We start from the raw sequence: 202,581 nt of genomic DNA, 5'->3' as shown, positions 1-202,581 counted from the left end.
CAGCTGCTCACTTTGTTGATACTTTGCAGCTGATGATGATTAAATATGTTTGAGCGCTTTGTAATGGGTGGGCTTTTAAAACACCTACTCGTTGCGCAACTCACATGTTTTGACGCCTGGCGCGATTCTACGCTTCTGCCACGCAATGTTACATGCGTTAAGGAGACTCCTTCCACTACATGACATTCATATAGAGTTTTTTTCCGAAACAGTTTCAAGCTACATCGGGGTTCTGTGGTAGAACACCTGCTTGCCACGCAGACGGCCTGGGTTCGATTCTGACGCGAACTGAAGGTTTCTTTTATTATGTTTTGTATTTGCATCTCTCAATTTTTCGGTCACGGACACGATGATGATTTTTCGCTCACAACCAACGACGCCGACACCGGAATTTCTGCGAAATGAGCTCTTTAACGTTAATAAAGGGAATTGTTCGAGGGGCTCCTTTCTTTGTTAAAAAAAAAAAGCCAAAGAAAGCATAGGGAACACTATTTGTTATTTTTTTTAACTCTAGTGTAATGATTATAACCCCATTTGAAAGCAATAAAGTGGAGGAAAGAGCACCCTTTCCGTCGGTGGGATCTGAACCCACAACCTTACAAATACGGCTCTGAATTGCGCTGGCTAACACTCGCAGGGATAAAAACGCACATAAATACCCAACAAAGTGGACGAGGGAGCAGCCTTCGTCGTAGCTCAATTGTTACAGTACCAGACGCGTAATTCGAAAGTTGTGGGTTTGTGTCCCACCGACGGAAGGGGTGACAATAAATGCTTGAATACAGCGCTGAAAGCGACACTAAATAAATTCTTGAATAGAGCGCTCAACAGAAGGCTGCACGGTGTAGTAAACTACGCGAACTCGTTGCCCACAATATTTTACTTTGCCGGGTTACATGTAATCTATTACGTACAATTTCGATTTCTGCGACTGGTGACTCATTTTAATTTTCCGACCGAGACGGAATGTCCACGAGCCTGAATGTCAAACGAGCCTGAATGTCCACTGTTGGACATGGTGAAACTTGTGGCGCACAAAAAAAAAAAAAAAAAAAAAAAGACACGGACAAAGAAAGTGACGACTGGACGATGCGCTTTCCTTGTCCGCGTCTTATTCTTGTGCGCCACAACTTTCACCATGAATCACCACCAACAAGCCCATTCTTACGTCCTTTCACTATTGGACATTCCGTCTCGTTGGACATTCAGGCCGCAAACGGGCAACCTGTGCTCAAATTTCAAGTCTACCTTTATCTTTCGCAACGTCTGTTTTTTTCCCGTTTTTTTTTTCGATTCTCTCCACGCGATGGACCCAGACTCCTTGGGTAGGACCTTTACCATGATGGTATGGGTCTGCCAGCCACAGTCCCAATAAATCAGCCAACATTTTGAGGGTGGGAGGTAGCCCTGTCCGGCTCTGATCTGATCGCAACCGATTTGGGCGTTACAATACAGACAGACAAAAAAAATTACACCATCTCCCGCTAAAGGGGACCATGAGGCGATGCGAAGCCGGAGCACTTGCACGATCGCGTTCCGTTGGTGTTCATTGGGCATGCTACCGACCTCGCGTCGTGGAACGTGAAGAGGGACGCTACGCGCGTCGTATCTTCCATCTAGCCTGGTCGTTAATTCTCACAGGGCGAGCGGCGAACGCGGTCGACAGGCGGGCGAGAGGGGGGCAGCGTAGGAGAGGAGAGAGAAGGGGAGGGGACGCGCATGCGCTCGAGCTCATCACGGCGTTGCGCAGGAGAGAATTTCGGCATGTCTAGCCCGCGTTTCAGAGGAAGATTGGAAAGGGGGAGGGGAGAGGGGAAGAGGAGAGAGTATGTGGAGAGGGGGAGTGGAGAGGAGGTGTGTGGAGAGGGTATGCGCATGCGCAGTAAGGGCGGTCACGCCGCACACCACCACCACCACCACCACCACCGGATTGAGCTCCGCCTTAAGATACTTCGCATCTAATAAATTTAATGAAGTCCTGAGGGACTAGCCGAGGAAGACCCGCTGGGGCCCCCGGCTCACAGCTGGCAGCTCCTATGTCGGAATCGGGAGGCCATGCCTCTCCGCTCTTTCACGGGTCCTCTGGACGGCCGTTGACTGGATCTTGAGTGCGGTACTTGAGATGGCCTCTTCCCAGTCATTTTCGCTCAAGTGATCGCGCTTAGGATACTTCAGACGAGGTCGTATCCCTCGCGAGGTTTTCCTAAGCCGGATTAACAGAAATATTCTGTGCCCGGATTGCGGGGAGGTGTTTAACACTCTAGCAGATTGCTCTGGCAGTGTCCTGAGTTACGGTTGTTACAATAATTAGTTTTTTTTTAACTGGTAACCGTGCTTGGTAAGGCTTCGTTATACCTTCAGTTACTTTAAATACCCAAAGACGTTGATTCGTAGTAACGCTGGGCTCTGTAGGCAGCTACTCGGTAACTGCTTCACACGACATCGATTCCCACAATGCGTGGGATCTGCCGGAATTTTTTTCCATCTGAATCTGTGTAGCTTTAAACTGTGTGGCCGGGACGAGTTATAAAGTTTTCCACATAGATAGCCTGTAATAATTTATTTTAAATTCCTGCACGGTCGGAATCCAATTCGAAACTGAGTTTTCATACAGCATCGTTTAAGCTTCTCCGGAGCTTGCATCCTCTAATTGATTCGCTATAGTTTTGCGCTTTTTTTTGTGGCTCTATACTGCCATAGCTTATTCATTACGTTGTACATCACGCTGCTAAAGCTTATTCATTACGTTCTGTAAAGTACCCACTTAAATGCACCAGTGGTTCGTGGCGATTTCGCTTCATAATCATCCACATCAATTGCCTCACACTTGTTCGTGAGTGTTAAGTAAACAACGATCGATGTTTTGATGTTCTCGAGTGCATCTTCCAATTGGTACACGTTTTGACAATTTTGTTCCAGCTAATGACCGTACAAAGTCTCCCGAATGTCTACGGTGCTTCAAGACTTTTAGCTGTTCATAGAATGCGTGCTAAATGTGCATTCTTGAGCGCGCGCTTTGTGTGGTCGTTTTCTTTTCTTTTTTGCTATAAAGGAAACATGACTCAGACATAAAAAGAGAAAATATGTGCCGTTTCAACTGTTGAAGATACTATATGAACCCCGAAACAATGTTCTGGATGCCGTATAGAAGCACTGTAAGCCATCCGGCATTCCGAAGGAGGTTTCCATGCACAGGCTATATCATGTAAGGGAGACCGTTTCACAAGATCGAATTATTAATACACCTTTATGCGCTTAATCCAAGCATAAGTAATTCAACGTGAATGGTATCCCTGAGCAACACGAGCTCGCTTGTCTACTGCGACTCTAGCTGCAATGTGCGTCCCACGTGTCTCTTTATTCGACCATGCACGTGTCACCTGGTCTATTATGTTAATCTGTTTTTGGTTTTCTTTAGGAGGGGGATAGAAGACGGGAATGGAATGGAAGGAGAGATGCTTGGAAGGAAGGAAGGGGAAAGTAGGGAAGAAAGGAAAAGGAGATTCTCATCCCGGAGCTAGTCCGGCAGACGTAGCGGAAGAGTTGCACGAAGCAGTATCTCCGCCGAACGTCATAAATGGCAACGAAGGGTCCCATACCGAAACAGCCAAAGACTGCACGCAGGGCCCCTTCATGCTCAATAGCACCATAGTTAACTCAGAGAGCACCCCCATGGAATGCTGAAGCAAAAGTCCAGACTCGCCTTTATAGAAATGTACAGAAGCATAATTTGATGGTGTGTGCCACCTATATGGTGAAGAAGACGACGAAGTGGAGTTTTCTGGCGAGATCGCCGAGCGAGGAACGCCGGCTGGAGAGAGTCGTACAAGGAGGTTTTTACCTCCTTGGAGTCGTATAGCATCCGGTTTTCGTTCGAAGCACGGGTACTTTATGCCGGCCTAATGTAAATGCTAGAATTATTGGCAAATAAAAGTGTCTGGTTTCTGAATAAAATATTATTTCTTGCTGAGTACTGGTGTCAGAATCTCAGGTAAAATTTGTCGGTGCGTTCAAGTTCTGTGTGTAAAACCAGCGTCACAAACGTGTATTTTTATGGCTAAATCCGACTATCTTAAATACGCCGATGTGCCTTACAGTATGAAAGTAAGCATTCGTGCATGCCAACGCGCATTTAACTTGGACTGTTACTTTTCTTTCGCGACATGCTGCTTCAGTCGAGTTGGAATCATTATTTTTAACGGAACTCTCTTGCGAGATCGTCAGCATAGGTCGGGTACTGGCTTTTGACTGCGTCTTATTGTCATTCAGGCTACGCATTTTGTGTATTTATGGGCCAGCTCAAGCAGCCATGTCTAACGATTTTTTTTCGTGACCTGGACGTGTATTTTCATACTCACCGGAGATTTTACCTGTGTACTAGACAAGCGAGCTGATGTGCAGGGTCCGGGATGGGGTCGATCTGACGAACGCAAGCGAGTTGCGTCGCCTGGCACTTCTCTTTGATAGATGCGTACAGACTAATACATGGACCACGATATGCCTGAACTTGGCGGTGTGGTTCATCGTCTAGTAGGTTGGATCACTTCTGCGTGCCAAGTGTGCTAGCTTCTTACGTGTGGCGATCCGATGTGATACTATTACCATCATCCCCTGTTTATATCTGATTGGTAGTGGTATATACCGTGAAGGCGACAGCTTTCGCCGATGACATCACGTTGTATCTGAAGAACTAGGACAGCTTATCCCAAAGCCGTAGGCTATGGGATAAGCCACCTACCCCCTCCAGCCCGTCCTGATTATAGACATTCTAGAAAAACCGTGTTGTAGATACAACGGCAGCCCTGCTGCTCCCTCTGGTTCCTCCAGCCCGTCTAGCACGTTCGAGTCGTGTCTCGTGGAGCGCGATAATGGCATCCTTTCTGCCTGGCCATCTGCGCGACTTCATGTGGCGTCTGGGATGGAGAGTACTCCCAACACGAGACAGACTGCAGTGGTGGGGCATTGTCCCATCTTCCACTTGTCCAAACTGTCCGCTGCAAGAGTCCGACCAGCATGTGCTGCAGCAATGTAATTGCAAGGGTATGTTGGAGACATAGGCGTGCGCACAGGGGGGGGGGGGGGGCGGCCGCCCCACTAATCACCTAAGAGGGGGGGGGGGGGCAAAATCTGCCCCGTACATTGACCCTTCTAGTCACCTAAGAGGGGGGGGGGGGCACAAAATCTGCCCCATACATTGACTTAGTAGGGTGGGGGGGGGGGGGGGGGCGGCGCTGCGATGAACCTTTGCCCCCACTGATGGTGAACCCTGCGCACGCCTATGGTTGGAGAGCCGTTAACACTCCTTTCCGTGGCCTAGGAGTTAATCGTTTTGTCACATCTGGTCGTTGCTCGCGTAGTCGCTTTGCACGCCTTCTAATTGCTGCGGGGGCTTTTTGTTTGCGGCGTAACAGGTGTGAGGCTGTTTCAGCGGGTCACCGTCGTCGTACTCTGTTTCCGATTCTGGAACGGTTGTACTCCGAACTGCTGTCCTTTTTGTCGGAGGAATAGTTCTTCCTTGGGGAAGAGGAATTTCTATGGCAGTGGTCGAGCTGCTTCCTGTAGGTAGCTGATGAACGTGCGCGGCTAGTTTTTCATCTGGCCTGGTTCTTGTAGCCACGTCATCAGACAGTGATTTAATAATGCATAAAATCTGTTTGTATTGATTATTTCTGTGTGTGCATGCATCCCCGTAGGCGTGAGTACTTGTACATACAGATTTTGCACGTACAGTGTTGGCATTGCCCAAGCTGCAGCCAGAGCCACAGCCAGAACCACAGCCAAAGCCACAGCACCATACACAGCGACTCCAATGGTCGCAGCAGACACAGACCGAGTCAACGACAGCGCTGGTTCCCCACGACTTGCCGGAGAAAGACAAGGACATTGCTGCGATGCTTCGCTCTCTTCTGAACACCATATTCATGCTCTTGAATAAGCTAAACACTCCGTCAGCCCGAACTGCCTTGCAAGTGCTGGAAATTCTCGATCCAGTGTTTTCAGCGCTGCAGTAATCACAACGGCTCGCCCATGGCCCTCTCAAATGCCGCGATTCCCCAATAGAATTTCAACACGCTGATGTCATGTAGGCTCCAGCCTGAGAGACTGATTGTACCCCCCTTTGCACGTGCAGTGTTCTCCTTCTCTCTTTATCTCTTCCTCTTTCTATTCCCCGTTCCCTTGTCCCCAGTGCAGGGTAGCAAACCGGACGTTCGTCTGGTTAACCTCCCTGCCTTTCCTCTTCTCTTTCTCTCTCTCTCTCCCATACAGATTCCACGCTAACACTGTAAATTATGTAAATTACACGCACCATAACATCTGTTGTATATATTTGCTGGCATGTTCACCAAGTCATGTATATTGTGTATATACATCGCCATGTACATTGTGTATATTGTGATAAGTGTGTGTATGTTAGTCCTTAGTAGCGTGTGTTGGGGACACCCTGTTGACTTGGACATTTCTGTTAAAACGTTTCAGGTATATTGCGCTTAGTCATTTGTGTATATTAATGTCCTCGTTGTATAGACACTGTTTCCAAGTGTTCGTAGCGTCGATGGAATAAACTTTCTAAACATCATTGAGTGTATAAGCGCCTCTAGCGCTTGCTTGTATTGGTGCAATAAAATGCCAACTCCACAAGCAATATATGAAGGTTATAACCATCCAAGAAATTCATCTCTACAGAAAACAGCGTGATTGCATGTTTTATGGCGTAGCATGACCTTTCGTACGTGTGTATCTGTATCGATATCTTCCTTGCCGAAATAAACCAGCCGCGAGAGCATTTCTATAGCGTTCGCTGCGTCTCATACGCGTACGTCTTAACACACTTCTGTCTATGAAAGTTCTTTATTTAAATATGTTCTTTATTTAAATATGAGAAAGAGTTCTGCCTCAAAGAACGTGCCTCACATTTTTTAGCATACAGATCAGCTCGCTTCCGCTCAGCCACTGGTTGCAAAGCACAGTCTCATTGACACGTCATGTTTTTATAGTATACATTCGGAAGGCCTATTCCTGAGGCTGACTGCCTCAGCTCTTTTATATATGTATATTTCCCCCTCGTATTTTACTCGAGCTAACGGTCCACATTTGTAAAGTGCGAATTGTCCGTCTTCCGTTTCTGAATACTGTCTAGTGGGCGTTTTTACCTTTTACGCAGAAATAATAACGCAGTTGAAGCCGCTGAAAGTAAAGGTACGTCCCCCTTTATCGCAGTGATCTCGGTCAACGATTTCATCTGCAGCGCCGCGAATAGTTATTGCGTTTGTCATTACCGCGCTCCCGCACGCGCCTATGCACTCATGTGCTAGTAGTTACAAAGATCACGTACTACGTGACGCAGCCTGGCAAAAGTGAAAGAGTGTTCCACACTCGCCATCATGGCCACGAGCGGCGCTGACGAACACTCCCAGGTTTGCATGCACATAAATACCCAATAAAGTGGACCGCCCGCCGCCGTAGTGCGCACGTGCGTCACGCAGCGCCCCTTCGCCACTTCCGGTATGCGCCACCGACATGCCTAGGTACCTACTACTGACGCTGTCGTCGACCGCTGCCGTGTTGTTTCCTCGTGCTTGCGCCCGCTCAGTTCGGCCTCACGATGCAAGTTTGTGCTGCAGGTGAAGCAAGTCGATCTTTGCAGCCCACGAACAGGGAGCAAAGCGGGAGGTGTTATCTTTGCCGAAAGCTATTATCCGGCATTGTGACCGCACATTGCGACTTTCCGAAGAGCACCGGCGCGTTTGGTTGGCGCAGATTAACAGAAATGACTTGAATAACCTCGATAATATTCGCGTCTTCAGACATAACTTCATTACGGGAAAGTGCTATCCAATCACTTAACCGTGAACAGATGGCTTACTGAGATTTCCCTACAAACTTCACCACGACCGCTGCATGCACTGTCAGCAGAGGATGTTAAAATCGTGCTGAAAATCGCAGGGGTTAGGAGGTTGCACTGAAACAAACTGTGAAACCGGATGTGAAACAGACAAATGTCACACACTGGCGACTGAAGTACAGCGCAAATAAGTCGGTTAACCAATCCGATAGGTTCGAGTAGGGGGGTCAGTTTTTTTTTAACTGCTGGTTAATTTTCTAAATCAGTCTCCGTGATTTGCAGGGGCGCCACTGCACATTAGCGCACAACAACGGAAGTAAAATACAAGGTAAAAAAGGCAGCAATAACATACTAGACAGAAAAAAAGTGACAGGCAATGCCGGTACCGCGAAGTCTCTACCTCGCACAATTTTTTTCCCCGGCTGTTTCCACGAATGCCGATCAAAGAGCCTCAGCATCATCACTTTAAAACATGTGAGACGTCTCAGTTTCGCACTGAATGCGGTGGCGTGCGCCGCATCTACTGCAAACTTGCCTCGCCCTGCACGACGACTCGTTTTCGATGGGAGCTGCTTCGCTTCACTCATCCACTCGTAAGATATTCTGGGCTCGAGGGACTTTAGACTTGTTCATCTTAGCAGCGCAGTGGAACGAACACAAGAGAAAGGCACACGTAGACAGGACGGGCGCTAGACATCAACTGTTGATGTCTAGCGCCCGTCCTGTCTATGTGTGCCTTTCTCTTGTGTTCGTTCCACTGCGCTGCTAAGATGCACAAGTTCCACACCCACCAACTAGCCCAAATTTCCGCGTTGAATAGACTTTGGACTTTCACTTGTTCTTGGGCCAAATAATTAATTTGTAGTGAAAACGAGGTATTTAAATATGCCCACGTATGTCATGGTGAGACAAGCCGAAATCCGCGGTGGCATCGCTGCCGATGGAAATCCGGCACGGGTCGATGTGTCACTAGTGATGCAGAACTATCGATGGTACTTTCGATAGCTCAGTCACTATTGAACTATCGATGGTCAAAAATACTATCGATAGCGCTATCGATAATAAAACATTCGAAGGTACTATGGATATTATAAAATCAACAGCACGAACTCATTGCAGAATAAACTTGGTTCCCTGCGCTCGAGGTACGTAGAGGAGCCGGAGGAGCAGGCTGAATGACAAGAAAATTGACAGGCTTGTGTTCTTCAACCCGAGTGCTTTGCTGACAAATAATCATAAAGTCAAACTGTTCAGCTGTAGCGGAGCGTTACATGTGGTGGAACTGCGCGGCTTCAGATTTATATTGCATCCTATATAGCCTCGCGTCGAGCGAACATTTGAGGTCTTCCTGGTCCGATGAACTCGTCAACAAGTACGACAACAACAAACCACACTGCTTGATTGTCGACATCGCGCACAGCAACAGCTGACAACCCCTCAACACCCCGCTCTACAGCCTTGAGTACTGATGGCGGCGCGGAGCACTATGTGTACGTGTTCAGTACCTGTGGCGTTCTATTTGAGAAACTGTTCATTAGCCAGTTTAGTGACTTTTCTTTTGAAGGGGTACTGACACTTTTTTTCGAAGGCGAGTTTACTCTGCCATACAAATATCCTGTATGCAGGGATGGCTCTGAGCAAGTGTGAAGCTCAGCTAACGCTGATATTTTAATTGGATATTAAAGTCAATTTTTCCATGGCGCACCCACTGACATCGACACTAGCTTGACGTCAGGCTACAGTACAAATTATGGTGACTTCACGCAGCAGTCTGGCTAGTTGTGATGACGTTAGGTACCAAAACTTCCAAGATGGCCGCTTGTGCGTCACCAACGGAGCCACGGTGCGCAGCGGCCGTGGAAACGTCACTATATATTGTGCGAGCACATGACGAGAAGCTCATACCGTGTTGTGACGTCAGGGTACAGTGGGAACCGAAACTAGCTTTTAAAACCTACTGTAATTACTTTTTCAGGGCGCACTCGCGCTTAATTAGCACTATCTTTTCTAGGCTCTTGAGGGCTTTACCTTTCATTTGACGCAAAAAAAACGACAACTGAAAATATTCGTGTCAGTACCCCTTTAACACGAAAGTGTTTTATGCCGAGATATACCAAGACTTCACTGACGTATTTCCGTCACGGATATGACGTTGTAAAATATACACTAACAGATGCCAAAGAAAGAAGGTTTCGTCGCCAGGAATCGCACTAACGACCCCTCGCGCCGCAGTGCGCGGCGCGAAACGACTCGGCCACAAAGCCTACGTTCTTCAGCAGACTAACGGCGAGCTATTTACTCCACTTACCGCTGGCGCTACGCAGAGCTCGGAGGCACTTGTTTTCGTTTTCACCAGCGATATGGCGCGAAGGGTGTAAAGAGGGGCTTTAGAGGGGTGCGCTTTAAAGGTCGTCGCCCCGCTCGATGCGATGCATGTGCGCCCCCATCTGTACCTTGCCCTATATACAGGGCGTGGTCACCCGTGCGCGCGCTAATCTCGTGATGGGGGCGGTTTGTACGTCTTGTGCTTTCACCGCAAGTTTACACTGAAGTTACAGAGTGCACGAAGGTCACTTCGCTCGCTGCAGCGGCCGCGTTTGCTAAAGGAGCACGCTGCTCAAACAGAAAGAAGTATAGCAACCGTGACAGTCGTTAGTTGGCGTTCATACTGTATGTGTTCTTTTCGTGCGTCCTTTGGGCAACATACTGCAAGTTTCGAGCTGCTTGCCGTTCTTCGCATGACATTCCAATTCGTTGCTATCGCATTCATTGCTTCACCGTTGCGGCGAAACAATGCACAATAAACGCCCAACTACCTCTGCGAAGACGCGTTTCACTTTCGTGTTATACCGATTCCTATGACGGAGGGATCAACCATGTTTCTTTTTTTCATTTCCCTCGTTTATTTATTTATTTTTCTCGGTCACGCCGGTTTTGGTATCACCAAACTACGGCGACCCGTTACAAAGGGAAAGGCCACCAACATCATCATCAGCACGTGACCTGCGGAGGTACCCAGGGATGGCTGGAGAGGGCGAAAGCGGCCGAGGTGACGTCACGTGAACACTATCCGAAGGTTGCAAGTTCGTTCCCTGCCGGCGGCAAGCTGTCTTTCCGCCCACTTTACTTTCTTACGATCTATAACACAATTACTACAATACACTTACATTACAATTAACATCCCCTGCACTTTCCTTGGCTTCTCTATCCGCTGGTTTTCGTTAAGGTTGAGTCAAGCAAAAACAAACGAGCCCTCAAGATTCCCTTCCTTCATTAGTTGTTACTGACTTATTCACTGTTCATGTGACGTGCTGTAAGCGATGCGCAGCGTCTATAGGGGCGCCACTGAAAGCCGCGTAGCGGTGGCCGTTGGAACCGCTGGCGAGTCGCGTAGCAGACGCCTCCTTTCACTGCAAGCATGACGGAAGTGCGCGCGTGCGATTTGCCGCTTGTGCGCGTCCCAAATAATTACTTTTGCGGCGATAGTGTGCGCAAAGGAGCCGCACTTTATAATAGTGGACATGTGTCCGATGTCACAGCTGTGTTGGACGACAATATCACCATACGCGCGATTTGCCGCTTGTGCGCGTCCCAAATAATTACTTTTGCGGCGATAGTGTGCGCAAAGGAGCCGCACTTTATAATAGTGGACATGTGTCCGATGTCACAGCTGTGATGGACGACAATATCACCATACGCGCCAAGTGTTTGCCACAGACAAGCGTCAACAAGCTTCCTTACGAAGTGGAGCTTATCGTAAGTACACCGCTTTCTTTATAACGTCCCGATCACTAATGCCTGCATGCGTTGACGCATGAATCAACGTGTTTTTTCTCGACACAGTAGCTTCGTTTACGTGCCATGTGTTTGTATAGTAGATTTTGAGGGAGCGCTGTCGCACCGGCGCATGGATTTCACGGGTGCGGCCATGCGAAGGGTCAGCGTTGGTAAAACTTTGAAACCAGCACGATAAACTTGTGAAAAAATATCTCGGCAGCTTGCGCTAGTGGCGCGGGACTGAGTCACTGCGGAGCTGGTGGTCACCTAGCTTGTCATAGCAGCTTGGCTACGTATTTGCTGGGTGTGTTCAGATAAGGACGGCGGTGCATGTCCGTTGACCCCTGTAATTTCGCTGAAAAAAAATATATTTTGTTGTCTATAAGTGAAAGCAGGCGTTCTCTTATTATTAACGACCTTTCTTAAGCGAATTGTGCTGTTTCTCGTTTATGTTCTTTCTTTTTTCTAGGGAGCGGGCGAGCGCGGTCGGGCTGCAGAAGCGCCGCTTGTGCCGCCACGCAGCGTCTGCGTTATCAAAGGCAAAGGGGGGGGGGGGAGTGTTGGGAGGTTCAACCCCCCCCCCCCCCCAACAAATTTTTCAGTTTTGCTTGCGTATATACACGCACGCATTGCTTGCGTATATACCCCTCCCCCCCCCCCCCCCCCCCCCCCCGAAAAAAATTTCTGGCTACGCCCCTGGGTAGAATGCAGCCGATTTCGTGCAGCACACGTGTGATTCCACGGCGCCTTTGTAAAGGAGCCGCCACCTGCCCCACATTCTCTGGCATTGCGCTTCGCGCCATTCGTTTGAGCAGGCATCGCGTCTTATCAGTAATAACAACCTCATGTGCATTGTAGCATCTACAATGCAGACGAGGCGACCAAGTGTAAACGTAGTTGCGTGGGGAATCTTACTGGTGGTACCAAGTACCTCGGTACATGATACTATCAGTAAGGTCGACATTCCCAGAATTTGGGGACATCTCTACGTAGCGCCATCTCTCGGCGGTAGCAACGGCGTCCTGCCATAACTGAATGGGAAATAGGCGAAAAAAAAATTATATCTCTTGAAAAAAGCTAGTTATCAAAAACAACTCCGGGTTCTATACAGCAGAGACCTACTGGAACATTTTGGCAAAATTGCAGTAGCGCACTACAAAACGTGTTAGAAACACATGGGGCCCCATTGTTAAATATTAAACGCTCTGGGAAGCCACGCGGTTTGTACTGCGATGCTGTAATTTTACCAGAATATTCAAATAAGTCTCTGCTGTATAGAACCGAGAGTTGTTTTTGATAACTAGCTCAGATATGATTTTTTTCGCCTATTGCCAATTCAGTTACGGCAGGCCACCGCTGTCATCGACCAGAGATGGCGCTACGTGCACGTCCCCAAATCCTGGTCATGACGGTGGTACGAAGTACCGAAGGTACCAAGTGCCTCCCTTCACTTTTATGGAGACCCCTGTGGACGCCTATGCGTGCCAGCATTTGTCGTTGCGCTCCTGCGGGGACGACCAACCCCGGACTGCAAGGGTGAGAGAGAAGCGCTGTAACCACTGTAACACACATATATTTTATTCCTTACGTTGTTATAATAGCTGGTGAATAGCCAACATTAGCAGTCAACATCAGCCAGTGATAGCCAACAGTCACTATCAAAGAATGGTTCACTGTAGTCGGCTACAACTTTAGAAGGCAGCGACATTTGCTCCTCAAAGGCGGATGAATATGAGCCTGCACCAATTGGCGTGCACTCTAGACTGGGGTCATGAGACGGACGGCCGGTGACTCCGCCGTCCGGCTCATAGCGAAATTATTTCTTTAGTCGCGGAGGCCATCGGTAGTCGCGCTTCGGTCATCTGGGCGGGGCCTCTCCTGCCTTCTTTAGTCCAACCATAGCTGGTGTTAGGCCAGTAAATACTTTACATCCCGTGGCATATGTCATATGCCAAATATGTTAACTAGAACTAAAAGACAAGACACCGAAGGAAAGTATAGGGGATGTTATTTGTGGTAATTATGATGTAAATGTGATGAAAGTAAAGTGGACGAAAAGATAACTTGCCGCCGGCAGGAACCGAACCTGCGACCTTCGTCGAACAACGCGTCCGATGCTCTACCACTGAGCTACGGCGGCAGTCATCCTCCTGGCCACTTTTAGATGCGAAGAAGCTCTTTGACTAGCCTGTGTAACGCTGTCCCTCCGTGCGTCCGTACGAACGCGCCGCAACGCGCTCCCATCGCCGCAGGTGTTGGAGCGGTGCCAAGTAGGTCACGCCACAGCTGCGCGTTGACGTCACGCTCCCTTCGCAGTGCGCGCTGACGTCACTCTCTCCCTCGCCTGCCGCGCGCTCGCCGCAGCGCCCGCAGCTGCCGCTTCGTCCGTTCGCCCGCAACACTTGCCGCTCGCTCCGCTACCGCGACCGCCGCTCGCTACACCGCCGACTCGTCGGTTCTGACACGCGCCTAGCGTACGCGTTGAAACATGTCTGTACGTGTCACCTCTCGCTTCAACTTCGACGTCAAATGTCCGCAGGAACCTCTCAGCGTGCACTTCACCGATCACAAGGCCGTGGTAGTCAAGGCGAAACGCGCGCCAGCTCCGGTCCAGCGCCCGTGTCCACTCTGAAGAAACGACAAGACCTACGCCAGCCATCGCTTCAAATGAATCTTCCAGCGCTCACCGCAGAACCCGCGTTAGCGCCGTTCAACCCGTGACGCCCCCCCCCCCCCCCCCCCCCGTGCGCAACGCTGCTGCTTCGCAACCCATCAGGGTTCCCTTTGGGAAGATGGTGCTAATTTTTTGGGGTATATATGCGCATTTTAACCAGTGTTAGTCAGCGCCGCTAGTAGCCATGACGGTAAGTGTGGAACACTCTTTTTCTGCCTGCAGGCGTCACGAAGCACGTGGTCTTTTTACGAGCTGGCAGCTGACCAATGATCCCTCGTAAACATACCTGAAGGCATCCAGTCTGCCAGAACGAGACTCTCGCTATGCATGAACGAAAGAAGGGGAATTTGAAGGGCTCGTTAAAATTCCCTTAAAATTCCCCTTCTTTCGTTCATGCCAACATAATACCTTAAGCTATTATTTGCATGAGATAAGCGCGCATTCCATGCACGTCGTGAAAAATGAAGAAACAGTAATAGATGCATTCAAAGTGGCTTTGGTTCGCCAAGAAATGCTTCTCAAGATTTTTAGACCAGGCACATCGGCATCATTAAAAAAGAGCATATGAGTTATTAGAAGAGTTATCCGCCTCAGCGACCGGCCTTAATTTTTAAGCATTTGAAGCCAGAGGGTTCCTGGACTAGGGAGCCCTCCCACCATAGGGTGATACCGAGCATCGCTCGGAACACTGTTTCGAAAATAAACGTTTGTTTCTCCCTCCCTCTTTCCTCAAGCTAACATTTCGATGGTGTGTCGGCCATTGAGCGACTGAGCCACGCCGGCTAGTGTTGTAGCGGTGGCCCGTCACGCGCCGGCACGTACGGCCATCGTTTCCAGCGAAACGCCTTGCTGGCGGTTTGCTGAAAACGACTCGCACACTATGGGGCTGTTTCTTGGGTAATACTGCCTCAATTGGAAGCTCGCTTTGTTTGACTTGTGATTCTGCTTGAAAAATATTCCCGTCGTCGTTGTTTATGCTTATTGGTAGACTTTATCAATCTCCCATAGTAGAGTACAAATACTCTTAATCGTCAACGTTTCTTCTAAGCACAAACGGTGAAATAAACTTTTCTTAGCGTAAACTCGCTTTTATTTGCTTGTGATAAAAACCAGTGCAGGTAGATCATGATAAAGAAAATTACGGCAGATCCCACGTATTGTGGGAGTCGATGCCACGCGAAGCAGTCAGCGAGGAGCTGCCTATCCCACAGTGTTGCCGGGGGACGTCGTGCCGAGGGCCACGTAATAGTGACCCGCGGCCACCCTACCCGCGGGCCGCAGGTTGCCGACCCGTGGTCTAAATAAACAGCCCCATCACATCAGTACCGGCATTCTGCTTCCTTGGCCACAATGGTATCCAACATGCGCTGTTGTTTAGTTTAAAAAGTCACAGTTTCGCCGCAAGGGCGAAGTAATGATTTAGACGCGACTGACTTTAACCAGAATGACGTTGAGAAGAAAAAAAAGGCCTTTCTGCGTGCGTGCGTGCGTGTGTTTGTGTGTGTGTGTTTGTGCGTTTACCAGCACCTCCACCAAATGCGACGAGGTTTATCGTCGTGTACAAACGAAGATGACAGCACGGTAAAGTACTGCAAGGTCTGCGAACAGCCCAGACCCTCGCGCAATCACAGCACCGATGTTCGCCTCCTTCGCGGGAGAAGACCAGGTTTTCCGAATAGCCTGAAAGTGCCTCGTTCCGGAAGGAACAGAAGAGGGTTGTCCGTCGATCGTTCTGCTGCTGGCTACTCGTAACTGCCGGCGAGAACGTATTTATTTGCATATAATAAATATTTTGCGCGGTACGAAGAAGCCCCCCCCCCCCCCATTTTCCAGGGATGCATCGCCATGCCCACTGGCGTAACCGGAGGGTGGGGTATGAGGTAGGGAGTTTGGGGTTTCGCCCCCCCTCCCTCCAAATATTTCAATTTTGCATGTGTACATATACACGCACGCGCGAACATACATAAAGGGTGGAGAAACCCCACCGAAAAAAACTCACAGGGTCCCTTATGCATTCGCCTAAGACGACTCGAAGGGCGACGATGTCATGTATACTGACGTCACAAATCGCGGAGGCGATCGGTTTCTGCGCGTCTGTCGTCTGGGCGGGGCCTCTCCGGACTTAAGTTGTATACGACTGTACACTACAGCGCGCCCATCGACTCATGTCAGCCGGGGACAAAAGGAACTCGTGTCAAGGTCCATGTTTGTGTCAAAGGTGACAATTACTAGACGACATTGGAATAGAAAAAATCCACGTATTTCCACGAAGTGAATCATGACGAGTGGGCGAAGCTCTGGGTATCGTATGGGTGAGTAACCGTACACTACCCGAGCGTTGCCCCTTATAATGTAAATTGAGTGACATAAAGTGACATAAAGAGTCGACGACAAAGCTAGGTCCTAAGATCCATAATGTCTACGTTGAAGTCGCCGACTAGCATAAAGGGTTTGTGCTTGTGGGTGTTTTATATTGTTCTGTCACAATTATGATTGATGTTCGTCAATTGTAAACCTTTTTTGAATCACATACACACATATGTTTCCACTATAGCAACGGTTTTTTATATACCGTGACAGCGGACAGTGAGAGTCGACGACAAAGCTAGGTCCTGAGGTCCATAATGTGTACGTTGAAGTCGCCGACTAGTATAAAGGATTTGTGCTTGTAGGTGTTTTATGTTGTTCCGTCACAATTATGAGTGATATTAGTCTATTGTTAAACCTGTTCTTTCGATTTTACACGGTGCTGTGCCGTGTAACGGACGGACAAGCCTCGGCCTTAAAGGGCCCCTCACCAGGTTTGACAATTTTGAGCTGACGAGCGCAATGCATGCACTGGGCGTTTACATCTGCCAAAATTTGCAACGCTACGCGCCGCGTAAATGGGTCAAATTTCAAGCTGAACGCTGCTTGCCCTTCTTCTCGTGGCCGCGCGCCCAGAGAATGACGGGATGACGAACATGGTGGAATGGCCCTACGTAGATGGCAGTGCTGTGACGTCGCTCCTCTACGTAGACGACTGTGCTCTGACGTCGCCAACAGTTGCACGTGACACTGCGATAATTATTTGACACGACGTGTAATTTGTGTAATTTGTTGCTTGAATGGATGAATAAAACTTGAGAGCAACAATAAAACACACAAACGGAATGTGCGCGTTTTCTTTTTTTAATTTTTACTACGAATCGCAGTGAGATTCGAGACTAATCTACCTCCGTTTTGCACGCGTTCGTGTTCTCGCGCTTTGCGCATCGCGCAGACGCCACCCTTTACAACGTAACTAATTTCCTACCGCGTTCCAGCGCTCATTAGGCTCATTTATCCTCCCGCGTCTAATTACATGTTCATGCGGGACACCGCTGGTCTCGCGTCCGTACAAATGTCGCAGCTTTCGGGCTCAGTAATAGACGATTTTCCGCAGCGGCGCACGGGCGCTGCCATGTTTGATCACGTGATCGTAACTGGCCTTCCCCCACCCCAGCCATTTGCCCCAGCCAACGCATTGGGCCAGCGAAGCGGCCGTCGCCGTACTATACTCTGTTCCAGAAGTTCCATGCAGCACTGTGGAAGCTACAGATCTTCTCAACCAATCAGGAGGGCGAGCACATCTAAGTGTATCCTTCCGCGCCCTGTCGTCTGCTAGCGGCGAGCGCTGCAGTGAAAGCGGCAAGAGCGTCTCGGGACACTGTGCAACTGCACAGTGAGATGAGCTGTAATTGTGAAAGCGGTTAAATATTCTCCTCGGCACCGTAAAAGCGCGCGTCTTCGAGATACTTGCACGATATCGCACAGGTGAACCAGGCGCCGCCATTTTGACTAAGGAGCGACCAAATCTGCCACCGCGGACTAATCACAACCCAAGACTGGGTCCTCCGCGGCGCTGTGGACGCTCGGGCTGTGCGGACTACTCATAAAAGTTTAGACAGTGTCGTACCATTCCTTCGTACTTTATAAGTAAAAACATAACACATACGAGCCACAACAGCGTTATTTCTTTCGTCATTTGCATGTTATAACACGTACAAGCAAGGACTCTTTCTTCAGTATCATGGAGCCACAAAAATTGTTTTATACAGAAAATGCGACAAAATCGTCATACAAATCACAGCTACAACACGCAGAGAAGCCTTCAAGTAAAAATCCTCCGACGAGACCGCTTGCAAAAGTCGTGAGGACAAACAACGGGCTACGTATATGGGGCACTACATCTCGCTTCGCAAAAACCTGCGCTCGAGGGTCGTGTAGCCTTGGCTCTGCTGCACGGAACTTCTGGAACAGAGTTATACACAGGCTGGTTGCTGCTGGGTGTAAGCAAGTCACATGCTTGCGCAGCAAAACATAGTTCTACATGTAATCGCCTCAGAGTTGAAAACGTTGAGACATTTGCGTTTGTTTGGTACGTATGCCACAACGATAAGGGACATGTTTAATCTGCGTCGTATTTATGGTGTATGTCTTTAATTGTTGTATTAGCAACCGCCAGTAGCTGGGGTTACAAGCCAACATGGCAGCACTCATGCAGACGCGACACCCCGCTTCGATCCGAACTCGCGCTTGCTACTCGCCCACTGTCCTCACAGCAATAAATAAATGGCAAAATCGGCCATCGCTTTGTGTCAGCTCACGCTGGAGAAGAAACGCCAGGTATGCTTTGTCTTTATTATTGCGATCAGCTGTGTTTATTTAGCCATGCCTGCTAAGCCTTGTCTCGGACAATATGAGAATGAATCTTGGAAATACTGCAAAATACCGACGAGTACATCGCTCTCGAAGCTTCAGGCCGCGAACATACAAAGCAAATAAATGCGTAGGTTTTGAACTTACGGGCCACACAGCGCAGGACGACGACGTGATAAATTCGAGGCGGAAGGAAACTACATCCACAGGTGCCGCCATGTTTACTTTTCCGGCGCTGCCGTCTGCGCCGTCTGCTCGCTTTTACTCGTGTGCGCGCAGACGCTATGGGAACGCCGAGCAGACGACGCGACGTGGATGGAGACATATTGAGCAGCGCTGCCAAAGGCCACGGCAGGGGGATGGCCATGGAGACGGCCACGGTAGGGGGACGGCCACGGTGCGGTGGCGCCAGTGGCGCCATCTAGTTTGATTTAATAAACCAGCTGCGGAAAATCGTCTATAGGTTGAAAGCTAAGTGATCGGCGAGGGCGCATTCGGCATAACTTGCAGAGATGAAGCGCAAAGAACGACGCCAGAACACCGCTCGCGTCTCGGGGGCTCGGGCTGGTTCGGGCACGTCATGCGCTCGTGACATTGTGTGCGCATGACGTGTTCATGCGTATGCGTAATGTGATCCTCCTGCCCGCGTGCCGAAGAGGGCAGGGAAGGGATTTGGCTTGCGAAGGCTACACGGGGCGAGCGGCAAGGGTTTGCAGCTCGCCTCCTCGCATCATGGTTTCGCGCCGCTACAAATTATTGTTTTTCTCGGCTTCTAACGGACCGATTAGAAAAATTCTTGTGGCATAATGCTCTTTATTGCGCTCGCAACAACTTCCAATATCTAACTAAAATTCGTTATGTCACCTGGTGAGGGGCCCTTTAGGGTGTTTCGCCCCTAAAAAGAACGCACTATTTTTACACTCTGACGCCCCAAGTGAGTCCTAAACAAGCCACAGTTTCACCCAAAAGGCGAAGTACCGATAGGAAAGCAAAGTGCCAGACAAAGTATTACATGCAGTAAGGTTCAGTTCTACCGGCCATGAAAATCGCAGTCAACGTTAAAGGGACACTAAAGGCAAATAACAATTTATGTCAGAGTGCAAGCTCAACGTATGACAACTTAACAGCAGTGCCCTACTTACCGAGAAATTAAGCTAAATGTATCACACGAGGAGCGCCACGAGCGGGATCTAGCCTTTTATAGTATAGTATAGCAAGGGGGTGGGAAAGGGAAGTGAGGGTGAGGAGGAGGGAAAGGAGTGAGTAAAGCATAGCATATAAAGAATAAGAAAGAAATGGAAGAAAGAGATAAAAAGAGGAAGCGAGAGAGAGAACGGGGAAAAGAGAAAAATACATAGTGAAAGATATAGAAATGAACTGAGACAAAAAACACAGAGAAAAAAGAGAGATGCGAGAAAAAGAAATAGAGGGGGGAAGAAATAGAAAAATAATGAGAAAGAAAAACAAAGAATGCCGCCCAGTTCCGCAGTTCCTTCAGCCTTGCTAACACTATAGTACGAAGCTGCCTTAATTTTCTTATAGCAACGCTTTCGAAACATATATAACTATTGTTGGGGTTTTACGTCCGAAAACCACGATGTGATTATGAGGGACGCCGTAGTGAAGGGATCCAGAAATTTCGACCACCTCGGGGTTTTTAACGTGCACTGAAACCTACGTACACGGGCCTCAAGCATTTTGCCTCCATTGAAATGCTAGAGGCCCGTGCTAGAGGCCGGGAATCGATCCCGCGGCCTAGCTTCGTGTCAGCAGTCGAGCACACTGATCTCCGAGCACCATAACCACGACGGGTTTGTTTCCGAATCAATATAGGCAGCTTTACTGACTCCTTATGAATAAAGTTGTACTCTCTCTCTCTCTCTCTCTACTGCACTAGAAACAACAACAACAAAATAATCCGAGGATATCTTGAGACAGTCTTATATAATCTGAGGCGAAAGGCGCGAAGACGACGACGAACTAAAGCCCCGTTCACGCTGAAGAATTTCCGGTCACTCGACAAATCGCGCAACCGGAAAAAGCCCTCGTCGAGCCGATTGGTCCGAGAGTGATTTTCGTGGCTGGGAGGAAAGCATAAAGCCAATCGTAACGCGAGGTTACGAGTGAACGGAGCGGAATGCGTGTAGATGGCGTGTAGAGCCGCGGACGACGTGGAAGTGGAACGCTGCCGGCCTGGCAGGGGTGGTAATGCACTGAAACGCTGCGGCCGTTCCAGTACGGTCTTGGAACATACAACCATGGTTGGACAAGAAAGGCACGCGACACGTGCGTCTCCCTTCTCCGTGATGCAGCGCATCTCGGGAAAGTAGGCGGGCGCAGTTAGCATATCGTCGCGCGACCAAGAGCTGAGTCAGCCTTGGAGCAGGCTGAAATACCTTTGTCAGTGTTCGTTCTTAACCCTTTGAGGGTCGAATTTTTTTCGCGAAATCCAGTCAAAAAATGTGTAATTTTTTTTATTGCTGAAATAAATTCTTCAGACGATTATCCCCACAGAGGCCATGCGCCTCCCTCATTTTTCAATTTAAGAAAAAAAATTGTCTAAAATTTTTTTTCGTGGCCGTAAAGTGACAAAAAAATCATTTTTGTTGTTACATACACGTGGTGTATTCGTAGTAAAATCAAGCAAAATTAAAAAAAAAAAACTTTAACAGTTTCTTTATAAATAAAAATTATGCATTGTATTAAACATAGCTCACAGAAATCCGATGAATCAGATTCTGATTCGGCACTTGGGGAATAGTCCATAGGAAGAATCGCTGCTCGACTCACCGGCAGCAGAGCAACCGGCGCTGCTGGCGCGCGCTTCCATAGCGTAAGCGAACTGCGTCAGTGAGCGTACGGAAGAAAACTCTATGGTTGTGCGCCCGTCCGGAAAGGAAAACGAATGAAAAAGCTACAGTAATCCTTCGTCTTATCGCCAACAAGACGTAGTTAGTTTTTGCAAGACCCCAAAACAGGAAACGCGCAATCACGGCGGCGTCGTTTGTGTAATTTAGCGCCGCACGGAAACAGATGTAATCGCACCCCGGGGAGCCATAAACGAGAGAGTAACAAGCGGTCACCCTTCGAGAGATTAGAAACCAAACAGCCATCATCTTTGCGGGCGCAAGAAGCGAAAACATCCCGAAGGACGAAACCGAAACCAGCCGGACCGCGTCTGCTTTGGAAAAAAAAAAAAAAAAAAGAAGACGGAGACACAACGGCGCACGGAGGTGCATCGGCACAGTAAAAAAATTCCACATATTCCCGAAGCGTGGTAGCACATTCCAAGCAAAAGAAATGATCGAAGAAGGCGCGCGTTTGAAACCAACGACTCCGCGGGCGCGCTCGTTTGCGCAAGCGACAGCCGGCGCGCCGTTTTGCGAAGCATAAAAAAAGCAACAACGGAGAGATATCGGCGCATGAAAAAAATTCCACGTATTCCCGAAGCGTGGCAGCACATGCAAAAAGAGAGAAATGATCGAAAAAGGCGCGCACTTTAAACCACCTGCACCGCGAACGCGCTCGGATGGGCAAGCGATAGCCGGCGCGCCGTTTTGGGAAGCAAAAAAAAAAAAACAAGCAACCGAGTGACATCGGCGCATGAAAACAATTGCGCGAATTCCCGAAGTGTGGCAGCACAGGCCAAGCAAGAGAAATGATCGAAAAAGGCGCGCGTTTTAAAAATAAACGCTAACCCTTTGAAACCTTTGGTACCAGGAAGCTTCTGCCGTACATGCGAAAACCCTCAAGGGGTTAAGAACAGGCATATCAGCTAGCAGGTTCTTATAACTTATTATGTTTTATTTAAGGTCAACCTATGTTGAATGCGATGGACAGATCTACCTTCAGAAAGAAGGGGTTTGTATTGCCCCGTGTTCAAGTGATATTTTCTTGCACTACGACAGTCGTATCGAAGCATGTATGTCAGCGGTGAATATCACCGAAGTCTTCAGATACGCAGACGATTACTTTGTATTGTTTGACTCCACTCAACACGTAAATGATGTAGTTGACCTCTTATTGTCTTGACAATCTGGTGATAAGGAATGAGCTACCTTGTAACAATGTCATTCCGTTTTTAGAGCTAAGAATATTTCTCTTTGAACATCACGTGTGTTGGGATTACCATCCTCGTGATAACAAGATGCTGCTTCCATATGAGTCATCCCATTCTAAGCTTGTGGAACGAGCAATAGCTAATTTTTATTTTGACAATGCGCTTCGAAAATCATGCCCTCATAAGAGGTATAGCATCTTTTATAATCAAAAGCAGCTTCTTTCGCTGGCAGGTTTCCCCGGCCATGTACTTATTTCAGGGACTGAAAATGCGCCAAAAAAGTTAGAATGGAACGTGCGTGAGCAGTTCCGATGGAATGAAAAAGAAAACTGGTCGAAAGGTGAGGGTAGATGTGCTATTTTCCGCTCTACAGAAACTAATCAGCATTTGCAAGGCCACAGACCCGTTAGCCAAGAGACGTGCAGGATGTGTAAAGAAACATCAGTCTCCATTTGTCTCTTGTGTAAACAATGCTGTGCATCGCTTCCCGTTTTCTTGCGGGAAAGTTTACATTGGACAGTCGGGGAGATGCCTGTAACGATAGGCCAAGAGAACACAAGCAGAAGAAGTTGGGCCGGTATAGGGATGGTCACGTGTTTTTACATTGTAGTGATTGTGGATGTGAAGCTGTTAAAAGAGTGCACTGTTGTGTATAGGAATGCCGATAAAAATACGCGAGAGGTTGTTGAGGCCGATGTGATAGCGAGGGCCGGTAATAGCTGTGTCAGCTGCCCTCCGCGGTGGCGTTGACTGCAAATGAATTCGCCTTTCTGGACGCGACAGGTTTTCATGTGCGGTGATTGGGCCTTGTGTACAGATCTACATATACTGTTGCTTCTGAAAATACACATTCAGTTGAAAGTTAGCGCTTGTCACGTTTTGTCTCCCTCGTCCGTGTCGCGCTATGACAACTTTTGATGCATTTAACCAATTAGCCTAGAAAGCGACATTCTATGCGACACTTTCACGCCTTCCGCTCTAGCAGCGCGGAGGAGTCTACCGCTGACAAGATTCTCCGTGACGTCAGTCTATTCCGTCATGTTGCCATACCGTTCCGCCTCACGTCAAATTACATCGCCGGCGACGCAAGCGCGGGCAGGAACGAGCAAGCTGTCTGTTGATCGTAGATTATTTCCTCTTAATATTTACTGGAAATTCGTTTTTTTTTCTTTAAAAACATGCAGGCATGCAGCATTTCCCGCTCCTCCTTCGCTGCCGTGCTGAGCATGCATAACCGTTAAGTGTATCGTTTAAACCGAGCTAAAGCGGAACACCGGGGATTAAATTCCGCCAGCAGCTCCGATTAATCTGCTTCGCTTTACTTATGATGTAGTTTGCAACGACCGTGGCGGCTTCCATCAATACGTTAAATAAACAACGCCTTTCAGGAAAGACGAGTTCAAAGAACAATATATGTCGCATACGGGAACGAACAGTGCGACAGCGTTATAATAACCCTGAAAAATATTTATTATGCGCAAACAAATCCGTTCGTCCCAGATACTGTGACTAGCCGCTACAAAATGATCGTCGGACAGCCGCCTTTCTTTTATTCGGAACGAGACACTATGTGCAACTATTCTGAGTATTGGTGTTGGTCGGCATATTAGTTCGCTATTTAGTGCGTACACGCATAAGCGTACGCAGGGTTCCCCTTCAGGGTGGCCGAAGGTTCATCGCAGCCCCCCCCCCCCCACCCCCATCTTAGCAGACTGATGGCAAAAAAGATGCGGTATCGGAAATAACTCATTGTCATACCATATAACTAATCCTATATCGGTATGCATTACTAATCTTCTATGTGACTGGACGTTCTCACGCCTTTCGCTGCATAGCGCTACGCACAGGTGCTGTTGGCACGACCCAGAAGGTTTCGGCCACTCATAAACAGCTAATGACCAATCCGAATAAAAAACAGTACTTCATTATTGTTATACGAGGCCAGATCTCGTCGAAGCAAGTCTGAACTTCTGCCGCTAGCGCAGGCATATTTACTGAGGGGGAGGGGCAAGGGAACACTTGCCCGCCTTCCCTCCTCTGCCAAATATTTAACGAAGTTCTCGATATAATGAAGTATTTCGCCTTTCAAAACTTCATATTTAAAGAATACCATGTATTTTTAACCTCAATGTAACAAAGCGCGTTTATCCGCAAATTGAATATAACGATCGAAGTTTCAGTGCTGCCGGAATTGACCAAGGTGACGAATTGAAACGTCAGCTGGGGCCTGGTAAAATAGTTTAGTGATTCTGGCTGCCCCCTTGCTTTTGTGATTTTCGACCGCATCTCGTCTGTTTTTGTGGCGTGCGACGATTATCAATGTTGCGCGTTCGTCGAAGCGAGAAGAAAGCAAGTGGTTCGGTCGGTTCGTTTCGGTGAACATGACAGCATCGGCGTCGCACTTCCGGGCAGTACCCAAGGTTTTTCGATGACAAGCTGCGGCGGCAGAACAGGCACGATAGCTTCGCTTATTCCATAATATCACATGTGCATTCGACCTGCATTTCTTTTGGGATCACGCGCGACGTTCGGCCACTGTGAAGAGGTCTTCGCCGGCGCAGAATGAAGCCGCAGTCACCGGATCTCAGGTCCAAGAAATTTTTTTTTCACGTTATGGAAATTACTCTTTTGTACTGCGCCGCAGGGGCGTAGCCAAGGGGGGGGAGGGTTGGGGGGGTTCAACCCCCCCCCCGAAATTTTTGAATTTTGCTTGCGCACATATACACGCACACATACAAACGCACGCACGAACATACATAATGTATGGTTGAACCCCCCCGAAAAAAATTTCTGGCTACGCCCCTGCTGCGCCGTATTGTGAAAATATTTCTCCGGCACATGTATCCCGTGCAAAAAGAAGCCTTTTGCGACTATACCTTGCTCAAGGAGGTCTGATTTCAATTTAACGAAGTAAATTGCAGATTTTACCAACTTCGTTCTACCAAGGTGTATATATATACTGCGTGCACCCGCCACGGTGGTCTAGTGGTTATGGCCCTCGACTGCTGACCCGAAGGTCGCGGGATCGAATCCCGGCCGCGGCGGCTGCATTTTCGATGGGGGCGAAAATGTTTGAGGCCCGTGTACTTAGATTTAGGTGCACGTTAAAGAACCCCAGGTGTCGAAATTTCCGGAGCCCTCCACTACGGCGTCTCTCATAATCATATCGTGGTTTTGGGACGTTAAACCCCAGATATTATTATATATACTGCGTGCGTGCGTGTGTGTAAGGTGCGTGGTGTTGGGGGCTTGCCCCCCCACTCGTCAACTAGTTGATACGCCACAGGTGGTGGTCAAAAAACACCCTCCCCATCCACAGCTGGCGCACACCAAAGAAATAAATCAAGTACATTTTCTCTCCGGGGCAGGTGTTTGAACACGGATCCCCTCGGTCCCAAAGCGAGCGCCCATGCTTGCCCAATGTGAACTGAATTGAAGCATACGAATGCGTTCTACCGACGATGCAAAAACCAACTGGGAAGGACCTCGTGAGCTGGTATGGTGGCGCACTGTGTGTGGTGGCGCTACTGCGCGCACTGTTAGGATTGTCGCCTACGGGCCCGTCTGCATGTTTCAAGGCGGCGGCTGCGGTTGCGGCGGCCGCTGTTCTCCAAGAACGGCCACCGTAGTTCTTTTTTTTTTTTTCTGTCTGCGTGTGTAAATACGCTGTGCTAACTTATGTTTATTTTTGTTTTTCTTCGTGTCTGAAAAACCTCTCAAACTACAGCCGTTTAAAGCTGTAGCCGAAAAACCAGCTTGCAGCGACTCTTGTTAACGTAAGCATTCAACAAAGCTTCGTCCCCTTTTTGCCTCAAGCCATTCGAGAGAGACAGGCCCCCCTCAGTCCGTCTTTTTGCTGAAAACCGAACTGCGAGCCCTACCAAAAAAAAAAAAAAAAAAAAAAAAAGCCGACAAAACACAGCTGCTTGGGCCGGAAACAAGTTCTTTTCCGTCCCTTGGTCACCACGCGGGGAACAGTAGATTACCGCCCCCCCCCCACACACAAACACGCTCACAACGCACACACACACACACAGGCGAGCGAGCGCACACACTTTACAGAGTGAGACTGCAAGCGCCCATCAGTTCGTCACTGGTTGTCGTCTGCTAGGAAAGCACATCGCCAGCCAAGGCCGCCAGCCCGCGCGTGAACGTGAGGACAAGAAGCGACGATCGTGTGTTGTTCTGCGGTTTCCGCAGGATTGAAATTGCAATAACGTGTGTTTCAAAAGGAGTTCTTGGTCGCTTGGTACGAAGTTGCACGCGAGTGGTCGGTGTGTGGTCTGAAAGAAGCGAGATGGAATCTTCCGACATTGGGAAACGCAGAGTGCAATCGAAAACCGTGGACTACGACGTACGAGTGGAGGTGAGCTTTTGATTTTTCAGTGCTCTATGTGTGCTGAGCCATACCGATCTGTTTTCGTTCCCAACGAAGAGGACGCGGCAAATTTGTGTCTGATTCTGCACCGGCTACCCCTGCCCGCCGCTCTGGCTGGCAAGAAATCACGCGTGAGAGCAGAAGACGCAGACAGGCACATTGCCCCTCTAGGTGGCCGTTGTCAGCCTGCTATCTTCCTATTTCTTTGTGACCTTGTAAGCTTGTGTATACATTTAAAATAAATAATAAAAGGCGAAAAAAAAAAACGCACGAGAGTGGGGACACTTATGGACGGAATTCGAGGCGTTGCTTACGCAGCCCCGCACAGCTGCGGTAGAGTTGTCTTTCATTTTCGTCCGACTTCCGAGGTAACCCGCCGAATTTTAAAGTTGCTTCCGAACGGTGTTCCTACAGCATTTGTGCCAGCCATGCACGCAGAAGTACGGAAAATTACCGGAGTTCTGCGACGTTTTTACGTCCTTTCGGCGAGGAGCCATGCGTTTGTACCGTGACTGCGGGCACGGGAGCAACAAACGACAATCCCAAGTTTTCCGCCGCGGCCGCCTGGTGACGCTGCCTGTTCGGTTCAAAGCTGCAGCGCACTAGGCTATGGTATCTAGTACACTCTAGCTATGGTGGCTAGAAGGCCACCCTAACTAGGCCTTTTTCGTGGGCGCCGCCATATTGCTAGGGTCCCTAGAATGTCTTACGGAAGTTGTGACCTCACGACAGAGATCTCACCACATCCTTTTCATGTAGCGTTCAGTGAATGGGTTTTACAAGGCTGGTACGGAGCACAAATGAAATGTATGATGGCGGTTACCCCGCTGCGAAGTGAGGGGTTTTTCGTCCGAGCTACGAAGCTAATTGTTAGACCAAACACATCATATTAAAATATGATAATACAACGAAGCGAAAACAACTCAGGTGGGTACTCGAGTGGTACTTGGATGTTCTGCACTTTACCGGACAGGGCCGTACTTGACCGCTTATGTTTGTTCGCAAATCTGGCCATATCCGATTGACATTTGACTGCGTGGAACACTGAGAATTCCGGATATATTGCGGCACTTGCCAATTTATAACCTGCAACGTAACACAAACGATATACCTTGAAGAGTGCACACAACCGCAAACACACCGCGCTTGGTGATGCACGTCGCACACTTATTCTGGCAGCAGTTTACTTTTTATAGTTGTCAGAACAACCAAAAACGGCACAGTGGTTTCCCGTTGGCCTTTCGCTGGCTGACATCGCAATAAAAGTGAACAAAATCCGCAGGTCGACCTAAAACACGCAAAAATTGTTCGAAAACGGCACTCATCCAAGCACCACCCCGCACACGCGCACGAGCCAGAAAGGAGGGAAGCGCTGGTTGCCAGTCCGGTCGTCCGGTCCTCCTCGCCCGATGCAACGGTCTACGATCTGCTGGACAGCGTGTAAGGCCGGTATCAAGAATTGCACATTTCAGGTAAATTCCGACTTCGACAAAAATTGAATTCCTAACCCGCGTCTCCATGATCGCGTGATGATCCTTTCGTTGGGCCGTTCTACAGGCTTCGGCTTCACGCTTTCGCGAAGACGAAGCGAGCGCGCACGTCGAGCCATGCTTGACAGGTCACGTGATTTTTTGTGCACACCGGCCTTTAGTTCCAAGGCCACCGTCGCATGAGATACACGAAGCTTTCGCCTTAACATTAAAGTTCACAGCATTAATGCAGCTGCTGAGACTTCGCTTGCGTTGGCTATGTAAAAGGACGAAAGTAGGACAAGAGGCACATCACCTTTCGTTTTTTAAGCGCATTCCCACATTTATCCTGCTAAACCAACTCGGTTTATTGACTTAACTTTCTGCAGCCTCCAACAAGCTGCCCAACTTCAATTAAGGGAGTGCAGTCATCTGACGCTACCACTATTATTTCTGAGTAGTGATACAGTGAAGCAATCAAATCAGGAACGACTGCTTCAAGTTTTTCGTTTTCCCCCCCTTTTTCCTCGTGTCAATTTTATCGTTGAACAGACACTTTTTTGACAGCCTGAAGTCCTCAAGCTTCTCCTGTTTTGAGCTTGGTAAGGACTGCACTCTTTCAATGTGACCAGTAGCATTGCTGTATCAGTAGATAAGCATCGCCGAATCATTGCTTATCTACCACAGAAAGCAGGTCACAAAATTGATTTTAGAATGCCATGCTCAAGAAATTCAAGGGTTTTCAAGGAAAGAACTATTCCAGGCTTTTCAAGGGCCTTGAAAACAAGGAGCATGCGTTGGGACTAGGTGGTAAGATGTTATTTTGAGTAGAAAAAGACAGGACAAACGCAGCCATCTCTTCTTGCGTCCTGTCTTCTCCTACTCTGGTGTCTCGTCCCCAGCGCAGTTTAAGTTATCAAAATAATGTCTTGAGAACATATCTTCCCAATTTCAAGGTCCTGTGCGCGGCCTGTCTAATAAAGAAGCATGTGTGGAGCGACTGTTTGAAGAAGCAAGACACTTTACATGGCAGCCAGCACAAGCACTCTTTTCCTACCATAAAGCCTTGTTGGCTACGATGCTCTACTACTCAAAACACGGTCACAGGTCCCTTTCCTGAATGGTGTGGTTGCATTTCATGGGGACAGAATGCAAAAATACTCGTTTATGTAGAATCAGATGCATGTCCATGAAACCAAGGTGGTAAAAATAATTCTCTTGGAGCACATGTGTTGCTTTGGGGATGTTAAATTGCATCCCAAAGCCTTTTACAATACAGTAGAAAGGAGAAGGGAATTAATTTTACATGTCAGCAGTGCATCAATGTTAAATATGCAGAATATAGGAGAAAAAGCGCCTACACTGAGCACATGGGAATGAAAGAAGCTCAGTGCGAATGGCCTTTCCTAAATCCATGTCGAGCTTTTTACGATTTCTTGTGACATGCTATTCCTACTGAAATGCATTAGAAATGTTAATCAATCAAGCACTTTTGAGGAAAGGTTATATTGTTCATGCTTTAAAGGACACACAATGTAGAACTAACAAATGGCTGACTGGTTGGCCAGCTGGTGAGAATCCATGGTACGGGAGCAGCTGTACCAGGAATGCAAATATCCTATTACTTTTTGCACCCTCTGTTCTGTGTGCTACTTCCTGCAGAACACACCATGGAAACTTTTTGCTAATGAGAGTAACTTACTAAAAATTTGCTGACATAAAAAATGCAACAGCATAAAATGTAAAACTGAACACATTTATTTGTAACACAAGGGTACAAAGAGTTCTCAATAACAAAAATGGCACGAGCTGTACACCAGCTTCATAAAGCATGTTAGCCAGGGTACTCATATTTCACAATATGATCACAAGCTCCCAAAGGCACCAAAAAACCCAGTGCATGAAAATGGGAATAGAAAGGCTTCCCCTGGTCCCTAAGCATTGAAAAAGTACCTTGGCAATGCAGCAGATATGACAACTTCTTTTGAGCTTATCACATTAGGCCTTAGCGACACAAATTATTTGAACTGTAACATTACAAATGAAGGAAGATTATGTAGAATGCTTTAAAGCCTGTAAACATGGAATAGCTAGATAACCAGCAAAAAAAAAAAAAGGCACCAAAAGCCTTGAAAATATCCAACATTTACATGTAAGAAAACTGCAACAGATGAACATGCACCAAAAAGCTTCCTGATCAACAGCAACAGGACATCTGAACACAATATAGCACAGAAGCCTGACAAAACAGCAATAACAAAACTGCAATAAAGAAATTGTGTTAGAGCTTCAAAGATACACTTCCAAAACCACTTGTTCTTTTGCATCATTTATAACAAAAATATTGGCACACTGATCAAGTTAAAGACAGACTTAAATTCTAGATTCAAACTGTACATACACAGGGTGCAACTTCACATGTTAGCAGCCTCAATGCATAGTGTCTCCTAAAATGCTTCAGAAGACTGTAGGTGTATATGTATACAAAAGAAAACGATTTGAGCGAGTTACAATACAGAATACGGGAGCATGACTTGGCAAGATGCCTTTGTCCCACGTGGCATGTAAACACCTCAATATGAGATAAAGTATGATAATTAGCTAGTCCAGAACTTGGAATTACAACTAAAGGGCACCTTCATCCAGTTCTTGTTACTCAGCGACGTAAATTGTCGCATCTTTTATAAAATACGGAGAAGTATATACAGAGTCATAAAAGGGAGCTCTAATATTTAAAACAAACCCAAGGGATACAGCTGTTTCCACAAAAATAACAGCATAATCCATGGATGGCAGCAGTCAATCTGTCTTGCTAAAAGCTGCAGTGGCATGCACAATTAAATGAACAGAAAATTTACACATGCTGTGCATATTTATGAGATATGATCTCTCAAAACAAATAAGAGTCATTTGTAAGGGAGAACAAAAGAAAAAGGGGGGTGGGGGCTTTATGAACAATTTTCATGGACACTAGCAATACTTGTAAGCACAAGGAGTGCTCCGTGATGGTGAAATTTCTTCAAGGCAAAAATTAACTTTAATGAATTGTCAGCCTATGTCTTAAAATCCCCTGCTTTTGAGGTACAACAGAACTCTTCCCTATTTAAGTGTATATGTTCACAGCAGTTCCTCTGAAGAACACATAGAAAATTAAAAATATGACATTTATATCTGCAAGCCTCTCTTGATTATGCAAGTCCAAGCATGCACCAACTTTAGGGTAACTACAAAAGTGCATTGCAAGGAAGTTTTAACCACCTTATGTGATACGAAAGCGAGATTTGTGAATTGTAACACACTTCCACAAAACATAAGTTCAGTACGAATACATTTTCTTTCGCCTTTCTTGTTAGCTATGCGGGGATTGCAGTGTTTCATGCAAGTAATGTCCACCCCTTCATCTATCCACCTGAATAGGCCAAATCCCATTATATTCTCCATTCAATTAAAAAAAAAATAAACAAGAGAAAGAATGCAGCTACGTGCCATCTCTTGTCTGTTTTCAATGGCCAAATCTAGCAAGGGATCTTTCAATAAAAGAAATAATAAGTCCTGATGTCCTTAAAAGCTTCCTAAAGGTGTTACATGGCTCGAAACAACAGGAAAGCTGAAAAGTCACTGGCATTTCCTAACCTTTGAACGCACATATTGAAGTGACTCCAAAAGCCAACCTAATACTTCCTCAAGGACACCTCTTTAACAGCACCAATATTAGCACAGATCTGAAACTGCAACCCAAAATTGCTACATTGAGAGACCCTTCTTCAAGCAAGCAGTATAAGCAGTAGCACAAAAGCGGTGACGAAAGGTTTGAATAGGTAATGACAGCAAAAGAAAGACCTCCCTTGAAAGCACTAAGCAAAATTTTCTGACACAGAGTGACACAAAAGAGAAACATTTGATGAAGATAAACTGGCAGACTGTTTGTAAACTCCATTTCCAATTCTTTGTCGGAAATCATGTGAATATTAGCACACTGACCAAACTTGCTTTCACAATTTCATATCGAAGTGATAGTGCCGTCATGCCTGTGTGAAATCACAGATCTCGCAATACTATGCCACAGGCTTCAAAGTTGAAAAGCAAAGCGACAAGGTGAAGCTGGCCAGTGATCAAAGCATGTGTGTTCACTTAAAGGGCCACTAAAGGCAAATGTTAAGTCGATGTTGATTGTTGAAATAGCATTCCAGAAACCTTGTAATGCTTGTTTCGTGCGAAGGAAATGCTTATTTTGAACGAAAACCACATTTTAATGGTACACACAGCGTTAACGCACTTCAAATCGCATGCCTGAAAAGGCCTCCTGACATGGCATTTGCCTTGCCCAACTTTACTGCCTGGCAACCGATGTTATGGTTTCTGCTCTGAGGGCACATTACACAACATCACATCGACACAGCATTTGTTGAAGTTTCCGTTAGAGCGACTTTCATGAGCGTGCAAGGCACATGCAGCAGTATGCGATAACGAAACCACCACTGAGGCGCAACCACATGTGTGGAGCACAGCCCTGTAAAAACGGAACTTTCGCACAAACCACGCCGTACTCCACTATAACGTCAAGTTCTTTTTTTCATGAACCAAACATAAACACACAAGCAGCATTTTATTATGTTTGCAATGCTCGGAGTGTTCTTTTTTTATCATAAGTAGATTGAATACCAGTGATAATTTGTACTCTGGACTCTTGACGTCATCGGGCTCGTTCCAAAACGTCCCACGGGTGGCGCATATAGTCTCTTACATTTACCTTAATTTCTCGATTACTGGAGCACTGTTATTGATAATATTGGTGTTTCAGACGTTCTCGTTCTCAAACATTGACCTTTCACTCTGACAAATTTTTATTTGCCTTTAGTGTCCCTTTAAACAAAGTCCTGAGACTAGCAGAAGTCTCAACATTCCCACACACAAATCTATGGAGACTGAGGGATGGTGTTGCTGCACTGATATCCCAATTAATAGTTTCACAAGAAATAATTTGAGACAACAGAAGTGAAACACTACTTTACGACAGTTCATGGTAAAACGTCTTGAATGTGTTGCTGATGTCATGCTTTCAATAAAGCATGCTTGCAACTGTAACCTGCATCCTGTCCTAAATTAATAAACTGCGAATTTAATCACTAATCTTAGTAAGCAATACTTCTGTCCCATGCATCACACTTCCAAAGGGAATTCAACCAAGGATAACTGAAATCTGCAAAGCTCCAGTGTCGCGTTTTTGCAAGCTCACACAAAAGGAGCCAACAATACTTACATATTTGAATAACCTTCGGTTTCTATAGTCGTTAAAGAACCCCTCACCAAGCCAATTCACAAATTTTGGTTACATATACGAACTTGTAATGCGCGATACAGGAAGCGTTTTGCTGAAAGTACTTTATAGATTGGTTCATTACTGGAGAAGTTAGAAGAAATTGAATTGTACTGTAAGCACGCCCCATGGAAGTGAGAGCCACTGCCAAGAGACACTCTCCCCTTTCGTCTCTGATAGCATCCATAAGTGGCGTCCCATCCCTACAGTCGCCCATGAGCTAAAGTCGAGGGAGCACATCATGTTCCGTGATAAGCCCCTCCCTCCTAGCTTCTCCTCTTTCAATCTTGCTTTGCGGCACATTTCCAGATGCAGTGTTGCATGCTCTACACAGACTGATGAACCAAAGTCATGTGCCATGGTCATGACGTTCTTAGCAGCACATACTTTGACTCCTTTTTTTTTAAAGCACAACTTTACTGAGAAGCGCATGCACTTTTCTATATAAAATTTCGCCTGTTTCAGCACCAAGGAGCCATTTAGCACTTTGCAGACATGGTCACGTGCCACCTAATCTGCTTGCCATTGTCATTTGTTTGTGATGTTCAAACATGGAGAGGGGTCTTTCAAAAGTGTGCACACAAAGGCACCTAACCCTGCTAGTAATGCGCCATGCAAACTATAACATACTGCACTGTCCCTAAAATTACTGCTCATCCCATCTTAAGCAACAATTCAAATCTTACTGAGTAGAATATTAGCTACTGAGCCCCAGCACACATTAAAATGCAACGGAAAGTTTTACTGAAAAAGCATGCTCAGAGAAAACACTGGTAAAAATCGATGATGTAACTGGGTGATGGTGCAAAAATTTCAATATAGTATCACAAGTAGTCATCACCTTTTGCATCCTTACTGCCTTACCAATAATGCTCATCATAACATGTATGTTTCATTTCCCTTTTTTAGATAACGCAAAGTGCCTTGTCACCACACACACGAAGGCTTTTTTCCCATGAATGCAAGCAGACACTTTTTTTTTGGTTCTCTCTTGCGTATGTTTATCTTCAAGAAAATATATGCCTTCGACAAGTAATGTTTTGTCAAACCCTGGATAACGCTTGTATGGTGATGCCTGGTGAGTTAGCAGTTGTAGAAATCTAAGGTGCCAGATTAGTTTCAATGTTTCTCTTTAGTGTCCCTTTAAGAAACCAACAAAGCAAGACATCTATTTGGTGCCCTTGCTTGATGTTAATTTTATACAATATCTCTAACATGAAACAACGACGACTGTCCACTCAATATCACAATTGAGCTGCTCGAAAAACAAGGTGTATAAAAGAGTTTTGTAATTGACTCTGTTTTGAAGAAGGCAATTTATGAACATGCATTCAAACACTGTTGCTTTTGAAATAGTCCCTTTCCAAAGGAATCCAGAGCTCCCAGCATACCTGCCACTTTGGGAATGATATGTCTGGTAAGTCTCCATTCTGACCAAGTCAAGCATCACCTGCGATTCGAGCTTGATCTGGCAATCATGTAAAAATGTGACCACTGAGCTTGGTTTTATTTTGACAAGAAAGCAGGATTAAGCTGGAATAAAGCTTCGTGAACTACCCGTCTCTCACGTAAAGGACCATGACTAGGGATAAAGCTGAAGCGTATGAGTCTGACCACAAGATGAATGTAATCACCGTGAAAAAGCCCATCTTCACAACTGGAAAGGGGCTAAACAAGTCCTTAGCTCAACAAAGTGCCTGCTCCTATTTCTAGATATCCACGACATTTTGTATTGGGAATTTGTCTCAAATGGCCATACCATAGAAAGTGAGCATAACTTCCAAAGGCTTAGAGCATCTAAGGGAGGAAGTCTAACAAAAATGAATTGATCTGGGGCACACAAGGAGCTGGATACTGCGCAACAACTATGCATCCTATCACAGAGAACTCCGCACAAAACTCTGCGTGAGCTAATTTCTTTCCCAAAAGCAACATGGTTTCTCTTCCACATTTAACCTACTTGTCAGATTTGGCTCCTGCTCAATTTGCTTTTTTCAAAATTGAAAACCTTGCTGAAAGGTAGACATTTGGACAAGATTGCTGTAGTCATACTTGAACTGCAGATTGTGCCAGGCTCACTCTGGAAAGATTTCCAGAACATATTCCCAGCGTGGCAGGAATGACGGGTGCACTGTGTCGCTGTGCAGTAGGACTATTTTGAAGAATGCTAGCGTTGGAATGCACATAAATAATTTAATTAACTCAAAGCAGAGTCAGTCTTGAAACTGTTTGTTAGTACCTCACACAATCTAACAAAATGCCACTCAGACAGAACATATTGCTATTGGATAGCTTTGTCTAATATGTAATACAGCAACAGAGACCTAGCTTATGGCTGTATTTCTAACAATTATTTTTCCTTAATTCTGTTCTCATCATATGTCGCACTGAGTGGCTGATTCCACTGACAGCAGTAGCTCAGAAGCTTGCAAGCCAATGGCAGGTGAATAAAAACATTGACAAAATAAAAGAACAATCATAAAATCTGTTCTCTAAAACATGTAAAATCTCCATTTAAAACCTTTTGTTAAGAAACCATAACACCTCAGAGCTTACAAATGAGCTAATTTGGTTAATTATGACAATAACTTTAACCATTTCCATCAAATTATTAGTCTTTAAAATATTCTGCTCGATTATGCACATTATGTATAAAATTCATAAGCTCATAGCCAAGGAATTCAATGTGCCCTTAACTAGGCAAGAGAAATTTTTCGGCTAAGTACTGAGCGCAATATAAATATGCAGGTAAGAACGCATGGACAGGCCAATCAGACATGCTGCATCGACTGCCGAATGTTGGAGAGGACACATCTGTCAGCATCTGAAGTCATGACTTTTGGGACAAACATGCCAGCGAGAAGTGACAGTACTGTCCTGTGAAGATTCAGGGAAAAAAAAAAGGCAGTTCTCACCTTACACTTATTTAGTATGTTTACCAGGTGACTGAATATCAAACACAGTCACTTCTAAAATTTTGACAGTCACGACCGTGTAGGATTAGGAAGCCCTCTTATGCTAGCAAAATACTGGCCAGTCGACTTCTGTTAATTTGATACTGGTTAATTTGCCTTCTCATTGATTTCAACGTAAAGGAGAAAGTCCCAAAGGGCACCCAGTGGTTTCCTATGGCAAAAAAAAAGGTTGTAGTATTTTGAACCTGAAGTGTTCCAACATTCATTCACACCATAAGTGCTCCTTAGCTACTCTAACCAGTGGAATAGAGTTAAACGCTGAAATTGGGCCAGTTGTGGGCGGAGTATGCAAACAATCACAGCGATGTAAAAGCATGCAGGTCATTGATCTGCATGTAAGGTTTGGTACCTTAGAATGACAGCAGTGATGGTGAACAGCGCCAGGAGGTGCAACAGACTGCGGCTGAATTGCAAGCAGAACTCTGCACTGCAGAATGGTTCTTTGCACAAGCAGACAATGCCAGAAAATTTTGTTATCGATACATTGGAATCTTGCTAATCCAAACTTTAAGGGCATGAAAAACTGGTTGGAATAAAGAATAGTTTGAACTAGCGGAAGATGATTTGATACAAAGGAAGTTACTACTCGTATACATTATAGTGAATGCCAATCAATACATGCATAAAAGGGGCACCTTAACAGGAAGCTTGTGTTGACAACACACCATGCATACATGACCAAACCAGTTGTGGGTAGCAATGCATGCATCAGTCACATTATCGGGGCGGCATGTCTGTAAATGCACAAAATCTTTACTCATGGTCGAAGTGTAAAGAGCCACGGTTCAAATGAATAATATGCCAGTAGTGTGCAAAAAAAAATCCCAAAATAGAAGCAACTGACGCAAATTCAAATGTGGCTACTGGTTTGCTGCCATGCTTGCCTCCATTGGTCCCTATCAATATGCAAATGCAGTAGGTACAGTGTTGTCCGAAAAAAAAAAATGCCCTACTGCAATTTGTAGAGCTCTCAACAGCATTACGAAAATACAAATTTGTAGATGGACCTCAAATTTCTATGAACAGGAAAATTAGCCTACATAAATGGTATTGCGCTTTTACATGCTCAAGCTGCTTAAGTTATTCATACCAGCTGAATTCCATGAAGCCTAAGACAACAGAAACTTGGGCTAGTTAGCAAGGATTCATCGTACAAGAAGGCAAGGTATGCATACATGGACACACAGGAGAAATGAGAATTTGAGTTGTGTTTGTCATCTCTTTTATCAGTGTTGCACACCTTACTTCTTCTACAACGAAACCCACGTACCCACGACAAGGTACAAGAATCCACTGGATTATCCTCCAGCTTAAGTGGTCAGTATTTCACTGTACCAGTGCTGCTACAGAACTTGCTTGGAGGAGCAGAATGATATCATTGTAATTCAACAGCTCCAGTAAGTAAACGAAAACTTATCTAATTAAATTTTTCAGTGCGAAGTTTAGATCAAACATCACATAACTAGCACCGGTCTTGCATGGCTCACCAAGGTCAAATTATCAGAAGTCGACTGAACTGTGCTTGTGCACCTCTATAGGACAACTCACCAGAAAAGGTAATCTTGCGGCACCGCAGGTACTCCAAATGACAGTAGAGAGATAGCTGACACAGTAACCTGGGGAGGAGCAATACTGCACTACAGAATTTCAGTTTCAACAAACTACATTTTTTGATAACCACACATGACTTCAATACAACTCGGAATATTGACTGTAAGAACAAATCAACTACTTAACCCAAAACTTTTAAGTCTAATGTGGCCCCTTGCAAATATGTGAACAAATATTCTGTAGCTTCCACAATATGCAATTTAAATGCCTACAGTTCAATGTGACTCGATGAAGTACCTGTCACTACAGCGCTCCATCAGTGAGCACGGATTCAATCCCCTGCTGTGGTGCTGAAGGCTGATGTGCCAAGCACTGGGTGTACATTAAAAGGCCCTAGGTAGTCAATATTTAATCCGCAGTCCCTACTACAGCATACCAAAGTTTTTGCGCCCCACGCCAGAATTACCCCAAGCTTAACAGCTCCACTATTAAAATCATGAGGACACTGCACAGGAAGTATGGAGGGGGAAGGCAAGGTAATAGCATGCATAATTTAAGTAGTTAAGCTCATGCAAACACCTTCTGCAGTATAAATAAGCACTGTATTAACAATGATTTACCATTAGACTTGGCATACAGTGAGCACCAAACTTGTAACAGCACAAGCTCACAAACAGCACACTGCAACTTCCTCAGCAGCATTACTGTTGCTAATATCATCACCAGTTTCAGGAACACCTGCCTGAATGAACCTGCTTGAAGCACATACCCCTCTAGTGTCCTTGCACTATCAGAAGACTTTCCAGGGCATGGCACCAATGAGGGGAAACTTTCTCACAAACAGAATTTGTTTCGTGTAAAATTTGGCAAAGCAAGCACTGCTAAACCATGGAACTAGTCCGAGTTCACAAACTTATGAAAAATTTTAGTGTTGGCAGGCATGCAACTGGCTAGATTGCCCCTGGTGTTCTTTGGCCGAAAGCATCCCTTACACCATTGTCAACTACCAATCAGCCAAACCACTTGTGACACACTCGGAGCTTCTGATGCACGTTTAACCAGCATCTTTTTACAACCATTCCATGAAATGTCCAGATTTTCCCAAGATGTAACTCCCACAGGCTCGTCTAAGTCTTACAACCTAGCTTATTACCTAAGAAAGTGCATAACATCTTGACAGGCTTTCCTTGCTCAAAGAAAGATTTCATCACTACACAAGAAGCTTCCTGTCAAATTCACTGCTATTAACATCTTCATATCATTCCAGGAAGTCAGAGAAAAGGTGGGGAAAAACAAAAGACGATGTGGGCTTTCATCAATTTTAGGAGCCCCAAATAATGGCCAGACCCTTTTAAAATTTTGTTGAGCCATTTTCTAAATGTCTCACCATTTCAAAATACAATGTTTCAGATGCAAGGAATAGCTTGAAAGCAATATATGAATAAATTATTTTTATTATTATTATTTCTAAGGTTTCATGTGCAAAAACCACGATATGACTATGAATGCCATCAGATGCTCATGCATGTACAAAATGACTGAAGAGAGTAAAAGAGTCATGTTCATAAGGTACTTCAGATGGTTAGTTACCTTAGCTAGGCCAACATGATTCAAGTTGACAACTTCTAATGATGAAATAGTAGGGTAGAGCATTAGCAGCAAACATCCCAAAATAGCACTGAAAAAAAAAGAAAAAAAAAAATCTTGCATGTTGAGTCTGCACGCAAGCAAAACATACACAAACAAAAAGTGTAAAATAAAGATAAAAACCTTGTAACAAATGACCAACAAAACCCAGGAGAAGTAAGATAGGGGTATAGGAAGACTGCATGAAAATCACCTGCAAAGATACAACAAGTGTTATTGCAGCTAGCTGCCTACCAAACAAATAGATACATAAATATGTGCACATGCAGAGTTACGCTCACCCAAGAAGTAGCTTGCAGGCAACAGTAAAATAAAACTAAAAAAAGAAAGAGAGAAACATTCAGTTGATTGCTATTAATGCACTTGAAGGGCAGTATAATGAAGAAAAAAGGTGGTACCCCTTCAAGCTACACAGCTCGAGAAACAAACCTTGTTGTCGCGTATACGAGCTGTCTGTTGAATGCACTGCAATAAACCAACGTTTAATTAGAGAGCAAACACGCTCCAGTCATCAGCTACTTGCATTACTCAGTTTTAATGCAGACAGTCGAAGACTTTTCAGTGGAAAGGATAACACCTGCAATAGACAAGAAAGCCTTTTATGTGCATATACTGTCTCACTGGCCAATATAAAAACATGGTTAATCTCTTAAGATACTAATTATATTTGCTTAAGTTTACATTACGTACACATCTTACCATTCCAGCATCATTATAATCATGCAACTACAAAACAGGATGAAAGATTGTTTAATTCTTAAAATGAATTACCGAGTTTTGGTGTGGCATTAAACAATCAGGGTTCATCACAAAAACTAAGACTCACAAAAACAAAAACTCATCACAAAAACTAAGACAGGTTGCATTGCACTGCACAAACTAGTCCTTAAGAATAGAGGAAAGGAGTGACACGTAAATGCTAATGTAAACATGTAGAGCATCATCTAGATGCAAAAACGCTTAGTACTGAAAGCCAAATCCATATGACCACAATACGATTATGAAGCATGCCATAATAGTGACTCCTGGTTAGTTTTGACCACCTGGGGTTATTTAACATACACCTAAATCCATGTACAGCACTTAGCAACTGAAATACAGACGAACTGAAAAGTTGGTCTGTATGGCACCTGGCATTTTCTTGTGCCACTGTTGAGCGCTGAGGACTCCAATATAACTCATTATGGCATCTAATGAAAAAAAAGTCACAGTTACGCCGCAACGGCGAAGCAATGAATGCGATAGCAATAAATTGTAATGTAACGCGAAGAACGGAAAGCAGCTCGAAATTGCCAGCGCGTCGCTCGAGCCCAAAGGGCGCACGAAAAGAACGCACACAAGACGAGTGCGAACTAATGCGTCACAGCTCGACACTTGAAGCGCACTTCTCAAACATAAAGCAGGACGCACGAAACGAACGAACAGGTACACACAAGACGAGCGCGAACTAACTGTCACAGTTGTTACTTATTTTTTTTCGAACAACGCGCTCCTTTCGCAAACGCGGCCGCTGCAGCGAGCGAAGCGAAGCACCCCACCGGCTGCCCCTTCTTTCCTCGAGACAAGCGCACGAAAGCAACCACGCCCTGTAGAGCGACGGCTTCGCAGTAGCGGAGCGGGGCGACGATCTTTAAAGCGCGCCACACGCGCGCACGTCGCGCCATCTATGTGGCCACTAAGAAAGCATGCTGAATTACATCGTGTATATAAATAGTTCGCCGTTAGCAGGCTCAAAGACTGTGCTGTCGTGGCCTAACGTCTAACACGGCGGGCTGCAAAGCGAGAGGTCACCTGTTCGATTGCGCGCGTCGGCAAGATTTTCTGAATTATTTTTCTTTGTGGCTTTTCTATATATATACATACTTATACATATACGGTGAATGACGGCGACGGGGACGGACATTTTCCAGCCGAGAGTGTCCATATAATTGCTATCGCAATAAAAAAAGCCTTGCCCCCGCATTGTGACAGTATATGACTCTTGGGCTAAGACCCAGCATACATCGATGGCTCAAAAAGGCACCAGCAGTCATGCAGGCCGACTATAGCATTTCAATTGCTGAGCACTCTACATGGGTGTTCTTGAATTTCACCTCTATCAAAATGGGGCCACAATGGCTGGGAATTGCATCAATGCCCTCATGCTCAGTAGAGCAGCACCATAGCCACTACAGCTGGCCTAACAGGTATTGGCTGATTTTGCCATTGCAGGAACATTCTCAGCAACACTATTATTCCTAATTTTGAGTTAACAAAAATTATACACATGTGCGCAAGCTAAAAAAATTAACATATTTTTATCATTGCTCTTTCAGAGTTTCGTTTTTTTCCAGCAGTGGCGCAGCACCTGGTGAACTAGTACACATACACGTGCTCTTTCAACCACTACATGCCTGAATCGTTCACTCGCCTCATACTGAGTACACTACATATAACAGTAGTTGCCAATACATATTGTCACCTCACAATCCACACGTACGTTTGCCACCGTATGCCTTCTTTAAGCCTTGCGCCTGCTGCACCTAGCTAGTTAAGACAAAACTTCATATTAAGCGAATTGATACATCTTCAAAATGCACAATCTGAATTTGACTACCATCTGACAGCCAAGCTGGTGCAGAACAAAGCCGGTTCACACTACGTAGTCGCGTAGCTCAGCCAGGCAGGAGTGCACGACTGCAAGCATGCACTCCAAACATGTCATGCATGCAGATAGCAAATGCCAACTACCACTACTACAACCAGGGGCGTAGCCAAGGGGGGGGTTGGGGGGGTTCAAACCCCCCCCGAAATTTTTCAGTTTTGCTTGCACATATAGGCACGCACACATACAAACGCACGCACGAACATACATAAAGTATGGTTGAACCCCCCCCGAAAAAAATTTCTGGCTACGCCCCTGACTACAACTGTATGCACTGCTGTTGTGCATGGCTATGTATGGTGGTATAGATACCAGCCACCACAGGGTGCCGCGACGAGCCCTCTCATTGGTAAGATGCTCTGACAGCGCGTTCTAATAGTGAGGTCATTCCAAGTTTACTCAAAAGGGTGTTTCAGTGATTATTTGCTGCCCGGTAAAATGAATTAGATAACTAAAAACATACAAGTGAAAAGGAATGTTACAAGCATGCGACCCTATTGGAGCTCAAAGAGCAATGAATAAGTGCGATTTTTTAATAAAGACATGCCAAATCATATAAAAGTCCTCTTAAGCTTAGCTTAGCCCAATTTGTCAAGAGTTCATTCAGCTTCCTTTTTAATAAGTCAATCACATTCAAAAGTCCTTAGGGCACCAATGCCTTTTAGTGCTTCCTATAATTTGGCCTTTCAAACAACAGCAACTTGCAATGGTCTAGTTGATGCCAACATACTGGAAATTCACAACCCATAGTTTGGAGTGTTTGAATGATTGCAATGATAATTTCCTTTAATGAATCTTTGTACAAAACTGATGACACTGTAATGTGATCACTACTGATTAAAGAAAGACATAAAGGGTACACACAAGAATAATGATCATTCATACACGACAAATTTGCACACCTGTACAGACACTGTGCTCTTTAAATGTAGCTGCTGCCTTATAGACAATTTCAATACTTGCCTGCACAACAGATATGAAGCAACATCCACCACATTGCACTGCCAAAGCCCTGAGGAAAAAAACAAAAAACAGCCAGAACAGGTGAGGTAAGGAAATGAGCTCCACCTTAATAACTGCCAAGCATACAGCAAGAAAGAAGGCATTACCCAGTTTAGGCATTAGGTTGATTTGATTTCCTGTGAAAGCAAGCTTGCAAAACAGATAAAGAATGGTGCACATGGAGCTTGAAGATCACAAACAAATAAGCAAAGCTATTGGAGTTATTGCGGCAGAAATTTATGACTCGAAGTGACAGATGCGCTATGCAATACATCAGAGTGGAGGACTTTTTTTGTTTTGGCAAATGAAAAAGACTTACTCTTGGGACGGTGGTAACAAGCATTATGCTGCTCACAGCCACAGAAGTAAATGCTACCAAGTCTTTCGGGTTGGTACTGAAGAAAATACTCTGCAACAGTAGCACAACAAAAATTATTTTCAGTCAAAATTAATAAAACAAAACAGAAGTCTCTCTGACCTACTCAGTCAAATAAATTAGTTGGTAGCTCTACACACAAAAAAAATTAGATCGGCTTGAAGGCATAGTAGGTGGTGCTATGAGGGTAGTAGACTACTTTCAGGTCCGGTCTAAGAAGCTGAACATCTTTGTCGAAAGCAAGTCTAGGGGGATACTGCTGAAGTTTACCTACCTGAATGCTAGTCAGAATAACGCCTCATAATGTAAAGATTCCTTAACAATGCAGTAATATGTTAGCTAAATGGTTCTGTAACCGGTATGTTATTAACAATGCAACTGTTATGCTGACTATATAATATGGTGTGCCATTTTTAGAGACGATAGGTACAGGGTCGTACACGCTTACGGGAAACATGGGAGCTCGTGGTCGCACTCCATGCGGCGCGTATGCAGCTGTTGAGAGAACAACTTGGCGCGTGTGCATTACGAGCATAGCCCAGTGCCTTGTCATTTCGTTTGCTACTCCACACGTGGAGCATCATCCGCTCGAAGCACTCGAGCATTGTTTGAGTCAAAGGTGCGAGTCATCTGTAAGCATTCTACGACTCACTGCTGGGCGATTTCATCAGCACGTCATTCCTGCAAGTTTGATCTACTCACACAATCCTTATCATTTGTTACTTCGTTGTTGGGTTGACTACTGATTTGCTGCTGTGCAGGTTTCACTTGTAAGAGCCCGAGTACATAAAAGACTGTTACCATTCGCCTTCTTGTCCTGTATAGTTATGTTTCCTTGAATGACGCTTGCATGCCAATTTTTGCACATGCAGCGTCTTGCACACCTCTTCTTAAGAGGCTAGCTTTAAAGGGACTGTCTACCGTCCTTCATCGCTTTTCTGTTTTGTACCACAATAGAAAGCATACCGTCTGAACAGTCCAACCTTGCAGCGGTTTCTCTGGAAAGTGAGTAGAAATTTTTAAAACAGAATTTTTCTATCTGCGTTTGATCTTCCATTGGCGTGAAACATGCCCACAACACTGGTTGGTGGACGTGATGACGATTGTCGTGCCAGTAAAAATTAAAACAGAAACAACATGCGATTTCTGTAGGATGACTTTATTATTGCGATAGCAATTATATGGACACTCTCGGCGGATTTTTGCCGTTGCCGTCATGCCCCGGATATGTATATGTATGTATATATAAATAAAAGACACAAATAAAAATAATTCAGAAGAAAAAAATTCCGAAGTGCTCGACGGGGGTTTCGAACCTGCGACCCCCCGCTCCGCAGCTCGCTGCCTTAGACAATTAGGCCATGCCTCATTCATTCTCCAGGATACTAACAGCAGAATACAAATGCACGAGGCGTTAGGTGAAATGCACGGGACGCCACAGGTGGTGAAATTAAAATTATGCGAGACGCGGTCTATGCTGCATCGTCGCCCGCGCTGCATTTGCGTCGTATTGCTGGCGACCCACGCTAATTTTCCATTTTGGGGTTGTAGCGCCACGCCACTCGTGTCTAGTCGGCCAGGGAAAGGAAAAAGAGCGCCCGTGGCTCGTGGTAGCGCGAGCTAGTGGGAACGCTTTGGCTCTTCTAGACTTATGCCACAAGAGGGAAGAAACGAGACGGCTGAACCAGAATCATAGCACGTATGCTACACCGCGACCAGGATTATGAGGCTAAAATTACAGCGCAAACGAACCAGACACCCACGAAGAAAAGAAACGTACGACACAAGTGCTGACTAACTGCTTTGTTCTTTCATAATTAACACATATATAAGCCCAAGACAAACTTACCGTACGTGCGCACACAACAATAGCTCTAAACCAAGACGTGTAACAAGGATGACAGTGTATTCAATACATGGAGACATGAAATTATATTCAGATGGGTGCAGGGACAAAGAACAAAAGAAGAAGTAAGCAGGACAAAGAAGTGCCTTTGCGCTGTAACTTTAGCCTCAGGTATATTTACGAACTAGGGGCAAATGAATATTTATCTTAGTCACCAGAATCGACGTCCGCAGGAAACACGGGCCGTGGCTTCACGTGCCACTGCCAAGCGGCGTCTTTATTTTCTTCTCTTGAGGTCGTGCGCTCTGCACGACCTCACACGAGCGCAAGAGCCCGAGAGTGGATTGCATTCTGCGCACGCGTCCTGGCGGCTTGCAAATGTCTTGGGTCCCCAACTCTAAAACTGCCTAATGCTTCGCCGGAGTTGAGATGTGCGCCTTCGACTTGTACTGTGACATACAGGGCGTGGTCGACCGTGCTCGCGTGATCATCTCTTGAGGGGAAGTTTTGTATATCTTGTGCTTTCACCGCCAAGTTTGGGCTGAAGCTATAGACCACACGAAGGTCACATCGCTCGCTGCAGCGGCCGCGTTTGCGAAAGGAGTGATCTGACAGCTAGAAGAGCCAAAGTGGCGGTTAGTTGAAGTAACAACTGTGACAATTCCCGCTCGTCCTATGTATACGTATGTGTTCTTTTCGTGCCTCCTTCTTTGTGTTTGAGCAGCGCGCTGCAAGTGTCGAGCTGTGACAGTTGTTAGTTCGCACTCTCCTTGTGTGTTTTCTTTTCCTGTGTCATTTGTGCTTGAGAAGCGCACAGGAAGATTCTAGCTGCTTGCCGCTCTTCCTGTGACATTCCAATTTCTTGCTATCGCATTTATTGCTTCGCCCTTGAGGTGAAATTGTGACTTTTTTTCGCTGAACATTAATGTAATGAATGTAACATTCGTTTTCAGCTTGCTGGTAGTTAAATGAAGCCTTATTACATGATTAGAGAACACTTGTTTTGCTGTAATCACAGTCTATGCGTTTATTTTAGCACTGCTGCCGCAATCCAAGCCAAGTTGATTCATCAAAAAAGAGACGATAAATGCACGCCTTCACAGCGCAGCACAAGTGAGACATCCTAACAACAATACAGCGGCACAGTACGACCAGCGGAGGGCCGCTTGGCATAGAGCGAGAGTTGAAGCAGATGAAATCGAAGACGGCACCGTTAGCAGTGCCACCGGGCGCCTTTGTGGATACACGAGGGGAAAAAAAAAAAGAAGAAGAAAAAATTTCTCTCTGACGCAACCGGAAGCTGTCTCAAGTGCGTAAAATACAATTTCAAGTTATACGTGTTTGTTTTTAAGCAAAATGAGTCTACCTGCGAGGATTTCTTGTCCTACCAGTAGATTGACCACATCGCTGTTGGATGACGCTAACGGTCATTCTTTGACAATTTTCAACATCAAATTAAAAAATATAATTCTTTTTTTATGGGGCAAAAGCGTGCTCATTGCTGCCGATGTGACGAACAATCTTCTAATTTTCACCACAATCAGAAAATTTTTTCTGAGCAGTAGACAGTCCCTTTAAGGCACTGGCTGCCCCACAAGGAACACTGAATCGTTGGTGTGCCCCACTTGAGATAAAAGACATGAAAACAGCACTTCTGCTATGGAAGCTCCGTTCATTGGCACAGCATGCCTAAGCGCTTCATGGTTTCATCATTTAGCAAAGAGAGCAACAAAAATGTCTAGGTGAGACTTGTGAATACCACTATGCGTAAAGAAAAAAACAACTAGGGACATACCGGGGCAATATTAATGACTTCAAGCAATTTTGCCTGGCAGGCGTCAGAAACATATTTGCCCAAGAGACACCAACAATGCTTGAGCGTCGGGAGCTGTGCGCAGTAGAAGACGACACGGCGAGGCACAGTTTTTTTGTCACAATGCACTAAGTAAGTAGTTCTCTGAGCAGCTGCATGTGGCTCCCCACAGAGTGCGACCATGCGCTTTCGCATCTCCATCAATATTGGAATGCCCAGTACAATATTATTTTCCAGTATACAAAATAGGCATTACAAGTAAGTGAAAGTGTTTTCACAGACAACATATGCATTCCAAGAAAAAACCCAAATGTTCAACATAAAAAAATAAACAATGGGAGATAAAAAGCTCACCTGTTTCCCAAAGTCAAGATCCAACCCACAATGGACAAGTAGCAAAGAGTTGTGGATGCCCAGAAATATTGAAAGAGGCTAAACAGAAAACAATAACAAGAAACTCTTGTGATCAGCAAATAGCAGCAAGTGCGTAATAATTCAGACGGCAGTGCCCGTACAGCCGGTTCTGTTATCTGTAGAAGTAGTAATGTAGGCTCTTCTGGCAGCCACTTTTAGAAGCGCTTATAAGAATGGCAACATTACTTTTTCGCCGTAGATGCATAAAATGTTCTTTAGCAGATTTTTTGTGTCTGAACAACACATGCAAATGTTGTCATAGATTCTAAGATAGGACAACCACACACCATTAAATAGTATGTGTGGTTTGACACATAATCTTCCAGTATCTTACTAAATATTTTTGTGGTGATTTTCTTGTATACAGTATTGTGTTCAAAGTTTGAGAATGCAGTATGCTGTTCACTTTATAACAAAAAGAAGAAAACTCACAAGAATTGTGAGGGCCCGAGACCCAGCATATATGCTCAGTGTATAAAAAGGCACAGTTTTCCAAATGTACTGAAGAGTCAGTCTGAAATAAGAAGAAATACCTTATGTCCCAAGGATGTACGCAGATTGCTCACTGAGAGTTTGTCCTTCATATTTTTATTACTTAAACAACAGAACTTAAGCTACAATAAAACCAAACAGTGCCATATTGCAGCAACTATGATAAAAATATAATTTTTTTCAGGCACCGTAGATAAAATTAAAGCACGAAATTAAAACACATGAAATTTTTTTCCATTGCAGGTCAAGCAATAAACAATTGTATTTTAAAACCCTTAAGCAAGAGAGGGTACTATCGGCGTCGAATAAAACATGAACAGCGGTAAGCATTAGCAATGGCATAGTACGCGCTGTCCAGTCACCACTACTGACAGGAATGCACATCAGGATTGGCAGCACTGCGCAATCCCCCTATAGTGCGATATTTTCACTTCCGTTCTAGTTCTGATATGGTGATAATGGTGGCTGGCGTGGGCGTGCAGAGTACTTTTGGTCGTTTCAATTTGACTCGATTTCATTTTCTTCCTTTGAAATATCAGAATTAGAACAGAAGCGAAAATATCACACTGTAGTGGGATGGCACAGTGCTGCCAAACCGGATGTGTGCGCCTGTCAATGGTGATGACTGGACAGCGTACACTGTACCATTGCTAATGCTTGCCACTGTTCACATTTAATTTGACGCTGATCGTACATGAAAGAAAGGCCCAACTAGGCAAGTAACAAATTCAAGTACTTTGTATAAAGAGGAACTGTTAACAACATAAGATAATAATAATAAAATGTAAGTGCACAGATGCATATACTAACCCCTAATGTTTATTTGATGCACAGCTAAGCCTCTTAAAATAAAAATATCAAAACTAAAACGTTTGTAAACATCTCAACAAATAATATTGCGAAATTAAGTCAGTAGATGCAATTAAAAATGCACACAAGTGTTATTTGCTTCAGCTAACCTGTGTTATTCAAATAAGTAGCAATACTGTATTTCAAACTTAAAATTTTCATGCCAAATTTATCAGCATGCAGCATGGAAACAAGTTTGCTTAGAAAGCTAATGGTCGATTCTATGAAAGATCGAAAAACGGTGTATACTTGATGTTTCCGATTTTCCTGATAATTTTGTATGTTGTGCGCATATGACTGCACAGCATGAAATCGCAGTTCGTTTTCAAATTAAAATTTTTTTCAACACAGGAAAATTTTGCAAGCGTCGCTGGTTGACGACGACCATTTTATGAAGAGTGCGTTTTCGTAAATTCGGAACCATGCTGACAGCTACTGAAGCTATATATTACAAATATCTTTCTTTTTAGCGGAAGTAGAAGTAAAGAGGAAATATCTCTTATCATTTGATCGAATTCTAAGCAAATTATGTATTTTAAAAAATTCACGAAAAACGCTGCGTTTTTGAAAATCAGTCATATTTGGGACGCTATGGCTACTTCTGTGAACATCTTAGCTTGTTCATATTTGCAGTATGAATAGGCCTTTATGTGAATAATGAACCTCTGCCTTTGTATTTCTCTAATAATTTTCTAAATAATAAGTTTTCATGCTCGAAACACCAAAAAGACAAAAGTGCTCCTCGATTCAAAAATCTATAATAAAAAACCCCAATCTCAATTTTGTTCAAAGTCACCCAAAATGTTCTCAAAAGACTGCAGAATGATATTATGAAAAAACATGTTGCATCATTTTTATTAGAACAAAAGCATAAAATGTCAAACATTGTGCTTCCAGAGCGTGGTGGCTACTGCGTAAATGACATCTCTAGTAACAAGAAAATACAGTAACACGTCTTTTTTCTTCTCTGAGCTTCGCTAAACAACAGTAATGATCTATTGTCGGAAAGTTGGAAATGTTTTGTAAAGAAAAAGATCGTTCCAATTAAATGAATTTGCGACACCACTTATATTCCTCGTCGACGGGCAGCACGGACATTTTCATTCCTCTGGATAATTTTTTTGAGTAAATGCGCTTATATAAAAGCAACGAAGCTAAACGCGAAATTTGTGTAGCTTAGTCGATCATGCATTGTAAGAATGTGAGAAATCTCAAATGGCGACAGTGGTGAACGGCGAGTACCGCAGTGCAACCTAAGCACAGCAGTCACACATGGTTTGCCATGCTTTGTCGCTCTGCACGAGAAAATGCTGGGGTGTCGATTGCGTTGGTTACACGATACATTTTTCACCGCTCGTCGCTCTCCCGCCCGGCCTCTGGATCCGCAGCGTGCAGATCGTGAGATCGTGTGGCGGATCGAGTGGCCCGCGCTACACGCCTTCGTGTAAACGGAGTAGCATGCGTTACGCGGACAGGTGCAAAGGGCGGCGCGATAGACGCCCGCCTGAGCAGACGAGAGCAACGAGCACGGCTGTGCCAGCCAGCCAAACACCACCTGAGATAGAAGTTATGCATCCAAATTGTGCTTCACTTTGGTGCGATCACTGTCCTATGCTCCTAAGGTTGCTATGGGTAGGCGTTATAGCCATGACCGAGTTTTCTATACGGACTACCTCAAGGTGCACAAAAAGAAAATTCCGCTGCAGCGGAATTTTCGTTGTTTAGAAGATAGGCACCGTACACTGACCAGAGGGAGCTGCGTTGCTCGCACTGGCCCGTCCCAAGTTCGCTGGCATTGGTCGTTAGGGGCACGCAGAAAACAGACGCGCGAACGCGTCCCCCGTGTATCCCGGCCGCAGTCCGCCCACTCATTCAGAGAGGGAGACGCGCACATCGCGTTCCATTTTGAGCAACCCCGTCTCATTATTGCGTTTTTTGTCCGCTAGGTTTTGCGTTCTGGCGTTGCAGTCGCACTGGAAAACTCGACTGTACGGTGCCTATACCGGATCGAGTCTCTTTTGCGGAGGGTCATGAAGTAGGATGCGCGCTGAATTCAAGAGGCAGACCAGATCTGCCAGCACTGATTCAAGAGATACAAGGACATGCAAAGCAAAGCAGATGCAATGCAAACAAAACGTGTTTTGTACGTGGTCAGAACTGCTGCCCCCAATCTTCACGTAATAAATTTTTTTTAAATTCTGCATTGATCACATAAAGGTTGGCGACGTACACATTTGGGCCAACAAAAACCAAACCTCTTGGCGACCGCTCTCCAGAAATTCATTTCCATTCATGAAGAGACCGTGCCTTTTATACCAGTCTCTCAATCCTGGCACAGAACAACATCATAAGAGACGCATGGAGAGAATGCGTTCTTTAACATGCAAAATATGAATTATACTCAACTGAAATAGATGAAAGAAAAGGAGGCTACAACTGAAAGTGCCTACTGTGGACTGAGGGATGTCTAACACTGCATGAAGTCACAAACCACGCAAATGCATTTAACTGGAACGATCTTTTTCTTTACAAAACAGTTCCCACTTTCCGACAATAGATCATTACTGTTCTTTAGCGAAGCTCAGAGAAGAAAAAAGACGTGTTAATGTATTTTCTTGTTACTAGAGATGTCCTTTACGCAGTAGCCACCACGCTCTGGAAACACAATGTTTGACATTTTCTGCTTTTGTTCTAATAAAAATGATGCAACATGTTTTTTCATAATATCATTCTGCAGTCTTTTGAGAACATTTTGGGTGACTTTGAACAAAATTGAGATTAGGTTTCTTTTTATTATAGATTTTTGAATCGAGGAGCACTTTTGTCTTTTTGGTGTTTCGAGCACAAAAATTTATTACTTCGAAAACTATTAGAGAAATAAAAATGCAGGGGTGCATTATTCACATAAAGACGTATTCATACTGCAAATATGAACAAGCTAAGATGTTCACAGAAGTAGCCACAGCGTCCCAAATATGACTGATTTTCAAAAATGCAGCGTTTTTCGTGAATTTTTAAAAATACATAATTTGCTCAGAATTCCATCAAATGATAAGAGCTATTTCCTCTTTACTTCTACTTCCGCTAAAAAGAAAGATATTTCTAATATATAGCTTCAGTAGCTGTCAGCATGGTTCAGAATTTACGAAAACGCACTCTTCGTAAAATGGTCGTCGTCAACCGGCGACGCTTGCAGAATTTTCCTGTGTCGAAAAAATTTTTTATGTGAAAACGAACTGCGATTTCGTGCTGTGCAGTCATATGCGCACAACATACAAAATTATCAGGAAAATCGGAAACATCAAGTATACACCGTTTTTTGATCTTTCATGGAATCGACCTAATTATGTTTCAAGACTATGCACGTAGGTGACTTGAAGCTAAAACACCTTGGTTCAGACATCATTATGTCGCATTTTGTGGCTTCTAGGTTTGTGTAACATTCTGCGAGGAATGGTGGTGTGGCTGATCGGTATTCACGAGCGAAACAGTATGGCTAAACATGCTGCTTGCACACCTATTCCAGACTCCTCGCTCACCTGTGTGCACTATCAGAAATATGTTTATGCAGGTTTCTATCTACACTGTAGTAGCCAGGAATATTTTTCGAGGGGGGGGGGGGGGTAGTGTGGTGCTGACCATGAAATGGGAGCTGGACAGTGTGTAACGTTCGTGCCCTACGGTAGACAAAAATTTCAGGAGGGGCACATTCCTGTCACAGACCCAGCACAAGGGACTGATGCTCGTAATGTGGTGCCATATTGCTAAGTTCACTTTGTGCCAGCTCATAAGCTCCTGTCACACGGTGCTCTTGGTTGTAAAAGTGTGCAATGACGGCACGTCCAATGTAGGCTACTCATGTCTGAACCAAATGCTCTAGAAGAGACTGAATTGCAAATGATTTTTTTTTGCTATTCAGATGGCAAAAACACAGCATAGTATTTCTGCAATTTGCAGCTAAGCTGGCACACCTGTTCACATCACTTGATTTTTTTTTCAGTGCACATGATGATTAGATGCGATTGGTATCACCACAAATGACGCTACGAAGATCAATATGGAACCTTCTAACAAAATGATCAACACAGTTCCACGTATCATTTGTTGACTGAACAGAGGAAAGTGTGAGCAAATTCAGTTGGGACCCGATGGACAATATACCATGTCTGCACACAGTTCAGTAGACCGAGGTGCTTGCAAAAAAAGAAAAAATGGTTACATCAATGACAATGAAGCACTTTATTGATAGGTAAAGCATTCACCAACAAGAGAGGCTATGAGAAATGCAACAGTGGATGTTCTCCCATATATTAACATGGATCCAATACCCAAGGTGCACTTGTGTTCAATACCAATCTGAATGTAACCACTGCAGCCAGGAATAAAAAACTTAGCTACGGAGAGAACTTATCAGCAGTATGATTTGTGACAATATAGCCATATGACTCACATCAGACACTGCATGTGCCATTTCCACTTGCAACAGCTAGCGGCTATAACAAAGCCAACAGCAGCCACCAGGACCTGCCAGCTGTCAGGCAAAACAGGAAAGAAATCGCAAAGCAGAACAACGTAAAAATTAAGAAAACGTTTGTTTCATATGGCATGTTAGCCATATGCAGCATAGAATAAATAAGCTCTTAACTACTTATGGTGGGGAAATATGCGGTATTAAAAGACTCAAAAGTTTAAACTGTGCAAAGAAGACAGGACGAAAACAGGAACACAGATGCACACATGAAGTGCAGATTCTGTGTTCCCGTTTTCGTCCTGTCTTCTTTGCGCAGTTTAAACTTTTGCTGAATCTAAGAACCGACTAGCCCAAGAACATGCTTTGCTTAAAAAAGACGCGTCTTACAGTAGCGTAGCCAGACATTTTTTTCGGGGGGGGGGGGGGGGGGGGGGGGGGGGGGTCAATCATACTTTGTGTATGTTTGTGCATGCATGTGTATGTGTGGCTGTATATATACACATGCAAAATTGAAAAATTTCGAGAAGGGTGGGGTGGGGGGGTTGAAGCACCAAACAAACCTCCTGGCTACGCCGGTGGCGCCTTATAACTATACCTAACATGGGAGTCGAACATTTAAGTACGAGTTCCCACAAGGGAAATTTTAATCGTTGTTGGTGTCTTGAACGGAAAAGACCGCGGGTAAAGCATCTTCTCGGTCAGAGAATTGTCCCTACCCGTATAGAAAAAAAACAAAAGAAAAAAAACTGATGGGTTAATTCCCGGCGGCAGGATTCGATCCGCGTACCTAGCGCGAAGACTGCAGACTAGCTCATACACATCGACGCACTAACTTTTTCCGCCTAGTCGGACTTCTTAACTAGGTCAACATGTGGCTTCTGTTACAGAAACGAAACTGTCATAGGAATTAAGCTTTTGAATTCCGTATGTTAGACATCATACTAATGTCAGCTAATATCGTTCCAACTAAGATAAACTTAACAGAACTACCGGCCTTATTTAAGGTGATCTTCCTGCTGTACGGACATCGGCATTTCCGCGTGGAAGAAAGCGCAATGAGTTGTGGAAGTTTTTAAAAGCCAAACAACAAACGAATTCTACTTACCACTGAAAAATAGCAGGATAGGCGAACCTTTCTACGGTGAGTACATACTGCAAAAAATATACATATTTATATTCAAAAGGCAACCTTTCAGATGATGTATTTTCCATCTGATCCAAGCAGCGGCTCACATTGCTGGCCTCAATAAAATAATCTCCATGTTCACTGCCTTCAAATATTCATCCACATATTATGCCGTTGCAATAAAAGTGACGTCGAACACAAGGGCGGACACCAAACACAGTGTAAACAGGCATTTTAAATGTGCATTCCATCGAAGTTGGGAAACACCATATGCTTGTATATTGAAGGTCTTACCTTGTTTGTGATGAACGTCGAGCTAAACAAGATGATGTAGAAAGCAACAACGACAGTAGTGCTCTGGCGCAGCATAAGTGCATCCCGTCTCCTGCTCGCTTGGAGCTTTATTCGCACGTTTCAACATTTGAACTTTAGCGAGTAAACGTCACAAATGAACGCGCGCGAGAGTCATGTTGCGCGCAAAAAATAATGTCAATAAAACATGGCACGCTGGCTCGAAATCCGAAACAAGTCATGGTGGCTAGACGCGACCGCCGTTTCCGGCCGATTTCTACTTTCGCGGCGGAAGAGATGGTCATTTGGTGATGGCGGACGCCGACCCGTCAGTATTTCAGTTTCGGTTTTGCCGCACCGCAAAGATTACCAGCAGCAGCTCTTTCGAAATCTCAAAGCGGCATTGGACTCTTCGCAGGTAAGCCTGTCCAAATTAAAAAGTTATATAATTACTGCCTCAATGAAAAATAATGAATCTGAGGAAGGTATAGGGGACATTAAATGTACTGTTTTAAATGCTTTGTAGTAATTGATATATATGGGAAGAAATTAAAGTGGACGAAAAGACAACTTGCCGCCCGTAGGGACCAAACCTGCAACCTTCGGATTACACTGCCAGGTTTGCATGCACATAAATACCCAATACAGTGTAATACCCAATAAGAGTGGACAGGAGGACAACCGCTGCCCTAGCTTAAAAAATAAGGACCGCTGCCGTATCGGGCATGTAATACAAAGGTTGCTGGTTCAATCCCTGCTGGTGGCAAGTTGTCTTTTCGTCCACTTCACTTCTAAACCTTCCTTGGCTTCATTATCAGCTGGTTTTCATTAAGGTTGTGTCAAACAACGAAAACGAGCCCTCAGAGTTCGCTTCCTTCATTTATAATTACTGCCGTAATTTATGTCTCCAGTCATCTTTGGATGTCTGCTGCCACATAAAAACTAATGCCGAAAGTAGTAGCAAATATTACAGTCTCCTTATTTTGAGGATTTTCGGACAAATTTCTTGAAACATCCCGTTTCTACGTATATCATTTACTAAATGAGCAAACATAGGCACTTATTTCCCCTGCGAACCAGGCGGTTGTGATGGTTGTGACCCATTACAGAAGTTGCACAATGGCAATGATGACGGTGACCTGCTACTATACGAAGTCTTTCTTTCAAACTCTAGGTGCTGCATAAATGCAAGAAACTTCAGCTATTTAATATATATTTGTTTAAAGTTTTTACCCGAGGTGCGCATTGCTCCTCGCATTTCAGCCTTTCACTGGTGAATTTTTTTGTATGCAGCACATGGGACTACTCACACAGTTTTGCCAAGGCATGTCAGTAAATATCCCACGTAACCTAGCAACACTTGCGGAATTAATGTAGTGGGAAGTTTTCTTCCCCGGGTGCACATAAGAAAAAAAAATTTCATGCTAATGCAGAAGTTCGAAAATACATGGGGTGCCTGTCTACAGTTTTAAGAAGTTAGTAAAAACACTAAAAGAAACCCTTCATCTTCTGTCATACTGCCATTAGCAGAGGTGTGCACCAAATTAAAGTGCTGCCTTGCAAGTGCTGTTGTGCTGACATATTCACAATAATACAGACTTGCAGCAAATACAGAACGAATTACTTTTTTTTTCATTGTTTCTAAGAAAGCTCTTATGCACCTGCTGAAGCACTATTCACGTGAACTTATCAAGCAGACAGCTGTGTCGAGGTCGAGTAAAGTTGTGGGGAACAAAGCAGTGCATAAATTTTCCTAGTGGAGTGCACTGCTGTACTCACAAATTTTTTTGCCGAGTTTTTGTAAGATGGCAACACGTATGGCGTCTCCCATGACCTTGTTACACACATACTCATTCAGCAAGCAGGAAGTATACATCCTAGTAACCATGAAATGGTTAAAGCAGCAGAACCTGTCTGTTTCTTCTCCAGAACTCCTTATAAAATATTTTGAGCTGTCCATAGCATGTAAATTTTAATGTGCCTACAAAGTAGAAAGCCTTAAAAAAGGGAAAAAAATTGTTTTTCAGACCACAGTTGGGCAACTAGGAAGAAAAACCACAACAGTTTCTCAAAAGCAAGTTCTCTGGTGGGAGACACAATCATAATCAGAAAGCGTGCAGTGGGCTGCACACACTAAAATCAACCATGCAAAGCAATATACCAATCTTCTATAGTTCACTACACCATTGCTGCAGTAGTACTCAGTAAACTGTATGGCAATGTGGTTGAAGGTGCATATTTTTATTGATTCCATGACAAACCAGCTTCTCTGATGCGATAAGGGGCATGCGGTTGAGGATAGGAGATTCAGAAATAACAAGATGTTACAGCAAGGGCCGAGCTGAAGAGAAATACCCGCACCAATATGGCCTTTGTACTGGCAGAACTTACAGTACAGCTGGCCTCAGCATTCCACTTAAAGTTGAGCCTAAGTACAGTGGAGAAGCGGCAAGTACAACCACAACTGTGGGAAATATTATATTCTGGGCAAATTTTAAGAAAAGTTTTTCCATCTTGACGTAGTTAAGTTGGATGACTAGCAAAGCACATATTGTGATGGAGTGCTCGGTCAAACTAATTCTACATCATGGCTTTGACCTGGTACTTCTACACAAACTGTGCCGCATGAAAAAAAAGAAAAAAAAAAGTGGGGGGATGTGAAGGTAGGGAAGAGCAGTATATTTAACAGACTACTACTACATCAACAAGTTCAACACACCAGGCTGCGAGGTGGACTAGATTTGACAACAGGACCAGGGTGCCCAAGGTGTGACTATATAAGAAATAAAACCTTTTAGACCACTAATGCGCAGGGCTGTTTAAGATATACAGCACTCTTCTGTGCTCAGGTTTTCTATGCCTGAGGTAAGCAGACGGGTCATAATTCCACGTGAAAGGTAGCATGAAGTCACAGATGACGGAGAGTCATAGAAGGACATCATGTTCTTCGCATCCGATTCATCAGGGTGCTGCTCACTCTTGAAGATCTTGAATGCATCTTCAATCAGCTGAACATGGCAAAACATTGTAATTAATGAGAACTGTCCCAAAATTTAACGACAAAGTACACACAGTTCATTAAATGAATAAAGGCCAAATACAGATCAGAACAACCTAATCATTCCTAATAAAGTACTGAAGAATGACCAAAGCCCATGTTATGTGTCCGCAATGTATCTAGCTCTGTATAAAGACTCCACACACACAAACACACACACACACACACACACACACACACACACACACACACACACACACACACACATATATATATATATATATATATATATATATATATATATATATATATATATATATATATATATATATATATATATATATATATATATATATATATAAAGCATGTAGGCACAAGTAACAGAAGAGGCATCAACTGCAATAACAATTATAGAGCTTGAAGAGTGTACTTCTTTTTAACTATCTGTAGGCAGCTAAAATGATTTTTTAACAAGCAATACACTTCATCTAAACATCGCTACCTCCATATGAAGGCACACATACCACATCCAGGTCAACCTTCTCACTAAATGAGAACTCTGGATTTCTTTTTAGGATCACGTCAATCACCATGAGGAGCTGGGGAAAAAAAAAACGCATATGAAAGGTGCTCAGAGTATGCCGCATGAATGTAGTTATGACAAATGTCTTACCTCAATCATGACGTGCCGGTATTCTGGCAAGGAGACGTGGCTCAGCAGCATTTCTACTTGAAGGGCAAAGTTTAAGTCATATATGGTTAATTCACTTAGTGTAGGTTGCTGCAAAAAATAATACATTTTTATGATTAATGAACAGCATTGATCAATGATTTATACAAAGGTGCCACAGGAATATTTACACCAATAGGTAAAGTGTCTCATGTAAGAAAAAATAAATAGCAATAATGAAAAATGTTGCCAAACAAAGCTGTTTCAGTTTTTCCAATGTTCATTTACACTGGATTATCGCAGTTGTTACGTTGTCAATGACCAGAGCATGCACCTAAAGTATCAGAAATTTCTTAATGTCACAGCTGATTTTACAGCAAACGAGGCATGTCTGATCAATGTTTTCATGTGTTGCCAATACTAGAACTGCACATTCTTGAGTGTCCAGCACTACTTGTCACTACATTATTTAAGAACCAAGGTTGGATAACATGGCGATGATGGAAAACAATGAAAAATGCCAGCACACGTAGGAACACTGACGACAGCTGCTGCAACTTGAGTACTGGCACAAAAGTTAGAAGCAGAAGTACTTCTGTAATTACAGTTCTTTCATTTACCTCACACCAAGTACTAATCGCAAAAAAAGGCTAGCACATTCTTTAGTTTTAATTAGTGCAGTATGTAACATCATGGCCATAAATGTGGCATGAAGAGTGTCCTGCTTTGATGTTCACAAAGTACTACCGACGTCATAAACAGGTGCTGAGGCACAGGCACCCATGAGAGCAAAAGACAGCAGGCTGGTATAACCTGCACCCAGAACTGGTATAATTTCTGCTTAGATTCCTAACAGCCAGCCCCATTTAAACCTATACCACTGCTTAAAACATGCAGCATTGTCACAAAAGTCACCTAATGTCTTCCAAGTTTTCTATAAAAACAGCTTTCATTCTAGCCAAAGAAGTAAACACATGTCCATTGTATTCCACGTCTAAGAAATGACGTGCACAGAGAGTTGTTCATGTTTGTATGAAATGTAGCAATGCTGATCCTCTGTAATCTTAACCTTAGTTGTCATTATATGTATGCCACTTTAGTCTTGTCTATCATCAAACTGTTCACCAGCAGAGTCAGAACCATAGTGGCAACAGATCCAAGTGTGCGTACATGACTAGTGTTTCGTGCATGATTGAATTATTCACCAGTGAAAGTGTTTTTCTGCCAGTAGAGTGGGAATTACAGCGGCAACCAGCGTGCATATCTATGCTTCATGTATGCATCTGGACGGCAAGAGATAAATGCTGGCCAACTCGAGAAGTTTATAAAAACCAAATAATTTTACACCTCAGCAGTCCACTTCGGGGAGAAGAGATGAACTCAGGGCAACTACGTACACACAGCTAACATCACATCTCACCCTGACACCGACCACTTCCAGTCTCCGTGGAAGACCTCTACTGAGTATATTTTGCCAGCTTGAGGGTAACCTACAAGCGGCATCAGTGTGGATGGACTGCCACATCAGCCAATTTATGTACGTCACTAGATTTGAGCTTTCAGTCATCTGTGGACTCTAAACGTGTTTTTCTTTATTTACCTGTTGAACATACAGAAAACACCAAGATGTACAACTCCTAGTGGAGGTCACAAACCAAATCTGAGTTGTCATGTATGGTTACACCTGTCTGTAACAATTGTCACATTTGTGCATTTTTCCATTCTTTAATATTAACAGTCTTAAGACATAGTTTACTTTGTTTCGATACTGCATTAAATTGTTGTTCTTTGTTTATCTGGATAAAGCTTTTGTCTTGTTCGTGATGGTAGCTGGTGTAAGCCACAACCCAGACGTCAGCCACTTATAAGTAGGGTTCCGTGTTTTCAAATAAATCCGAAAAAATCTGATAAAAACTCACCGGAAAAAGTTTTGACAATTTGGATTTATCCGATAAACTCCGATTTGAAAGGGGCATTTTCAACGTTCAAAGGGCATTTTCAAAGTTGGCAATCATCAATCGAAAGGAGCACACCTCCATCAGCGGCAGCAACCTTGTAAAGTATGCTTGCGTCTACTACAACAGTCTTTAAGGTTATAATACGAACAAACGTAGGTGTTTTGTATTCAAGTATTTGTGCTTGTATGTATATGTGTTTGTGCGTTCAAACCTTCCAGACATCTAAAATACACTTAGTGTGTTCACATGTTTTCGTGTTTAGATATCATTTCATCTAAGATTTCGAAGTATTGAGAATAATAATAATAATAATAATAATAATAATAATAATAATAATAATAATAATAATAATAGGTCCTTTATTTTTCATCATTAAGATGAGGGAGGCTGGGAGAAAAAGCTGAGAAGCAGCTTGACTAACTCCTGCTCCCCCCAAAAGTACACTTTGGAGAGTTCATAGCAGTGCACATCAACAGCCTTATTAACAGGGTAAATGAACAAGAAGTGAGAAAAAAATGAAAGGATGGAAAAACAGGATTATCAGCAACAATGCAACACATTTTCATTGGAAATAAAATTAATAAGAAAACATTGCAACAACTAATAATGCAAAATTAAACACCGAATTTCGGAGAATTGTGGTTTTAGGAAAAAAAAAACTCCGATAAATCCTAATTTTGTAAAAAAAATGAACGCCAAAAAACACCCTCCGAATTTCAAGAAAAATAAACTCCAAAAACACGGAGCCCTACTTATAAGCCATTTCTCAGGATAAGAGGAAAAGCTAACACTTTGACCCTGGGCCGTGACAAGCATCCTTTTACCATCTTTCGAATGTGGCTCTGCTTAACCTTTATCCCTGGACCTGACATCAAGTGATGTCGAAAGGAATATGTGCTGTTTCATGGTGTAAAAGATAGCATAGTACACTTAAGTCCCATAATTACTATGCCAGTTGGTGCATTCCACACAGTAGTTTCAGTTGTGATGTGTTCCAAACGGTAGTTTCTGTTGTCTGTCAACAGTGTCTTTGGATTGTTGCTATCTATCTACATCTTGCGTTATCTTGAACACACCAATTTATTTATAGGGGCTCAGAGAGGTACAGCTTTCAATGGAATAATGTGGCATACAAAAGTTAACTGGCATATCCAGTGCACATTGTCAGTTTGTGATATAAATGCTGTGTATCACCAGCTACATTTGCCAGAAGTTGCATTACAGTAACTCTCAGTACTCCTCAAAATCAGAACACAGACTGGCCACATAGGGTGGTCACAAAAGATTTGCAAACACTAGCCACATAGAGTGGTCACAAAACATTTGCAGCTCTAAACTATTGTGTCAACCAGGGGCTTTGTAAGTGATGGGCAGAAGGGGCTTGAGGAACCATAGGGTTTGGGGATGGGGGAGTTCAGCCCCCCATTTTTCCAAACATCAGCTTCTGGTATGCTAATGCATGGCAGACCCAATATCCATGCTGGTTTCAGCTGTAACACTACACATTTGCCTCCTTACCTAGATGCCTGCCATGTGTCAGCCATTAACACACACATGTTCTTTATTGTCGATATGTAAACTTATGATCCTACAAATCATATTTCCAGATGGACTCATTTTTTTGTTCCATAATCACTGTTGCATGAGTTCCTTCAGAATTACCCAAATTATACTTGGTAGAAAGCGCTTGTGATACGATTCTGTGTTTACATACATGGATGTGGTTGGTTGTGTGTACTACTCGGTAGTAGTGCTTGTGACATGGTTGTGTTTCTTTTTGTCCTGTTTTATTTGTACTGTGTTTTTGAAGAACTGTGCACGAGCTCGCACAAATCAAGATCTTACTGTCGGTAGCAATAAAGTCCCTCCATCGCGTCTACTGCTGCTTTTTTAAGTACCGCCATCTATTGTTCGACGACGACGCCCACTTCCGGTTCCGGAGCTTCCGGAAGGAAGTTCTTGAGCCACTTCCTTCCGCTTTTTCCTTCCATCTTGTTTCTGCGCACACATGTGCACACGCGAGAAAGCACATATTTGCTTCTCCGTTTCGCAAGTGTTGTTGTTTTGAGGTTCGTCGTAAACTGCCTGCCGCCGAGCGAGTTTTCGCTCGGTGTTTCTGCGTCGCAAGGGCATGGGCGGGCATGGGGCAGGTGCATCAACCGGAAAAGCAGCAGAAACATCATGGCGGCACTTTGGCTTCCGCTAGGCGGGGAACCGGTGTAAAGGGAGTGGGGGCGGACGAGTTGGCGCTACTTAACCTAGCCGGCGGAAAACGCATGGAGGGGCTTTAGGTAGCAAGACTAAGTTTTCTCTTCCGCTGAACTGTTTTAATTTTATTATTTTTTAATGCCTAGCGATTTCCAGGCACAGTGAACTGTTAACAAATGGTCGATGAGTGGTCACAAATGTTTCGAGTCTCCTGCCCTGCCCCCCCCCCAGTGTAAGAGCATCTCAGAGGCCTCTGGTGTCCATACTCCTTTATTCTGAATATAAGCTTTGGTAAAAATTTAAGTGAGGACTTGCCTGTGGTAGGTGATGCCCAGCAACAACAATTCCTCCTGGGGTCCGTGTCATGACATCCCACACTCTGTCAAAGAAGTCCTTGGGCACTCTGCATAATGCCCCTTCTATCTGTCTCGTGCAGTGCTGAGACAACCTGGTTCATGAAGAAATGTGGTGTGTTAGCAACTATTACAGGTCAAAGTGCATTAATAGCTATAAAGCCTTGCATAACGAAAAGAAACAAGGCATCTACACAGGTTGGAATATTGGCTTTATGAGTAGGGAAAATTTTAAAAGTTGGTGCTTGATGCATGTGCAAAAAACTATTAACCCTTTGCAGTCTGTTGTCAGGAGGCACCCAACAAGGCCTTTTAAACTGTGCACATTCTTTCTCCCGATGGATGTGTCATCATTTATCTGCCTAAATAAGTGGCCACTCCTGTCATTATCCACTTCACTATAGGTGGCCACACAAAAGCAAACTGTCCAACTAAGCATAACAGTGCCATCAACAACTGAGTATCCTTTTCACAACTGATGATTATGGTGATATTTCAATGCACACATTTGACAGGAATCATTTGCCTGTTAGCAAAATTGATGATGACTTTAGCAAAGAGGAAAATCATATCCCTCCACCAGACAAGACCTCATCAAATAAGTACAAGGTATGCACCAGAGATCCTGGGATGCATCCTGAAGAATGTGGTACCATACATCAGAATGACAGAAAATTAAGCTACTTGGCAGGGATTTCACAAAGAAATAAGTAAGGCACACAGACACAGACATGTGGGAAGGGAAACGGACGAAATTAAAGGTAAACTACATTTGTGTTGTCCATTTCCCTTACCTGTGTCCAGCCTGCAAGTTCATCCCCCCCCCCCTTTTTTTACATTGTACCGCACCGCTTCCAAGGCTAAAAAAAGAACAGGAATGCACAAGAATAGAAAACAAATATGCTACAATGTCTTTGCACGTACAGGTATGCTGTTCTTGTGAAGCTCAAAACTAGTAAAAGGGTTTCTGACTGTGCTGTTTTGTAAGTCTGTAAATTTAGGACCATGAAGGATCGAAATAGGAGGAAAAAGAGGAAGTGGAAAGCTCATCCTCACTTGACATCAGTGCTGTCACGCAGTGTGAACACGTTGTACACAACTTTCCTCAGCTCACTCGGAGAAAGACTTTCTAGCGTCTGAAATAAAAGGAGAAAAAAATAAAACAGGAAGCATGCCTTACAGTACTCCGTACACTACGTATAAAAACACAGCAAACTGCATACCGGAGGAGAAGCTTGCGTGAACTTGAGGTAAAGGTTCATTGCATGAAGTACAGACCTAAAAAAAATTATATACCTCAAATGAAATTCAGTATGTGCACACAGTAAACACAAAAAATACAGAACTCAAAGACTGTCAGTAGTAATAACAGATGACAATAATGCCCAGCTCCATACACAAGCTACAGTTTTATAAATGGCATGGATCATGATCCATGTAACATTGCATGCTACAAAATATTTGTAGCCTACTTCCATGCTTAGCAGTTGACAGTTGCACTTCTTTTCTTAGACTTGCAATAATACTATGCAAAAAAGCAGCAAACTCAAAGTTTCAGCATGTTAGTACTTTGCTAAGCTATGCATATAAAATGACTGACACAGGAGACAAGTGCAAGCTACCAAGTTAATTTATGATAAAAGAACATTAAATTTAGCATTACACAGTACTTGTGCCTCTGCCAAGCCTTGTACACATGAAACCTAAGTAATCCTGGTAGTATATCCATATCATTTCAAATTCTAGGTTTGTTCAGGCAGTTCATAGGGTGATAGCAGATACACAATTCTTTTGTCCCATACCACATAATATTGGTAATTTGCTGTCATGTACTGTGTTGCTTATGCAATTTCCAAAGTGCAAGGCATCAAAGAAAAGCAACTATTTAGCCCTTTCTTTTGCACTGTCCAAATTGCCCCCCCCCCCTGCGACATTTCCCAGTTTTCAATATTAAACTTCACAACCTAGTCATCCAATTGCATAATTTCGTGTACAAAAGGTAGAGTTTCACCACACGACACCTTGTTACCTTTAGGTCTACATGGATAAAGGAAGTGAACTTGCCCAGTTCTGATCTTGAGTATGCCCTCAAAAAGCTTTGGTGTGGTGGAGATGAGACGACCAACATAAACGATGACTTCTTGAAGCAGTACAGCATGGTATACATGATCTTTGCACTGTGCATAAATAATGCTCTTAATTTCCTTTGGGGTCAATGGCTTATCAATAACAGCTTCATCTCGGCCAAAGACACCCACAGTGATCTAAAGTTGGATAAGAAAAAAAAGGGGGCAAACAATGATGTATGAGATCTGGTGGCACCGAGAATTGTGTGTCACTAAACGTAAGGCACAATCCTACACAACTTGTGTTACTCCCAGAAAAAGTTATCTCTGTCGCTCATGTACACACGCGTGTGTAAGCACACATGCGCATACGCAAACATGCAAATCGGTGTCTGTAAAGTCTGCAAGCTGCCAACTCTATCACTGTGTCACCAGACACTACCCACAGTCTAGCTTAGCTCATTATTGGCGAGGATCGGTATAACCCAACAAAGATTCAGTCCTCTGCTAACCAAACCTGTCAACCACACCCCAATAATGCAGTGTTTCAATGTGCTGCACCATGTTGCATACAAGGAGTGTAGAGAAGTCTGCACTGCATGGGATTTGAAGGGCCCCTCACCAAGCTTGTTTGTTCAGTGCAACAAACAAGTGCAGTGTGGAGATCACATGGCAGTGATTACACCTGCAAAGTATGAAATGGCTACAGGGCACGAAAACAGTCAATATTACAGTCGGGGAGTCACTGCTTGAATGAATGACACATACAAGTGCCCCTATGCAATATGCCCCATTTGGAAAGTCACTGGATATGGAATGTGAAAATAGTCATAGTCATCCAATGCGAAAATGCACAATGCTGCCACAGGAAATGCACTGTTAAGTAAAATAAAACAAGAGAGAGAAAAAGATTCAGGCATAAACTCCCTACTGATGGGCTGTATATCGAGCAGAGTAACCTTGGGAGCTGTTTATTGGGCTTATACTACCTGGCAGGAACCAACAACGTAAACATCGATACGAGAGCAGAGTCATAATGAGAGGCGCCTCAAAGGATACGATACACGCTATGACAGTCCCCCACTGAGCATGTTTTACCATGAATTACGTGTTTTTAACATTACAGATGCTATAGTGACTCTGCTGTTTTAATGCAGTCTTCAGTGCACAATTTGCCTTCTCACACACTTAGTTTCAATCAAACTGTACATCTGAAAGGTGTCAGTTGCTAGAGCATGTTCTTTTTTTCTTAATGTCCCCATGAAAGCACTTGCCTGTGTGCCATTGCCTTCTCTGCTAAGGGCTGTCTGTTGCAGCTTTTATTTATTTATTTTTCTTGTATAACTTGCTCGAGCAAGCACTCATTAAGAGTCTATGGCCACTCCGTACAGGCTTAGCTGTTGTTGCTACTTTTTTTCTTTCTCATAATGTGCTCATACAAGCACTTTTCTGTGTTACAGGCTTTTTGCTACACAATGTGACACGAATGGATTAGAAGACATCAGAGGACACCTTGGCAAAGAATACTCTGCATTAAAAAAGGGTATTGGTATAATAAGGCCAATGTGATGCAGTCCCTTTGCCCCAGTACACATGCACACATATTAAGTAAGTAATTAATTAACTAATTTGTTCATTCATTCATTCAAGTACAGTTCACGAAGCAAATGTTCCATGGAAGCATGGAGGGAAAAACTGTGCTTGCCCACACTAGTGGCTTAGGCAAAGGGGGGAAGTGTCTTTCCTGGCACTGAAGCTCACCTGGCAATGTGCCAACAGGACAGTTCAGTTCCTTCCAACTCCGTCAACAGTGAACTGATTTGAAAAATTATTTAGGTAAAAAATGTCTATATAGTACCTTTCAACTTCAAGTGCATAAATGAAATTTGCAATCGGGACCTGGTGAGGGCCCCTCGGGATCTTCTTTGCTTACATCAGAACAAAACAAGAAAGCTTTAGTTTCATAACCTTTGATCTGAATAAACACCCAGAATTAATCACTTTTGTGACTGAGATACTGGCTCGCTTTGCAGTCCAGAGCACTCTCAAAACTCTACATTAGTACTATAGTTAATCCCACTTCTTATTTGCTATGCCTGCAAGACTGTTGTGTGCATTATGTGGCTAAAACAATTAAACTTGCCTGTTTTCCATTGACCAATATGGCTGTGATGTAAGGACTGAGACTGTCCACAACCTTTCCCAAAATGCTGGAGCAGCGACGCACAACTGCCCTAGAAGGCACGCACGTACCACAGTAAATATATATTGAGTGGTTACTTCAGACAACAAAATGTTGAAGCAGAACATAAAATAAAAGAAGCCACAGAACACCACATCATTTGTCAAAATGACTACCTTCTAGAAACCAGTGAAAATATGGGCTCTGTGATAAGGTTTGCTGCCGTGCCAATATTTTTTACTCAATGGGTATAATAAACAGCAAGAGGGTATGTTTAGGCGATTTAGTACCACAGTCATTGATCTTGAACACTGGGTACATCAAGAGGTGACAAAGTATGATAGTGCAATATTCCTTTCTTCTCCTGCCTGTGTATATATCTTTAATTTAGTAAGTAAATTGGAAAATTTTGTTTGGAAAACAATACAAAAAGCACTTCATTCGTATAATAAGGAGATTCAAAACTATAATGTAGTTATTTATGAGGGCAAGATCACAGCATAATCTTCAAAAGAACATAAGATGTCATAACAAAGCATTACATATCCATAGAAAGTGTCACAAAGAAGAGCTTCTTGAATTGCCACTGCCAATAACAATGTTAATTAATGCTAAGGTCCCCAGTTCTTGCAACACATTACAGCAATTACTGCACATCACAGTAATTACCACAATTAAGTGCAATGATCCTACCAGTGTTTGAGTGCACCTGCCTGTCTTGTTAGCTTTTCCAGCCTGTCCTTGAGCATCACTGAAGAAAGAAGTGAAAAAAAAAAAAAAGTTGAATATGGTGTGAATAGTTGAATAATGTGATTTATAAGGAAGTATACATGCCTCCATCTATGGTGAAGCTTGGGCTCACTCTGTTCCACAAGATGCCCAGCAGTTGGCTTTGACCATTCAGTGTGTCCACGCTGACCAGGGCTTCTATGATTTCATTGTTTGACTTTGAGTAGAATGACTGCAACAAAGTGTGGAGGCCATGGCATGCTGCTTTACTTTAAATGCACCTACAAGCTACTAGAAGGCTATGAAGATATGAGGTGACAAAGAAGTGACTGCATGTTGCATACAAATAAGGTTTTTAACATTACCAATGTGCTAACTTATCTGGCAAGGTAAGAGATGGTAAAATCAAACTTGTTTTTATGTTGTGTTGCATATTGGCGAACAGTGAGTTTTTTCACACTATTTTTACAACACATTAATGGGGCCCTGCAACGCCTTTCCGAATTATCACAAAATGACCTTACTAAGGGTGTCAGCTGGGAAAGCTCGTGCCACAAAAAATTTCGAAATCCATCAAGTATAAGGAGTTATCACACAAGTAATGTGATTTGCTTCTAGTTTCATAGCCACAAGTGCGCTGGAAGCTACACAGGTGGATGGCAAAAGGGCGATGCGTCACACAAAAATTACATCGCTGCGTGTCATGGCCTTGCACATTTTCTTTTCTTTGTTCTTTGAACATATTGGCTACTGATTTTGGTTCAGATGCGTGCGGCACCAGCATGTGATGGCACCCTGTGGCAGGTGCTATACCTACATGATGCAGCATGTAGCTGCCTCCACAGCACCTACCATGGCCTCCACCCACTCCTGATTATGAAATTGTTGTGCCTGCTTGCTGGATAGTTTGTGACAATTTTGTGAAAGAAAGTGGAAGCAATTCTTGGCCACATTTGACACAAAATTCCCTGCTGCATACAGTGCAATAATATCTGGCTCATAAGTTCACGGGAGCCTCGACTACTGACGAGCAACGTTTTCTGACTATGTTCAAAAAGTTTTGCAGGGTCCCTTTTCTGCATGCCTTTTGCAAGGCATGCTTCAGTAAATCTCAGTGAAAGCTAGATAAAAGAAAAAAAAAGATTCAAAGACAGTTTAGCTTGAAAAAAAAAAGAATAGGCATCCTAGACCACTTCTATTTGTTTTCCTTCCTCCTGTTATACATAAAAGATGTGAAGAGGCTATTTTCATTCATTTTCTCCTAATTTTCTAATCATGACTTATATTTGTTATGGTATGGTAGCTCTCAGAGCTCTAAAGCAAAAATGTGATTGTATAAATGTAGATTATGGCCAACCAAACACAATAATAAGTTCTTCAAAACGAAGTTTCACTTCATTACTACTGAGAGTGATAAGAAAATGAAAAGTACATTTCAAAGGAGTCGACAAAGTTACAGTTCACCTAGTGCACGCGAAATTTACTGCAGCAGCAGATTACAAAGCACATATAGAACTTGAATAATGCTGGCAGCAGATCTGCAAGGCTAACTCCAGCAGCTAGCCGCGACAAAACCAGAAATCTTGAATTCTGAGGGAAACAACTTAATGAAGCTTTCCCGCAGGTGAATGGGAGGACTTAGAAATGGTCTGAAAGTGCTTTAGTGACAGCTCATGCTGCCATAGGCAGTGAAACCGTTGAGGCTGGTGTAAACCTTCCCATCCCAGGAGTGCTTTAGGAGCACTCCCCTGCAAGTATGTTCGGCCCCTGGAAAGTTCTACAGCTGGTTAAGCAACCACTAGCATAGTGCAATACCACAAGGAAAGCTCATTTGCACTAATTAAAGAAGCCACCTTGAACTATAATTTTGAGGTACTGACACTGGAATGATACTTGCACACCCTTTTCTTCTGAGCAAAACTTGTCCTGGTCGTTACCATACAGCACTGGCATAGCCGAGGAGGGGGTGGGGGGGGGTGTTTTTGTGTATATACACACAAATACATAGAAATGCATGCACAAACATACATAAAGTATGGTTGAACCCCCCCTCCCCCCTTCTCGAAACATTTCTGGCTACGCCCCTACCATACAGTCAATTACTAGCACTCTATTTTTGGCGGTCATACATCGCCAAGGAGTCGCTCATGCAAACTTTGTTCCCATCACAGACTTCCTGGTCTAAGACTCCAATGTGGACTCACAAGTTAAATTTATTTCAGTGTCTAATAACTGTGGCTAGCTAAGTATGACTGATGTGAAATACATCAGCATGGAAAAAGTTCAGGTCAAAAGTACTTTTCTCATGGCTTGCACACCAGTAACTGACATAACTAAATATCTTAAAGGAAGAAAAAAAAAAAGAAAATGTCAATAGCTATACATTAAAAGGTTGTTTATAGCGGAAAGTTGCACTGCATATGCACTTTCTAATTCTAAACAATACTGTAGTACAGCTAGTCCCAATGATTAGCTTTTGTCAAGGTATCATCTACAGCCCCATATTAACCCCTTGCGGTCCGTTGTCGGCCCCTGTCTGACAACGCAAGAAAGCCGCAGCGGTTCGTGGGCGGGCACTGTTGGACAACTTCTTTCACGGTTGATTTAAGCGCGCGTTTTCCCGCTATATTATGCGCCATCTGTAAAAGAGTAGGTAAACTTCTTTCAGTTGAGCTTTGAGTCTTTAACTTTCGGACCAGAACGGACAGAAGGTGGGAAAGGGTTTCGGACCCCTAAGGTTAAACCAAAACGGGAAAAAAGCTGCATCTGCCAAATTTGTTCAAACAACATGAAATATAACAGAGGAAGGGAGTTCATTTATCCCAAAGTTAGAGTTTGGTATCACAGTGTTGAGTGAATTAACACTGCTACTAGCTTTGCTGGCGCGACACACAATTAGTGACAAGAGCTTCAGAAAACACACATCGGTATGTAGCCTCAGTGACTGACTTAATTAAATGACTTAACAGGAATGCTTCTTATCAAAAATGAAGTAAGCATAAGGAGCATATTATAAACCACTGACCGAATAATCATAGGATGGCTCACTGTACTTGTGGACCTTGGACACATCAGTTAGGCTCTGGTAGCCAGTGTTGGTATGCTCAAGCTGCTGGAAAGCATCAAACTTGGGAAGAGCATCATGCGGCAGCAGGTGCAGGAAATCCAAGTGCTCAATGCACGATGAAGAAATGAGGTTCTGCATAATAGAGCCAATAAACCAAGATTATGTGAAGGAGAACAATTTCACAGTTGAAATCTGCAACAACAGTTTGATGCAGCTGGCACCTAAGTTCATAGGTAACAAGGAAAAAAAAAAAAGATGAGCTGAGGTGTTGAGACAAGGCTCGCATAGAATTAAAAAAAAAAATGCCCTCAAATCGGCTTGACAGTACTAAAAGCTCTAAGAAGGCCACAGCAAGAGACCTAGAGAATTCTGTTCAGAACAGTGGTTTCAAAACATTGAAGAAACATTCTGAGCCATTAAATGCACAGCCCCTTTTTTCTTAGAATACTAGGTGGTGAAATAGATTAGCAGTACCTACTCACCCTGAGATGCCATTCACGGTTTTATCTCCCCTTGTTTAAAGAACCAAACACCAATACCCCGATCAATCCCCCCTGACAACTTCTCACCACTCCTACTTCTGTCTTGCTAGGAATTAAGAAGACTTTCTTCCCCTTGCAGAAGAGCCCCAAGTTGGGCTAGTCGGTTGAAACTCATTTTGTAGCGGTTTTAACTGCACAACAAAAGTTTTAACAAGGTTTTAACAAGGACAACAGAAGAAGAGAAGGCTGCGCACGTGCTGTCTTCTGTTCTTCTGTTGTCCTTGTTACAGCGCAGTCAAAACCACTATAAGATTTGTTCCCCATCACCATAATTTTGTTCAGTCTCTATATCAAGACAAAAAAAAGTGATAAACCAACTCACCTGTAGCCTCCCCAATCGCACTTTCAGCCCGTCACAGTGGCCCTTTTTCAGCATCGCCAAGAGGTCTAGCAGCTCCTTGAAGTGTGCATCTCTAGCACAGAGGAAAGAAAAAAAAATTAAGTTTAATCCCAATGCCCCATTACACTGAAATAAAGCAATCAGCACTATAGTTATTCTTTTTTTTCCTTTTTATTTTCACTTCAGACATTTATCCTGGCAGTTTGTCACACAATGAGCAAAACATCTGCGAACTAGGCTAATGTAACCTTGCATTGCAAGGGAATGCAGTAAAATATGGTGGGAGGTGGGTTTGCACTTTCTCAGCCAAATGTGATGTTTTCAATGACGAAGACATTCCCGTGGTTTTGCAAGTGAAGCATACAATACAGCATGCAGTCATGGGCTGCTTTGTGAATGAAAGCGATTTGTTTTGGTGCAAGAAAACAAATTTGGCACCAAAAATTTGTGTTCGCATTGATTGATTGATTGAATAACTTTATTTTTAATACATACTTCTTATTTTTTTATAAAATTCTAGCAGTTTTCACAAAAAATATAGCATGGGGCCAGCCATGTTGAAAGAGCTACAGACAAGAGCCTCAACAAGAGCAATCTCAGAGAAAGAGGGAAAAAGCATTTCTTTCTGATTGTGCCAAGCTCCTAAAGCCTAAGCAAAGCAAAAATTTGCATGAAAGAAAGTGCACTAAATGATTCAGGTTAAACGCTATAACTAATGTGATCACATTTTAAGCAAATTTTTACTAAAGTGAGCTGTGAGAAATATGCACCATTTGTTAAAATGAAGCTTACAGTTCCTTTACGGTTTCAACATTTTTTTTTATGGTTTTCTCCAATTCAAACATATTTCTATAGGATTTCAAAATATTAATAACTGCATGGTGCATCATACATGATACATAATGTCAGATCATAAAATAAGAACAACTCACTGTTTCTTTTTTTTTTTTACAAAAAGTGACGTAAATATGAGTTTCTGGCACAATCAAAAATATTTTTTTTTTCACAAGAAAACAAACATCATGAAATGCAGGGGTAAAGCTGTAGAGAAAATTATCCTGTATTAAGTTATCGACCATAACAGAATTACATAATCCAAAAGATTGCATCAGAAAATAACCCACCTCATATTATCTTCTCTGATAACAATGGCAAGTGTTGGCCTACCAGACATACGCCAGTACTTTCCAACAAACGTCAGCTCATTCTGGAGTGTGGAAAAAGAGAACAAACTTGTAATTGCCCACATAACTCTTTCAACAGAAAAACAAGTGACACACTCGAGGTATTTTGCATCATGTAACTTACAGGGGTGCAACAGCCCAAATAGGATTTGGAGCAATTTTTGGAGCAATAAAACATTGCTTTTTGAGCAGGAAAATGCAAATTTGTAGTAGATTAGGGGGAAAAAAAAAACTCCATTATTTTTAGCACGAAATCTCAAACTGGAGCAGTATACCAAATAAGGCTTACTTTCAGAACAGAAGACAAAAAGATGTACAAACCATTCAACATCAGCTAACTCGTGCACGTGAGCTCTGCTACTTCAATAAAAGCAGTGTGTTGAACCACCCCACAGAACAAACAATGACGAAGTCCACATTACCATTTGCAGCACCTGTCAAATAATTTCACAGGCGCTGCAGATGCTAATCTGGACCTGCCAACATGACGACCTCAAAAGTAGTAAGAATCCTAAAGCAGGTGTGAGTGGGGGTCGCGAAAAAAGAAAATAGGCAAAAGTTTTTAGTTATTGTTTCTCAAGGCTGCTGAAATGTCACAGACAGCCCTTGAGTGGTTACCAGTAAATTTTTTAGACGTCAGCAATCATACTAGTACTCGCAATTATACAGTGCATGCACACGCGTGTAATGAAGGAACAGTATGTGCTGCGTCCCGTAGCCCTTTTCCAATCTTAGTACGTTTTAGCGCAAGACACCAGTATACTGCGGCGAAAGTGATTTAAAAAGTATTTTGTACACAATAGATTAAGGCCAGGAAATTTTAGAACCGCTGTCCTTTGTTCTTATCTCTTGCAGTGGGGTTGGGTCTGTTTATCGGGAGATGGCTATGCCTGTATAATTGGGAGGATTGCTCAAATTTTGGGAGCCTCCCGGGCAAATCAGCAGAGTTGGTTTGCAGGCAAATGGCCAATATTTCCATCGAATGCACTGGTGGCACATCCTAACATTTTTTTATGCAGAGCTTCCGCTTTAATTTTTAAATGTCAATGTAGAGATGCATTGTAACCGGCAGAAAAAAAAGTTTGCGGGCACCCAACATAAAGCACACCTATGCCTTTTCTGCGCGTCTGGATTGGATGATGATGTCCAAACTGCAGGCGGCCACTGCGGCCCCTATTTCTAGCTAAAATTAGCACAACTAAGAAAACTTTGAAGCTGGTTGGGCATTTTGGCGCAGCATGGTGCAATTTCAACAAACTTCACAGTTTGGGCACAGCTTGGCACAAAAACAAGGAATTGTATCAAATTGGCACAACTGGCACAGCTGTCGCATCCCTGAACTAATTTTATACCCTGTTTCATACTTAACAGGTGATGGACAACAAATTTCCTGACCTTCATTGCCAATAATAGTACTCTCCTAGAAAATGTCCAAGCTATGCCAATACTAGTACTGTCCTAGAAATCTATCATTCTGCATGTTTTGTAAAAAGCTGGTATTTTTATACACTTTTTCGTATACAAGAATGTTAACAGATGGAGCTAGTGCTGCACTAATCAGTGCTTGTGCACTGTTTTGTTGTTTTATTTCATGTTAACTCCAGGAAGTGATGCTTCACGTTTTAGTCGTAGGAATGGTGTGGAAAAAAACACATCACTCTGCAGTTCCGAAGTAAATAGGCTCAGATATATGCAATGGCTTCCACACAATAATTTTTTTCACACACTACATACAATGTACAAAATTACTGCAACGGCAAATTATGCATTCTTATAAATCGCTGACACGCGGCACTTTTGAGACACAAACACAGCACATGTGAAAGTTACTCTGGCCGCCGCAACACTGCCTGATAAGCATAAAATAGAATATAGTGAATATAGGCTATCGCGCCCTTCACTTCACACACATTTTCCCAAAACTTTCATGCTTTTATAAACTGAAAACATGTATACCATAAAATACCAACCTATGAATAACAAAGGGGAAGGAGGTGTACAGGATGTGAGGCACTGCATCATGAACAGCAAAACCTGATATGAAGTCTGCCAAATACATGATGAAAAAAATGACCCCACCTTATAATGAAAGTGTTTCAAAGTAGACATACTATTTGACTCTGATTGTAATTGCAGTTTTAGCCACATTTAAAAAGCTACCAAATGCTTGAGAGACTGTAAGTACAATATCACTTGCCCTGAAATGTCACGTCATTACAGGGACATAAATAAAGTTAAGTCCCAATGCTTATAACTAGTGTTCAACATTTTCAGTTCCTATTTTCCCAAGATTAGTCATGTAGTATGAGATGTGGTGAGTCAGAAAAAATGAAAGACAGGTGGTGCTGATGCCATGAAGTTCCTACGAAAGCTTGTCGTGACATCAAAAGCATTGGTGTCATTTCTTTCGGCCTAGTAACCCGTTTACGAAAAGATAATCTCAAATCCATGATGTCACATTGATGTACTTGTGCTGGCACTTTGGTGCAAACCAAAAAAATATTAAACTTTCACTTTAATGCAAATAAAGTTTGTTCTAAGAATATTTTGTCAGTCTAAATGATTCAGTATTACTCCTTATTGTCCCCCTGAAGAGTATTCATGAATTTATAAAAAATAATTTCCAGTAAAACAAGTCAAACTAATGCATTCATCTGGAACAAAGCATGGGCTTAGGAATGTACTTGACTGAGGGAATTTGATCTCCAAAAAACAACACAGAGGCCGTGAGAGGTGTAGCAGAAAGCTATACACTCAAACCTCGTTATAACGAATTATCGGTTATAACGAAGTAAATGAAGAATAGCCTTGTCATAGCCACAGTGTTAAAAATAAACGTTTATAACGAATTTTTGGATATAACGAAGTTATTTTCGTGGCAGATGAGACTTTGTTATAATGAGGTTTGAGTGTAGCTCAATTCTGACCAAATGGGATTCTTAAACGTGCAGTGAAAGCATGCTGCACAACCATTTTTGCATTCTGAATTCGCTGAAATGTTGCAGAACAGCCAGATATCAAGCCTGCTAATTTGTGTTTAGTACAAGAAAGCCATGGCCACTGAGCTAATGTGGTAGGGAGTACATGCAAGTACTTTGCAACCAGTTTTCATATCTATTCAAGAGAGACATGTTTAGGAAGTACCTTTATGTCATCGATGAGTAGCGCCATGTCATGTGACAGGTAGAAGTCGTTGACTTCAAAGATAAGTGGATAGCACAACACTGTCTGTCCACATATCCGATACAGCTGCAGAGAAAGATCATAAGCTGAAACTGTGATGTGATAAACTGATGCACAGGCAGTGAGGCTGCTTCACAATAAAGGGTTTATGAGCTCTATTGCATGCATGCTACTCTAAACGTTAAGTCAAAGTTGAAAAATGATTCTTTAATCTAACAAGCTGTAATACTAGAGAACTTGCCTTGCTTGTTCCTAATGCACCAATTGGACGTTGCGGCCTTCCTTTCAAGCCAAGCTTCCGATTCACACCGAGGAATTCATAAACCTACAAAGTAAAGAAAAAAGAGAGAGAGAGGATAAAATCTGATGTGCAGTCTATAAAGCGTTAAATGAATATGATTCACATCAAGTGTAATTCTGCTGTTAGATATTTAAGAGGACTTAAACATGTTGAAGCTGAGTAGGAAATGCTGTTGGAATGTAAGAAATGCCAGTAAGAATACAAGGAGGGGAATAGATTGAGGGGACTGTTTTTTTCTTGTTCGACACAACTATATGAAGCATTTTACAATGATCTGTTCAGGCATTTTACAATGATCTGTAACCTTAACACTCATTAAAACGTCTTCCTACACTTCAAGCCTTCAGCCTATGCAGTGATGTGATTGATCGAAGCCATTTTGGACCAGCTTCTGGAGCAAATAAAACCCCACTTTGGTGCATCAAATAAGTCTCTTGGAGCAGTTAGCAGTCCCACATTTTCGAACACAAATATTTATGTCTTAACATGGAGCAGCTCTACCATGTTTAATGAAATAGATATATGAACACCTAAATGCATGTTTGTTTATAAATTTCAACAAGATGAAATTAACTTACTGCTCTTCGTGTGCTTGTGCCCAACCCTCACTTTCTACAGACCCGTGACCATCGGTCACCTCACATTTTCCTACAATACAGCATAGGACGGCAAACTCACTCAGACACAGATCGAGCCGTGATTCCGAGTCTCAGTGAGTCTGAGTGAGTAATATTTTGGTGAGCTTGAGCCTGAGTGAGTCCGGATGAGAAAAATTTTAGTGAGTCTGAGTGAGTTCGGTAGAGAGAAGTTTTGGTGAGTCTGATTCCGAGTGAGCCCTAAGCGCAAAATATATTTCTTGAGCGAGTCTGAGTGAGCTCCACACTTTTTCGGCGACCGCTGGTTCTATCTACACAACTTGAGCATTACTATCACCCTTATGTAGGCTCACGTTTGTACTCCCGCCAACTCGCACATACCTCAAAGCACTAGCGTTCATACGACAGTTCAATATTTATTAATCAGAGGCGTGAGTAACGTTGAAGGAGGGGAGGGGGGCAGGTTGACTCCCCATCCCCTCCCCCGCAACCTCTTTCACAGGAAGTTCTTGATGAAAATATCCCGTATGAGTCACCACTTTCAATAAAAATGTCCTTACTGGATTGCAACCACTGATAACTCATATTTGAAGGTTTGAGATCAAAAGGTGCCAAGTAGAGCACCAAATATGCGAGATATTGGAGTCAAAGAGCATTGACACCATGGTCAAAAAAGCCAATTATATGTTAACGGACTCATGAGTCTACTCACTCAGACTCAGATAGAGCCGTGAGTCTGAGTGAGTCCGAGTGAGTAATATTTTGGTGAGTTTGAGTCCGGGGGAGTCCGGCTGAGAAATATTTCAGTGAGTCTGAGTCCGAGTGAGTCCAGTTGAGGAAAATTTTGGTGAGTTTGAGTCCGAGTGAGCTCTAAGGGCAAACTATATTTCATGAGTGAGTCTGAGTGAGCTCCACATTTTTTGCCGACCTCTGCAATACTGTTCATATTTGCAATTAAATGAGGCTTTCTCCAATGCTTTAGTCACGGAAGTGGAAATTCCACACATTTTTTTTTACTATCGAAGAAGTTATTCTGATGATGTTCATGCTTTCAGTACAACTTAGGCCTATGTTATATGGTAAATAAGTGATGTGCTTCATGAAGAGAATGGTTGGGTTGCTGTTTTTTGGGCTTAACATGGGGCTTAATAATTAATGGGTCTTTTGAGCCTAAACCATTCTCTATGTCTAATGAAATTTGCTGTAATGAAAGGCTTCATATCTCATTTGGCAAGTTCTTTCACATGAAGTTTTGCCTCAGTCGAGAAGCAGGACTGAGACACCAGAATCTATATGCTGTGGCTCGGCCCTCTAGCAAAATTTCACAGGCATCTGCCGCGGGAGGAACTGTTGATAAATCCTGACCGTAGTACCATATTAAAACAAGCACTTTGCATGACCTCTTCTGGAAGTAAATTAGAATGAACAGTACTACCAATTTTTATGAAAAAAAAAAAACATAGCGGTGAGTTCAAGCACATAAACACACTGCTCACTGTAATTAATGCAATCATTTAAGTAAAACGGTGCTGTCCTAGAAAAACCTGTAATTGCACCAATTATTAATTTTCTTTAACACCAAAACAGAAACTATATTTAGTTGATTTAATAATGCTATGCCGCAGAATCATATAGTAGTAGTCGTAGGAAACTTTATTTATGCAGTATGGGATAGCTGCATTGCCTGACAGCGGTGCACCCAGCCCTCCGCCACTTTCAGCAGGAAACAGCATTCCGTAGTCCTGTACAATTTTAGAAGGCAGTGGCCACGTCAACACCGGATGCACACAAGCCTACACCAACGTGTGCACGCTCTACATTGGCGTCGTGAGCTGGACAGACGGTGACCCCAACGTCGGAGAGCACGGCCAAGAACATGAGTGGGACTATTTCTTTAGTTGCGGAGGCAATCGGCTGCCACGCTTCGGTCACCTGGGCTGCGCCTCTCCTGTCTTCTTAAGTTGTACCCCACTATAAAGACGTATAAGTAGACTGCTGGAAAAAGCCTTGCACATATAAACTTACAATTCTTTTTCTCCGAAAGGCTGCAAAAATGCCGTCTTGGCGCATGCTTGGCGCAAATTATAAGAATTTTGTCGTCTTGTAGCAGGACGTAGCAGGTTTGACCTCTTGGCGCAGTTTGGAGCAGCTATCACATCACTGCCCATGTCTCACAATAGAAAAATAATATCACAAGAAGGCCTTTATACTAATTTTTGTCCATACAATAAATCTACTTTCATGGGACACACAATTTACAAAGTTAGATTTCCACAATAAACAGACATGCTACCTTTCAAAAAGACCAATGCATAGCGTTCTTATGACCCACCCCACAATTAGATGAGAAAATAATAAGGATATTACGAACACTCATGATCAACAAAAAGGTGCAGTGGTTAGTATATTTTGTATTATAAAGGGTGGTGTAAGCCACAAAAGACTATTATAAATGCCCTTAGCTAACACAAAATTTTGCCAAATAAAAAGGCAATTCTCCTCCTGGCTTCACCAAAACAATAGTGTGACAACAGAGAAGTAAGCATCAGTAATCACTCTTGCAATAGGGTCACTCCTTTCTTATCTGTTTAACAGCTGCCAGAAATAACAAACCTTCATCAGCTGCTTTGGAGACCATATCTGGACAGGTTCCACTTCATGTGGTGTCTGGGTCTGGATGCCATATGTTGCCATCATAGCCTGTAGCCGCATGCTCTCTGCTATCAGCACCACTTGCACCACCAGGTCTGTGGCCGCACTCTGGGTATGTGTGGTAGCACACAGTCATCAGTGACTGTGATACAGGTGGGAAATCATGCATACATCAGGCAGCTCAGTCCTCCGTTGGCCCAGTGTAAATTCACCACTTAACAGTGAATACATACAGGCAAACACTGACCAACATTCAAAATATGAGCACAGTGACAGCTAACTCTAACAAAACGGGCTGTTACCATATGATGTAAATAGAAAAGCACTTCTGAAATATGCCACAATCCCATTTTTGTGCAGTCTTTCTCTAGCTCAATAAAATATGCAAGATAATGTTTTCCAGTTTGGTGGACAAATTTACCAGTAGCTACTTGAGCTTTGCAACTCTTCATGACATAACAAATCAATTTCAAAATATGTTTTGTTCCGTTTGTTTTTTTACGTCACATGTTTTTTTACATCACATGTCCCTCCAGTGAAAAGTAAATAGGGTAAAGCTAGGCATCATGGAACAGTGTGGCTAACGTAACTAAAGCAAACGAAGATGTTAAACCAGATCTTACAGAAACCATTACTGCTATTTTCCAAGCATGATTACTTTGTCATCTTTTACTTTGTCACAAAAGATGAACACAGTAAAGCAAGTGCTGCTTCTAGCAAAGCAGCTTTTTCTTGTGCTCCCATGTTGCTGAGTACAGTGAAACAAATTACTGGCCAAAGAATGCTCAGTGTATTGTGCAGGTACAACAAATGAAAATCAATTTAAAAAATTCTATAAAGGATAAAAATAAAGGCATACCATGTCACGCATTTTCATGCTATGTGACACAATCAACAGTGTGATGACAGGTACTTTTGAATTACAATATGTTGGAACCAGCGAATATGAGCTTCAGGAGCAAAAGGTATTAAATGGCACCAATCACTTGCATGGCCATTTCCTAAGCATCAGTAAAAGAGTTACCGATTCCTTTCCTGAACCTTTGAAGGTTACTGCAGCACATGTAGGGTGGCAATCAACCAATGCGCTTCATCAGAATGAAGTGCCGTGAAGCATTCCTTTGAAGGTACTGTCAAATTGTGCAACTTCTAGAAAAAATTCACACTGTGCTGAGCGAATATGAGTTTCAGGAGCAAAAGGTATTAAATGGCACCAATCACTTGCATGGCCATTTCCTAAGCATCAGTAAAAGAGTTACCGATTCCTTTCCTGAACCTGTGAAGGTTACTGCAGCACATGTAGGGTGGCAATCAACCAATGCGCTTCATCAGAATGAAGTGCCGTGAAGCATTCCTTTGAAGGTACTGTCAAATTGTGCAACTTCTAGAAAAAATTCACACTGTGCTGCTACCCCTCGGGTCCCGCTAAAACTCAATTTATTGCTTCGCTCAATAGTGACTACCACAGCGCTGTGTAATCTGGCAGCCTTCCTACTTAGCAGAGTTCCCTGTCACGTACTTACACATGTGCACACTTTATAATCAGCATTTTCATGCGTGTCAGTTTGGGTTCTTGCCTTGTGGAAAACCAATTTCTATTTCATTTCTTGAACAAAAGAAGGGGAATTTAAGGGCTTGTTTTTCTTTGTTAGACACAACCTTAATGAAAACCAAGAGACAATGGAGCCAAGGAAGGTATAGGGGGCGTTATATGCAGTCTTTAAACTGTACTGTAGTAATTAAGATATAAATGTGAAGATATTCAAGTGGACGAAAAGACAACTTGCCACCGACAGGAACCGAACCTTCCAATCCTTCGTCTCTTTTTCTTCGCCTCAATCCTTCGTTTCTTATCACTTAAGGCATTGCCATCAGATGCTTGCCTGTATGTCTTTCCTGTAGGTGTGCAATTGCAACGTTTACAGGTGGGCACTTGCAACCTGGCAATATTGCCAGTCCTCCACCTCCTTTGTGAGGTGTGTTCAAACTCCTTAAGTTTAGTTCATCAAGCAAACAACTGATTACTGCAAGTTTCTGGCTGTATGACATTCTGCCGCTAGCGAAAACCATACTAATTGCTGTCAAATAAAAATTATCTGTTAATCAACTGAAACTGATATGAAGTATCTCAGATGACACTTGTTCCACCAAACTGTTCACTGCGTCACTGAGGTGGGCCTGTGGCCTTAGGCCTAACTCAACGAATAAGTTTAGTACTCAGCATATAATGGAGGACATAACAAACTTTACACATATAAGGAAGCAGGTGGTGCCCACTATAATCTGCTATTTACACACAAACATCTATGAAGTATTAAATATTACAATACAGGATAAAATAAGTAGTGTGAGTATAACTACAAGGTCACTACATTATTTTTTATATACAAATATATGAACTAATATAGTTAAGTGCAAATAAGCAGCTTATGTGTCACACAGTTGCAAAGTCCACAACACACACAATGTCCCAACAACTAGTGAATGCTTCCTGGAAAATTTCATCATTTAGTTGACTGGTTTTACTTCAAACTATTGCCGAGCAGATTCCAATTAAAAACTGACCAAATCCTAGCAATAGTAGCTACTTCCCAAGCACTGGTACATTTAGAGTAATTTGTAGGGGTGTGCGAATATTCGAAATTTCAAATATTTTTCTAATAGTGTTTGCTATTTGATTCGATTCACACTGGAATTTTTCTATTCGAACTATTCGAACTTCCCAAAACAAATACAGTCAACGTCCGATTGAAAGTGACCCCTTAAGATTTTCAATATGCTTCACCTCATCACACCCCTGTATTGCGGCAAAGCGGCCTTCATACTCTGCTACGGTCGCAAATGTACTAACTCAAGAAAGCGCTGGTTCCAACATGGAGACGAAAGATGTGACAGAGAAGGGGGCTCAATTAATGCTGTTTTGGACCTGAAATTTGGCAGGAAGTCCGAAAAATCGGAAGCCGAAGCTTTTCAGCATCCAAAATTTCAGATGTTCTTATATATCGACGTCTACGAGGCAGGTTTGGAACTCCGGACTTGAAGGGAGCACACCCTTGTCCGCCACATCAGTTGGGCTCCACAGAAGTTGAAAGAGGAGGAGAAGCTGAGGAAATGGCATCTTTGCCTATCACGTGCAAAGTGTTGTCGGCAACACTTTGGTTGCACCAAATCATGTACATAAATGGAATTCGGCCTCTACATTGCCTCATTCTTGATAAGACAACTATGAAACACCACCCCGCCAGTGCTTCCTCAACCTAGCGAAAAGAAACACTTTCATGTTGCTATTTCATAAGGATATGCTTAGGAATCCTCTCTAACTTTTTTTCTGCAATTACGCTTTGAAGTATTGGAAAAATATTCTAGAAATATTAGAAAAATATTCGATTCGATTCGCACTCACACTTCAATATTCGAATTCACTTCGCACCCAAAATTTTATTACTCGCACAGCTCTAGTAATTTGTAAAGTGGATAAAATCTGTGTTACTGCTTGTAAATATAATGTGATTGACCTGGAAGACTGTCCTACACATATCAGTTTCTTAGTATAACGGTGGCAGTTCTGCATCCTTAATTTCAGTAGTTTTGTTTCAATACTTTTTATTGGCTTTTTTCTTTAGTTGTAAATTTTTGCACCGTTAAACTTGCCAGATACAACTTGTGCCAAATTTGTTGCATTGAAAACACATTACCCAGCACAATTCAGCAACTCTACATAAGATTTTTTGTTAAAGCTAAGTTCTACAGTATGACAAAATAAAAGTCAACAGTCATTAATAAAATCAAAGCAGATAGCCATAAGGCAGCATGCACATCCTACACATTGGTCATGCATACAGCAACAAGTAACGCTTTATACAAGCAAAACAAAAATTTAACGGCCATACATCATGCAAAGTGAACACCTCATACAAATGAGGCACATAAAATTGTGTCAGAATGGTGCAGTGGTGCAATAAGTACTTTTGCAAGACAGCTAATTTTCAGTCAACATGTATGTAACTAAAGCTGAATTATACCTAGCATGAACATATTTCCTTTCTTGAAAATTTCAGGTTATTACACAAATCCTACAAAGATTTAAACATACAAACAATAACATTCTATAAACAGCAACAAAGGAATTACTCTCTGAATATAAACACAATGTCTGATAACACAGCATCCATAATATTAGACAGCTGCAATGAACACAGACAACACTTTAGCTATGTAAACTTAATGATAAAGCACACATCCACTGTCGCATAAATATTTGAAATCTGCTTTTGTGTGCCTCTGTAAAAAATTGGGGGAAGCTTAAACTTCACCTTTAAGAGTGGATCGCAAGTGTTTTCGCCGACGGCATCGGATTTTCTGCAATACGAGCTCTTTAACACAATATTATGGGAAGGTGGCACCATCTTGCCTAAATATGCGTAAACACAGTGTTCACTGCTTGCGAAGCCCACTAGGAGCTGCGACGATGGCAGTGCAAGCCTCAAGGTCACAAAGTGCTGGGTTGTTTCACTAGTCCCCCTTCATTCAGCTTCAATCACTGAACCATAGTGGCTGTTTGGGTAGGATGCTCGCCTCACACACGGAAGGCCTGGGTTCGATTCCCATCCCGACCCAAATCTTCATTTCAGCTCAATTACTTTACAGTGTTTGCAGGAGTTCACCCGAGAAACTTGGTGTCAATCCGAGCATGCTTTCTTCTGTTTCTATTCTCTGCATCCATCAGCATGTTTCGCTCACGCTAACGACGACACCCTGTTTTCTGCAACATAAGCTCTTTAACACTATCACACTAAAAAGTGGAGCCTGTGTAAACCTCCGATTTGACCAAAGCTTTCAGTTTTAGCTCATGCAAATATACTTCACATGGTAGCACGTGTAAGATACGGTGATTTTGCAGAACCATAGCATCTCTCATGACACACTACAGTATACTTGTTTGATGTGAGAATGCTACAGAGCACACAAGTGCATACAACAGTTTCCAAGTGCTTCTCAACCTTGGAATACAGCTACCTGGCTTGCTGCAAGGCAACCTATTGGTCATTTTTAGCATATTCAGCTGCCAGGATCACAAGCAGCACAATGCTATTTTGCTCAGTGCCAAGGGTGACATTTCAGGCTAACTGTCATGCATGAAAGCAAAGCTCTCAGAAATAAGGCTGCTCAGTGGATAGCAATATAATGCTCGAGGCTCTTTTCCAGGCTTGCAAGCGAAGCGTGCAGGCAGGATGGCGAGAATACTCACAACTGCCTTTCCCTGTGAGGATCAGAGCCCAGGTATCCAATATGAGAGTTAAATGCGTGAAATGGCAGCACCAAAAAAAGGGAACGGCATACAGTGTATAACAGTATATACACTGCTCTATTTGCAAATATGTGATTAGTTCACACCACACTACAATTATTACCCATTTTTACGGAACAGTAAAGGCCACAAAGGCACACAAACTGAATGAATGTGAGCCAGGAGCAGTTTGTTGTTTGAGACGCAGGGCAAGTTAGATATAAATAAAAGTGTTGCAAAGTGACACTAATGAAATGGTCCTATGTGCATATTTAAAGAAAAGCGGCGCACAGCGGTCCTATGTGCCAACTATCCAGCATCTTTGTCACCAAAACAAGAATTAATAGCACACAAAAAGTAAATACTTAAGGTAGGTATCACCATTATAAGTACAATATTTAACTTCAGTACTTTCAGCAGTAATTCTTGAAGCATATAATAGACCTTCTACATAAACATAACCCTTTTTTAAAGGTTAAAAAATAATTTTACAATGTAAAATGGCAAACAGCACTAAAGCAGCTTATGGCATAACTTGCACATTATAATTTACTTTATCTTTAAGTTTATATTTGATAATCAAAGTTTTCAAGCGTACCAAAATTTATAGTTGGTACAGAAGATGCTTCTAAACAAAGAGCTAAACAAAAATATATAAACGCTTATCAATAGTGCATACTGTTTCAACCTAAACTATTACACTCCAGAACAAAAACTAAGTTACTATTATCTGCAGTTCTTATACTCAGCCTTGTCAAAACAAACCAAGATATATATCGCGCATGGATATCATAGCAGCTTGTTCTATCTACTTTTCACCACAAAGAACATCTGAACTTAATATAGGAGACATAACACGAATACAAAATGGCCCACCTGAAATGCCGAGTATCTGTCCGTTCGTCTGGGACGATTACACGATGGCAAGTACCGTCGTACTGGATCCAGTTCAGAGATGTGCAGGAGGCCCTCCACTGTACAAGCCACATAATTAGTAGTGGTCGGTACCACATAAGACACATTTGATAATTTGCAAGACACACAAACATCCATAAATAAAATGAGAAAGAAAATTTGCTGGATGGCATTTTCACTTTGATCCAACAAAAAGAAGTGACTAGTACCCTGGAATAAGCCTATTCTTGTTTTTTTTTCATCAATACTATCAATACAGGCAGGCACCCAACATTCCTTCTGATCAAGGCCAGACACATGATAAGTAAGTAACAGTATCCAAGGTAGCCTTGAAAAAGCCTTGGTACAAGTTATCCCACCGCATACATATCTAAAACAAGTGACTAACACCCAGCAGAGCACAGCTGAGATAGCCTTCTGATGCATGACATTAATTCACAGGCATAATGAATACACAGAATCCTGACTAATCAACATTTCTCAAGTGACACAACACCTAAATGGCAGATGCTAGAGCAGTGTTACCACTAACTACTTGCATTTTCATTTGAATAACATGTAACAGGAGCACTGTTACCTTTTACACAGTAACGATAACATTAGTTAATTATAGTTACCAAAATGCATATGGTTCTGTCTAGCAAGCCATAATGTTTAAGCAATGAAAGAAAAACCAAAAACAAAAAAAGAGGCTATTATTGCTGATATGTACATATATTTACACAGAAAAGCAACAACAAATATATCTCCAGCTCAGTTTTTAACTAGTGTTCACATCCTTACTGTGGTGTGCCTCGTAATAATGTGTAAGGTTTTACGTGCTAAAATAACGATACGATTATGAGGCACACTATAGTGGAGGGCTCCGGAAATTTTAACTACCTGGGGTTCTTTAACATGTACATAAATCTAAATACAAGGGCTTCTAGCATTTCTCCTCCCATCGAAATGTGACCGCAGTGGCCGGGATCGAGCCTACGTCTTTTGAGTCAGCAGCCGAGCACCGTAACCACTGCACCAGCACGGCAGCAATGCAAGCAATATGTCTTCTTAATTTCCCATCCTATAAAATATATTAATTTTGTGCTTGTGACATTTTACATACTGTTCTTACAGTAATGGAAAAATAACAATGTTACTTTTTTGCCATAACTGCAACTGTAATGCGCTACTTTTCTGATACCTGTAATCATAATTAACATGATTAATCAGCATAAAAAAAGTTAAGGCATGCAGATACGGACACAAGGCTCAGAGAACAGAACAGCCAGCACTTGGAATGCGTGTTGTGTCTATTTCTCCTTACAATACGTAAAAACGATAAAAGGAAGAAAGGAAAAAAATACGGAAAGGGCAAGAATTTTTTAAATTCACATGCCTTCCGGAAATTAAGTTTCACAATCTAGCAAAAGTACACTTCCGGCTTTGTTCAACCTAACAATGCACCTAACATTGATATTGGCGGTGAACTCATGCAAATATAAGTTTTTTCTTATAAAGAATGTTTCAGTGATCTCTCTAGTTCTCGAGTCATGATTAAAATGCAGTCCTAAAACGTGCGAAAATTTCTGAATGCGACCACATTTCGCATAATTACTTCACAGATTACTCACCGGGGTGGCCTTTAATGGATTGAGGTGCTCACAAAAGTGCAAATTCAAGCAGTGCCTAGTCTGCTCAATGTAGACCTGGTTGCAGGACAAGGGAATGCAGTAGACAACACTGTGTTGACAATTCACATAGAGAACAGTATAATTTACTCCATAGCCCTTTTTCAAAGTGCCTGCCTTCGTTTTCGTTCATCTAACAATTATAGAACAAACCCACTGCAATTTACAGCTAGAGGAAAAAACATCAACATTAAATTTTCTGCACACCTTTTTCATCCTGCATGAAAAAGTATACAAGTATAAAACAACCGTTAATTTTTGTGGCCTTTCTGTTAAAACATGAGTAAAGCATTGTCGTTTTATTCTCTTTAGTTCTAAAGGCCGCCCTGGGTTGTGAGCTCAGTGCACAAAATGCTGTGTTCCAGAACTTTTGCACACTTCAGTGCTGTATTTTAATCATGATTGAGAACCAGAGGGATCGCTGAAGTTCTTACTGCAAGAAAAAGCTGTAACTTTGCTTGCGCTCACTGTCCACATCACTATTAGGTTGTTAGGTTGAGCTTAGTGGTGCAAACGCAACTAAGGCTATGTAGCGCTAGCCACAGGGTTATTATTAGATCATGAAATTTAATTTCTGGAAAATGCAACCGAAAAAGTTCTCCTAAAATTCACTTGCCATCCAGAATTGAAACTATTCGATTGCAAAATTTCATTTATGGATGGCGAGTGAATTGTAGTGGACCTTTTTCCCCATTCCTTTTTTTCTTCCTTCCTTTACGTTTTCTCACATATATATTCTTTGTAAGAATGAATTTAGTTTTTGTTTTCCCTTGCTGTGTCTTGCTTGTTTCTGTCGTGTATGCTTGCACTTCCTAAAAACTATGAACCGTAACTTTTTGCAGGTAACATGTTTATGACGGCAAAGAGCAGAGCCATGCGCAGGTGAAAGACTCACATAAAAGCTTGGAGATTATGTACAATGCCTGGCCCATCATGAACAAGTTGTCCACATCCCCTTCAGCACTTGGCAACCTGGGCTGTGATCCCGGTTCTGCTCGCTCCGCATCAAGGAACTCCTTGGGGACGTAGAAGTACATTGGCACAATGTAGTCTGCAATGAAGTGCGCCAGACACGTTAGGCGGCAAAAGTGTAAACTTAAGTTGCAGCACAATTCACATCTCTAGTGCATGAACCTACCCTTGTAGTAAAATAAATTTTAAACCAAAATACCTACACAGAGCACAGAGACTTCAGTACCACTGAGACAGAATCCATCTTATGAAAGTGGACAGCAGCATCACACAGTGACTGTAAATGACACTCCATGGTGGTTCACGAGCAAGAACGTTTGCAGAAAGGAATATACTGTGCTAACACAAATGCATTGTAACCACCATTAAAGGCACGTTTATCAATAAACTCCTTGTTACTGAAATCACTGAGGAGTGTCAATTAATCATGGAACCTTCCTCAACCAAGAGTTGATACTATGCTTTACGCAGTGGAGTCAAGGAGGAGCTTTGAGTAGAGGCTTGTTTGAGAACATAGATAGAACACAACAGACGCAAAATAAATATCTACTCAAGCTCGTCAAGCAAAAGCATTCCCCCTCTTCTGTTCCAATAAAATGTAAGCAAGTAGAAACACAGTGAATATATCACCAGCCAGTACAGCAAAACATTACGAGCACAAAATAAGCAAATGCAGTATGACAGTTCGTCAGATATCACCAGCCGATTCCCATTACACTGCCTTCTTGCTGTTTTCATTGAACAGTTCTATCCTAGGAATGCAAAGTTTATCAAGAAAACAAATACAGCGTGAAAAAATCGGGACAAGACTGATGTACACATAGCAGTTGACCCCGTTCTTTTGCACTGCATTTGTTTTGTAATGGATTACCAACATGCCCAAGCTTCCACACTAAATTATCATGAAACATGTGATATCACTTCCAAGAAGAGATGAGACAATTTTGGAAACGGAGCAGGACAGTTTGGGATATTCAAAAGAACTTGCTATTGGCATAGTTTGTACCAGCTAAAAAGAATAAACTGCTGAAAAAAAAAATGATGCACACTGACAGAAAGCGATGGAAAGAGACCGAGAATGACACTGGCCACCAGAATCATGAACATATCTCTGTCTCTGTGTTTTCTATGTACATCCTTTATGTACCAATTGCATCTTTCAGGACACCTCGGCTGATGCATTGGAATGACTACCATTTCCAAGATCCTGACGGAATAATTAGCATGGTGGCATGCAGAAAATCCTTGCAACTAACCTAATAGCGCATAACAAACCAAAAGCCCATGCAGAAGTCATGCACATGCGAACAATGAAAGTGTCGAAAGCAAGCTTAGATTTAAAATCATGCTTCCACATAGCAGACATAAGCAACACAGGAAAGCGCTGAACAACTGATGAACGTGTGTGGCACCATTAACACCACATCATGGAGGGAACACCGAAATATTGGAGCATCACTTCAAAACATTCCCCCCAATGTGTACTTCCAGAGAGGTACTTTCACGATAACTAAAATTTGGACTTATTTGGGTATTTATAATTGCAAACATTATGTGCTAAAACACGTGTACCGACGGATGTAGAGTATTTTTCTAGGCTGCCTTGCCTTACGGCAATGTCTAACCCTGCTCCAACTTATGTGTTGCAATGGTCAACCTGCTGTTTTCTCATTACAAATTAGCCTCAGCTTGTGAATGCAACAATTAAGTACTCCTCTCCACCTCATTTGTGGAGACTGCTTGAGGCATATTATGCTACAGCCACCAGAATTCTAATGCATACAACGTTACGTCCCAGCACTGCCTATCTCGCCTCTCACGCATGCACACACAAGCGCACACACATGGCATTGAAGATACACAAAATTTAAATACAAATGTGTTCCTTTTAGCCTTATGCCACCTTTACCTTCCCATTCTTTCGTTCCATCCTTGGCCCAATCCGTCTGTCCTGGAAATAATGCGCAAAGGTATGCAACTTTTTGCTCTAAGTTAATTTATTCTTGTATACATATACAAAGAAGCTACAAGGGCTAGAAAATAATGAAGTACTACAACCCAAAATAAATATACGCAACAAAATAACATTCAATTTGGTTTTTGCCATTGCACATTCATAACTACAACCAATGCTGCAGCCACTATGACAGCAAATATGGCAAACAAAAAGAAGAGAAACAACTATTATAGTAAACATGCAAATGATTTATCCTTATTACGGCCTTCTAATTTCCATGAACATGAAAAAGAAATGCTGAACAATGTGATGCATGTGTATGATGAATTATCCCATTGCCTTTCAGAATATGCCTGCAGTATACATCTTACTATCTTACATGGAAAAGATTTTCATACTCAAACTGTATGCTAACTCAACATAAAAGAACAAGCGTTATACCATTATGATCAATGATACACCACGTGGTAGTCTTCTGCACCTCAACCGCAGAGGCACATGCTTTCATGACAAACCTCAACTGAAGTGAATAACTGAGCTCATCTTTAAGAGCACATGTGTATGTGTTCTCAAAAAGAAAAGTTTAGAAAGTTGTATACAGTAAAAGTACCTCAAGATCAACCTTGTCTGCCTTATAATTTCTGCTCACATCTAGTTATGCAAGAAAGTGCATAACCAGATAGAGTATATAAAAAATGGCAGCCTGCACATAATACAAAAAAAGAAAGACTGAATGGGATGCAAGAGAATTAGCAAGGGTAGTGCTGGCAGGCTGCAAGATTTGGTCAGTAACATGCAGCAGAATACAATAAATTGCACAAGCAAAATGCTTGCAAGAGTGAAAGTGAAGGACATGACCACAACCAGCAGGTTAAAGCAACAGCAGCAATGTTCACACAATTTCATGGCTAATACGTTTTCAGCCTAAGTAAAGCACTCTGAAGGAACACTAATATACAGCATGGTTCACACTAAATGGAAGAACATGAGTTTAAGGAGAGTACTTTGGTACTTCTTTATTGATGACGAAACTTGTCCGTCATGCTATGGGAGAGCTTTATATGCTGCCAACTGTGACTGTGCGGTGGTACCAATAGTAGTAGCGAGGCACTTAATGAGCTGCGAGTTGACTGGGCAGTGTAGTGGCGTGGTGTTTTAACGTGACAGCGCTAAAGTGCCCGTGTCGTGGAAAGTGTGGTCTCGGTGTCGTTGGTTGTGAGTGAACAATCGGCATTATCCATGAGTGATCCAAATAATAAAAATCAAGGACTCAGGCCCTCTGTGCGGCAGTCAGGTGTTCTACCACAGAGCCACACCACTGGTTGTAACTGCTTTGGGAAATGACCCTATACAGTCGTTATGTCAGGCAAGGAGTCATGTAAAGGCCAACTCCAGCGATTTTTCGAGGTCTATAGATCTCAATGGAATTCGTTGGGTACGTTCCTTTGCACACTTTCGTCATTTATGCAAAATTACAGGCTTGTGAAATGCGCAGATTGCTTACAAATGAATTTTATTGATTACCTCAAACTGCCTGCTTGGCTTCCCACAAATACTGGCCACCTTGTGGGTGACTCCTATAACGCCGGCCTGGTTACAGTGACGTAAGTGACTGAAGCGCCAGTGCAGATGTTCGTGGATCCAGCATACCAACCGCTTCAGTGTTGAAAAGGCAACGATCATGTTGTTTGGCCAGCGCCTTGCTGGTGTCCTTGACGTTAAAAAGTTTTAAAGCCAGCGCATTTAGAATTACTCCACTGCCATTGCGCACATTGCACAATTTGCGAGCGAGTCCATATCACGCTGGGATTTTACTCATGAATGTTCAACGTACCACAACTTTTGTTCAAATGGGTTTATAACATCCGGTCTTTCTTTACTACATACAGTTTTCATTCCAGATTATTGTGACATGCTGATTTACTTTGTAACTCTCTCAGTTTAGAAAAAATTCTTGCTCCGAAAAAAAGCACACGGAATGTTTTACATTTGAAAGGCTACAAATTGTATAAGAAAAAATAAACCCTGCCTGAAATCAGCCCATGAACATACATAAACTCAGCATGTTTCATCAAAATCAAGGTGTGAGAGCGGGCTAGTTGATCATTTAAGAAGCGCAAAATGACACGGGGACGAAGCATAGACACACACAGGACAAGCGCTTGCACAGAACAAGCGTCTATGCTTCGTCCCCGTGTCATTTTGCGCTTCTTAAATGATGAACCATTTCCAACTAGGCCAAACAGCCGTTTTGCCGGGCTAGTTGGTAATCCATAATGTTAAAGCTCCAGCGCAAAAAGTGTACAGCAGACAAAGAAACAACGAGGACAACCGCTGACTTGCAACTATCATTTATTAAAGCCACACACAAATATATACCTGACACACGTGATCACAACCATATCTGTCAAAGCATGAGAGCGATAAAACAAACTAAAACCAAAAAGCAGCAAAACGTGTTCCTGCATAGTTTTGCTGCTTTTTGGTTTGAGTTTTTTAAAGAGCAGGGTCCCCCCTTATATCAGGCACTGCGCATCAGACCACATTAAGGCAAGTATTCTTGCGTATTCTTGCACATCACGAATGAAGTGTCACAAAAGAGCATCCTCTCGTCACTTGAGTGCCCTGGAAGCTATAATATCACAGGAAAAAAATGCGCATTGCCACCTCAAATGGCACGGCCGCAGACTTGAAGTAAATGGAAAGTATCAAGTTAAAGGCCAGCCTAAACAGCCTTGGGGCAAATCTTTGTGCAACGCTGGACAGCACACCCATCACGTTGCCACAAGACTCTGCCACGATCAAGAGGAATGGAGAACTGCTGCAACCTAATCGGCATACAGACAAGGAAGAAGGATCTTGGCTCCTGTGTGAGTATGCCTCCTGCAAGGAAGGTGTCGACCAGAATGCGAAATACCACTGAAAGGTGACCATATAGCCATCTGAGTAAGAAACCTCAGAAACAACCAAAGCAAGCCATTAACAGCAGCTGCTATCAGAGCCTCCTCCTCTACAGTGGAACCCTTACTGGTAGCTTCTGTCCCTGTGGCAAACTTGGCAGAAAGAGTCATGACGAGTAAAAAGCATCAAAGGATCATCGTCATGTTATATTATTTATTAGGATACATAGTACAGTCAAATCTCGATGTAACAAATGTAATGAAGTAACACGAGTATAATAAAGGTATTTTTATGTAGTTGCGACTTTATTATACACAGCTTTGCCTATTTCTGTGTCCCGAAAGTCTTTAAATGTACTGTACAGTCAAAATACAGTATGGCTGAAAAGTGTTTGAGGACATCCCACACAACAGCTGTTGCACGAATGCTGCAGTGCAGCAAGAAGGTTGCAGGAACCACAGCTAACTATTTACACAATATATGTAGTGGTAAGTCAGTGGAAGCAGCTCACAATATTGTGAAATGTTACATTATGTAAACACTATTGCCATGCACTTATGTCACCTCTTGCAACAGTGACAAGTGCCGATGACCGAGGAAAAAGTAGATAAAGGCACTCCAGTGCATGTGCCAGTGCATGATTTATTGAGCTGTGCTGACAAGTTTGCCATTTGAACTCAATGCTTTTATTAAATGAACTCTGATGGCCTTTAAAAAATGTGACTTCTTTTTGGTGGAATTGCAGGGTAACCATGACCTAAGCCACAGACCCCTCCCAGGAGCAGGAACATTAGCCCCATAATGGGGGTTACAACAATGTACTGTGCCAGTCAGAGAATTGGTGAACTGCCCCCCCCCCCCCCCCCCCCCCCCCCAAGTTTGTACCATCACCAGAGAGACTACGATTACATTGGAAGGCATGTAGGTAGCTACAGCATCTACGCACTAGACACTGCAGAACGAGCATATGCCAAGTTCTTTCCATGGGAACTCTTTGAAGATGTAGAAACTGGTTGATTTTGAGTGTGTAGCAGAGTACAATGAGTGAGACAACAAAGCAAAACTAGGAAATGTGCATTTCAGCCTTTAAGATAGCGCTTGCATCTGGTTCCAGAACCACGAAGGTGTTCTAAAGTCATGGCGCGAGTTCTGTCACTGGCTCTTAGATACAATCTCCAACCTCGATTTACATGAGTGAGCAGAAAGAGCCCTCCAGTACTGCACTCAGAAACTGAATCAAGGCTAGACAGTATGCTTGCAGCCAAAACTAAAATTTGACTATTGAAATTTTCAATTCAAGTTTTCAGATGAAATTTCCAACAATTTCAAGTTTTATTCTTTAATGTTCAAGATCTAACTAAAAGTAGAAGAAAAGGCTTTCTCACTGGTAAGAGCAAAAACCAGTCCCTGCATGATGCAACAGGTACTCAAAAAAATGCAAGAAGGGACTGCCATTGCCAAAGCTCCCTGGTAGAGCATTGCCTATCAAACAGGGACTGCAGGTTTGGATCTCATCAGCAGGGAAATTACATCTTCAACATTCTTTTCCATTTCTCAATGAATATCATGCAAATTTAACCCTCATACAGTACAAGATCGTTAATTTGCATTTCACGGGACCGGACAAACTGTCCGAATTAACCGAATGCCGAATTATCAAAATTATCAAGAAAATAATTAACAAGTGTCTATTTCATCAATGCACTTTCATTTTCTTAAGGAATGAGTAAATCCGGTAATTACTTTGCATAAGAGCAATGCAAAAGCCGCAATTTTCGTCATTTGCGACTTAATTCACAATGTGAACGCTGCTCAAGACCCCGTTTCGGCTCAAGACCTCTTAAGCCGAAACGTGCTCTGAACCCACACCTTATTACGTAGCAAAAACGTGATTGTGGATGGCAACCACGCCTTTCTGAAAGCCTGCGGCCGTTTCGGCTGCCAGCGAACGCAGTTTTCACTGCTTCGCGTTCCGTATTTGCCGCGCTTTGTGCTTGGCGTGCTCCGAGGATCATCCGAATTAACAAGGTTGTGGCCAAATATGACCGAGTTAACGAGAGTTTGGTGCCATTGAACAACGTATATGCTGACCGAGATCAAAGAACACGTCCGAATTATCCGATTTCCCAAATTAACAAGTGTCGCATTAATGAGCTTTTACTGTATATGATTAGGCAGTGCTGTAAAAACAAAGATGAAAAATCATTCAGTACGCTTTCCATGGCTTTATGTGGTCACTAAAAATCACACCATATTCCTACCCTTTACCGTTTTCTCCTCCCTTTCTCATATACATAGAGTTAGCTTTGAATATTGACAAGGATCAGAAGTGTGTCACATTGAGAAACAAGACCTGCTAGCTACAAAAAGAATTTGTTCCCGAAAGAAGTGTTGTTTTCTCTTTGAGTGTCACTTGTCAATAGAGGCATCACATACTTTGTTCTGAATTAAAAACACTGTGTATTCTTGATCCTTTGTTCACCTCAAGAGCCAGCAAATCTCCTAAAGATGTCAGCCAAAGGCACAGCGTGCCTTGGCTTTGAAACTGGCTCTCTGTTGTTATGCGAGTCATTGTCGACTCCTGGCAACACCACGGGTATATAAAAGCGAGTGAGATCTGCTTAACACAAGTTTCTTAGAGGGCCCCTCATCAGCCTTAGATTGTGAATTTGGCTTATGCATTGGAAGTTGCAAGGCACCGTCTAGAGAGTGCATTACCCAAAGAAGTTTTGAAATTGGTTCATTATTGGAAGAGTTACAAGATATTGAACTGTTCAGTTACCATGCCACCACGCGGCAAGCCTCACTACTAATGCAGACACTTTCCACTTTTGCTTCAACAGGTGTCCACAAGTGGAATTCCTTCTTCCCCTTCTTTCATGTACTGTAACTGAGGTGCTGCATAATGTTCATGTGGTGAGCCCCTCCTTTTTTTCTTCTTCTTTTACTATTTTGTTTTGCACCGCATTTCCAGTGGCGGCATTGCATATTTTAGATTAGGTGATTAGCCAATATCATGTGCCATGGATGCTGACGTTGAAAGCAATGCATATTGTGCAGGACATTAGTGCACACGACTTTCATTTTTGCTTAAAGCGTGGCTCCCTCAAAGGCCAAGGCACGTGACCGTTTATTAGAAGTTTAAATTGTTTTAGTACCACACAGTCATTTTACGCTTTGCAGACACGATCACCACTGAGTGATCTAAGAAGTGTTCCTGCTTGTTTGCAATGCACAAATCTAGTAAATTTCTCTGAGATGCTGCCTCGCACACTAGCAAGCCCATTTTCTCTTGCCTTCCACTTTTGTTTGCATGAATTAATGCTCCGTTTAACTGACAGCCCTTATAACATGGCCAAAATGAAACACTTTTGAAACATGGCCAAAACACAAATGAAACATGACCAAAATGAAACAAAATGAAACACCCACTGTTGCAGTTCAACACGGCCCATTCCCGCCCCTAAAGGAGCACTGGGGTGCTATCCTGGACACTGTCAAATTCCACCATCTCGTCAATTTCGTAATGGCGGCATTTTAAGCCAATTGGAGAGGCCGTAGCAGGTCTCTGGGTCAATCAGAGTTGAACAATGGCAGAATTTGGCATGGCGGAATTTGACAATATCCAGAATAGCACCCCCAGTGGAAATCTGCAAAGTGCTCTCCTTTGTTATGGTGTGAAAATCGCGCGCAACATTAGAGACAGCACCGCTGGTGCAACGCGGAAGCCACTGAGTGCGCTAAAGAGACAGAAAGCCTGCAAATTGTGAAGGAATGGGCGACAGCTTGCTCGCCCACGTTGGGAACTTTTCCTCCCAAGGCTTTTCCTCCCGTTAGTCGTCGGGATCTCCATCCTGACGACTAACGCTCATGATCATGTCTTAACCATTGTGGTAGCTGAATTTGTTAACATATACCTTGACGCAGCATATTGTGAATCCCGCGCAATGATGAATCAATAAACACATAATAAACAGTGGTACTCGATATGCATTCCTTCAAAGCGTCATCACTTGAGGAGAGAAATGGCAAGGTGTGCGCTCCCGAGTAATAGGGTAACCTACGCCTGTGCTCATGCATACACTACCACATTGCGCTTCAGCAACACTGGAGGTAGAGGTTCGTAGCTTGAGCCGAGAATGCGTGACGATGTTCCATGTCCCACTGGCCTCTGTCTCACTCAGCCAAGGCACGACATTCGACCGTTGACATCCTTGCCTTTCTGAGGCACTTACTGCAGCAGTTTTATTAGTCGGTGCTATCGCACTCGAAGCAGTAGGCGGCGAAGAAACATCGTTGATGCATGTGGAAGCTGCACTACTCCGACAAGGAGCCATCACGCTCTAACACGAAGTGAAAGGCAAAGAATGCAACTGCATCTAGGACAACTCCTCGATGCTAGTGCGGCCAACTTCCTCGCTGGCATCGAGACGCTTTAACTGCGTCGTCACCGAATCGCTCCCTATCGCCGACACTTGTTAGTGTCATAACGCAGTACTTCATTTCACCTTTCACAGACGACGACACCGCCTCGCAAGCCAAGAGCACCGTGTGAGAGAGATTGTGTGAGAGATATAAGGCGCGTTCGTGAAGCCTCGTAGATGTGCGTCGATGGCGCAATGGGTTTAACGCCCGACATTAATCATCACAAACAGAGAGGTCGCGGGTTCGATTCCCGGTGACAGAACTTTTTCTAGTTTTTTTCTCTAACAATTCGTTACTGTGCATTTTGCCAACGTCACATCCATGATGGAAATACGTTAATGAAGTCTTGGTGGACCCCGGCATAAAACACTTTTGTGTTAAAAAGTTATCACAACTTTCGTTTTACTGTAGTTAATTATGTCAACTTTCTGTGACACATGCACATATCCTTCAATTAGATCGTATGAAAGCAAGAAGGGGAAACGACTGATTGGTTTTATGTCCAACACAACCTAACAAAGTCTATCAAACCTAGACCTGTGGTCTCGCACGCGGGGTGATGTTATCGAATGCGCCCTCCGTGCGACGGAGACAGCCAGCTTGTTTCATCTCTGCTTCAGCTGTGTTCCTCGCCAGCGCTCGCCAGCTTTTACTCACGGGTACAACATGCGATGGGCAGACCGATGTCATCAATTCGGACTTTATACGGAACATGACGGTGATGGTGAAGACCTGTTCGGTGTCAATATAATTGTTATCGCAAAAAAAATAATATACAATAACTGTGGAAGCGGGCTCGCTTTTTTTTCTGGGGAGATGCATCGTCTCTACTGTAAAGAGTTCGTCCGTTGGAAGAATAAAATAATCCGACGACTTTTCCATTGGTTTCGTTCTCGCCTTTCACTACCCTTTTTGCAGGTAATATCTCCTCGTCAGATATCTCTTCATAAAGCACACGTACAATGTCAGCACCAAGCGTTGAGCCTATCGGGACTTTGCGCTTGTCGGCTACACCCTGTTATCTCCGCTTGCGCAGATGTAAACGCACAAAATGGAGCGAAATCAGTTGATGGCACACGATAGTCACGCGAGACAAGAAAGAACGGGTAGGCGACTGCATGGCAAAGCAGAGTGTGAGACAATTCACAACTGATATTTCTGGTATATGGATTAGTCGAGAGTATGTGCCCATATGATGTCATGTGAATCACTGTTCTGGTGTCGCGAAGTGCGCCACAAAGACAAGAAACACCAAGAGAGAATGACGCGCTCGATTTTGTATTTTCAGAGGCTGTTTTGGGGCCCTCTAAAAAGACAGGGCATGCAAACACATACACAAGAGAGTAGTCAAGACACCACAGACGCCACTAACAACTGAAAAATCGTACAGCGGCGGAAAAGAAGGTAGACACAAGTACTTATCTGGCCCGCTGCGCGCACCGAAGGACCTCAATAAAGTTATGCATCCATCCATCCATCCAGGCAAGAGGCGATACCTATCAATCAGGTGCACGTGGTAGTCTACGTAAGAGATAACTGTTCACTCTCTTGACATCTCTCTTGTGTACATGTTTGCACATCGTGTCTTTTTACAATTAATACCTACCAACTAGCTCAGCTATCTGTTATTCTATGTTTTTCATTGCCTTTACTTCTATATTTATTTGTCGATTCGCTCGAGTAAAAATGAAAGAAACAAAGTGTACTAACACATCATTATATATTACTGATCTATTTTATTTATCTATGCACAGTCTACTAGGTCCAAGACTCCACGAATATGCTATCCAGCGAGTTGCTTCGTCAGGCCGGAGGACGCCACAGCCTTGAGGTCAGGCAATACTCGTGAGGCTTCTGGAGGATAGGAAGATACAACTTCCGGGGAGCTATTCTGGACGTGTCCATCTAAAGGAGATGTCTGCAGTCCATTTCGGCACAGCACATTCTATTCTTCGCAAAAACGGGAAGCCGTGATGTTACTTCGCTCCTGACCGCGTCGACGCACCGAACCCGCCAGCACATTTCCATCGTAAGAAGAATGGGAACGAAATGTACAGAAAGAGGGACTTGTCAAGTCAAAACACGCATATGAATGTGTCCCAGATGTTCGAGAACAGGGAATGCGTACCGACCTTCACATGCACGCTAGACGGGTGGCCACACTAAACCTAATTCGACTGCTAACGCGATCAGAGTTTATGCACGACCTCCGAAACAGCCGCCCAAAAGCGGATCTCTGGAGGCTGCGTTAGTTGCTCTGAAGCGCATTCTGTCCCTATCATTTTGTCGAGAAGGCTTCGTGATGAAGAAGAACCGGCAACAGGGGGTGCGTTGCTCGCCGAACTCCAGCCAATCAGCGGCAGCCAAAATGGACAGTCCACTATGGGGACACATCGAGAATAACTCCTCGGTGAAGCGGTGTATTTTATGTCCAGATTCCCCGTTCATGTTAAAAAGAAACAAAAACGGCGATGCGCAGCAATTATTGCGCGGCGGCGTAACTCTCGGGACTTCGGCGGCGGCTCGAGCGGCGTGAGCAAAAACAGGCGGCGACGGCGGCGGCGGCGGCGCACAGGTCTAATCGAACCCACAACCTCTGAAGGTTATGGGTTCAGCCTTGACTGGAAGCGAGTTGTTTATCCATTCCTTTAATTCATTTTCCTTTTATGTCATACTTGATATACTTCAACTAAAAACTACAAATAACGCCCCCCAAGCTTTTTTTGGCTTTATTATCTGTTGACTTCAGTAAATAGTATGATTTTCAAAAACAATTTTCTTATTGCACAAGTGCTGTAAAATCATCATCTTTATGAAAGGGAAAACATGAATGCATGGAAGATAGCTTCAAAACACGCAAGGTGCTGCAGAGGTAAGAAATGAAGAGGAGATAGAGGAGTGTCATTGCTTCTATTGCCTGCACCCATTCTTGCACATCTCCTTTTTTCTGTGTTGATAAACTGCACGCAAGTGGAGAAGAAGAGCAGGATATGACAAGACAATCATGTTCCCAGAAATGCACACCGTTTATTTCAATTGCTCTGGAAGCTGCAACAGATACAGTGCATTCATACAAAATTAAAATCTAATAGTTATCATTAGTGGGCGTACCTACGGGAAGTATTTGAATAAAGGATACGTTTGGTATGGAATTAAGAACAGAAGACAGGTTAGTGTGCTCCTCTCCTTTTGTTTTTGCATCTGGGGCCATATTCTGAGACTCTCTCTTTCAGCGACATGGCTTTGCATTAAGAAGAATCTTGCTTTTCCAATGATTGAAGTGAATACTTGCCTGCCTTTCTTCAATCAACCAATCAGAGTGAATTTAATGCAATATTATGGCAATATATTTCCAGAAGTGATAACTTCGGAATGCAGCCCCTTGTCGTGACGCCGCATGCCATGGGGCCCGTGCGGCTACGAAGTATTCGCCATACTCTCATTTGTTCCCTCTCATAAAGATGACGATTGTATACTATACAATCTACACAAACGTTCTTTTTTTTATTATTCCTATTAAATGCAATAACAGCAAAATTTACTGACTGATTTTGAAATCCAAGAATAGCAAATGAACTGTCAGCAAAACTGTAGTTGGGTTTCCAAAAAAATATTGGTGACATGAGCTTCTCTTCAGCATAATGTTCAATGAAAATCCATCAGTTTCATTTTCCATAACTACAGGCACAGCTACTCAACAACACTAGCCCTACAATCATTAAACATTAAATTACTATTCTCGCAATATCAAATCAAAGCTTTAAAAATTTTATATGCAATTATGAACTCCTCCTCTGGCCTTCCTAATGGTAACCTCATCACATTTACTAACAAAAGTTTTACCCATAGCTCCCACACCTCAAACGTAACACCTTTATTTGCTCGTACTAATACATTTAAATACAGTGTTTTTCAACATACACGAGAGCTTTGGAATTCTCTCCCCAGTATCATCATCGCTCCATACCACTAAAAGATTTTTTAGTTGCAAGTGAAAAGCATCTTACTGATATGTAAACTACTTCATTTTTAATACTGTCCTCTTGTGTGTGTATTTGTTTAACCGTTAGTAGTGTTTTCTTGAATTTTTTGTTTGTTGTCTTACTAACATTATATAACGTTCCCATTCCTACAATAGCCCTAAATAGGGGCTGCAGCATATGTAAGTAAATAAAAATAAATAAAAAGTACCGGAGTGTTCTCGCATTCCACTCTGTTGGAATGTGCCATGCACTGGTAGAGAATCAATGCTGTTACTAGAATGCCACAGCCACTGAACCACCACAATTGGTAGCCATGTGATGACGCCCCTCTTTATTCATGTCGAAACACTGAACATACCCAAACATTTTATCATACTTCAAGGATATCAAATAAACTAATTACATTAGACAGCACTAATGAGCAAAATAAATGGTTACAAAAGAATTTGCCACAATAATAAAAATCGCGCAAATTATAAAGAGGTTGATAAATTTTTATACACCTAAGAAGTAAAAAGTTAACAAAACCAGCACACCTCATTTTACCTGTGGGCTTTCTTGATGAAGAATCTACAGTGCCATCTGAAATTGCACAGTGCCATAAACAGAAACCATTGAATTAACTTACAACTTTACAAGATGCAAATCAAAACTGTAAAGTGAACGAGCAGGAATGCATTACCAACTTTGCCAACATCAAAGACTTACCTATGGCGATTTCCAAACATGATACACGCACCATTTCCCAGTGACCTGGTGATTTAACAAGAGGAATTACCTCCATATTTGTCCCTCTTCAATCTTGGTGCTAGCAGCTGCTTGTACTTCTGAACTTGATCATCCAAACCCTTGAATATACCTGAAAGCAGAATAGCAGAGGACCTCTCACTAGGCGTAGAAATGAACAACGCACCAGAATGAGGTCTAATCAAACGAAATGCAAACCACATCTTCAGCACAGGCTCACAGGCCAGTAATGTAGCGCTGCAAGTAATTCCAATGAGAGTAGAGAAATGTTCCTATTGCAAGAGAACAAGCTAAAATATGATGAGGGGCTCTCTATGAGCAGGACCCACTGCGCACTGTAAGCAGTGCACTATTGGTCCTGCACAGACTTTACAGTGAAGCCATGAAGATGCCTACTGGAAAAATTCTGTATCTATTACCTTACGACAAAGCACTTCTGTCATTATTTTCTACCTTCACGTATCACAACTTTTATAGAGAAGGGGGGAAGAAGAAGAGCTTTTTCTTTTTAATTGGGTTGATAAATTTAAATTCTCCAGATTTACATGCCAAATCAACTATTTAATTATAAGGCACATTATAGTTATGCACTGCCGATTCAATTTGAACACATTGGGTTTTATGATGTACACCCGATGTTTTCACATTCCACACTCATTAGACAATGCAGTAATAGTGGTGACCAGAGCTACAATTTCATGCCCGGCAGTGTTTCTATTCAAATAAAGAATGAAGGAGTTGTTAGCAATGGGTGTTAATTAGGCATATAATTAAGCAACAAGTTAATGGACAAATACTTGAGTGCATCAAAGAATGAACTTTTACAAAGGATTAACTACTTATAAGCATCGATGGGTTTTAATGTCTCGAAGCTTTATCACCACCATCAGCTGATTCTATATCCACTACAGGACAAAGGCCTCTCCCAATGATCTCCCATTCAGCCTGTCCTGCACAGGCTGATTCCATTTTATGCTTGCAAACTTCTTAATTTCCTCACCCCGCATAACTCTTTGCCATCCTTGTCTAAGTTTCCCATACCTGGGTATCCATTTTGTCGCTCTAAGTGACCACCAGTTTTTTCTCTCACCTATGCATTGTGCGACGAGCACAGGTCCATTTTTTTCGCTTAATGTCAACTAGAATATCGGCTATCCCTGTTTATTTTCTGGCCCCATTCTGCTGTCTTTTTGTTTTTAACGTGACACCTATCAGTCTCCATTTCCCAACACAAAGCTTGGTCCTTAACTTCTTCTTAAGTTGCTTTCTTATCCTTCGAGTTTCAGCCCCACACTGGCAATACACAGTGATTGTACACTTTATATTTTATGGAAACAGTAAATTGCACGTGATGATTAGGGAATGTCTGCCATATGCACTCCAGCATCCCCTTTTTAATCTTCGGCAAATCTTTTCATGAGTAGGCTCCCCTGTTAGTAATTAAGACTTCATCTACATATTAGAGAGTTTACTGAATATAAGACCGCCTCCATCTTTGATAAAATCAACTGTCATGCCATCTTCTCCAACAGCTTTTTCTTAGGGCATATCTTGTATTGCCTTTCTAACCTCATTGCTATGTAATTAGTGACAGAACTTCCGTGTCCTGTTGAACGTCGATTTCATTCAAGGTTGAATGGCTTTTTTTCTAGCTGTACAGTTCAGAATAGAATTCTTCTGCCACCTTCACTATGTCACTGAAGTTGCTAATAACACTGCCCGGCTTATTTTATGGTGCATGCATTTTGGTCCTTCCTATTACACAGTTTTCTTTTAGCTGTTTTGATGCTGCCACCTTTTTCTGGTGCTGCCTCCATCTCTTAGATTCCGCATGTCACCGAGTTTCTTCTTGTTGGCCAGCTTTGATAGTTCAGCAAGTTATGTTTTATCTCTTGATGCAGCATCATCTCCTAAACTAGGGCTTAATTAATTGGCTACCTGGAAAGCCTTAACGTTCCCTTTAATTTCGCTATGCAAATGTTTTTTTCTCCCGCCCTACTAAAAATGCAGCCATCGCATTCAGGAGCCACACCCCTCGTATCAGCAATGGAGTTATCAGAATTTATTATTTGCTACTTATCGTGAGACTCAGTATACTTGGAACACTGAGAATAGCTTACCATCAAGTATCATAAGAATAAAAAACATTGGCCACTCCGACTCGATGTTTTCAAATGCCTGAAACAAGAGGAAACAGCCGGTTTATAAAACCGCAAGGCTAATGAACACCTTAACTATGTCAGCCACAAAGCATACATGTACGCCATTTATTAAAAATACCAGCGGAACTCACCTTGGTTTCCCCTGATGTGTAGTATTTACGGCTTCTGTCTTCAAGCACAGTGCCATAGCCATCTCGTAAAAATCGCTTGATGCCATAATTACTCCGATGAAGCTTTCGTATTATTTTATCTTTCGTGCGTTTGTACAAGTAGTCATCATGGGTGGCAAAACATGGAAAGCTGACTGCCATGAGGAGCCCAGTGTCTGTGTTCTAGACAAAGAGCAGACCGTGTTTTGGTCAAAAATACTTTAAGGTGCCCATTTAACACCCAAGCCAAACATTGTTCCTATATTCACAACATGGATTCTACAATTTCATTCAAAAGACTGAGTGCCTTCTCTGGCTTTTCACTTCCAAAAACCTTCACTGTTTTTCACACAAATTGCCATGCACATGTAAACACAACTGAAACTGACCAGTCTTTTTTTACATCAGGCTCCATGCCATAAGCAAGATTAAAGATGATCACACGTCATTACAGCTAAAGCAATGCATTTGACTGGTGGCAGCAAATGTTATAACTCCAACAATATCATCGCTTCTGAGATCAGGCTGCATGATTGACAGTCATGTCCCCCAATCTAGAGGTCATTCTGAACCAAAGTTTTGCAGAAATATGTGCAAAGCATGGTAGGCACTCTGCATGGGCGAAGTGATACAGCTTTGAGTGCAACCAGGACAACGAAAACATTGGTAAGTATGGAACCGCATCGTAATGTAACCAAGCTGATTTCCCATAACTCTGCTCGTACACGGCAAATTCAGAAATACCCTGTTGCTATGAATTGTTTTTAACAACATGTTCTTTGATGTCACGCACATTCCACAATTTTCATAAAAGTGCCAGATTATTTTGAGGGGCTGATGCGGGGTCTGCAAAAATAAAATTTATTCTTGTTACTCCCTAAAGGAGTCCTGCAGTAGCTACACTGTTATTTTGTAGTGCTCCGTGCAAAAGGAATACCAGCTACAGCATGCATATGAAATTGATTCACTGTAGTAACATTCAACACGTTTTTTAGACACACTATCATATGCCTCACTGAATATAATTATTATATCATTATCTTTTCCAGTAACAAGAAAAAATTTGTAATCATCATATAAAGACAGGTAAAGTTGAAAACTCAATTTATCGAAGCAATGACCCCACTCGAATTATTTCGTTAAATCGGGAACTTTGTAAAATCGGATTTTGTCAGATCGAGTTTCAACTGTAATAAAAATTCTCCACTCTCACTGCACTTTCCAAGGGTCAGGCGTTATCACCAGCATTAACAACCAAATAATTGTGACTAACAATTACAACTGATTTGTCCTTCATACAAGATCAAAAATTTTTTAATTGTTAACGTCTCAAGTTTGGCAAAAATTCTCTTGCGCACAAAATATTTCTACGTCTATGCCCATGCTAAACCACGTCAGTCAGATTTTAAAAACAACACTGAACGAACCTGTGAATAACTCAACCTCACAAAAGGAGATGCACAGCATTTTTGCCCATGTGTTACAAGTGCATGCAACAACCACCTCTACCCCTAATTTCCCAAAAGCAAAAAGCAGTTTTGGCAGCAAAACCAATCTCAATAGCAGTTTTAACACAATTATCGCTCAATGAGAACTTCACCCAGTTTGCAGTAAATTTGCATGTCCATATGTTAAACCCTTTCACTCCAGCTTAAGATCACTGGGTGGTCCGCATTCTAATGGGTAGGGCATTGGGCTGCTGTGTTGCAGGAACTGGTTTTCAAACAAACCGTCAGACCAACATGGGTTGGGTTGCTGGGTATGTTACCCTAGGTACGTGCCACTCTTCAATGAACAGCAACTACTTCTAATTTTTCCAATGCTGTGCAAAATCAGTAGCTACCTCTGGAAACATTGCACTGTGATTTCTGATGTGTTAACATCTCCCAAGCTGAATTCACAGACTTGAAAGTCTAAGTACCCTGTAAAAAGGCTGAAAAAGTAAGCTGTACATCATACCTTTGAACTCGACTCTCTCGGCAGTAATGTCTCAAAGATACTTCTGTTGCGGTTGTGAGCATCAACATCCACATAGATGACAGACCATGACGCACCCTTGTCACCAAACAAGTTGCAGCCATTGATAGCTTCCAATGCAGATTTTGCCATGCCTATTGAGCTGCATTTTTCCAAACAGAAAAACTAAAGCAGTCACAAAAGAAGGGTTAAGGTGAAACTGACATGCACAAATTATCGTGACAGCCAATCTGTTTACCTTGAGTGAATCTCAGGGGTGCCATTGTTATACTTGCTGCCCCTTTCCCAAATTCCAAAATCTGGTGTGCGGTAAGCTCTTTCCACGTAGTACACCAAGTTCTGTACAAAGTTCACTTCATCCATTGTATAAATGATCTGAAATGCATAACGGCCACATTTAAAACCTCAAAAACACTACAGCTGAAGTACATAACTCTAGTAAAGCGCTATTCTGAACAAAAAACAAAACTAGCTATTACTACCCACCTGGAGCCCTGAGGTGATCATTTGAACAAGATACAGTAGATAAAGTGACACTGAATCGATCTGGAAGTTTTGAAAAGAAAAAGTAAACATTTGTAGTTGACACATATGAAAGGACTCAGTTTCACAATGCATATCAAGTTTTGAAATGCTTTAAATCAAGAACATCAAGAAATAGGCTGTTGATGGTAGACCAATATGCAGTCCTCATCCAAGATGGACACGATACAGTATTTGAAAAACTAGCGGAGCTGAGACAGCAAAAATTTTCACATCATATCAAACATGAACATTCAAGGACAACAACCTTTGAGTATTTAGTCTAATATAAAACATCTTTTTCATTTACAAACAGAATGAACAGTAAGGTTTATATGGAATCTTTGCAGTAAAAAGGGCTTAGTTATATTACTCAATGCATGCATGTGATCCTCTTAACTAGAACTTTGGACAATTAAGGTGCTTTGTAAATGATAAATATTTAGTTATCTGGTGAAATGAGTAGCCACATGCACATAAAATGTTGTTTGGTGAAGAATCAGAGCGTGATATTACATCTATATATGAATTTAAAGAGTTGCAGTCGGGAGAGCATTGGCAAAAAAAAAATGATTTGCTTATATTGGGACAACAAATTCATAGGCTGCCTAAAGGAGAGGCACCTTTATTGAATGACTGGAGGTTATTGCAAATTATAACACAGAGAATAGCTGTTTCAGGCTTTTGCAAAAGACTTGCCCTCTGCAGCATCTGTCGCTATCTTGAAGCAGAATCATTTTGAACACTCCCCATTTGCATCAGTCTTCATGCATCAGTCAATTCATGAGCTGAATATAAATCAAATAGTAATTTACTATTTGATTTATATGTAAAGTCATGTTTGAACTACCACATATATTTGCACAACGTAATTAGGGTCCGTTTCCAGTATTTATACTCTGGGACCCTTACCTGTATCCAAGTATTTTGTAATTGATGCCTATCAAAACACGCTGTAACAGAGATCTCTTGAGTACAGCCACCGGCAAATGGTGTATATAAATAGATCGCCGTTAGCATTGCGAAGAACGTGCCGTTTGTGGCCGAATCGTTTCGCACTGCGTGCTGCGGAGTGAGGGGTCGTAAGTTCGATTCCCGGTGACGGAACTTTTTCTTGTTTTTTTTTTTTCTTTGCCCGCTGTTAGTCTTCATATTTTACAACGTCATATCCGCAACGGAAATACGTCATTGGAGCCGTGGTGGACCCCGGCATAAAACACTTTTGTGTTAATATTATATATATATATATATATATATATATATATATATATATATATATATATATATATATATAGAGTGTGTGTGTGGAGTGCCAAGAAACATGCCTGAATTGAAGACTCACCTGTAGGTGCCCATAATCACTTTCAGGAATGACAGTCATGCCAGTTTTCAGGTGAAAGATTGAGTGCAGAGCATGCTGCGGCCCTTGCTCCACTTTAAATTTTTCCATCTGAGAGACAAGCAACAACATATCAGACATCGCTACACAGCATAACAGTGATCCCCAAATCGCACAACCAACCTTGTCCTTAGACTGTCGCATCCAGCAAAACAATATGCCACGCATACATTTAACGACACTCTGGCCCAGCTCATACGATTTGCCTCGATCATCATCGATCCTCCTAAGGAGATAGAGAGAGAAAACAAAGGTGTTCAAAAAAGCTCACAATGTACAAATGTTCAGCAATGCAAACCAGTGGCATTACGACGTTGTTAGAGGAACACTAACGGCAAATAGGAAGTCGGTGTGCACTTTTAAAATACCATTACAGAAACCTCGTAGTGCTTGTTTCATGGCAAGAAAATTATTAAATTGAATGAAAATCTCATTTTGGCGGTCTGCATGCTGTTAGCATGCCATCTGCTAGGGCAATGTCACAAGAAGCTTCGTTTTTCTACGATCGAACAGAAATGCACAAGTAGCCTTCTACTATACCATCTTGTAATGCACTGCAGTGATCTTTTTTTGTGTATAGTTTGAGTGATTGTGATTAATTAATTATATTGAGGGCCTCCTACGTCATCGGGCTATAGTACCAGAATGTCCCACTGGTGGCACAAATCGTGCCCTACATTTACCTTAATTTCTCTATTAATGAAGTGCTGCTGTGCATAATACTGATGTTTTAGACATTCTCCAGCATTGCCCTTTCACTCTTGTATAAAAAGTTGTTTGCCTTTAGTGTCCCTTTAAACTCCTGCCTTATTTTAACATTTTTGTTATCACTGGAAAACAACTATTTCTCAGAGGTCTGCCAAACAAATGAAACTTTTTTTTCTTTGTTGCGGGCAATGACTTAGCACATAAAACGGCATTATGCACTGGAAAAAGCTAACTAGCATTTCCAAATACTTAAATAATTCTAAAATTGTGAAAATGACATATTTTTGAATCGAAAGTTGAGATGGGAGCCGACAGATGTGAAGACACTGTAGGGTAAAAATTGGATTAACGTGAGCATTGGCCAGCCTGAGGCACTTCACTCTTGTTCCTCCAACATTTATGTCATTTCTAGGGCTACACGGGGGGGAAAAGAAATCTTTTTAAAAAATTGGCACCCCCTTGAGACAATACATGTCGACAGAAAATCAGAATGCATGCCTCGCAGATAATGCTTCCAAAAGCACCTTTAAGAAATAAACTGTTGTTTTGGTAAACAGAAAAAGCTTGTTCTCATTGACAACCATGCCATACAGCGAAGCAGTTCCTCGACTTCATGAGGAGGCCAAGGTAGTCCGAGACTAAGTACTGGCAGCATTTCTTTGATTGCTCCTACCAAATTAATCCTGGCTCTCCGTGTGGCCTCGAACCGTTTATGGCCAAAAGTTAATCTTCCTTTTATATACTAATTACTGCACACTTCAATTACAAACTAAAAATTACACCCCCTATGCTTTCTATGGCTTCATATGGTTGTGTCTTAAATTAAAACGGGCCCCCTTGTCCACTGCGGTTAGGATGGCTCGTAGGGAGAGTCCTGCGTCCTTATCCTTATACCGCCACAAATACAGCCCCCTACTACACTTGCAGTCATGCACATGATAAACAATAGATTGGAATGTGTTTGTGATTTCAACAGATTGTAAATGATCTCATGTTAACTTCTCATACTTTCTACAACTGTTTTGTTGAATATTTTGTTGCAACTCAATACTTCTAAAGAAAGCCAACCCATTTTTTCCTCAATATGTAAATTAATAAAGTCACAAAAAAAAAAAAAAAACTTGAGTAGATCAACAGGACAGCAAACAATAACTAGCCAGTTTGCGAAGCAGCAACTGCAATTCTACATGATAAAAACAGATTGGTTGCATTTGTGCAGCATGCATGTACTTTTTGTTTCTTTTTTTTGAGGCATTCCAAAGGTTAGCTGAAGCATTTATTACTATTCTTACAATGCCAATTAATGATGCAAAGTGAAGCCATGTCCATGAGATTAGAATAGGCAATTTTATCGTAGCACCCGAAGTGCTTTTGCATTTGACTACCTGCATATGTATGCAGGTGAAATGAAAGCATGCCGTAGCAGTTGCACTTATCTCTGAAGACAATAGCAAAGCATTGTCACCTTGTTGAAAATCTGTGCACTACTGTCTCCATTTTCTTTTGGCTACACCGAGTTGTACTCTCGGTGTTAGCAGATCTGCTCCCCCCCTGCCACAAAACAGTTGGCTTCCCCGCAATATGCAACCCCCTACTGGTTTGCCGCACTTCGAAATATCAAATCGGAGAGGGAATTAATAAATTAATTCCCTCTACCATAAATTAATGGTAGTCACTTCCTCATGCTGGTAATTCTTTAAGAAACAAGAAACAATTAAGTGCAAATATAAGTGTAAATACAGAATTCTACTGCCAAAAGGTACTTTTCTAAGACCCTATTACTTCATTAAATATTTATAAAAATAAAAGCACACTACTGTTGACACTATTCTGTACAGTAAAAGGGCCACACTGCATCCGACCAGAAAAGCAGCTTAGCCAGATCTTGGTCTCGGAAAGTGTTTTAAGCCTGCTTGTTATTTCTCAGCAATGAGTTTGAAGCTCCCACCCTCCCATTCCAACCTTGCTGCACCACTCCTAGACCAGAGTTCAATGTGTGATATATGTATCGGGCCTCCATGCCTTCCTGCCATGGAGGCCCGTTACATATAGATACATATCTTTACTCCACTCTTCTGCCAAGCAAGCACTCCCGGCCTCATTTTCAAGACATTTCTTGCTCTACAGCACATGTCCAGCAATCAGAGATGGCTTCTCTCTTTGACAGAGCTTCAGTATTCTTTAGTATGCTACATAGCACAAATTTAAAATTTGCCTACTTCAAAGGTGAAAAAAAAACCTGCCATGCTTACTTGTAGGACTGGTAAAGGCTCCATATGGCAACAGCACAGTAGATGCTGTCACGAACATACCCATGCTCCTTATCTCGAGAAAGCCGTGGGAACAGCCCTGTTGTTGGGCTTTGGAAGTTGAGCAGTTGCCGCTTCACTGCAACAGTTTTGAATGAAATGTTTGAAACAATAAACTAGCTAACTTGAAAGAAACAAAGTGCATTTCGTTGCTCAAAGGTCAAAAAAGGAGGGCAAGTTAGTACAATAGCTTCTCAGTTATATACACATACACACACGTATACATATATACAAGTGTGTGAACTGATAAAACATATATGCTCCGAGACTGTCGTTGCTTCTTCTCTTCTACCTTGCATTTTGTCTCTTTGTGCGGGTTTCCAGAACATGAATTTTGTGTCACAACTATCTTGCTTAGCTGCAAAACAAACTAAAGAATTTTCCAGAATGGCAAAAAAGAAAAACCAAAGAGGCATATGCAACACATACCAAGCAAGTATGTACAACTCAGTTTTTTACAAGGGTTCTGAGGTGGGCTAGTTGGTTCATGAACATTGTGGCAAAACAGCGAAGACAACGAGACGAAGAACATACAGGACACAGCGCTGTCACTACAGGCTGGCCGAGTCACTCGATAGCGTTTGTGCCATTTTTCGATTTTTGTTCGCCTGCCTATATATCCTCTGCCTTTCCAATAAAGAAATCAGTTGATAGCAGCGCTGTGTCCTGCATGTTCTTTGTCCCGTTGTCTGTGCTGTTTTGCCACAATGTTAGTTTTTCAACAAGTCTTCTTACAACTCCCTTAGATATTTATCTATAATGCTCCTCATTTAAAGGCCCCCAAACCCATCAGATGTCTTGACAAAACTATGTTAGAAAACATACCTGAACAATACAACTTCATGTACTCAAAGTTATTTCGCATAAATTGGGAAAGGTTCTTACCTTGACCATAGAACTTGTCCAAGTGATGTACTGTGTCTGTATAATTTGTCAATTTTATAGTGTCGACGTCTACTGTATCTGCTACGCTGCCGACTCGGCTTCTGCCAAATAATGGCACTGCCATAGTGCGGAGCCGCTCCCTTGAAAGCAAAAAGAAACCACCAAGGGCACATTCAGTTAAACAACTTGAAAAAGAAAAGATTCAGCTATTGATGCACCATCACTTCCAAAAACTACACCCTGGCTTTAGTGGAGTACACCAAATCAATTTCAACTACCTGCATTTTATAAATGGACACCTAAGTAGACAGGCATATAAAAATTTTCTTCCCTATTTTCCTGACATGCTGATACTACCTCCAATAAAATTTTTGCAGTTATATGTAAACATCATCTGTGGCATCGCTGAAACCACGTTAATCCTGTTCAAATTTTATTATCTTTTTTCAAACAGCGACAGCATTAAATACCTAGGTACAGTACTCACGAATTAAAACGCAACTTAATTTTTTTCAATATAACGACTGCCATGAACAATTGCTCAAGATAACTGCATTATGTCGCTGCAAATCTGGCCGCTAAAGGTAATGTGGGCTCTGATGTAATTGTTCAAGTCAAAATTACGCCGATATGACACAAACTGTAGGCACTGGAAACGAATGTATGTGCATAACTTAGCCCTAAATGTTCGTGTTTCAATTTGTGAGTACTGTACAAAGTACTATGCTTGTAGCATTCCCAGAAACTAGAATGGCCACAGTGCAAGTAACTTAACCAGCAGTGCTCCTGTTTTACCATGGGAGTGCCTTAATGCTTCCATTTTTATGAGGTACCAGTGCTGTTCAAAAACATCAATATACATGTGCAAATTTTGCACAACATGGTGTATCCCATTTCGTTTATTATATGTATTCACATTTCGTTGTTGACAATATACAGGGAGTTTCAAGAAATGTGTCCAAAAATCCTCAAAAGTAAGGGAAATGGAATATTTCCTTGCTGCCTTCATAATTACTTTTTCTACTGAAGGTGGTAGGCCACTAAAAAATTTTTTTTTACGAGCAGCCCGCGTTGAAATAACTTTTTCTTCTAAACAAGCATGTCTTATTTAACTTACCCAGCCATTTATAGTGCAAAATATTGATTATTTATTTATAGGGAGGTTCTCTTTCTCAAAAATTGCATTAAAAGTGGTAGTCATGCCAGCCGTGATAAGTGAGTAATAGGTAGTTTAATTCAGTAAAGCATTGGCATTTGTGTAACTAAAAGCTGGAGCTATGCAACGAACTAGGATAAATATTTTGCAGTAATTATCAAGGAAGTAATGTTAAAAAAACCAAAAAGATGGGAAAAAAGAGCCAGTTTATACTGAACCTGATTGCCAAATCAGCTGTGAATTAAAAAATATTCCATCAATTTCTTTTATTCTGGTTCACTGGACAGATATATATGTTGTAAATTATTATACAAAATTTCAGTTCAAAGTACACACTGAGAAAACAGTTATGAAAGTTTCCGTCACATGATTTGGAGCACATTCTTATTTTGAGAAAAACGTAAACAAAGATCTCAGAGCTTGAAAAATGTGTGCATCCCCCTTATGGCCATTTTTAGAGATTTAAAAACAATTAGAAACACAAAGATATATTTAATGACATCCTCTTATGTAACAGTCAAAATTAAATTTATAAAGTATTTTGAATATCATTAATATAGACGAAACACTTACTTTATAAACCAACGCACTGTGGTTTCGGTTTCGCTATACGTGCATGGGGTATGGAAAACTTGCTGTAACTCACAAAGTAATGATGATAGGAGGATAATTTTTGTTGCGGCATATTTTTTAATGTTTGGGCGTGCACAAAAAACGAAAAACTAAAAATCGACCTCTCCAAAAAATGGACTTTTGAAGGTGGCCTACAACCTTAAAGTGATTAGAGATATCAATAATGACAGTAATTAATGAAATTAAATTAATGAGCTTTAAAAATTAATGGAAATAAGTGGGCAGATCAAATGGGAGAATTTAGGTCCTACCTGTGGAGAGCCCACTGCCACTTTGAGATTTAGAAAGAGCGGCCTATGGTAATTAATAAAGAGTTATGAAATTCGGCCACATTCTCCAACAAAACTGAAACCGAAGCGCAGATGAGCACAACTAGCAGACGACCAGAATGACGTCGCTGTCCATAACGATAGCAGTGTTGTTCTGCATTCACTGACATATGTGCGCCATGAGTGCTATATTCGTAAGCACAGCCAAACACACGCACAAAGCGATGTCGATCAATGACTGATGTAATGACTCTCATTCATTTTGGACATCTCAGAAGAGTATGGCAGTTGTGCTCTTCCACATTTCGGTTTAAACAGCAAAATTGCTCAGATTTCATCACACTGCTAAACTTACCAGCGTCTGCTTTTCGGAAACCTCAAAGCGGCAATGACCTCTTTGCATGAAGGACTCCAATTACCTTACTTGACCCTACCACCTTTCTGCACTAATTAAAAAGCTCATTAATTTTATTTCTTTAATTACTACTATAACTGATGTCGCTGGTCATGTAAAGATGTATCCGCAGAAAAAGTAATTATGAAGGCACTGAGCAAACATTGCACTTCACTTATTTTTTTAGGCTTTTCGGACACATTTCTTGAAACACCCTGTATAGGCATATAAGGCAGAATGCTAGCTAGTATCCTGAATGCAACAATTGTCACATGACCACAACACAGTTTGAACTGATGGATTTAGTTTTTTCACCCAGAACTGCCATGTTGTGTTAACATCCATAGTCACCTTACTGAAAAAACACCACCCACTTCTACAGGACCCCGCTTCATTTCAAGGACTTTGGAAGAAAAATGCACAGCTTTTAAAGTCAAGTGGGAATAGCTAGCAGCAGAGTTTAAAACTGTTGTTCCAATGTCAATAATAATAATAATAATATCTGGGGTTTAACGTCCCAAAACTACGATATGATTATGAGAGATGCTGTAGTGGAAGGCTCCGGAAATTTCGACCACCTGGGGTTCTTTAACGTGCACCTATATCCAAGTACACGGGCCTCAAACATTTTCGCCTCCATCAAAAATGCAGCCACTGCGGCCGGGGTTCGATCCCGTGACCTTCGGATCAGCAGACGAGCGCCATAACCACTAGACCACCGTGGCGGGGCTGTTGTTCCAATGTCAATGCTCTTTATTTCTCCTCTACACATTCACTGACATCATGCTACTAAATGAGAAAATCAATGAAACAGCTCTGGAAATAACAAGGCTCCAACCGGCTGTGTAAACTGTCCTGTGATCAGCACACATCAGAGTTGGAGATTCATTGATTACTGGTAAAGAATACAGCAAGTATCCTATAAGGAAAAAGGAAAAATGTACTGTATTTACTTGACTGTAACGCACCGTCAAGTGTATCTCACACCAACTTTTCACAGCTAGAAATGATTAACTCAGTGTCCTTGATTATCTACTCGCCACTGTTTTTATGGTGAGAGAGAGGGACAGTAAAGACACTGTCTACATACTAAAAAAGAATATTGAGTTGGAGTCCCAGCGAACTGGGCATTACTTTTGGAGGCCTCCTCACCCAAACTGACAGTCCATACCACGTCATATTCAGTGCTGCCTGTGACAACTTAAATAACACATTTTTTAAATGCCTTACAGGTTTGTGCTCAAATCTATCAGGCACACCATCCTTTAGTAAATTTTTCATTGACAAAGGTGCACTTCACAAGTGAGTGAATATGGCACTTAGGCAACAGTGAATCATCTTGACCTAGTCTCCCATTTCCTTTGTTCTTTGTAATCACGCACCTGCCTTCACCTTACTAAAGAAACTGTGAAGCCCCCCCCCGCCCGCTATTGGGGGAGCTTTCCATTTATCAAGGCAAGTACATACATGTGATTCTCATATCTGTGAATGCATTAATGAGGCCATTCACCCATTCCAGTAGAGCTGGGGGAGGAGGTGAGATCAGCGGAATCTCTCTCTCAATCTTTTACAATTCCTTGCTTGTGCTATGAGCTGTCTTTCTCATGCCTCCACTCCCATCTGGTGGTTTTGGTTGTTTGTCAACAATGGCATGATCTTTGTGCTCACAGAATTTATTTCTTGAAGCATTGAGAGAGACTAAGCACAGGCGTGCACACACACACACGTGCGTCTGTCCTTTTGGACGCACACACACGTCTGTATGATCATCATCAGCAACAGCCTGACTATGCCCACTGCGCAGCAAAGGCCTCTTCCAAGTTTTGCCAATCAAACAAGTTTTGTGTTTTCTGTGGCCACATTATTCCCGCAAACTTCTTGATCTCATCTGCCCACCTAACTTTGCACTTGCCTTCTTTTGGAATCCATTCCGTTACTTTTAATGACCGGAGGCTATCGTGGCTTTGCGCAGGTATATATATATATATATATATATATATATATATATATATGTGTGTGTGTGTGTGTGTGTGTGTGTGTGTGTGTGTGTGTGTGTGTGTGTGTGTGTGTGTGTGTGTGTGTGTGTGTGTGTGCGTGTGTTTTTTTAAGGATGAACACGAACCTGCATTCGAGACCTCACACTGATTACAGTGCAATGGTTATATGAGTAGTGCAAGCAAGGAATGTTTCTCAACAAGTTAGAGCGACATGCAAGGCAAACAATGGTGCACATCATTCAATGTGTGGGTTAAAAAAAATACAGCATTTGTAAAGACCTATTCATATAGTCCCCGTGAAGGTTAAAAAGGTCACAGCAACACTATTATGGCTGAAACCTATCGTAAAATATGCTTGCCAAAAATAAAATTACGTATAAAAATCTGTCAGTGGACATGGCTGGAACGCAGCATGACGACACAGTAACTTTTAAACAGCCTTCTCAAGCTATTGATATAGGAAGAGCTTTAAATTTGCATCCAGCACCCAACAGCACACATCACACACCTCTGTATTCCAGTTAGACTGTGCAGCAAATCTGCAAAAATATTCCCTTCTATAAGTGCAACAGGTATAGCAAAATTATGGCCAGTCACGTTTGACATTGCTGGGCCACAGTGACCTTCCTGTCTCCTTTGTTTCTTCCATACATCTACCCAGCACTTCACACGACCCTAATTGGATTGAAATTCTCATTCCTAAACCACAATAATTGTGGGACATCCATTTCAACAACAGCTCTAGACAAGTTATGTCCAGAAGGGTTTACGAGTGTTGAGGCACAGTGACTGGCTCATCCCTTTCATTTCTCTATATGCCCTTAATTGAATAAAAATGCTCATCTGGCCACCACAACCTCTGTGCAGCTAACTGCACTCCGCATCAAACAGCGGCATTGTACCGCCTCTATGCAGCATGCCTTCATCAGTAGAAAGCATTTACTTGTAACAGAGACTGCAGAAATAGCTTAATATTTCCAGCCAAGTTTGGCTAAACCCAGGTGTTCGAAACAGCCAGCATACACAAATCACTTGCATGTCTTGGCATTATGCATGCTCCAGCGCTTGCCATATGCCTGTATGTTTATCTATTATTATATATAAAAAATGGTGGATATCAAGTTCTCAAATGCACATAAAATAGCCCCCCCCCCCCCCCAATAAGGACTTTATAAATATTCAAGCTTGCAAATATCTGCAGGCCTCACTAAAATATACAATGACAATATTTCAATTATGCAACGAGCACACAAGCCACATTTGTGTGTTTTTTTATTATGCTGGTGTAACACTGTTAGTACAAAGCCTGAATTGGATCGAATTTTTCAAGGTTGCTTGAGACTGATCACTGCTACATCGTTCAACCATACACATCAGGCTGGGTGAGCTTTATTAGCCCATCGTACATTGCTCAAGTGCATTTACAGCACTTGAGAAATTTTTTGCCTAAAAATTGCAGTGCAGATAACAGCCCATGATTGCATTCAAAGAGGAAGATTATGATCACAGACTGCCACTGATTATATCTGGACTGAGCAGTCATGCCTGCAAGTGCCCATGTAGCAACACCGAATCTGCATCACAATTGCAATGGAAAAGTGCCCGTACGACATTGGTAATAAAGTTTTAAGTTCAACCCATGTTCTTTTCAGGGAAGTTAGACCAGGACACTCATCTACTTACCCAATTTACCATCCCCCCCCCCCTCTATATCAGTGAAAGGTGAGAAAGGTTATAACAACAGGATGGGTGTGCTTCCAAAGTTAGACACATATGCAAACACCTTGTGTACCACATCTGAGAGATGGAATTAGCTCAAAAGAGAAATGCAAGCACCTTGAAGCAAATGTTTGGAAGATGCGATGACCGAAACCAAACTTTCCAAAACACAAGGAAGACAAAACAAGGTGAGTGCATTGCGTAAAGCACAGTGCTTTACAATGCAAAACATATTGATCACCCAATGGAATTTCTTTCAACTTATGTCTCACCAGTTCTCACTGCCCAGCAGTGGCATAGCCAGGGGGTGGCACACCGGGCCTGTGCCCCCCCCCCCCAAATTTTTTTTTTCCATGGCATTCAGAGCGCAAAATGGCCCTTGACCACATCTGCCTGCCGACCCCCACTTCAGATGAAGGAGGTGGCCCCTCCGAAAAAAATTTCTGGCTATACCCCTGCTGCCCAGACTTATGACAATTTTGTTTCATCATTTCTTGAAGATGCAGTGGGGTGCACAAGGTGTAAGGGAAGGTAAAATCTTTGCGAGCAGAGTTGTCATTTGCTGACTAACATTTCTTGCCACTTGTGTTCGCAGTTAAAACACAAGATGTGTTCGATTTCAACTAAGTTTATGGTCAGGCGGGCCATAAACTTAGTAAACAGCACATAGCACACATTAAACTCTGAACTTAGTACACAGTACATTGTACACAGTACATTGTAAACAGCACATGTACACAATACACAGCATATAGACAGTTTAAACAGCAAGCTAATGAACTGCAGCCTTGACATGCACAAGCAAGGCCACATACAGAAAAACATAGAAGATCAAAGGTTATGACAACCGTCAGGGGTAATGACACTTAAGCAAGTTGAATATGAATTAGCTTAAATAGACAGACTTGCATGAAATAAACTGCAAAACAATGGTGAAAATTATTTCTACTCTGATCCAGCAGTTCAATGACTCTCTTGGGATGAAACCGCACAACATGCCAGGCATTACGAGCGCTAACAGCATCAGCACCTGGCTGTACCTGGGACTGAAGAGGCTCATGGCTCTTACTTCCGTAGCAATACAACCCAAGCTGATGGTAGCAAGCCATGCAATCACCATGCCATGCAAAAGAGAGAACAAGCGTCAGGGACGCCGACCAGCTCCCACGGTGCTCTAAGGGTAAGAAGGCACAGTTTAAGCAGAGGGATTAGACGCGTGACACATTACAAGCACAACAGCAGAAAAGAAATCCCATCACCAACGCCCACTACTACGCCTGCGACTACTGCAGAGGATGAGAAGCTGAGAGCTTCATAGCAGTATTCTGCATGCAGGACACCTGTGAACAGATGCAAAATAATATGTACAAATAACACCAACGTGTAATCAAGCAAAGGTTACGCAAAGCAACAGTTACGAATGCGGGATGCGAAAGATCAATGAGTAAGCCATATTTTGTATGTGCAAACAGCGCAGGCAGCCGTCGTGCGCAGTAATGAAGTTTGGTGAGAGTTCAGATAAATGTAAACACCACTCACAACCAACCGCCAAGGGTGATCACACTAAGCAAGAAACGTTTACCTCTCTCTTTGCTGGCGCCTTCAAGGCTTCTAGTAGGCTCCGATTATGACCGAGTCAGTAGACAAATATTTAACGAAAACAACACCATGGTCACACAAAAAGGAAACATGACTACTTCACGCGACAAAACACACAGGCCGATAGTAATGAGCTTGAGCTGAAAGGGCCGCAGTCGCACACCAGCACCACTGGCATAACGTTTCAAGATCAACACAAGGATGATGTCCCGAGGGAAGAGGTGGGAGGGAAAATACGCCACACGATGCTCCTGCCACCTACGAGCCGAAAATAAAGGCCGTCTCGGGCTTCGATTGCTTCGTTCGCTTCGGTGCCGTGATCACCGTGCTTCTTGCATCTAGCAGCTGTAACTACGGCGTAGGAAAGAGCTCAACCCTTTTCTGAGCTAGTGGAGTCACAGAAAATGATCTCGCATTTTTACTGGTTTCTACCGCGATATCTTTACGTCATGTTGGACAACATCCGCTTCCCTTAGAGAAGGAACAAGGACGTACCGTGGTCCCGTGGTGCTGTGCTAATGTAGGAACATGTTTCGTATGTTTCGCTGACGGTCTAATACTCATCGTGTTTTGGTTGTGAAGCGTCATGTTTACGGCATCTCGTGTTCGACTGTAGAGCCTGCATGCTTCTGTCCAAAATGAACGTTGGTCTCATAGACGCGGTAAAGTCAACTGCGGGTCAGCTGTACAATACTGTAAATTCACGGTTGGTTGGCAGTCAAGTGCCAAGGGACTGCATGCCTCACAGTTCAAAGTCTTGCTCTGCAGATGGTAAGATTCCTCCTAATCATCGGTTGCTGAAGTTTGTACGTCGGTATCACGTGAATTGCTTTTATGCGCTTTTTTTGTCTGTTTGTAGATATAAAATTAATTGATGCAGAACTTGGTCTTTCCGAGGAGCACTTCTCTTCGAGTCCTGAGGCAAGTGTCGATCTTATGGTACTACCTGGCTGCATGCTCACATTCTAGCCTTTGTTTACATTTCAAAGTTTGTCAAGGGTGGGGCCTATGCATTGAATTTCCAGACTTGTGTCTCTTTATTTTTGTTTGCTTTGTTTTTTAGGGGCTGCTTAGGTTTTCTACCATCGAAGATCTAGAAAAAGCCATAGAGCATTGCAAGGAGATGATTCTTGACTCTGAGGAGAACTCTGAAAGGCGCAAGACGTTGGTTATCAGACTAGTTCAGCTTAGACAAAAACTGCAAGAGATTAAGGTGGATACCTTTTTGTTTAGTAAATCTTGTGTTTTGCTGTTCTGTTTCGTTAAGTGCATAATACACTGAAGATCCATTTTATGACTGTGTGATGTCAACGTTTCTGTAGGCACTCTCACATGCATTCTTTTTTACGTTTTTGTGAATTCAGGATGGGCCACCTGAGGAGAAGGCAGAAGACATCAAAATTGTTATGGAACACCAGTTCGAGCCACGTACATATGAGCGTGCCCAGCAATATTGTGAAAAGTGTTGTGGTAGCATCTGGGGTGTACTGTATGGCTTCTACCAATGCAAGAGTGAGTCTGCCAGTCAAACGTGCACTGCTCACATTCTTAATGTTCTCGGCATTGCATGTCATGTGGAGGATGGCAGTGTGGCCTCTGTGAAGACGCAATTCTGGAATCTTTCCTGGCATTCGGGTTGGGGCACATCATCCTGAACATTGCTGCCAATTCCTCATTGTAAATGAACCTAAACTCACAAAGTATTCACTAAATGCAAAGTTAATTTTAATCACACATGATTTTTATTCAACATACAAAAGTCTGAGGAGCACAGCCTCAGTGATTGACCCTTGAATATAACTTGAAGAGTATTTCTTTACCGAAATCGGTAGTTAAGGTCAGCATTAATAATGCAGACCCATGATTTGTTAAATTTGTCTGGTCACACACATGTTCACTAAGTGTTGCCTAACATGAGAAATTTCTGGATCTGCAGCACATTATTGTTGCCATTTAAATGCAGAACACTGCATAACGTCCTGAATTCTCTGCTCAGCCTCTGGTTTTGAGTCAGCCTTGGTGGTGTTAAACCAGTGCTGACTTCTAACCCTTGGTTAAATGGCAAGAAAAAAGGACTCAGTGCTACGAAAAAGTCTGCACGAAGTCTGAAGTAAAAGTTAAATTGGGTCTTGAACCACTTTTCCTAGTAATCATCAAATGACCTCAATATCGGAGTTTATTGCCTCACAAATTGACTCGCGCAATACTTTCTTGCATCTGTTCCTTATCTGTCTGTCTGTCATAAACAAGCGGAGTTACGTGAATTTGTCGCATGCTTTGGGCACTTTCTCTCTGTATGGAGAGAGGGCACTTCAGAAAGTGGCAACTTCATGCTCTGCTTGTAAACACTGCATGCCACACGCAACTACTAAATTTGGCTGAACTGTTCACAGCGACGTGAACAGCGCGTGAAACACACAAGGACGAGTAACCGATGAGGACTTGTGTGTTTCACGCACTGCTCATGTCGCCATGGAATACCAACTAGCCCAGTCACACACCTTGCTTCTGTTCACAGCAGTGTTTGCTGTTCGTAGATTGTGTTATTTCATCAAGCCTGAGGGGTGCTTCAGGGACCCCTTTAAAGGGAAATTTAACTATTTGAGAGCACCAATCAATATAGGTATGCCTATGAAAAATTACAACTTGTAATGACTGAAACGAGCACTGTTTTCCTCATTAAATGAGGATTTATCTTTCTTGTTTAGAAAAATGATGCTTGGTGCCCCATCCCGCAGAAGTATGAACTCTAATAACTGAAAGTCCCCCATGGATTTTTTGCAGAAGTTGGTTGTTCACCAAAACCTAATTGTAAGCAAAAATTTGCTAGAGAACTCTGCTTGACTGTATGTCAATGTGTAGTTGACTGTGTAAGGTTGTTGTATTTGGCCCCGCCACGGTGGTCTAGTGGTTATGGCGCTCGACTGCTGACCCAAAGGTCGCGGGATCAAATCCCGGCCGCGGCGGCTGCATTTTCGGTGGAGGCGAAACTGTTTAAGGCTCATGTACTTATTTAGGTGCACGTTAAAGAACCCTAGGTGGTCGAAATTTTTGGAGCCCTCCACTACGGCGTCTCTCATAATCATATCGTGGTTTTCGGACGTTAAACCCGATATTATTATTGTTGTATTAGAAGCTGTTGCATGTATGTGAGCAAGATATTTTTTTTTTATTTAGGCGGAATGTAGACTACATGACAGAGTTAATGAAAACATGGTGGCTTGAAGTAATGAAGTGTGATGGAACAAGGAATTTTGCTGCAGCCCAAAATTTGGACTAGATGACTAGTCTTTGTTAGGGCAGCCTAACAAGCTGCCTTCCATTGCCAATTTTTTTTTTAGCTCATTCTCCTCCACTTTTAAGGGGACATTAAAGTGCAATAATTAATCAGTTTAGACTGATAAGTTATTCATTGAAAACTATACTTTCAATAATTTCACTATTATAGGCTCATTAAATAAAAAAAAATGCAGGTCAAAGTTTCAGTTTTAAATTTCGCGCTGATATCTATGCAAATGAGTGCCAGCTTGACATCACGGATTTCGAAGTGCTTTTTCATATTTTGTCCTACATTCTTGGGATGTAAAAACAGCGCAAAATATAGACAAGGACAGAGGAAGAGACGTCCTTGTCTATATTTTGCGCTGTTTTTACATCCCAAGCATGAACGACCAACTAGTCCAACTTTCGCTATTATTGTCCTACATTCACTCAACAAAATTTCCTGAAACTTGGTATGTTAGGTCTGTGGTCCCCCGTAGATGATAACATACTTAATTTTTACCAATTAGGAACTACGTAGACGCAATCAAAATCTATGGTACCACAACGACTTCGTGTGAGAAATTCAAGGTGGCATCGCCTCCTGCATTTTATTTTTACACATTTTTCTTGCTTACCAAGCATCTTTGCTCAACAAGAGTGGTGCTTTTGGTGTTGTGGAAAGTTAATTTATTATTACTGTGAAAATCATTTTCATCTTTAGAGTCCCTTTAATGGAGGGGAACAAGGCGATAGACTGATGTTAAGTGTTCTAAAAAATAAATAAATAAAAGGTGGATGGGGCGAGCTGAAAGGGAAAAGTGAATAGGTGAAAGAATGAGGTAGAATGGAGGCCATGGGGTTGTATGGACACTCTTGTTGGGTCCTTCAAAGAAATGACTAAGAGAAACTGAAAGGGATCTGTTTGTATATAAGGACTGTACTGCCAGTGCAGCATGGCTAGTTTTCTTTTTAGAAAGCAGGAACTATGATGATAACTAAACTACCTAGGATACTGAAAAAATAAGGGAAAGAAAAAATGGAACCAGGTTTAATAGCGCGAAAGCGACAAAGGTTATGCCGCGCCAGCCACAAGGTAGATGTTTGATTGTTGTGTGGTATTTCGCTTTGCTTTAATCGAGTAGGCCGTTACTGCGTTTACTGCCCTGTTCCCACTTCTATTCTCTTTAAAAAAATTCATTGTGGCAGATCATCTTCAAGTCGTGAAATAAAAAGAAAGGGAGGGTAAAAGCTGCATTGGGTTGTAAAGTAGAGCTGTGCGAATAGCAAAATTCTGGGTGCGAAGCGAATTCGAATATTGAAGTGTGAGTGCCAATCGAATCGAATATTTTTCTAATATTTCTCGTATATTTCTAGAATATTTTTCTAATACTTCGAAGCGAAACTGCAGAAAAAATGTTAGAGAGGATTCTTATGGATTCTTATCCTAAGGATATTCTTATGAGATAGCAACATGAAAGTGTTTTTTTTTTGCTAGGTTGATGAAGCACTGGTGGGGTGGTGTTTCATAGTTGTCTTATCAAGAATGAGGCAATGTAGAGGCCGAATTGTATTTATGTACGTGATTTGGTGCAACCAAAGTGTTGCCAACAACACTTTACACATGATGGGCAAAGATGCCATTTCCTCAGCCTCTCCCCCTCCTTCAACTTCTGTGGAGGCCCAACTGATGTGGCGGACAAGGGTGTGCTCCCTTCAAGTCTGGAGTTCTAAATCTGCCTCATAGACGTCGATATATAAGAACATCTGAAGTTTTGGATGCTAAAAAGCTTCTTCGGCGTCCGATTTTTCGGACTTCCTGCTCAAATTTCAGGTCCAAGACAGCATTAATTGAGCCCCCACCTCTGCCACATCTTTCATCTCCATGTTGGAACCAGCGTTTTCTTGAGTTAATCCATTTGCGACCGCAGCGGAGCTTGAAAGGCAGCTTTGCCGCAATACGGGGGTGTGATGAGGTGAAGCATATTGATAATCTAGGCACCACTTCTAATCGGATGTAAACTGTGTCTCGGCTAAGTTCGACCGTAACGGAGCTTGAAAGACAGCTTTGCCGCAATACCGGGATGTAATGAGGTGAAGCATATTGAAAATCTATGGACCACTTTCAATCGGACGTTGACTGTATCTTGGCAAAGTTCGACCGTAACGGAGCTTGAAAGGCAGCTTTGCTGCGATACTGGGGTGTGATGAGGTGAAGCATATTGAAAATCTAGGGACCACTTCCGATTGGACATTGACTGTCTCTTGGCAAAGTTCAACCGTAACGGAGCTTGAAAGGTAGCTTTGCCGCAATACGAGAGTGTAATGAGGTGAATCATATGGAAAATCTGAAGGGGTCACTTTCAATCAGACGTTGACTGTATTTGTTTTATTGCGATAGCAATTATATGGACAGTCTCGGCTGGATTTTGCCGTCGCCGTCGCCGCCGTCGTGCACCGTATATGTATAAGTATGTATATATGTATAAAAGCCCCAAATAAAAATAATTCAGAAAAATGCTTCCGAAGCGCGGAATCGAACCAGGGACCTCTTGCTCCGCAGCGAGTGGCGCTATCCACTACGCCACGAAACGCAGATCCTCCACGTAGCTAACGGCGAGCGTTATATACACACCCTTTACCGCTGTACGAACTCAGAGACGGCAGGCGATAATAAGCGTTTCTTCATTACCAGTGAGATGGCGCTAGGAGTGTGACGGGCACATTTAAGTCGTCGGTGAGCTCGCTCGCTTCTTTTTATATTTGCGCAGGGAGAACTTTGCCCTTCCGCTGTCTGCTCGCGCGGTTTTCTCGTGGTGAGGGGAAGAATAATGTTTCAAGCTTTCACCGTGATGTCCGCGCTCATGTTACGGAGCGTACGAAAGTCACTCGAGCTCAAGGGACGCCTCTAAACGAACAAACAGAGGATGAGCGCGAACTATCAAGTGTCACAGCTCGACACTTGAAGCACGCTAGTTTCCTTCGCTGCTTCGGCCGCCTTTGCAACAGGAGCGCTGTTCAAACTGAGAGTATCCATTGGCGAGCCGCACTTCGTATAGCATTATTTTCTTGCTATCGCATTCATTGCTTCGCCCTTGCGGCGAAACTGTGACTTTTTTGGGAAGTTCGAATAGTTCGAATAGTAAAATTGCAGTGCGAATCGAATCGAATAGCAAACACTATTTGAAAAATATTCGAAATTTCGAATATTCGCACACCCCTATTCTAAAGCTTATTTAAAAGGCCAGTTTCTTTTGGAAAGCTGACCACATCAGTCAGGGGTACAAGTGGATCATCTAGAATTAAAGTGGGGTGCTGAGGTGCTATGTATAATTTGTGGAAATGTGTCCATCTATCTGTTCTGAAATGTGTGTTATTGTTAACTGTTGCATGTTGGTTGTCCTTCCTTTGTAGCGCAAAAGATGTGCGAGGTGTGTGTTAGAAAAAAGAAAAAGGAAAGGAAGAAATCGAGTTAAAGAAACTCGGCTTTATCACTCTGTGTTCAGCTAAAGAGTATAAACGGGAAATAGAAGCTGAGGCAGAGAGAAAAGAAACTGACAGAATGTAAAGCAAGTAAACACACGCACATAAAAATATTTTATTTGCCATATTACTAAATTAAGAAATGTTTGTTTTAGCACTGTTCATCACTTCATGCAATGCATGCGATTTTCTTATTTGAAAATTGTGTTTGATTGTTAATTGTAAAGCACATGCTTGTTAAGAGCGGACGGCATAGCTCGTGCATTTATCAACCGAGCGGCCAACCACTCCAACGAAAACACTTTCTTAGCGCGAGACATCCTTGAGCACCAACAGCTTGAGCGATGAAAGTACAGTCCACCACACCCCGATCTATTTGGACGGGACTCCTATGACTGGCGCTGTATACAAACACACACATGTCTGAACCTTTATTTGAAACATGACATTCACCCCACACTGTACAGCAATAGCTATCCGTGGTGCAGAGGCTCGCCAACTCTGAGCCCAAATAACGTGGGATTGCCAGAACAGACCGCACGAAATTAACACGCCGCAACTAGCCGGCACAGTTTCCTGAAGGTAGTGGTGAGAGACTTGTCTCGCCAGCGAGGATCGGGAAATGCAACTAGCGCTCCTCGATCAGGTGCGGCGGGCTGCTCAAGCTAGTAAAGCCCAGGAATTGGGGCCCCACCCTCCGGCTCCCTATACAATTTTTTTTTTAATTCCATAATAAACGTCCTTAATATATATTATTGGGGTAAAGCACAAATATACTCATGCACCGAGATCTTGCACGAATTACAGGAACTCCTGGAAACCATAGTTGCTGCTCAGAGTGGGGATGTATCGAGCCCCATGAATTACGACTGCTATACATTGTGTGAAAGAAAATGTTAACATAGCTGGCCACTTTTGTTGTTCTCTGTGCTGTATCTTGGTGCAGCTTCACACTTTACATGCAGTGGTTGTTTTTTTTTTACAGACTGCAATTTCAAATGCCACAACAAGTGCCTGAACAGCATCACAAGGAAATGTGCTTATGTACGGGTATGTGTCCTACTAGCATTCTAATACCAGCTTTCCAAAGATTAAGGTTCGGCATGTGAGATAAAGTATTGTGACAGTCATGTTAAAACTGTGCTGCGTGAAATGTGGTTTCTGGACGTCGAGATCTAATGAACTGTTGCTTGACATGAGGGTTGTGAATGGTAGTTTCGCTCACTTTACATTGACCTTTTTCAAGCATGCCGTAAAAATACTACTTGAAGATACATTTCAAAAGATATTGTTCCCTTTCATTCCTATGGCTTGATGGCTAGTTTATATGATTAAATGCCAGCATCACTTGAAATAAACACTGATATCATGATGCTCAGCATTTACACTGCAAAATTCAATGCTGCAGCGGATTATGTATAAGTGCTCTTTGAATGTTGCCATAGCTGAGTGCATTTTGTAAGAAACTTATATCTTCTTACCAAACTGAGAGTATGCACCATTTTAAGAGATATCGAATTTTGTTGCTTGTAATTGTGGGCTTTCCAGTAGTTCACATTTGAGTACATTACCAGTACGCTGTGTCATTTTATATTAATTTCCGTTGCCAGTTTAATCATTTGAAAAGTTGTGCTTGCTCCCATCAGTGTAAGCATGGTCACTTCAGTCAGCGCTGCACATAGCCTATTGTACTTTGTGTTTGTTCATTGTTTGGTCCCTGCAAGACAAAGCCACAAATGAATTAATCCGTAAAAGTTTGTTATTACTCTCGTTTTGACTTTAATGGTGAGTCATTGATAGTTGTGCAGTTCATTAAGCCAGGTTGAAATTACTGTAGTGTGTTTCGAAGAGTTCAGTGCCATGGAAAGTTTTGTGTTTGGTCTTTTGTGCACTTGTTATAAACTGAATCTCACTTTTCTTTCTTCTTCCAGTGGTACCATAAATGTCGAGCTATGTGCACATAAATCTTCAAGGGGTTCCTAATTTAGAAAAACTTATGCACATAGTACACTGGTCTATGTCATGCCTTCACACCAAATTACTGGACAAAATCTAAAGCACGTTGACTTGACAGAATCAAAAGTCTCACTGTCTGAAAGCAACACCCATTGGGATGTTTGAAACTATTGCTGTAAGACAGTTAATGCTCTAAAGTAATGGAGCGAGTAGTTCATGTAACATGCTGAAAAATAACACACATGCAGGATTGATGGGGTTGTTGTAAGGAATTATTAGTCGCACTAATGGCAGTGCAATGCATAGACCAGTAAGAGACCATCTTTATGAAAGCTGAAACGTTGGATTGAGATAAAAATTTGCGGGATTGCGGCACCATTGTTCTGCACATTTAGGGACAATTTCATGTAGGTGGACCAATTAAAGGAGGCGGGTGAAATAAACAGAACACTGCAGTGCTTGCTAAGATGCCTTTAAACACCCTGAAGTGTTGGCATGTTCTGTAGTATTTGTAAGATAAAGCCGTGCTTGGTATCATTCTAACAATTCCTGTTACTCTGCAGTTGCATACTGTATCTGATCATGTTCCTTAGTGAAAAGGGTGATCTGAACAGGCAGCACAGATTTATTTTCAGTGGACTTTCAAACAAAGGTCAGTTGCGGACTTATGCAAGCGTGGCTTCTGTTGGTACTCGGATGTATGGTGTTGTGGCTGCTTTAATACCGTAGAGATAAATAAAAAAGTATATTTTTCAGATGCAGGAGAAGAGTGAATTTGTGCTGGAGATCTGCCCTGAGCAGGGATTATCAGCTCAAGGATATCGATGTGCTGAGTGTGGCCAGAATGTTTTTCCTCGTAAGTGGTATCCAATCCTTTATTTTGCATGCCACCCAGCGTGTTCACACTGCTTTTGGCTGTTGAGTGCACTTGTTTGGAAATTTGCTTCTAAATAACTAGTCAACAATGGCACACAGCTTTCTTAACAAACATTGTGTGAAGTGCTCTATGCACAGCAATCTTTTCTTTGTGTGTGTGTTTGTCTAATTGTCTTGTATTTGCTTTGCATGGTCTTTGCAGCTGCTGTCTTTTGTAGGACTATGTTCAGGCTGTGTGGCTTTGGAGGGCACAAGTGCTTTTAAGCACTGACACATGTGCTGTACTGTGCTTAAGCGTAAGATTGAACGTGAGAGCTTTGTTCCATTTAACCATATGTGTGAATAAGCTGAAAGGGGAAGACAAAATCATAACTGTGGTTATGATTTTGTTTTCTTGGGTAATGCACAGCTTCTTGGGGATCACAACCACAGGCGGCTTATACATGATAGTGACTCCAGTAGTTCAATGTCAGACTGTTTCTGTCATGCAGTCCATTATTGCAGTGTAGACCACTGAAGCAAACGGTGATGCCAAAGAAAGCATGCGTAAACTAAATGTTAGTTTTTACTGAAACTTATAAATTAAATGGGAAAAGGAAAATAAGGTGGAGAAAAAAAACTGGCGACACTAGTGACTGTCAGCTTTCACTAGTTTCCAAAACTTAATTAGAGCGCAACCACACGACACATTCACACACCCAGACATCAACCACGTACAACCACGTACAACCACACACCCAGACATCAACCACGCACAGCATGCAATGTAGTTTTCATAATCAGGTTAGCCGATTAGAGGCTGCTGGCTTCCCTCGATCGGTCATCATGGCCGTTGCTGAGTCTCTGCTGCAGAAGTTTAAACGTGGAACAAGGGAAGCGACGACTGCTACCCAGCCCTCAAGGATTAGGCCACAAGTTGTGCCATACATCCATAAGCTCTCGCACAATTTCAAGAAAGTCGCGGGTAGGCACGGTGTACCGATGGTCTTTTCGGCGCCCGAGAAAATCGGGAAGTTGTGCCAACGTATTTACAATAGCAAAAAGCGCGGCTGCGAGAAGAAGCATGAGAGGCCTTTTGTAAAATGTTCCACGGGGGTCGTGTACTCGATACCCCTATCCTGCGGCAAGGTATACACCGGTCAAACCGAAAGATGTGTTAATGACCGGTTAAGGGAACACGCCCAAAAATTAATAAAACGAGATGACAAGTATGCGCACCTGGTTGCGCATGCTATAATGTGTGGCTGTGACGCAGGATTCTCTGAGACAAAGATTCTTGGCAGAAGCACAAGGAAAACTGCACGTGAAGTGTTAGAGGCATTTTCCATAGAAAAAGACAAGGACCGCTGTGTAAGCACCCCGTCGCTATCTCTGTTCCCAGTGAATTTCACTTCATCAGATCTAGACTGTGAGATGGAAGGAACAGGAAGGAAATGTACGTCTTGATTGTGTGTGTGTTGGCTTTATCGGATGTTAATGCGCGCATGTGCCACATGTATATATTCAAGCCCGTGCGATCAATAAATCAGTTGGAAGTGAGCGCTGTACGTGGTTGATGTCTGGGTGTGTGGGTGTGTGAATGTGTCGTGTGGTTGCGCTTTAAGTTTTTGGAAATGATCTACCAACTAGCCCAACAACAAGTTCTTTTAGCTTTCACTAGGCACCCTTCTGAGAAGCAATCCAGGAGCTTTGCACTAGCAGTATGCAAAATATCACCTGTAAGACCATGCACTTGCACATCACCACATTGATCCTCTAATTGTCAGCCTCTGTTCTGCCTCTGCCTTCCAAAAATATGTTACCAAAATAATTTTTACGAATTTCCTGGTATGAGCGGATGTATTACGAGTGGTATGTTCCTCTTTCCCATTCGTCTTCAAGTTACTCCGTTCTGAAGGTGCATGTTGGCGCCCCACCTACAACATTCTGCTTCATTTCAGTAGGGCGGGTGCTGCCGAACATGAGCACACAGCACTTGGTTTCTCACTGAAATGCACAATTCAGATAAAAATTCAACAGATTTTTGACAACTACAGCCTGTTTAGCTAATTGAGTTATTATACACAGTAAGAACAAGAAGGAGTGCACCGACATCGGCCATTGGCAGCCGCCCTATGGTTGTTTGAAAGGAATGTGTTTCAACTTTGCACACCATTTGTGAACTCCACATGCCGTGCACAACTACAAAATATGGCTGAAATGTTCACAGCCATGTCTTTTGTTCACAGAATGTGTTTCTTCATTGAGCCTGAGAGATGGTTCAGGGCCTAATTGAGTGGTTTTTTTATTGGCCATTAGCATTTTAAGTGATGGGATGTTGAAAGGTTCTTAACCCAGCCTATTTTCAATACTTTTGTCTTTTTACAGTATTGAGAAAGCATTCTCTTATGTGATCAGATACTATCAAAATTTGGATGGCATTTGTATAGAATATATAATTCCACATCCTGTGAGCATCAGGCTGCAATGAATACATTCTTCCAAAGCAAAAAAGTAAATAAAGTTCATTATTGCATGAGGTAAGCATTAAAGAGCAAGTGCCCATCAAATTAACTTGTTGTTTTAGTAAACAGACATCAGAGCAGATTTCTTGCATTGCCCTAGAGCATTAGTCCACAAAACTGTTCATCAAAAAACTGTGCCATGATCTTGATAGCCTACCATATATTGACTCAATGAATGGCTAAGATGACAAGTAGGTCTTAAAAATGAACTTTATTTAAATTTATTCAATACCTGAGGGCACAGGTGCATGCAGCAAAGTGATTGCCTGACACTCATGGTGTATGCCAAGTGGACAGATAAAACTATTTTGGAGAATTTTTAACGCTGTTATGGAAACCAACAATCACTATTGTGGCGTTAATGTGGATGTATGGCCTGCTATGAATTCACTAAGGCACCTTTGTTCAATGCTTTTGCTTTGTGAGCTTAGCACAGCAGCTGTCTGCTGTTGATCAGTCTTGCAAAAGTCTCAACAGGCCAGCCAACTGTGCCTGTCGTGCTATGATTAATTATTTGGTTAACGAGCGGACTTCCAACTCTAGCAGCTTCTCTGCACCATTTCGATGAGAATAAACCTTGCTGGAGCATCGCTTTGGCACTGTGAAACGGGCTTGAGTTGCATTCTGTATTGGCAATTGCTAGCTGGCTATTCATCACAAAAGAAGGTAAGGTGTGCAAACATGGACACGAGACTAGAACAAGAAAACACAAATTTCATTTGTTGTTGTCTTGTTCTCTTCTCTAGTGTCCATGTTTACATGCCTTTCGTCCTCGTATGATGAATACTTACCTACTAGCTCAGCTTTCTGTCGTTCTAGCTGGGTATGCTACATGAAAGCCCATCTACACATGATAAGAGAAAGAAGGTGAGAGAAGTTTTAGAAAGAGATTTTCACTCTGGAGCACAATGCACTTCCTGACAGTGCTGCCAGGGCAAGAAATGTTCCTTATTAAGGACTGCTTTTGCTTTTCATTTTACTAGCAGATTTTGCCGTGCATCACTGGCACAGCCGGGGGGTGAAGGAGAGGTATAGAGCCTTCCTCCACTCCACCCCCCCCCCCCTACCTTCGCAATTTCTACCAAGCCCAGGTGACACAAAAAGAACAGTGAATTTCTCACCAGCAGACATGAACCTTGACCTGGACAGATTCATTTGGTGACATTGACAGAACATTACTTGGCACATGCAGCTCTTCTAAAAATTTTGGAGCCACTGCAAATGTTACTACACTTCTTGTTGGATCGTGTAGTATGGCCTAGTATACCTTCCATTGCGCCAGATTTGCTGGGATTGGGGTATAGTGCCCATCACTTTTCTGGCCTTGGAGAAGACGGCATGCTGCAAGGTCCATCTAAAGCATGGCAAAAGATTGTCACTTATGAAGTAATTTTTTAATACTCTTTGCAGACTGCACAGGTTGGATACAGCAGTTGAAGGGTTAGGCAATTTATTTTAGTAGTTGAAATAGGAAGTTGAAAGACCAACAAAATTGTCCTGTGTGTTTTCCCCTTGCGTGTTTATCTCAACTATATCGTTCATGCATAAACCCCTTTACACAATATCAAAATAGATTAAATCTCCCAGGCATGTGGCATGACACCAGCTTAAAGCTGTCCCATTTAATGCATTTGCTCGCAGACTTCTATCCCCGTACAAAGGTTGCTGCATCTTGATGTATGTTTGCTGTGGTATGCATGCCTGCTTTGCTTGTCTCATCTCTCTGGTTGTGTGTTGTCCTGACCAAGTGTCCCTCTCTGGCCGCTGGGTGGCAGGGTTTGTGGTGCTGGGTGAGGCCGCAAGTGCACTCATGCCTGCTGCCCTTCGCTCCCTGGCAGAGCAAGGGCAACCACGGCGCTGCGAGTATACGGGCCGTTATTACTGCTCACTTTGCCACTGGAACAGCTCCTCTGTGGTGCCTGCGCGTGTTCTCCACAACTGGGACTTCGAGCCACGCAAGGTGAACTCGTTCAACATATGTGCACACAAAGAAGCCTCACATTTTTGCAAAAATAAGCAGCTGTCTTTCATCTCCGCTGGTTATGAATAAAAAAAAATTATTTATTTAAAAGGGCTTTGGAACATGTGTGCCTGACAGTCAAACATCTGCTCAAGTGCCACGAATTCAGCACGGTAAAATATTTCGTTGTGATCTCGGGCACACATTCCTGAGCAGTTATCCTTGCCAATGCTTAACATTTATATGCTCACCCATTCCCACAGTACCTGCGCATGCACACACATACCTAGTCTGTGCAGATTTGTTGAGACAATGCATAAAGGCTTTTTCATGGTGGAGCTCTTTTCAGTTTCTTTCTTTCTCTTTTACAGTGAGAAAATGTTTCCCAATGCAGTGAAACATTGTGAGGCATGTATGACGGTATTTCTTTAATCAGCTGGTTTGCAAGAGTGGTGAAAGCATTTGGGGTCTCTGCATTTTTCCAAATGTGTGTCAGGATAGCACTTAACCATGAAATGAGTGGGATATTGAATACTCGTAACAGGATATGCAAAAATGTGTCAGTCTTCTTCTGTGTGAATTTCTGGTATTTGCATGATATGAAAATGTTGCACTGCATTTTTCAGCAGAAAATGCTTTGTAACAACTTCTTTTGTGGCCATGCCTGTTCTGTTTAGCATTATGGGATAAATTGTATTTGTCTTGGGAATAACTTTATTATGAGGTGAATGTAAGCTCATGAAAGGATTAAAATTTGTTGTGCAGCTTTTGCTCAAATTCATTATAATATATAAATGGTGGCACTCTGTGATGATGAGCCTGTAGCATTGCTCTATAACTTATATATTGCAACAGGGCACCAAATTTAATGCATCATAATGTTCACGATGATTTGTGACACTTCTTGTGAAGAACCCATATGACATATGTTATTGTGCTGCACACATACCCGTCTGAATCTGTAAAAATACACCCCATCACCACAACAATGTAATCCGTTGAGCATGTTCACGCACATATTCTAACATGGCTAACACAACAAGCTATAGTATTGCTGCTACTAAGCTCGAGGTTTGAATCCCAATCGTGGCAGGTGTAGTCCGATGGGATCTTATTGCAGAAATGTTTGTGTATTTAGATTTAGGCATGTGTTGAAGAATCCTAGGTTGTTAAAATCATTGTTCGTGACCCCACTCATGGTGGGCCTCATAAACAGATCCATCATAAGCCTTAAAATTTAAACATTAGCAAATGACAGTGAAAACTGTACATACATTTGCTCCGTCATTTGCCATTACTATTGAGAAGCTTTTCTAGAAAGAAACACCAGAAAATATGAAAAAACCAGAAGCTGAACAAAACTGCCTGGAGTACTTTCAAACGCCGACATTGTTTACTAGCTCGGTGTTATAAAGCAGCAAACAGTCAAGCAATTAGAGAATTGTACAAGTTCTGTGCTGTAGAGATTAACCACTTCTTGATCACTTGATGGCACAAATAAAAAAAGAGCATCACAAAAAGGGAGAATGGATGCTCTTGCACCCATCTGGCACAAATTGCGATGACTAACACTGAAAACTCTTTTACATGGCTGGTATATTGCAGCACCCCTTTTATAGCCAACCTTGTTTGTTTTAAGGGGGTGCCACAAATTCTACGTTTCCATTCTTGTGTGTGACATGCTTGCATGCACCTATTATCAGATTATATATGACTTATGCATTGAGTTTCGTAAGTGTTGTAAACTTTTGATGATAGCTCTCCTACTCTCCTACATGCTCATGTGGCACTCCTTTCTACCAGTGGCACATGCTGTGAATCGGGAGTCACAGCAGAGGTGGGCAGTGGTGGGCAGTGAGCCCTTCCCCTGCTGGAGGCCAAATATGGGCAGGAAATTTATGACATCCAACCTCATAGGGGGCTTCTCTGTTTAGCATGAATTATTGCAGGGTTATACAAACTAATAAATTTCTTCTTTTTTCTTTTATTTCCAAATTCCAGAACATCCAATTTTTTAAAGCGAAAAGTGATGCCATTAATAATAATCACCAGTTACGCTTTAAAAAATTTTAATGTAGCTGCTGGTAGTGAGGGCTCTCTTTTTTTTTTTTCTCCCTCATTTTTTTTTTTCCCGCATCACTGTAAGTGCTCTTGAACTCTGAGAAGTATCAAGGTAACAAATGTCATCTTTCTGTCAGGTATGTCGAGCATCGCTGCAGTTTCTTCGACTCATGGTAAAAAAGCCAGTTCTCAACATTGACAAACTCAACCCTATGCTGTTCACATTTGTTGAGGATCTTCGACACGTCAAGGTATGCTTACTGCCTCATCTTAACACTGTCGGATGTCATCTTCACAATGAACAGTTTGAGAATGTGCAGTGATGCCTGATAATCACATAGCTTGCTTATCCTCAAAATGCAGCTTCTCCTCCTTAAGATTTGTGCTAGTGTCAGGTCAGAGCACTTTGAAATCGCCTTTCTAAATTTCCATCATAAGTCCTGTGTAGGAGGTACTTTGAAAGTATTTGGCATGCATGCTCATCTTTACTGAACCGGGCATGTTTACCACACTACTGCACAATTGATCAGGATATTAGCTTGTAAAGGTCAGATAAAGATAGACAATTTAGGTCGTCTATCTGTATCTAATTTTTAAAAAGTGAGGACACGCCTTGGGAATGCCTGCCACCAGTGCCTGATAGATGTCTAAAGTTAGCTAGATCATGCACATGAGCATCTGCTTCAGCACTGTTGCGTGCTTAGTCTTTTGTCACACTGCCATGGAATTCGGTATGTAGGCACAGCCTTATGCAACAGCACTTGTGCTTTCATAAATTGACAGGTTTTATACATTCTGTGATAATATACTGTGTTTCTCCGCACCAGTTTGGGACAATTTATTCTACGTACTATCACAGAAATAAACAACTGGTGGCTTCTACAGAAGCTCGATGATCATTTAATCCAAGTGGCTAATTTTTTAAATTGTGCATATACATGTATGAAATATAACAAGCTCCATTTGCAAGAGTGAAACGGTTGAATACATGAAGCGAGGTATACCCGACTAATTGAGCCAGTCACGCGCATGGCACAGCAGTGTATCTCGTAAATTGGCAGCCTTTATTTAGTACTTGGTTTTAGCATGTGAACAGATCTTGTCGTAGATGCTCAGAATTTAGTGGCATATCGTGCTTTGTTTTTATTTTTTACTTTCTCATGGACAGTGTACACACACACACACACACACACACACACACACACACACACACACACACACACACACACACACACACACCTGAATCACATTGTTCCTATCAGTCAACAAATCATTGTTTTTGGCCAGGTAAGTCCATGAGGTGCAACTTATCGGCATAAATTGGTGCCGCCTCTTCCTCACTTAACCAACCAGCAGTATCATTTTATCAGCAGCATCAGTTTGCATATTCATTCCGTTAAAAAGGCATTTGGGAGTAAAGGATGGGACTGACAATCATTACATGTGTGTGTGGTCTTCTTCCAGAAACTGCGCGAGGACATTCTGCGAATGAAGCAGTACTTGACCCTGTGCCATGCAGCACAGCAGCAAAAGTTGCTGCTGCTGTTGCACAAGCGACAGCACTTTGTTGAAGGAAGCGAGTTATACTCCCTGCAAGATCTCATTGACCTACATGATGGCAACTTGTTGGGCTATCTAACCCAGGTGCACCAGGTCTTCCTTGACCACATCACAAAGACCTGTGAAGTGAGCAAGCCTTTCTTTTAAGCTGAGCATGATTTGATACAGCAGTGCTTTGGCAGTCGTGCTAGTACTGGTGTTACAGTTGCTGTATGCTTCATGACCATTCAAAACTTATGCTCCTCTTTTGTGTATGACGCACTGTGCTAGTATTTTAAATTTCCGGCACAACAGGTGGGAGACTTCATGCAGTCTCATTCAGCTGTTAACTTGCAAGAACTGGGGAATGTTTTCAAACCAAGTGATCTTGGTTACAGGGATGCCGTGGAAGAGGCTATTTGTGCAAGTTGTGTGACGGTGAGGAAGTTATTTTTCCACTTGGAGGAGACACTTATACCTGTACTGACTGTGGATCTGTTTATCACAGGTGAGTTCTCAATTGTCTGTTTCGTTCTCTTGCAACTACTAAGTTGGTGCTATCACCTCCAGGGAATGCCGCGAGAAATCCCAGGATCCTTGCCCGTGGTGTGAATGGAGAGCCCGTCAACAAAACAAGACAGTCGGGAGCACAGCTGAGCTTCCAGGCTCTTGATTTGACTAAGCGAGGAGAAAGTATCGCTAGAGCATCGATGTGTACACTAGATAGCCAACAGATTCACATATTTATTTCCAGAAATAGCCCGCATCACTGGCATATGTTGCTTAACATTGTTTTACACGCGTTATCGTTGGCAAAGCATTCTGCTTTATTGATAAACATGTTGCTCTGCTTGAAGATAGCACGCATTACGATTGACTGTTAATAAAACTGACGAGACATGCAGCTAGGAAGGAAAAGCGCACAATTAAATGCCAAATGTTTTCTAGTTGTGGTTGTATGTGGTACTGTGGCTTCATTTGCCCCTCTTGAACTTGCCACCTTTCCCAGCAGCTGCCTTTGCTTTCTTTTTGTTGGCTTCATTTGCTGTTTCACTCTGTAAGCAGCAGAACAGCATCAGTCATTAGATCAGCATTACATAGTGCCAAGTCATGAGCACTCATGACTTAGCATGCAAACACTGGCAGAAATTGGATTCCACAAAACATTAAAAATAAATTGTTGCAGTCTGTATGCAGCAGTATCTGGTATTACTGGACACTATAAAATAAATTTGCTGATGACTTTCTTAAAGCTTGCCCTTGACACACAGATGGTATGTGCAAGCCCTGAAAAAGCACAAACTATATTTAGGTCCTTGCTGTTGCTGCCTAAACCTGCTTCAGAAATCTATTGGTTACCCCTATAGTGTACTGCCACCTTCAAGAGTATAGCTGGATACCAACAAGTGCAACAAGTTCTTTTCTTTTTCTATGTGAAAATTCATAAGCATAATGGCAGGTTGGGCAAAAAAATACAACAGATTTTTCTCGGGATGGCAAAGAGGCATATATAACAAGGTAGTAATAGGCAAGTAACTACAAGAACCTGCCACAGAGCAAGCATGAAGTGATCAAAATTAAGGTATAACAAAGATGCTCCGACTGAGGACATCATGTCCCGTCACTCATGAACATCTGCTAAAAGTGCGACATTTGTACTTTTCTGTATAGCCAGATTTCAGTTTCCCAATTGTAGCTGGAATTCATTATGCAGGAGAAAACAATCTCGAGTTTGTGCAGGTCTTGAACCAATTGTGAAATCCCCAGATGACACGATACAAGTCTTTGCATTAAGATCGTTTGACTCTTTTTGTTAATTATGTTTAAGATATATAATATGCAGGCGGAACAAATTCAAGGAAATATGCTGAATAGTTTACTGCAGGGCAGTATCTAGTAGCGGGGTACTCCACTGTTCCGGGTACTTCTGCAAGATTATTATTTAAGTGTACATGAACCTTTCAGAAAATGCTGTGCAGTCCACTACATTGCTGGGTCAGATCTGGCAGAGGTGGAGCACATGATCAGATTGTGCTTTCCCAGACAAACAGGTGCACGAGACAAGAGGAAATGAAAATGTGCTTTTACAGTGCACATTTGCTTGCATAATTGGGCGCACTGGTGCTTTTGTCAACCCATGGGATGTGACAGCTGTTGTCAGTGGCTGAGTAAAAATTTTCCTGTGTCGACGCCAGAAAAGAGCGACAGCAGGCATGATCAACAGTGGGTGAGCAAAGAAACCCCTAGCCTAGAGACAATATTTAACTGTTAAGGAAAACATTGCAAAAAGATAGGGCAACAAAAGACTGCACACAGACAAGGTGCTGTCTGTGTACCCTCTTTTTTCTAGTCCCATTTTCTGGGACTGTGAACCAACTAGCCTGCAATCTATTCTTGCAATGTTTCATTGGCTCTTGAGTAATCCAATGAAAAATGATCTAACTACTGTCATTCTTTTATGTGCTGATGATAGCCTGCTATGTAGACATTCAGAAGTACAGGATTGTCTTGGCAGAATAACCTTCCCGGAGGCATTTGGTTGCACAGCTCCTCATGCTCTGAGCCTCCGGCAGTATGGAAGACACCTATGCAGCTACACCTCAAACCCACTACTACACCTCATGTAGTGGGTTCAAGGTAGTGGCATGTTTCATCGAATTACATGTACTAGTATACTTTTACCTTTCATTCATACTTGATGCAATGCAGGGAATGGGAAAAGTTTCTCTAGCATTTGTAGCTTTGCTTATGTATGAAACGGTATGGCATGCCCTCTAGAAGTGAACTACGCTAGATGTGTGCACTGGACTACTGGTTGCGTGCTTTAAAAAACAGCACCCTCTCCTAGAGCACTGCACGGGCCGATTTTTCCGGCCCGGGCCCGGCCCGGCCCGAAAACGCCATGCTCCGGCCCGCCCGAGCCCGGCCCGATGTTCTTAAATGTGGCCCGTACCCGGCCCGGGCCCCGAAAGGTTTTGGCCCGGCCCGGCCCGACCCGTCCCGTTTCAGCTAGTTATGCCTTGAGCATAAAGGAGGCACTGTCTAACCTTCGGTTATTGTGAAGATACCTGCCACACACATGATATTTTCTGGAGATTGTTTTGCGAACTTCTTTCAGTGTCACGACTTTCACTGGTACTGTGTATACTTTCGGCTAATTACGCCCGTAACACTCTTGCGAAATAATTGCAGGGCAATATAAAATATAATTGGAGTCATAGCTGGCTGTTTCATGTACGCACGCAGTGCTAACCACACAATCTTATTTTTGCATTTCAAAGAACGACTACAAAATATACCTCCATAAACTGAAAAAAAAAACATGGCAGACATTTTTTAGTTTAAGTTTTACATCAATTGCATACGAACTAGGGCTGTTGAGTAAAAATAGCAAGTCTGCAAACTTCATCTATTGCAGAATGCAATGAAAAAAAAAAAAAAAACGTGCTCTAGCTGCTTCTGGTAGGAATACACCAGGCTGGGCAGCGTTACATAAATTAAAGCTGCCGTGTTGACTCCTCGGCAGGCAACTGCACCCAACGTACACAACGTTTTCGTGTTCAAAACAAGAACGTTCTTTGTCCCACCCTTTTTCCCCGAGTCACCGCCACCGCAGTGTCATAGATCTGTGAAAGCGAGGCACACCCGTTAGAGAGCGAGCCACCGTCCTCGCTGTTCCCTGAAGATGGCTGTCTCGTCGTCTTCGTGTGACCGCCTTCGATCTTTGAAAATGTTACGCCTTAAAGCGAGACCGGACTAAGGGCTTCCAAAATCTATTAGAGCGCCGAAGTGAACCAGCCGGCGGCCTCTTTAGCAATCCCCGTCGACGTGACGTGTCGGGTGTCCGGAGCGTGATTATACAGATACATATGAGACCCGGTCCTAATACGGGCCTGGCTCAGGCCCGAGCCCGAAGATCACGGGCCCGAGCCCGGCCCGGGCCCGATCCAACAATCCCTTACCCGGGCCGGGCCCGGGCTTTCGGGCCGGCCCGGGCCCGTGCAGTGCTCTACCCTCTCCTATGGCTCTCAATTACTAAGCTATAGCTTGTTATGAGCATTACAAGTGTATATAAAGAGACCTAACATATCAAACACACAAGGCACTGCAAGCTTTGCTACAACATGAAGTAGGGTGCAAAACCTAAACTTTCAGTGCAATGTGTGTCATAGTATATATCCCCTTCAGGCGCAAATTATGATGCACTGTCTGCAAATGCGTCAAATTCATATTATTCCAAGAAAGAAAATGAAGGAATGTGTTGTTTTGTGTGAGTTTCAGTAATTAATGTTAATTAGCATATTATGAAATATCTAATTATTCTGCAATCAGTCAGCTTCAATTCTTGCATAGAAAGAATCAAATATTAGACCCAAAATGCATGCCCAGTTTGTTTTTTGGTTGTACATTAGTTTCGAGCAACGAAAAATAATACTCTTGACGATGGTCCTGGAATGCAGCCCGTCGAACATGGTAGCGTCTCTAGCTAAGAGATGCTCTGCAGCAATACGCAGCACAATGAAGTTAAATGACCGCTAGTTCTCCACTCGGGAAGCCTGCACAAATGTGCACACTGCGTTTCAAGGCATTTGAAGAAGCACTTGGTGCGTGACGCACCTTCATACTATGTGTACAATTGTACACACCGCCGCTGAAGGGGAGATACATGTATTCCACTTGGGTAGAAACACGGCAAAACAGTCATTACAGCTACCAAGTTCGAGACCTGTGGCCAAATGTTAATTGTAGTGTACTATAGCTAACAGAAGTTGAAGCAAGAAGCATTTCCTGATGCACACAATTTGACAACATTGAGAAAAAATTTTCCCAAGTTCTTCCGCTTCCGAGATGTAGATCTGTTTTGACTGGCTTCATTCGTCGGGAATGTTTGCAAATCATGTTTAGCTTCAGAATTGATTGTTCTGTTCTGGCTAGTTGGCTATTCTGAGTCCGTTATGTGAATGTTGTGCTGTTGTTGCTCTTTGTCGTTTTTCTTGCTACTGCACAAGGACTTCCCCCACCTCTTGCCATGAGTGAACATATTTTATGCCTTTTCTGTTGGCGCAGTGGTCATTTTCTTACTATTGTAATATAGAAGAGATATTGAAGTGCACCAGCACAGCGACAAAAGGCAGATAGGACAGCTCTCCTTAATTACAGTCCTGTCAGCTTTTATTAATTTAATTATTACATGGACAGTTGATTTAGCAGACTCTTACAGAATCTCGCACAGCTATCTTCATCTGCACCTTTCAGCCATGAACGTTTAGATGTACACCTTCGAGCAAAAGCACGTAAGTGTGTTGAAAAAGGTTTTTGTGCATCCTGATAATGCTGCCTCAAAGGAACACAGAGAAAAAAACTTTTGTGCCCAGTTTTTTTTCTTGTGGAGGTGGGACTTTTCTTAGATTTTTAGGTAGCTGTCGACCCTATGTAAGGGCCACAAATACAATTAATAAAGCATCTGCCTTGCACCACCTGCAACCCATACAAAATGCACATCTAGCACAGCCCAGCTTTGGTCATGAAAAGGAAGCTCTTCACATTGCCAAAAGTGAAGATGGCAGTTACATGGCATTACAAACAACCCAACCACCAGTTAGCGCAGTGCAGTTGTTGAAGACCATACAATGACTGTGTCACCAAAAGCTGCCAAATTGGCCCTTTCAACTGTTTGCATCTTTTGGAAAAGCAGAAGCACACCACCTGTCCCATTCAATGTTAAATGGACTCTGCTTTTGGCTACGCTGCACTTGGTTGCATTAAACGCTTGTGCATTCATTGCACTCTTGGGGAATCGAAGCTCCATGACGCAACTGCTGTGTCGGTGACTATTCGATAAAGTAATAAAAAACTAGGCAAATGTTTTCGGTCAGAATTTCCTACATAGGTCTGAACTATGCCAAGTTCTGACTGAGGCCCACCCTTCTATGCCAAGGCTGTGAACCAGTTTAAAAAAATTTTTTTCAAACCACCCCACCCGAATGTTGCTTGTATGTGCACATCTTCAAAGAATCAATGGAACCAGAAGGTCTATCGCATAATCTTACTAATTTATTCTCACAGAATGTATCTTCTCTTGAAACAAATGTTTATAATGTTACAGGCCCTCCAAAATTCCAATTAATTGGTTCAAACAGCACCTATCACTTTGTTAGTATGCCGAATGAGTGCACAGCTCTACTTGCCTGTAATTTCACACATAAAGCTTTCTATGATTACTTGCCTTGCGCTTGGCTGAAGAATCTGATGGAAGGACCTTGAAGAAGGTGTCCAACCTCCCCTGAGTGGTGCTGTTACGCCCCTTCAGCAGCTTCTTGGCACCATTTCGGATGCGCTCTTCACTGTAACCAAGTGAAATGTTTAAAACTACGGTGAGCACTGGAAAGTATTGGCTACTTATTAATATCCATGAAATTTTAAAGTTAGAGTTCAGCATACAAATCCCTTTGATATCTGGCAGATAATTTTTCACGCTCTACAACGAGTGTGAATCAAGTAGCATTCCACTCAATACTATCACACACTCAATTGACACAGCTGCTTGCAAGTGAAATAATAGACATAATAGCTCATGAATGCACCAAGGTGCAGTAGAATTGCAGGATAGAGTACAGCACCTGATGTACTTTCAATTTATACAGACAAGAGATTAACGTTTTCTACATTTTATACATGGCTATTTGGCCATGTGACAAACTAATGAATAATAACGTATTGTAGCCATCCAACAAGAGACAAACTTTAGAAATATGCGTAATCCAGTCTTCAAGTTGAGCTTTCATTACAATCGAACTGTGCAGAACATTTTTCAGTTTCAAGCAGTCCTCAAAGTGAATATGACTGCACATGAAGATTTTCTCCTGTCAAAGCAATAACAGGGCAAGATTACCTGAAGCCATTCTCCTCGCAAAGGAATTTTACAAGACCTTCTTCATCAGGATCACTCCATTTCAACTGGAAGATTAACAGACAACAAAATCACATTAGCAACATTTCACCAAGAACGTCTTATGCTGTCTTACTTGGACATTATCAGCCGGAGTAACCTCAGGTTCCAAAAAAAGCTGACGGGCTTCTTTGTAGGGCCAATCTTCAGGCACAGTATATTTCTAAGGAAACAAGACACGTTTTTCACTGACTTAGAATTGGTACTGAAAGGAAATGGACATTTCAAAAAGGATAGGTGTGAAACCACTTATTAAGAAATGATGCTACGGAATCAACCACACACACACAGAAAAAGAATATTGAATCGAGCCGTGGGCCACAGCAAGACGATGGCAGCAGGTTGCGACTTTAAGCTCAATAAGTGGGTTTCATCCTGTGCGTCATCCATTTTATTGCAAAACGGGAAGAGGAATTCAAAAGTATCACTGCAATATACGTCCATTCATGCATGACGATAACAGGCAGCACAAATTGTCTCTGCTGTGGTAGGTTCCATGGCTTAACTTCTTGATTAGAAAATGCATAAACCAAACCACTGAGCAAAATGTGACAGTGTCAGTAAATAAAGACTTTGTGAATCGTATTTACAGGTAAAGAAGCTTGTGTTGCCATATTCTAGATCTCAATTATTCCACGAAAAAAAGAATAAGCGAAGAAAAAGGAGGAGCAGCTGGCATCCATGTTGTGTCAATGTCATTGTCCCCCATTTTGCCTACAAAAAGCACACGGTTGTTTGCCATACCTTGGTGTCAATTGCAGTGATTATTTTTTCAATGCACTTGTGCTGCTTGATGAGCTCCACTGCCCGTTTTGGTCCAATTCCTCGAATACTTTCACAGTAGTCGCACCCAAGTAGAATGCAAAGATCTATGAACTCGTCACGATTCATCTCGAGCCCACTGAGTACTTTGTCAAGGTTGAACTCCTTGATAGGCATTTTTCTGCAAAAATATGTAGAGATAGAGATTAGAAGAAAAGACTGACATTGCATCCCGAAATTAGCTGAAGTTGGCAAGTCGAAAATGGGACCCACCGAGCTTCACTGTATGTCATGTGACGAAGCAGGACATTTGTGCCAAAAGTCAACCCATCCATATCTTCAGTTGCAGTCCCGTAAACCTTACCACCTTTAACAAGCTCAGCACACTGAGCTTCAGCTTCACATGGGGCCTGCAGTAAATGAAAGCAAAAGGGGCATGACAAGCATGCGAGTCTCATTAGATAAATGACCCGCTTGTACGGATCAGAATGAAACACAGCAGTCGGCTTTGGCTGTTGACATTTGGTTGAATGATCACGATCAAAACATGGTGTAAACTTACTTCTATATATGGAACACCCATAAGAGCTAGAAGTTTCTTGCAGTCTTCACCATGCTGCCTGGTCACTTTTACGAGTCGCTTGCTGAATTTATTGATTTCTTCTTGGTTTCCTAATGCAAACAAGGAAGGCTGAAATAAGTGCTACTGCTGGTTTGTGAAGCCAACGTATACAACAATAAGAACGAACCAAGTTCCTCGTACAGACGTCCACATTAATGTCTAGAGCGCTGCACTGCAGAGCAAAGAAAGAGCAATCAATGATAGTGCAGCTGCTAGGTTCGAGGTATCGGGTCAAACGCTGCGTAGCTCGCGCATCCTTGTTACTTTCGCTGTCCACAAACATTCTCTCTCAGACCAGCCAGCAATGCATATCCATCTATTTCGCTTCATAGCAGCGCACCGATGTAGAGCTCGGTCAAGACAGCGTGGACGACTGTACAAAGTCGCGAATTGCCAGCTTGTTTGCTGTGCAACTTGGCAGCACCTTTTTTTATTTTTTACACCGATGTAATCAGTGGATCGGAACAAAGAATGAAAAACTGCGTCGTTTACAGCAATAAATATACCGACCTGCTTCTTCTGCCTTCTCCAGTTCCTTCTCGGCTGCCTCTCTACGTTCTTGGCGTTTTTCAAGCTGAAAACAAGTGGGCACACGTGTCAATCTTGCGCAGCATGATTTAAGCGATAGACACCCGAGGCTAGTAGACGTACCTCCGACGATTTCATGCCCGGCGGCTTTCCATCAAAAACATACACGGGTTTGATCCCATTCTCAATCATTCGGATTGTTCGGTAGAAGAACCCGACCAGGTGGCTGCAAATGAAAATTAACAGACAAAAACCCACGTTAAAATGCGTACAAAAGTTAAGAACACACAACGCGCGCTCACCTTGTGGTCTCGCCTTCACTGTTGGTGAGCATGTTGTTTTCTTGACGCACTGCGATCAGGAACTGGTACAAGCACATCGACGCATCTATTGCGATTTTCCTTCCTGGAAAGATACGAGTACTGAAGTCAACATCTGTTCACCCGTAATCAGTTCTAGAATAATATACCAGGACGAGTAAGAGAATGACATACCAAAGTAGCTCTTGATGTCGGATTCCTTAATAGCATCGGGCGCATTGTCAGCGATTACCTTCGATAAACCGGTAATTCCCATCGTCAGAGAACAACTAGAGGGGGCAAAGAAACTGCAAAAGAATCTTTCAAGAGACAATTACGCTGACCCTCTACTAACAAAACAACAATTTACGCTCTACCACGATCCGATCACATCGCCGTTCATGCAAGAGCAGAAACGCACACACGCTCCCGCCAAAACCAAACCAACCAAACGCTTGATGCGCAAGTTGATGATGATGATGATAATAAAACAATAGTGTCTCAACTCGAGTATTGCTACAAATAATTACAAACTTTCAATAAATGATGACAATAACGAACTATTATTGTTTGTTCAGTTTTAACGGGTAGTTTTAACGCGTCCCTTTGAAGGGCGCTGCGGTCGCAACTTGACGGCTCGTGGGTTCGTCTGCTACACAAAGAGCGCGCGGTGCGTTTGCCGCGCCGCTCTTTTTACCAGTAAAAGTACAGTTGTGCCTTCATAAATTACTTTTCAAACTCACTCGTATTATTATTAAGTGCCGTGTTCAACATGTGGACACTCTCGGGCATGAGAATCAAGAACTGGCTTTGAAGTGACAATATTAGGGGTCTATGTATGTTTCCGTAAGATTCTTACGTAAACATATGCATTCATTTGCATACGGAAGATTTCAGTAGGAAAATTATAATCTCTCGTTTTATGCGTGTTTAGAGGCGTTATGCAAAGGTGACGTAAACAATGCACTTTATTTATATTTGGTTGAAACAAAGGGTGTATTTTGAATGACGTACGATTGAATTTGAGAGTACCAGTGTATGTTGATTACAAATTGTGTACAAACAAAATATATGCAGTCGCCCATTTTAAACCGTATGAAAAGCTTGCATGATGTCCTGAATGCGCTATACATGTTATAAAACAACTCGAACCTTCATAACGACCCTGCCATAGAATTTTGAAAAACCACAAGGTAGCATAAACAAGAATTTTTCGATTATTAATGACACTCAGATTACGTCGTATTCATAGATGTGAGGTCTGGTTATGCCCAAGTAGCATCATTGCTGGGCTATCCATATAAAATTTTCCGTGTTTCGGAGATTATCAGGATCATTTACTGGTGTATCCATCCTGAGATTGTCCCCAACATACAAAAAGAGACATCACTTAGACCATTCTCAACTACAGTAGCATCGAAAAAAAAAATTGGCAGATCCCACGTACCGTGGGAGTCGATGTTATGCGAAGCATGTGGCGGGTAGGTGACTGTGGCGTAACTTTTTTTACTGAGCGACAACGTTACAAAATGACGCTAAAGGTTTGTATATATTTTACACGCACACATAGATATGTTGAAGAGCCGCATATGTGTTATATAACCAGTTGTTTACGGTTGGGTAACGCAGCCAATGGCAACGTGGGTATTACCAAAATCAGAAGCGGTAAGCTGATATGTAGGGCTTACACGTGTCCCGAAAACGCACTCACGTTTCACGAACCCGTGTGCATGTGTGCAAGAAGTTCTTGACAGTTCTTGAACAAGGGCATCATCACCATGATCAGTGAGCACCAGCAGCTGGTCATGACTTGTTATAGGATCCGGTCGTGATCGTGGTGACGAGGGGTCCATGTGTAGTGAAGTATGTGGTATAGTAGAGCTGTTGGAATTCGTGGATGCCCCGGTCATTTCGTCGACAAATTATCTGTCGGACAGAGCCGGCGACATGTCCGAACCTGAAGCCACCCTTCGTGTTGGTGAGGTATAGGCCGTCGAGGCTGGTAGGCCTGGATAGTGCTACGTAGACCAACTTCAGTGGATGGTGTTTGTCGTATTCGTAGACTACCTGGGCGTATGTGGCCTACGTAGCCTAGTCTACAAAGCGGCTGTCAATTAATCTGGCATCATCCTCGGTCAGCATGAGGCCATCGCCCAGCCTCGTAAGAAATGAAGAGGACACTGCGTCGTTCTGGTGGACGAAGTGCACTTTACGGTGCTGTGATGTGGATATCATATGTAACATTCGTTGATGTATTCCTCCGGGGTCGAGCAATGCTCCAATATAGCTTCCTGAATCATAGGAATACCAATGTAATGTTTATTAGACTGCTATAAAAGAGGAGCCAACACTGGAACTACAGACGTTCATCTGATATGACGCCTGTATCGTAGGAGTACACATCGTAGGAGTATCATGTAGTGTTTATTGCTGTCTTGTAAAATTAGATAGCCAGTACCACAACCACAATAGACGTTGCACCGATAGTACGCCTGCGTAGGCTGTTTTTCCAAGCCAGTTTATAGACCTGGCATGGCTCAGTGGTAATACCTGATTGCCACGCAAAATGCTTGGGTTCGATTCCTGCTGGGATCCTAATTTTTATTATTTCCATTCGCTGAGTCAACGCTGCCGATGTTGGTTTTCCTTAACGCTCTAGCATTTAAGTTACCAATGTCTGTTCTCGCCGTTGCTGGGTAGATATAACTGTCAATTTGTTTGCTGCAATTTTGTGAGGTTGAATAAGCATGCCCAGCACTCTAATGGTCAGAAATCCTTGGAACCGGGCCTCCCGATGGGAGAGGCAGCTGACCTCCTATAACGAACTTACAAATATGTATAAAGATGACAGGAGATTATACCCCATACCGCACAGCAACCTCACGAGAGCGCAGGCCACTGTCCTCCGCCGAATTCAAACGAACACTCTAACCACTCCTCACCACTTAGCGATATTCACAGGCGGGGAGGTTGACTCAACATGCAAACATTGCGACAAAAATGCCATAGCAAACCAAAGTCACATCCTCTGGGAATGCGAGGGCCTTCCCCCACCCAGAGAGCTTCCGCCAGCTCCCTCCGAAACGACATGGGAGACCTTAATACGGTCCCCCGACGAAAAACTGCAGAAAGCAGTCATTGCATGGGCAGAAGAGGTCGCCGCAGACAAGCGGCCAGCTCCAAACCCATGAAATTTCTTTTGAATAAAGTTGTATCCTCCTCCTCCTAAACTGTCAATTACCTGTGGCGCATACCCGTACACCGCGGCCTGTGGTAAACGGGTATGTGCCACACATGTCTAGTGGAAAGGGTTTGACGACGTACGCGACAGGATTTTAACGTTATTCATGTCATGACCCGGCAATCATATTCGTCAAATCTCTACCCTCTCATGCAAATTTTGCTCAGATAAGATAGACTAGATAGATAGATAGATAGATAGGATAGATAGATAGATAGATAGATAGATAGATAGATAGATAGATAGATAGATCGATAGATAGAAGATAGATAGATAGGATAGATAGATAGATAGATAGATAGATAGATAGATAGATAGATAGCTAGATAGATAGATAGATAGATAGATAGATAGATAGATAGATAGATAGATAGATAGATAGATAGATAGATAGATAGATAGATAGATAGATAGAAACGCTCAAAGTGCCAGAGGTTCGCTAAGAAATGCTTCGCATTTAAAAGAAAATAAATTAACCGACCGCTCCGCCTTAGTCTCTCAGTGATAGCAGAACAGCTCAGAAAGGGGTGTGGGAAGAATCTCTTGTTGAACGCATTCCAATTAGGGTTCTAAAGAAGGTTACGAGTGCGCGCTGAATTTTCACGGCCTGTAAGATTTTAGTATTTTATGCTTGTTGTTAATGGTTGATGATTTCTAATGCCATAGAATGATTATTTATATTAGCATGTAAAGTAGTCAAAGTGGACGAAAAGACAACTTGCTGCTGGAAGGGAACGAACCTCTCACAGCCATTGCTGCCCCACTCATATACTATAGATGATCCACCCACAAAGAAAAGTGCATTCAACCAATACACGCAAGCGACATATAGGCCTATACAAGGGCTTAGACACTATAAATACTAATAACTTGCGTCAGTAGCCCTATAATTTATAGAAATGCTAGACGCAAGGTTACGCGAACTGCAGTGGCGCATTTTACACTAAAAAACAACTATACAAGAAGCATGCTAACAATAAAGCGTCTAAAATAAAGGTGGCGGAAGAAAGAGGGAGGGGATACTCGTTGTCTATGTCGTTACTCAATGTTTCGCTACTTGAAATTCCATTCTCCATACAATTACGTTTGCTCATTGTCAAAATGTAAAACAATGCAAGTGTTTAAGATAGCCGAATTTCACCATAGAAATACACTTTTGTGACGCTGGTTTTACGCACAGAACTTGAACGCACCGACAAATTTTGTGAGAGATTCTGACATCACTACTCAGCAAAAAATAATATTTTATTCAGGAAGCACACACTTTTATTTGCCAATTTACCTAGTGCTTACACTAGCAACCATAAAGTACCCGCGCTTCGAATGAAAACCAGATGCATGGTATACGACTCTCTTCAAACGGCGTTACTCGCTCCGCGATCAGGGGCCGCCCTGCACGTGCACTGAAGCGCGAGAGAGATCTCGCTATAGAAAACTCCACTTCGTGGTTAACTTCTTCACTAGGTTGCACACACCATCAAATTACGCGTCTGTACATCTCCATAGAGGCGAGCCTGGACCAAGGAGGTTTAAAAAAAATTCTGGAGTCGAAGCTCCCGCAACACCTCGCCAACGAAAGTGAAGCCAGCTTTTGCCCACCAAAGAGCTCGGAAACATGCGCTTTTCTTGTGGTGCCTACTTAGAGATCAAATGGCTTTGATCTGTTAGTGTAAATACTACGTTAATTTTAAAATAAAAGATCGTTGTTGCCGACAAAAGTAACCCTTCGAGAGGAGTGTATATATATATATATATATATATATATATATATATATATATATATATATATATATATATATATATATATATATATATATATATATACCTAGCTTTTTGTGACATATTATCTGTATGTGTGTGTAAATGTGCTAAACATCAATTGTACGTGTTGCCTCCGCGTCATTCCATGTGTTTATTTATGTCCATGTTACTGAATTATGTTTTATCTTTCTCGTGAACGTATTTCTAGCAAGAAAACGTCATGTTAAATTGTTATTGATGTTAACCGCCTGTGATACAATAAATTTTTCTAAACACAGCTAGTGAGCATGATGTGGCCCTCCGTGCAGTCTATGGCTATTTCGGTATGGGACCCTTCTTTGCTATTTATGACGTGCGGCGGAATGTTTGCTTCGTGCAACTCTGCCGCTACGTCTGCCGGACTAGCTCCGCGATGATCGATCTCCTATTCTGCTGTCTTTTACTTTCCTCTTCCTTCTAAGCTCCTCTCCTTTTTCTTTCCCTCCTTCTATCCCCCTTGTAAATAAAACCAAAACCAGATTAAACATAATACGCAGAGGACACGTGCGTGGTCGAATAAAGGGACAAAGTTCGTTTTTATGCCTTTGTACTCCTTGCGGTCGTGGGACACACTTTACAGCTGCTATCGCACTTGACAAGCAAGCAGTGGTCATGAACTGAGTCACTGTGTTCCAAGCTCTCATAAACCTCCGGCACAACACTGCACTCTTAGAAAAAAAGTTAGTAAATGGTTAGTAAATGCTTGCATTTACTAGTTTCGAGCGTATTTTACTACCTTCGCGAAATCTGTTTACGAGCCAGCAGTTAGTAAAGGTCGTAAAGCGCTGCCTTCACTAACCAGAAAGTTTACTTGGTGTTTTCAACTAAGTAACTACTAGCCACCCACGTTGCCAGATCTTTCATAGATACGCAGTGTACTTTGCCGTAATCGTGACGGTCTTTAGCAAAATTTAAACAAACTTTAATCTTATTGATTACCTTAGAATTAAAGTTTCGTGCTTCGTGATGGCACGCATATAAGCAAATATAAGGGCACACGATAATGTGCAGAAAACATCAATTATTCTTCTAAATTCTATGGTTGCTAACCACTACACGGTGTGCTATCCCAAAGTAGGAGCATATAGTTTTCAAGCCGCTGCTAGAGTAGATATCGGCTACGTAAAGGTCTTGCGATTCTGTGTGTGCGCTTGCGTCTGTGTCCTCATTCGTGATCAATTCATGCCTCTATGTATGTTGCTGTGATGTGTACTTACCATGGTAATTACATGAAGTAATTAGCGGCTATTAGTTAATGTACGAGGACAATGCCACTTCGTTTTTTTTTTTTAATCCTGTAGGTACTTTTGTAATAGAACCATCTTGATATGGCAATGCACACGCACATATAAACAAAATAGGCGTAAACCTCTAATTGGCTAAATGTAGTAGAGTTAATGCGGTTAGTAAGTTGCTAGCGCGGTTACTAACAACTTAGTAATGGACTAGCCATTCGAGCTAGTACTATATTCACTCGCTAACCAGGTAGCAAGTTCTACTAACCTGAATTTTATTACCTTCACTTACTAAGAGGCTAGTGTATTTTGTCACAAGTAAATGGTTAGTATTTAGTTAGTGAATATGCCGACCCTTTTTTCTAAGAGTGTGTGTTGGGCAGTGAAGGACTCCACTTTTTCTTGGTGCTTCCTTTTTCTGCTCCTCTTCTTCTTGAGGTAGGACCTCACTACAATGTATTCTGTAGAAAGAGTGGCGAATGTCTCAACGCAAGAGTCACAAGTGACAGTCCTCAAAACGCAAATGACTAGCTGTACCTAGCACTTTAGACAATTTCTGATCAGTATGACGTGAGAAGCATAGGACGGTGTCACAAAATACGTTCGTAGACGTGTAATGCGCTCTGCGCTAATTTCGTTAAACTGAAACGCGTTAGCATTGTGTGCTTCGGCAGGGGATTTACAAAAAGTTCGTACAACTGAATAGTTCGTTGAAGTGGCTTTCGTTCAAGTGGTATTTCAATGTATGTACATACAAAATGTAGATATCGAGCATGGGGGTAGTTGAAAAACTAATTTACATGAAGTTCAGATATAAGAAAAAAACTAACTTTTGTATATGTGTCGCGCTAATACATATTTTAGTCGAAAGTAACCGGGAAAGTAATGAGTAATTTTCTTGAAATTACTCGCTTGAAGTACTCCATTACATCACTAAATTACCAGCTCACAAAAGTAATTCATTACACTACTGCTAAAGCAAAAAGTAATTTAATTAGTCTATTTTCATTACTGCCAAGTGTGATCGAGTTTCGTCTCAAGGAAAAAAGAAAATAGTTTCAGTGCACAATTTTGTTTCGTCGGAAACAGCTTCGGTGGCGTTCACACCGAGCGCAACGCAGCTTAGCGCGGACATCATTGCGTCATATTTATTGGTAATAGTAATAACAATAATTGTTGAGGTTTTACGTTCCAAAACCACTATATGATTATGAGGGACGCCGTATTGTGAAGGGCCACAGAAATTTTGACCATCTGGTGTCCTTTAATGTGCACCTAAATCTAAGCACACGGGCTTCAAGCACTTCGCCTCCATCAAAATGCGTCCGCCACGATTCGATCCCGCGACCTTCGGTTCAGCAGTCGAGCACCATACCCTATATAGACCACCGTGGCAAGTCAATATTTATTGGTGGCAGGCACGTAGCCAGGATTTTTTCTTCGGGCGGGGGGGGGGGTGTGTGTGTGTGTGTGGAAGGCCTAATTCTTCGAAAGAAAGTCTTTCCATGGCAAAAAGAGCAAAAAAGTTGCCCGGGAATATAGGAGGCCCTTGCCTACGTGCCTGATTGGTATATAGACTGTATTGGGGATGGAGTATGGGATTTACACCGAATGGAACTGCGGTATGGACACGAATCTGCACATTTTCGGAGCTGCGACTCCTTTCCGGCTGCCGGAAGAGCTTCTTTTTCAAAACAAACTCTTTCGCTCTCCGGTTTCACGCCGATGACGTCGCAAGAGCGCTCGGAGATCGCCGGGGAAAAGGATTCGCGCGCGGCATGCACATTTCGGGTCGGCGGCGATGGCGAGTGTCGATGGTGCGTTGCTGGTGGCGAGCAGCGGTGCGTAGCGGTCAAGGAACGATGGCTCCCATTGAAATCATCTTGAGCCTGCACTGGGATGCGGCGATTGTCCTGCGTCCTGCGGCACCTATTGTGCGCCTTTTCGCTTTCTTCCTGGAGCGACTCTCACCACCCCGCTGCTGCATGCCTCCGCCCTCTCCTTATTTTTTATATATTGCTGGCGCTGTCTCTACGAGTCATTACGCCGTCCGTAGAATATGGCACCGAGCGGCATTTGGCTATACGCGAGACATGTGCGTTTGTGGAAGCCTGGATGTATACGTTCTTTATGTTCAAGCTGAATGCGTGCACCGTTCCTATCTTTAACAGGCCTTTATTTCCCTGGTCTTTGCGCCTCTTTAGCTCTCCGACAGTATAAGCACCTTGGAGTTTTCCGCTACAGTTATCCTATGGTGAAGGCCATCCTCCGAGGTGGGAGGTTCCGCTCCGCTTCGTCGTCACAATCATCTGTACGTCGTCGTCGCGTGCGCACCTTCGCATATCCTTCAAAGCGCAGCGGTGTAAGGAGCACTGCTGGCCGTAAGGCGTGGCTCTGCCGCTGAAATGCCGTGTCATTCAGACCCTACACCGCAACAAGATGGGAGCATTCACGAATTTCTTTATTTTGTCTTTGGATAAATACATAGGGGTGAAAGAAAAAAAAAACGCACTTGAAACAAATGTGCACAAAGCAGTGCCGTATTTTTACGCACGCCTTAATACTTACTCAGTTTCCTACTCACCCTGTGTTTATGCACGTATGAGACCCTTCGCCGAACGACAACAAAAATGACGCCTGCTTCGAGGACCGCGAGGAGAGAATGTATCGTCTTTCGATTCAACTGGCGTGTATATGCGTACGTTCTTTTTATCGTAACTTTTAATTTAAAAACTATTATACTTTCGGTTGGTTCGATCTTTCAGGTACATTATATATATATATATATATATATATATATATATATATATATATATATATATATTGTACGCGTAAACGTAAGGCCTGGCAAGCCCAAACTGCCATGATGCTATTTTTTTCAAAGAATGTTGTAGCAACGAGCATCTCACATTTGTGGTTCACCATGGTTCCCATTTCACCGCGTCAAAGCCGGAGATGGGAACCGAAAAAGCCATATCACCCGTTTAGTCCTCACTGCTTGAACGTTGACGTCTGGTCGCTGTGTTTCGTTAGAACGTGTGCTTCTCGTGGCCTCGGCACCAGCGTCGAAACAGCGGTCTCCTTTGCGCAGGAGCATCATTTGCACGTGCACATTTTCTCAACCTGTCCACTTCCAACTTCTCTCGTTTGTCTACAATGTCAGAATCGGTCGACGCACGCTTCATGTTGTCGTTTCAGCCGAAGTGCGTTCCATCGCATCGACCAAGTCAGATGGACACCGCGTCTCATCCATGGCCCATCTCCGAACACTCGTTGCACGCATAACATCTACACTAGAGCACTGCACGGGCCGGATTTTACGGCCCGGGCCCGCTTTATGAAGCCCGAGCCCAGCCCGGGCCCGTGGTCCCAAGCGCAGGCCCGGCCCGAGCCCGGGCGTACATGACCGAACCCAGCCCGAGCCCGGCCCGGGCCCGTGGTTCCAAGCCCTGGCCCGGCCCGGGCCCGGGCTTACTTGCCCGTACCCAGCCCGAGCCCGGCCCGGGCCCGTCGTTCCAAGCCCGGGCCCGGCCCGGGCCCGGGTGTTCATTACTAATCTAATCCAGGGCGCGCTTGTTCATGACCAGGCCCGACCCGGGCCGCTAGAGGATATTAGTTGTTGATGATTATTATTAATGATGCCGTGCGCTTTGTAGCAGGCGATCGGACGGAAAATCCGGTGTGTACATGCATCGAAATGTTGCCCGCGGTGGTAGCTCAGCGGTTAAGCTGTTTCGCTTTTAAGTCCTAGGACGCAGGTGCGATTCCCGCGGCCACGGCGGCCGCAATTTGATGGGGGCGAAATGCAAGAACACCTGTGTATACACTTATCTTTAGGTGCACGTTAGAGAACTCGAGGTGGTCGAAATTGATCCGGTGCCACTACTGCGTGCCTGGTAATCATATCGAGGTTTTAGCACATAATACCAAGGAATATAAATGAAATGTACCGTATGTGTCAACCTCGAATAAAAAGACCGAAATTTTTATTCCTCCCATGGGAACAACCGTGATCTGGCCCATTGTTAGTGCTGTTAATATATATATATATATATATATATATATATATATATATATATATATATATATATATATATATATACGTGATCTTTCGTGTTTATAAGGAAACCCACCACAATATACTTGTTACTTTGACAAAGTCTGGTACAGCAGACGAAACGTTAGTGAAAATATACAGTGCCAATCTATATCTATACTGGTGAAACAAAAATAGCACTTCAACTGTTTTTCTATTTTTATTGCTAAGCTTTACTAAGAGCCAGCTCTTTGCACGTGTCACTTCAGCCGCAGCGGCGCATGGGCGCTGCCATGTTTGATCACGTGATCGTAACTGGCCTTCCCCCAGCCATTTGCCCCAGCCAACGCATTGGGCCAGCGAAGCGGCCGTGGCCGTACACAAGCTGGTTGCTGCAGGCATAGAGTTTCCTAAAATTAACTAGAGGGGACTCTGGCGCTGCGATCGTTCAGCTACCATGGGAATGATGGGTAGTACACAAATTTGCCTAGTCTTCGTGCTTACGGCTTCAAACGTACTTGTGGCTTTGTTTATTGCTATGTTTCGGTTTTCTTTCGGGTAAAAGAATGGATCGTTGTGAACTTCGTGACCAGATTTGAATCGGTGAGCCTAAAAAAGTTAAAGTGGTGGAACGGAACTGCTGACTTTTGCTGAACTCCGTTTTGCGACAAAGCGGCTGCAGCCGACGCAGAGCCAAACGGAGCCGAAAGTACGAAGTTCAGACAAATTTGTGTACTACCCATCATTCCCATGCTGGCTGAATCGACATGCGTTGCAGCTCCCATAGGATGGATGGATGGATGCTATGAGCGTCCCCTTTAAAACGGGGCGGTGACATGTCTGCCACCAGGCTCGAAGAAAAAAAAAAAAAAAAAAAAAGACACTAGCACCAGAGTTCCCTCTAGTAAGTATTGTAGGAAACTCTATGGCTGCAGGGTGTAAGCCAGTCACATGCTTGCGCAGCAAAACATAGTTCTACATGTAATAGCCTCAGAGTTGAAAACGTTGAGACATCTGCGTTTGTTTGGTACGTACCACGCCACAACGATAAGGGATATGTTTAATCTGCGTCGCATTTATGGTGTATGTCTTTAATTGTTGTATTAGCAACCGCCAGTAGCTGGGGTTACAAGCCAACATGGCAGCACCCATGCAGACGCGACACCCCGCTTCGATCCGAACTCGCGCTTGCTACTCGCCCACCGTCCTCACAGCAATAAATAAATGGCAAAATCGGCCATCGCTTTGTGTCAGCTCACGCTGGAGAAGAAACTTCAGGTATGCTTTGTCTTTATTATTGCGATCAGCTGCGTTTATTTAGCCATGCTTGCTAAGCCTTGTCTCGGACAATATGAGAATGAATCTTGGAAATACTGCAAAATACCGACGAGTACATCACTCTCGAAGCTTCAGGACGCGAATATAAACCAAATAAATGCGTAGGTTTTGAACTTACGGGCCACACAGAGCAGGACGACGACGTGATAAATTCGAGGCGGAAGGAAACTACATCCACAGGTGCCGCCATGTTTACTTTTCCGGCGCTGCCGTCTGCGCCGTCTGCTCGCTTTTACTCGATCGTGCGCGCGCAGACGCTAGGGGAACGCCGAGCAGACGACGCGACGCGGATAGAGACATTGAGCAGCGCTGCCAAAGGCTGCAAAGGCCACGCCAGGGGGATGGCCATGGAGACGGCCATGGTAGGGGGACGGCCACGGTGCGGTGGCGCCAGTGGCGCCATCTAGTTTCATTTAATAAACCAGCTGCGGAAAATCGTCTATACCTTAGACCATGCAATGCATAACGTTCCCGTGTGCTCGGAGGCCCGACTTACGCCTTTTAATGAGCGGGTCCGAGTCCGGCTCGGCCTGCAGCCTCAAGCCCGGGCCCGGCTCAGGCCCGCGGCTTCGAGCCCGGGCCCGGCCCGGGCCCGCACTTTCAAGCCCGAGCCCAGCCCGGGCCCGCCGGAAAACGCTCCGGACGGCCCTGCCCGGCCCGCGGGCCGGCCCGGGCCCGTGCAGTGCTCTAATCTACACTATATATCTGCGAGACGAGGAGAAGCGCATGCGGCGCTTCCCCCACCGGCCGCAACGGCGGTCGAGCGCGGCTTCCTATTGGCTGCAGCTGTCATGGGGCGCGCGCCCTCATTTGTTGCGCCGTGCAAGAGGGAAATGAGGTTGGCAAGGAAAGGACGCTACTTTTGCAGCCCTTGCTGGGTGCACAGCTCATTGTCGCGGTATTAGAGAAGCGAGTTGGGCTAGTTGGTGCGTATTAACTGTGGACATATCTACTAGCGCTAAAAACACGAAGGACGAGGTAAAGACAGCAGACAGGACGCAGCGCTAAACTTCAACTGATCTTTTACTTCCACAAGACACAAGAAATCACAAGCTGCGCAGGAGGCTGCGCCACACTGAAGAAAACAACCAAAAACGCCCCCATAAACTTCACTACATTCTTTTCCTTTCACATGCCCTAAGTTGATGAATCGTGTGATAACTAATCCAACGGTTCTATGCGCAGATTACGGTCCAAGTACCAAGTATGCGCACTCCTTGTTGCTGAGGGCCAGCGATGGTGCGCTTACACACCGATCACCCGCTTTTTTTATGCAGAAGGCCTCGTATATCTCTCTGTCTGATTGCCCTCGCAACCGCCTGAGCACACGAGCGCAGTGAAACTGTGCTTTGCACTCGCACCTTCGGCAGTGGTCAGCAATATGGCCAGCGGCGGCTACGGCACTGACGGATGCCCGGTGTTCCCTCAGACGGTCGTTTAAACAACGGCCCGTCTGGCCGATGTAGCACTTTCCGCACGACAGTGGAATCATATATACCACTGCGACTGAGCATTCCACGAAGCGCGTGACATGCTTTTTCCCACAGGCTCGAGCACCCTCCGTAGCATTCACCATACGGCACATCCCAGAAAGTTTTCTCGGTGCAGTGAAAACGGAGACGCCGCATTTAAGTGCTGCCTTTTTGAGGCGGTGCGACACCCTGTGCATGTACGTACGTGCGGCACCGGTACAGGGCGCACATGCCTTGCCTGCTCACTAAACCCAGTGGTGGGTCGTGCCTGCTTCACCTCTGAAATGAGGCTTTCCGCTACCGACACTATGGTGCCGTCAGGGAACCCGGCGCTTCTCAGCCTATTGACTTGGTGCATTACACTGCTTGCTACCTGGTGCTCACAGGATTTGTGCAAGGCGGCTCGAAGGCTATTCACTGCTATTCCCCTTTTGACAGTTTTAGAGCGGGCCGAATTGTAGTTCAGGATTGGTTTCTTACTTCGCGGGCAATATGCCCAGCAGAGTGTACGTTCCGTAAAGCTGATGCAGAGATCGAGAAATTGTAAGCACCCATCGACTGGCATCTCATGTGTAAACCTTAGCCCACTACTAGAACATGTTTTAAAATCTTCGAGCACGTCATCCACGACTGCATCCTTAGCGTCCATCTCAAGGCCTTTCATTAAAATTAAGAAATCATCGACATATCTAAAAATCTTTGCAACAAAAGTTTTGTCAACACATGCGTTCACTCTCCTGTCAAAATCGGATAAAAACAAATCACTTAAAACTGGTGCTATGCGTGAGCCTATACATATACCATCCCTCTGCACAAAGGCACCACCGTTAAAATCAACAACTGTAGAAGAGAGGTAAAATCTAAGCATTTCCAGAAAATTGTCGATAGAGATTCCCGAAAAGTTCTGAAAGGCAACAGGGCCAACTTCCTCTACGCGGTCCCTAACCACGTTCATTAGATGATCCAGCGGAATAGAGTAGAAAAGGTCTTCTACGTCTACTGAAAAAGCGAAAAAACGCTCCCCCGTTTTTTCATGCTCTGACATGTACTGGATGACCGAATTTGAATTAGATGCGAGAAAAGGATCATCAGTTCTCAAAAAATTAAGTTGCTTTTGAAGGAACTTCGAAAGCTCACCCTGCCAGCTAGCCTTTTCTGTTACAATCGACCTGAATGGCATCCCTTCCTTGTGTGTCTTGGCAGAGAAGAACAACCCCAACATGTCGTTCTTCGTCCCTGATATGCACTTCCTAAGTCCTTCTAGATTCATATCCTTGCACAACGCTAAGGCCTTCTTCTTCAGCTGTGCTAAAGAGCATTTGGAACGGACGAAGTTCTTATCTACTGCGGCCCTTGCTTTTTCACGATACGCTGAGTTGGGGAGCACTACAAACCCACCTTCCTTATCCGAAACGAGCAAAGCGAGGTCATTTGCTTTTAGGTAATTAACCGAATTTCTAAGCGCATTTTCCGGCGCCCTAGCATAGCGACAAATGGGAGGCAGGCAATCTACACCCTCAGATACACATCTATTCTGCTCGTCATCCGCAGCACGGCAAGCAATGTTTCTTACAAGCCCGATCAAAGATACAGGTGTAACATTAGGCTCATTGCTGAACTTTGGCCCACGTTTTAACACATCATGAACTTTGGCAGGAACCGAGCACTCGAACGTGGTTACAGGCGCAGCAGCTGCAGCTAATTTTCTGTTGCACTTCTTCCAAGCATTCAGTGATGGGACCCACTTCTCCCAAAGAAAGTTGCAAACGTTCGTTGCCTCACGGCTTCTTCTGCAGAACACGGCCTCTCAGTTACTGTGTCCACTCACTTGAGACTCTGTGAAGACCCGGAGGCAGAGCTGAAAGTGGCGAACTTGACGCCACAGTTCAGACCGCATGATCTTCGTAATTCTTCTGGCATGGCTGGCTGAAGGGGCGCAAGGGGTGAAGAGAGCACGAACTTCCAATGGCACAAGACGGTTGTTGAGGGCAAAGGACAGAACCCGCGCACGACACGTAGTAATGGCAATGAGGTTGACTAGAGTCACTGACGGATCAACACAAAGAGAAGGTGGAAGAACAGGGCCTAATGTACTAGAAAGCAGCAGTATTAGAGAAGCGAGTTGGGCTAGTTGGTGCGTATTAACTGTGGACATATCTACTAGCGCTAAAAACACGAAGGACGAGATAAAGACAGCAGACAGGACGCAGCACTGTCGTGCGGAAAGTGCTACATCGGCCAGACGGGCCGTTGTTTAAACGACCGTCTGAGGGAACACCGGGCATCCGTCAGTGCCGTAGCCGCCGCTGGCCATCTTGCTGACCACTGCCGAAGGTGCGAGTGTAAAGCATAGTTTCACTGCGCTCGTGTGCTAAGGCGGTTGCGAGGGCAATCAGACAGAGAGATATACGAGGCCTTCTGCATAAAAAAAGCGGGTGATCGGTGTGTAAGCGCACCATCGCTGGCCCTCAGCAACAAGGAGTGCGCATACTTGGACCGTAATCTGCGCATAGAACCGTTGGATTAGTTATCACACGATTCATCAACTTAGGGCATGTGAAAGGAAAAGAATGTAGTGACGTTTATGGGGGCGTTTTTGGTTGTTTTCTTCAGTGTGGCGCAGCCTCCTGCGCAGCTTGTGATTTCTTGTGTCTTGTGGAAGTAAAAGATCAGTTGAAGTTTAGCGCTGCGTCCTGTCTGCTGTCTTTACCTCGTCCTTCGTGTTTTTAGCGCTAGTAGATATGTCCACAGTCATTGTCGCGTCTTGCGAGGCGGGAGCGCGTCATTGGCTGCAGGTGTACTCTCCTTCAACGATTAACGCACATACTCCTTGCCTCCTTTCCACCACGCGCACTGATGTTGGATCTTCAGGCTCGCGGAGCGCTTGGATGGATGCACGACGACTTTTCGCTTGGTTGGAAGCCCTATAATGCTAAAATCCAGCCGACATGGGTTTTAGTTTGGCACAGCATGGCCAGCATGACGCCACCGTCGTCGAGATCGACCGGCTACGAATTCCTAAACCAATCTTGAACCACTGTATGTGATGTATCAGTTCTGCGGAATCCTGCAAGGTGAAGGAAGGATTGAGAAAGAGAAAATTGCTATCCACCTGTTTGTAGCGCAAAGCTGCAAGGAAATCCATACAGATTTCTCAGACAGTAAAGCTTCCTTGTTAAAGAAAAAGAAAAAAGCAAGAAAACTGATTTGTCATATTCAGTGTCCATCCAGGTGCTTCGAGTTGTCTATTATTTCGCGATCGACGAGTTGTCTATTAATTCGAATGCTAGACTCCTGGTTACCGCGCGCAACTGGTTATGCAGGTTATCAGCATTTCTAGTAAAAAACGAAATCCACGTGTACAATAAAAATTTACATTCCTGTCTTTGTCAAATGCAACAAATGTCATATCCAGCGCGGTTGTCGCATCAAAACGTTTATTCATTTTACATGTATTTGAAATAAGAGAAAAATATGAGTCGACTCGGTTTTCGCATCAAAGTCGCTGCTGCTCAATCCATGCACTGTTTCGGCAAGGCAAAAACAAACATGTTATATCTTTTGAGAATATTTACGGTGGTGGTGGCGAACACTTTATTTTTCTTACGCAACAATTAAGGCTCAGTAAAGACCAGGACATTACCTGGAAGAGAGTCGCAACAAACTCCTTCCCAAATCTGGTAGTTTCTGCCAAATGTTTCCAACACAATTTTCTCCCGAATGCACACTGTGAGAACCTCAACTATGTTCACTCTGGGAATGCAAGGAAGACCTCCAGAATTAGGGGAAATCCTGCAGCTCGGACCCGAACGTATACATGTATGCATACATGGCCGGGTCCTGAAGCGCGCCTAAGGTCGCCAGATGGCTCCATCTATATACAGTAGCTTCCAATCTAAGAAAAAATATAAGCATCCGCTCACAACCATTGCCGCCCCACTCAAAGAGAACTATAGATGATCCACCCACAAACAAAAGTGCATTCTGTTGTTTCCATCGCGAGCACCAGCGAGCCGACAGAAGAGGACAAAGAAGTACCAGTGAGCACGAGAGGAAACGGGGACATATAAAGACTACTAGCAGGCTCTGAATGGCCTCACTCAGTGTCAAATAAAGCCCTCTTTTAATCACCTCGACGGTATCGAGTTCTTCAACGGCTCCTCGACGCCATATCCCAAACATTTGGTGCCGATCAACCCGGGATAGACCTACCGACGGCTACGAGTTGCCCGGATGAAATGGACAAGCTCAAGGCGAAGCGGACTTCACGACGATCTTTGAACAACCGGATGATCAATGAGGCAAGTGCCCTACTTCGCAACGACTCCGCAACGCATGAGTAGCTCGATTCCATCTACGAGAGGCTCAAAACGAACAACGATGAGTTGAACAAGATCAACAACGAATTAGAGAGCGTCATCACGGACGAAGACTTCCAATCCGAGTACGAAACAATTTTAGAGTATGAAGACAACGCGACGCGCATTCTCGCCGAGCTCATAAGCCGTCGGAACCGCATTTCAAGCACACCAGCAGAAGAGGGATCGGGGTCGGGGCCGGCTACCAATGTGATCGCTACACCATCAGAGAGGACGGGAGCCAAGCTGCCGAAGCTCACGATCGCACCCTTTTCTGGGGATGTGTGTAAATGGACGGAGTTCTGGGAGCAGTTTCTCCAGATTGTCCACAACAACGTCACCCTGACTACGACGGAGAAATTCCACTATCTGCGACAGTTTTACAGCGAAAGCTGTTATGAGATCATTTCACCGGCCGTTTTTGGCGCCGTAGTTGTCCGCCGCCGCCGCCGCCGCCGCCGGTGTCCGTAACCAGTATCGATTGAAATAAGAAGAAAAAAACGAAATAAGAAAAAAATTCCAGGATGGAACGAGGTTCGAACCTGGGCCCTCTGCGTGGGAGCCCAGTATTCAACCTCTGAGCCACGCCGGTGCTTGAAACTGCTTTGGAAAGAGGTCCTATACAGGCTTCATGTCGGGAAGGAACCAAATTAGCATATGCAATATAGCGCGGTAGAAGAGTAAAATAAGCACCAAGCGTCGCACAACGCGAATTCTGTAACGAGGCGTCACACAATGCGAATTGCGCAACGAGTAGGTTGTGAAATGCTTCCAACCCATTACAAAGATCTCTGCCATAATTCTTCGTCGTCATCAGGCACAGCGGCCCCGCCACGGTGGTCTAGTGGTTATGGCGCTCGACTGCTGACCCGAAGGTCGCGGGATCGAATCCCGGCCGCGGCGGCTGCATTTTCGATGGAGGCGAAAATGTTTGAGGCCCGTGTACTTAGATTTAGGTGCACGTTAAAGAACCCCAGGTGGTCGAAATTTCCGGAGCCCTCCACTACGGCGTCTCTCATAATCATATGGTGGTTTTGGGACGTTAAACCCCAGATATTATTATATTATTATCAGGCACAGCATCAACAAAGTGCGCATAATGACTTACATGCGTTTAGCAGGTACCACGGATCTCGTAAAATGACGAAAAATGGCACAGTGCCTGCTGCCCTACATCTCAAAAATTAGAATGATTTAGGGCGTAGTGGGTTCCTCGCAAGTGCACTTGTATTGGTTGCCAAGGAAGCCTATAAGCGTAGATCCATTTCCTCGGGGTCTCAGTAAAATTACAATGCTTTATAGCGTAGTGGGTTCCTCGCAAGTGCACTTGGATTGGTTGGAAGGAAGCCCATGAGCGCATGATCCATTTCCTCGGGGTCTCAGTAAAGTTATTCGCCCCACCCCCGTCTCTCTCCCACGTCAACGTATGTTATACAGCATGACGGGAGAGGGAAATAGCGAGCGGGCGTCACCCAATGCCAATTACATAAGTGGTGGGCCGTTTAAAGCTTCCAACCCATTACAAATGGCTGAGCCATAATTCTTCATCGTCATCAGTCGTCGCGTCAACAAAGTGCACATAATGCCTTACAGACGTGTAGCTGGTGCCTCGCTTCTCCGCAGAATGACGAATAATGGCTTAGTAGGTGCTTCCCAATTTCACAAAAATTGTTATTTATGGCGTAGTGGGTACCTTTCTAGTTGTATTGTAGCCCCAAGAGAGCTTACAACGGGCTCTAGAAACGCCGCTCTTCCAGCTTTCGCTGTGACTGTGCTGCGGTTTCAGCGCAGGCCTGGCGTTTTTTTTAAAAGGAGACGCTGCCTCAGCGGTGGCCGGTCTTCCAACGACTGAAGCATGCTACAAGGACGCTATAGACCCACTACAGAAGCGCTTCGGGGACAAGACCCGCCAAGAGCAGGAATACTTTGCAAGATTGCGTCAGCTGACTCCTGTTCGAGCATCTGGTGATACAAGAGCCCTCCGACAACTCTACGACCACGTGCTCGTGAACATCCGAGGGCTGGAGTCACTCGGTGTGCAGCGGTCTTCATTTTCGTCGATGCTCTGCGACGTCCCAAGCAACATTTTATCCTTGGCAAAATGTCGGCCTGACGTCGCTGGCCAACTTCACTGTCGTTGGCCCAACCTTGGCACCCGATGTAGGGCCGGTCTCGGGGATTGACATTGGCCTCATGTGGGCCTGCGTCGGCACCCAATGTAGGCCCGTCCACCGTGGCCGACGAGGCCGAGTGCATGCCGCTCGCGGGTTGACTAATGCCCGACCTTACATAAGCGTCGATTTACCGACGGCCGTGGGTCGGTTGCGGACGTTTCTCGCTAGTATTGCTCTGCTTTTTTTTTTCTTATTTTTTGTACGTGTTCTAACAAAACGCATCAATTGTTTTTCTGGTGTGTTGATGCGTGTCGTATTTAATGTGAACGGGCAGTTTATAGAGGCGTTTAACTCTATCTGAATTAATTACGGGCAGAGTGCACATGTAAGACGGAATTAAACGCCTCTAACGGTCTGCACTTGTTAACGTGTTAATACGTAACACGCAATAAAAGAAAGACGTGAATATAAGTTTTCTCTCTTTAGATCTTTATTTTGCAATTGTATAGATGCACTAATTTTCCATGCAACATTGTTCGCACGGAGCGTTTGCATCAGCCCTTGTGCAACGCAATCGTACAGTCCATGTGATCACGGCATGATAACGCTGACATATATAAATATAAAGACGGACGGCATTCCTGTTGGATCGGCTCCCTTCTTTCGGCCACTTCTCGTGCTCTTGGCCCTGTGCGCAGATGCGACGTTTTACCGTCGAGATGTTAGACTTGCATTTTTCTTCTGTCGGGAAAAACTGAAAGAAACAACAATGAATAATACTGTGAGAAAGGTAGACTATTTACTTGACCAGTTGCACAGACATGTCGCGTCTAGAAACTCTATTCACACAACTAAACAAAATAATTTTGTCGCTGCACAAATAAGAAAAACACTGCACTTACAATAAATGCGAGTGTGCTGAAATTCCGAGAAGTGCTTCAAGCTCCACAGCGCACAGACTAGATAATATGTGGAGAGAGGATGGATCGAGGTTTTCGTTGTTGGCTATGTCACTGGAAAACAAATGATACAATAAATAGATTAATGAGAACACAATCTTACCTTCAAAGCAGCCGCGGGCCAGTCACATATTGTGCAGTCGGCATTTACAGCACACCTGCGACCAAATTCAATGTGAAAAGCGATTGCGTGAGACTTTCGTAACCAAGCATGCATCTTACCAGAGTTCTTTTCAGTTGGCGAGAGCAGCGCAGCACGCTATTCACACTACAGTCCTTGTTGCAGGGTTCCCTAGAGAAAACGGCAAAATATGTCACGGTCTTACAATAAGATGCCACAAATAAAAAACAAGAAAATCTGACATATTTGCCCGTCAACGAAGTTTTGGGTCCACGGACAAATATAACCGCCGTTCGCCTGAACATTTCTGATCTGCCAGCTAAAGAGACGACCAGATTGACGCATCAATTGTGCAAATAAAATTTGATTTTGTCGCTAGACAAAACTCACCATGCGATACAGCGAGGAAATAAAATGCCACTTACGAGTTCGCTTCAAATCCTCGGCAATGGGAGAAGGCCGCCTCCAGGATCAAGGCAAACGAAATGCCTCTGAGTGCTTGCCCGTCTCTGTGCAGTGTTTCAGCAACGCACGTCCTCGCTCGAAAGAGCTACAATTTGGCGGGAACTGACGCATGGAGCTTGCTCCCCTCCCCAGCGCTGTGACAAAGAAAAAAAAGAAAACGCGAGAGGTGCGGGGTCCGGCGCCCCGCTATGGTAGCCCCGCTGCACGCCCCGCCTCCCTCTTAACACGACGGAGACCGGCACATACCGTTCCTCCTTTCAGGCCTTGTCATTCTTTCTGGGAGAGAGATCTCACCACTTTTTTTTTTTTTTCGGAGGAACGCACGTGTTATGGGCGCGAGGCCCACCACTGGAGACGCCGGCGCTGCAATCGCTGTGACGTGCAGGGTTGGATCACATGACCTCGCCTCGCTCTGGCGAAGGGAAGCGGACGGTTAAATGCGTTGGTTTTAACCGCGATTTCGTGGCGTTTTTGCTTTTGAACACCGTTGTTTTGCTGTCACTTCTTGCGTGTGGACCCCAAGAGAGTACACAATCCGGAAAAGTGCAGTAAAAGTTATCGGCGGCATGGTACTTTTCTGCTCGGTGCCCCAGTGCACTACGTACGCGAGAGGGCCAGGCGTGAGCTTTGACATTTACAGCTACCCTGCTTTTCATGAGCCTAATGCCGCTGTCACCTGTGTTTTTATTGTTATTTCAAGCCTATGGTGTTGAAACAGACATGGACCACATATATTCACATAAAAGACGTTCCCGCACGGGAGCCTTCTTCACAGTGAAAGATGGATGCGCAAGCAGTCCGTTTATATATGTTTTAAAATATGACGTGGGTCAACGGGCGGACATGTGTGGAAAGTTGCCGTCATGACGATTAAGCGTGTGCCCCGTTGTCTGGATTGTCAGAGATTCAATATAAAGCCGAGAAGTCCAGTTCTTTTCTCTTTCCATTATCTTTGCCTTATCCCAGTGTATTTCGTGGCCACTAGCTTCTGCGTGTTCGGCCAGCGCGTTCGATGAAACATTTCTTACGTCATAAATGTGCTGCTTCAGTCTTTGCTGAAAGTTACTTGTCTCGCCGACGTAACTTCCACCACAGACTGCCCCCCCCCCCCCCCCCCATCCCGTGTCCATTTTAATTGTCGTCGTGTGTTTTTCCGACCACACGGGTTTCCGTCAAACTCTCGACTTCAGGCCTTGGGGTTCCTTGCTTATAGATTATTCCTGTAAAATGAGCACACAGCCAGTGTCACTGGTACTTCTCGATGTTGTTTTACGCTACAGGCGCAAACGTGGCGAGCTTCGAACACTGGTTCACCTTCCAACAGCAGCCGCGAATGGTCATACTGCTTATCAATGAAGGTTTAGAAATGCTGGACGCTGGTATTTTCACTGCAACATAAAATTGTCATTTAGGCCATGGTAAGCATCACCTTGCAGCATGGTCATTCAAGTGCGCAGGTAATACGCCCGGCTGGCACACGGTGTATTTGCTATCGCAATCGAGCCCGATCGGGACCGTATTTTTAGATGGCGATTGATTTCTTCGTGCAAGATGGATAACGGAGTCATCGTCGAAAATTTTCATCCCGATGCGGCTCGGTGGCGGTCGAAAATGCACCGTGTGACAACCTTAGAAAATTCGCGCAATGAGAAGCAACAGATACATATTACAATCGTGCCGCAGACAAACTCACGTGAAATGTTATCTAGCTACAACACTGAATGAGGCAAGCGCATGCATATGGATCTCGTACTTTTGTCTCCAATCATATGAGAAATGTTGTGGCTGCATGAATCTCTAAGCATGCTGGATTGCCTCCCACAAAGCGGAGAAACCGCTTTCGTCGTGCTTCATAGGGCTTTGTGTACTAAATAAGAATGTAAATTTGTCTTGTCAAACGCGAACAGTTTCTATATGGAAACCTACAATGAATAAAATTGCACAGTTGCACGCATTTCTTGCAGCAAAAATATGTTTCTTTTCCGTAAGCACGCGCTAAAGCCCACTCGAGGCAAAATGATTCGTTACCTTTTACAAGAGCAGCGTGCTCCGCCCCCGTGGCTTCCATATCGGTGGCCATAGCAGACGACACCGGCAGTCAGGGTGCTGTCTAAGGCATTATGGGGAACGTAACATTTTTGTCTGAGCACTTATTTAGCATTTCGTACAACCAGTGACGAAGCCGCAGCAATATTTTACTGTCTTCGTCAAAGTACAACAATAATAATAAAAATGCAGACGCGAAAGCGGCTGCGGGCTGAGCGGAAGAGGGCTGGCGGAGCAATCCAACCTTGCACGTCACAGGGATACCTCCGCATGGCGGCGCCACGGTATGTCCTCGCGCCCAATATCAGCTCTTTCGGGTGAGAAAAAAAAGGAGCGGGAAATTTCAACTGAAGGACATGCCTGAACATTTTAGGGCAGCCCTAATGCGTGCAAGAAGAGGATCGAATTTGAATTGAACCGTTTTCGTTGTTAACACAAAATATCGTTGGTACTCTAACATTAAAACAAATTAACATGAAAACCATAAACTGAGCATCAAGTAGAAATTTTAAAACTCTTCAGTGTGTGCGGACTATCGAATTCTGGCACTGCAAGCGACGTATAGCTTATGACCGTAGAAATTATCGTATTTTTACGTTAATTTCGTGTTTATTTGGGCATAGATAATATTTTGAAATATTCGTATTAACGCATATGGGCTATTCCCGAAGACCGAATCAAGTATGACGATATTTGATTCGATATTCCAAATGTTCAATCTTCGCACACTTCTATATGTAACCATTATATCTGATGTCCTCCCTTTGTCATGCGGCTCGATCAGATCAATCATATATTTATATTCACGACAGTGCTAAAGCATGAGCACCGTGCTAGCGTTCCAGAAGTGCCGAACTGTTCCACTTGAGCTCATAGACAAGGCGGAGGCGGGGATGATAATTTTCGGTGGACAGTTCAAAATCGTAGATATTTTAATAGAGCCTAGCGCGCTATAGTATCACGATCAAAATTAAATTTCTGCTCGGCACTCGCATTTGTTCCCATTTATTGCTGTTGTTCAAGTGCTTTGCATCTAATGCATGCAAAGGCGGTACGTTTTCTTGAGCTTCAAGCAGAAACCGTAAACGCTCAGTACACTTGAAAAGCACTCATGTCGTACCACTGTACATTGAGCATATAAGTGCTTCATCATAAGAGGTAGGGCTTGATCGGTACTCATGACAATGCGGCGGAGGATTCTCGGCGGCCCGATCGCTAAAGGTTGCGAAGTTTCTTGCGAAACAGGCGAAAAACTTCGACATTTAAATTCCGCCCCTAACCAACTCCGTAATTGTACCTTTTCCTAGTCAAATACTTCACGTGCACATCAGAAATATTCGGCTGGATTCGGGAATGCTGAGGCACAGCAAACATAACTTTAGTGCTGGGGTTATTGATTGGAGCAGAACTGCAAATGCGACATCATTCTTAGACAGATGGACATTTAATAAGCTGCAAGAACGCCAGATTTTAAGATCACTTGGCAATTCAGCTTTTCATATAATCAGTTAGAGCTTCCGCGCCCCTGAAACACGCAGCTGAAGTTTTCCAGCAAGGTTGTACAGTCCGCGAGATCTCTATTTCGCACGTTTCGTGTGACGAAATTAATATTTTTGGGGGCTCGCTATAAAGCAGCCAAAACCTTTCCGATGGGAGAAAGATTGAATTAATTCATTTTCAATAAAATTTATTACTAATAGATGGTGTAATGTACGTAGTCGGTTACAATCAACGTGCCATTTGCGAACTATTTCAGTCAATTCTATACCGCAGCCCAATGGACCATTGTAAAGCCACATTAAAGATAAATTCGTGTGATTGCACTTTCTTATCCGTTATGTAATTCCTGGTGGCAAATACATTGATCTCCAGAGTGTTCAAATCTTGCGATTTCTCAAGGTTATAAAAATATTTTAACGATATGTCTCCAAACGAATAATTCTTCACAACGCCGACGAATTCCAACTTCCCTATTGAGTCAATGCATGCGCTCATCATTATGGCCATCGCATGTCTAGTCAGCATCCGAATAATAGCTTAACTTCAGTCAGTTCAGAGCAAAACTCGATGTTATTCCTTAGCCGGAAGTTTCCCTTACGTCTGTGGTTGACGGTCATTGCTGTTTTCCTTGTTTGACCAAAGGACGTCATCGCGTTTGTAGCTGCACTACATGACTTATTCCTCAACATACTGCCCGAACGCGCTCGCGCTTGTTAGCTCGAAACCTAAATGTTGAATTTCAAAGTAAAATTGACCGGTGTTCAACTTGTCACTCGATCAGAGACGAATACTTTTCACCACGTCGCGTTATTCTGCTCTGCTTTCGATAACAACGGCGTTAGATTGATGAGCTCTGCTGACAAATCCTCATCACTCTATGCAGCCGGTGTAAGGCTGGACAAATATATAAATCAATCTAACGGTGTCGAGCAGTGCACCTGGTCCCATGTGGTGCGTCGGCAAGGGACTTGATAATTAAGCTCTCATATGTGTAGAAACGTACTGTACGCTCACGTTGCGCAGACAGTCAGCCACACACATCGTCAACGGCACGTGAAGCGTCTACTATTAGCAATGTAATTTTATTACTTTTTTTCGTTTTGCATGCGAGGCACCGTCGACGGCAGATTACCGCGAGGCACTAGCTATGCATTTGTCTAATGCGTCTTGAAATATAAAGCTACAGCGTCCATAGAATCATAGAAATATAAAGCTACAGCGTCGAGTTTTAAGCACGGGTTGCTCCTATGGATAACTATTATTGTGTGAGATAACGGAACTAGCAAACATTTTATTAACATTGATCCAACAGAACAGCAGTGTGCGTTGCGCGTTACCCGCCGCAAATGCTCCATTATGAGAATTGAAACTTGAGCTAGTTGGTACGGATTCATCATGATTTAAGTAGCGCACTGACGGACGAGGACAGATGATGCACCTTCTTTTCCTCTGTCCTCGTCCGTCAGTGCGCTACTTAAATCATGATGCTCCATTATATGCGATTCTTTCATACGTATGAGTATGAAGATTAGACAAATCCGCGGAATGTTTCTCATGCATTTCCATGCATCATATTCGCTCGCTTATCTTTTTGTTTAGTATTTTCAAGACGTATAAAACGACCACAATGCGACTTCTGACTGGCATTGTTTCATATCTTGAGGCAGTGATATCCTAATTGTGCAGTATTTTAACTTCTTTATAATGTAGGTTACGGTGTACCTGCTTTGTCTTTTATTAAAAACAAGGGTTCATTTTTATTTGAAATGCTGTGCTAAAAGGATGAATGTCACAAACATATACAAGGCGACCTCTGACAAAGTGATGGGATAACAGAAACTTTTCAAATAGGCATATCGGGGAATATACCCGTCGTAACTGTATAGTTCCCTGGTTTCAGCCAGAGCTTATTATCTGTGGGAGGTAAAGGTGTAACTACATTGCACAATAAAAAAAAGATAAATTCGCTTTAACTTAATTGAAAATTTGTTGCCACCTAGACGTACACGCGTAAATTTTGACAAACGCAAGTCTTTAGCGGTGCTGTTTCGGACGACGTGTCCCATTTTCTTATCTTGGCGGCAAAAAGCACTGCTGGGCACTGACGGCGGGCCTGCAGATGTGCGGCTTCTTCGAAAGAGGAGGCGGCTCCACGCTGAGAAAGAAAACCGCAGAACAGCAGAAAAAAAGAAGTTTCCCTCTCCCCACCGCGGGACCTGCCGGGGCGCGGGCCGCCGTAGCGCATGTTTTTTTGCTTCTTTTTTTAAATGGGCTTTTCACTCCACGCTCTATACTGTAGAGCAGCGCGGTTCCTTCTGACCCTCTTCTTTCCCGCACTTTTCCGCCTCCTGCGTTTTATTTTTCACAGCACGAGTCTTCAGTGGATTGCCATTGCTATGTGTTCGTTCTAACAAACTTGAAAGAATATTTCTTGTTCGTGTATTGGTACTAAAATCTTACATTGCGGCCACGCCTTTTGATGAGTTTTTTTCACATAGCATATATGGTATTTCCGCTTGCCTGACTTATCCGTCAGCGAAAGATAAGAACTTTTACTCATTACATTGCGCAAATTACATAATAAAGGACTAGCTGTTAGAACTAAACACTGCGTATCTCTATCCACAGACTGTTTGGGTGTGCAGCGATGCTCGGGCAGCACGCAAAAATTTTCATGCTTCATGTCTGTATACAGACGATGCTTCTTTTAGATTATACAGAATGGTTTTTAATGGCCGTTTTAGTTCAGAAATGACATAAATGTATTATGTGAGCTCGGTTTAATGCAAGCGGGTGAAATTACTTGCATGAAAAAGCAAAATAAATAATCGCCTATCTAAATAAAGTTCATTAATGACCTTAAAATTACACTGACTTACCTATTGCAACTGACTAACTGTAGCCACTGAGTTTGCAATAATTGGAATGAAATCTTACGATTTAATATTTATGCCATCAAATTTTAGGCAGAAGTTCACTGTTGCTTCAGTCACGTTTATTTTTGTAAGAATCAGTTTTAAGCATCGAACAACGACAAAAGCCCACTTGGCGAATGATGGTCTCGAAAAAATCTTTAAAAGTAGATACGCACGCCTGGAGAAACCATGCACGAATGTAATGGCTCGCTATTATTTTTGTTTAGTCAATAATGTATTTGGATTGTTCGCACAAATAATCTCTACCACTTGGTGTAATCAGCTCAAGGACCACAAGTACATATATATATGTTGTGTGTCACAGGTGATTTTTGTAATGTTTAAAAAATCACACTGTAGGAGTTGTTTACACTTCCTGCAGTGTATTTTATGCCGCCCTAAAATAATACACGCTGTTCGAATCCTCTGCCGGCAACCAAGGCCGGCACGACGTGTTGCCGACTTGTCGCCCCGACAAGCGTTTGGCGCGCTCGGCGTTCACTCGGCCACCGACGGTGGCGCGAATCGTGCAGCCAATCTAGTGCCGACGTAGCTGGCAGCGTACCTCCGGCCGACCCTTTTCGGATGTCTGGTGGCCAGTGAAGTCGGCTGCCGGCTATTTGCCAGTGATCAGCCAAACGTCGGCAGTCGGCCAGCGTTGCTTGGGGTCATACTTAGGGCATTACCCCGAGACGTCGTGGTACTGTATCACCGTACCTGTGCCGCACAAGCTGAGAACAATGCCGTGGACAACGTAGGGCTGGACGGTCTCCTGAAGCTCCTTTCGGTCGAACTGGAGAGTTTGGAAAAAAGCGACTATAAGGATAGCAGCGGACGAGACAGCGGGGCTTAACATGTGGCGACCCAGCCAGCCCGTAGTCGGCCTTGGAAGCAACCTACGTCATCTGTTCTCCATACGAAATCGACTCGTGATTATCAGCACTACAACGAGATGTGTGCGTTCTGTTCATCCAAGCAGCACTCCACGGAAGCGTGTTCTACCGACATGTCCCTGACGCAAAAGAAGCAAGTGCTGTCGAGTGACAAAAGGTCTTCCGATGTACCACGAAAGGCCACATGGCACGCGACTGCAAGCGGAGGATCTCGTGTTCGAAGTGCAAAGGCCGACATGCCTCGAGTATGTGTGACCCAGACAGGATTCCGCAGGACTCGCACCAAGCCGCCCGGACTCACCGTGCAAGTGCGACAGTTTGCTCATCACTAGGGAGACGACGGCGAAGCAGCGATGGATACAATGCGTGCGTCTTCCTCCAAACGTTCAGAGCCTGGGCGGTAAGCGATCACAACTGCCGCTACGTGCGAGGTGTATTCGACGGTGGCAGTCAGCGTACCTTTGTCACCGAGGAGTTGTCACGACACTTGGGCTTAAAATGCCTCGGATCCATAAACATGGCTCTCAACACCTTCGCCAGTGCCTCAAACCAGGCGGCCGAAAATCGACGAATAGTGGAGCTTCGCTTACGAAGTCAATTTTCTGACATGGAGGTTTCGCTAAGTGCCATTGAGATTCCGCACATCTGCCAAGACATCGACGAAACAAGAATGGAAGTCTCATTCGTCGCTTCTTTTAAGAAATTGGGAAGGGACGTAGCCGATGAACTCGCACACGCATCAGGGATCACACAAAGTGGAATCAGCGTGCTGATCGGCTCTGATCAAATGTGGAGAGTTCTGACCGGTGAAGTCCTACGGTGTGAGGACAATGATTCACTGATTGCCATGAACTCCAAGCTTGGTTGGACGTTTCAAGGACGCACTACCTTCTTGACATCACAGTGTGCCACAGCGAAAATGATGGTTTGCGCCTTGAAGACTCAAGTAGTCGAGTCAGATGAGTTTCTACGGACGTTCTGGGAACTGGAGCACTGTTGTGTTGTGTTTCGGTTTCGGTTTTGAGAATGCCTTGTAAGATGCCAGGGGGCGCCGCTCTGGTGTCGTTATTCTACAGGCGCACTTGTAAATAAAATGAGTGTGTGAGCAGTACTCGTTGTGAGCGGTCGTACTTCTTTTCTTCGGCGCTTCGCGCCAACCCGCGTGTTCGGGGCTGGACGGCGTCCCCGCCGGCCGCGTTCGTCGAGCCGGTCGTCTTCGTCTGCTGCCCTCGTCGGGACCACCAGCCGCCGACACAGCAAGCACCTTGGCATATCCGACTCAGTTGAAAGACCTAATGAAGTCAGCAAGGTCATGCAACACTTCGAAAGCACCATAACATACTGCGACGGAAGGTATGAAGTGGCGCTACCTTGGAAGGAGGGAGGCGAGCTTTCCGACAACAAGCAAGTTGCTGTGACAAGGCTCCATAAGCTGCTTACTCGTCTAGCGAAGCAAAAGGGATTATTACAGACATACGACGATACCATACGCGAGTACGTGCGAGCGGGACACGCCGAAATTGTTGATGACGTTCCTCCGGAGCCAGACAAGTTGTACTACATGCCACACAAGGAAGTCATCAGAGAGCAGGCGTTGACTACGAAAGTACGGGTGGTTTTCGACGCATCATCTCATGACAAGGGATGCAAGTCTCTCAATGAGTGCCTTGAAAAGGGAGACAACCTCTACCAAGACCTTGGGAAGATACTTCTGCGTTTCAGGACACATCCTATAGCGGTAATCGCTGACATAGAGAAGGCATTCCTACAAATATCCATACGGAAACAAGACAGAGACGCATATCGGTTCCTGTGGTTTGCCGAAGGTGACTTAATGGGTAGTCAGCTCCAAGAATGGAGGATGACTCGTGTACCCTTTGGAGCTACATGCAGCCCATTCCTCCTCACGGCGAACATCCTTCACCATGTGAGGAGAACGCAAGGTGTCAAAGAGAAAACAGCAACAAGACTGGCCGAGTCCTTTTACGTAGATGACCTGGTTACGGGCGCCGACACGGAAGACGAAGCTGAAGAATTTTGTCGTGGAGCGCAACAAATCATGAAAGCAGCGGGAATGGTCCTACGCAAATGGACCAGGAACTCACCTAACCTAATGGTTGCACTGGAACGACAGAAGGAGTCTGCCAGTCAAGAACTGGTAGTGCTTCATGAGCAATCTGTTAAAGTTCTTGGCGTTGCTTGGAATCCCGTTAAGGACGAGTTCAGTTTCTCGGTCGACCGACTGCTAGACTTTATGAAAGAGAAACTTGACACTAAACGGTTCGTCTTACAGGCGACGTCGAGAATATTTGACCCACTCGGAATGGTTGGCCATTGCCATACGGATACTATTCCAAAAACTGTGGACACCTGGAATAAGCTGGGATGACCAACTACCTGATGACCTACGAGACGAATGGCAAAACCTAGTACGGCAGCTTCCACAACTGCAGGAAATATCGATTCCTCGCTATCTGGGCGGAAGGAGGAAGGTTCCAAGTGAAATGCACCCGCATGACTACTGCGACGCCAGCCCAGCAGCGTACGGAGCCGTAATATACGCCGTTACTACCATGGCCGAACGACCCATCTTGCTGATCTCCAAGGCACGTGTGGCTTCCATTAGGAAAGCGACGCTACCACGCCTGGAGCTTTTGGGCGCACTGGTTGGCGCTAAACTGCTGACATACGTGAGCAGTGCACTCAACGACATTCATATTGAGTACACTATGTGGACCGACTCCACGATTGTACTGTCATGGATACGAGGAGACTGCACGAGGTGGAAGCAATTCATTGCTAATCGTATCACGGACATCAAGTGCAGAACAAAACCATCCCGATGGAGATATTGCCCAGGATTGGAGAATCCGTCTGATTTACTAACGAGAGGTGTGACGTTAGACAAAGTTAGATCCAGCTCAGTGTGGTGGCATGGTCCTGACTGGCTGCACGGTTCAGTGGAGAAGTGGCCTCTCCAACCTCTCATTTCACCGGACATGGATGAAGCTGCCAGAAGCGAGATAGCAGCTGTTCAAGTAGTGACGGCAACGGAGAGACTTATTCCAATTATAAACATTGAGCGTTTCAGCAAGCTTCAGCACTTGCTGCGAATCACAGCTTGGGTGTTTCGATTTACAGACCGCTGCCGACACAAAACAGAAGAAACTAGCCACCTGACTGCGACAGAAGTCCTGCGGTCCGAGCACTACTCGGTTAAACACGTCCAAAACCAAGAATTTCATGCAGAAGTGAACTGCCTAACACGCGGACGGACGCTGGAACCCATGTCCTGCATTGCTAACCTTCGCCCGTTTATAGATGCTGACGTAATTCTCAGAGTCGGTGGACGCTTGTCGCTCCTGAAGTCACCGCTAACAGTCAAGCATCCAATACTTCTCCCAGCAAAGCATCATTACTCCGCTCTGGTTGTCATCAGAGCACATCAGCAAGTCCTACACAACGGTGCACGAGAGACGTTCACCCAGCTCAGAGAGCACTACTGGATTTGTCGCGGGCGTGTCTTGGTGAAAAAAGTTATACGCAGTTGCAACGTGTGCAAACGATTCGCCGCCAGACCAGGAAGTGCTCCAACAGCGCCTTTACCAAGTCACCGGATAGAGCCAACAAACCCTTTCGAGGTTGTTGGTGTAGATTTCGCAGGCCCGCTCTTAGCACGCACGCAAGACGGCGACGCAAAATGCAACGTAGCACTTTTCACCTGTGCTGTTTCGCGAGCAATTCACCTTGAGCTCGTCTCCAACATAACAGCTGAAACATTCATATTATGCTTGCGACGGTTTGTCAGCCGGAGGGGACTGCCCCGCGTTATCTATTCGGACAACGCGAGGACCTTTCAAAAGACGTCAGCGGATTTAAAGCGCCTATGTCACATCTTCAAAGAAGAGGACGTCGCGAACCATCTCACCGTCAACGGCATTACCTGGAAGTTTATAGTGCCCAATGCACCATGGTGGGGTGGATGGTGGGAGCGACTGATAAGATCGGTGAAGACTTCGCTGCGTAAGATTCTCGGGAGAGCATGCCTCAACTTTGAAGAAATTATGACAGTGCTGACAGAAGTCGAAGCAGTAATCAACTCTAAGCCTCTAACCTTTGTCCAGACAGACGAAACGGAACCGTGCACTTTGACTCCAGCCGATCTACTGCTTGGACGTCGACTAACTGCTATGCCATATGACACGGTCGACGTTGACGCCAACTCGAGACGATCGGATGTCATTCGTCGACATGCCTACAGAAGGCTTCTAACCGAGAATTTTTGGAAGCGATGACGGAAAGAATATTTGCTGCAGCTCAGGTCTGCACATTACGCAGGCAATCAACGAGCCACGGACTTAAAGGAAGGTGAAACCGTTATCGTACATTCCGAGGCGTCACCTAGACAACTATGGAAGCTTGCAAGAATCCTTCAGGTTTTTCAGAAGTTCAGATGGGCATGTCCGTTCGTGCAAGGTTAAACAGCAGGGAGGTCTGACCGTGACAAGGCCCATACAAAAGCTATACCCGCTAAATCTCTGTAATTAACTTCATTTGCGCGGCCGGGAATGTTGTTTCCATCGCGACCACCAGCGAGCCGACAGAAGAGGACAAAGAAGTACCAGTGAGCACGAGAGGAAACGGGGACATAGGACTACTAGCAGGGACTGAATGGCCTCACTCAGTGTCAAATAAAGCCCTCTTTTAATCACCTCGACGGTATCGAGTTCTTCAACGGCTTCTCGACGCCATACCCCAAACACATTCAACCAATACACGCAAGCAACATATAGGCCTATACAGGGGCTTAGACACTATAAATACTAATAACTTGCGTCAGTAGCCCTATAATTTATGGAGAAGCTAGACGCCAAGGTTACGCGAACTGCAGTGGCGCATTTTACACTACAAAACAACTATACAAGAAGCATTCTAACGATAAAGCGTCTTAAATAAAGGTGGCGGAAGAAAGAGGGAGGGGATACTCGTTGTATATGTCGTTACTCAATGTTTCGCTGCTTGAAATTCCATTCTCCATACAATTACGTTTGCTTATTGTCATAATGTGAAACACTGCAAGTGTTTAAGATAGCCGAATTTTACCATACAAATACACTTTTGTGACGCTGGTTTTACGCACAGAACTTGAACGCACCGACAAATTTTGTGAGAGATTCTGACATCACTACTCAGCAAAAAATAATATTTTATTCAGGAAGCACACACTTTTATTTGCCAATTTACCTAGTACTTACGCCAGCAACCATAAAGTACCCGCGCTTCGAATGAAAACCAGATGCATGGTATACGATTCTCTTCAAACGGCGTTACTCGCTCGGCGATCGGGAGCCGCCCGGAACGTGCACTGAAGCGCAAGAGAGATCTCGCGATAGAAAACCCCACTTCGTCGTCTTCTTCACAGTTGCACACACCATCAAATTATGCGTCTGTACATCTCCATAAAAGCGAGCCTGCACTTGTACCTCACCATTCCATGGGGGTTCTCTCCGAGATTTACTATGGATGTCCTGTGGTGAAATAAACTTTTTCTAAACGGATCTATTGAGCATGATGTGGCCCTCCGTGCATTCTATGGCTGTTTTGGTATGGGACCCTTCTTTGCCATTTATGACGTGCGGCGGAATGTTTGGTACTGCTTCGTGGCAACTCTGCCGCTACGTCTGCCTAGTTCCGCGATGATCGATCTCCTATTCTGTCTTTTACTTCCCTCTTCCTTCTAAGCTCCTCTGCTTTTCCTTTCCCTCCTTCTATCCCCCTCCTAAATAAAACCAAAAACAGATAAAACCTAATACGTAGAGGACACGTGCGTGGTCGAATAAAGGGACAAAGTTCGTTTTTATGCCTTTGTACCCCTTGCGCTCGTGGGACACACTTTACGGCTCTGCTACCGCACTTGACAAAACAAGCCCGTGTTGCTCAGGTATACCGTTCACGTTGGATAACTTATGCTTGGATCAAGCGCATAAAGATCTATTAACAGCGGGACTGCTTAAGCAGGGCGTAAGGTGTAATCCGTGCACTGGAAAAAAAGAAAACGGGTAGGCGCCACAGAAAGCGGGTATAGGTGCCATGCAGCTCCTATAGTATCATAGCCATGCATAGTATAGTGTAGCAAGGAGCAAAACAAATTTTCACAACGGGCAAAACATAACGAAATGACGCTAGAGAAACATCGAAGTGGTATATGCACACTCGTATGTTGAAGAGTCGTATATGTATCATATAACCAGTTGTTTACAGTTGAGTAACGATGCCAACAGAAACATGGGTGTTGTCAACACCAGACGCGGTATGATGATATGTAGTGCTTATATTCTTTAATACTGAATAGCGCGAAGCCGAACTGGACAAAGAAGAAACACAGATGCACAGGACAGGCGTTACTCGCAACTAAGCTTCATTCAGGAATGTTTCCCTCGATATATACACAGCCGGGTGGCACGCGCAGTCGCGCTCCACGTACGTTACAGTCACAGTTGCAGTTGTTACAGTTTCGTTACAGTTGTTATGCTTATACTTGTCCTTTATGACGAAGAACGCGCGCACGTTTCACGAACACGTTTGTATTTGTAGAAGGGGTTCGTGACATTTCTTGAACAAGGACATCATCACCGTGATCAGTGAGCATCAGCAGCTGGGCCGGACTTGTTAATAGGATCCGCTCGTGATCGCGGTTACGAGGGGTCTAAGTGTAGAGACGTGCGAGGTGCAGTACAGCTGGTGGAAATCCTGGATTCCTCTTACGTTGCAATGATCTATGATGCCTCCTGTCGTGGACATGGCAGCGAGGTCTTTTGATTTCCTGTCCACATCTAAGCCGTCTTTTACCAAGTATAAGTAACAGGCGCTGTTGGGTCTTCATAAATCAATGTTGAAGTCACCGGTAATGATGAGAGGCCTGTCTCTCTCAGCAGATTTATTGTAGGAAGTATTAACCCCGGTTTTTGCGTAATCCACGGGGTCCACGTTGCGCACTACATGGACGAGTGGATGGTAGTTGAGCGTCTTCCAGGGGTGTTCTGTCTTCAGCTTCCTCCCTTTCCTTGCCTCCGCCTCGGTGGTGTAGCGGTTACGGTGCTCGGCTGCTGACCCGAAGGTCGCGGGTTCGATCCCGGCCGCGGCGGTGGAATTTCGTTGGAGGCAATATGCTATATGCTAGATGCGATCACGGTATACGTTGAAGAATACCAGATGGTCAAAATTGCCGCAGCCCATCGCTACGGCGTATGTCCTAATCATATCGCGGTTTTGGGACATAAAACCACTATTAGTATTATTATCACTTTTCTTGCATGTCAATGTGTGTGTTCGGGGTTACTGTGTTGGTTGAGACTGTGTATCACCTGTGGCACATACCCGCTTAACATGAACTCTGGTATACGGGTATGTGCCACACGTGACTGAGAGAAAGAGTTTGATGACGTACGCGACAGGTATTTTGCGTTATTCATGCTATAACCAATGAATAGTGTTCGTCAGACACTGATCCCCTGCTATGCCAATTTTGGTATATTACAAGGCATGGAGACGATTGGGAGAGCGCCCAGACGTAGGCGGCTAGATAGATAGATAGATAGAGATAGATAGATAGATAGATAGATAGATAGAGAGATAGATAGATAGAAACGGCCAAAGTGCCTGAGGTTCGCTAAGAAATGCTTCGCATTTAATAAAGCGTATTACATAAAGGTGGCGGAAGAAAGAGGGAGGGGATACTCGTTGTCTATGTCGTTACTCAATGTTTCGCTACTTGAAATTCCATTCTCCATACAATTACGTTTGCTCATTGTCATAGTGTAAAACACTGCAAGTGTTTAAGATAGCCGCATTTTATCATACAAATACACTTTTGTGACGCTGGTTTTACGCACAGAACTTGAACGCACCGACAAATTTTGTGAGAGATTCTGACATCAGTACTCAGCAAAAAATAATATTTCATTCAGGAAGCACACACTTTTATTTGCCAATTTACCTAGTACTTACGCCAGCAACCATAAAGTACCCGCGCTTCGAATGAAAACCAGATGCATGGTATACGATTCTCTTCAAACGGCGTTACTCGCTCGGCGATCGGGGGCCGCCCGGCACGTGCACTGAAGCGCGAGAGAGATCTCGCGATAGAAAACCCCACTTCGTCGTCTTCTTCACAGTTGCACACACCATCAAATTATGCGTCTGTACATCACCATAAAAGCGAGCCTGCACTTGTACCTAACCATTCCATGGGGGTTCTCTCCGAGATTCACTATGGATCTATTGAGCATGATGTGGCCCTCCGTGCAATCTATGGCTGTTTTGGTATGGGACCCTCCTTTGCCATTTATGACGTGCGGCGGAATGTTTGGTACTGCTTCGTGGCAACTCTGCCGCTACGTCTGCCTAGTTACGCGATGATCGATCTCCTATTCTGTCTTTTACTTTTCCTTCTAAGCTCCTCTCCTTTTCCTTTCCCTCCTTCCATCCCCCTCCTAAATAAAACCAAAACAGATTAAACATAATACGTAGAGGACACGTGCGTGGTCGAATAAAGGGACAAAGTTCGTTTTTATGCCTTTGTACTCCTTGCGCTCGAGGGAGACACTTTACGGCTCTGCTATCGCAATTTACAAACAAGCCCGTGTTGCTCAGGTATACTGTTCACGTTGGATAACTTATGCTTGGATCAAGCGCATAAAGATCTATTAACAGCGGGACTGCTTAAGCAGGGCGTTAGGTGTAATCCGTGCACTGGAAAAAAAGAAAACGGGTACGCGCCCCAGAAGCGGGTATAGGTGCCATGCAGCTCCTATCATATCATAGCCATGCATAGTATAGTATAGCAAGGGGGCGGGAGAGGTAAGTGAGGGTGGGATGAGTGATGTAAGGGTGAAGAGGAAGAAAGGAGGAGGCCATAGAAAGCGGCTATAGGTGCCATGCAGGTCCTATCATATCATAGCCATGCATAGTATAGTATAGCAAGGGGGTGGGAGAGGGAAGTGAGGGTGGGTATGAGTGATGTAAGGGTGAAGAGGAAGAAAGGAGGAGGCCACAGAAAGCGCGTGTAGGTGCCATGCAGCTCCTATCGTATCATAGCCATGCATAGTATAGTATAGCAAGGGGGTGGGAGAGGGAAGTGAGGGTGGGTATGAGTGATGTAAGGGTGAAGAGGAAGAAAGGAGGAGGCCACAGAAAGCGGGTATAGGTGCCATGCAGCTCCTATCGTATCATAGCCATGCATAGTATAGTATAGCAAGGGGGCGGGAGAGGGAAGTGAGGGTGGGTATGAGTGATGTAAGGGTGAAGAGGAAGAAAGGAGGAGGCCATAGAAAGCGGGTATGGGTGCCATGCAGCTCCTATCATATCATAGCCATTCATAGTATAGTATAGCAAGGGGCGGGAGAGGGAAGTGAGGGTGGGATGAGTGATGTAAGGGTGAAGAGGAAGAAAGGAGGAGGAGGCCACAGAAAGCGGGTATACGTGCCATGCAGCTCCTATCGTATCACAGCCATGCACAGTATAGTATAGGAAGGGGGAGGGAGAGGGAAGTGAGGGTGGGTATGAGTGATGTAAGGGTGAAGAGGAAGAAAGGAGGAAGCCACAGAAAGCGGGTATAGGTCCCATGCAGCTCCTATCATATCATAGCCATGCATAGTATAGTATAGCAAGGGGGAAGGGAGAGGGAAGTGAGGGTGGGTATGAATGATGTAAGGGTGAGGAGGAAGAAAGGAGGAGGCCACAGAAAGCGGGTATGGGTGCCATGCAGCTCCTATCGCATCATAGCCATGCATAGTATAGTATAGCAAGGGGGTGGCAGATTGAAGTGAGGGTGGGTATGAGTGCTGTAAGCGTGAAGAGGAAGAAAGGAGGAGGAGGCCATAGAAAGCGGGTATACGTGCCATGCAGCTCCTATCGTATCACAGCCATGCACAGTATAGTATAGCAAGGGGGTGGGAGAGGGAAGTAAGGGTGGGTATGAGTGATGTAAGGGTGAAGAGGAAGAAAGGAGGAGGCCACAGAAAGCGGGTATAGGTGCCATGCAGCTCCTATCATATCATAGCCATGCATAGTATAGTATAGCAACGGGGTGGGAGAGGAAGTGAGGGTGGGTATGAGTCGCCAGATGGCTCCATCTATATACAGTAGCTTATATTCTAAGAAAAAATATAAGCATCCGCTCACAACCATTGCCTTCCCACTCAAAGAGAACTATAGATGATGCACCCACAAAGAAAAGTGCATTCAACCAATACACGCAAGCGACATATAGGCCTATACAGGGGCTTAGACACTATAAATACTAATAACTTGCGTCAGTAGCCCTATAATTTATAGAAAAGCTAGACGCAAGGTTACGCGAACTGCAGTGGCGCATTTTACACTACAAAACAACTATACAAGAAGCATGCTAACAATAAAGCGTCTTACATAAAGGTGGCGGAAGAAAGAGGGAGGGGATACTCGTTGTCTATGTCGTTACTCAATGTATCGCTACTTGAAATTCCATTCTCCATACAATTACGTTTGCTCACTGTCATAATGTAAAACACTGCAAGTGTTTAAGATAGCCGAATTTTATCATACAAATACACTTTTGTGACGCTGGTTTTACGCACAGAACTTGAACGCACCGACAAATTTTGTGAGAGATTCTGACATCAGTATTCAGCAAAAAATAATATTTCATTCAGGAAGCACACACTTTTATTTGCCAATTTACCCATTACTTACACTAGCAACCATAAAGTACCCGCGCTTCGAATGAAAACCAGATGCATGGTATACGACTCTCTTCAAACGGCGTTACTCGCTCCGCGATCGGGGGCCGCCCTGCACGTGCACTGAAGCGCGAGAGAGATCTCGCTATAGAAAACACCACTTCGTCGTCTTCTTCATGTTTGCACACGCCATCAAATTATGCGTCTGTACATCTCCATAAAAGCGAGCCTGCACTTGTACCTCAGCATTCCATGGCGGTTCTCTCCGAAAGTCACTATGGATCTATTGAGCATGATGTGGCCCTCCGTGCAGTCTATGGCTGCTTTGGTATGGGACCCTTCTTTGCCATTTATGACGTGCGGCGGAATGTTTGGCACTGCTTCGGGCAGCTCTGCCGCTACGTCTGCCTAGTTCCGCGATGATCGATCTCCTATTCTGTCTTTTACTTTCCTCTTCCCTCCAAGCTCCTCTCCTTTTCCTTTCCCTCCTTCTATCCCCCTCGTAAATAAAGCCAAAAACAGATTAAACATTGTTGGAAATTCGTCTTCATCAGCCTAGCAGACGCCGTTAATCATCATCGTGATTCCTCTTCACGAGCTGCCGCTCGCTCGAGGGCACCAAGCCATCTTTTCTTCTTCATGTTCCATTAAAGTGTTCGTTCGGACGTGCCGTCTATTCTTCTAAACGACAGTCTGGTAGCCGGCGGACCTTGAGGTCCACCACATGGTGCCGAAACCCAGCGGGATCTTCCGAACGACGCCTCATCGATTCAAGGTGTCGCGTTGCGACCCCTGAGCCTTTGGCGAAGAGTTCCCGTCTGCCGACTGACCCATGGAACGGCTACTCCGACGACGCAAGTGCTTGCGCTCGCAACTGGATGGCATCGTCCAAGAAGCGGAAGGCCTCCTACGAGAACAAGAGCTGTCATCGTCACAGGTCAGCGTTTCAATTGACCGAATCAACGCGATCTACGCACAGATAACGAAGATCGATGAAAGCCTAATAGACGAGACGCCTGACGAGCTGATCGAGGCAGAGATTACAGACTGCGAGCAATTATGGGGACAAGATTGTACACTTGACGGCAAAGCTTCGCTTTGCGATTCTGAACAACCAGTCGTCTCAAGCCTCGCGCCCGACGACGAGTCAAGCTTTGACGACGACGAGCCAAGCTTCCGTCGGTTTCAGGTCGAGACTGCCGCAACTAGAGCTCCAGAAATTTGACGGCAACAGACAAAAATGGCATCGATTTTGGATGCAGTTCTCGACGGCAGTGCACAACAACGACGACCTCAGCGCTGCCGAGAAATTCAACTACTTGAGCTACGCTTGTCACTGGAACTGCCGCTGCAGCCATTTCCGGACTCCAGGCAACGGGAGAGTGCTATGAAGACGCGATAGATATCCTCAAGAAACGCTTCGGGGACGAGAGGATTATCGTTCAGGAACATCTTCGAAGCCTCTTAGATCTCAGGCCAGTCTTGTCGTCTTCTAGCACCACCGAACTTCGAGACCTCTACGACGAAGTGCAAGTACATGTGAGGAGTCTCAAAGCGCTTGGAACAAGCCCCAATACATACTGCTCCATGCTACGGGAGATTCTCTTGCGAGTCATACCATCCGACTTGGTGCTCAAGTATCATGAACTTCAGAAGCCGACGACAACTGCGGTATCAACGATGCAAGCGCAAAGGGACCCACAGGACAGGACGACAGAAATCGAGAAAGAGCTGCAAGATCTTCTGGAGTTCCTCGAACATCAGCTTCATTGCAGAGAAACTCTGGCGGCGTGTGCGTCCCCAAGACCTGAAATCCCTCAACCAACTGGAGAGATGCCGCGACGAGTAAGGCATCGTACTATGTCGTCAGCAGCGTCTCTGCAAAGTGTGCTGGGGAAGCCTGATCCATGTCTATTTTGTAAGTCGACGAAGCATCGTGCCGAAGTCTGCGACGACGAAACGAATTTGGCGGTCAAGAAGCAGATTCTCGCCAAGGCCGGGCGATGCTTTCGTTGTCTCAAGCAAGGTCACATGGCAAGAGACTGCAGGGGACGACAAAAATGCGACAGATGCTCTCGACGACATGCAACATCCATGTGTGACCCGGACTTCCGGAAGAAGGCAAACGAGGCTTCTGCAGACAGCAGTCAATCTCCTCTCGGAACAAGCGAGCCCTGTTATATTATTACAGTCCTTGACAGCCAAGATAGCAGGCACGATGTCTTCAAGGTACTACAGGGTACTCTTCGATGGAGGGAGTCAGCGGAGCTTCATCACCATCGAAGCATCTCGCCAACTTGGCTGCCAGCTGTTGCAAGAAGAAACGGTGACAGTTGGAGTTTTCGGAGGTCACAAGACGCAGAAAACAATGAGAAGAGTCCGTGTCAGCATTTTCGAAGAAGCCAAGAAGGAACCGATTATAATCGATGCTTTAGAAGTAGAGGACATCTGTAGCGAGCACATTCCAATTCCAAGCGAAGAAGTCACAAGGAAGATGGAACAACTGGATTGGACACGCGAGCCCTTCGTCTAAAAGGAGAAAACGAAAACTCCATTTCCTTGCTCGTTGGGTCCGACTACTACTGGCGTTTTGTGACCGGTGATGTGAGAAGTGTGTGCAACAGATGGAAAGATCTAAAGGCTGTGCACACTAAACTAGGATGGACTGTGCAAGGTCCACTACCTATCTCAGGAAAAATGATTCACTGCTCAACCGCCGTAGTACTTCGAACCTGCATTGAAAAAGACACGGTTTCGGATGCTCTCACGCAATTTTGGAATCTGGAAAGTATCGGCGTCAAAGATGAAGAAAGCATCTCAGACAGCGAACAGACACTACAAGAATTCGAACGAAATATAACTAAAAAGGACGGTCGTTATCAAGTTCGACTTCCTTGGAAGAAAACTGTAGAACTTGAAGACAATTTCTCTGTGGCCACTAAACGCCTTGGAAATTTGATGCGCAAGCTCATGAAGGACCACAGCCTTCTGGAAAAATATGACAAGACCATACGTGTATATCTGGAAGAAGGTTCAGCAGAACGAGTTTCCAGTTCAAGTTACACACGTGATCACCGACCGTACTACATGCCGCATCGAGCCGTGATCAAGGAAGACCGGACTACAACAAAGATTCGCATCGTTTTTGACGCGTCCTCCAATGAACGCGGAGCGAAATCACTGAATGACAACTTGGAATCCGGTCCGAACCTAAACCCCGACGTAGCCACACTCCTCTTGCGTTTCCGGAGATACAAGGTGGCTATGACAGCAGATGTGGAAAAGGCGTTCCTTCAGATTGGTCTACATGAAGAGGACAGAGATTCCCTCCGATTCCTCTGGTTCGCCAATTCTCCCGAGGCAAATCAACCATTACCAGAAGAAGAAATCTGGAGAATGACCAGAGTAGCCGTTTGGAGCAACTTCAAGCCCTTTTCTTCTGATGGCCACCCTGCAACACCATTTCCGGTGCGCCGAAAACCGCTACAAATCGACGGCTCTCCTGCTTCAGAAATCCATGTACATGGATGACCTTCTGATAGGAGCCGACACAACACAAGATGCTATTAGGATGCATGAAGAAATAGTGAAAATATTCAAGGATGCATCTATGAACATCAGGAAGTGGAAAAGCAATGACCCTGCAGTGACTGCCTGTTTTCAAGATTCCATCGTAACACAAGACCAACCCCTTTGTACGCCGCCAGGAATGCTGAAAGTTCTTGGGATGTCTTGGAACACGGAGAATGACAGCTTCTGTTTCCATCCTATGAGCATCTTGCACTTTATTTCGCAGCATGAAGTGACCAAGCGTTTTGCTCTACAAGCTGTGGCAAGGTTTTATGACCCGTTAGGTCTCATGTCTCCCTTTCTTGTGAGAGCGAAGATATAGCTAATCTAGAGTGGGATGAACCGTTACCATCCCATTTGGCGGGCGCATGGTTAAAATGGAGTCAAGAAGTAACGCATCTCCAAGACATCCACGTTCCTAGGTTTCTGGGAGCCGGAATGCGAAGGCCGATTTTTGAGACGTACCTACACATTTTTGCCGACGCTAGCGAATCGGCATACGGAGCAGTAGCGTACGCTTCCATGTTTGACTCGAAGGGCGAAGCTTGTAGTGCAATCCTGTTTGCGAAGACGAGGGTTGCGCCAATCAAAACAATAACCCTGGCTCGACTTGAGTTGATGTCTGCTCTGCTGGCAGCACGCATTTACCGTTACCTTTCAAGCAACTCTGACCTACATTTCAAGAAGGTAACAATTTGGTCCGACTCACAAATTACGCTCTGCTGGATTCGGAAGGAACCAACGGCATGGAAGACATTCGTCAGAAATCGGGTGGCTGAAATCCAAAAACTTACAGATCTCTCGTTTTGGCGTTTCTGCCCAGGCAAGGAAAATCCCGCAGACTTATTGACAAGAGGTATATCAGCTGAGAAACTACATCAGACAGAACTGTGGTGGCATGGACCAAAATGGATGACCGATCCCTCAAGATGGCCAGAAGACTCTTGTCAAGACATGCGAGGAGAAGTACCAGAATGTGCTTCCACAACTATGACTCATGCTGTCAGCGCGAAACCACCATTAGAACGACTAATTGACACGGAGCGGTTCAGCTCCCGCGTCAAACTTCTGCGAGTCACAGCGTGGGTGTTGAGATACACGAAGAAGCTTAAAAGAGTGCCCATATCATCACAGGAGCTTCTGACAGAAGAACTACAAGAAGCTGAAATGTATCTGATACGGGCCGAGCAAAAGATACACTTTCGCGATGAAATGACGCACCTTTCGGAAAATAAGCCTGTTAAATCGCTAAGCCAAGTTAGACATCTACGGCTTCTATTGGACAATGGTGGACTGATTCGTGTACAAGGTCGTGCTCTCAGCCAGAGCGAGAACTACGGAGCTCAGAATCTGATCCTTTTACCAAGAGACAGTTATTTCACAACGCTGATTATCCGACAAGCCCATACGAAGGTTCTTCATTGTGGCGTGCGAGATACGCTTATACAGATTCGTGAACGATTTTGGGTTCCACAGGCCAGACAACTAGTCAAGAAAGTCATACGCCAATGCCTGGTGTGTCAGCGAATGCAAGCAAAGCCAGTTCAGCAAGAAACACCTTCTTTACCAAGTGACAGATGTACGAAGGCCGAACCTTTTCTCGTAACAGGAATTGACTTTGCTGGACCATTATACGTCTGAGGAAGTGAACATCAGCGTGCTTATATTGCACTATTCACTTGTGCTGTCACGCGGGCGATCCACTTAGAGTTGGTCGAAGACATGACTACGGAAAACTTTCTGTGTGCCTTCAGAAGATTTATTTCGAGAAGAGGAATTTGTAGAACCATATACAGAGACAATGCCCGAACCTTTATGAAAACATCAAAGGTGCTTGAGAAATTGTGGAAGGCTGTTCGACACCCGGATGTAATCTCGTTTTTCGCGGCATCGGAAATTCATTGGAAGTTCCTGTGCCCAACTGCTCCCTGGTGGGGAGGCTTCTACGAGAGATTAGTACGCTCTGTGAAGAACTGCTTGAGAAAAATGCTTGGACGGAGACTTGTAGGTTTCACAGAGCTCAGCACGCTTTTAACAGAAGTAGAGGCCGTGCTGAATTCACGTCCTTTGACATTTGTTTACAATGCTGTTGATGAGCCCTACCCAGTTTGCCCAGCAAGTTTTCTAGTGGGGCGAAGAATTACATCTCTGCCCCCTTATGAAATACCGAAAGATGCTAAAAGCGAAGACCAGCTGAACAGCCTCTTTCAGAAGCGAGAAGAAAGCTTACAAACCTTTTGGAAACGTTGGCAGAAGGAATATTTGGTCGAACTAAGAAACTTCGCCGTCAACAAAGCGAAACGCACTGACTTGCTGAAGGAAGGAAACTTAGTTCTTATCGGCGACAAACAACGCCCTCGGCAAGTTTGGGTGATGGCAAGGATAAGACGACTACATAACGGACGCGATGGAAAAGTTCGCTCCTGTTCTCTCCAGTTACCGGGCGGAGCAGAAATCAACCGCCCTGTTCAAATGCTCTACCCACTGGAAGTCGAGTGACGCCATCTGTTGGGCGCGGGAAGATGTTGGAACTTCGTCTTCATCAGCCTAGCAGACGCCGTTAATCATCATCGTGATTCCTCTTCACGAGCTGCCGCTCGCTCGAGGGCACCAAGCCATCTTTTTCTTCATGTTCCATTAAAGTGTTCGTTCGAACGTGCCGTCTATTCTTCTAAACGACAGTCTGGTTGCCGGCGGACCTTGAGGTCCACCACAGTGACAATGGACAGACATTTAGTTTGTGAAGAAGGAGGGGCTCGTGGAAGCAGCTGCTGCATATCTCGTCAGTGCAAAGTTCTTCCATTGCAGGCAACACGTGCAGTCTGCTGCACCTAGAAAAACTTTGCATGCAAAGAGATGCGTCAACGGAGAAGGAACAGCAAGCCCGGAGGCAAAATGAAATGAAAAATTTTGAAAGGAAAGCGATGAGGGCAGCAGCAAGATTTTCGCCTTTGGAGAATATCATAAAATTGAAGGTGCAGTTGCCAGCTAAGGATTCAGTGCAGTTTATTTATTTTATTTATTTATTTTTACAAACTGTAGCCTCATGGAGGCTATTACAGGAGTGGGAAAAGAAAAAGAAACAATAACAGCAAATCAACATTCATGAACAGGCTTCCAGAAATTTGAGTGGTAAGCAACGCACACTTCCGGGTGTAGTGGAGCAGATGCACAAACGAGTATGCGCCGGTGAAAGAGGACGAAAGACGACCCGCGTTCTGATTGCGCGAGAGCCTTTGCCGCCTTTGCCAGCCTTGCACTGTGTCAGCGTACGGTCCCTTTTCGTCGCGACTTCATTCCATCAATAAACCTCATCACATTTGGTGGAGGTTGCTGAGATCCCCAACCAGACCTGGAGCTCCGCTCTCGCAAGTTGGCCGAGCGACCACCGCACAACATGAATGACTCAGTCACTGCCCAGCCAGCACCACCGGCTGTCCCGACCCCCTGCCCCGGCTCTACCCGTCAACGAGACCCGCCCATCTTCAGCGGAAGTGGTGAGCACGACGTGGAAGACTGGCTCTCCTTATACGAACGCGTAAGCGCTAGCAACACTTGGGACGACGATTCTAAGCTCGGCTACGTTATCTTTTACTTGGCGGACGTCGCTAAACTTTGGTTTGCCAACCGCGAATCCGCCATCGCCAACTGGTCAGCCTTCAAGACCCTCGTAACCGAAGCATTCGGCCGACCAAAGGTCCGCAAGCTCCGCGCTGACCAGCGTCTACGCCACCGAGCACAGCAGCCTGGCGAGGCATTTCCCAGTTACATTGAGGATGTGCTAGACCTCTGCAGGCGGGTTAACCCATCTATGCCGGAAGATGAGAAGATCCGACACATCCTCAAGGGTATCGAAGATGGCGCATTCCAGATGTTGCTGGCGAAAAGCCCGACCACAGTAGCAGTGCTCGTAAGCCTGTGCCAGAGCTTTGACGAATTACGCCGTCAGCGTTCCATCGCCCGGCAAAGTCTCCCACCACCACATTCGATCTCGGCCTTCGCAGTCGCAAACGGCAACGTTTGCCAGGGCCCCCTTCCTAACCAGATCAAGGACTTCATCAGAGAGGAAGTGGCCCGACAGCTCTCCCTGCTGCCTCATAGCGACGCGCCCACCGCCAGCCTGCCTCCGACACTGCAGCAGGCCATACGCACCGAAATTTGTGGGGCCCTCCCTGCAGTTCCGGCGTCTTACCCGCGCACTTGCACGACGTCCCCCCTCTCGAGTGCCGGCTACGCACCGCCTGCTCCACCTCCACCTCTCAGCTACGCAGCTGTGGTCGCGCGGCCCTCACCGCATCCAAGCTCCTTATCGGCACCACCCCATCCCGCCTCGTCTCCAGTTTACAGGCCCCCACCACACTTCTTCCGTCAATCAGATGCCTGGCGCACTCATGACAACCGCCCCATCTGCTTCGCGTGTGGCATTGCTGGCCATATTGCGCGCGTCTGCCGCCGCCGTCCCACACCTGCGTACGCCTCCTTCGCAACTCCTACCTACGCGCCGCAACATGCCACCACATCTGCATCTGAACAGAGGCACTCCAACTCGGATCGCCGCTCAGAAAGTGCTCGTTTTCCTTCTCCTCGTCGCCGGTCGCCATCGCCTATGCGTCGTCGACCACCTTCTGGTGAGGGAAACTAATCAGTGCAGTTCCGGAGGCAAGAACTGCAACTTGTGCGCAATTCTCAAGGCCTCCATTTTCGCCGCAAAACGTTATTGATGTCGAAGTTGAGGGAGTCGCCGCACTAGCACTTGTAGATACCGGGGCCGCCGTTTCTGTGAGGAACGCAAACTTTTGTCGGAGGCTCAAGAAAGTGACAACATCTCTCTCTGGCATGGTGCTGTCCACGGCTAGCGCGCAACGCATTCATCCCTCAGCTGTGTGTACGGCGCGCGTCGTCATCCAAGACATTATGTACATCGTCGAATTTTTTGTTCTGCCATCTTGCTCTCATGACCTCATTCTGGGTTGGGATTTCCTTTCACGTCATGAAGCTATCATTGATTGTTCACGTGCGGAAGTGTCCCTTGTGCCAACGTGTGATTTTTCATCGCCCGACCGTTCTTTTCCCTGCAAACTCATCGTTGATACCGACACCACCTTGCCTCCGGAAGCTTCAGTTCCTATTACCCTTTCGTCTACTGCTGAACGTGACGCCGCGGTAGTGTTTACGCCATCTCCAGTGTTTACTGAACGCAAGGGCATCGTTCTCCCACTTGCCGTTCTCACAATTGCGTGTGGGTCAACCATAATGCTGGTTACAAACCACTGCACCTACCCCATTGCCTTACTCCGTGGTGAAACTTTAGGATATGTCCAACCTGTCGACCACATCGATGACCTTGATCTTCCCGATGACACCACATGTCACATTGCCACCATCACTCCTGCATCTCAGCCATCAAGTTCGTCAGCGTTTGACAAGGCCATTGACACAAACCTCTCCCCCTCTCATCGCCGCCAACTTGTTGCGCTCCTTGACCAGTTTATGTCTTCTTTCGACTTTCAACAACCTTCGTTAGGCCGCACCACGACTATCAGTCATACTATCGACACCGGCTCCCACTCGCCCCTGCGACAGCGGCCTTCCGCGTTTCCGCCGAAGAGCGCCGCGTCATTACGGAGCAAGTGGATGACATGCTTCAACGTGGAGTCATACAGCCTTCTCAAAGTCCTTGGTCATCACCTGTGGTACTGGTCAAGAAAAAAGATGGCACCATTCGATTTTGCGTCGACTATCGCCGCTTAAACAAGATTACGAAAAAGGACGTCTACCCGCTACCGCGAATAGACGATGCTCTTGACTGTTTGCAAGGCGCCGAGTACTTTACATCCTTGGATCTGCGTTCTGGTTATTGGCAGGTGCCAATGGCTGAGTGTGATCGCCCTAAAACAGCCTTTGTGACGCCCGATGACCTATATGAGTTCAATGTCATGCCATTTGGGCTCTGCAACGCACCTGCAACGTTTGAGCGCATGATCGATACCATCCTTCGAGGCCACAAGTGGAAGACTTGCTTGTATTGCCTGGACGACATAGTAGTCTTCTCAGCAGATTTCCCGACACACCTTGCTCGTCTGCACGAAATTCTCACGTGCCTAACTTCTGCAGGCCTGCAACTTAACACCAAGAAGTGCCACTTCGCAGCACGGAAGCTAACCATCTTGGGACATGTCATCTCCAAAGACGGCGTTCTTCCAGACCCCGATAAGCTTCGAGCTGTCGCCGAATTCCCAAAGTCCACATCGATGAAAGCCCTCAGAAGTTTTATCGGCCTCTGCTCCTATTTTCGCCGCTTCGTGCGTAACTTCGCGTCCATCATCGCACCTTTGACGAGTCTGCTTGCCAACAGCAAAGGTATATTTGCATGGTCACCTGCATGTGATGACGCATTTCACCAGTTGCGCCGCCTGTTGACCTCACCACCTATCCTTCGTCACTACGACCCCACTGCTCCCACAGAAATTCACACCGATGCAAGTGGCGTCGGTCTTGGCGCTGTTTTGGCACAACGCAAAGGCACCCAAGGTGAATACGTTGTCGCTTATGCAAGTCGTGCTCTCAAGAAGGCTGAATTAAACTATTCCGTGACAGAGAAGGAGTGCTTGGCGATAATCTGGGCATTGACGAAGTTTCGCCCGTATCTTTACGGCCGTCCTTTCGACGTGGTTACAGACCACCACGCTCTATGTTGGCTTTCCACCTTGAAAGACCCGTCGGGACGCCTGGGCCGTTGGGCACTTCGATTGCAGGAATACATATTCGTGTCGTATATCGTTCCGGTCGCAAGCATGCGGATGCTGATGCACTCTCCCGCTCGCCAATAACACCCGATGTGGCTTCTCTGTAACCCGAGTTTACCACCTTGTCATGCCACAGCACCAATGACATGCTTTCGGAGCAGCGTAAGGACCCACACCTTGCCTTGTTGCTCGACTACCTTACCGATCCGTCTGCTGTCTCTTCGACGAGAGCACTACGCCGTCAGGCAGTCCACTTTTCCGTGCGAGACAACATTCTGTACCGCCGCAAGTACATGCCAGATGGTCGTAAGTGGCTCCTTGCTGTCCCTAGTCATATGCGCTCCGACATCTGCTCGAATTTCCACGCGGATCCCCAAAGTGCTCACACCGGCGCCCTGAAAACCTACGAAAGGTTGCGTCAGCGATATTACTGGCGAGGAATGTATCGCTTTGTGCAAAAATACGTTCAGTCTTGCACTACATGCCAACAAAGCAAGACACCGCCGCGACACCTTACTGGCACGTTGCAGCCGCTCCCGTGCCCGGCTCGCCCATTATCGACCTCTACGGCCCCCTCCCGTACAGTGGCTCTGGAAACCGATGGATTATTGTCGGCGTCGATCATCTGACGTGCTACGCTGAGACTGCAGCTCTCCCGGCAGCGACCGCCCGCGAAGTTGCACTCTTCATTCTTCGCAGCTTCATTCTACGCCATGGTGCTCCGCGGGAACTACTCAGTGATAGGGGTCGCGTGTTCCTGTCGGAGGTCATCCAAGCCCTCCTCGCTGAATGCAACATCATTCACCGGAAATCCACCGCCTACCATCCACAGACAAATGGTCTCACCGAACGGTTCAACCGCACACTCGGTGACATGTTGAGGATGTATACCTCCTCCGACCACACCAACTGGGACACTGTACTACCTTTTGTTACGTTCGCTTACAACACCGCGACGGAAGCGACTACCGGCTTTTCCCCGTTCTTTCTCTTGTACGGCCGCGAACCTTCCCACCCACTGGACACCATACTCCCGTACCGACCTGATGCCTCTGAATGCACTCCAGTTTCTGAAGTCGCCAGATACGCCGAAGACTGCCGTCAGTTGGCTCGTTCCCTCACAGGTGAAGCTCAAGGTCGACAAAAGACGCGACATGACGACGTTCATCACCCAGCTCCTACGTTTCCTCCTGGCTCCCTTGTTTGGATTTGGGTACCCCCTCACGCACCTGAGCTTTCCTCTAAACTTCTGGCCCGGTACCATGGTCCCTACCGTATCATTCATGCCACCTCGCCGGTGAACTACATCGTCGAGCCCCTCACACAATCGCCCGATTTGCGCTGTCGAGGACGCGAGACCGTACACGTCGACCGTCTCAAGCCCTACTACGACCCCCTCATTCTACGTACTCCCTGAGTCGCCAGGATGGCTACCCTTCACCCCGGGGGTATTGTAGTGGGGCAGATGCACAAACGAGTATGCGCCGGTGAAAGAGGACGAAAGACGACCCGCGTTCTGATTGCGCGAGAGCCTGTGCCGCCTTTGCCAGCCTTGCTCTGTGTCAGCGTACGGTCCCTTTTCGTCGCGACTTCATTCCATCAATAAACCTCATCACACGGGCAACAAATTCCTGGCTTCTATAGTTCCAGGAAAAAAAAAGCTATATTTGAACATGTCAGTGCGGCTGAAAAAATTTGCAATGTTAAAGACGTGGTCGCTCCGCGTAGATGAAGGTCTGGAGAACTTAAGCTAACTGTCTAGAGTGTCGAGGCGGGGAGAATCGATTAGACCATAAGGAAATTCAGGCATGGAACATGGTGACGCTTTGGAAGTGTAGTGAGACTTAGTTGAGGAAGGAAATTCGACGGAGAAAAATTCCTGTCATATCTTTTGCATACAAAACGCACAGCTCTTCCTTGAACGAATTCTAGTTTTTTTAGTATCACATTTCTTATATGGGTTCCACACCACGCAACCGTATTCGCAAATGGCACGAATGAGAGCTTTGTAGGTAAGCAGTTTGGTTCCTTGAGGAGCGAGACGGAGCTACGATGTAAATAACCTAATCTTTTAAGGGCCTTGTTGCGTGCGAGATCAATGTGTTTAGACCATGAGAAATTGTGTCGAAAAGATACCGAGATACTTGAATTCGAAATCCCTACACAAACTAACATTGTTAAAACCACAGTCAAAAGTCAAGGGGCATGAACGTCGGGTAAATGACATAATGACGGTCTTGGGGAAGTTATTATTCATTTGCAAAATGTGGACCAGCTACAAAAGTTAGCGAAGGAATTGTTGAGAGTGGCATGATCTAGCGGAGATTTAACAGTATGATATAGGACGCGGTCATCAGCGACAAGGCGTATTTTCGCAGGGGTGTGCAAAGTGAGGTCATTAATATAAAGCAGGAATAAGAGGGGCCCTAGCACAGAACCCTGGGGAACTCCTGATGAAACAGGCATCGAAGGCGAGTTAGTAAAGCTGAAGCACACATATTGTGAACGCTGCGAAATAAACTCGGATACCGAGCCAACCAAGGATACGTTCTATAGTATAGCAAACAACTTGCGCAATAGTTTAGGATGTGAGAGTGTAGTGTCGAATGCCATGGCCAAATCTATGAAAATGGTGTCATCCTGGTCATCTATGTCCAAAAAGCTGCTGATGTCATCAACGAATTCTGTCAGTTGAGTAATAGTGCTAAGACCCCGTCTGAAACTGTGCTGGGAACTGCTTAAGATTTTGTTCGTTTCAAGAAATTTCATGATATGTTTAAAGATAATATGCTCTAGCATTTTATATGAATGCGCTGTTAAAGAGATTGGTCTATAATTGCTTAGTAATTGAGCATTACACGATTTAAACAAGGGGAGAGTTGAATCACGTTTCCACGAGAAAGGATGTGTGGCTGACGAGAGAGATTTTTAAAAAATAATTGTGTGGTATCTGCTACACCAAACAGAGTATCTAACTAGAAAAGCTGTAGGAATGCTGTCGGGACCGCGTGATTTCTTAACGTCTAAATTTAAAACGAGATTGAGTCCGCCCCCAAGTGGCACTGACAAATCGTCGATTCCGGGGTGAGATTCTGAATGAAAAGCAGCGATGTCCGAGTTGTAAGTCGTAAAGACTGAGTTGCAAGGCGTTGAAGGCAGAAGCGATTGTCTCTGGATCAAAACTCCAACGTTGTCAATTGTCCATCGTCTGCGATGGACGACCCAGGTGGTTGGATAATCTTCCAGAATTTATGGGGTAAACCCTGTAATAAAATTCTTTCGCGGCCTTAATTTTAGCACAAAGTTTGTTTTTGGCGCTAACAAACTGTTGGAGCTTTGTTGAGTCCACCAGTGCGTTTGATCGACGTGGTGTGGTCACACAACGCGACAATTGCAAGAGGGTCCCTAGTCATCCAAGGTATTTCAGTGTTGTTTTCTTTCTTTTCAAGGATGAACAATTGATACACTTAGTGACAAGACTTTCGAAAAAAGCTGATAATTATTGGCATCATGTGGTGCTTTTTAGCTCAAATTCTTGAAAAGAGTCGCATAGGCGTCTGTAATTGCTAGAAATCATGTGGTTAAAATCAGGAAACGTGCAGTGTTGTAACGGCATTTTAGGTCGATACCCTGAAACTGAGACAATACAGCGTTATGATCGGATACGCTATCAAAATACACTTAAGAACTGGAGTTAGCTAGAGATGTCGTGACAAAAACCACGTCAAGGACAGCAGCTTTACGTGTATAGTCCTTAACAATTTAGTGAAGGCACAAGACAACGAAATCGATAAGCTCTCTTCTGATGGATGCTTCATGTCCACTAACTGCATAGATTCCTAGTCTACACCAGGAGCATAAATCACCCATGCAAATAACGTCAGGCGCTGAAGCAACAGTTCAAGATCGCTGCCACCAAAGAGAAGCTGGTTTTCGAAACTTCTCTGGCCAAGTGCAAGCGAAAATCTCCACAGGCATGCGATGCACAAAGAATTTGGACATTAAATGCCTGTCTACTTCACATTGAGATTCCGAAAGCATATATGTCTTGCGTGCAGCATGACGTTCATCCCACTTACCACGAGCAGCCTATTCAATCGACAGTACATCAGGCTATCTTTCGGATATCCGTGACTACAGTCAGCTGCCCTTGCAACAATCTATACCTCTTAAAAGGTCATGAAGCACTCTTGGGCTTGTTGAAACAACACATCGCGCAAAGCTGACACGGCTATGAACCGCTCAGCCAATATTGCATCGTGCGCGCTGCGTAAACGCTACAAGTGGAGCGCTAAGTTACTGCTTTCCTCAGGCGCCCTCTTTTCAAACAGAGGCGGCTCTCACTCTCATCGTGGGCGGGGCGTCCTGGCAGTTGACGTCACGGGTTGTTTTTCCCGCGTCGCAGAGACAAGCATCCTTATTGGTGATTCGCGACATAAAGCAAGAGCTGTGTTTGGTATCAGATGCGCTTGTTCCCGTTTGACACTCCGTACTAGTTTGTTGTATTAAATAACACACTGAAATATGAAAAAAGTTTGTTGCGATTTTCAAAGAGATGAATGACTTCAGGTATAGGCCAACTGTCGTCTGCTCAACTCAGAGCGCCCGCGCACGTTCCACGTAAGCTAAATTTGGCCACAGTGCCTTTTCGGGTTACGCAGCCTCTTGTGCCTCGCTTGTTTTGTGATAAGCTTTGCATGTGATAACTGGCCTCAATCTTACAAAACTTGTGTGGTGTTGAGTTCTAACGTCACGGAATCCGTGTCTGGCTTGATCAGTGCGTGCACAGTCGAGT

At 44.0% G+C, this 202,581-nt stretch overlaps 8 protein-coding genes and 1 long non-coding RNA gene across 21 annotated transcripts; 5 read left to right on the top strand and 4 right to left on the bottom strand.

The window, feature by feature from the left end:
• Positions 1 to 30,624: 30,624 nt before the first annotated feature.
• On the bottom strand, positions 30,625 to 55,937 carry LOC119377118 (transmembrane protein 241-like). The gene is made up of 14 exons (XM_037646719.2): positions 55,699 to 55,937; positions 55,384 to 55,430; positions 54,258 to 54,338; positions 48,899 to 48,980; positions 48,407 to 48,484; positions 44,337 to 44,426; positions 43,979 to 44,027; positions 40,900 to 40,948; positions 40,801 to 40,836; positions 40,653 to 40,687; positions 40,495 to 40,564; positions 40,315 to 40,402; positions 38,722 to 38,789; positions 30,625 to 37,075 (listed from the first exon to the last, which is right to left on the bottom strand). Exons 1-14 carry the CDS (start codon positions 55,771 to 55,773, stop codon positions 36,970 to 36,972), a joined length of 954 nt encoding a protein of 317 aa, XP_037502647.1. The 5' UTR covers positions 55,774 to 55,937; the 3' UTR covers positions 30,625 to 36,969.
• Positions 55,938 to 57,920: 1,983 nt separating this feature from the next.
• On the bottom strand, positions 57,921 to 121,656 carry LOC119377038 (probable phosphorylase b kinase regulatory subunit beta). 9 transcript variants are annotated; one of them, XM_037646669.2, is made up of 32 exons: positions 120,901 to 121,053; positions 113,693 to 113,832; positions 112,751 to 112,886; positions 109,914 to 110,016; positions 109,734 to 109,841; positions 108,356 to 108,415; positions 108,108 to 108,244; positions 107,852 to 108,011; positions 105,875 to 106,075; positions 105,702 to 105,759; positions 103,613 to 103,693; positions 103,381 to 103,416; positions 91,478 to 91,519; positions 89,492 to 89,647; positions 86,888 to 86,985; positions 85,973 to 85,984; positions 80,686 to 80,832; positions 77,417 to 77,500; positions 77,137 to 77,241; positions 73,933 to 74,015; positions 72,791 to 72,881; positions 71,885 to 72,058; positions 68,965 to 69,091; positions 68,824 to 68,881; positions 68,092 to 68,182; positions 65,947 to 66,146; positions 65,106 to 65,160; positions 64,939 to 65,018; positions 63,845 to 63,977; positions 59,367 to 59,474; positions 59,218 to 59,292; positions 57,921 to 58,703 (listed from the first exon to the last, which is right to left on the bottom strand). In XM_037646669.2, exons 1-32 carry the CDS (start codon positions 120,978 to 120,980, stop codon positions 58,515 to 58,517), a joined length of 3,408 nt encoding a protein of 1,135 aa, XP_037502597.1. In that variant the 5' UTR covers positions 120,981 to 121,053; the 3' UTR covers positions 57,921 to 58,514. The 9 variants fall into 9 exon arrangements, with proteins under 9 accessions (XP_037502597.1, XP_049267127.1, XP_049267124.1 ...); XM_049411170.1 differs by lacking the exons at positions 85,973 to 85,984; positions 120,901 to 121,053 and adding an exon at positions 121,443 to 121,656 and having other exon boundaries at positions 86,876 to 86,985; XM_049411167.1 differs by lacking the exons at positions 85,973 to 85,984; positions 120,901 to 121,053 and adding an exon at positions 121,443 to 121,588 and having other exon boundaries at positions 86,876 to 86,985; positions 113,693 to 113,828.
• A 315-nt stretch (positions 121,657 to 121,971) lies between these two features.
• On the top strand, positions 121,972 to 140,046 carry LOC119377089 (differentially expressed in FDCP 8). 4 transcript variants are annotated; one of them, XM_049411190.1, is made up of 12 exons: positions 121,972 to 122,230; positions 122,319 to 122,380; positions 122,523 to 122,672; positions 122,824 to 122,971; positions 129,189 to 129,253; positions 130,916 to 131,015; positions 134,950 to 134,979; positions 135,315 to 135,499; positions 137,698 to 137,811; positions 139,025 to 139,246; positions 139,498 to 139,607; positions 139,670 to 140,046. In XM_049411190.1, the coding sequence occupies exons 1-12, from the start codon at positions 122,083 to 122,085 to the stop codon at positions 139,770 to 139,772; spliced, it is 1,437 nt and encodes a 478-aa protein (XP_049267147.1). In that variant the 5' UTR covers positions 121,972 to 122,082; the 3' UTR covers positions 139,773 to 140,046. The 4 variants fall into 4 exon arrangements, with proteins under 4 accessions (XP_049267147.1, XP_037502621.1, XP_049267149.1 ...); XM_037646693.2 differs by lacking the exon at positions 134,950 to 134,979 and having other exon boundaries at positions 121,973 to 122,230; XM_049411192.1 differs by lacking the exon at positions 134,950 to 134,979 and having other exon boundaries at positions 121,973 to 122,230; positions 122,319 to 122,398.
• Positions 139,980 to 148,703, bottom strand: LOC119377110 (flap endonuclease 1). Its single transcript, XM_037646712.2, has 11 exons — positions 148,455 to 148,703; positions 148,263 to 148,365; positions 148,084 to 148,186; positions 147,943 to 148,006; positions 147,373 to 147,482; positions 147,084 to 147,220; positions 146,793 to 146,991; positions 146,125 to 146,211; positions 145,992 to 146,056; positions 145,326 to 145,443; positions 139,980 to 140,154 (listed from the first exon to the last, which is right to left on the bottom strand). The coding sequence occupies exons 1-11, from the start codon at positions 148,534 to 148,536 to the stop codon at positions 140,074 to 140,076; spliced, it is 1,149 nt and encodes a 382-aa protein (XP_037502640.1). The 5' UTR covers positions 148,537 to 148,703; the 3' UTR covers positions 139,980 to 140,073.
• A 19,484-nt stretch (positions 148,704 to 168,187) lies between these two features.
• On the bottom strand, positions 168,188 to 169,684 carry LOC125756451 (uncharacterized). 2 transcript variants are annotated; one of them, XR_007414520.1, is made up of 4 exons: positions 169,359 to 169,684; positions 169,035 to 169,252; positions 168,756 to 168,970; positions 168,188 to 168,607 (listed from the first exon to the last, which is right to left on the bottom strand). It is a non-coding gene; the product is annotated as an uncharacterized LOC125756451 (long non-coding RNA). The 2 variants fall into 2 exon arrangements; XR_007414519.1 differs by having other exon boundaries at positions 168,756 to 169,252.
• An 8,380-nt stretch (positions 169,685 to 178,064) lies between these two features.
• Positions 178,065 to 179,141, top strand: LOC119382279 (uncharacterized). Its single transcript, XM_037649985.1, has one exon. The coding sequence runs from the start codon at positions 178,065 to 178,067 to the stop codon at positions 179,139 to 179,141; it is 1,077 nt and encodes a 358-aa protein (XP_037505913.1).
• Positions 179,142 to 179,325: 184 nt separating this feature from the next.
• Positions 179,326 to 181,047, top strand: LOC119382270 (uncharacterized). Its single transcript, XM_037649978.1, has one exon. It carries the CDS (start codon positions 179,326 to 179,328, stop codon positions 181,045 to 181,047), a length of 1,722 nt encoding a protein of 573 aa, XP_037505906.1.
• Positions 181,048 to 190,167: 9,120 nt separating this feature from the next.
• Positions 190,168 to 191,001, top strand: LOC119382262 (uncharacterized). The gene has a single exon (XM_037649970.1). The coding sequence runs from the start codon at positions 190,168 to 190,170 to the stop codon at positions 190,999 to 191,001; it is 834 nt and encodes a 277-aa protein (XP_037505898.1).
• A 477-nt stretch (positions 191,002 to 191,478) lies between these two features.
• On the top strand, positions 191,479 to 192,681 carry LOC119382253 (uncharacterized). Its single transcript, XM_037649965.1, has one exon. It carries the CDS (start codon positions 191,479 to 191,481, stop codon positions 192,679 to 192,681), a length of 1,203 nt encoding a protein of 400 aa, XP_037505893.1.
• Positions 192,682 to 202,581: the final 9,900 nt, after the last annotated feature.

Source organism: Rhipicephalus sanguineus, chromosome 1 (genome assembly GCF_013339695.2).
Source record: "Rhipicephalus sanguineus isolate Rsan-2018 chromosome 1, BIME_Rsan_1.4, whole genome shotgun sequence".
Lineage (NCBI taxonomy): Eukaryota > Metazoa > Arthropoda > Arachnida > Ixodida > Ixodidae > Rhipicephalus > Rhipicephalus sanguineus.
This window is presented reverse-complemented; position numbering and strand designations above follow the sequence as displayed.

What these genes read in the sequence shown, in the direction of transcription:
- LOC119377118 (XM_037646719.2), bottom strand. Translation starts at nt 55,773, where the DNA reads ATGCTGCGCCAGAGCACTACTGTCGTTGTTGCTTTCTACATCATCTTG. An exon ending in TATCCTGCTATTTTTCAGTG is followed by an intron (nt 54,339 to 55,383) that starts GTAAGTAGAATT and finishes TTTGCCTGACAG; the next exon opens with CTGGCAGGTCCTGGTGGCTG. An exon ending in ACTGTCTGCATTAAAACTGA is followed by an intron (nt 40,837 to 40,899) that starts GTAATGCAAGTA and finishes GGTTTATTGCAG; the next exon opens with TGCATTCAACAGACAGCTCG.
- LOC119377038 (XM_049411142.1), bottom strand. Translation starts at nt 120,980, where the DNA reads ATGGTGATTGCATGGCTTGCTACCATCAGCTTGGGTTGTATTGCTACG. An exon ending in AGCCTTTACCAGTCCTACAA is followed by an intron (nt 110,017 to 112,750) that starts GTAAGCATGGCA and finishes CTATCTCCTTAG; the next exon opens with GAGGATCGATGATGATCGAG. An exon ending in CATAATCTCCAAGCTTTTAT is followed by an intron (nt 86,986 to 89,491) that starts GTGAGTCTTTCA and finishes TGGCTTGTACAG; the next exon opens with TGGAGGGCCTCCTGCACATC.
- LOC119377089 (XM_049411190.1), top strand. Translation starts at nt 122,083, where the DNA reads ATGCTTCTGTCCAAAATGAACGTTGGTCTCATAGACGCGGTAAAGTCA. An exon ending in ACTTCTCTTCGAGTCCTGAG is followed by an intron (nt 122,381 to 122,522) that starts GCAAGTGTCGAT and finishes TTTGTTTTTTAG; the next exon opens with GGGCTGCTTAGGTTTTCTAC. An exon ending in TGTGGATCTGTTTATCACAG is followed by an intron (nt 139,608 to 139,669) that starts GTGAGTTCTCAA and finishes TATCACCTCCAG; the next exon opens with GGAATGCCGCGAGAAATCCC.
- LOC119377110 (XM_037646712.2), bottom strand. Translation starts at nt 148,536, where the DNA reads ATGGGAATTACCGGTTTATCGAAGGTAATCGCTGACAATGCGCCCGAT. An exon ending in CGGGCATGAAATCGTCGGAG is followed by an intron (nt 148,007 to 148,083) that starts GTACGTCTACTA and finishes ACTTGTTTTCAG; the next exon opens with CTTGAAAAACGCCAAGAACG. An exon ending in CTCCGGCTGATAATGTCCAA is followed by an intron (nt 146,057 to 146,124) that starts GTAAGACAGCAT and finishes TTAATCTTCCAG; the next exon opens with TTGAAATGGAGTGATCCTGA.
- LOC119382279 (XM_037649985.1), top strand. Translation starts at nt 178,065, where the DNA reads ATGCAACACTTCGAAAGCACCATAACATACTGCGACGGAAGGTATGAA.
- LOC119382270 (XM_037649978.1), top strand. Translation starts at nt 179,326, where the DNA reads ATGGCCGAACGACCCATCTTGCTGATCTCCAAGGCACGTGTGGCTTCC.
- LOC119382262 (XM_037649970.1), top strand. Translation starts at nt 190,168, where the DNA reads ATGATTCACTGCTCAACCGCCGTAGTACTTCGAACCTGCATTGAAAAA.
- LOC119382253 (XM_037649965.1), top strand. Translation starts at nt 191,479, where the DNA reads ATGCGAAGGCCGATTTTTGAGACGTACCTACACATTTTTGCCGACGCT.